We start from the raw sequence: 250,043 nt of genomic DNA, 5'->3' as shown, positions 1-250,043 counted from the left end.
GTGTTTTGAAGATATTCTGCCAGCACTGTTCCTACTCAGTTTGTCCTTATATCTAGGACTTGCGGGATCTTAAATCTCTGGATATTGCTCAACCTAAAATGTATAATGTAACGTCATTAAAAAATTTCTAACAGAAAATGTGTGTATATTATATATATACAGTATTTTTCAGACTATAAGACGCACCGGACCATAAGACGCACCTAGATTTTAGAGGAAGAAAGTAGAAAAAAAAATTTAAGCAAAAAATGTGGTCATGATGCCCTGTTAAGGGGGACGGGGTCTGCTGCTGATACTGTTATAGGGGTAATGTCCCCCAATTCTGTTAATATCCCCCATCCTGGTATATATGGCCCCCTCCTTCCTGTTATACGTGGCCCTCATCCCCATCCTGATATGCATGGCACTCCTCATCCCCATCCTGGTATGCATGGCACCCCTCATCCCCATCCTGGTATGCATGGCACCCCTCATCCCCATTCTGGTATGTATGGCACCCCTTATCCCCATCGTGGTATGAATGGTACTCTTCATCCCTCATCCTGGTATGTATGGCCCCCCTCATCCCCAACCTGGTATGTATGGCACCCTTCATCCTGGCATGTATGGCCCCCCTCATCCCCATCCTGGTATGTATGGCACCTTTCATCCCTCATCCTGGTATGTATGGCACCCCTCATCCCTCTTCCTCATATATATGGCACCTCTCATCCTTCTTCCTGGTATTTATGGCACCTTTCATCCCTCATCCTGGTATGTATGGCACCCCTCATTCCTCTTCCTGGTATGCTTGGCACCCCTCATCCTGGTATGTATGGCACCCCTCATCCATCTTCCAGGTATACTTGGCACCCCTCCATCCTGGTATGCTTGGCACCACTCTTCATGGTCACTGCTCCCCACGCCGGGAGAGTGTGCATGGGGAGCAGTGACCATTCACTCACCTTAATAGCGTGCACACTGTACCCAAAGCGCGGCTCCTGCTGCAGCTGGCGGTCACATGTGCAAACTATTAAAGACCATGAATATTACTACAAACCATGGGAGTGGATTGTAGTGAATATTCATGGTCTTTAATAGCGGGCACACAGACCGCAGAGCGGCAGCAGGAGCCGCACTGAGGCTACAGTGTGAGTGCTATTAAGGTGAGTAAATGGTCACTGCTCCCCATGCACACAGTCCCGGCGTGGGGAGCAGTGACTATTCTGGCACAGCATCTCACAGGGTGAGGGCGCATAGCAGTAACGCCATGCGTGGCTCACACAGTGAGATTCCTGTCGGCAGCAGAGCAGGACGAAGCGCTGGAGGAGAGGAGGTGAGCATAATTGTTTATTTTTAGTGTGCAGCGTGATGGGGTTCAGGGGGTGCCAAGCATACCAGAAAGAGGGATGAGAGGGAACATACATACCAGGATGAGGGATGAAGGGTGCCATACATACCAGGAAGAGGGATAAGGGGTGCCATACATACCAGGAAGAGGAATGAGGGGTGCCATACTTACCAGGAGCCGCGCTGCAGGTACAGTGTGCGCGCTATTAAGGAAAATGAATATTCACTGCAGTGAATATTAATTTTCTTTAGTAGCAGGCACAGTGTAGGCTGCAGCAGGCGGCTCCTGCCTCCTGTAGCCCCGCTCCTCCGCCGCTGCCACTGCCCCCCCCAAAAGATGGCGGCTCCTGCCTCCTGTGCCCCGCTCCTCCAGCGCTGCCCCCCCCCAAATAAACTTTTTCTCCACTCATGGTTATTGGTTGGGTGAAGCCATTTATTGTCAAACTACTGTGTTTTCTCTTTTTTTATGGAACAAAAACACAGCAAATCAGCAAATATTTTTAATACTTGCGGATTCGCTGCGGTTCAATGGACTTTGAAAAAAAAACAGAAATGTAGAAATTTTTGCAAATTTATTAAAAAAGAAAAACTGAAATATCACATGGGCTGATTCGGTCACTAAAAATACGGGTTCCGTTATTGTCAGATGCTTGGAACTTACAATATTTCATATTTCGTTTCGGAGTCGGAGCGTCTGGAAATTTCTTTTAAACTCTCTTTGAAGCTTGGGAAGCACATTTTCCCAGATACACACAAATTATTGCAATCTTGCCACTAATTGCCCCCTGCGTCTTTCAGATGCATAAATTCTAATTCAGATGCTTGCATTTTAGCGAAATTATTACACTTATCGGCTGCCAGCAGTTTGTGTAAGCTATTTTGGCAGTGGGTGATAATTTACAGGAAGACACTGAAGATTGTCATCTCTGGACTGTGTTAATTGGGACTTTGTGCTGAGATTTTTATGGAGACAGCTTGGTACTGACAAAAGGGAGGAATGGTCAATATCCATGTCAGGGAAATATGGAAGAACATTTTCCTGACATCAATATCTCCCTGACACTGATTAATGGTTTGCACCTTGTGGTGAACCTCTGCATTTGCTCTTATGAAGTCTTCTCTTTATGGTAGATTTAGATAACGAAACCGCTTCTTCCTGGAGAGTTTTCTTCACTTGGGTGGATGTTAGGAAGAGGCTTTTCTTCACCATGTAAAGGATTTTGCAATCATTTACCACCATAGTCTTCTGTAGATGGTCCAGGCCTTTTTGAGTTCCCAAGCTCTTTTTCTTGAAGAATCTACCAAGCTATTGATTTGGCCACTCCTAACATTTATGCTATCTCTCTGATGGATTTCTTTTTTTCCAGCCTGATTGTCACCACAAAGCTTCCAACTGCAAATGCCACACTTGTAATCAGCTCCAGACCTTTTACCTGCTTAATTGAGGATGAATTAACAAGGGAATAGCCCATGAAGCATATTAAAGAGCTTCTTAGATATCTGTCCAATTACTTTTGGTCGCTTTAAAAAGAGGCAGCTGCATATTAAAGAGCTATAATTCCTAAACCCTTACTCCAATTAGGATGTGAATATCCTGAAATTAAAGCTGAGAGTCTGCACTTTAAGCCCATATTGATTGTATAACTGTAGCTTGAATGTGTTTTGGTAAACAGCTAAAATGCCAAAACTTGTGTTACTCTCTAAATATTTCTGGGCCTAACTATTTAATCTAAGAAACCTTTATAATCTCCTTTTTTAAAATGTGTACAAGGAGATATTCTATTAATTTTACTAGAAATTTCAAGATCTAAACACATGACAATATTCTTATTTATAAAAGGGGAAAAGGATGCCCCATTTGCCCCATCCCTGATTAATGATGCATTCTTTTGGAGGTAAGAAGGGAGTTTTACTACAAGGTTTTGTAAAAAAAAAAAATATGCGATAGTTGTGAGATGAATGAATTTATGCCTGAAATAACAGTTCTCTACAGAGGATTTTTTGGGTCTTTATGGACCTTCAGGAGATAATAATAAATGGAAGTAGTTGAATGCTAAATTGACCGAATTTTTTTCGCTTTTTTGGTTAATATTCCCCTTTAGAATACTCTACATATAAGCATTAAATATTTGCATTGGTTTTCTTTAAGAGGATTGTGATCTAATTTAAAATAATACTCTGAGACAATGTGGAACACCTCCACTAAATAGAGCTCTCTATCTTGGATCACAATCCCTCTCCCTTTGTCCACAGACCATATAACTATAGTGGTGTTATTTTGAAGATCTTTTAAAACTATGGTTTGTTTCCTTTTTGATTAGATTTTACTCTGACTTTTTCATTTTTATTTGAAGGAATTTCATAAAAGGTATTGGAAACTAAATGATAAAATGTTTGCAAATAATTACCTTCATAGTGCTAATGCTAAAAATAAGGTTTAGTAGATATTTCTTGGTGTACAAAATAATTTTCATCTAACAACATATTTTCATTTTCTGACTGCCTTAACGTTAAATTTCTGAAAAAAATGTTTAACTCAACAAACAAATCAAATTCTTTAGCTTTTTGGTTTCGCCAAAAAGATAAACCTTTGTATAAGACAGACAATTCCTCTTTATTAGGAGAATAAAAAAAGATATTGAAAATCTCTATGTCCCTTTGGAAGTGCATTGAGGTGAAGGGTGCATTGCTGGAAAAGGGAAAAAAAAAAAAAAAAAATCTTTAAATCTCTTAGTTTGCGAGTGTGAACGAGCTGAGTGTGTCTGGAGCGAAAGTGCGAACGAAAGTAAGTGTGTGACTTGTTTTTCAGTGACTTGGATTCAGGGAGTTTGGAAGGGAGGACTTTGGACTGAATTGCTGTCTGTATTTCATTAATTCTTTACTTTTCTTTTTACTTAACATTCTGTCTATTGCAATCCCCATTAGGAAATGAGCTCCATTATTGACAATGCTATCCAGTGTACATCTTGCCACATGTATGCATTCCTTGAACAGCCAGTCGGGGTTGCTTACTGCTGCACGAGATGTGTGCACGTTGTGCGTTTGGAAGCCCAGATACTGGATCTAAATGAGCAGCTGGCAACACTGAGATCCATTGACAACATGGAAAGGAGTCTGCTGCTCACTGAGCAGCAGCTCACTGGGGTAGATGTGGGGGAGGGTGGTAGTCGGGAGCTGCAGGACAGTGAGGTCGCTAGTTGGGTGACAGTTAGAAGGGGTGGTAGAGGGAAGAGTGCCAGGGAGGCTAGTCCTGATCTGGCACACCCCAATAAGTTTGCAAAGTTGAGGGGAGTGACGGTACCGGGGTAGCACTGCTGCAGCAAGGCATGTCCCCTGAAAGCCGGAGGAGTGTCAGCTCCAGTAAAGAGGGAAATAGGAGAGTAGGGCAGGCCAGGCAGGTGCTGGTAGTGGGGGACTCAATTATTAGGGGAACAGATAGGGCAATCTGTCACAAAGACAGGGATCATCGAACAGTGTGCTGCCTACCTGGCGCTCGAGTCCGGCACATCGCTGATCGGGTTGACAGATTACTGGGAGGGGCTGGTGAGGACCCAGCGGTCATGGTGCACATTGGCACAAATGACAAAGTTAGAGGTAGGTGGAAGGTCCTTAAAGATGATTTCAGGGAATTAGGCTGCAAGCTGAAAGCAAGGACCTCCAAGGTGGTATTCTCTGAAATACTGCCTGTACCACGTGCCACGCCAGAGAGGCAACGGGAGATTAGGGAGATAAATAAGTGGCTCAAGAACTGGTGTAGGAAGGAGGGATTTGGGTTCCTGGAGAACTGGGCCGACTTCTCAGTTGGCTACAGACTCTACGCTAGGGACCGGCTCCACCTTAATGGGGAGGGTGCAGCTGTGCTGGGGGAGAAAATGGCTAGAAGGTTGGAGGAGTGTTTAAACTAGGGATTGGGGGGAGGGTATTCATTTTATAGGTGGGGAAGATAGTGCAGATAGTGACCTGGGCACAAATAAAGAAATTGGGGGTGGGGTTAGAACAGTCAATAAAGTAAGAAGGAATAGCGGTACAGAGAGATACATAAAATGCATGTACACTAATGCCAGAAGCCTCACCAACAAAATGGAGGAATTAGAATTAATTTTGTTGGAAAATAATTATGACATGGTAGGGATATCTGAGACGTGGCTGGACGAGAGCCATGACTGGGCAGTTAATTTAGAGGGCTATAGTCTGTTCAGAAATGATTGTACAAACAAGTGGGGGGGGGGTGTTTATATGTAAAGTCATCCTTAAAACCTGTCTTGCGGGAGGATATATGTGAATCTAATGAAAATGTAGAGTCCCTGTGGGTGGAGATAAGGGGAGGGGAAAAAAATAATAAATTACTGATAGGGGTTTGTTATAAGTCTCCAAAAATAATGGAAGTAGCAGAGAATATCCTCGTAAAGCAAATAGATGAAGCAGCGACTCAAGGAGAAGTCATTATTATGGGAGACTTCAACTACCCTGAAATACATTGGGGGACAGAAACATGTAGTTCAAGCAAAGGTAATAGGTTTTTGACAACTATGAGAGACAATTACCTTTCACAACTGGTTCAGGACCCAACAAGAAGGGGGGCACTGCTAGACCTAATATTAACCAATAGGCCAGACCGCATATCAAATGTACGAGTTGGGGGTCACTTGGGTAATAGTGATCACAAAATAATACGTTTTCATGTAACCTTTAATAAGATGTGTAGTAGAGGGGTTGCAAGGACACTAAACTTCAGGAAGGCAAATTTCCAATGGTTAAGAGATGATCTTAGTGCAATAAACTGGGACGATATCCTGAGACATAAAGCTACACAAAGCAAATGGGAGACATTTATTAACATCCTGAATAGGACCTGTGCACAATATAAACCCTTTGGGAATAAACATGCTAGAAATAGGAAGAAACCGCTATGGCTAAATAAAGCTGTAAGGGGCGCAATAAGTGACAAAAAGAAAGCATTTAGAGAACTAAAGCAAGTAGGTAGTGATGAGGCATTAAATAATTACAGAAAATTAAATAAATTATGTAAAAAACAAATCAAGGCAGCAAAGATTGAGGCAGAGAGAATCATTGCCAGAGAAAGTAAAAATAACCCCAAAATATTCTTTAACTACATAAATAGTAAAAAACTAAAAAATGATAGTGTTGGCCCCCTTAAAAATAGTCTGGGTGAAATGGTGGATGAGGATGAGGAAAAAGCCAATATGCTAAATGATTTTTTTTCAACCGTATTTACACAAGAAAATCGCATGACAGAAAATATGATTAGTGATAACAAAAATTGTCCATTAAATGTCACTTGCTTAACCCAGCAGGAAGTACGGCGGCGTCTAAAAATCACTAAAGTTGACAAATCCCCGGGCCCGGATGGGATACACCCGCGAGTACTGCAGGAATTAAGTAACGTCATAGATAGACCATTATTTTTAATCTTTAAAGATTCCATAATAACAGGGTCTATACCACAGGACTGGCGTATAGCAAATGTGGTGCCAATATTCAAAAAGGGGACAAAAACTGAACTTGGAAATTATAGGCCGGTAAGCTTAACCTCTACTGTGGGTAAAATCCTGGAGGGTTTCCTAAGAGAGGCTATAACAGAGTATCTGAAGAAGAATAACCTCATGACTAGTGTTGAGCGAACATGCTCGACACTGCTCGGTACTCGCCCGAGCATCACGCTACTCGGGATGTTCGGCGAGCACCGAGCATTTCCGGGTTACTCGGGCGGGAGCTCGGGTCTCCGCCCTGCATGTTTGGCGCTCTTTACAGAGCCAATGAACATGCAGGGATTGCCAGCCAGTCACTGTAATGCGGCAGCCATGTTGGTTGTGGGCATTACAGTGATTGGCTGGCCGCACAGCGTCACCTCGAGTATTTAAAACGGGGCGCCGCCATCTTGGACACAGTCGCTCCGGATTAGACAGTGTAGGGACAGCGCTGCTGATTTAGGGAGAGATATAAACTGCGAAATAGTTAGTGTAGGGTCTGTAAAGGCTGCCAGAACAAACAAACAGTCCTTTTCAGGACTAATATCCATCCCAGATACCAGGCAGGCAGGCTGTATAGGAGACACAGTGGTTATACCAGCAAACGCTGCATTACAGTCCTGTGTGCTCCTGTTGCTGAAATTGCTGGACTTAGCACCAGGTGTTGGGGGCCAGGAAAAATCCTTTTTTTTCATCTAAATCCTCCTTTTTTTTCCCTCCTTCACACTGTACAAATACCCGTCTTATTAACCTTTTGGTGTGTCCCCCCCCCCCCCAAAAAAAAAGCGTGTCTCTGATTTTTCAGACACAAATATAACTGTTGAAAATAGTCTGGTGTAGGCTAGAGAAACAGAAGTGTTGTTTTGCACTTCCACGGTTCAAACCTCTGTATTATCCACTTTGGGCCATTTGTATCTTAAAAAAAAAACAGTTTGAGTGTGTCGCTCACTGTTCAGCCGCAAATATCTCTATTTAAAAAAGTGTGGAATACCCCAGTAAACAATAACTGTGGTTTTGCCATCCCACGGTAAAAAATCTCTATTATTCAGGTTTTGGTAGTTTTTTCCGTAAAGAAAAACAGTAGTGTCTCCTGACTGTTGTGACACAAAAATATATCTGTTGAAAATAGTCTTCTGTAGGCCCGACATCCCAGTGTGGTTTCGCAGTTCCACGGGTCAAATCGCTTTACTGGGCCTTTGGTATCTAAAAAAAAGCAGTTTGAGTGTGTCGCTCACTGTTCAGCCGCAAATACAGTACAGACCAAAAGTTTGGACACACCTTCTCATTTAAAGATTTTTCTGCATTTTCATGACTATGGAAATTGTACATTCACACTGAAGGCATAAAAACTATGAATTAACACATGTGGACTTATATACTTAACAAAAAAGTGTGAAACAACTGAAAATATGTCTTATATTCCAGGTTCTTCAAAGGAGCCACCTTTTGCTTTGATGACTGCTTTGCACACTCTTGGCAGTCTCTTGATGAGCTTCAAGAGGTAGTCACCGGAAAAGGTTTTCACTTCACAGGTGTGCCCTGTTAAGTTTAATAAGTGGGATTTCTTGCCTTATAAATGGGGTTGGGACCATCAGTTGTGTTGTGCAGAAGTCTGGTGGATACACAGCTGATAGTCCTACTGAATAGACTGTTAGAATTTGTATTATGGCAAGAAAAAAGCAGCTAAGTAAAGAAAATCGAGTGGCCATCATTACTTTAAGAAATGAAGGTCAGTCAGTCCGAAAAATTGGGAAAACTTTGAAAGTGTCCCCAAGTGCAGTTGCAAAAACCATCAAGCGCTACAAAGAAACTGGCTCACATGAGGACCGCCCCAGGAAAGGAAGACCAAGAGTCACCTCTGCTTCTAAGGATAAGTTTTTCTGAGTCACCAGCCTCAGAAATAGCAGGTTAACAGCAGCTCAGATTAGAGACCAGGTCAATGCCACACAGAGTTCTAGCAGCAGACACATCTCTACAACAACTGTTAAGAGGAGACTTTGTGCAGCAGGCCTTCATGGTAAAATAGCTGCTAGGAAACCACTGCTAAGGACAGGCAACAAGCAGAAGAGACTTGTTTGGGCTAAAGAACACAAGGAATGGACATTAGACCAGTGGAAATCTGTGCTTTGGTCTGATGAGTCCAAATTTAAGATCTTTGGTTCCAACCACCGTGTCTTTGTGCGACGCAGAAAAGGTGAACGGTTGGACTCTACATGCCTGGTTCCCACCGTGAAGCATGGAGGAGGAGGTGTGATGGTGTGGGGGTGCTTTGCTGGTGACACTGTTGGGGATTTATTCAAAATTGAAGGCATACTGAACCAGCATGGCTACCACAGCAACTTGCAGCGGCATGCTATTCCATCCGGTTTGCGTTTAGTTGGACCATCATTTATTTTTCAACAGGACAATGACCCCAAACACACCTCCAGTCTGTGTAAGGGCTATTTGACCAAGAAGGAGAGTGATGGGGTGCTACGCCAGATGACCTGGCCTCCACAGTCACGAGACGTGAACCCAATCGAGATGGTTTGGGGTGAGCTGGACCGCAGAGTGAAGGCAAAAGGGCCAACAAGTGCTAAGCATCTCTGGGAACTCCTTCAAGATTGTTGGAAGATCATTTCCGGTGACTACCTCTTGAAGCTCATCAAGAGAATGCCAAGAGTGTGCAAAGCAGTCATCAAAGCAAAAGGAGGCTACTTTGAAGAACCTAAAATATAAGACATATTTTCAGTTGTTTCACACTTTTTTGTTAAGTATATAATTCCACATGAATTAATTCATAGTTTTGATGCCTTCAGTGTGAATGTACAATTTTCATAGTCATGAAAATACAGAAAAATCTTTAAATGAGAAGGTGTGTCCAAACTTTTGGTCAGTACTGTATCTCTATTTAAAAAAGTGTGCTACACCCCAGTAAACAATAACTGTGGTTTTGCCATCCCACGGTAAAAAATCTCTATTATTCAGCTTTTGGTAGTTTTTTCCATAAAGAAAAACAGTAGTGTCTCCTGACTGTTGTGACACAAAAATAGATCTATTGAAAATAGTCTTGTGTAGGCCCGACATCCCAGTGTGGTTTCGCAGTTCCACGGGTAAAATCGCTGTACTATCCAGTTTTGGGCCTTTGGTATCTAAAAAAACAGCAGTTTGAGTGTGTCGCTCACTGTTCAGCCGCAAATATCTCTATTTAAAAAAGTGTGGTATACCCCAGTAAACAATAACTGTGGTTTTGCCATCCCACGGTAAAAAATCTCTATTATTCAGCTTTTGGTAGTTTTTTCCGTAAAGAAAAACAGTAGTGTCTCCTGACTGTTGTGACACAAAAATATATCTGTTGAAAATAGTCTTGTGTAGGCCCGACATCCCAGTGTGGTTTCGCAGTTCCACGGGTCAAATCGCTGTACTATCCAGTTTTGGGCCTTTGGTATCTAAAAAAAGCAGTTTGAGTGTGTTGCTCACTGTTCAGCCGCAAATATCTCTATTTAAAAAAGTGTGGTATACCCCAGTAAACAATAACTGTGGTTTTCCTCTTCCACGGTTCTAATCTACTCTTTATTACCCTTTTTCCATTGATAGTGCAAGTGTAAGCTATTTTACTTCATTTACAATGGGCAAGGCGCGTGGCAAGGGACGTGAAAGTGGACGTTCTGGTGATGGTTCGTGCAGAGGACGGGGCCGTGGCCAAGGTGAAAATGTGCCACAACCAACAGCCACATCTTCTCGCTCCCACTTCTTGACCGAATTACTAGGGAAGCTCAGAACAACACCAGTATTGAGAACTGATCAGTGTGCACAGGTTATTAATTGGATAGCAGATAATACTTCCAGTTACCTGGGCACCACCACCTCCGGTCTGTCTTCCACACAGTCAACTCTTAGTAGCCGTGAGTCTCGACCGCATACTCCTCCTCACCCTGATGCTCCTTCCTCCCACCATGCCGAGTGTCGTCAGACAGCAAGTGATCCCACACTTGGACACTCTGAAGAGCTGTTCACTGGTCCATTTCCATATTTGGGCCCCTCGCCTGATACGCTTGAAGTGGTGGAAGAGGAGATCCCATGTTGCGATGCCCAAATATTTGAACAGCCACGGCCACAGGAAGTCGACGTTGGCAATCTGTAACAAGAGGTGGACGATGACGAGACACAATTGCCAGGAAGTGAGGAGGAGGATCGTGGTGCGCAAGTGGAAGAGGAGGAGGTGGTGGATGATCTAGTAACTGACCCAACGTGGAAGGAGGACATGCAGAGGGAGGCCAGCAGCACACAGGGGGAGGGAGGCAGAGTACCCCAACAGGCAGGAAGAAGCAATGTGGTGGCCGCAGACAGAAGGCAGGCAACCGTTCCCCGTAACATCAACACGAGGGACGTTGCCAGTACAAGCGGTAGGTCTTCCAGAGTCTGGAATTTTTTTAAAGACTCTGCTGATAACCCCAAAAAGGCCATATGTTCCACCTGCCATGCCAGCATCAGCAGGGGTGACAAAACTACCAGCCTGACCACCACCAGCATGATCAGGCACATGGCAGCAAAGCACCCGACTTTGTGGGGCGAAACCCAGGGTCCACGACCAGTGTCAGCGGGTGTCACCACTGCTTCTTCCACTGTTGTGCGTGCAATAGAACCCCCTGTTGTGTGTGCAAGGCAATCCCCTGTCCATACAGCATGTAAAGATGCCCCCTCCTCTCAGTCTTCACTTGTTATGGCAGTTTCTCAAGAAACAGCATCAACATCCACGTCCACTTCCCACCGCAGCGTTCAATTGTCCATATCCCAGACCTTTGAACGAAAGCGGAAATTCGCAGCTAACGCCCCACAGGCCACAGTCCTAAATTCGCACATTTCACGACTGCTTGCATTGGAAATGCTGCCTTTTAGGCTGGTGGAGACGGAATCCTTCCGCAATCTTATGGCGGTGGTCGTCCCTCGGTACTCGGTCCCCAGCCGACACTATTTTGCCCGGTGTGCCATCCCCGCACTACACAAGCACGTGTCCCAAAGCATCTGCCGTGCCCTCAACAACGCAGTTACTGGGAGAGTCCACCTGACAACGGACACGTGGACATGTGCCTCTGGCCAGGGACGGTACATCTCTCTGACGGCACACTGGGTAAACATAGTGGAAGCTGGGACCCAGTCGGACCTTGGGACGGAACACATCCTCCCCACACCGAGGATTGCGGGCCCTATGTCAGTCAGAGTTGCCCCCACAGTGTACAGCTCCTGCGCATCCTCCTCCTCCTCCTCCTCCTCATGTTCAGCCTCCATCTCAGATATCACCACATCAGTTACAAGCTGGAAGCATTGCAGTACTGCCTCCGCCAAGCGGCAACAGGCTGTGCTGAAACTCATAAGCTTAGGTGATAAACCTCACACTGCTTGTGAGTTGTGGACAGCTGTGAAAGAGCAGGCAGATCTGTGGCTGAGACCACTGAACCTACATCCCGGCATGGTCGTGTGTGACAATGGCCGTAACCTGGTGGCGACTCTGAGGCGAGGTGAGATCACACACGTACCATGCCTGGCTCATGTGCTTAACCTCGTGGTTCAGCGGTTTCTTAAATCGCACCCCGAGTTGCCAGATCTGCTCGTGAAAGTACGCCACCTGTCAGCTCATTTTCGCAAGTCGGCTACAGCTTCCGCCGCCCTTGCTGTGTTGCAGCAGCGTTTGCAGCTTCCGGCACACCGACTGGTGAGTGATGTCCCCACACGTTGGAACTCTACCCTCCACATGTTGCAAAGGATTTGTGAGCAGAAGAGAGCAGTTGTGGTGTACCAGCTGCAACAAGGCCGTCGATATTCAGGTCAGACTCCACACATAAGACCTCAGGAGTGGACCTGGATGTCTGACATATGTACCATCCTGACAAACTTTGAGGAGGCCACCAAGATGGTGAGTGGCGATGACGCCATCATTAGTGTCAGCATCCCACTTGTCTGTCTTTTGCAACGCTCTCTGCAGAGAATTAAAGAGGAGGCATTGCAGCCAGAGTATGATGAGATGGATCAAGAAGCCGTAGCGGGCGATTACACACAGCCCAGCCTCATCTCATCCCAACGTGCATTGGGGGACAATGAGGGAGAGGAGGAGGAGGAGGAGGAGGAGGAAGAACAGGAGCTGCTATCATGCGTTGTAGACGGTAGTACCTGTACAAGTGTCATACCGACAGTTCAGCGTGGGTGGCCTGAGGACAGGGGGGAGGAGGAAGAGGAGGAGGAGGAGGAGGAGAGCATGGTCAGTCGTCATCCTGGTGAGGACACGGAAATCTTGCCCGTTACCAGTCTGGCACGCATGGCTGACTTTATGTTACGCTGCCTTAACCGTGACCCTCGCGTTGTCAAAATGTTGGGTGACAGTCATTACTGGTTGGTGACACTTGTAGACCCCCGCTACAAGGAGAACTTTCACTCTCTTATTCCTGAGATGGAGAGGTCTACAAAAATGGGGCAATACCAGAAGGCCCTTGCTGCAGAACTCTTAAAACAATTCCCATCTGAACACGCTAGCGGCAGAGGTCACAGTTCGTTGCCCAACCAAGGCGTACAGGCGAGAGAGATGCAACTCCAATCCAGCAGAGGCAGTGGAACACTGTCAACATTCTGGGACAGTTTTCTGACACCCGCCCAGCCTACAGGCCCTGAGGCGCGGGGTACTCTCACAAGGAGTGGAAAGTTTCAAAAGATGGTGAGGGAGTACCTTGCCGATCGTACCAGCGTCCTCCGTGATTCCTCTGTGCCTTTTAATTATTGGGTATCCAAGCTGGACACTTGGAATGAACTCGCTCTGTACGCCTTGGAGGTCCTGGCCTGCCCTGCCGCTAGCGTGTTATCGGAGCGTGTTTTTAGTGCCGCTGGGGGAATTATAACTGATAAGCGCACTCGCCTGTCAACTGACAATGCTGACAAGCTGACCCTTATCAAAATGAACAAGGGCTGGATTGGGCCAGACTTCTCATCACCACCAAATGACAGCAGAGTAACATAAAGTCAAATCCACTGTGTTATTTCGGGAGGTGTATTCACATGCACCGCTTCACACCCACACATGGGTATACGCTTCCTCGTTTCGGCTGTTTAATCTTCTTCTCCTTATCCTCAGCCTCCACAACCACTATACCACCAGGGTGCCAGCATTGCAAGTTCCTCCGTCCTTATTTTTGGCAGCTTTTGCTTGCAAGGCATAAGCAAATACTATGGGACACCCACTCCCCAATAATGGGACTTATGTTTGTAATATGCTGTACTGCATGGCTCTTGTAAGGGGCATTGCAAGTTGCTCCGTCCTAATTTTTGGCAGCTTTTGCTGGGAGAGCATAAGCAAATACTATGGGACACCCACTCCCCAATAATGGGACTTATGTTTGTAATATGCTGTACTGCATGGCTCTTGTAAGGGGCATTGCAAGTTGCTCCGTCCTAATTTTTGGCAGCTTTTGCTTGGAAAGCATAAGCAAATACCATGGGACACCCACTCCCCAATAATGGGACTTATGTTTGTAATATGCTGTACTGCATGTGACGCGCCCCCTGGGCCGTGTGTACACGTGTGTGGGATACCCGGTGCCGGGTCTCTGGGGTCTGTAGTCTCCGTGGCAGTGACCCAGTCCCGTGGCTCAGGCTGGTCAAACCAGTGGCAGTCTTTCTTAGGTTTTGAGGTTAATTGTCCGACTGCGCCACCCGTGGATTGCGGTCAGGGAGTACCACAGCTGCGAGGCAGACCGCTGAGGCTGGTGTTGTGTGCGCAGCATAGAATGGGATAACTCCCCTCGGGAGGAGTATAGCCTCAGGGCAGTGAGTGTGGATGATGGGGGTGATGGTGCACGAGCGCAGCAGGAATGACTCAGAGTCTTTGCAGTGCAGTTCAGGGTCTTTACTGATGATTATAAGGTAGACCCTCCTGGGAGTACTGGCTAGCATAAGAGGCCTGGTCAGTCTGTGAGCAAGCAGGAGTTCCCCTGGCCAGGTGGAGTTGTAGGCCTCCCCGTCTGTCTGCACTCTTCCTGGCTACCTTGCTGTAAGCGGGTAGAAGTAGCCCACGTCCCTGAGTGTACCGTGTAGTGCTCACCCGTATGGCTGGTGACTTGGGGCCTTCTGTTAGCCTCCGCTCCACGACGGCGGTGCTGGTCCCTTGCTTGTGACTGAGCCTCCGGGCTTCTATGGCCAGAGGACCTGAAATCCCCTGCCGGCTGGTTTCTGCTGCTGGATATATAAGTCCACACAGCTTCGGACTCCTGTGTCCGGTTCCTATTGTCTTCTGCCAGGGCGAGCTCTGCTCAGCTTCCAGCCCCTGGTCTTTAGCTCCTAGTTCCTACAGAGCTCCTTGCTGTTACTTTCCCTTGCTCTCACTCTGACTCTGACTGTTCTCTGACTCACTCAACCCCGCCCCAGATCCAGTTTATAAGGGCAGAATTCTCCCCTCCCAGGATTGGGGCAGGAGGATGTTGCATGTTTAAGGGATCCTGACCAGGAAACCTCCCACTTGCTCTCCGACGTAATATCTCTATTACTGTGGTGACCAGACCCCTGGGGTGCCACACATGGCTCTTGTAAGGGGCATTGCAGTTCCTCATAATTTTTGGAAAGCCTTCCATTCACTGCTTAGGCCAACAGTGCACGGGAGACCCAGTTGCTATAAATGGAAAAAAAGGTTTAGTTAACGCCCTCTGACCTCCATGTCATTTCCAAGGGGCATTGGAGTGGCTCAAAATTTTTGGTAGGCATTGCACTCACTGTATGCCCTATAACTGTGTAGCCGAACCGCTCCTTTTGTTACAGAAACATATCCTACAAGACATATCTGGTTGACCTGATATTGATGTGAATGGTCCCTGTTCCTCCTGCTCTTTCTCCTTTGCCACTACCTCATCCATCATTTATCACCTGAAGCTTTGTTTTAACGGGAGTCATAGAACTTGGATTGTAGCAGGAAAACATCCAGCAATCCTCGGAGGAGGTAGGATATGCGCCAAAACGCTGACCACCTCAGGCCTAGCCGCTACTACATACATGCGCTTGCATTACAACAAAACAAAGCAGATGCCAACTTCTATCATCCTCATCATGCTCCTCACCTTGGCACTCTCAACTCCCCTGATGGAGAAGCCAGGGCCCACCGGAGGAGTCTGATAGTCCGGTGGGCTCGGCCAATGCTGCCCTAAAGCAGGCCAGGCTAAGAAAAGTGTGGGAAAGGTTGCCGGGACAAATAGGGGTGGCTGGGGACCGAGTATGGCCACCCGGCCACCCCCCTGGAGGCTGGGGAGCAAGCTGGGACACTCGGCCACCAGGCGGCTGGAGACTGAGTATGGATACCAGGCCGCCGACACAGCCATGGCGTGGTGGCCAGATTCCGCCTCCACATGCCTAAAAGGCCCAATTTAAAGTGCAAGCAAGCAAGCAGTATGGTATTGCAGCCTGGGGATGGGTGGGTGGCAGGCTGCATACTTGCGCTTGCATTGCAAGGAATGGGAGAGGTACAATTGAACACTGCCCTGGGACAAGGACTTGAATGGGGATAGTTGCAAGTCTGCAACGACAGGTGCAAGGTGGGAGGCATCTTCGCATGTACCATGAACAGGGGTTTGGCATGCACACACTACAGCGGAATAGGCTCTCCTTCCCACTAAATGCACTGGGGAGGGCACAGGTAATGTTTTGGTATACGCGCTTAATCTTATGTATAAGGCACACCAGGACAAATATGGGCGGCTGGGGACTGAGTTTGGATACCTCGCTGCCGAAGCAGCCATGAGGTAGTGGCCAGCTTCGGCCTCCTCCAAACTAAAAGGCCCCATTTCAAGTGCAAGCTAGCAGTATGGAATTGCAGTCTGGGGGTGGGTGGGTGGCAGGCTGCACACTTACACTTGCATTAAAAGAAAACATAGCAGATGCTAACTTCTGTCATCATCATCATGCTCCTCACCTTGGCACTCTCAACTCCACCGATGGAGAAGTCAGGGCCCACCGGAGGAGTCTGGTTCTCTGATGGGCTCGTCCAATGCTGTCTAAAGCAGGCCGGGCTAAGAAAAGTGTGTGGGGGGATGTTCCAAGGAGAAATAGGGGCGGCTAGGGACCGTTTATGGACACCCGGCTGCCCCCAGGCGGCTGGGGACCGTGTGTGGACACCCGGCCGCGGGGCGGCTGGGGACCGAGTATGGACACCCGGCCGCCGGGCGGCTGGGGACTGAGTATGGATTCCAGGCCGCCAACACAGCCATGACGTGGTGGCCAGATTCCGCCTCCACATGCCTAAAAGGCCCAATTTCATGTTCAAGCAAGCAAGCAGTATGGTATTGCAGCCTGGGGGTGGGTGGGTGGCAGGCTGCATACTTGAGCTTGTATTGCAAGGAATGAGGGAGGTACAATTGAACACTGCCCTGGGACTAGAACTTGCATGGGGATAGTTGCAAGTCTGCATCTTCTGATGCGGTAAGGATCACATATGATGGGCACACTTTTAGACAGTGACCTGGGAGTCAGAGATGCTTCCAGGGGTCTTCCCCATGCTGTTCCCTTGTCTTTTCAGCACTTTATGCATGTGTCACACAGCACATGGCCAGATAAGGTTGTAAAATGTTAAAATGACATTTCACGGTGAATGCATTTGTCATAGTTGAAAGCAATACAAAAGTGCAAACACGCATAAAAAATGCTACTTGTGAACATAGCCGAAGGTGTGGAGGAGTATTTTTGTTTTTGGTCATTTATTTTAACTTATACACAAGTCTTTACCCTGGAAAGGATGTTCCTTAACATATTTCACAGGAAAAAAGTTTCACTTTCGTTTTTGAACGTTTTATTGTGAGCCTGTAAAAGTGGCTTAATATCTCTGAACACGTTGTTGACAGCAGTGACCTGGGGGTCAGAAATGCTTCCTGGGGCGATCCCCATGCTGTCCCCATGTCATTTGAGCACTGTCACTATCGTTTTGGGCACTTGTTAGGCTTTTAAAAGACTGCCGGGGGTGCCACCGCAAAAATGCTCGAGTCTCCCATAGACTAACATTGGGCTCGTTGCTCGGGTCGAGCACCCGAGTATCACGGCGAGCTCGGCCCGAGCTTCGAGCACCCGAGCATTTTAGTGCTCGCTCAACACTACTCATGACTAGTGTTGAGCATTCTGATACTGAAATATCGGGTATCGGCCGATATTCGCAGTATCGGAATTCCGATACTTAATTCCGATACTTTTGCAATATCGTATACCGGAATCGGAAGTTCCCATAATGCAATGAGCCATTTTCATTTTATTCAGCCAATGAGGATCCTAAGAAGTGTGGGCACATCCTGTTAGGCATGTAGGCATCTTAACTAATGGCATGGCTGTGATTGGCTGCTGAAATGATGTCATGATGCACTATAAAAGCCGCCGCCGCCATTTTGAGCTCACTCTGCTGTGAATTCAGTTAGGGATAGGACGCTGTTGTTCTGAGGGACAGTTTTAGCTACCTATTTGGTCTATTCTGCTTTACCCAAGCTACTTTATAAATCGCTGTGCCTTGCAGTGCTAGTGCACAGTGCTCTGTGCTGTTCACCGCTTTCTGCAAGGTCTCTGTGTGTGAGTGCAGCTCACCCTGTAGTGTGTGCTTCAACCACGTCTGGTTGTAGTGTACTCAGTGTGTGTCACTGCCTCATACATTGTCCTTTTTTGGCAATTCATAATTTTTCCTGATATCTCCTATTAGTGTGGTGGTTCCATCCGTATTCAGCTAAATTGTTTCCAAACACACTATATAGGAGTAGATAGAGAATTTTTTTGGGTCTTGCAGCGCTAGTGCACAGTGCTCTGCATCTGTACTGTTCACCGCTGTCTGCAAGGTCTGGTGTGTGAGTGCAGCTCACCCTGTAGTGTGTGCTTCAACCCCGTCTGGTTGTAGTGCACTCAGTGTGTGTCACTGCCTCATACATTGTCCTTTATTGCCAATTCATAATTTTTCCTGATATCTCGTATTAGTGTGGTGGTTCCATCCGTATTCAGCTAAATTGGTTCCAAACACACTATATAGGAGTAGATAGAGAAATTTTTTTGGTCTTGCAGCGCTAGTGCACAGTGCTCTGCATCTGTACTGTTCACCGCTGTCTGCAAGGTCTGGTGTGTGAGTGCAGCTCACCCTGTAGTGTGTGCTTCAACCCCGTCTGGTTGTAGTGCACTCAGTGTGTGTCACTGCCTCATACATTGTCCTTTATTGCCAATTCATAATTTTTCCTGATATCTCGTATTAGTGTGGTGGTTCCATCCGTATTCAGCTAAATTGGTTCCAAACACACTATATAGGAGTAGATAGAGAAATTTTTTTGGTCTTGCAGCGCTAGTGCACAGTGCTCTGCATCTGTACTGTTCACCGCTGTCTGCAAGGTCTGGTGTGTGAGTGCAGCTCACCCTGTAGTGTGTGCTTCAACCCCGTCTGGTTGTAGTGCACTCAGTGTGTGTCACTGCCTCATACATTGTCCTTTATTGCCAATTCATAATTTTTCCTGATATCTCCTATTAGTGTGGTGGTTCCATCCGTATTCAGCTAAATTGGTTCCAAACACACTACATAGGAGTAGATTGAGAAATTTTTTTGGTCTTGCAGCGCTAGTGCACAGTGCTCTGCATCTGTACTGTTCACCGCTGTCTGCAAGGTATGGTGTGTGAGTGCAGCTCACCCTGTAGTGTGTGCTTCAACCCCGTCTGGTTGCAGTGCACTCAGTGTGTGTCACTGCCTCATACATTGTCCTTTATTGCCAATTCATAATTTTTCCTGATATCTCCTATTAGTGTGGTGGTTCCATCCGTATTCAGCTAAATTGGTTCCAAACACACTATATAGGAGTAGATGGAGAAATTTTTTTGGTCTTGCAGCGCTAGTGCACAGTGCTCTGCATCTGTACTGTTCACCGCTGTCTGCAAGGTCTGGTGTGTGAGTGCAGCTCACCCTGTAGTGTGTGCTTCAACCCCGTCTGGTTGTAGTGCACTCAGTGTGTGTCACTACCTCATACATTGTCCTTTATTACCAATTCATAATTTTTCCTGATATCTCCTATTAGTGTGGTGGTTCCATCCGTATTCAGCTAAATTGGTTCCAAACACACTATATAGGAGTAGTTAGAGGAGCCTTTCTGCAGCATTGGGCCCTGCAGCCCCAGCCAGATTAGTATTAGCCAGTTTTTTGTAGCCTCATCTATTGCATTGTAGGTTACCTTCCTACATTGTAATAGCTACAAAAAGTTTGTGATACTATCGTTATTACATCTTTAGGCACATCCAGTGTCTTTTTGTGACAAAAAAAACCTAAATAAAGTTCACCAAACACTCCACTTTACAGTTGTGTAGGCCACATTAGCTCATATTAAAGTCTAGTCCACACTTTATAAAATTAGTGTTTCTTATACCTGTTAGCAGCTGTTCAGGAATAAGCACACTAAGCCCTTAGTACTTTTCTGCCTATCTTTATCAGTCTACCAAGATGAAGAAGGCAGGGAGTAAGGCATGTGGTCGTGGGCGTGGGCGTGGGCGTGGAGTTTCTGCAGGGAGAGGACGTGAGGATTCTGTGCCTGCAGGGAGAGGACGTGGGGATTCTGTGCCTGCTGCGGGCACCAGTGACTCAGCATCCCCCAGTTTTACCAGGGAACAGTCCTTTATGCGCAGCTTTGTAGGAGCTAGCCGTACCCCACTGCTGCGCGAGGACCAAATTGAAGCCGTTGTCGGATGGATGGCAGCTAACGCATCGACTTCAATTAGTTCCAGATCCTCTCAGGTCCTGAGCACTGAAGAGCACCCATCTGTCTCTTCACCACCTGCCAAATTGCCCAGGCAGTCAGAGAGCCCTGGACAGGAGCCATCTCTACTTCTGTTCTCTGAATCTCTTGGCTTGGAAAGAGGGGGCCAGCCAAGCAGAATTCTAGAATTTGAAGAAGAGGTAGTATGCAGTGATGCACAACCGTTTTGTCTCTCTGAATCTGAAGAGGCGGGTGGGCCAGTGCCTATGGTCAGCAGCACACCTCAGTACGCATCTGATGATGAGACTCAGGTGCCACTTTCTGGTGCGTACTGTGCTGTCGAGACTACCCAGGAGAAGCAGTTGTTTGAAGAGGGTGGTGTAGATGATGAGGTCCTTGACCCATCATGGCGTGAGGGACAGGAAGGTGGTGGGAGCAGCTCTGAGGAAGAGATTCCCCGAACGGCCCAAAAAGGAGGGAGAGGGAGGGGGCAGACTTGGTTGCCTGTAGCCTCCACTTCGGCACCCATTAGGAGCATGGCTCTTCCAAAATCCAAAGCGGGCGCTCCCAAGACTTGCAGTGCCTGGTCTTTTTTTGACACAGTTGCAGATGACATTTGCTTTGTCAAATGCAAGCTGTGTAATCAGAAGGTGAAAAGAGGGAAAAGTGTCAGCAACCTCAATACCACAAATATGTGGAAACATGTGCGGACCAAGCACGTGGTGGAGTTACAAAAACACACTGAAGACCTAGGCCAACCTACAGCGCCACCTACCACCTCTTCAGCTCGTGTTGTAGCCTCTTCCTCCAGCTCACACACAGCTGGTTCGGCTTCCTCACAGGATCGCCATGGAAGAATCTCTGGCACTGTTGTACAGAGACACAGTGTAATTCCACCCACAGCACCACTTTCCCAGTCATCCTCACACTCCCAGGCCAGTCTACAGCCATCGTTAGCACAGGCAAACCACCCCCGAGCACAGGCTCTGAATGCTGGCATTGCTAAACTACTGGCCCTTGAAATGCTATCATTCAGGCTGGTGGAGACTGACACATTCCGTAACTTTATGGCATTGGCAGTCCCACAATACAACGTGCCCAGCCGCTTTTATTTCAGCAGGCAAGCCGTCCCTGCCCTGCAACATCATGTGGAGGGAAAAATTAAACATGCGCTACAAAACGCCGTCAGTAGCAAGGTCCACCTGACCACCGATGCGTGGACCAGTAAGCATGGACAGGGACGATACCTTTCCCTCACTGCCCATTGGGTAAATGTTGTGGAGCCGGGTACAAATCTTGAGAGTGGCGCTGTACGTGTTCTGCCAACTCCAAGGATTGCAGGAATCCAGTCTGTACACATTGACTCCTCCTCATACTCCAGTTCCTCTGAATCAGCGCTGCAGGAGCCGTCACGGTCTACCTCCACATCGACCCGTGAACGGTTACCTGTTATGATGACCGATATGAGCACAGCCGTGGCCAAACGTCAACAGGCCGTATTAAAATTAATTTCTTTGGGGAATCGAAGCCACACAGCGCAGGAGCTCTGGAATGCCATCAAGCAGCAGAGCGACGTGTGGTTTGTGCCAGCGAATCTCCAGCCAGGCATGGTAGTGTGTGACAATGGCCGAAATCTGGTGGCAGCTCTGGGCCTAGGCAACCTCACTCACATCCCATGTCTGGCACATGTGCTCAACTTGGTCGTGCAGAGTTTTTTGAGGGACTATCCGGATCTTGATGCACTGCTTCACAAGGTCCTCATAGAGTGCGCTCACTTGCGGCGTTCCAGCAATGCAAGATCACGCATTGCAGCTCTGCAGCGCCGATTACGTCTTCCGGAACATCGCATCATATGTGATCTACCCACCAGGTGGAATTCAACGTTACATATGTTGGAGAGGTTGTGTGAGCAGCAGGCAGCAGTAATGGAGTACCAGCTGCAGCAGGCGCAAACAAGTCGCAGTGCGCGCCGTTCACACTTCACCACCACTGAGTGGGCCTCTATGAAGGACATTTGCCACGTTTTGCGTGCCTTCGATTATTCCACGTGGATGGCGAGTGCAGATGATGCACTAGTCAGCATGACTAACCCTCTTATCTGCCTGCTTGAAAAAACACTGCAAGCACTAAGGGACGAGGTTTTGGAAGAGGTGGAGGATGAGGAGTCACAAATGCCATCTGCTTCTCTACAGTCTGCGCAACGTGGTTCCTCACAAAGGCCTAGGCAGGGGACACTTTGTGAGGAGGATGAGTAGGAGTCAATGGATGAGGAAGACATCTGTCCAGAGGAGGGAGGTACACAATGCTCTAGTAGTCAGTATCTAGAGCGAGGGTGGGGTGATGCAGAGCAGGCAGAGATCACGCCTCAAGCAGGGGACAGCGTTTCTTGGCCAGTTGGCAGTCTGCAGCACATGGTTGATTTCATGCTGCAGTGCCTGAGAAACGACCGCCGCATCGCCCACATTCTCAACACGGCTGATTATTGGGTGTCCACCCTCCTAGATCGTCGCTACCGGGACAACTTACAAAGCCTCATAACACCGTTGAACCGGGAGCGTAAAATGCGGGAGTACCAAGACGCACTGGTGCATTCCATCATGTTCTCCATTCCAACCGAGAGCAGTGCTGCTAGTGCTTTACAAAGCAGCTCAGTGCGTCGAGGCAGTGGAGGAAGCTCTGCACAAAGAGGGAGCAGAAGCAGCGCCTCAGCACAAGGCAAGACCAGTATGGCCGAAATGTGGCAAAGTTTTGTGTCCCCGCCGCCACAAATGTCTACACCATCACAGACGGCTCCAGTCAGCAGGAGGCAACGTTTCCGTCAGATGGTGACAGACTACATGTCTTGCCCTCTTAGTGTACTCCCAGACGGCTCTTCTCCCTTCAAGTTTTGGGTCTGTAAGCTGGATACATGGCCAGAGCTTAGTCAGTATGCATTGGAGGTGCTAGCATGCCCTGCTGCTAGTGTATTATCGGAACGCGTCTTTAGTGCCGCAGGTGGTGTACTAACAGACAGTCGCATGCGACTATCCTCCGATAACGTTGACCGGCTTACTTTTCTCAAAATGAACAAGGCCTGGATCTCTCATGAATTTGCCAGTCCTCTTCCAGAATAAATAATTGGTTGGCAACAGTATCCAGGTCTCCTGTTCTGTTCATGTTTCTACCACCTGAACTGTAATCCCTGAGCTCCAACACCGCCAGTTGGCGCTCGGAAGTGCCGTCTGCACAGTCAACACTTGCTGCCGTGTTATTGGGGTTCAGTAACGTCAGCTGTTCCCCTGCTGTGCGGACGGCAATTTCTCCTGCTCTGTCCACATTCTCACTACTACAGATTTGAAAGTTTCTCCAATTACACCTCTGGCTCCTCTGTTTTCAGTATTATCCCTGAGCTCCAACACCGCCAGTTGGCGCTCGGAAGTGCCGTCTGCACAGTCAACACTTGCTGCCGTGTTATTGGGGTTCAGTAACGTCAGCTGTTCCCCTGCTGTGCGGACGGCAATTTCTCCTGCTCTGTCCACATTCTCACTACTACAGATTTGAAAGTTTCTCCAATTACACCTCTGGCTCCTCTGTTTTCAGTATTATCCCTGAGCTCCAACACCGCCAGTTGGCGCTTGGAAGTGCCGTCTGCACAGTCAACGCTTGCTGCCGTGTTATTGGGGTTCAGTAACGTCAGCTGATCCCCAGCTGTGTGTCCGGCAAATTCTCCTGCTTTGTCCACATCCACTGTACTACAGATTTAAAACCTCCTCCAAATACACCTCTGGCTCCTCCGTTTTTAGTATTTACCCTGGGCTCCAATACCGCTAGTTGCTGCTCAGAAGTGCTGTCTGCACAGTCAACGCTTGCTCCAGTGTTATTGGGGTTCAGTAACGTCAGCTGATCCCCAGCTGTGTGTCCGGCAAATTCTCCTGCTTTGTCCACATCCACTGTACTACGGATTTAAAACCTCCTCCAAATACACCTCTGGCTCCTCCGTTTTTAGTATTTACCCTGGGCTCCAATACCGCTAGTTGCTGCTCAGAAGTGCTGTCTGCACAGTCAACGCTTGCTCCAGTGTTATTGGGGTTCAGTAACGTCAGCTGATCCCCAGCTGTGTGTCCGGCAAATTCTCCTGCTTTGTCCACATCCACTGTACTACGGATTTAAAACTTGCTCCAATTACACCTCTGGCTCCACTCTGTTTTTAGTATTTACCCTGGGTTCCAGCACCGCCAGCTGGTTCTCGGTAGTTCCATTTGCTCTTGTACCTTCTACTACCCATCCGGGTTCCAGTACCGTCAGCTGGTTCTCGGCAGTGACTTTGGCACGGGTACTCCCTCCTGCCCAGCCTGGTTCCAGCACGCCAGCTGTTTCCGGGTAGTGTCAACGTCACTTTGCCTCCAATGCGTTGTCCTGTCGTGTTGCGGTCGGGTTAGCCGACTCTATGGTGCCTGCAGTTTAGGTGACTCCTATGTGGGCTGCGGGATCTGGCAATGAAGGCTGGTTCCATAGTGCCAATAGGACAAGCACCCCCTGTAGGACTGTGGGTTTTGGTAACTGCTGCCGGCTCGCGGCCTTGAACTTTTTTTTACATGGGTACCTTCTGCTACCCATCCGGGTTCCAGTACCGTCAGCTGGTTCTCGGCAGTGCCTTTGGATTAGGTGCCTCCTTCTCGGTATCCAAGTTCCACCAACGTCTGCTGGTCCTTGGTAGTGCTTTCTGGCACAGGTACCTCCTGCTTAGTAACCGAGTTCCAGTACCGTCAGCTGGTCTTCGACAGTTCCATTGGCTCTTGTACCTTCTGCTACCCATCCGGGTTCCAGTACCGTCAGCTGGTTCTCGGCAGTGACTTTGGCACGGGTACTCCCTCCTGCCCAGCCTGGTTCCAGCACGCCAGCTGTTTCCGGGTAGTGTCAACGTCACTTTGCCTCCAATGCGTTGTCCTGTCGTGTTGCGGTCGGGTTAGCCGACTCTATGGTGCCTGCAGTTTAGGTGACTCCTATGTGGGCTGCGGGATCTGGCAATGAAGGCTGGTTCCATAGTGCCAATAGGACAAGCACCCCCTGTAGGACTGTGGGTTTTGGTAACTGCGGCCGGCTCGCGGCCTTGAACTTTTTTTTACATGGGTACCTTCTGCTACCCATCCGGGTTCCAGTACCGTCAGCTGGTTCTCGGCAGTGCCTTTGGATTAGGTGCCTCCTTCTCGGTATCCAAGTTCCACCAACGTCTGCTGGTCCTTGGTAGTGCTTTCTGGCACAGGTACCTCCTGCTTAGTAACCGAGTTCCAGTACCGTCAGCTGGTCCTCGGCAGTTCCATTGGCTCTTGTACCTTCTGCTACCCATCCGGGTTCCAGTACCGTCAGCTGGTTCTCGGCAGTGACTTTGGCACGGGTACTCCCTCCTGCCCAGCCTGGTTCCAGCACGCCAGCTGTTTCCGGGTAGTGTCAACGTCACTTTGCCTCCAATGCGTTGTCCTGTCGTGTTGCGGTCGGGTTAGCCGACTCTATGGTGCCTGCAGTTTAGGTGACTCCTATGTGGGCTGCGGGATCTGGAAATGAAGGCTGGTTCCATAGTGCCAATAGGACAAGCACCCCCTGTAGGACTGTGGGTTTTGGTAACTGCGGCCGGCTCGCGGCCTTGAACTTTTTTTTACATGGGTACCTTCTGCTACCCATCCGGGTTCCAGTACCGTCAGCTGGTTCTCGGCAGTGCCTTTGGATTAGGTGCCTCCTTCTCGGTATCCAAGTTCCACCAACGTCTGCTGGTCCTTGGTAGTGCTTTCTGGCACAGGTACCTCCTGCTTAGTAACCGAGTTCCAGTACCGTCAGCTGGTCTTCGGCAGTTCCATTGGCTCTTGTACCTTCTGCTACCAATCCGGGTTCCAGTACCGTCAGCTGGTTCTCGGTAGTTCCTCAGCTTTCTTGTACCTTCTGCTACATTTCCAAGTTCAAGCTTTTTGAAATGGTTCTTGGTAATCACTCTAGATCTCCCTGACGAGGACCCTGAAGACGAGGACCCCGAAGACCAACCCTAAGAAGACGAGGACCCCGAAGACGACGACCCTGAATACGAGGACCCTGAAGACCACCCCGAAGAAGACGAGGACCCTGAAGACCACCCCGAAGAAGACGAGGACCCTGAAGACCACCCCGAAGAAGACGAGGACCCTGAAGACCACCCCGAAGAAGACGAGGACCCCGAAGACGAGGACCCAGAAGACCAACCCGAAGAAGACGAGGACCCCGAAGACGAGGACCCCCGAAGACGACGACCCTGAAGACGAGGACCCTGAAGACCAACCCTAAGAAGACGAGGACCCCGAAGACGACGACACTGAATACGAGGACCCTGAAGACCACCCCGAAGAAGACGAGGACCCTGAAGACCACCCTGAAGAAGACGAGGACCCTGAAGACCACCCCGAAGAAGACGAGGACCCCGAAGACGAGGACCCAGAAGACCAACCCGAAGAAGACGAGGACCCCGAAGACGAGGACCCCCGAAGACGACGACCCTGAAGACCACCCAGAAGAACAACAAGAAGATGACCCTGAAGAAGTTGACCAAGAGGACAAAGAAGAGAAGACAAGCACCAAGATACAGAAGAACAAGAGACAGAAAGCCAAGAAGCAGAAATACAAGAAGCTGCAGAACAAAAAGCGGAAGAACATTAAGCATAAGACTAAAAATCAGAGCAAAAGATAATATCTAAATTATAAGCAGAAGATGACTAAGCAGTGTATGGGGGTGAGTCCGTTCCTCCTCGTGGTGCCCCTGGAAAAGACCTGCTGCTGCAGGCCAAACTGAACGCGGACAAATCCTGTTGTAAATCTTTTGTGACGGGCAGAACGAAAGGTGTAATGTCCAACCTTTTATAGATAACAACTACAGGAATGCCTGCCACAAATAAGAATATGATGAAGAAGAAGAAGATGAAGAAGTAGAATATGAAGAATGTAAAAAAAAAGAATAATACGAAGAAGGTGAAGAAGAAGAAGATGAAGAAGGTGAAGAAGAAGTGGATGAAAAAGATGCTGAAGATGATGAAAGAGAAAGTGTGGGAGAAGTAAAAAAGAAGGTGAAGAGCATGGAAGTAGTGAAACATAAATATATAAAAATACTTAACATAGTCAATATTTCCGTAACTCAGAACGTCTTAAAAAAAAATATTAATTCCTGCTATTCCATTTGATTGGGCTAAACCTCTATGCCTTTATTGTCTCCCCCACCTCCCCCAATACATTCTACATTATTCTTAGTTGTTTTCCTTCATGTAGAATTAACCTACAAGGAAAGAAAGGGTTTATTTTCATTCCGATATTTCTGTCCCATTGACTTGCATTGGTTTCCGGTATCGGAATCGGCGATATCCGATACTTTTTCGGTATCGGTCCGATCCAATCCGATCTGATATTTACCGATATCGGAAGGTATCGCTCAACACTACTCATGACCCAATATCAACATGGGTTTACGAGGGACCGTTCCTGTCAAACTAATCTGATCAGTTTTTATGAGGAGGCAAGTTCTGGACTGGACCAAGGAAATGCAGTGGATGTTGTGTATATGGACTTTTCAAAAGCTTTTGATACAGTTCCACACAAAAGGTTGATACATAAAATGAGAACAATGGGGATAGGGGAAAATATATGTATGTGGGTTAAGAATTGGCTCAGTGATAGGAAACAAAGGGTGGTTATTAATGGAAAACACTCAGACTGGGTCTCAGTTAACAGTGGGGTACCACAGGGGTCAGTATTGGGCCCCCTTCTTTTTAACATATTTATTAATGACATTGTAGGGGGCATACAGAGTATTATTTCAATATTTGCAGATGACACTAAACTCTGCAGGGTAATCAATACAGAGGAGGACAATTTTATATTACAGGAGGATCTATGTAAACTAGAAGCTTGGGCTGATAAATGGCAAATGAGCTTTAATGGGGATAAATGTAAGGTAATGCACTTGGGCAGAGGAAATAAAATGTATAATTATATGCTTAATTGTAAAACACTGGGCAAAACTGTAACTGAAAAAGACCTGGGTGTATTGGTGGATGACAAGCTCACGTTTAGTGGCCAGTGTCAGGCAGCTGCTGCAAAGGCAAATAAAATAATGGGATGCATTAAAAGAGGCATAGATGCTCATGAGCAGAACATAATTTTACCTGTATACAAGTCATTAGTGCGACCACACTTAGAATACTGTGTACAGTTCTGGTCTCCGGTGTATAAGAAAGACATAGCTGAACTAGAGCGGGTGCAGAGAAGAGCGACCAAGGTTATTAGAGGACTGGGGGGTCTGCAATACCAAGACAGGTTATTACACTTGGGGTTATTTACTGTGGAAAAAAGAAGGCTTAGGGGTGATCTTATTACTATGTACAAGTATATGAGGGGACAGTACAAAGACCTTTCTACTGATCTTTTTACTCTGAGGCCTGAGACGGGGACAAGGGGGCATCTTCTACGTCTGGAGGAAAGAAGGTTTAATCATAATCACAGATGGGGATTCTTTACTGTAAGAGCAGTGAGACTATGGAACTCTCTGCCGCATGATGTTGTAATGACTGATTCACTGTTAAAATTTAAGAAGGGCATGGATGCCTTTCTTGAAAAGTATAATATTACAGGTTATAAATACTAGATTCCTTGATAGGGCGTTGATCCAGGGAACTAGTCTGATTGTCGTATGGAGTCGGGAAGGAATTTTTTTCCCCAATGTGGAGCTTAGTGTTTGCCACATGGTTTTTTTTTGCCTTCCTCTGGATCAACATGTTAGGCTATGGGTTGAACTAGATGGATTTAGTCTTCCTTCAACCTTAAAAACTATGTTACTATGTTACTATGTTACTAATTTGGTCGATTCTTTTTCATCTGTCCCACATTGGTTACTTTTCCCTTTAAACTTTCTTTTCTTTTTGAGGACCGACACTGAATTTTTTAGCTTGACATTAGAGGAAGAAAATATTTTTTTAAGGTGTTGGTTTGATGTGTGACGGAAGGGTTGAGTCTATCTTTTTTGGGGGGGTGGGCTTACCATTAGATGGGGAGCTCTATAAATTAAATATCTGGTGAAGTACTATCTGGGGATTTTTTTTGCAAAAGTCTGGAAGATGAATTATCAGGTGTCATGTAAACGCCATACAGTGTCTTTGAAAAGTATTCATAACCCATGAACTTTTCCACATTTTTTCATGTTACACCCACAAACTGAAATGTATTTTATTGGGGTTTTATGTAAAGTAGCAAGTATTTGTGAAGTGTAAAGGAAATGATGCATGGTTTCCAAATTATTTAATACAAAAGAGAACATATAAATCTGAAAATTGTGATGTGCATTTGTATTTAGCTCCCTGTAGTCTAATACCCCTAAATAAAATCCTGAGAGACCAATTGCATCCTGAAGTCATATAATTAGTAAACTGAGTGTAATTTATTCTCAGTATAACCACAGCTGTCCTGTGAAGGCCTCACAGGTTTGTTTGAGAACATTCGGGATCAAACAACGTAATGAAAACCAAAGAACACACCAGACAGGTCAGTGATAAAGTTGTGGAGAAGAGTAAAGCAGGGTTAGGTTATAAAAAAGACAGCCCAAGTTCTGAATATCCCACGGAGCACTGTTCAATCCATCATTTCAAAATGGAAGGAGAATGGCACAACTGCAAACCTACCAAGACATGGCCGTTCACCTAAACTGACATCCCATGCAACGAGAGCACTGATTAGAGAGGCAGTCAAGAGGCCCATGGACACCCTGATGGAGCTGCAGAGATCCATAGCTCAGGTGGGAGAATCTGTCCACAGAATAACTATTAGGCCACAGCCCCACCATCAATATTTAGTCCGTATTCGTCAATATTTTTTCTCAGGAGTGGGAGCCAAAACCAATCAGAGAAAAGGTATAATAGAAACAAGTGCACCAAATTCTGCATTTATCACCCACTCCTGGGTTTGGCTCCCACTCCTGAGAAAAAATACTGACCGAAAATTGACCAAATACTGATAGTGGGGCCGAGGCCTTAGTTGTATTTACTCAGGGGGGCTGAATACAAATGCTGGTCACAATTTTCAGATTTATATTTTTAAGATATTTAGAAAAACATGTATCATTTGTCTAGGAGAAAATATTTCTTCAGACATTTTGCGTCCCCCACAGGAACTGAGGTCATCCCAGACTAAAGTACATTTCTGGCAGAAGTACATGACAGTTGTAAGATGCGCTTAACTGATACTTTCTCCAGCAGTCTCTTTAAGACTGGCGTGCAAAATGGAAGTCTTAATAAATCAGGCCCGAGTCTCTTATCATGAGCACAAATAATAATATTTGCAACCAGCCAGAGAAAACTGTTGTAAAATACTGTGAAAAATTAAAACATTTTTGTGCAGAGCTGGGGAGGAGTTGGGGTGTGGCAGGGCATCCAACAGTTTCATTGAAAGTGTTGACGATTCTTGCTCTAGAAATACTGCTCCAGTTGCAGATTGGAGTAGCATTTTCAACAAGGCCCACAGCACTGAGAATATACGCCTTTTAATGAATTTAGTGCATCACCCTTTGCTTGTTGCATGCAAGTCATAATGAATGAGCCCTTAAGTTCTTAATAATGCACAGATGTTACTTTTCTTGTTCCGATATTGAGAAGACCTATGTAACCCAACCTCCGAAAAGGACCTAGATCATTGTTTCATTATGGTTTCAATCACACTGGAATGCATTCAAGCGCCAAGTACACTGGCTACAGCTGTTGGGAAGGCAATAGGAAGTTATTATTGGCAGCAGGTGACTGCATTCCACACTATTAACCTCTTGAGAATGCCAGTTTGTGGCGAAACTCGTTGGGGTGGAGAAGAGAATATAGGTTTTAATTCAGTCCTCATCATTTAATAATTTACTGTGGTGATGAACACTACAGGCTCATCACCTAAATCCATTATACATTGCTATTTTCTTTGTAAAAACAGTGACCCAGCATATAATTAATATTTACACTTACGCTCAGGCTGAATCAATATAGATCTATGCTGTTTTGCATATATGCATTGGTTATGCATTAAACAGGAACAGTTCACATAAGTTTGGTCCATATGTGATATACTAGTACATATTCAAAATATAAATATGATATATAAGGGGGAGCTATTAGATTTACATCCAGGGCCTGCTGCAGATAAAGGCAGTAAACCAAAAAATCTGCAAGGAGGATAAAATTGACCTCTACATCCATTTGATTTTTCAACTTCCACTTTACTCAGGACCCTGTCCTATAACCTTGGTTTTATACTCTCCTTTTAAAATATTTATTAAACCAATAAAATATCTTATTTTAAACTTTACCTCTCCTTAAATACTTTTTGTCAGTACCTCAATCAAACCAGGACCAGCGCAGATACTATATACGTTTACATATTCAAAATATTTTACTACTAGTGAGGAGCATATAGCTGCAATGATAAGAGTTTACCGTATATACTTGCGATTAATATACATTATTTAAAGGGAATTTGTCAGGTGATTTTTACATGCCATACCATACTAATAGTCTCCTGAAATAGGGCTTGGCAGCCCTTTCAGGATATTTAATTTTTATTGCTGTACGTTACCTCATTCTGTTTCTGTAAGCCCCAGAAAATTTATAGTCGCACATTGGCTAGGGAAGTGTATGTATGGCAAGCCTTCCGGGACTTGTTGGACCTACTGAAAGAAAATTTGGGTGAATTGGAATAGAGGGACCCTTTCACACATAGGCTACCTTCACAGGACACCCCATCCTTCTCTTTGTTTCCAGTGATCTAAATCTTTTATGATAAAGTACAGTGCTGTGAAAATTAATTGGGACAAAGCATTTTTTAAGTAAAATCGTAAGTTGGTTACCAGTCAGTGATTCAAACCAGTTTTAACTGCTTTGAACAGGTGTGAGTGTACAACCTTGAGTAACAAAATGTGGTTTGACTGGTTTTAGTCAGAAAATAACAGCTAGCTGCCCCTCAGCTTCAGTTAAGAGCTTGTTTCTGTGAGGAGTGGTTTAGTGTACTTTTTCTCTCAGTGTGATTCGTGCCTGTAAAAATGTATATTACTCCACAGAAGAGGTCTAGAATTATTACTCTTAATGAACATACAAGTCTGACTGTAAGAGAAATCGCTTCCACCATTGGTGTTGGAAAATCTACCGTTTCAAGAATAATTCGCAGACACAATGAAACTGGATCTTTTTCTCCAAAACGAAAAGGGAAATGTGGAAGAAAAAGGAAAACGACACCAAAAACTGATAAAACACTTATCAGAAATAGTAAAATTAATGTAAGAAAAACAAGTAAAGACCTCCAAAGAGACTTATTCGCTGCAGGTATTGATATTAGCGATTCGACTGTACGGCGCAGGCTTCTGGAAGTTGGTCGGAGGGCAACAAAGCCAGTAAAAAAACAACTTCTGACATCTCCAATGAAGGCAAAATGACTCGCATGGGCAAAAAAATATAAATCTTGGACAACTAACCAGTGGAAAAAGGTAATTTTCAGTGATGAAACCCATCTTTTTGTTCAAGGGTACAGAACAAGTGTTGTTAGAAGAAGCAAAAATGAACCATTGAGAGCTGATCATATTCAACAAACTGTAAACACCCTCAAAAACAGATGTTTTGGGGCTTTTTTACAGCTGATGGTACAGGGAGCTTATTTTCTGTTGATGGTATGATGAATTCATCCAAATACATAGTCGTTTTAAAATGTTTTATTGTGCCATTCATGCGTAAACTTGAAGGGACATTCCAACAAGATTTGGCTCCATGCCACAATTCCAAGTGTGTGAAGAAATTCGTGGTAGAAAATAAAGTAAAAGTGCTGGACTGGCCTGGCAATTTACCAGACTTAAATCCTATAGAAAATTTGTGGAGCATTGTGAAGAGACGTCTTGGCTAAATGGACTGTACAACCAAAGAACGCATGATAAACAGTGCCATACAAGTGAGGTTCCAGGATGAAGAATTAAAGAATTTATGCAAAAACTTGGTAGAATCAATGCCAAAACACATTGAAAATCTCATATCTGCTAAAGGAGGACACATTTCTTACTAAAGTTAGTATGTAACAGTGCGTTATAACATTTTATTATTAAATAGTCAAAAATGTGTTTTTTTGCTTTGTCCCAATTAATTTGCACAGCACTGTATGCAGAGATATTGAAAACCTAACACTTGATCGAAACAGATAACATAATTTGAGTATTGAGGACCAAAGGGCACTTAAATTACTTAAAAAGAACAATGCCTTCCTTATCAAGGAGGCTGATAAAGGGGGGAATGTAGTACTGTGGTAGGTGGATATGTATACTAAAGAAGTGAAGAGACAACTTATGAATACAAACTGCTATTGGATTTTGCCATAAAATCCAACATCAGTATTTAAAGAAAAACTTGACAGGCTTTTTATGTCAGTCTTTGATAAGTGTATAATCATTAAAAAAGAATTTGACTTTCTTACAACCCAACATCCAGTATGTCCGACCTTTTACCTGCTCCCAATGGTGCAAAAGTCTCTTGATAACACCCCCGGGAAGACCTATAGTAGAGGGTAAAGGCGGTCTATATGAACAACCCTGTATTTATGTGGACTTCTTTTTGCAGCCTATGGTCATTTCATTGCAATCGTTCACTAGAGATTCATTACATCTAATTCAACAACTTGAAGATCTTGTCATTTCACCTCGTACCATTTTGGTTACGATGGATGTAGAATCGCTATACACATGTATTGACCATGGTCTGGGACTACATGCCGTATCATACTTCATGAACAAACATACATCTGACAGAAGGCACGATTCTTTTGTTTTGGACCTCCTTTATTTTGTTTTGGATAAGAGCAACTTTGCTTTTTACTGTACCTTTTACAGACTAATCTCCGGTACTGCAATGGGGGCACATTGTACCCCTTCCTACGTCAACCTATTTTTAGGTTTGTGGAAGGATACACACGTACGCTCCTTCTATCATTCTCAAAAAAATGTTTTACGTTGGTTTCGATTCATCGACGATGTTTCATTTTTGTTGACGGGTTCACCCCTTGAATGTGAGGAATTTTTATTGGGTCCTAACCAGAACCCATGGAACATCTCGCTGACTTATCACATCTCTTCCTCCTCAGTAAAGTTCCTGGACTTGAAGAATTTGGCTGTTGAGAATCAACTGAAAACCACATTGTTTCGGAAGGCTATTACATTATCAAAGCTTTCATCCAGCTCATCTACATGAAGTTATTCCAAAAAGGCAATTCACTCAAATTAGAAGAAATTATAGTGACACAGAGAATTTCTGTTAAGTAGCCCAGGATCTCACTAGCAAATTTAAAGGGAGGAATTTCCCACACAAAACTATTTCAAGAGCATTCCAGCACTTACTACGAAGTGATCGGAGACAACTATTGATTAGTGTTGAGCGAACATGCTCGACACTGCTCGGTACTCGCCCGAGCATCACGCTACTCGGGATGTTCGGCGAGCACCGAGCATTTCCGGGTTACTCTGGCGGGAGCTCGGGTCTCCGCCCTGCATGTTTGGCGCTCTTTACAGAGCCAATGAAGGATTGCCAGCCAGTCACTGTAATGCCGCAGCCATGTTGGTTGTGGGCATTACATTGATTGGCTGGCTGCTCAGCGTCACCTCGAGTATTTAAAACCGGGCGCCGCCATCTTGGACACAGGCGGCTGGGATCAGACAGTGTAGGGACAGCGCTGCTGATTTAGGGAGAGATATATACTGCGAAATAGTTAGTGTAGGGTCTGTAAAGGCTGCCAGATCAAACAAACAGTCCTTCTCAGGACTAATATCCATCCCAGATATCAGGCAGGCAGGCAGGCAGGCGGGGAGATGCAGTGGTTATACCAGCAAACCCTGCATTACAGTCCTGTGTGCTCCTGTTGCTGAAATTGCTGGACTTAGCTCCAGGTCTCGGGGGCCAGGAAAAATCCTTTTTTTTCGATTTCTCCTATTATCCCTTGGTTTGTAAAATTTGTTGAAAAAATGAGAAATTGCTGATAAACTTTTAAACCTAACTTCCTAACAAAAATAATTATGTTTCAGAGATGATGCTGATGTAAAGTAGACATGTGGGAAATGTTATTTTTTAATAATTTGTGTGGTATAACTCTCTGGTTTAGGGCTCTTTCACATTTCAGTATGTCCGATACATGTGGTGACACATATTGAAGACACTGACACCCGTAGACCCATTCAAATGAATGGGTCTGCGCACATGTTAGTGTGTTTCCACGGACCGTGTGTCCATGGGCAAAACACGCTGACATGTCCGTTTTTTACCCGCTGCACGGGCTGCAAAACGTCCCACACTGATGACACACGGATGACATCCATGTGTCAACCGTGTGACACGTACTGTTTTACGCTGTTCCTCATGCAGTATAAATTATTAGACGATTCTATTCTTCATGTAGGTGCGACTACAGCAATACCAGATTTCATCGCGTTTTATGTTTGGCTGCAACAATCACACACTTAAAACGCTTTTTTTTGCAAAAAAAAGTTTTTGCATCCCTATATTTTGAGATCTATAATTTTTCTATGTTTCTGCCGACAGTCATGCGAGGGTTTGTTTTTTGCGGGACGAGTTGATGTTTTTATTGGCACCAATTTTGGGCACATAACACTTTTTGATCCCTTTCTATTCCGATTTTTGTGAGGCAGAATGAACAAAAAACAGCAATTCAGATTTTTTTATGCCATTCATCGTGTGGTAAGTGATAAGGCAGCTTTATTCATCAGGACAGTACAGCGATACCACATTTATATATACATTTACATATCATTTTTATTATGTTTTGCCGCTTTTACACAATAAAAACTTTTATAGAAAAAAGAACTGTTTTTGAATTGCTATATTGTGAGAGCTATAGCTTTTTTATTTCTCTGCTGACGGAGCTGTATGATGGCTTGTTCTTTAGGGAACAAGAAGATGCTTTCAGCTTTTCGACTTTTTGATCGCGTTTCATTTCACTTTTTTTTATGGTGCGATGGCATAGTTTTTTGCCAAGTTTTTTTCTTTTTTTTAACTGTATTCACTGAAGGAGTTAACTAGTGTTTTATAGATCAGGTCCTTCCGGACACAGATATACAAAATGTTTTTTTGTTTATTGTTTTTAGATAAATATACCTATTTATTGGAATATTTTTTCAATTTTTTTTTAATTTGTGATTTTTTAAAAATATTTTTAATTTTTTTTTACTTTGTAATTACTCTGATCACTAGTATAATGCATTACAATGCACAAGCACTTCAATGCATTATACCTGTCAGTGTTATATTGACAGAACACCTGACGCGCCCCCTGGGCCAGTGCTGTAGTGCGGCGCGCTTGCGCGCGGGGAATACCCGGAGCCGGATCTGATGGGGGTAGTAGTCTTCGTGTGGCGGTGACCCGGTCCGTGCCCAGGGTGGTCAAACTAAGTGGCAGTTACTGGTATGATGGTATTAGTGTCCGACTACGCCACCCGTTGAATGCGGCTATGAAGCCGCCGCTGCAGGGCAGTCCGCTGAGGCCGGTGGTACGGATGTGCAGCGTGGATGGTATAACCCCCAACGGGAGGGGTATGGCCTCAGGGCAGAGGATGAGGTTGATGTTGGGAGTGATGGTGTGGATGTCCCAGCACTAATGGTGCGACAAGGAAGCACGGAGACGCGAGGGTACAGTTCAGGGTCTTTACTGATGGTACAAGGCAAATTCCCCCGGGAGTACTGGCTAGTAGTTGGGGCCTGGTTAGTCTGCGAGTAAGCCGGAGTTCCCCTGGCCAGGTGGAGTTGTGGGCCTTCCCGTTAGTCTGTACCCTTCCTGGCTACCCTGCTTTCGGCGGTTACAAGTAGCCCACGTCCCTGGGTATACCGTGTGGTGCTCACCCGTATGGCTGGTGACCTGGGGCCTCCTGTTAGCCTCCGCTCCGGGATGGCGGTGCTGGTCCCTTCGTTGTGACTGAGCCTACGGGCTTTTATGGCCAGAGGACCTGGAATCCCCTGCCGGATGGATTCTGCTGCTGGGTATTTCTTAGTCCCCACAGCCTCGGACTCCTGTGTCCGGTTTTAGTACCTTCTCCCAGGGCGAGCTCTGCACAGCTCCAGCCCCTGGCGCTTCTCCTTGGCTCCTACAGAGCTCCTGATGTCTATCTGTCCCTGTTTCTGCGTGTCCAGACCAGACTCCGTCTCTGTCTGGAACTCCTCTCTCCTAACCCTGCCTCAGCCCCAGTTTATGTAGGGGAAGTTCTTCCCCTCCCAGGACTGGGCAGGAGGTGTGGCATGCTTAGGATTCCTGCCCAGGAGACCTCCCACCTGCTCACAGACGTAATATTGCTATTACTGTGGAAACCAGACCCCTGGGGTGCCACATTCCCCCCTAGTGAAATTTAGTACTCCCGGACTAAACATATATATTTATTTATTTTTTTTCAAAAACATAACAGGGTATAAACAAGAACAATTAAATACATGAGATGGTCACGGCGTGTCCGTAACCGGGAAGCAATAAGGGTGTCCATTTCACCAAAGAACAGGGAGCCGTAACCAGGTAGGGGTCTGTCCTGCCCCGAGTCTTTAACAGTCTTTAGTCCATTCCTGGGTTACGCTCCAAACATATTTACAACAGAGTTCCGGTTACTCACTGTCCATAACCTGTCAGTCCATATAAAGAAATCTGTAACTGAAAAACATAATTAGCAACGGCTACAACAAAACAGGTAAACATAAAATAGTTAAAGCAATTAGCCAACTTAGATTCTCCAACGTACGGGCATCTGGCCTCTGGTAACCCTAGTGGACCTACGGAGCTCACTCACTGGTCCTGCACTACAGGGTGTAGGAGGTGTTATGGGTAAGCTGGGCAGCTTTCTGCGCACTCTTTGGCTCACTAGGGGCACGGCAGGCTCACTACTAGCAGAGGGTTGATCCTCCTGTACTGCTGGTGTGGACTCTTCTGCCTCTTGGGCCGGCTGCTCTTCCAGCTCTTCCGGTTCCTCTGTAGGCACTTGCGGGGCTGGCTGGAGAAAGGTGAGGACGGGTACCACAACAGCACCGTTTACTTGTGTCCAAGACCGGGGGAAGTCTCCGAGTACAGTCCTGATCATTTCTTCCCTTTCCTCTGCGGGTCGAGGGCTTTCTTGATCTTCTTCTTCAGGGTTTTGCAGCTGCTCGGGACACTTCTTCAGGTGGTCTCTGGAGACAACGGCTGTGGTTTCTCCTCCATCCTTACTGATCACGCAAATCTTTGGGTTCTCATGGCTTGATGGCAGTACGGTGTACGGGTCCTTCTCCCACTGGTCGTCCAACTTGTGGAGCCGTCTTTTCCTCTTCAAGACCTGCTCTCCAGGTACCAGGGGAACAGCGGGAGCATACTGATTATAAGCCCTCTCTTGCCTTTCTCTAGCTTGAGACAGACTTCGCTCGACGCTCTCCTGTACTTTCCGATACTGCTGCTGCCGTTCTGTATCCCAGTCTGCCTCTGGCGAGGTGTCCTCGGGCGTCAGGACTCCCATATCCAGGTCGATAGGCAGCTTACCAGGTCTCGCTCTCATTAGGTAAGCCGGGGTACAGTTGGTAGAACCTACAGGGATGTGGTTGTATAGGTCCACCAGATCAGGCAGCTTCTCAGGCCACATACTGCGTTCTTCCAGGGGCAATGTTTTCAGGAGGTCTATCACCACCTGGTTCATCTTCTCGCAGAGTCCATTGGTTTGAGGGTGATAGGGCGTTGTTCTTATCTTCGTGCAGCCATACAGGTTGCAGAACTCCTGGAAGACTTCCGCTTCGAAGGCTGGCCCTTGGTCTGTCAGCACTTGGTCCGGGTACCCGTGTGGACGGCAGAAGTGCTGCTGGAAGGCTCTAGCTGCTGTTTGAGCCGTTAAGTCCTTGACCGGGACCACCACCAGGAACCGGGAGTAATGATCTACGATTGTGAGGGCGTAGACATACCCAGATCTGCTTGGAGCCAGTTTCACATGGTCCAGGGCTACCAGTTCCAGTGGCTGCCGGGTGATGATGGGCTGCAAGGGAGTCTTCTGGCTGGCACGGTCCTTCCTTCTTAGGTGGCACGGTCCACAGTCTCTGCACCACCTCTCGATGGCTCCTCTCATGCCTACCCAGTAGAACCGTTCACGCAACAAGAACTCCAGCTTCTTCCACCCGAAATGTCCTGCTCCGTTGTGGTACGCCTCCAGAATCATAGCCGCGTCTCGTCTGGGGACCACTACCTGCCAGGTCAACTCATGTGTTCGAGAGTTAACCATTCTCCGGCACAACTTCTCCCTGTAGAGGAACAGCCTACTTTTCTCCTTCCACAGTTGCTTAGTCTCCTCTGGGGCGTCTGGGTCCAGACTGGCATCGGCTTGGGTCAGCATTTCCTTCACCAGACGGACTGCGGGATCACTGTCTTGCGTCTCCGCCCAGTTGTAGTGGGGCAAGGGATTGAACGTCGCGGAGCGCCTGCCCTTCACACGGTGGGAATACAGGGTAATCCCATGACGGTGGAACGCAGGGAGCTCAACTTCTTCCAGATCTTCTGGATCTTCCCCTACGCCCGGTAAGTTCGGCATTCTAGACAGGGCATCCGCGTTGGCATTGGAGCGTCCTGCCCGGTATTTGATGGTGAATTCAAAGTTGGACAGGCGAGCCATCCATCTCTGTTCCAGAGCACCGAGCCTTGCAGTGTCCAGGTGTGTCAACGGGTTGTTATCCGTGTACACGATGAATTTGGAGGAGGCAAGGTAATGCTTGAAAAGTTCGGTCACTGCCCACACTACTGCCAGGAACTCCAGCTTGAATGAGCTATAATTCTCAGGGTTCCTCTCGGTGGGTCGTAGCTTTCGGCTAGCGTAAGCGATTACCCGTTCTTTTCCTTGCTGGATCTGGGACAGCACGGCTCCTAGCCCGATGTTGTTTGCGTCCGTGTGGAGGATAAAGGGCTGGCTGTAGTCTGGGTATGCCAGGATTTCATCCCCCGTGAGGGCCATCTTCAGCTGGCAAAAGGACTCCTCTTCCAGCTTTTCCCACCTGAAGGGCGGCTTCTGGTTTTTGGCTTTTCGAGATTGACCTATCAGGAGGTCCTGCATAGGGGCTGCCATTTTGGTGAAACCGGGAATGAATCTTCGGTAGTAGCCTACCAACCCGAGGAACTGCCGCACTTCCTTTATGCTGGAGGGTCTTGGCCAGTCCTTAATCACGGTGATCTTATCAGGGTCAGGAGCCACTCCGTCAGCACTCACCACGTGTCCCAGGTATTGCACCTTTGGTTTCAGGAGGTGACACTTGGAGGGTTTCACCTTTAGGCCGTAGTTTGCCAGAGCTTCGAACACTTCTGCCAGGTGTTTCAGGTGGTCCTCGTAGGTCTTGGAATAGACGATGACATCGTCCAGGTATAACAGGACCGTCTCGAAGTTCCGGTGTCCCAGACAGCATTCCATCAACCGTTGGAAGGTTCCTGGTGCGTTGCAGAGCCCGAACGGCATACAGTTAAATTCGCTGAGACCCATCGGGGTGGTGAATGCGGTCTTCTCCCGGTCTGCCTCTGCTACAGGAACCTGCCAGTACCCGCTAGTGAGATCCAAAGTAGAGAAGAAGTTAGCAGATTTTAATGCAGCTAAGGACTCTTCTATCCTTGGTAACGGGTACGCATCTTTGTGTGTGATACGGTTGACCTTCCTGTAGTCTACACACATTCTCATAGTGTTGTCCTTCTTTTTCACTAAGACTAGTGGAGCTGCCCAGGGGCTACAGCTGTCCCTGATTACCCCAGCCTCCTTCATGTCTCTAAGCATCCCCTTGGCGTGTTGGTAGTGTGCAGGGGGTACGGGTCGGTATCTCTCCTTTATGGGAGGATGGTCTCCCGTGGGGATGTGGTGTTCTACCCCCTTTACTCGCCCGAAGTCTAACGGGTGTTTACTAAACACTCTCTCGTACTCTTGAACCACCCGATAGACTCCTTGTTTCTGGTGTGAGGGAGTGGAGTCAGTACCCAGATGTAGTTGCTGACACCAGTCCTCCATTGGTTTCTTAGAGCCGTTACCTTCCTCTGGTTGAGATGGAGGCAAGGGTTCCACGGCCTGTACAGAATTCTGGTTTATGGTGAACAATTTAGCTAGCGTGGCATACCGGGGCAGGTGTACTTCTCTCTCACCGATATTTATGATGCGAACGGGCACCTTCCCATGGCGTACATCGACCACCCCCCGTGCTGTCAAAATGGTGGGCCTACTGTCTGAGTAGACGGGTTCTACCATTGCTTGGTAGTCTCTACCTCTTAGACCAATAGCTGCCCGGCATCAAATCATCATCTCACTTTTTGGGGGCATGGCAATAGGGAACGGGTCACACATTCTCACGCTACCTATCTCACCACCAGATAGTTCCACCTGTTGCCGCTTCATCAGTGCCCGGATCTCTTTTTGGAGCACACGCTGCTGGCCGGAACTGGCGTTCTTGGCAACCTGCTGTAAAATGAGAATCACCTCTGCAAGACAATTTTCAATTACATTGGTTCCCAGGGTGATTCTAGGGTGACTCTCATGACGGTCGATGTCCACTATAATCAGTCCTTGTGCCGCTAGTTCGACTTTACCGATTTTAATGGTCACCTCCTTGAATCCCACCTGCGGCACGGGCTGACCATTGCTGGCGATGATACTCAGGTCATCGTCTGGGTAGCGGGTCATGTCCGAATCATTCCAGTACTGCTTGAAGAGCACGTACGGGATGGTGGTGACCTGTGACCCAGTGTCTAGTAGGGCACTCATAGGAATGCCATCCAGTACCACAGGCAAGATTGGACGTCCCCCTACGTATTTATCACGCCAGTTTGATGGGCCTGATGGTCTTATGCCTGGGGGTTGGCCCTCTACCCCAGGTTGTGCCCGTTTAAATGACAGTACCTTGCCACATGTCCGGGTTGATTGCAGCGACGGCAAATAGGTCGTCCGTCCTCGTTGTATCGATCGCTGGGTCTTCCTCTGGCCGGTGGGGTCCTCCTTGGTCGGCGCCACGGGATGTCCTCCGGTCCGGATGCCAGCTCGATCTTCCCTGCAGTAGAAACCTGTAAAGACTGCACAGTTCGGGTTAGCGCGGCAACGCTTTTAGTTAGCTCTTGGACCTGATGGTGCAGGTCTGTAGCTGGGTCATTGTTTAAAGCCTGCGCATCAGCTCCCATAGGCCCTGCAGACAAGGGCGCCGTCTCCTGGTGATAAGTGATAGCAGAGCGCCTGTGGGTCACAGCGCCACCTGGTGCCGGTTCTCGGAGCACCCGGATGGCTCTGTCCTTGAACTGTGCAAAGTCCAGGTCAGGGTCCTGTAAGGCCATTGCCCGCAACTGGGTTCGGTGGGCATTGCACAGTAGACCCTCAATGAATTGTTCAGTCAACAGCTTATCTTCATTTCCCACGCTGTCAGGGTCTGCCTGCTTAATGGCTCTCAGGGCCTCTTGTAGGTTTAGAGCATAGTCTCTTATACTCTCATGTGCCCGTTGTTTGCACCCATAAAATCTTAGTTTTATTTCGGCTGAGGTGCGGGTGTCATATGTGTCTTTCAGCCGGGTTAGCATGTCTCTGACAGTCCTCTTCCTCCCAGGTGGCCAGGACTTTACCTCCCTTTGGGCTGCCCCGATTAATTGGGCCACCAGGATGCTCACTTTTTGCGCCTCCGTGAGGGGATACACCTGGAAGAGGCTATCCAGCCTTTCTCTGAAGTCATTTAGGGTATGTGACTCCCCTGAGTACTGGGGTAGCCAGGCTGCCCCCGGGATATAGGGCATGGTGAAAGGCATGACCGCAGCAGCGGTGGCGCTGGCGGCGGTTGTGGCGGTGAAGCTCTCCTCCGTATCCAACATCCTCCTCCCCCCTAGTGGACCGTGGCCTACCTTGCGATGATCCTCTTCCGTAGGCCGCGGCTCCGCAGTGGATCGTCAGGGTTGAGGACCTTCCGTCGCGCTCCTGTGATGTCGGCGTCTGCTGGGCTTCTTCCAGGACCTTACGCAACGTCCGGACGTGAGGCGGGGCTTCAGTTCTCGCGGGCTTTCGGAGTCCACGCCCCTCTTCTTCCCGTGCGGCGTCCCGAAGATGGCGTCCGAAGGCGGGAAACAGCTGCGGATGGCGGGAAGAAGGCAGAAGACGGCGGGAAACGGTCCAAGATGGCGTCTGATGGCGGGAATCAGCTCCGGATGGCGGGAAACGACTCCGGACGGTGGGAAACTTCACCACAGGTAAGTATAAAAGTCTCTTTTTCAGGCACGCAGTACCCGGTGGTTGCGGGCACGTAATCCTGCCGACTACGCCAAAGTTGACGCGCCCCCTGGGCCAGTGCTGTAGTGCGGCGCGCGTGCGCGCGGGGAATACCCGGAGCCGGATCCGATGGGGGTAGTAGTCTTCGTGTGGCGGTGACCCAATCCGTGCCCAGGGTGGTCAAACTAAGTGGCAGTTACTGGTATGATGGTATTAGTGTCCAACTACGCCACCCGTTGAATGCGGCTATGAAGCCGCCGCTGCAGGGCAGTCCGCTGAGGCCGGTGGTACGGATGTGCAGCGTGGATGGTATAACCCCCAATGGGAGGGGTATGGCCTCAGGGCTGAGGATGAGGTTGATGTTGGGAGTGATGGTGTGGATGTCCCAGCACTAATGGTGCGACAAGGAAGCACGGAGACGCGAGGGTACAGTTCAGGGTCTTTACTGATGGTACAAGGCAAATTCCCCCGGGAGTACTGGCTAGTAGTTGGGGCCTGGTTAGTCTGCGAGTAAGCCGGAGTTCCCCTGGCCAGGTGGAGTTGTGGGCCTTCCCGTTAGTCTGTACCCTTCCTGGCTACCCTGCTTTCGGCGGTTACAAGTAGCCCACGTCCCTGGGTATACCGTGTGGTGCTCACCCGTATGGCTGGTGACCTGGGGCCTCCTGTTAGCCTCCGCTCCGGGATGGCGGTACTGGTCCCTTCGTTGTGACTGAGCCTCCGGGCTTTTATGGCCAGAGGACCTGGAATCCCCTGCCGGATGGATTCTGCTGCTGGGTATATCTTAGTCCCCACAGCCTCGGACTCCTGTGTCCGGTTTTAGTACCTTCTCCCAGGGCGAGCTCTGCACAGCTCCAGCCCCTGGCGCTTCTCCTTGGCTCCTACAGAGCTCCTGATGTCTATCTGTCCCTGTTTCTGCGTGTCCAGACCAGACTCCGTCTCTGTCTGGAACTCCTCTCTCCTAACCCTGCCTCAGCCCCAGTTTATGTAGGGGAAGTTCTTCCCCTCCCAGGACTGGGCAGGAGGTGTGGCATGCTTAGGATTCCTGCCCAGGAGACCTCCCACCTGCTCACAGACGTAATATTGCTATTACTGTGGAAACCAGACCCCTGGGGTGCCACACACCTATCCTTGCATGGTCTAACAGGCCACCATAGCTGGAAGACCCGGAGGCTGTCAAAACGACCTCAGGTTGCCATGACAATGATCGACAGCCCACGATGACATATTAGAGGTGCCAAACGCATGGGAGCCCACTCCCTCTCCCAATCTTCTAAATGCTGCAATCACTATTGATCGCGGCATTTAGGGAGTTAAACAGTCAGTGGCGGTGTGAGCACCGTCCCTGACTGTGACAGCTGGGGCTTGGCTATCACTTAGAGAGAACCTGTCAGGTCCCCCATGCTCTCCAGTCCAGCAGCATTTACATATGTGTGACTAAATTACCTGCCTAACCAGCCCTTTATCATGTAATTTAGTTAAATCAAAAAGCATTTATAAGGTCCGCTTTTCCTATGCTAATTAGGGCTTTGACTAGTCGATGGGGTGTTCGTTTCCCCAGACTTACTTTTAAAGTATTGTATCACCAAACATCAATTATTGATAACCTTCCTTTGGATGAAAGGCAAGCCTTCCGGGACTTGTTGGACCTACTGCAAGAAAATTTGGGTGAATTGGATAAGAGGGTCCCTTTCACACATAGGCTACCTTCACAGGACACCCCACCCTTCTCTTTGTTTCCAGTGATCTAAATCTTTTATGATAAAGTATATAGAGAGATTGAAAACCTAATACTTGATCGAAACAGAAAAAATAATTTGAGTGTTGAGGACCAAAGGGCACTTAAAATACTTAAAAAGAACAATGCCTTCCTTATCAAGGAGGCTGATAAAGGGGGGAATGTAGTACTGTGGTAGGTGGATATGTATACCAAAGACATGAAGAGACAATTTATGAATACAAACTGCTATTGGATTTTGCCATAAAATCCAACATCAGTATTTAAAGAAAAACTTGACAGGCTTCTTATGTCAGTCTTTGATAAGTGTATAATCATTAAAAAAGAATTTGACTTTCTTACAACTCAACATCCAGTATGTCCGACCTTTTACCTGCTCCCAAAGGTGCAAAAGTCTCTTGATAACCCTCCTGGGAAGACCTATAGTAGCGGGTAAAGGCGGACTATATGAACAACTGTCTCGTCCCCGGGGGCCTTACTGCTTGGGGCAGTATATCACGATGGCTGGCCCAGGGCGGACAGTGCACAAAGGGGTATCAATTATCAGTAAAAGTTCAGAGAATTTGTGACGCCATCTGTGGTGTCTGGTGAGGATCACCAGCGCTGCAACAGTCCTCTGAGGCAGATGTCAGGGCAGCTAAAGATGGTACGGCTCCCCACAGGCGGAGCGGGCCTCAGGGCAGTGTAAAATAGATGGTAGGTGAGCTGGGCGTTGTAGTGCGGTGAGGATTAATGGCGCCGGTGAAGAAACAGACAGAGACTGTTCAATGCAGTCGTCCAAGGTTTTACTTACAGTTCTTAGGCAATTCACAAGTGCACTTTACAGGTGAAGGCCTCCCTCGTCGCGCTGCGTTCACCGGGCAGGGGTTCAGTCCTTCCTCAAGCAGCCTAGGAATGCCTGGCGGAACCCCACTTTCTCGTGTTCCTACTTTGACCGTCTTCACACTTGGTCCTTCTCACCGTTGCCCTACGCTGCCCACTCTCAATCCCGCTCGGGTATGCTGAAGTCCTTCCAGTACATCGGATCCAGGACCAACCTGACCCCCTGGAGATTAGGATGAAGCAACCGATCCCTCCTGACACCTGGCAGGAGAGGGGCATACGGGTGCCGTCCTGCACGCGCCGTACCCCCTGGGATCCTCTTGTAGAACGGAGCCTACTCCCTGCTCCCCTCCGGGGCCTCTATCCTGGGCCCTAACTCTGGAGCAGAGCTCTGACTGAGACTCTGCTCCTCTCACTTTCCTCCTCAGACTCATCTGACAGAACCAAGATGGCTTCTTTTTATATCTACTGTATCAGTGCTTCCTCTGACTGTTTCCTCCACCCACACCCACTAATGGTTCCCCCTAACTTTGGGTTCCCCCCTACTCCAGCCAGTGTCAGGGCTCAGCAGCTGCGCTCTGCATGTTGCCCTTCCAGCCGGCCTGGGGCAGTGTGATGTTGGATGCAGGTGTTTTGGGGTTCCGTGCAGCACTCCCTCCTTATCTGAGTGAAGGGAGGCACCACACCTCGGGGGTGAGGTGCAGTACCTCTGTGGCGACTGAACCCTCAGGGGCGCCACATTCCTTCCTAGTAAAACACAGCACGTCCGCGGGCTGGAACAAAGCAAAACATGGTATACATGACATGCAAATTTTTAGAATGCATTATACATAAGATCATAACAAAAACTATCTTCCCTTTATAGGAGGCACATTACTTTAAACGTTGCAGGTTACATTTTTCAAAACATTATAAGTTTCTGGCTGTTCACAGTACTCAGCCACCGAGTCGTTTATATATACCCTTATGGGTAACTATGCACACAAAATGTTCAGCAGTTCAATAATGGTGCTCCCTCCGGGGAAGCACCTGTCCACAATATGCTGGCCCAGCCGGATCATCAGCTCTAGATGGCGAGGGTTTGCTCTCCTCCACCACCCGGTGGACATTCAGGGCATACCAGCCCCTTTCACCTCTATGCCTGGTGTAGGTGACGTAGTCACCAGGGTAGAGATTCCGGTAGGGAGCGTTATCCGGTGCTCCGGCGTCTTGCTGGTCGTCGGCTATGGTTGCGCCCCCTTAGAGAACCGGAGCCTACCTTCTTCAACAGGTAGGCCGCAGCTCCGCGGGCGACGGTCTCCTTCCAGGACCTTGCGTCGCTCGCGTCTGACGTCAGAGCGTCCTCTGGCTCCTTCCAGGACCTGACGCTTCCTGGTACGACGTCAGGGGCGGGGCGTGTCCTGGGCTTCGCGCGCTTCCAGCAGTTACGCCCCTCTTCTTCCCGCGCGGCAACAGGAAAAATGGCGGATATGGCGGGAAAACTTCAGGAATGGCGGGAAAACTTCACCACAGTGAGTAACACAGTCTCTTAAGGCGCACAGTACCCGGTGGCAACGGGCACAACACTCCGTCGTTGCAGCGGGCACGGAATCCTGTTCCTGACGCCAGTTGGGATGTCTCGCCCCCGGGGGCCTTACTGCTTGGGGCAGTATATCACGGTGGCTGGCCCAGGGCGGACAGTGCACAAAGGGGTATCAATTATCAGTAAAAGTTCAGAGAATTTGTGACGCCACCTGTGGTGTCTGGTGAGGATCACCAGCACTGCAACAGTTCTCTGAGGCAGATGTCAGGGCAGCTAAAGATGGTACGGCTCCCCACAGGCAGAGTGGGCCTCAGGGCAGTGTAAAATAGATGGTAGGTGCGCTGGGCGTTGTAGTGCGGTGAGGATTAATGGCGCCGGTGAAGAAACAGACAGAGGCTGTTCAATGCAGTCATCCAAGGTTTTACTTACAGTTCTTAGGCAATTCACAAGTGCACTTTACAGGTGAAGGCCTCCCTCATCGCGCTGCGTTCTCCGGGCAGGGGTTCAGTCCTTCCTCAAGCAGCCTAGGAATGCCTGGCGGAACCCCACTTTCTCGTGTTCCTACTTTGACCGTCTTCACACTTGGTCCTTCTCACCGTTGCCCTACGCTGCCCACTCTCAATCCCGCTCGGGTATGCTGAAGTCCTTCCAGTACATCGGATCCGGGACCAACCTGACCCCCTGGAGATTAGAATGAAGCAACCGATTCTTCCTCGCACCTGGCAGGAGCGGGGCGTACAGGTGCCGTCCTGCATGCGCCGTACCCCCTGGGATCTTCTTGTAGAACGGAGCCTACTCCCTGCTCCCCTCCGGGGCCTCTATCCTGGGCCCTAACTCTGGAGCAGAGCTCGGACTGGGCCTCTGCTCCTCTCACTTTCCTCCTCAGACTAATCTGACAGAACCAAGATGGCTTCTTTTTATATCTACTGTATCAGTGCTTCCTCTGACTGCTTCCTCTACCCACACCCACTATTGGTTCCCCCTAACTTTGGGTTCCCCCCTACTCCAGCCAGTGTCAGGGCTCAGCCGCTGTGCTCTGCATGTTGCCCTTCCAGCCGGCCTGGAGCAGTGTGATGTTGGATGCAGGTGTTTTTGGGTTCCGCGCAGCACTCCCTCCTTACCTGAGTGGAGGGAGGCACCACACTTCGGGGTGAGGTGCAGTACCTCTGTGGCGACTGAACCCTCAGGGGCGCCACACAACCCTCTATTTATGTGGACTTCTTTTTGCAGCCTATGGTCATTTCATTGCAATCGTTCGCTAGAGATTCATTACATCTAATTCAACAACTTGAAGATCTTGTCATTCCACCTAGTACCATTTTGGTTACGATGGATGTAGAATTGCTATACACATGTATTGACCATGGTCTGGGACATCATGCAGTATCATACTTCATGAACAAACATACATCTGACAGAAGGCACGATTCTTTTGTGTTGGACCTCCTTTATTTTGTTTTGGATAAGAGCTACTTTCATTTGACTGTACCTTTTACAGACTAATCTCCAGTACTGCAATGGGGGCACGTTGTACCCCTTCCTAAGTCAACCTATTTTTAGGTTTGTGGAAGGAGACACACGTACGCCCCCTTCTATCATTCTCAAAAAAAAGTTTTACGTTGGTTTCGATTCATCGACGATGTTTCATTTTTGTGAACGGGTTCACCCCTTGAATGTGAGGAATTTTTATTGGGTCCTAACCAGAACCCATGGAACATCTCGCTGACTTATCACATCTCTTCCTCCTCAGTAAAGTTCCTGGACTTGAAGATTTTGGCTGTTGAGAATCGACTGAAAACCACATTGTTTCGGAAGGCTACAGCTACAAATAGTCTATTACATTATCAAAGCTTTCATCCAGCTCATCTACATGATGCTATTCCAAAAAGGCAATTCCCTCAAATTAGAAGGAATTATAGTGACACAGAGGACTTCTGTTAAGAAGCCCAGGATCTCATTAGCAGATTTAAAGCAAGGAATTTCCCACAGAAAAACTATTTCAAGAGCATTCCAGCACTTACTACGAAGTGACCGGAGACAACTATTGATAGCTAATCCTCAACCAGCAAACTCCGACTTAAAGATTATAACTCCTTTTAACAATCAATGGAGTGATATTTGTAAAATTCTAAAAAATAACTGGGGCATTTTATGTAGCGAACCAAAACTGCGCCCCTTCATACATACAGGTCCTAAATTGGCAGCCAGAAGAGCTAGAAATCTTAAAGACCAACTTTCTTATAGTCATTTCAGAAGAACTACTCAAAAAACAGGAATGAGTCACAATATATTGGGATCCTATCCTAGTGGAGACTGCACAGTCTGCCCTTTCATGATAGCAGACAAATGTGTCTCTCTACTTTTTCCTTCAAGACAAATCTCGACTCAAATCTATTCAAATAGTCCTACTAGAAATGTAGTTTATATTACAATCTGTGATTGTCACAAGCTGTATATAAGACAAACTACGCAGGAGCTCAAAAAGAGGATTCAGCAGCATCTTTCAAATATCTCCAAAGATGGTAAAGACAGAAAACAAGATGAGACCATTACTTCTCTAGCAGCTAATTTTTTGGATTTTCATAACAGCTCTGTTAAAAAATTGTGTCATAGTGGTTGATCACGTATAAACAACAATTAGAAGGGGTAATGTTACTCATGAATTGTTGCGACGCGAGTCTAAGTGGATATATGATTTAAATACTCTACTTCCAAGTGGTCTTAATGAGGAATTACTATTTACAGGCTTTCATAAAAGTTGAATAAAGCAAAAAACTGACCAGCAATTCTAATGGTGTGAACACATACCTGCAGCAAAAGACTGCAAATACTATATAATGGAAAAGCAGCGGCAATATATTGTGTTAGAGGTCAAAATACATGAATACATAGGAAATATTGAATCTAGACTGATTTGTCACTTAATGAAATATACTTACAAAATGAAGGTTTTTTGCGCATAATTTGGCCAATTCATGTGTACCCATCAACCACGACAAGGTAACCTCCGTATGATGGGTTACCCATCATACGGAGGTTACCTTGTCATGTATTTTCATAAAAGTTGAACATTTTATCCGGGGGGTGGACCCCTTTTTTGGGGGGATAGAACATCATAACACGGCCAGTTCCTTACTTCTCTTTTATTTACACATTTCATATATTTATTCCCCATCCTTCATGTTGTTGCTCTGGGTCACACTATATCAGCTGCACGATGTTATGGGGTCCTCCATCACGATTGGACAATGACTCCCATAGAAATATATATATTTTTCATATCTAATTTTTCTCCTTTGTATGTTTTTTACAGGTTTTATTCACAGATCTTTTGAGGTCTCAGAATTTGAAAGGAAGATGAACACTTTGGTCTTCTTTACAATAATTTTTATATGTGGAACTTTGTCACATTATTCATAAACTTACCTTAATGGACACTTCACATCAGTTTTCCATAATACTCACTTTGTTTGGCATTCGTATGTGTTTTGATATGTATATGCACTGATAGTTGAACCTATTTAAGCTCCACTATGACAACTACTAAAATCTATAATTATCAAAAAGGATAAATCAATAGACCTGCTCAACAATCGCTTGTATCTGCTGATATACTGAATATATATATTTTTTTTTTGACAAATAGTTTAAATAACCATGTCCATAACCAGATTCTAGGTCCACTAATTTATCTTCACTATAGGATTTGTTTATGATAATGGGAGATTTTTTATCTTTGTCCACATACCTGTACGATGGAGACATTTTAGAATATTTTGTAGTATGTTCCTTGTTTATTATTAGGATATCAGGACCTTCATTCTATCTATTCTCAATTACTTATATTGACTTAAGTGAGTATAAATGTCGCAGCACGTATCTAGCAATATATGCTAGATGCATTTTTCATCTGCATCATAATATCAATCTTTTGGCTGGTGAATCTTTATATTCTCAATGTTGCAACAGTTTTTGTATGTCGGTGCCTCCCCTTTGTTTGCCAAGAGGTTTGAAAAACCCGTACAATCTTTTTCTTTTTCCCTGTTTATTCTTTGTCTATACACTGTAGACGCTGGAGACAAACCAATATATTTGCGTCAGTATCATCTCTGCATGCATTTAAATCACGCTAGTGTATATATGTCTATTCTATAATGTGTTGTAAAATATGTCCCAACCATTTGGGTATTTCTTATACCTGCATGCATATGTTAAACCTACAAAAATCTAGAAGCTGAAGCCATCATAATTATCTTAATATCAATATTTATTTAATCAATCTAAAAAGTATATATAAAAAATAACAGGGAACAACAAACAGATTAAACACAAATGGCAGGTGATACTCATACATCCCATCAAGGGAACTCCAACTCCATATATGTCAATATGAGCATAATAAATCAAATAATATGGTATATAAAGTGCATTTGTGCTAAAAAAAAACAACACATCAATATTTAGTCAGACCACATAAATCAATAGTGGGGGCCAGTGACACCATAAACAGGTCCTACCCTCCATCTCTAGCACTCTGCCTTACACTGTATATATGCTTTGTGCTATATGGTAGTAGGAATTTCTCATACTACTCTTTACTCCATGCACTTTGCCATATATTTTGCACATAGGATACCTATGTATCAGTGGATAGTAACTACCTCTGCATGTTTATAAGTTCCTGTCAATGAGGCACTTGCCCTTATTAATTTGGGTATATATGCTGCTAGTTGCATTGGGCACTTTATAAAAGTAAGATACAGCTATTCCTCACACTACTATTTTTATTGCACTTTGCCTTGTATCATATTCGAGGTATATCTATTTGTCAGTTTTAGATTGATTAAATAAAGATTGTTATTAAGATAAGTATGATGGCTTCATCTTCTAGATTTTTGTAGGTTTAATATATTAATTGAAGTGCCATAAAAATTGAGTGCCATATCCTAAGTTGAATCTTTGTGTATATGTTGAAGGGACTTCTAGAGATATATGTAGAGCGTTTGCACCTGCGCTACAGTGATCTCTCTATCGGACTCTGAAAATTAAGATGCAATATCCATGCTCTCCTCTGATTCTCGTATGCTCTTGCACAGGTTATGTAACGCATTTGCGTTTCACGCATGCGCAATCAGGGTATACTCGCGCATGTGTGGTGGAGTGGTGACAAGCTCATGTCTGTGCAGCGGCAACTTCAGCATTGCCAGGATGATGCTGTTTATTGACGCATGCACCGCAAGTACTTCTGGACGCAGTGTCTATCTGAGGCTGGTTAGTCTGCACACTGCCAAACAGCTGGTAGGATTTATCCATTTAACAAAATATAAAATGTGACTGATGGGTGTTCTACCCATGAGGAAGCCACTTGGCAGGTGGCGATACGTATGGGGCTCTCCCTCATCTTTATTTTTGCTCCATCCATTGGACTGCACTACGGGTCTTGGTCATTATACACCAAGGTATTTAACCAGAGATCAGGTTTGTGTTCGGCAGTCTTCACTTTGACATTACCATCCACATAGGACAGTTCTTCATTATTTTATGATATTGTTTTGAATGCTGAGAATACACTCACCCTGATCATCGCAAAAGTACACCTTTGAACACTGGTGGGGTTTTTTGCAGGATTTGATAGGGATTATTATTACCCTAACTCTTGGGTCCATTCAGTATTTGGCTGCTCGTAGGGGTATTAATGACGACATGCTAGATTTTTAATTAATTATTGATTAGGGCAGTATATCACTTCCATTCTTGTTGTTTACAGTCTTTAAGGTTTCAGCGTGGGGCAGACAAGGAAAGGTGATTGCTATATTTTTGCATGCCTTAACTAGAATGATAGCATTATGGCTTTTTAAAGGGAATCTGTCACCACATTTGACCTAAACTATTAATACGGGCATTCAGGTTATAGACTGCTGAGGAGAGTGATCCCTGCATGCCTCATATCAGATGAGTTGTTAAGAAATAATTTTTTATCACTTTATACAAATGACCTACTCCAGGTTCTGGGGAGGACGGTGCCTGGAAGATAACTCTACCTCCAAAGCTTGTTTTACATGAAGGGGGAAGTTACCAGTGTGATGTGTAATGGCTAGTGTTGAGCAAGCACTAAAATGCTCGGGTGCTCGAAGCTCGGGCCGAGCTCACCGTGATACTCGAGTGCTCGACCCGAGCAACGAGCCCAATGTTAGTCTATGGGAGATCCGAGCATTTTTGCGGCGGCACCCCCGGCAGTCTGTAGAAAGCCTAAAAAGTGCCCAAAACGATAGTGACAGTGCTCAAAAGACATGGGGACAGCATGGGCATCGCCCCAGGAAGCATTTCTGACCCCCAGGTCACTGCTGTCAACAATGTGGTCAGAGGTATTAAGCCACTTTTACGGGCTCACAATAAAACGTTCAAAAAAGAAACTGAAACTGCTTTCCTGTGAAATATGTTAAGGAAGCTCCTTTCCAGGGTAAAGACTTGTGTATAAGGTAAAATAAATAACCAAAAACAAAAATACTCCTCCACACCTTGGGCTATGCTCACAAGTAGCATTTTTTATGAGTTTTTGCACTTTTGTATTGCTTTCAACCGTGACAAATGCATTCACCGGGAAATGTCATTTTAACATTTTACAATCTTATCTGGCCATGTGCTTTGTGACATATGCATACAGTGCTGAAAAGACATGGGAACAGCATGGGGAAGACCCCTGGAAGCATCTCTGACGCCCAGGTCACTGCCTAAAAGTGTGCCCATCAGAAGTGATCCTTGCCACATCAGAAGATGCAGAGTTGCAACTATCCCCGTGCAAGTCCTTGTCCCAGGGCAGTGTTCAATTGTACCTCCCCCATTCCTTGCAATGCAAGCGCAAGTATGCAGCCTGCCACCCACCCACCCAAAGGCTGCAGTACCATACTGCTAGCTTGCACTTGAAATGGGGCCTTATAGTTTGGAAGAGGCCGAAGCTGGCCACTACCTCATGGCTGCTTTGGCAGCGAGGTATCCATACTCAGTCCCAAGCCACCCGGCGGCCGGGTGTCCATACTCGGTCCCCAGCTGCCCCGCGGCTGGGTGTCCACACACGGTCCCCAGCCGCCTGGGGGCGGCCGGGTGTCCATAAACGGTCCCCAGCCGCCCCTGTTTCTCCTTGGAAGTTCCCCCACACTTTTCTTAGCCTGGCCTGCTTTTGGACAGCGTTGGACGAGCCCACCAGAGAACCAGACTCCTCCGGTGGGCCCTGGCTTCTCCATCAGGGGAGTTGAGAGTGCCAAGGTGAGGAGCATGATGATGATGATAGAAGTTAGCATCTGCTTTGTTTTCTTGGAATGCAAGCGTAAGTGTGCAACCTGCCACCCACCCACCCCCAGGCTGCAATACCATACTGCTAGCTTGCACTTGAAATGGGGCCTTTTAGCTTGAAGGAGGCCGAAGCTGGCCACTGCCTCATGGCTGCTTTGGCAGCGAGGTATCCATACTCATGCCCCAGCCGCCCGGCGGCCGGGTGTCCACGCTCGGTCCCCAGCCGCCCCGCAGCCGGGTGTCCATAAACGGTCCCCAGCGGCCCTATTTCTCCTTGGAAGTTCCCCTACACTTTTCTTAGCCCGGCCTGCTTTAGGGCAGCATTGGACGAGCCCACCAGAGAACCAGACTCCTCCAGTGGGCCCTGGCTTCTCCATCAGGGGAGTTGAGAGTGCCAAGGTGAGGAGCATGATGATGATGATAGAAGTTAGCGTCTGCTTTGTTTTCTTGGAATGCAAGTGCATGTATGTAGTAGCGGCTAGGCCTGAGGTGGTCTGCGTTTTGGCGCATATCCTACCTCCTCCGAGGATAGCTGGATGTTTTCCTGCTACTATCCCAGTTCTATGACTTCCGTTAAAACAAAGCTTCAGGTGATGAATGATGGAAGAGGTGGTGGCAAAGGAGAAAGAGCAGGAGGAACAGGGACCATTCACATCAATATCAGGCCAGTCAACCACACATGTCTTGTAGGATATGTTTCTGTACCAAAAGGAGCGGTTCGGCTACACAGTTATAGGGCAATACAGTGAATGCAATGCCTGCCAAAAATTTCGAGGTACTCCAATGCCCCTTGGAAGTGACATGGAGGTCAGAGGGCCTTCACTAAACTGTTTTTTCCATTTATAGTAACTGGGTCTCCGGTGCACTGTTGGCCTAAGCAGTGAATGGAAGGCTTTCCAAAAATTATGAGGAACTGCAATGCCCCTTGACACAGACGTGGATTACAGCATACTAAAAACCTTCTACCCATTATTGGGGAGTGGGTCTCCCTTAGTGTTCGCCTATGCATTGAAAAGCAAAAGCTGACTAAAATTAGGAGGAAATGCAATGCCCGTTGGAAGAGGTCACAGTGGAATAAAAAGACAATATCAATGCCCCTTGGAAAAGAGGTGGAGGTCGCAGTAGCTAAACAAGACGGTTTTAATGCCCCTGGGAAAAGTGGTGGAGGTCGCAGTAGCTTAACAAGACGGTTTTAATGCCCCTTGGAAAAGTGGTGGAGGTCGCAGTAGCTTAACAAGACGGTTTTAATGCCCCTTGGAAGAGACGTGGAGGTCGCAGTGGAATAAAAAGACAATATCAATGCCCCTGGGAAAAGTGGTGGAGGTCGCAGTAGCTTAACAAGATGGCTTTCATGCCCCTTACAAGAGCCATGCAGTACAGCATATTAAAAACATTATTCCCATTATTGGGGAGTGGGTCTCCCATAGTGTTTGCCTATGCCCTCCAAGCAAAAGCTGCCAAAAATTAGGACGGAGGAATTTGCAATGCTGGCAACACAGACCATGGTCACCCTGGTGGTATAGTGGTGGTTGAGGCTGAGGATAAGAGCAAAATACAGCCGAAATGAGGAAGCGTATACCCATGTGTGGGTGTGAAGCGGTGCATAGGAATACTCCTCCCGAAATAACACAGTGGATTTGACTTTATGTTACTCTGCTATCATTTGGTGGTGATGAGAAGTCTGGCCCAATCCAGCCCTTGTTCATTTTGATAAGGGTCAGATTGTCAGCATTGTCAGTTGACAGGCGAGTGCGCTTATCAGTTATAATTCCCCCAGCGGCACTAAAAACACGCTCCGATAACAAGCTAGCGGCAGGGCAGGCCAGGACCTCCAAGGCGTACAGAGCGAGTTCATTCCAAGTGTCCAGCTTGGATACCCAATAATTAAAAGTCACAGAGGAATCACGGAGGACGCTGGTACGGTCGGCAAGGTACTCCCTCACCATCTTTTGAAACTTTCCATTCCTTGTAAGAGTACCCCGCGCCTCAGGGCCTGTAAGCTGGGCGGGTCTCAGAAAACTGTCCCAGAGTGTTGACAGTGTTCCCCTGCCTCTGCTGGATTGGAGTTGCATCTCTCTTGCCTGTACGCCTTGGTTGGTCAACGAACTGTGACCTCTGCCGCTAGCGTGTTCAAATGGGAATTTTTTTTAACAGTTCTGCCCCATTTTTGTAGACCTCTCCACCTCAGGAATAAGAGAGTGAAAGTTCTCCTTGTAGCGGGGGTCTAAAAGTGTCACCAACCAGTAATGACTGTCACCCAACATTTTGACAACGCGAGGGTCACGGTTAAGGCAGCGTAACATAAAGTCAGCCATGCGTGCCAGACTGGTAATGGGCAAGACTTCCGTGTACTCACCAAGATGACGACTGACCATGCTCTCCTCCTCCCCCCTGTTCTCAGGCCACCCACGCTGAACCGACGGTATGACAGTTGTACAGGTACTAGCGTCTACAGCGCATGACACCAGCTCCTGTTCTTCCTCCTCCTCCTCTCCCTCATTGTCCCCCAATGCATGCCACCAGGTTACGGCCATTGTCACACACGACCATGCCTGGCTGTAGGTTCAGCGGTCTCAGACACAGATCTGCCTGCTCTTTCACAGCTGTCCACAACTCACAAGCAGTGTGAGGTTTATCACCTAAGCTTATGAGTTTCAGCACAGCCTGTTGCCGCTTGGCTGAGGCAGTACTGCAGTGCTTCCAGCTTGTAACTGATGTGGTGATATCTGAGATGGAGGCTGAACATGAGGAGGAGGAGGAGGATGATGCGCAGGAGCTGTACACTGTGGGGGCAACTCTGACTGACATAGGGCCCGCAATCCTCGTTGTGGGGAGGATGTGTTCCGTCCCAAGGTCCGACTGGGTCCCGGCTTCCACTATGTTTTTGGACACGTGCTTGTGTAGTGCGGGGATGACACACCGGGCAAAAGTGTCGGCTGTGGACCGAGTACCGAGGGATGGCCAACACCATAAGGTTGCGGAAGGATTCCGTCTCCACCAGCCTAAAAGGCAGCATTTCCAACGCAAGCAGTCGTGAAATGTGCGAATTTAGGACTGTGGCCTGTGGGGCGTTGGCTGCGAATTTGCGCTTTCGTTCAAAGCTCTGGGATATGAACAATTGAATGTTGCGGTGGGACGTGGATGCTGTTTCTTGAGAAACTGCCATAACAAGTGAAGACTGAGAGGAGGGGGCATCTTTGCATGCAGTATGGACAGGGGATTGCCTTGCACGCACAACAGGGGGTTATATTACACGCACAACAGCGGAAGAAGCAGTGGTGACACCCGCTGACACTGGTCGTGGACCCTGGGGTTCGCCCCACAAAGTCGGGTGCTTTGCTGACATATGCCTGATCATGCTGGTGGTGGTCAGGCTGGTAGTTTTGTCACCCCTGCTGATGCTAGCATGGCAGGTGGTACAAATGGCCTTTTTGGGGTTATCAGCAGAGTCTTTAAAAAAAATTCCAGACTCTGGAAGACCTACCAGTTGTACTGGCAACGTCCCTCGTGTTGGTGTTACAGGGAACTGTTGCCCGCCTTCTGTGTGCGGCCACCACACTGCTTCTTCCTGCCTGTTGGGGTACTCTGCCTCCCTCACCCTGTGGGCTGCTGGCCTCGCTCAGCGTGTCCTCCAGCCACGTTGGGTCAGTTACTAGATCATTCACCACCTCCTCCTCTTCCACTTGCGCACCACGATCCTCCTCCTCACTTCCTGGCAATTGTGTCTCGTCATCGTCCACCTCTTGTGACAAATTGCCAGCGTCGACTTCCTCTGGCCGTGGCTGTTCAAATATTTGGGCATCGCTACATGGGATCTCCTCTTCCACCACTTCAAGCGGAGCAGGCGAGGGGCCCAAATATGGAAATGGACCAGTGAACAGATCTTCAGAGTGTCCAAGTGTGGGATCAGTTGCGGTCTGACGACACTCGGCATGGTGGGAGGAAGGAGCATCAGGGTGAGGAGGAGTATGCGGTCGAGACTCACGACTACTAAAACTTGACCGTGTGGAAGACAGACCGGAGGTGGTGATGCCCAGGTAACTTGAAGTATTATCTGCTATCCAATTAATAACCTGTTCACACTGATCAGTTCTCAATACTGGTGTTGTAGTGTGCTTCCCTAGTAATTTGGTCAAGAAGTGGGAGCGAGAAGATGTGGCTGTTGGTTGTGGCACATTTTCACCTTGGCCACGGCCCCGTCCTCTACACGCACCATCACCAGAACGTCCAGTTCCACGTACCTTGCCACGCGCCTTGCCCATTGTAAATTAAGCAAAATAGCTTACTCGCACTATTAATGGAAAAAGGGTAATAAAAAGGAGATTAGAACCGTGGAAGAGGAAAACCACAGTTCTATTTGTCTGGCCTACACCAGAATCTTTTAAACAGATATATTTGTGACTGAACAGACAAGGAGACACTATTACTGTTTTTTTTTTTTTACGTAAAACAGGCCAAAAGCAGAATAATACAGAGATTTGACCCGTGGAACTGCAAAACCGCAGCTCTATTTCTCTGGCCTACACCAGACTCTTTTAAACAGATATATTGGTGTCTGAACAGTCACAGACACACTCTATTTTTTTTTTTTTTGAAGGGGGGGGGATACCAAAAGGTTAATAAGACGCGTATTTGTACAGTCTGACTGAGGGGGAAAAAAAGGATTTAGATGAAGAAAAAAAAAAGGATTTTTCCTGGCCCCTGAGACCGGGGGATAAGTCTAGCAATTTGACCAACAGGAGCACACAGGACTGTAATGCAGCGTTTGCTGGTATAACCACTGAGTCTCCTATACAGCCTGCCTGCCTGATAACTGGGATGGATATTAGTCCTGAGAAGGACTGTTTGTTTGATTTGGCAAGCTTTAGAGACCCTACACTAACTATTTCGGAGTATAAATCTCTCCCTAGCTCAGCAGCACTGACCCTACACTGGCTGATCCGGAGCGACTGTGTCCAAGATGGCGGCGCCCGGTTTTAAATACTCGAGGTGACGCTGTGCGGCCAGCCAATCACTGTAATGCCCACAAACAACATGGCTGCGGCATTACAGTGACTGGCTGGCAATCCCTGCATGTTCATTGGCTCTGTAAAGAGCGCCAAACGTGCAGGGCGGAGACCCGAGCTCCCGCCCGAGTAACCCGGAAATGCTCGGTGCTCGCCAAACATCCCGAGTAGGTAGATGCTCGGGCGAGTAACGAGCAGTGTCGAGCATGCTCGCTCAACAATAGTAATGGCCACTCTCTGCTCTCCTGATGTCACTGCAGAGCTGTGTGTGATTATACCTGACACATCTGCAGGTTCCTCTTGGCTTCAGCTTCTAGCTCACAGGCAGACAGGGTTGCAGTATTGTTACATTACCACAGAGCTGAAAGAGAAGCAAAACATGTGTTTCCAAGAAGACATTTCATTTTTCCTGTTCTGAGTTAGTTACTTGTCTCACTGGTAACTCCCCCTTCATGTAATATAACTCTGCCTCCAGAGCTCATCTTCCAGGCAGCGTCCTCCCCCAGAGCCCGGAAGAGCTCATTTATATAAAGTAATAAAAGATGATTTATCAACAAGACATCTGATATGAGACATACAGGTAGGACTTTTTTCAGCAGTCTATAACCTGTATGCTCATACTAATAGTTTAGATAGGTCAAATGTAGTGACAGATTCCCTTTAAATGTTTTTAAACTTTGTCAGTGTTCCAGTGTCGTTTAATTAAATTTATTAGGTGATCCCAAATTGTCTATGCATACTACTTTCTTGTTTTTGTTCGTAGTTTCCTCAGACTAGACATAATTTGCAGCAGCCAGCGTCATCACCAGATCCTGCACAACTGCACGTCTCACTTCGGCAACAACACTTTATTTCTGTAGCTGGGTGTATGCTTCCCGGTATCAGAGGCGCACTACGCAGGACCGGAACTTCAGAAGGCTGTTTAGGGTCATGCGAGTACGCATCTAAAGCCGCAAAGCGTACACCTGGCTACACAGGCACAGTGTTGCTGCCGAAATGAGCCACGCACTTGTGCGAAATTGTGCAAATTATGTCATCACGCCCACAGGGGTGTGATAACATGGAAACGGCAGACTAGTCTGGGGAAACCAACGCTCCATCGACTAGTCAAAGCCCCAATTAGCATAAGAAAAGGGGACCTTAAAAGGGGTATTCCCATCTACAAGATCCTATCCCAATATGTAGCAGTTGTAATAATATTAGCAAATACCTCTAATTAGAAATGTCGTATAGTTTTTCTGATTCACTATGTCTCTTTCCTCATGGGCAGACATTGCAGGACCTTAGGTATCTATGGTTATAACAACTGATATATATCCCCGAGGAAGCCACTACATACAGCACGCGAAACAAGCATTGGGGTTCATTATTCCCTCTGTGACCTCGACTGCACACCATGGGTAAGGATGTACTGCTTCCTTAATTGTCTACTGATGTACTGATCAAATATTTGTCATTTATGTCCATTGTGGCAGCTACCATTATGTCTTCTGACACTATTTTGCTTTTCTTTCGATATATTGTTACTTGTCATTAAGGGAATTTGATTCTTTGTCATCCCTCTTTTACTATACGTATTTTTCTATGTATATTTTCTACTTCATAAAATATATGTTTTTGCCAAAAATACTCATTTTCTTATTGCATTCATGATATAGTGACAGTTAGTTAGCTAGTAAGTTAGTATGTTTCCAGTAAGTTAGTATATTAGTGAAGGGAGTACAATTGGGTGAAGAAGGTTGAACTTGATGGACCTAGGTCTTTATTCAACCTACGTTACTATGTAACCATGGATACCTAAGGTCCTGCAACGTCTGCACGAGGAGAGACATAGCGAATCAGAAAAACTACATTTGTAATTGGAGGTATTTACTAATATTATTATTATTACACCTACTATATATTGGGATATGATCTTGGAGATGGGAATACCCTTTTAATGTTTTTTTTAATCATTGATTTAACTGAATTACATTATAAAGGGCTGGTTAGGCAGGTAATTTAGTCACACATATGTGAATGCTGCTGGGCTGGAGGGCATGGGGAACCTGACAGGTTGCCTTTAAGTCAAGCTCTCGGCAGCAATTGCGGGTGGGCACAGCTCCTGTGCCACACACGATCGCCATGACGTACTATAGGTCATTGGTCAGGAACCCTTTCCCGACCATGGCTTACAGTTACGTCAAATGTCGTGAAGGGGTTAAAAACATCTCAAGAATCCAGCCTTTTCTCACCTTTGAAACTGCAGAACTCTTACGGTCACTCTTATTCATTCTGGTCTGGACTGCTGCAACTCTCTACTGATAGGTCTCCCTCTAACCAAACGTTCTCCTCTCCAATCCGTCCTGAATGCTGCATCAATGTCTTCACCTTATGCCAGTCAATACACTGGTTGCCAATTTCCTACAGAATACAATACAAACTTATCTCTCTCACCCACAAAGCTCTCCACAGTTTAGCACCACCCTGTGTCACCTCCCTAAACCCTGTATCATTCCACACCTCCTCTCCATTCTGCCACTGATCTAAAGCCCCAGTCAAACTAAGCGAGATCGCTGCTGAGTCACAAGTTTTGTGACGCAAAAGCGACCTCAGCAGCGATCTCGCTATGTTTGACACTTAGCAGCGACCAGGCCCCTGCTGTGAGATCGCTGGTCGTGTCGGAATGGTCTGGACATTTCTTTGATCTTTGAGGCCCCGCTGGGTAGCATGTATCGGTGTGTTTGACACCTTACCAACGACCTTGCTGACAACTCAGACACAGAAACACATAGGCGTGCATCGTTATACAGGTCGCTGCATCGCTGCTGCGTCGTTGGGAAGATCTGACTGTTTGACATCTCACCAGCGACCACACAGCGATGCAGCAACGATCCCTGACAGGTCGTATCGTTGTCGGGATCGCTGTAGCATCGCTTAGTGTGACGGGGCCTTAAGACTAATATCCTCCATAATAAGAACCTCGCTCCTCCGTCTCCAAGACTTCTCTTGTGCTGCATCAGTTTTCTTTAATCCACTACCCCGCACGATATGACTAATACTAAACCTCCACATTTTTAAGTTTGCTTTAAAAACATCTCTCTTTAGACAAGTATTCATCTGTCTGCACATTCTCAATGTAACCAATAGCACTTGGTAACTACTTAGATACAGGCTGAGGACCGGATCATGCAGCTTATTTAAAATGCCCTATTATAATGATGGCTGGACCGTATATAACAAGCACGTTCTACCTATTGTGCCCCCTTATTTCCTTATAGATTGTAAGCTTACGAGCAGGGCCCTCACTCCTCCTGTAACTGTTGAAATGTCTTACTTTGTATTGTTTTTATCCGTACATGTCCCAGCTTAATTGTAAAATGCTGCAGAATTTGTTGGCACTATATAAATAGCATTATTATAATTATTACTGTTTGCGTTCAGAAAAGAATATAATCATCTATTAATATAACTGTTCTCGGTTTTGAATAACTTCTATTATTGATAAATAACTTCTTACCATCTTGCAGTAAATCATCTCCTTTCGGCCACAAAATACTTTTCACGCACATATATTTCAACACGAACATTCAGACTCGATACCATACCTTCCCAGGTGTAAAATGTTAGTGTTTATTAAAGCATAAGCCATACCGTAATACAACAAGCAATGGAGATTCTCCAATAGTGTAGAAAATGGTTTCAGGTCTTGACAGAAACACAGAACAAATATATAAGCTTAACAGTCTACATTGACTATCTGACAAAGAACAATAAGCAGATTTAAAAATCTTTACCAGCCACAGATTTTAAATTGGGTGTCCAGCTACAGGCAGTTCTCACCAAGCTTTACTCAAAAAGTAACGTGAATTTTTCAGGGGACTTCAAAGGGAAGTGTGGTCTTCTGCTACCATGTCATCAGGTGGTTACGAAACATGGCCAGGTAGGCTTTTGATGAAGAGTCTTCGTAAGCCATAACTATGGATGGATCTCAAATGAAAATTATAAAGACCATATTCTTTTTTTTTCCCTACATGTGGTATTAACAGATAACCGTGAAACAAAAAAAAAACAAAACAGCTTATGAACTATTACCTTCATGGGCAACGCATACACACAAATCTGATATATATATATACACACTGTGTGCAGAATTCTTAGGCAAATGAGTATTTTGATCACATGATACTTTTTATACATGTTGTCCTACTCCAAGCAGCATAGGCTTGAGAGCCAACTACCAATTAAGTAAATCTGGTGATGTGCATCTCTGTAATGAGGAGGGGAGTTGACTAATGACATCAACACCCTATATAAAGGTGTGCTTAATTATTAGGCAACTTCCTTTCCTTTGGCAAAATGGGTCAGAAGAGAGATTTGACGGGCTCTGAAAAGTCCAATATTGTGAGATGTCTTGCAGAGGGATACAGCAGTCTTGAAATTTCCAAACTTTTGAAGCGTGATCACTGAACAATCAAACGTTTCATGGCAAATAGCCAACAGGGTCGCAAGAAGCGTGTTGGCCAAAAAAGGCGCAAAATAACTGCCCATGAATTGAGGAAAATCAAGCGTGAAGCTGCCAAGATGCCATTCGCCACCAGTTTTGCCATATTTCAGAGCTGCAACGTTACTGGAGTATCAAAAAGCACAAGATGTGCGATACTCAGGGACATGGCCATGGTAAGGAAGGCTGAAAAACGACCACCTTTGAACAAGAAACATAAGATAAAACGTCAAGAATGGGTCAAGAAATATCTTAAGACTGATTTTTCAAAGGTTTTATGGACTGATGAAATGAGAGTGACTCTTGATGGGCCAGAGGCTGGATCAGTAAAGGGCAGAGAGCTCCACTCCGACTCAGACGCCAGCAAGGTGGAGGTGGGGTACTGGTATGGGCTGGTATCATCCAAGATGAACTTGTGGGACCTTTTCGGGTTGAAGATGGAGTGAAGCTCAACTCCCAGACCTACTGCCAGTTTCTGGAAGACAACTTCTTCAAGCAGTGGTACAGGAAGAAGTCGGTATCGTTCAAGAAAAACATGATTTTCATGCAGGACAATGCTCCATCACATGCATCCAACTACTTCACAGCGGGGCTGGCCAGTAAAGGTCTAAAAGAAGAAAAAATAATGACATGGCCCCCTTGTTCACCTGATCTGAACCCCATAGAGAACCTGTGGTCCATCATAAAATGTGAGATCTACAGGGAGGGAAAACAGTACACCTCTCGGAACAGTGTCTGGGAGGCTGTGGTGGCTGCTGCACGCAATGTTGATTGAAAACAGATCAAGCAACTGACAGAATCTATGGATGGAAGGCTGTTGAGTGTCATCATAAAGAAAGGTGGCTATATTCATCACTAATTTTTTTGTTTTTGCATGTCAGAAATGTTTATTTCTAAATTTTGTGCACGGATATTGGTTTACCTGGTGAAAATAAACAAGTGAGATGGGATTATATTTGGTTTTTATTAAGTTGCCTAATAATTCGGCACAGTATTAGTTACCTGCACAAACAGATATCCTCCTAAGATAGCCAAATCTAAAAAAAAAAACACTCCAACTTCCAAAAATATTAAGCTTGGATATTTATGAGTCTTTTGGGTTGATTGAGAACATAGTTGTTGATCAATAATAAAAATAATCCTCTAAAATACAACTTGCCTAATAATTCTGCACACAGTGTATATATATTAAAAAAAAAACGAATTTCTAGAAAGTTAAACCATTTTTTACATACTATGCAACCTAAAAATAAGATGAGCAGCTGAATAGAGTATGCTTTTAAAGGCATTCTGAGTCTTGAATGATAAAATGCAACCATTTCTCAATTAGAAATGTTTCAGGTTATGTTGAAGCTTTGCTTATTTTTTTTTATGATTTTCATATTTTCTGTATGTGCTAATTTAATTGAAAAGAATATCCAGAGAAGCACAAATATATATCATTCATATAGATGGAAATAATCTGTCAGACAAAGAGGACAGGTCAGCTCTTCCGATTTGTCCGCTTTATTAAGTATTTATATTCTTTATTAAATAATTCTGGAGCATTTTACTTAGACAATGTTGTGCTGTTTCTTTGTTATTCTTCCTAGCAATCTATAATACAGATTGACAACTTGAGGTTAGCAGATGGGGGCAGTCTGACACTGTCAGACAGTATAGGAACACTATGAAAAAGTAATTAAAAAGGTAACACAGGGGGCATGTATTTAAAGGGAATCTGACAGCAGGTTTTTGCTATGTAATCTGAGAACAGCATGAGGTAGGGATTAAAATTCAACGATGTGTCAGATTTCAAGCTGTGTGCTGTTTATTTACACTGAAGGTTTTATCACCTGGTGATTATCATTGCTGTGACTAGCTGGCATGCTGGCTCTCATCCAACTCCGCCCCCTCCTGTCATAAGCAGCTTCCTGTCTATAGACAATGTACAGAGAGACCCTGGTGTGAGCAGGGGCAGCTTTCTCAGCTCTGCTGCATTGCTAAATCTAAAAACTGTGATTCCGTCAGAACAGCTGCACCCAGTAAACTAAGTGATACATCGTCAGATTCAGCTTCTCTTTGCCTACATCATGCTGCTCTCAGATGAGGTAGCAAAAACCTGCTGACATATTTCCTATAATGTATTTATACATTTCTTGGAATAGTAACATAGGAACAGCAGAATGAGAAGGGAAAAGAAATTACGCTCCAGAACTGTTAGTTTATAAGTTTATAGGGTATACAAATATATGCAAGGTCAAGAGAGCTGACAAATCTTTAACAAATCAGATGTTATTTCCAAAACTAAAAGAAAAAAAAAAAAAAAATTATAAACTATGCATCACAAATTCCAGTAATTCCAACTAAATGTAATGTCATCGTGTTACTTGTCTTACATATTTAGAGGGTAATACTGTAAGTTTAAGGCACAAAGCAGAAAGGTATAGAAACTTATTAATACTGAAGCAGAACCTTACAATATTACCAATGCATATTTATCAATTCATTCTTCATTTCCACCCATCATCCTCTTTCCGTTATTGGAGAAAGGAACATTTTAAGTATTTTCATGGTGTTTTTTTTGTGAGGTGCCTTTTGTGTTGATTTCAACTGATTTTTTGGAGGGGTGGGAGTGGTGGAGGAACCATAGGTATAGTGATATGAAAATTCACAAAAAATAGTCATTTAAGCAAAAAAAAGTATATATTGAAAGAATATTCTGATCAGTTTTGACAGTAATGTTTACACCCCCGATGCTGTCAATTTCTTGGAAGATAAACTGAAATGAGCAAAATTTTAACTGTGCTACAAACTTCACGAAATAGTGAGGCTTAAGTGTGAGAACGTGCTTACTGTAGTGGCCAGAGGAGGGAAGAAGAAAAATACAAAGCCTCAAGGTCTGGTTTGGTCCATGAGGTCAATAAGTTATAGGAAAGAAGGTAGGGGCTAATGACGCTTTTTCTGTGTAGTTGTGAGGCAGAGACCATCAAGGAATCATGCTTCCCTGCCAGACTTCCACAGGATTGCCAAGCCTCTTTAGAAGCGGTGGGTTGCCATTTTTTTTAAATTTGCATTGTTTTAAGTTCAGTGTGCAATATTTGGAGTGTGATAATTTTATGGAAAAGTGTGTCTATGTGTAGGCGGTTATTTTGAAAACTAATCACTTTCATAAACGTACTTTCTTTAAATTTGCCAGAGGTGAAATGCCCCAAATTAGATTCCTCTAAATTAGTAACAAGAAAGTCTCTCTACCACTAAGCACACATGAATATGCATGAACATAAAATACATACAAAAAAAAAACTGATAATTTTTAAAAGGATTTCCAGATTCTCAAAGGCAATCGACAGGCCAGTGTAGTCTTGTGATGACCAGTATGAAGCAAAGCTAATTCTCAGAGACAAAAATAGATATGCTTGGCTCTTTGCATAAGGATGAGAAACCCTTAAATTGTGCATAATGGATGACATCGCCTTTTAAAATCCTTACAGCGACTGAAGGAATAAACATGAAATACATATATAAAAATAAATATAAAACAAGTCGTGGAGGGACATCTCCTTGGTATAACTTTCTTTTCTTGCGGATTATGGAAACCTTAAAGGATCATTTACCTATGAAAAAAGAAAAATCGCAAATGGTGAGCAAAAAAAAAAAAAAGGGTCATAATTGTCCAGTGATCAGAATCCTGCAGACACACTGGTAGTGTAAGGATGGTCAGGGTAGTAAGAACATTGGGCATTGTAGTGTTGGGCACTTGTAAGGTCTACATTCATTATTCAGTATCAGAAAAGACATCAAGTTAGCTTCTTTGTTCTGCCTTTGCGAGATTCTGTCTCCTAACATGACATACTGAATCTGTAAATGAATAAAAGAAATTCTATTACTTCTTGTAAAGAAAATAAAGCTCTAATGCAGTAAATACAATCTCCAGTCCAAGGACCATCAGCAGGCCTACTACTAAGCATTTCAATTCTCGGGCACATGTGGAGCAATGTCCACTAGCATACTTGTGCACACGAGTGACAGCACCACCCCCCCCCCCCAAAAAAACTTTCTTTTTTTGCATTATTTTATGTATAATTGCTCCTGCCACTGCTTTATCAACCACACTATACTAGTGCGATATAATGATTCCTTTCATTATTACCTGCCACATAAAAATACAAGTGCTTTGCAGATAATACACAGTACAAAGAATATACTAATATAATGTGGCAAGATCAAGCATACACTTTTGCAGCAAACCATTTAACAGAGAATGCATTCGCATTAATAAAACCGGAGTATTAAAAATATGTACAGAAAGCAAAGACTACAAAACAAGCAATTGTGAGACTAGTACAATAAGATTCTTCGTTCAATGGCCTTCCGACAAATGGGACATTCACTCATCCGATCCCCGCAGAGCTGACAGGTTCCGTGTCCGCACATGAAGATCATATTCTTCAGCCGGTCCAGGCAAACAGGACACATGGTCTGTAGTGAAGGAAATAAATGTTGGGGTAAATTCAGGTTCAGAAATGTTCAAAGGCAATTGAATATGCTTCACATATATATTTCGTGCACAACACAAAAGAGGAGATGCACCTAAACTAGATGATAAGCGAGAAATAGAGATGTGTAAAGTAATCTTTATTTTCAAAGTCCTATTTGAGGAATTAAAGTTAATAGTCCTTTCTTGTTGTCTGTGACCGTTCAGCAAATTGTGTGTGCTTTACAGCAGATATGATGACGTGGGGCTAATAGCACAGATAGTGTGTGCTTTACAGCAGATACGATGACGTGGGGCTAATAGTACAGATAGTGTGTGCTTTACAGCAGATACGATGACGTGGGGCCAATAGTACAGATAGTGTGTGCTTTACAGCAGATACGATGACTGGGGGCTAATAGCACAGATAGTGTGTGCTTTACAGCAGATACGATGACTGGGGGCTAATAGCACAGATAGTGTGTGCTTTACAGCAGATACGATGACTGGGGGCTAATAGTACAGATAGTGTGTGCTTTACAGCAGATACGATGACTGGGGGCTAATAGTACAGATAGTGTGTGCATTACAGCAGATACGATGACTGTGGGCTAATAGTACAGATAGTGTGTGCTTTACAGCAGATACGATGACTGGGGGCTAATAGTACAGATAGTGTGTGCTTTACAGCAGATACGATGACTGGGGGCTAATAGTACAGATAGTGTGTGCTTTACAGCAGATACGATGACGTGGGGCTAATAGTACAGATAGTGTGTGCTTTACAGCAGATACGATGACTGGGGGCTAATAGTACAGATAGTGTGTGCTTTACAGCAGATACGATGACTGGGGGCTAATAGTACAGATAGTGTGTGCTTTACAGCAGATACGATGACGTGGGGCTAATAGTACAGATAGTGTGTGCTTTACAGCAGATACGATGACTGGGGGCTAATAGTACAGATAGTGTGTGCTTTACAGCAGATATGATGACGTGGGGCTAATAGTACAGATAGTGTGTGCTTTACAGCAGATATGATGACGTGGGGCTAATAGTACAGATAGTGTGTGCTTTACAGCAGATACGATGACTGGGGGCTAATAGCACAGATAGTGTGTGCTTTACAGCAGATACGATGACTGGGGGCTAATAGTACAGATAGTGTGTGCTTTACAGCAGATACGATGACTGGGGGCTAATAGTACAGATAGTGTGTGCTTTACAGCAGATACGATGACTGGGGGCTAATAGCACAGATAGTGTGTGCTTTACAGCAGATACGATGACGTGGGGCCAATAGTACAGATAGTGTGTGCTTTACAGCAGATACGATGACTGGGGGCCAATAGTACAGATAGTGTGTGCTTTACAGCAGATACGATGACTGGGGGCTAATAGTACAGATAGTGTGTGCTTTACAGCAGATACGATGACTGGGGGCTAATAGTACAGATAGTGTGTGCTTTACAGCAGATACGATGACTGGGGGCTAATAGTACAGATAGTGTGTGCTTTATAGCAGATACGATGACTGGGGGCTAATAGCACAGATAGTGTGTGCTTTACAGCAGATACGATGACGTGGGGCCAATAGTACAGATAGTGTGTGCTTTACAGCAGATACGATGACTGGGGGCCAATAGTACAGATAGTGTGTGCTTTACAGCAGATACGATGACTGGGGGCTAATAGTACAGATAGTGTGTGCTTTACAGCAGATACGATGACTGGGGGCTAATAGTACAGATAGTGTGTGCTTTACAGCAGATACGATGACTGGGGGCTAATAGTACAGATAGTGTGTGCTTTACAGCAGATACGATGACTGGGGGCTAATAGTACAGATAGTGTGTGCTTTACAGCAGATACGATGACTGGGGGCTAATAGTACAGATAGTGTGAGCTTTACAGCAGATACGATGACTGGGGGCTAATAGTACAGATAGTGTGTGCTTTACAGCAGATACGATGACTGGGGGCTAATAGTACAGATAGTGTGTGCTTTACAGCAGATACGATGACTGGGGGCTAATAGTACAGATAGTGTGTGCTTTACACCAGATACGATTACTAGGGGCTAATAGTACAGATAGTGTGTGCTTTACAGCAGATACGATGACTGGGGGCTAATAGCACAGATAGTGTGTGCTTTATAGCAGATACGATGACTGGGGGCTAATAGTACAGATAGTGTGTGCTTTACAGCAGATACGATGACGTGGGGCCAATAGTACAGATAGTGTGTGCTTTATAGCAGATACGATGACTGGGGGCTAATAGTACAGATAGTGTGTGCTTTACAGCAGATACGATGACTGGGGGCTAATAGTACAGATAGTGTGTGCTTTACAGCAGATACGATGACTGGGGGCTAATAGTACAGATAGTGTGTGCTTTACAGCAGATACGATGACTGGGGGCTAATAGTACAGATAGTGTGTGCTTTACAGCAGATACGATGACTGGGGGCTAATAGTACAGATAGTGTGTGCTTTACAGCAGATACGATGACTGGGGGCTAATAGCACAGATAGTGTGTGCTTTACAGCAGATACGATGACTGGGGGCTAATAGTACAGATAGTGTGTGCTTTACAGCAGATACGATGACTGGGGGCTAATAGCACAGATAGTGTGTGTTTTACAGCAGATACGATGACTGGGGGCTAATAGTACAGATAGTGTGTGCTTTATAGCAGATACGATGACTGGGGGCTAATAGTACAGATAGTGTGTGCTTTACAGCAGATACGATGACGTGGGGCCAATAGTACAGATAGTGTGTGCTTTACAGCAGATACGATAACTGGGGGCTAATAGTACAGATAGTGTGTGCTTTATAGCAGATACGATGACTGGGGGCTAATAGTACAGATAGTGTGTGCTTTACAGCAGATACGATGACGTGGGGCCAATAGTACAGATAGTGTGTGCTTTACAGCAGATACGATGACTGGGGGCTAATAGTACAGATAGTGTGTGCTTTACAGCAGATACGATGACTGGGGGCTAATAGCACAGATAGTGTGTGCTTTACACCAGATACGATTACTAGGGGCTAATAGTACAGATAGTGTGTGCTTTACAGCAGATACGATGACTGGGGGCTAATAGCACAGATAGTGTGTGCTTTACAGCAGATACGATGACTGGGGGCTAATAGTACAGATAGTGTGTGCTTTACAGCAGATACGATGACTGGGGGCTAATAGTACAGATAGTGTGTGCTTTACAGCAGATACGATGACTGGGGGCTAATAGTACAGATAGTGTGTGCTTTATAGCAGATACGATGACTGTGGGCTAATAGTACAGATAGTGTGTGCTTTACACCAGATACGATGACTGGGGGTTAATAGCACAGATAGTGTGTGCTTTACAGCAGATACGATGACTGGGGGCTAATAGCACAGATAGTGTGTGCTTTACAGCAGATACGATGACTGGGGACTAATAGCACAGATAGTGTGTGCTTTACAGCAGATACGATGACTGGGGGCTAATAGCACAGATAGTGTGTGCTTTACAGCAGATATGATGACGTGGGGCTAATAGTACAGATAGTGTGTGCTTTACAGCAGATACGATGACTGGGGGCTAATAGCACAGATAGTGTGTGCTTTACAGCAGATACGATGACTGGGGGCTAATAGCACAGATAGTGTGTGCTTTACACCAGATACGATTACTGGGGGCTAATAGTACAGATAGTGTGTGCTTTACAGCAGATACGATTGACTGGGGGCTAATAGCACAGATAGTGTGTGCTTTACAGCAGATACGATGACTGGGGGCTAATAGCACAGATAGTGTGTGCTTTACAGCAGATACGATTACTGGGGGCTAATAGCACAGATAGTGTGTGCTTTACAGCAGATACGATGACTGGGGGCTAATAGCACAGATAGTGTGTGCTTTACACCAGATACGATGACTGGGGGCTAATAGCACAGATAGTGTGTGCTTTACAGCAGATACGATGACTGGGGGCTAATAGTACAGATAGTGTGTGCTTTATAGCAGATACGATGACTGTGGGCTAATAGTACAGATAGTGTGTGCTTTACACCAGATACGATGACTGGGGGTTAATAGCACAGATAGTGTGTGCTTTACAGCAGATACGATGACTGGGGGCTAATAGCACAGATAGTGTGTGCTTTACAGCAGATACGATGACTGGGGACTAATAGCACAGATAGTGTGTGCTTTACAGCAGATACGATGACTGGGGGCTAATAGCACAGATAGTGTGTGCTTTACAGCAGATACGATGACTGGGGGCTAATAGCACAGATAGTGTGTGCTTTACAGCAGATATGATGACGTGGGGCTAATAGTACAGATAGTGTGTGCTTTACAGCAGATACGATGACTGGGGGCTAATAGCACAGATAGTGTGTGCTTTACAGCAGATACGATGACTGGGGGCTAATAGCACAGATAGTGTGTGCTTTACAGCAGATACGATGACTGGGGGCTAATAGCACAGATAGTGTGTGCTTTACACCAGATACGATGACTGGGGGCTAATAGCACAGATAGTGTGTGCTTTACAGCAGATACGATGACTGGGGGCTAATAGCACAGATAGTGTGTGCTTTACACCAGATACGATGACTGGGGGCTAATAGCACAGATATAGTGTGTGCTTTACAGCAGATACGATGACTGGGGGCTAATAGCACAGATAGTGTGTGCTTTACAGCAGATACGATGACTGGGGACTAATAGCACAGATAGTGTGTGCTTTACAGCAGATACGATGACTGGGGGCTAATAGCACAGATAGTGTGTGCTTTACAGCAGATACGATGACTGGGGGCTAATAGCACAGATAGTGTGTGCTTTACAGCAGATATGATGACGTGGGGCTAATAGTACAGATAGTGTGTGCTTTACAGCAGATACGATGACTGGGGGCTAATAGCACAGATAGTGTGTGCTTTACAGCAGATACGATGACTGGGGGCTAATAGCACAGATAGTGTGTGCTTTACACCAGATACGATTACTGGGGGCTAATAGTACAGATAGTGTGTGCTTTACAGCAGATACGATTGACTGGGGGCTAATAGCACAGATAGTGTGTGCTTTACAGCAGATACGATGACTGGGGGCTAATAGCACAGATAGTGTGTGCTTTACAGCAGATACGATTACTGGGGGCTAATAGCACAGATAGTGTGTGCTTTACAGCAGATACGATGACTGGGGGCTAATAGCACAGATAGTGTGTGCTTTACACCAGATACGATGACTGGGGGCTAATAGCACAGATAGTGTGTGCTTTACAGCAGATACGATGACTGGGGGCTAATAGTACAGATAGTGTGTGCTTTATAGCAGATACGATGACTGTGGGCTAATAGTACAGATAGTGTGTGCTTTACACCAGATACGATGACTGGGGGTTAATAGCACAGATAGTGTGTGCTTTACAGCAGATACGATGACTGGGGGCTAATAGCACAGATAGTGTGTGCTTTACAGCAGATACGATGACTGGGGACTAATAGCACAGATAGTGTGTGCTTTACAGCAGATACGATGACTGGGGGCTAATAGCACAGATAGTGTGTGCTTTACACCAGATACGATGACTGGGGGCTAATAGCACAGATAGTGTGTGCTTTACACCAGATACGATGACTGGGGGCTAATAGCACAGATAGTGTGTGCTTTACACCAGATACGATGACTGGGGGCTAATAGTACAGATAGTGTGTGCTTTATAGCAGATACGATGACTGGGGGCTAATAGCACAGATAGTGTGTGCTTTACAGCAGATACGATGACTGGGGGCTAATAGCACAGATAGTGTGTGCTTTACACCAGATACGATGACTGGGGACTAATAGTACAGATAGTGTGTGCTTTACAGCAGATACGATGACTGGGGGCTAATAGCACAGATAGTGTGTGCTTTACAGCAGATACGATGACTGGGGGCTAATAGCACAGATAGTGTGTGCTTTACAGCAGATACGATGACTGGGGGCTAATAGCACAGATAGTGTGTGCTTTACACCAGATACGATGACTGGGGGCTAATAGCACAGATAGTGTGTGCTTTACAGCAGATACGATGACTGGGGGCTAATAGCACAGATAGTGTGTGCTTTACACCAGATACGATGACTGGGGGCTAATAGCACAGATATAGTGTGTGCTTTACAGCAGATACGATGACTGGGGGCTAATAGTACAGATAGTGTGTGCTTTACAGCAGATACGATGACTGTGGGCTAATAGTACAGATAGTGTGTGCTTTACAGCAGATACGATGACTGGGGGCTAATAGTACAGATAGTGTGTGCTTTACAGCAGATACGATGACTGGGGGCTAATAGTACAGATAGTGTGTGCTTTACACCAGATACGATGACTGGGGGCTAATAGTACAGATAGTGTGTGCTTTACAGCAGATACGATGACTGGGGGCTAATAGTACAGATAGTGTGTGCTTTATAGCAGATACGATGACTGGGGGCTAATAGTACAGATAGTGTGTGCTTTACAGCAGATACGATGACTGGGGGCTAATAGCACAGATAGTGTGTGCTTTACAGCAGATACGATGACTGGGGGCTAATAGCACAGATAGTGTGTGCTTTACAGCAGATATGATGACTGGCTGAAAATCTGAACAAAACATTTTTATTTTCTATTTTTCATTGTCGTTGTGGAGATGTTAGCTTAGTTAACATGCCAATTACCACTATTTCCACAGAGGTGTTAACAGAGATTTTTCTCTGGGGGAATTTAGTTTTTCCACGGCATGATGGTGCCCAATCATAGGAAGGCAGCATCGTACAGGGAATAAAAAAGAAAGCTCATCCAGAGGTCAGAACTAGTGATGATGTTACTCGAGATTTACGAGCATGCTTGGGTGTTTTCTGAGTATCTTCAGCGTGCTCAGGTGTTATGTTTTCATCACTCAGTGCTCATGATTTGCGACTGTTTGACAGCTTTAATACATGTGAGGAATGCCTGCTTCTTTTACGCTTTTTTTTATCAAAAATGGTGTTTACCAAGTACCCTATGTTATTTATATGCACTATTGCTTTTACTCATTTACTTACAGCAGGGTATATGCTCATTTTGTTTCTGTCATCGGGTTTATCTGTATTTGTAACCCAAAATCAGTAGTGGGTGATAAATACAGAAGTGGTGACGTGCTTCTATTATACTTTTCCTCTGACTGTTCCTCACCTGGTTTTGGTTTACAAATACTGATGTAAAATACTGACCAAATACTGAACGTGTGACTGTGACCTATCCCAGACACACAGCTCTGCGCTCCTTGCATTTGTAATCATGGGTAATGTAGAGCGGTGTATTAATGACACAGCTGTCCTCTCCTCGCATTGAACTTTTAATCAGCGTGGGTGCCAGAAGTGATATTTGTGTAGCGAGGAGAGGAGAGCTGTGTGTCATTACATACATCACTCAGCGTGTCCGGGATAGATGCAGTGCGGTGTATGTAATGACACACAGCTCTGCTCTCCTTCCCCTGCACTTATGATCACGGTAAGTGCTGGCAGTGAGATCTATGAAACCTGGTTAGAAACATCAGTCTTATCATATTACTCAGAAAAAGCTGGTTCTGACATTCTGCAGGGGCGATATCTTTTTCTTTTTCTATAACGCATGACACGGTCTGCTTATGATTGGGCAACATCATGCAGGAAGAAAAGTACATGCCCCAAGTGAAGAATCTGTTAATGTCCCCTTGGTTATAGTAGAAATTAGTATATAAACTTTATAGGCTAACATATCTGCAACAGAGATGAGAAATTAAAAATATAAATGTTTTATTTTGATCTTCAGCTAGTTTATCATGATGTGACCAGTTGTGCATGTACAAAATGGTGAGAGGTCCTTTTTATTCTCCCCAACAAAAATAGAAGGACTGAAAATGTGAAACAAGAGCTTCTGTTGCCACACGTTAAAACACAGCCTATAAACTACCATTGTCAGCGGTGACATCCTGCCTATCTAGTTTCCAGCAGCTCAGTACATCTGTCATTTTAACACTATAACTTCACCCACTAGTGATTGATCGATAACACTTCGGATAACACTGCTTTATAAAGACTGGTACTTTCTACACCAATGTTAATTAACAGAGCTAACGGAGTAAGATGCACACACGTCTTAATGAATTTGGCGCATCTTACAACTGCGGTGCGCCTTCACGAGAAATGTTACTTTAGTCTTGGGCTGTCATACATTTCTTGTGTAACATGCCACTTTTGTGGAGTAAATTATGATGAATTTGTCATGTGGGCCTTGCCACGTCCTGTCCAATCCCAATTTTGTCCAGTTTTCAAAAAGTAGACAGAGCTCCCCAAGACAGACATAAAAACAGCAAAATGATCAAAAAAAATTATGCAATGTCAATTTACGCCAAAATTTTGCAACATCTAAAGCTTTAGGCGTAAACTGTGACATGAATCTGGTTCTAAGTCTATACAACTAAAAAAATTCATAAAACAGAAATAGTTTATATAATTTTTGTATATCTAGTCACAAAAAAAGGAGGGATCAATGATCAAAAAATGGGAGGAATCAATGTATGCTATTTTGTAGAAAAAACAGTGCATTGATTTCCCATACGGATAAAGCTAGATTCACATGACCGCTTGGCATTAATATGTAAAGGATCCAATAGGAAAAAAGCAAGACTAAAGAAAAAAAAATACAGTTCCAAACAGATACAAAATGGAACCCAAAATTATATACTAAAACAGAGGAGTGAAATGGAAACATTGGATTCTGTTTTGTATCCTTTCACATCCGCTGTTGTTCTGGTTTGAACTCTGGTTTGTCTCTGAACATCTCTAGTGTTCTGGGTAAGTGCATTGCTAAGAAACAGATCCAGTAAATGATATTAGTGGATAATATCATTGATCGTTGGCTACTGTTTGGCTGCAGCGGTCACGTGACACAACAATGTCATGTGACTGCCAGGAGGAATGGTGCCCGTTTGGAAGAATTTTTTTAATTATTATTTCGGACTGATTAGTTAAGAAGGGGTTGTCCAGTAGTGGCCAAACATGATGTTGTGCACGTGAGCGGAATTTATTTCACTTCTTTACCTGCTCTTTGATGTCCTGTAATTGTTGCTGCAGCTTCTGCACATCAGCATTGACATTGGTATTGTCCTTATCCTTCTGTAAAGCTGGAATGTTCCCCGCGGCTGCAAAACAACACAGAAAATAATGAGCTGCATTAATAACCATCAAAAACATTATTATATCATAATTAGATGCAAATCAATATTTTCATCGGAATATACAATTCATTAATTGAAATTCTAAGTTTCATAACTAATCTTCCAAATACAGCCTATAAAAGCTTGTAAAGCAATAGCATAGCATAGCATAACATTAATACTATTGGTGATTAACCTTGCTTAGATGAGGGCCAGACATAGCATATATACAACCTGTAGCAGTCCAATACTACCACAAAAATATAATTGTGGTCCCTACTGCTAGAATACATTTAAAGAGAATGCATGATACAGAATGTAGAAAATCAATATAACAAGAGCCCCCATACAGGTTAGATGGCTGTCGGCCGATCACTAAGCAGGCAGCTATCTTGCCCGTCTCTCCCATGCACAGGAGCATACCGCTGTGTTGTGCATGAGAGCTCCACTGCCAGACCTCTCTAACCGCAGCTTTTCGCAGTTGGAACAAAGATTGTCAGTCTGAAATTGGGCATGCGTGATCCTTATTTCCCCTGACAATTATCTGTTCTGGGCCCCCATACACATTAGACTGTCATCTACACCCACTGATATTGGTCGGTTCGGCTGACGTTAGTATAAAGTGTATGGGGGGACTTTACTCCCTTCTGAACTTTATACTTTCCATCATTTCACAACGTATTAGCTATCTGCAGAATTTGCGCTCTTCAATCCGCATTTGCACAACAGTGCTGTTTGGTCACCATTTAGCAAGTTTTGATGCCGCTCAGTTTTTAAGTTGTAAAAGTCATGTTATTTTTGCATTTTTCAATCCTTCTTACCAATGTCATCTGTGATATCTTCTGCACCCTTCCCACTACAACATATAACAAAAGGCACTCTTCTTTCCACCAGAGCACGGCACTGCACACATTTCTTCATAAGGCTCGCACAGTCTGGAAAGAAACACATCATGGAGCAATCTCAGACAATGCAAACAACCAAGCACCGGCACAACACCACTATGAGAGGCTGGGGTGTGACTGGACGTATCTTTACCAGAGAAACAAGAAGCAGAATGCTCATCATGACTGGACATGAGCTTCTGTGTCATTGGAAAAGGCTTGATGTTATAGTGAGGGCAGTATTTTAGTAAGACATTACCAAGGTCACAGAGAACTTGAACACATGTCAGCAACCTAAAATTGGATATGCAAGTACATCCACCGCTGGTATAAACATTAGCTTAATACATAGCCAGCTTTCAGGAAGGCTGTTATTTAATATACCATATAGCCAACTACGTAATAGGACATTTAATGACTACCAAAATGCAAAGGTGATCACATAGGAAGTGTAATGAGGACGCCATCAAGCAATCGTGTGCAAGATTACACATTACTAGGTATGCTGAAGGGTCAGAGCACTTACTTTCACAGGCACACATATGTCCGCATGGCTGAAACAGCACAGCTGCTTTCTTGTCGGAGCACACAACACATTCTTCTATCTGTACAACAGAGAAAAACCACACATTGTACATGGGCACTCAACTACAGGAGAACATTTATACCATGCTAGAAATTTCCTATAAATATTTAAAATAAATATAAAATTGTGGAATTTATAGCGCTGCTGAGTATGACAGATGGCCAGGTAGAATACTCAGAATTCAGTACAATTAAATGACTGCACGTTTCATCATCAGACAGATCTCTTCCTCAGGCCAGACGTGCATGTTAGCAGCTCAACTCACCATAGACAGACTAAAAAGGCAGGAAAAGGGTTACACAAGGACATCATAGGGTCAAGGGTCAGTGCAAAAAAACAAATGAGAAATTGGTAAAAAGTGCTTCATTCTATTCAAAACAATAGGATATAGATTTGAAATACAAGCCTTCAACTTTAAAGAGAAAAAAACTATAAGCTGGGACTTGTAGTGCTAAGATGAAATACTACATCAACAAACATGGCGAAGAGAACACCAATCATTAAAAAAATACTGTAGTGTAAATCTAATATGCCATTAGTAAAAAATAAGTTAAAGGGGCTTTACAGTACTTTTATATTGATAGCCTATCCTTAGGACAGATCATCAATATCAGTTCTGTGAAGGTGCAACACCAGGCACCCCCACCAGTCAGCTGTTCCCATAGTGGCTATGGCCAAGTACTAAACATTCGCCCCTATTCGAATGAATAAGAGTGGAACTGCAGTACCATGCTGTATGTTGCCCATGCTACTGTGAGCAGTCTGCATGCCCTAAACGTGCTACCATGGCCTGCAGCACCTCCAGACTTGACTGTCATCGAGTACATCTGGGACGTCACTAGTCGACAATTACAAAGAGAGCAGCCAGCAGCAGATCTTGATGATTGATTGATACGTGCGTGTGGCACTCGCGTATACTCAATGACGTTTGCATTTTTACATCATTTGCACATCATTAACATGTCTAATGATGTTGTGGTTTTCAGAACGCCAAGAAATTTTGTTCTTGGTGTGGCAATTTCAATGTTGAGGAGTGTAAATAGATCAGTAGGAATATAGAGAGAATACAAAGATTTTCATATCTTGTTCATGACAGAGAGGAAGCATCTGAGGTCACCAATCCAATGACACCAGACTTTATATGGGGTTATATTATATTGGGATCCTGCATTATAAAGTAAATTAAAGAGATTTATAACGGCTTTTTTTTTACCTTTGTTCTTGACTGTACTTGCTCTTTGCAAATGAGACATTTCTTTACACGTGGAGAACACAATGAACAGGTTGCTACATGGCCACATGGACCGAATAGTGTATCTCTCTTCAAATCTGAGCACACCATGCATTCTTCTAGAGTCTCCGAGTCATTATTTATCATAGATGGACTGTGAGATCCCACTTGACCACTAGACAAAAGTAAAATATAGGTGAAGAAATAAAAGTTTTCTGAGCAAAAACACTATTTCCATTCAAGTTAAATAGATATATCACAGCAAGGTGAAATAAGGCACATACTTCCAACATGGAAGTATTTATATGTTTGTTTCTACCTGACCGGACAGTAATGCCACAATGTCTCAACGGTGATGTCACTTACAAAAACACTGCAGTCTCCACAAACAGGTCATCATGACTGTATATATGGCTGAATGGTATAAATAAAATGGGTAACCATAACAAAAACTTGAGACACAACTCTTACATGGTATTAACCCTAAATCGAACAGTACAACTCCCTGCCACACACTGCAGTATGGATGTGAACCCACACGAATATGTTCAGTTTCCAGGGAAATTATAGTTTTTTTAATCCTCAATGCTATTAGTTGCATTATGAATTTACCCAAAGAATAAATTGAATTGTACCTTGTTTTCTCCTTGTGGCACTTAGCCAGGGCCTTGCACAGGCTGGGGTCAGGACACAGATCCAAAGGAGACTGGCCTTTTTTATTGCGAATGGCGAGATCGGCTCCATTAGCAGCAAGGAAGCAGGCGATGGATGCGGCACTCTTCTTCTCCCCACCTTGCGTTCCAAGTCCCATGATAAGCTGAAAGATTGTAAACATCCTTCGTATTAAGTCTTTAAAGGCCAAGAAATAATTAGTGACATGCAGCATTTTTACAACACAGTCCCTGTTGGTATTCCACAAGCGGTAACGTTCACAGATGCTTAAATAATTCCAGCAATACATTAGACAATATGCATTATTATACATCCATGATAACAAGAACATTGAATACAAATAAACATGTGTGCTACCACCAGGATCTTAGCTTTTGGGAGACACTCACCGTGTTTTTCGATGGTTCCCATGTAGTGTCCACCTTGCCAACATCCTGCATATCTTGCAGTTGGCGCAGCTGAGATAAAGTGTGATGCCGAAGGGCTTCATGTAGAGGGGTGTCACCATCTTTGTCTTGTATATCCAGCTTCGCCTCCGCACGGACTAACAACTTAAAAAAAGAAATAAAAGAAAGAACAATATGAAGAACAATTCTAGTCGAACTTTGTAACGATATTGATTTTTGACAATGAGGGAAGGTGGGTCTCAAGCTCAATACAACGCAGAAATGTTAAAATATGTAAAGTCAATTGTAACGTGGGCAGATAATCAGATAGCTGTACATATATAGCTATTTATGCAGCGTAAAGAGACATTTATATTGCAAAATAACACTGATCGGTGTTCGTATCGTGCCGCCGGTAGTACCATATAAATGGACCCTAAGGTCGCTCAGTACCAAGCAAAAATTACAGAATTTTTCTTCATTTTTGCACAGTCAGATCCAGCATCATGCTACTCTGCACACAGCGGTCGGTACTGCACCTTGTGACCTGGGCTAGTCATCTACCTTGGGCTAGTCATTTTCCCTGGGCTCCTTATTCTCAGAAAAGATGATACTATCTTACAGTTATTGTTAGGGATGCATGTTTGGACAAACTGTCCACTACTTCCAAAAAGCAATTAAGGAGTGGTAAGATCGACAGGGCTACTGTAAGGACACAAATACAATTGTTAATAAGCTCAGCAACATAAAATAGAAAGAGTTGTAGTATGGCATTGTCATTTCTCTTTGACCAAAGGTGGAGCATAATACCAAAAAGGGCAACAAGGTGTGTAACAATGCTGGGATGTACAGTTGGTTTTTTGTTTGTACAAACTATGGATGAGAATAAAAAGTTTACATCATTCACCACCTTGGAGTAGGAATACCCTATTACTATTTCACACTGCATTATTATAGTGGCTCTGTCACCAGATGTCATGATAAAACCAGCATACACCATTACAGAGATCTTAGACCTGAAGAGGCTAGTATACGCACTCTGAAAACTGTGCCAGAATGGCAAAATAACCTTGATAATTAGTCACCAGCTTTGGCTGCGCGCATATTTATTCATCTATTCCTTTGGGTAATATATTTCTTCTGTTGAGGACTGGTATGCGTATATTTGCTAACTGCTAACTATGGGGTTACTAATTTATATCCAAATCAGCAGTCAGCATTCCTTCATCTAATATAGACGCTGTTGGATATTATTTGCATTATTTATTCACCACTAACATTTCTGTCGGCCTCTAACAGAGTCTTTTATGCTTTGTATGTTATTGTTAATAGTTACCTGATGATGTTTTTTTCGCACATAATGATTGTGATAATATCTGGTGGTATATGTGGTAATACCTTGTACCTGGTGGCTATTAGCACGTTACATGTACTATCATTCGTCTCTCTTTTTTCTTGGTTACTTTTTGTTACTTTGGTGCCGCATGATACGCCAGCTTCTATGTTTTTTCCCCGACATGTACCATCTTGCCATAAAGCCAGTTTCTCCGTTTTTTTTCTCCCCATTCCTATTTTATGCACTTTATTTTTTGGTCTGAATCATCTGACGAATTGAATAAAATTATAACATTTACATTTTATACTACTAATATTGTTGGGGTTTTCCTCTCGTGAGTGGATTTTTGTTTAATATCAAGTCAGTCGGTACCAAAAGAGGTACTAGATGTGTAACAATACTGGGATGTACAGTTGGTTTCTTGAACTTTTTATGATCACACCATGGGTGAGGATAAAACATTTATGCCATTCACCTGGGAGTAGGAATCATCTATTTCTTTTCCGCCCTGAGTTATTAAAGCGGATCTGTCATTAGATTTCACAATAAAACCTGCACATTATTAAAGAGTTCTCTTAGACTTGATGAGGTTGGTGTACTTTCTTTGAAAATTCATGTCAGAATGGCTGTATTATCTAGATATTAAGGTAAGCAGCTACAAAGTGAGAGCTCATGATTCCAAGTGTACTCAGTTTCCTCTCACCCAGCCTAACTGACAGCTGCAGCTTGTACTGAGCAGTGTGAGATCTCAGCAGCAGGAGGGACACTGAGGAGCTGTGAGCATGCTATGATCAGTCATTCTGACAGGAATTTTTGCAGTAAATACACAAGCCTCATCAGGTCTAAGATAAATGTAATAATATACCGTATGCAGTGTGTTTTTTGAAATCTGGTAAAAAAAAAATTACTTAAGAGTATGGTCCCACGATCAGGAAATAGCAGCGTATATTCGTTGGGTCCAAAATGCTACGTTCTAAACACATAGTTAAATTTGCATGTGTTCAGTGAACCATGCAGATTTAACACATCCAATACATTCCAGAGTGGAAATTTCTGTTGCAGAGATGCTAAGCGGGTGAGTTTACGCAGCGTGAAATAGAAGCACCGTGGGCATGGGATTTCTATAAATTCCATCCACTGTGCTTGAATCGCAGAACGCAGCGTTTTGGACGAGTATTATAGCAAAGTATCAAGCTATACAAATGTCCACAAGGTATAAGCTCAGAAGCAAAGTCATCCTAATTTAATGCACGCTCTTGGGGTAATTACACCTAATGTTTTAAAAGGCTATTAATTTTCAGAACATTAGAACGTGGCACATATTCTAAAGCATTCTATTGAACCAGTTTAACCAATAACCTGTATTGGTATGATGGAACCAAACTACTCTACAAATAGTTTCTGCTAGAGACTCATGTTTTTGTTTTTTCTCGACTGGTTGGGTTTCCACTCAAAGTAATCAAATAATCCACAAGTTGGTTAGCTATACTTTACTATTGGACGACAAAGGATTGTGCATCAGTAAAAAAAGGGATAATCGACAATTAATAGCAGCAATATCATCTTACCCTGACAATCTGTGTATGCTGACGTTCCACAGCCAGATGCAGAGCTGTCTGCTGGTTTACATTTTGGATGTCCAAGTTTGCACTGCCCTGAAAATAAAGAACAATTTCTTGTTGGAGATCAGTAGGAACAATCTCACCAAAATTAATTTTCATACCACTGCTCACAATTTTGTTAGAGGACCCTTCCCTGGATATTTTTTGTACTTAAATGCACCTGTCAGCAGGTGATATGCATGATATCCTCGCGCTCCAGGGCAGTCGCGCACTACTAGATGCATTATGTAAAATAGGAGGCAGGTCAGTGAACGATCAGTGAGCTGTCATAAGAGCATACAGATGAATATGTAAGCAGAGCACCAGATAGAGCGCCCCCCACAGGACGCCCCAAAGAGCGAGCATATTATTATCTCCAAACTGAAAGTAAAGATTACACAAGAACTACAGCACGGATTTCATCAACCAAGGTATCATATTAATCAGTGTAATGTCGCCCACCTGACAGTGTATGTACAGTAGTCTACTGCGCACAATCCTGCTGACAAGTGCGCTTTAAACCTCCTAGAATCAGTGGAGCAGCACCAACTGGAGAACATTTTTTTTCCTGTGTCCTACATTCCAAAGTTATGCCTCCCGATAATAAAGCAAGGATCCAAGGGGTGACGTTTCAACTTGCGGAGACTGACATGTTACGCATGTCAAGATGAGGAGACTTTCAAGCCGTAATGCTCCTCTGGGAAATATCAAAATTGTCTCTTCAGAGAGGAAGAGGACTACAACACTAGCGCCACCTATAGGAAGTAGCAATCCTAAAAGTCAATATCGACTCTCTAACGAACCTTGTCACATGTCTTAGGATAAAAGACAGAACCAGAATCTCAATTCACAGACACTGTTTCGGGGTACTGTCCCTTTTCAGTGCAAAGCGTGAGATCTGGTTTGGCTGGGTGAGAGGTGTCTGACCGGGATCCACTGATGAGGGGAAGGACCCCGAAACAGTGTCTGCAAATTGAGATTCTTGCTTTTATCCTAAGTTATATGACAAGGCTCGTTTGAAAGTCGATATTTACTTTCAGGATTGCTACTTCTATAGGTGACACTAGAGTTCTAGTCCTCTTCTTCATTACTGTGGGGGGGGGGGTGGTTGTAGGTTTGTGGGGCACAACTTTGGAACAGAGGGGCACAATAAAAAAAAAATAACTGTTCTAGAATCAGTGGAGCAAAACCAACTGGAGGTGGGACTCGATTTATTAAAAAAACAAAAAAAACAACACAATTTTATATTAAAGGGGTTGTCTTCGAGGAATACAACTAGTTTACATATTTTTCAAGTAGAATATTAATAACACTAATGAAATTTATTTAAACTTATTAATTTACTTTCGTTATGTAACCTGCATAAATATTAAAATTTTAATACCGGGTCCTCACACTTATTTTGACACAGGCACACAGCTTCAACAGCTCCCTTTTTATGTAGATAACTTGCTTGAAGGGGGCTGGCCATCTAGCTCAGTTCACTAGTTAAACAAGCCCCCTTCTCCAACATAGCTGATGTGGACATAATGGGAATTGTTAACTAAAGAAGCCCATATACCTTTAGATGAATGTTGACTGAAACATCGTTCTGCCAAAGCTAGCTCTCCCAAATCTACTAAGCACCAAAGATTGACTGAGTGTACATGTGTTTTATAACAGAAAAGACAGGTGCTGCCAGACAGCTCCGACGGGGCCGCACACATCTGGTCGGTATGTGGCCGAATGTGTGCAGGTTGCATACTTGCAATCAAGCTCCTGGCGACAGGGATTCCTTGCAGCGCGCCCAATGCACTCCTTTAAGAAGCCCATGTCGAGTGGTCACCCACCTATCTATCCCAAAGATCACCAAATTTTTACAACATAGTTGACATGAGCACCTGTCCAAAAACTGTTCCTCCAAGTAGCCGTATTGCACAAGGTGCCAGCCCTTCTTTTTCCCCACTCTTAGTATAGCCCAAATATACAGTGGGGAAAAAAGTATTTAGTCAGCCACCAGTTATGCAAGTTCTCCTACTTAAAAAGATGAGGCCTGTAATTGACATCATAGGTAGAACTCAACTATGAGAGACAAAATGAGAAAACAAATCCTGAAAATCACATTGTCTGATTTGGAAAGAATTTTTTTTTCAAATTATAGTGGAAAATAAGTATTTGGTCAATTACAAAAGTTCATCTCAATACTTTGTTATATATCCTTTGTTGGCAATGACAGAGGTCAAAAGTTTTCTGTAAGTCTTCACAAGGTTGGCACACACTGTTGCTGGTATGCTGGCCCATTCCTCCATGCAGATCTCCTCTAGAGCAGTGATGTTTTGGGGCTGTCGCTGGGCAACATGGATTTTCAACTCCCCCCAAAGGTTTTCTATAGGGTTTAGTTCTGGAGACTGGCTAGGCCACTCCAGGACCTTGAAATGCTTCTTACGAAGCCACTCCTTCGTTGCCCTGACAGTGTGCTTGGGATCATTGTCTTGCTGAAAGCCCCAGCAACGTTTCATCTTCAATGCCCTTGCTGATGGAAGGAGGTTTGCGCTCAGAATCTCATGATACATGCCCCATTCATTCTTTCATGTACACGGATCAGTCGTCCTGGTCCCTTGGCAGAGAAACAGTCCCAAAGCATGATGTTGCCACCCCCATGCTTCACAGTAGGTATGGTGTTCTTTGGATGCAACTCAGCATTCTTTCTCCTCCAAACACGACGAGTTGTGTTTCTACCAAACAGTTCTACTTTGGTTTCAACGGACCGTAGGACATTCTCCCAATACTCTTCTGGATCATCCAAATGCTCTCTAACAAACTTCAGACGGGCCCGGACATGTAATGGCTTAAGCAGGGGGACTTGTCCGGCACTGCAGGATCTGAGTCCCTGGCGACGTAGTGTGTTACTGATGGTAGCCTGTGTAACGTTGGTCCCAGCTCTCTGAAGGTCATTCACTAGGTCCCCCCGTGTGATTCTCGGATTTTTGCTCACCGTTCTTAAGAGATCATTTTGACCCCACAGGGTGAGATCTTGTGTGGAGTCCCAGATTGAGGGAGATTATCAGTGGTCTTGTATGTCTTCCATTTTCTAATTATTTCTCCCACAGTTTATTTCTTCACACCAAGCTGCTTGCCTATTGCAGATTCAGTCTTCTTAGCCTGGTGCAGGGCTACAATTTTGTTTCTGGTGTCCTTTGACAGCTCTTTGGTCTTCACCATAGTGGAGTGTGAGTGTTTAAGGTTGCGGACAGGTGTCTTTTATACTGATAAGTTCAAACAGGTGCCAGTACTACAGGTTATGAGTGGAGGACAGAGGAGCCTCTTAAAGGAGAAGTTACAGGTCTGTGAGAGCCAGAAATCTTGCTTATTTGTAATTGACCAAATACTTATTTTCCACCAAAATTTGAAAAAAAATTCTTTCCAAATCAGACAATGATTTTCAGGATTTGTTTTCTCATTTTGTCTCTCATAGTTGAAGTCTACCTATGATGTCAATTACAGGCCTCTCATCTTTTTAAGTGGGAGAACTTGCACAATTGGTGGCTGACTAAATACTTTTTTCCCCACTCTATGTAACATGCTTAAGTTTACAATTAAGGATTTTTTTTTTATGTACATTAGAAACATGCAAAAGTGGCCTGGGACAATGTTATATCACCTGTCTTGGTTTTATAAACATTGCCCTCAATAAAGATTCTTGTTGCCCAGTTGACTAGATTTTTCTTTCAGTGTCAGTGATCATCTAATTTCACACTGAAAAGGATTGAGCAGTCTGCAATGCATGAAAATACCTGCAGGCTAGAGACAGTTAAAAAATGATTCATAAAAACCAATTACAAATATACCATAATGCAATTCAGTTATGTTAGAAAAGGTGCTTCCAAACTAAAGCTAATCCTAGGGGAGAACCTCTCTAGCAGCATGCTGTGAGAGTACCTTCTTCTGAAAACTCCTTTGGAGCCTCACTGGGAGAACTTGTGGATCAGACATTAAGAGTTCAAACTTCTCGATTATCAACTCCCACGCCATCATCTATCAGGAGATTTAGGAAGCCCCATACAAATTAGATTGTCGGCAGGATCGGCCATCTTTCATCTCAGGTGTACGGGGGGGGGGAACCTTATGAACTGAGCCAGAAAGCAAATTACTGACATAGCGGGAGGAGGATAACCATGCTGGTATCATGATGGATGTGAAAGTGTAGTTTCCTGGACCATAGGACATCAGTGGAGATTTCATATTTAACCACTTAAATCACCATCTAATTCTGTCTGTCTATCTGCATTTTATCAGCTATTTTTTTTAACTCATGCAGGCTTTTTTATGTGGGAGATGGCTATATGCCGTTGCGAGCGCTTTTCCAGTGATAATGGCACTGGCCCTGGTTATGTTATGCGAGCTCTGCAGTCAACCAGTGGCCGCTTCACTCTCACTTCCTTTGGACAAAACGGACATCCAAAAGAAGTCAGAGCAGCAGCAGCTCTCAGTTCTTCCAGATTCCAGTTTCATCTGAAGGTAGTGCAAATGAAGGGGCCATTGATTGACTGCAGGGCTCGTGTGACATAACCAGGGCCAGTGCCGTCATCACTGGAACGACGCCCATACCGAAGAGGAGTATAGGCTGTTTTTATTTTACATGGATGAATATAACAATTGAGAAAGGGTTGTCCGAGTAGTGGACAAACTCCCATTAAATTACTGGGTAATTTCTTGAAAAAAATACACACACATCTGTGAATATAAAGGTTTTTTTTTTTTTTTTTTTTTTTCATCAAAACAATTTTATTGAGCAAACTTTACAACTTACAAAATAGTTGATAAAGATAATCACATTATAAAATCACAAGACATTGAGTACAGTTTTGTATCATTGTTCATGACAAGTATACAATGCCCGGTCTGCCCCCTCCGCAGATCGCCTCTATGTAGTAGAAATGCTCACTTGCTATTAGCGCCGACCACTGGGTGGCATTCATAGCAATCGAGACATGACAACCACAGGGGTCTGCTGAAGACCACAGGTTGTCATGCCAACCCATCTGTGACCCGCGATCACGTGACCGGGCCACCGATGGGCGGGGCCTAGGACACGCTTCCCGGAGATTGACAGCGGCATTTAACTGGTTAACAGCCGCAGGTGGATCGTGATTCCACCTGCTGCTGTTGTGGTCACATGTCAGCTGTATAAATCAGCTGACATGTGCCCGATTCAGCGCCGGAGCCCCCACTGAACTGGCCTATCCGACGTCGGGCGTACTATTACTGATCACATCGGAAAGGGGTTAAAGACCTCAAAAATTAATCTACCCACATCCTCCCACAATGCAACCAAGTGTAAGCAGACCAGAACATATGGAATTAAGGTCAGGACTCATCCGGGCTTGAACCCAAGTATGCATGACTAGTAGTTCTACTAAATTACTTCCCACCCTCCCAAAAATTTTTAGCACTGAGGTGCCTTCCCCTTGTACACCCTCCAAAGCCCATTTTCTAAAATGTTGAAGTTGAGAAAATAGAAAAAAAAAAAAAAAAACAAGTGTGTGGTAGGGCAAAACTCCCCATATTTTTATCTGGCTTTAGCCTCTCCAACTTTATCCTAGGTATACCCATTTGTTAAACCAAGTCCCTGAAAATGTTATGCATCTTCCTAAACCAATATTTGGGAATCCAGATGGGAGAATTATGCAGTACATAAAGAATGCTAGGCATAAGGCAGATTTTGTTAAGATTTGTATTTCCCAAAGCGGAGAGTGGTTATTTTCCCCATGCTTCAACTTTATTTCTGGACCTAGTTACCAATGGACTCAAGTTTAAGGGGATATTATCTTTTGTCTCTCGTAATATATACGCATAAATATGTAAATTTTTACACTACTGGGACCATGAAAGAACTACTTAGTCCTGAGATGTCTAAGGTCCAAGGGAAGCAGCGCAGACTTTGACCAATTTATGGTCAAACCCGAGAAGGCACCAATTCCCATTGTAATTGGAAGAGAAATGTTTATATCATTAACAGATAGTTAGAGATCATCTGTATATAGAACAATCTTTTCTTATTGATTCCCAAATTTATCCCACTATGTTGTCTAATAATACAGGCTAAGGCTATGTGCACACGGTGCATTTTTGTTGCGTTTTTTTTTTTAAGCGCGGAAATAGTTCAAAAACACTAGGGAATCCTTGCGCATGCTAATGCACTGAGTAAGGTAGGACTATTCATCACGCTGGGGGGTACTCGCTTCACCAAATCAATTAAAGCACACATGCAAAATTTTCTGGTAATATGAAGACCAGCAGTTTATTACACATCATAAACCGCTCAAACATAGTCCATCTCAGTGGCTCACAGGAATGTTACACATGTATCCTAGAGCCTTTTCAGTGGCAGCTATGCCCGCTTGGCTTCAAATACAGACTTCAGCAAGGTACAGAAACAATATTCACTTAAAGCGCCGATTTTACCTTTGCCGGGTCTCAGCTGCTTCTATCAGCTCGGTTCTGCCACAGCTGTGGCTTTAAGGCTTCCCAGACGTAGTCTCCAAGCCACGTGCCTTCCAAGGCTACTGGTGTTTCAAACACAGGGATCCAGCCTCTGCCTTCCCGGCTAGTGGAGTTCCACACAGGGACCAGGCTTCTTGCCTTCCAAGGCTACTGGTATCCCAAACACAGGGATCCAGCCTCTGCCTTCCAGGCCTCACTCTTTCTGTTTCAAAACCACCAGGATTTATATATCCTTCTGTGCACACAGGGCCTGTGATGATGTCACAGTCATGTGATCAGTCACCTGAGGGGGAGGTAAATGGTCAGCCAGGACACACCCCCCCTGGACATTTTAGTAATGCAGCAAGCCGCTGCATTACAACTGACAATCCTGAAGTGCTGTGCACATGATCAGGAAGTTTCCTGCCAGGATTGTCATTACGTTTAAATCTGCAGCATGTCAATTCTTTGTGTGTTTTTCACCCATTGACTTCAATTGAGTCAGTCAAATCTGCAGCAAAAAAAGCAGGTATATAAATATTTGCCTATTTGCTGCAGATTCTTCCTGCGTATTTGACTGACTCAATTCAAGTCAATGAATCAAAAACGCACAAAGAATTGCCCGAGGGAGACTACTCTTCCCATCATCCTACGGCCGCTTCCGCTGATAATAATTTCAGCCGAGAGCTCCGGTGACCTCACTTATGGTACCGATGCTGCGTGAGGATTTTCTCATGCAACACTGATGCAGTAAGTGAGGTCATCGGAGCTTATCAGCTGATCTTCAGCTGATGAATTCAAGTGACCTCAGCCCCGGAAACTCAGCGCTATACACTGACAGGAGTGATTAAACTCCTGTCAGTGTATACAGTGCTGTCCTCTACAACAGTCACATCAGTGATTGCTGGTGTGACTGCTGTAGAAGTGACCCAGATTGTTGTGGGACACTGGATTAAGGCATTACGGCAGACAGGTGAGGGATATGGTTGTTTTCTATTTTTTGGTTTCTGACAGGGGACAATTGCTTCACCAGAATGGGCGTTAGGCGAGTATATGGTGTTTTTTTATTTATAAATAAATGATTAAAACCGCATGTAACTTTATTTAAAATAAAATACTTTATTCTGGTCGTGTCTTTATTTCAAAAACTTTACTACAGGGTTAGTAATGGGGGCGTCTTATAGACTCCTCTCCATTACTATCCTGGGCTTCATGTCAGCTGCCAATACAAGGCTGATATGAACCTCAACCCTATTAACCCACTTGCCACCGCAACTGGGCGAGTGGGAAAAGCGGAGGCTAAGTGCCAGATTTGGCGCATCTTATGGATGTGCCAGTTCTGGGGCCACTGAGAGAAGATATTAGCCTCGGAGGGGGCCAGGAACCATAGCCCCATCCCTGGCTATTAATATCAGCTCTGAGCTGTCTACCTAGCCTTTGCTGGTTGGATTATATAGGGGGACCCTACGTCAATGTTTTTCTGGGGTCCCTTGTAATCTAGCCAGTAAAGGCTAAGGCTAAGCAAACAGCTGTGGGCGGTTATTAATAGCACATTTTTGGCTAATGGCCCCTTCTCCGGCTAGTAATATCAGCCCCCAGTGGTTGGCTTTCCCCCTGCTGGTTATGAAAATGACACGGAAGCCCACACCATTTTCTACATTTTGGGCTATCTGCCCACGATCCGGACGTAGCAGCGCATATTTTTGCTGCGTTCAAAACACTGTGCTCTATTGAACGCAGGTAAATCCGCATGTGTTCACTGAACCATGCGGATTTACCGCATTCAATACACTCTAGTGGTCAAATTTCTGTTGCAGAGACTAGCAACTCCGCAAGCGGACATGCTACGGTCCTGAAAGACACGCCACATGTCAGTGTCCGCGTGTGATAAGCAGCCTCAGATGCACGTATTGAGCACATGGGTTTTCTAGAAATACCATCCACTATGCTGTAACATCTGGCCGCTGTGGGTTTGATGCTGCATTAATACGCAGCGTCAAAGCCGCAGCATTTCCTGATCATGGACACATACCCAAACTCACCCGCAAGTCAAATTCTGTAGCGGAGACGTCTCCGCTGCAGATTTTGACTGATTGAAATGTCATTACATTCAGTGGATTCGCATGTACTGACAAAACAAGTGCGACATTAGAACACAGCGTTTTGGACGCAGCAAAAATACGCTGCGTCCAAAGCGCTGCTGGTTGCTGATCGTGGGGATGTAGCAGCTAACCAAACCGCTGTGAGCTGTTATTAATAGCCGGTAAACATGGTGGCCTAATGGCCCCTTGCTAAGCTAAAAATAGCAGCTCTCAGCTGCCCCAGAAATGACATAAATGTGAATTAGGGCTAATGGAATTAGGGCTTATTGAATTAGGCTTCGCTGACACCAAGCCCTTTGTTTAGTGATGAAGAAGTGTCAACCAGACACCCTCATTACTAAACCTAAACTAAATAAACACACACAGAGAATAAAACTTTATTTGAAATACAACAGACACATTCTTTAATCATTTAAAATTAACCAATATACTCACTCCAGGTCCCACAGTAATCCAAGGGTTAAAGTGATATCTACGTTTCTTTTTTCAAATACCTTTATTTAGCTCCAAAAAAAATCATTGGTGTACAAAAACACATAAAAAAACGCATCAAAATCAAGGCAAAACGCGCGTTTTTGCCACAGCGTTTTTGCTACCAAGAGATGCAGAAACCTTGCAGTAATTTCTGCAATCAAATCCTGAACGTGCGAAAAGTAAGGGCGACAGTGGGCAGCCCTGTCTTGTTCCCCTGTGAAGCTTAAGGTTTCCAGAAACATATCCATTTGATCTTATTTTACCAGTTTGTGCTTCATACATCAGCATAACCCATATTATAAAGTTAGTACCAAACCCCAATTTCCTTAGTACAGCCCAAATAGAACCCCATTAGACACTATCAAATGCTTTAGTGGCATGTAAGGATAAGACCCTCTACCGACTAGGATCCACCTGTGCCGCTTGCAAATTCAAACAAAGAAACGTTACAAGCAGTTGACTTAGAAGGCATAAAGCCAGCCTGGTATGTATGAATTACTGATTCAATAACTGTACTCAGTCGGAACGTAAAATTTTAGCCAATATCTTAACATCTGTCATCAGCAGTGAGATTGGCCTGTAAGAGTCAGGTAGTTCTCTATCTTTTCCTTCCCTGGGCAGTACAATAATTAAAGCCTCATAAAGACTTTGGAAACGCGCCTGATAAAAAAAAAAATGCTTTATTAATCATTTCCAGGTAGTTTGGTAGCAATTCTTCCTCAAAATGTTTACAAATCTTAAACAAAAGGTCATCCGATCCAGGGGCCTTATTAGCCATTTTCCCAACAGCCTGCTGAACTTCTTCCAAGAAAATTGGCTGATCTAACAAAAAAAACCCTCTATCTTTATCCTCCAGATAAGGGAGAGTTATCACTGAGAAGTAGTCCGACAAATTGTCTTGCGAATAATTGACCATAGACGAGTATAGATTACGCAGAGAAGCTATGCAAGACTTTTAATATATCCGGGGTCCGGAAGGCCACGTTACCCTCTACATCCCTCAACTGATATATGAAAGCATTTTCTTCTTAGGCCTGGGCCATGTTTGCAAGTAACTGACCCATCTTTGTAAGTAACCGACCCGTGGTCTCTCTCTCCTCATATAATTGATGTTTTAAAAACATTTTTATTATTGGCCTGTTCTAGTTTGAATGACCGAAACTGTTTGTGCGATTCCTTACACTGTGATAGATTTTCAGGGCAATTATTTTGCATAAACAGCAATTCAGAATACCAGACTCTCCAGGTCTCCCCCATTCTTTTTTGAGCTATCCTTAACAGTCTTTATTTCTCCTATTAACACCGCCCTCAAAAAGGCCTTCATTGCATGTGTGCCGAGCCCAAATTAGTGGACAAGAATTATAATAGTTTCCCGCTGACATTGTTACGGTCAATAATTTTAAGCCAAAATGGATTAAGCCTCCACCCCTGAGAGTACCTAGACCTCATCGTATCCACGTGTAGCTGAAACAATAGGGGAAAGAGATCTGATAAAGACCTAGGAGAATATTCAATATTAACGAGCCCTGGGTTCATAAAAGGACTGCATAGTACCAAATCAATTCTTGAGAAGGACTGATAATGTTGATGAGCCACAGGAGTAGACCCTTGAGTTAGGAAACCTCTCTGTCCAAATATCAACCAGGTCCACCTCCTTAAAGAGGTTGTACACTGCTTTTACATTGATGGCCTATCCTTAGGATAGGTCATAAGTGTCTCAGTTTCCGAGGTCCGACACCCGACATCCCCGCCGATTAGCTGGTGTCAGTGGCCGGAAGTACTTACTTGCGGAGCTGGCTGTCTACTTGAAGCGGCTGCCACAGGGTACTACACATCCGCCTCCTATTGATTTGAATAGAAGGCGGATGTGTAGTACCCTGCGGGAACCACTACAAGTAGACGGCCAGCTCTGCCAGTACTTCCGGCTGGGGGCTGCTGCCGACAACACAGATAACAGCTGCTCGGCGGGAGTGCCGGGTGTCAGAACCCAGCCGATAAGACATTGATGACCTATCCTGAGAATAGGCCATCAATGTAAAAGTAGTGGACAACCTCTTTAATAAGGTGGTCAAAAGGGGGACAGAGAATTCTCTCCTGCAGGAAATTTATCTGTATAAGGATTACATATATTGATAAAGTCTCCCATAATTATTAAAAGAATATCTGGCCAGTCTGCCAGTTTCATCGGAATTATTTTAAGCGGAATGTTAGAGTAAGGAGGGGAAACATATACTACAACAATGGCACAATCAAAATGAGATATTAAGCAAAGGACACTTACAAACCTCCCTTCATCATCTTTGAGGGTGCATGTATAGGGAATACATTTATGTAGTATTAGCCTGGCTCTCCTACAGTAGTTAGAATAGAAAGAGTACAGGCCAAACTCCATCCAGGACCTGTGCATTAAATTAATAAGATCTTTTGTCACAAGCGTCTCCTGTAGTCCTATTATTGCCGGGTTGATATTTTTGACATATTCAAATATTGCGTGTCTTTTGGAATTGTCCCTCAAACCTCATATTCCAAGATATAAAATTAACTGTTACGCCCATTTACTAAAGAAGTGAATAAATTAAAATATCCTTGTCAATGCCAGATATTTTACCCAACATAAAATCTAGGTGAATATAATGTTACACTAAATGCGGTAACCTATTGAATGAATTCTTGAGGTTATTATGATCTTGTAGACACCTAATAAGTGTAGGTTTTCTGTTTGGAGTGGCTCTACTTTTTTTTTAATCTTATAACAGCCATGATGTCATAAAAGATGTTTGGAGGCCATTTTGTATTGTGCAGTGTAGCTGAGAATCAATAGATGCCTCAGTTACAGGAAAACAGTCCTCCTGCCAGTGTACAAGTCACTGATAGATTAGACCTGCCAAGAGCCAGCCACTCTATGATGTGCAAACTGCAAGTGATCAGGTTATTGTCCGGGCCCATAGTAGCCGTGGTACCGCCAACGATTGTAAGCACTACATGGCAATCATTGAGCGCTATGCAGCCATTTCTGTCTTCTTCTCAGGCTGTCTCTGACAGTCAAGGATCTGACCTGCTCCCACTTATTCCTATATTAGATTTCTGTGCAGTGCTTGCTGTAAGACTATACTTCCCAAAATGAAAATCAACAGTCCAATGTGTCTGCAGACATTTAGGCAGAAAGGTATGCACAGAGATTATAATCTGTAACTCAGTAAAAGATAAATAATGTAATTAAACAATTAAACGGTTATTGCCTGAATTTAAAGTTATCACGAATCCATGGAACCCCACCGATCCAGAGAATGAGAAATTCCCCGCCTGTATAGAGCAGTGGCCATGCATATGCACCACTGCATCACTTATTGTCTATGACTGCTGGGCAGGACTGTGGAGTCCGAGTCGTGGAGTCGGTGTCCGTATAAAATGGACGGACTCAGACTTCTACAATATATAATACATTGGGTACAGTAGTACCATGCAGGATGTGCTGTAAATGTTTTTATAAGAATTTGGGAAAGTTATGAAATATCCTATAAATGTCTGTTCTGTTCCTGATCTAAGGATTTAGGCTTTTAGTTGAGATGAATCTGTGCTGCACTTTATGTACAATAGTGAGGCAGTGAGATGAATCTGTGCTGCACTTTATGTACATGCTCAGTAGTGAGGCAGTGAGATGAATCTGTGCTGCACTTTATGTACATGCTCAGTAGTGAGACAGTGACATGAATCTGTGCTGCACTTTATGTACATGCTCAGTAGTGAGGCAGTGAGATGAATCTGTGCTGCACTTTATGTACATGCTCAGTAGTGAGATGAATCTGTGCTGCACTTTATGTACATGCTCAGTAGTGAGATGAATCTGTGCTGCACTTTATGTACATGCTCAGTAGTGAGATGAATCTGTGCTGCACTTTATGCACATGCTCAGTAGTGAGGCAGTGAGATGAATCTGTGCTGCACTTTATGTACATGCTCAGTAGTGAGGCAGTGAGATGAATCTGTGCTGCACTTTATGTATATGCTCAGTAGTGAGATGAATCTGTGCTGCACTTTATGTACATGCTCAGTAGTGAGATGAATCTGTGCTGCACTTTATGCACATGCTCAGTAGTGAGATGAATCTGTGCTGCACTTTATGTACATGCTCAGTAGTGAGGCAGTGAGATGAATCTGTGCTGCACTTTATGTACATGATCAGTAGTGAGGCAGTGACATGAATCTGTACTGCACTTTATGTACATGCTCAGTAGTGAGGCAGTGAGATGAATCTGTGCTGCACTTTATGTACATGCTCAGTAGTGAGGCAGTGAGATGAATCTGTGCTGCACTTTATGTACATGCTCAGTAGTGAGGCAGTGAGATGAATCTGTGCTGCACTTTTTGTACATGCTCAGTAGTGAGGCAGTGAGATGAATCTGTGCTGCACTTTATGTACATGATCAGTAGTAAGGCAGTGAGATGAATCTGCGCTGCACTTTATGTACATGCTCAGTAGTGAGGCAGTGAGATGAATCTGTGGTGTACTTTATGTACACGCTCAGTAGTGAGATGAATCTGTGCTGCACTTTATGTACATGCTCAGTAGTGATATGAATCTGTGCTGCACTTTATGTACATGCTCAGTAGTGAGATGAATCTGTGCTGCACTTTATGTACATGCTCAGTAGTGAGGCAGTGAGATGAATCTGTGCTGCACTTTATGTACACGCTCAGTAGTGAGGCAGTGACATGAATCTGTGCTGCACTTTATGTACATGATCAGTTGTAAGGCAGTGAGATGAATCTGTGCTGCACTTTATGTACACGCTCAGTAGTGAGATGAATCTGTGCTGCACTTTATGTACACGCTCAGTAGTGAGATGAATCTGTGCTGCACTTTATGTACATGCTCAGTAGTGAGGCAGTGAGATGAATCTGCGCTGCACTTTATGTACATGCTCAGTAGTGAGGCAGTGAGATGAATCTGTGCTGCACTTTATGTACATGATCAGTTGTAAGGCAGTGAGATGAATCTGTGCTGTACTTTATGTACATGCTCAGTAGTGAGGCAATGAGATGAATCTGTGCTGCACTTTATGTACATGCTCAGTAGTGAGATGAATCTGTGCTGCACTTTATGTACATGCTCAGTAGTGAGGCAGTGAGATGAATCTGTGCTGCATTTTATGTACATGATCAGTAGTAAGGCAGTGAGATGAATCTGCGCTGCACTTTATGTACACGCTCAGTAGTGAGGCAGTGAGATGAATCTGTGCTGCACTTTATGTACATGCTCAGTAGTGAGGCAGTGAGATGAATCTGTGCTGCACTTTATGTACATGCTCAGTAGTGAGGCAGTGAGATGAATCTGTGCTGCACTTTATGTACATGCTCAGTAGTGAGGCAGTGAGATGAATCTGCGCTGCACTTTATGTACATGCTCAGTAGTGAGGCAGTGAGATGAATCTGTGCTGCACTTTATGTACATGCTCAGTAGTGAGGCAGTGAGATGAATCTGTGCTGCACTTTATGTACATGCTCAGTAGTGAGGCAGTGAGATGAATCTGTGCTGCACTTTATGTACATGCTCAGTAGTGAGGCAGTGAGATGAATCTGCGCTGCACTTTATGTACATGCTCAGTAGTGAGGCAGTGAGATGAATCTGCGCTGCACTTTATGTACATGCTCAGTAGTGAGGCAGTGAGATGAATCTGCGCTGCACTTTATGTACATGCTCAGTAGTGAGGCAGTGAGATGAATCTGTGCTGCACTTTTTGTACATGCTCAGTAGTGAGGTAGTGAGATGAATCTGTGCTGCACTTTATGTACATGCTCAGTAGTGAGGCAGTGAGATGAATCTGTGCTGCACTTTATGTACATGCTCAGTAGTGAGATGAATCTGTGCTGCACTTTATGTACATGCTCAGTAGTGAGGCAGTGAGATGAATCTGTGCTGCACTTTATGTACATGCTCAGTAGTGAGGCAGTGAGATGAATCTGTGCTGCACTTTATGTATATGCTCAGTAGTGAGATGAATCTGTGCTGCACTTTATGTACATGCTCAGTAGCGAGATGAATCTGTGCTGCACTTTATGTACATGCTCAGTAGTGAGGCAGTGAGATGAATCTGTGCTGCACTTTATGTACATGCTCAGTAGTGAGGCAGTGAGATGAATCTGTGCTGCACTTTATGTACATGCTCAGTAGTGAGGCAGTGAGATGAATCTGCGCTGCACTTTATGTACATGCTCAGTAGTGAGGCAGTGAGATGAATCTGTGCTGCACTTTATGTACATGCTCAGTAGTGAGGCAGTGAGATGAATCTGTGCTGCACTTTTTGTACATGCTCAGTAGTGAGGCAGTGAGATGAATCTGTGCTGCACTTTATGTACATGATCAGTAGTAAGGCAGTGAGATGAATCTGCGCTGCACTTTATGTACATGCTCAGTAGTGAGGCAGTGAGATGAATCTGTGGTGTACTTTATGTACACGCTCAGTAGTGAGATGAATCTGTGCTGCACTTTATGTACATGCTCAGTAGTGATATGAATCTGTGCTGCACTTTATGTACATGCTCAGTAGTGAGGCAGTGAGATGAATCTGTGCTGCACTTTATGTACATGCTCAGTAGTGAGGCAGTGAGATGAATCTGTGCTGCACTTTATGTACACGCTCAGTAGTGAGGCAGTGACATGAATCTGTGCTGCACTTTATGTACATGATCAGTTGTAAGGCAGTGAGATGAATCTGTGCTGCACTTTATGTACACGCTCAGTAGTGAGATGAATCTGTGCTGCACTTTATGTACACGCTCAGTAGTGAGATGAATCTGTGCTGCACTTTATGTACATGCTCAGTAGTGAGGCAGTGAGATGAATCTGTGCTGCACTTTATGTACATGATCAGTTGTAAGGCAGTGAGATGAATCTGTGCTGTACTTTATGTACATGCTCAGTAGTGAGGCAATGAGATGAATCTGTGCTGCACTTTATGTACATGCTCAGTAGTGAGATGAATCTGTGCTGCACTTTATGTACATGCTCAGTAGTGAGGCAGTGAGATGAATCTGTGCTGCACTTTATGTACATGATCAGTAGTAAGGCAGTGAGATGAATCTGCACTGCACTTTATGTACATGCTCAGTAGTGAGGCAGTGAGATGAATCTGTGCTGCACTTTATGTACATGCTCAGTAGTGAGGCAGTGAGATGAATCTGTGCTGCACTTTATGTACATGCTCAGTAGTGAGGCAGTGAGATGAATCTGTGCTGCACTTTATGTACATGCTCAGTAGTGAGGCAGTGAGATGAATCTGTGCTGCACTTTATGTACATGCTCAGTAGTGAGGCAGTGAGATGAATCTGTGCTGCACTTTATGTACATGCTCAGTAGTGAGATGAATCTGTGGTGTACTTTATGTACATGCTCAGTAGTGAGATGAATCTGTGCTGCACTTTATGTACATGCTCAGTAGTGAGGCAGTGAGATGAATCTGTGCTGCACTTTATGTACATGCTCAGTAGTGAGGCAGTGAGATGAATCTGTGCTGCACTTTATGTACATGCTCAGTAGTGAGGCAGTGAGATGAATCTGTGGTGTACTTTATGTACACGCTCAGTAGTGAGATGAATCTGTGCTGCACTTTATGTACATGCTCAGTAGTGATATGAATCTGTGCTGCACTTTATGTACACGCTCAGTAGTGAGATGAATCTGTGCTGCACTTTATGTACATGCTCAGTGGTGAGGCAGTGAGATGAATCTGTGCTGCACTTTATGTACATGCTCAGTAGTGAGGCAGTGAGATGAATCTGTGCTGCACTTTATGTACATGCTCAGTAGTGAGGCAGAGACATGAATCTGTGGTGCACTTTATGTACATGATCAGTTGTAAGGCAGTGAGATGAATCTGTGCTGCACTTTATGTACATGCTCAGTAGTGAGGCAGAGACATGAATCTGTGCTGCACTTTATGTACACGCTCAGTAGTGAGGCAGTGAGATGAATCTGTGCTGCACTTTATGTACATGATCAGTAGTGAGGCAGTGAGATGAATCTGTGCTGTACTTTATGTACATGATCAGTTGTAAGGCAGTGAGATGAATCTGTGCTGCACTTTATGTACATGCTCAGTAGTGAGGCAGAGACATGAATCTGTGCTGCACTTTATGTACACGCTCAGTAGTGAGGCAGTGAGATGAATCTGTGCTGCACTTTATGTACATGCTCAGTAGTGAGGCAGTGAGATGAATCTGTGCTGTACTTTATGTACATGATCAGTTGTAAGGCAGTGAGATGCATCTGTGCTGTACTTTATTTACACGCTCAGTAGTGAGATGAATCTGTGCTGCACTTTATGTACATGCTCAGTAGTGAGATGAATCTGTGCTGCACTTTATGTACATGCTCAGTAGTGAGATGAATCTGTGCTGCACTTTAAGTACATGCTCAGTAGTGAGGCAGTGAGATGAATCTGTGCTGCACTTTATGTACATGCTCAGTAGTGAGGCAGTGAGATGAATCTGTGCTGCACTTTATGTACATGCTCAGTAGTGAGGCAGTGAGATGAATCTGTGCTGCACTTTATGTACACGCTCAGTAGTGAGGCAGTGAGATGAATCTGTGCTGCACTTTATGTACATGCTCAGTAGTGAGGCAGTGAGATGAATCTGTGCTGCACTTTATGTACATGCTCAGTAGTGAGGCAGTGAGATGAATCTGTGCTGCACTTTATGTACATGCTCAGTAGTGAGGCAGTGAGATGAATCTGCGCTGCACTTTATGTACATGCTCAGTAGTGAGGCAGTGACATTAATCTGTGCTGCACTTTATGTACATGCTCAGTAGTGAGGCAGTGAGATGAATCTGTGCTGCACTTTATGTACATGCTCAGTAGTGAGGCAGTGAGATGAATCTGTGCTGCACTTTATGTACATGCTCAGTAGTGAGGCAGTGAGATGAATCTGCGCTGCACTTTATGTACATGCTCAGTAGTGAGGCAGTGAGATGAATCTGCGCTGCACTTTATGTACATGCTCAGTAGTGAGGCAGTGAGATGAATCTGCGCTGCACTTTATGTACATGCTCAGTAGTGAGGCAGTGAGATGAATCTGTGCTGCACTTTTTGTACATGCTCAGTAGTGAGGTAGTGAGATGAATCTGTGCTGCACTTTATGTACATGCTCAGTAGTGAGGCAGTGAGATGAATCTGTGCTGCACTTTATGTACATGCTCAGTAGTGAGATGAATCTGTGCTGCACTTTATGTACATGCTCAGTAGTGAGGCAGTGAGATGAATCTGTGCTGCACTTTATGTACATGCTCAGTAGTGAGGCAGTGAGATGAATCTGTGCTGCACTTTATGTATATGCTCAGTAGTGAGATGAATCTGTGCTGCACTTTATGTACATGCTCAGTAGTGAGATGAATCTGTGCTGCACTTTATGTACATGCTCAGTAGTGAGGCAGTGAGATGAATCTGTGCTGCACTTTATGTACATGCTCAGTAGTGAGGCAGTGAGATGAATCTGTGCTGCACTTTATGTACATGCTCAGTAGTGAGGCAGTGAGATGAATCTGCGCTGCACTTTATGTACATGCTCAGTAGTGAGGCAGTGAGATGAATCTGTGCTGCACTTTATGTACATGCTCAGTAGTGAGGCAGTGAGATGAATCTGTGCTGCACTTTTTGTACATGCTCAGTAGTGAGGCAGTGAGATGAATCTGTGCTGCACTTTATGTACATGATCAGTAGTAAGGCAGTGAGATGAATCTGCGCTGCACTTTATGTACATGCTCAGTAGTGAGGCAGTGAGATGAATCTGTGGTGTACTTTATGTACACGCTCAGTAGTGAGATGAATCTGTGCTGCACTTTATGTACATGCTCAGTAGTGATATGAATCTGTGCTGCACTTTATGTACATGCTCAGTAGTGAGGCAGTGAGATGAATCTGTGCTGCACTTTATGTACATGCTCAGTAGTGAGGCAGTGAGATGAATCTGTGCTGCACTTTATGTACACGCTCAGTAGTGAGGCAGTGACATGAATCTGTGCTGCACTTTATGTACATGATCAGTTGTAAGGCAGTGAGATGAATCTGTGCTGCACTTTATGTACACGCTCAGTAGTGAGATGAATCTGTGCTGCACTTTATGTACACGCTCAGTAGTGAGATGAATCTGTGCTGCACTTTATGTACATGCTCAGTAGTGAGGCAGTGAGATGAATCTGTGCTGCACTTTATGTACATGATCAGTTGTAAGGCAGTGAGATGAATCTGTGCTGTACTTTATGTACATGCTCAGTAGTGAGGCAATGAGATGAATCTGTGCTGCACTTTATGTACATGCTCAGTAGTGAGATGAATCTGTGCTGCACTTTATGTACATGCTCAGTAGTGAGGCAGTGAGATGAATCTGTGCTGCACTTTATGTACATGATCAGTAGTAAGGCAGTGAGATGAATCTGCGCTGCACTTTATGTACATGCTCAGTAGTGAGGCAGTGAGATGAATCTGCGCTGCACTTTATGTACATGCTCAGTAGTGAGGCAGTGAGATGAATCTGTGCTGCACTTTATGTACATGCTCAGTAGTGAGGCAGTGAGATGAATCTGTGCTGCACTTTATGTACATGCTCAGTAGTGAGGCAGTGAGATGAATCTGTGCTGCACTTTATGTACATGCTCAGTAGTGAGGCAGTGAGATGAATCTGTGCTGCACTTTATGTACATGCTCAGTAGTGAGATGAATCTGTGGTGTACTTTATGTACATGCTCAGTAGTGAGATGAATCTGTGCTGCACTTTATGTACATGCTCAGTAGTGAGGCAGTGAGATGAATCTGTGCTGCACTTTATGTACATGCTCAGTAGTGAGGCAGTGAGATGAATCTGTGCTGCACTTTATGTACATGCTCAGTAGTGAGGCAGTGAGATGAATCTGTGGTGTACTTTATGTACACGCTCAGTAGTGAGATGAATCTGTGCTGCACTTTATGTACATGCTCAGTAGTGATATGAATCTGTGCTGCACTTTATGTACACGCTCAGTAGTGAGATGAATCTGTGCTGCACTTTATGTACATGCTCAGTGGTGAGGCAGTGAGATGAATCTGTGCTGCACTTTATGTACATGCTCAGTAGTGAGGCAGTGAGATGAATCTGTGCTGCACTTTATGTACATGCTCAGTAGTGAGGCAGAGACATGAATCTGTGCTGCACTTTATGTACATGATCAGTTGTAAGGCAGTGAGATGAATCTGTGCTGCACTTTATGTACATGCTCAGTAGTGAGGCAGAGACATGAATCTGTGCTGCACTTTATGTACACGCTCAGTAGTGAGGCAGTGAGATGAATCTGTGCTGCACTTTATGTACATGATCAGTAGTGAGGCAGTGAGATGAATCTGTGCTGTACTTTATGTACATGATCAGTTGTAAGGCAGTGAGATGAATCTGTGCTGCACTTTATGTACATGCTCAGTAGTGAGGCAGAGACATGAATCTGTGCTGCACTTTATGTACATGATCAGTTGTAAGGCAGTGAGATGCATCTGTGCTGTACTTTATTTACACGCTCAGTAGTGAGATGAATCTGTGCTGCACTTTATGTACATGCTCAGTAGTGAGATGAATCTGTGCTGCACTTTATGTACATGCTCAGTAGTGAGATGAATCTGTGCTGCACTTTAAGTACATGCTCAGTAGTGAGGCAGTGAGATGAATCTGTGCTGCACTTTATGTACATGCTCAGTAGTGAGGCAGTGAGATGAATCTGTGCTGCACTTTATGTACACGCTCAGTAGTGAGGCAGTGAGATGAATCTGTGCTGCACTTTATGTACATGCTCAGTAGTGAGGCAGTGAGATGAATCTGTGCTGCACTTTATGTACATGCTCAGTAGTGAGATGAATCTGTGCTGCACTTTATGTACATGCTCAGTAGTGAGGCAGTGAGATGAATCTGTGCTGCACTTTATGTACATGCTCAGTAGTGAGATGAATCTGTGCTGCACTTTATGTACACGCTCAGTAGTGAGGCAGTGAGATGAATCTGTGCTGCACTTTATGTACACGCTCAGTAGTGAGGCAGTGAGATGAATCTGTGCTGCACTTTATGTACATGCTCAGTAGTGAGATGAATCTCTGCTGCACTTTATGTACATGCTCAGTAGTGAGGCCGTGCTGTGGAGTCGGAAGTCAGGGAAATTGAGGAGTTGGAGTCGGTTGTATGGCTTACCGGCTACACAGCCCTGCTGCAGGATCTAGGCAATTACAGCTCCTGGCTTTTTCTAGTATCCCCATAGACAATAATTGGAGATGTGCGGCCACTGATACATTCTGACGGATAAATTCAAAGCCCCGATCTGAAGATCGGTCGGACCACTACAAATTGGCAAGTTATCTCCTATCCTGTTGTAAATTCTGGCTATATTTACATTATACTTTGTGACTTTTCTTGCCGGCATTCTCTCTTTAGGACAGCCCAAAATGCAGATCACTACTGTTTCGCATTCAGCAATAAACTATGGTGGTAGTCATGTGATTAAAATTTGATGTGCAGTCCTAGCTAAAGATAAAAAATAGGAACTGAACATACTACCTGTGGCGATACTGGGAGAGCCTATAGTACAGGCAAACGGTTCCCATCCAGGTTTTCTTTTATGTGGGCAAGGTTCATTTAAGGGTCAATATTAACTTTTAAGATTGCTACTTTCAAAAGGTGGCATTAAAGTTCAAGTCCTCTTTCTCTCTGAAGAGGCAATTTGCATATTTAATTTCCCAGAGGAGCATGCATGGCCTATAAGTCTCCTTACACTGACATGTCAGGTATGTCACTGCAAGAGAGCGACATTACCCCTTAGACCCCAGTCAGAGGTCTTTCATACAGCCAAATCAGATCTCATGCTTTGCACTGAGGAGGGACAACACACTGAAACACGTGTCTGCATATTGAGATTCTAGTTTGGCTTTTCTCCCAAGTCATATGACAATGCTCGTTAAAGGGACCAAATTGACTTTTAGCACTGCTACGCATGGCTGTTTTTGTAGTTGTGCATTTGGGTGGCCTCCACCTAAACATAGTTATTCCAGTTCCAGGCATGAAAGGCAGAAATGGAAATAAACTTATACTGTAAAAGTTCAAGACCGTGTTTGTTCACCTATTTTACCTTTATCAATGCTCAAGATCAAAAGAACTTGAGTAAAATACATCCTACCCCCAAAAATAAGAGAGGTTAACAATAGAATTGATGCTGTAATTTTGAGGCCATACCTGATGAACCAGAAGTTCGGCCACTTCAACATGATTATTTAATGCTGCCAGGTGCAATGCAGTGTAGCCATCATCCTTCTTCTCATCAACTATCCATGGTCGAGGCAATTTTGAAAGCAACACACGCATAGCACTAGAGAGAAAACATATGTGTAAGCTTAAAATACATAACAATACTGTCATCCTCTACTTCCAAAAATCTTTTATTATAAAAAAAATTCTAATAATTAGAGCCAGGTTACAGATATAACACTGAGTGCTGGGGCACCAAGGCCAGTACTATCTGCCATCCCAATCCAGATGTGTAATTTGGTTGTTAAAATCAGAGTCAGATCATGAGAAGCAGGGCCGCCATCAGGGCATTACTGTCCTTACTGCTGTATGGGGCCCAGTGAGCAGCAGAACAGAGAGGGGGCCCGGGTCGCCCATCTCGTGCTTCTGCTCACTGGGCCCCAGGGTGTAACAAAGTGCTGTGCGCCGGGGTGCCGCCTTCGGCGGCGTACACCTCGGCGTTAGGAGCTTTTCCTTGAGCTCCACGACTGTCAAACCTTGACGGCTACGCAGCCCCCGCTACCTCTGCATTTTCTAGACTTCCGGTCAGGTGATGGCACATTGATGTCATTGCGCATGCGTCGCCATGTACGCGCGCCACTGGCCATTACCAGGTCACCAGAAGCGGAGCTGTGCCTGCAGGGGATCATTAGTGAGGCAAGTATGAAAAATTCATTTTTTTCTTTATAAAATTAATTAAATGGGTGAGGGAGGTGGGGGACTGTAAATGATGAAGTGAGAGGGGGAGGGGGCAGCAAATGATGAAGTGAGCAGGGAGGGGGGACTGCAAATTATGATGTGAGGGGGGACTGCAAATGATGAAGGGAGGGGGGGGCGAGGGACCGCAAATTATGAAGTGAGAGGAGGAGGGGGACTGCAAATGATGAACTGAGCGGGGAGTGGGACTGCAAATTATTAAGTGAGAGGGGGACTGCAAATGTAGTGAGGGAGGATGAGGGAATGCATATGATGAAGTGAAAGGGGGAAGGGGACGGCAAATGAAGTGAGAGGGGACTGCAAATGATGAAGTGAGGGGGGACAAGAGACTGCATATGATGAAGTGAGAGGGGGAGGGGGACTGCAAATGATGAAGTGAGAGGGGGACTGCAAATGATGAAGTGAGAGGGGACTGCAAATGATGAAGTGAGAGGGGACAAGATACTGCATATGATGAAGTGAGAGGGGGAGGGGAACTGCAAATGATGAAGTGAGAGGGGAAAGGGGACTGCAAATGATGAAGTGAGAGGGGGACGGGGACTGCAAATGATGGAGTGAGGGGGGGCGAGGGACTGCATATGATGAAGTGAGAGGGGGACTGCAAATGATGAAGTGAGGGGGGGTAGGGGACTGCATATGATGAAGTGAGAGGGGGACTGCAAATTATGAAGTGAGGGGGGGTCGAGGGACTGCATATGATGAAGTGAGAGGCGGACTGCAAATGATGAATGTATGTGATATAGAGTTCAATGGGAACTGTGTGTGATTGGTGGGGACGTGGTGCAGAAGTGGAGGAGTTTTTCCAAGAGTGGGCAGTGGGACTGTGGAAGGTTCAAGGGGTGGAGGCGGAGCTGGAGTGCCTGGGCGGAGTCTCAAGGGAGCGCGAACATTTTGCTAGTAAATTCAGCTTGTATGTCACAGGATGATTTTCAAGTTTGCTATAGGGGCCACTATTTTCAAGGTACACCCACAGCAGTACCGATTTGTACGGTAGTGTGTACGCTGCTTAGTTCTAGAATTATAACCATTCATGAAAACAGGAGTCGCCTAATGGTCATCCACCAACCGGAATCCAGCCCTGATAATACATTTTTTGTGTATAGCGATTTCCTATATTCCTGCAACTACAAACACAACTATTTCCTTGGGACAGGACTTGCTGCCTATTTCCTAAAGCAATTACCGTATATTCCGGCGTATAAGACGACTTTTGAAGACTGAAAAATCTTCTGTCTAGTCTGGGGTCGTCTTATACGCCGGTAATGCTTTTGAACTTTCAGAAATTGACATGCGGGGATACTCTGGGGGTGTTAATAAGCTGCCGTGGCCGTATCCCTGCCATGTGGGAGTTAATATAAGGTGGAGGGAGTTAAAATACGGCGGCGGTAGGTCCAGACAGTCAGCGCTTCTGTGCTGAAACTGACACATCGCTGCGCTGTGTCTTCTCAGGCCTGGGACACAGCGCAGCGTATTCCCAGCAGCGGAGACAGACAGAACCTAGCGAACTTTTCTGACACATCGCAGTGTCTTCCCAGCTCCGGACACAGCGCAGGGCTTCTGTGCCGACAGCTTTCACTTGTCACAGAAGCGCTGCGCTGTGTCCGGAGCTGGGAAGTTCGCATCACTTCTGTGACAAGTAGTGTTGAGCATTCCGATACTGTAATATCGGGTATCGGCCGATATTCGCAGTATCGGAATTCCGATACTTAATTCCGATACTTTTACAATATCGAATACCGGAATCGGAAGTTCCCATAATGCCTGCGCTCTGCAGTGTCTCTGAAGGATGACAAGCTGGATGGCAGAGCTCAGCTGAGATCCAGCCTGACATCAGAATGCCATCCCAGCGTGGGAGAATTCTCCTGATTGTTTAAAAGCCGGCGGGCGGTAAAAAGCCGCCGGCTTTTAAACAATCACACAGCCCCATACTGTTTCCCCGCAGCCTCCCACCCCGATCCTCCGCTCCCCTCGCCACCTCCCATCCTGATCGTAAGTTAGGACCGGGCGGGGAGCGCAGCACCAAGGAGCGGGGAGCGAAGGACCCGGGCGGGGAAGCCGGCAGTGAAAAGACTTCACCACCGGCTTTCCCGTTCTGTGCTGCGCTTTCCCGCCGGTTATTTCAAATGAACAGCTGAGGTATCAGGTGATGCCGATCAGCTGTTCATTTGAAGTCGCCGCGGTGCCCTCAGAGGGTTCATGTGAGTTCATGCTTGACTGCATTGCATGAACTCACATGAACTTTCCCACGGTCTCACAGGTCAGCCTCACCTCCCAGACCCGTCATGATTGGTGTGTGTGGGGTGTCTGTGCGATGTCTGCAAGTGTGTGTGGGGTGTCTGTGCGATGTCTGCAAGTGTGTGTGGGGTGTCTGTGCGATGTCTGCAAGTGTGTGTGGGGTGTCTGTGCGATGTCTGCAAGTGTGTGTGGGGTGTCTGTGCGATGTCTGCAAGTGTGTGTGGGGTGTCTGTGCGATGTCTGCGGGTGTGTGCGGTGTCTGCGAGATGTCTGCGAGTGTGTGCGGTGTCTGCGAGATGTCTGCGAGTGTGTGCGGTGTCTGCGAGATGTCTGCGAGTGTGTGCGGTGTCTGCGAGATGTCTGCGAGTGTGTGCGGTGTCTGCGAGATGTCTGCGAGTGTGTGCGGTGTCTGCGAGATGTCTGCGAGTGTGTGCGGTGTCTGCGAGATGTCTGCGAGTGTGTGCGGTGTCTGCGAGATGTCTGCGAGTGTGTGCGGTGTCTGCGAGATGTCTGCGAGTGTGTGCGGTGTCTGCGAGATGTCTGCGAGTGTGTGCGGTGTCTGCGAGATGTCTGCGAGTGTGTGCGGTGTCTGCGAGATGTCTGCGAGTGTGTGCGGTGTCTGCGAGATGTCTGCGAGTGTGTGCGGTGTCTGCGAGATGTCTGCGAGTGTGTGCGGTGTCTGCGAGATGTGTCTGCGAGTGTGTGCGGTGTCTGCGAGATGTGTCTGCGAGTGTGTGCGGTGTCTGCGAGATGTGTCTGCGAGTGTGTGCGGTGTCTGCGAGATGTGTCTGCGAGTGTGTGCGGTGTCTGCGAGTGTGTGCGGTGTCTGCGAGATGTGTCTGCGAGTGTGTGCGGTGTCTGCGCGATGTGTCTGCGCGATGTGTCTGCGCGATGTGTCTGCGCGATGTGTCTGCGCGATGTGTCTGCGCGGTGTGTCTGCGCGGTGTGTCTGCGCGGTGTGTCTGCGCGGTGTGTCTGCGCGGTGTGTCTGCGCGGTGTGTCTGCGCGGTGTGTCTGCGCGGTGTGTCTGCGCGGTGTGTCTGCGCGGTGTGTCTGCGCGGTGTGTCTGCGCGGTGTCTGCGCGGTGTCTGCGCGGTGTCTGCGCGGTGTCTGTGCGTGCAGGCAGACATAGGCCGATGTGACACTACTACTCCCATCGGCCTATGTCTGTCCCCCGTCCACTCGTGCCAGCAGGATCAGCTCGATGGGAGCAGTAGTTCCCATCAGCCTGATCCTGCTATATAAATTGCCCTACTGTGTCCCCAATAAATGTTAAATACATGTCATTGGTGGCCAGTGGTTACCTACAATAAATTAGTTCATACATTACCTGTCCCCGCCGATTGCCACCTAAAATAAAGTAAAAAATAAAAAAAACTACACCTATACTCACCTAGACACCTAATTCCCCGAAGCCATCGATCTCCTGTAATAAAATATAAAATAATAAACCACAACTTTATCCTTACCCCTCCGTAGTAGTCCACGAGTGTCCCACGAAGATCTCCAGTTCAGAGCAGCCACATAGAATGTGACCGCTCTGAACCGCTGCCGCCGCTAGAATGACGGGGCCGTAAAGCAGCCCCGTCATTGCATAAGCGGGTTCGCCGGAGTTCAGGCAGCGCTGCTCCGGTTAGCTGCTTTACGGCCCTGCTGTATCGTGAGAAATTCCCACGGTACAGCTGTGCCGTAAAGGAGGTCTCCGGAGCTGCGCTGCCTGAATGCACTCCGGTGACCTCAGTCAGTGGCTCCCGCTGCCGGGAGCGGACGTGTTCCCGGCAATGTGAGCTTACAGCAGCCATGCACAGCTGTCACCATCTCCAGATGTGACAGCTGTGCATGGGAGATCAGCGCAGGAACGTGGACAGGTAACTATTTTTTTTTTAGTAAACTAAGAATTAAATAAAATGGTGTGGTTTATTTCAAATAAATTATTTTTTTCTTGGTGTAGTGTGTGTTTTTTCTTTTTAACACTTTGTAGGTTAGTAATGGGGGTGTCTTATAGACGCCCATCATTACTAACCTGGGCTTCATGGCAGCTGGCGCTGACATGAACCCCAACCCTATTACCCCACTGCCACCGCACCAGGGCAGCGTGGAAGAGCGAGGCTAAGTGCCAGAATTGGCGCATCCTATGGATGCGCCATTTCTGGGGCGGCTGACGGCTGGTGTTTCTAGCCTGGGAGGGGGCCAATATTCATGGCACCCTTCCTGGGCTATTAATATCAGCCCCCAGCTGTCTGCCTAGCCTTTGCTAGCTATTAAAATAGGGGGGACCCCACGTTATTTTTTTTTTGGGGTCCCCCATTTTAATAGCTAGTAAAGGCTAGGTATTCAGCTGGGGGCTGATATTAGTAGTCTGGGAAGCTCCGTGGGTATTACCCCCTTCCCAGGCTTCAAACATCTGCCCCAGCTGTCTGCTTAACCTCCGCTAGAGACTAAAATTAAGGGGAACCCCACGCCAATTTTTTTTAAAATAAATCCTTTATTTTAACACTAAATGACAAGTACAGTAATCAACACTATCACTGTACTTCATATATATGTGACTGACATGTTTCTATCTATCTAATCTATGTATGATTCTCTATTCCTTCTATTGGAAATTGTCGGGTACAGATGCTGAATTGCCGGCCGGCTTTCTTAAAGAGACAGTGCATGAAAACACTATTATTTTTTTAAATAAATCCTTTACACTAAATGACAAGTACAGTAATCAACAATGTCACTGTACTTCATATATATGTGACTGACATATTTCTATCTATCTAATCTATGTGTAAAGCTCTATTCTTTCTGTTGTAAATTGTCGGGTACCGGTGTATGCCGCTGATGAAAATGGATGATAGTAATGTTGTTGTTGTATGCCTTATGTTTATGAGTGACAGTTTTCCTGCTATATACCTGCATGTCATAAGAATTTAAATTAAAAAAGGACCATGTTAAATTCAAATCTGTTTTTTTTTTTATTTTTACCGGTGTTTGGTATGCATTGGAAAAGGGGTAGTCTTATACGGTGAATATATCCTAAACTCTATATTTTAGCAGGAAAGTAGGGGGGTCGTCTTATACACCAGGTCGTCTTATACGCCGGAATATACGGTAGTTTTGATACATTTACTCCCCAGAAGGACTATTTTATTTTTTTATCGATTTTTATAAAATAAGATGAAACAGTATATATTTGCCCATCTAGTGTGGGTGACCTATATTTTACATGACTGGACATTAACCCACAAATACAATATATTCACATACATCTCTGTATGTAGACAAACTAAACGTACACTTATAGAACATGACAGATGTTCAGAGTGACACAGGGACCTTGCTAACTAAAGCGTTGACATTACGTGTAGTGAAAAGAGGTGTTCCCTAAAACTTCTATTTATATTCCCTGGTCAGCTCCACCATGGCGGACACTAATGAGACAGGGACAAATATACACTAGTTATCTCACCCGGGTGCACATTAACCCCCTACTTACCAGCGTGCAGAACAACAAGTTCAGGCAAAGTTTGTAGTAAAGCATTATTTAGTGAGAGGTTGTGAGTACAAAAAATGAGCTGGAGTATTTGGAAACGCAGCGTGTCAGACTTCATTCATAATATACCAGCCAAACCACATCAGTGAGCAGAAACAGCCACAAAATCTTTATAAACAGATCCCAAAGAATCCTGGTAGTTTTTTATGGCAAGAAAAGCAGCACAGGCTGCACTATTCATATTGTCAAAACCAACAGAAGTTCAGGCGGACCAGCAAAAAAAACTGCTACAGTGAAATAACAGTAGATTTTAAGCAGAGGCCTCTGGCATTTCCTTTTATTGGAGGTTTACAAGAATTATATATTTATTACATTTTTCTAACTTATAAAGCACCACTAATTCCTAAACACTTTACAGACATTATCGTCACTGTCCCCATTGGAGCTCACAATCTAGATTCCCTATCAGTATGTCTTTGGAGAGTGGGAGGAAACCGGAGAACCCGGGGAGAAAATACAAACGCCTTGCAGATGTTGTCCTCGGTGGGATCTGAACCCAGGACCCCAGAGCTGCAAGGCCGCAAGTGCTGCTTATATAATTTTTGGTTATCTTGTGTACATTTCTTCCACCCAATACAGGCAGCAAGCAATACAAAAAAGGTTTGTCACTTGAGCAATAAGAAAAGCTTTATATCATAAAAAAAAAATATTAAAACCCTCCACACTGTCAATGCACAATGGTCATTTGGGTATCATTTATCTAATATAACGGACCTCATATTTTGATTGTCAAATTTGGTTATTTTCGGTCCTATTTATATATCCTGCCATTAACGTCCATTAATAGCTATTATGTCCACAATAATAAGATATATTTTCTCCCACATAAAATTGAAACTGCCCCAAAACTAGAGAAAATAAATCAGTCACAATATTACTGCGTCTAACTTCTTTAATTGTCAGGTTCAGGCAATGCTGGTTAAATTGCAACTAAAATAGTTAAACATTGTATAGGAAGCCATATAGAGCAGAGATTTTGAGGACTGTGCCTGTACCTGCATGTACCATGGTCATAGGAACATGATTCATAGCAGCCTTGCAGCGCTGGGGTCCTGGGTTCAAATCCCATCAAGGACATCTGCAAGGAGTTTATATGTTCTCCCCGTGTTGGCGTGGGTTTCCTCCGGTTTCCATCACATTCCAAACACATACTGATAGGGAATTTACATTGTGAGCCTCAATGGGGACAGTGGTGATGATGCTATGAAGCACTGTGGAATTAATGGCGCTATATAAGTGAGGAAAATAAATAATACTTTGATTCTTTGATCATAAAAAAATATCTAAATCCTGTCCAGAGGAGGGGTCTTAAAAAATGATGATGTGTATCCTGTGCCCCTGCTTAGTACCAGCTGCCCTCACCTCCCTGCAGGCCTATGAGGGACACATCTACCTTTTTAGTGCTGTCTGTGCACCATAAATAACTGAACCCCGGCAGGAGATTCGGAAGCCTGGATCTGGTCTCGGCAGGACATACTAGGGCTTCCTTCTTATCTCAAGCTAATTACATAACACATTCGGCATACATCCAGGCAGGATACGAATATAGTTAGGTTTTCGAAACGTCGGAGGATGCAGAATCAGATACTGAAACATGTTCAAACATTTTCTTATTTTTCACTAATGGGAATAATTACAATAAGTGAAAAACTATACTGAATATGCTGGCAGAGTAAAAAAAAGAAATGACATGGAAACATGAGGGACACGAAACAATTTTGGAGCTAAGATAACAAAAATGTGATTAAAGTCACTGTCAGCAGAAATACATTTTCTTTGGTGCTGCGGTCCCTTTAAGTGGTCTGTCCTCTGAAGTATGCAGGGGACAGAGGAAAACTATAGGAATACAAGTTTGCCACCTGCCCTGGGCAGCACACACAGTATCAGTCAATGATTAACTGTACGTTGTAGAGTGGGGGTGTACAGACAGAGAAGGCAAGGGTTTTTAATACAATAAATACAAAAAGAAAGCTGAATAATATAGCAAAAAATACAAATGGCAAGGCATCTTTATGTGATCGAACATTACTGTAATAATAAAGTAATAACATTCAGCAGATGTCCCCCATACACCTGGTTACACAGAGTGCCATTGGTGACATATCAGAGCAGACCTGGACTTTTCCCCACATCACAGCCACAGAGGGTCCAGGAGCAGGAGCGCTCCTTCTCTGAAAATACGGGTAATATAAGTGGAAACATGAGAGACCGCTTTATTAGGCATTGCTAAAAATAGCTGAACAAATGGCAAAGCAGTGTTGGGGCTCGCAGGATGAACAATCAATGAGCAGAAAGCATGATAGGAGCTCCCAGAGCTCTTGGATCGACAATCGACAGCTGAGAGACTATTTTTTGCTATGGTTGACTAAATATGGTCAGGGAAGAGAGAGGCACTAGAGGGAACGTTTGCCTGGGACTGCATGTTTCACATGCTTAGCTGCCTATAAAGCTCAAACACTGTAGCGTGTGCCCTTTGAGTGGGGAATATGGCTTGTCTCTATAATTGCCAGGGGGAGTCCTGACCTCGTATGGGGCTTTATTGACCCCAAGGAAGGAGAAGTAGCTTGCCACAGATGTCTTTGCAGTCCAATCTGGGAACTTCAACAAAGGAAAATCCTCAAGGACAGACGCATTGTTACATAAGGAAAGATAGAACAGATTTTTTTTTTTCCTTTCTACCTTCCAGGTATTTTATGTATTTTTTTTTTCCACATGGGAAAAGTTGGTTTTAAAGCACAAGCAGCTTACAGATTAATGTAGTGGTGCACCTGCTATCATGTCTAATCTATATGTGTGTAAATGCACAGGTGAGTCATTGTGTGATTTCTCAATTAACATGCTACTAAACAAGTGCCTTACATATAAAGCTCCTGCTCACCGTGTTATAATATATACAACCCTATGGATAGAATCAGGCAATCACATATATATATAAGGCTATACTGACATAGAAGGCAATAATAACCATACTAACACCATAATGCATGCTTGAATATTAACATTAGATACTTTTATATTGCGATACAATTCTGGAAGTTTTACATGTAATTTATAAGCCTCACCATCTAGCGCAGGGTTCTGTAGAAAGCTTTTCTGCCATTATGGGCAATTATTTTTTACTAAAAAATTCCCTTTTAAACAACGTTAAGCCATGAGCTAAGTAATGGCAGCGAAACGTGAGTGGTGTGGTGTCCGCAGAGCGTGCAGCCTGTGTAGTTTGCTAACTATTTAAATCCTGACTGTGTGTTGTAATAGTAATGCTGCAATGCTGTTTTTCCTTGTATTACTGTGCTATATCACCAGCTACTCTCTGATTTGCTCTCTATCAGCTGCATGCACTAGCTTTGTCAGGCTCTGCAGGAATTTTACTTTGGCTCATCTTTCCTTTTCTCGGGACACCTAACCAATAGTGCTGCTAATTGCAAGAGTCTTCTGGAAATAGGAGCCAGTTCTCTGCATTGAAAATACACTAATTCTACCAAACCCAGATGAAAGGAGAGCTCACCAGCAGTGTGACATCATTCCGGTCATTTCATTGCCTCGGAGATTACTGACTGCAAGTCGGGGTCTAGGTGGACGTGGCAACATAAGACAATTGCAGTCATCAATAAAGATGGCAAGGACTGCTGACTGCAAGAAGGAGGCAGGTGCAGGTAAGTCACACGGCTAATGAATAATCCAGGCTGGATCAGCATGTGTGGAGCGGACCCGTGCAGCCAGTGTACCGTGTGTGGTCACTAATACATACAACTTCAGCAGCAGTGTCCTTGTGCTGTGGAACACTATAGCTTGTAACAATTTTACTTGAATGCTTAATTATCTCATTTTACGTTTTTATGCAATAGATTTTTATCATCTTAATCATCTAAAAAGACTGTTTTAACTAATTAATACTTTGCATTGTGTGCAGGCCTTTTTGTTCTTACACCGGATATTAAATAGCAATGCAGTTGTTCTATTAGTCCACATGTAACACTATGTGCTCTGAATTTATAGTTGTGCAAAGTTTTTTTTTTCCTTTCAGCTTCTTCTGGTGACAGGCCTGTGCAGAGTACATACTTCTTTATGTGCCCATATGGACATACAATGCTATGGAATGTAAAGAAGTATGTATTTTCACCAGGTGCAAACGCCTCCTGCAGGAAAGCGACCTCCGAACGCTGCAATATTTACTGCAATTACACCATTGCAGCCAGGTAACACAGGGCAAGGGGGCTGGCAATGGCCCCACAGCTCAGCCTCCAGCTGGATTTACACCATGGATTATTAAGTAAAAAGTTTGTTATATTTAATCTGCAACAGCCTATCTTACTACTCTGCTATACATCTTATTGTTCTGTGTTATAATTACCAACTGCATACTATATAATAATGCAAAGGTGTGAGTAAAATATACGTGTAGTTAAGGACACAAACTGACACCTATAAGCTAGTCCTACTACACAGATAGGTGTGTGTGATAGATAGATATATATATATACACATACATACACGCACACACATATACTATATATACACACACATGAAATATATACATATAAACACATTAAATAGACACACACTATATACATACACACAAATCTACATACATATATAAACACGCATTAAATATACACACACTATATACATACACACAAATCTACATACATATATAAACACACATTAAATATACACACACACAAATCTACATACACACCACACACATTATATATATTTATAGTCACCAACACACACACACATACCACACACTACTCTATATATGATTAGGCCTGCGTTACACAATGTAGCAGTCTGAGCTTTCTGCTCCAGAGTGCACAATGAAGCTGCACATTATGGTCCTCATGCAGACACCACGGCACTGCTGCAGGCCTACACCAGCAGCCAAAGAGTTAAACAGACCAAAACAATAGCATTCAGACAAGCAAAACTATAAATGGACATTATGTACCTTTGATGAGACGCAGATGGGCACATCTGACAAAGAATTATTTTGTTAAGCTTAGCGTAAAACAAATTAAACTCAAGTTTCCCTTAAAAGGGGCATAAAGCGTCTCAAAATTCCTTGCCGAGGTTTTTAAAGGAACATGCTCTAAAGTGTAATGAATGGGGTTTCACCGGTGTCTGAGGTTCCTGGAAGCTGCTCTCTACAGTCTTTACATAAACTAGTGCAGACATTTACATCAGCGAGCTTCAGAGAGTGACACACACACCTACAGGACAAACAGACAAGGAGACTCATTCAGGTAATGAAGTGCCGCAACCCACTAACACGTTGGTGTACTGGGCAGTGAACTGATGAACCCTCCGGCTGGAGGAGCAAAGTCACTCCAGAATGTCAAATCCATCACTTAGATCAGCTGTTCCCCTAAGCCCGGTACAGTATGCACTGTGAGCATGTGCTGACATGGTCGTAACTCAAACATTTCCAACGCCTGACTGACACGGGGAACAGATGCTGACATTATCAAATGCTGCAGTGCTTTTTTTCCATGGCCTTTTCTTGCCCTGATATGGCAAATGGATGAACGGGAATTGCCATCCAAGAGCACACTTGAGCAGCTGGATCTGCAGACGAGTTCACATATAACTGGTATAAATAGCCACCAGTTTTAGTGGCGACTTTATTGCTCCGTTCAGGGAGAGGCAGCACCTGCTACGTTCCTATTAGGACTGTGTAAGGAATATATTTACATTATCACAGTCACCGCCTGGTAGGAAAGCACCATATGCTGCAGTGTGCAAGTATATTTAGCCCAGCAATTACTACAGTTCTCGTCAATGTAATGTACTGCATGGAAATTAAAGTGAGGGGCAGGTCAATGAGAATAATCTCTTCTACTTCACAGGATGATCACTATATTCCTTTAGCTGCTGCAGGGGACTCTCCATGTGCTGCATTCATGCTGAAGTTATTACTCACTATATACTGCACCTAAAGGAAGCAGAGAACATCCATTTCTGCCAGCATGCTGTTACACTGAACATATATAACATATCTTCAGTCATTGCTCCTCTATAATTACTACTCTGCATTACTATAGTGGGAGGGGGCTGTATTACAGAGCCGGGCTGGATGCAGCACATATATTTCATGTCTGGATACTGCAGTCTCCATATATACAAGCTGTTTCTTCTTCTGCTGAGACCATCAAAGACTACATGTGTCTGCACGTACGGTACATCTGCCTTCCTGCGGGGGTCTCTCCCACTGCAATGCTTTGCTAAAGCTGGTAAAATGGAACCAAATCACCTCTTCAATGGATTTGGTCCCCTTCAACCAGCTGTAGGATTGCATTGAGGACTACAACCACCAAGATACGCTGGCAGCCAGGAAAATTTTGCAGTTCAACGATTACTTCTTTTTTTTCTTACTAGCTAAAATGATGTGTGAATTATGAATTGTGTGTGAATTATGCAATAAAGTCTTGCAATAAATCAATGTTATGCAGCAGCCATATTTCTAACCATTTATTAATAAATGCATGATACACACACACACATGAAATGTTCTCATACGAGCAGTATCTGATCTATTCCTGCTCCAAAACAAAATATTAAATGTTCAGAGTGTGAAATAGGTCAGAATCCAATGTAGAGTGGACTCGCTTGGGGATATGTAACATTAACATTTGGCTATTCTACCTATTTCTATGGACATTAGAAAACATTTGTTTTAACCCTTTATGATTCTGGCACTCCATGCACTTTAGGGTGCCATGTGTATTCCTTTAAGACTGGGTTGACACATTGCATTATTATTATTATTTTTTTGGGGGTTGATCATGGCAAAAATGCACCATTTTGCTGCAATTTTCAAAAAGATGTTGCAAAAACACTGCAGTTTTACCACGATGTGCCAGCAACATGTGAACACTGCCCACATATATAATGGTCATCATCAATCATATAGCCATTAATAATCGCGGGGGTTCTGGACACTAATGGCAATGGGCCTTTTCTAGCTATAAAATGATACTGCTCATACTCTATAAAACACGGCAGCATCTATAAAGCAGTCACCTGGGAGTTTACCCAAGAACCTGTATAAATGAATGCTCCAGGTTAAGTCAATGTAGAAAAAAAAGACAGAAGAAATAATCCAAGGTCACACAAAGCCACCTAACAAGGGTCCAATATTATTACACATACTGGTCCTCTGCCCCAATTACAACACAATCAGAAGAAGAAAAAAACACATTGGTGGCGCCCCAACAACACAGGAAAATATAAAACATAATGCAAAAAAACAAAATAACTGCACACAATACAAGAGCAATGAGTCATGATACATGAGGATCAATGAGGCCTTAATTACCTCTGAAGCACCTCGGTTTACCTCCCCAATTACTGGTGTGCGGGACTAAATCCTCAAAGTGAAAGCAGGCAAATAAAGACATCCAGAAAGCAGTAACCAAACTAATTACTGACATCCGTTATTAGTCGCTTACTTAAAGACAGCAAGAAAAGAAAGTGGCTCCTTACAGCAGGAAGGAGATGTGCTGAGAGTGGCACTACAGAAATCATTCATAACATTACAATTGTGTGATTTTCCACAAATTTCATTAAAAACTTACAGAAATATATATTTCTAGGTTTTTTTTTTGCTTTCCATATCCTTCAAAGTTAACAAAGGGCTTTCCCCAAGAATAAGATGCTTCACTGCATTCAAGACAAGACCTACATCCTGCACAGTGCTCGGCTCGAAGACCCCAAGCCTCCACTAACACGTAGGCTATGATCACACATAGCTTAAATATTGGGCTTTTTCTGCTGCATTAAAAATCGGCAGCATGTACAGTTCACAGAAAGCTGATGTGATTTTAAGAAAACTCCGGCCCACTGTGCATTTAATGACTTCAACATTTTTTCTTTATAGGCTTTTGTTTGAGGCCTGAAAATTGCATATAAAAAACAACTGTGTTTAACTGCAGAACCACAACTTTTCTACACTAAAAAACACACAGATTTGTTTGAAATCTGCACCAAAAACGCATCAAAGAGGAAAAATGCAGCAAAAAGTACATAAAATCACAAAAGATTGTTGTTGTGGATTTTGGTGCAGACACCTGCAGAAAACAGGAGTATAAAAAGCAGCAGGAAAAAAATGCAGCTTTTACGCTACCGTGTGAACACAGCGCAATTGCTTTTTTCTAAAAGGTACCTTGTAGAGGTCCATTCACATATCTTGTATCTGACACAAATTTAGCAGGGGATTTAGAACAAACATCTACATCAAATCAGGTGACAACATATGTACGCTGCATGTAATTGAGATTTCCACAACCCTGTTCGCATGGTGTGGGAAATTATAGCACAGATTCTTGGCATGCAGCTAAGAAAATTAAGTCATGTAACACACTTCGCATTTCCACACATAAAAGTAGAGAATTAGCCCCAGATTGGATAACGGGGATCGGCCAAACAATTATATAATGTATATGGCCACTTCAAATATACTGACTTCCTATTTTTTCAAGGGAGTATCATCCGAAAATAAACTGTTATGGAGATTGTTTTCTAATTTTCTATGTTACCATTGATATCTTACAATAATCCTAAAATCTTGCAGTTTTCACTGCAGTCACTAAGCCGGATACTAAGCTTCTGCTCTGAAGAAATCCCTTTTCAGTAATTGTCTCATCATACGCCGAAGTCCCCATAAATACAGGAGCCCCCGCTGACATTAGGGGATGGTCGCAGCTTCCCCCCACTCTGTACAGTGACCTCTGCACAGGTCAGAGGAATCTAAGGGCTGAAATTCCCTGTGACGTATACGTCTGCTGTGAAGCAGAAGTGTCAACTACCAGGCAGAAAACCGAAAGAAAAAAAAAATCAGAAAAAACCCTATAGATCAGAAAAAAAAGTTTCAGTTTTTGACTAACTAGTGATCAGGAAAATAAAAATCAAGGTGACATAATGCCTAAAACAACAGGACCCCGGAAAATTGCTGTGGCCTATTCAGCCTCCTTTCCCTAAGGTGCTTTCATCATTTTCAGGCGTATACGCCTACTGGAGGCGAACACTCAGACGTAGTCTACCACAGACCTGTTACCTGATCAGTTCCGGGGCTTTATATGAAAGCGAAAGCCCCTTCATTTAAGGCATTGGTGACAGTCACACAGGTTGGATGTCTTCCATCAGACATAGCTGGAATACCTGATCTATATTTATTCAATGCACATTTAGGTTAAGTTCCCACAAAGTGTGTTTGGAGTATTTTCACTGTGCAAAAAACGCAGTGTCTTACAATCCCAGCAAAGTGGGAGAGATATATAGAAATTTCATGCCCACTGTGCTTATTTTTCACTTGTACACTGACCTGCGGGGCGTGCTTCAAAACTACCGTATATTCCGGCGTATAAGACGACCTGGTGTATAAGACGACCCCCCTACTTTCCTGTTAAAATATCGAGTTTAGGATATATTCACCGTATAAGACTACCCCTTTTCCAACGCATACCAAACACCGGTAAAAATTAAAAAAAAACAGATTTGAATTTAACATTGTCCTTTTTTTAATTTAAATTCTTATGACATGCAGGTATATAGCAGGAAAACTGTCACTCATAAACATATTAAAATAGGGGGGACCCCACGTCATTTTTTGGGGGGGTCCCCCATTCTAATAGCTAGTAAAGGCTAGGTATTCAGCTGGGGGCTGATATTAGTAGCCTGGGAAGCTCCGTGGGTATTACCCCCTTCCCAGACTTCAAACATCTGCCCCAGCCGTCTGCTTAACCTCCGCTAGAGACTATAATGATGGTGGATCCCACGCCAATTTTCTTTTTAAAAAATCCTTTATTTTAACACTAAATGACAATTGAGGGGTTAATTAAGATGCAGTCCCTAAATTATTAATTTTGTAATTAATTTTTCCCAAAAATGTTGACGTGGGGCTTCGCCATATTTTTGTGTCCAGCCAGGTACAGCAGGCAGGAACGGGCTGCCCCCAACCACCAGCTGCCTATTTGTACCTGGCCGGACACAACAATATAGGGAAGCCCTTTTTTTTTAAATTATTTCATGAAATAATTAAAAAAAAAAATACGTGGGGCTTCGCCCTATTTTTGTGTCCAGCCAGGTACAACTAGGCAGCTGGGGGCTGGAATCTGCAGCGCAGGGAGACCCAAGCTTTCTGGCCCCCCCCGCTGCAAATTGCAGTCCGCAGCCACCCCGGAAAATGGCGCGTTCATAGAAGCGCCATCTTCTGGCGCTGTACCCAACTCATCCAGGGCCCTGGTGCGGTGGCTCACTGGGTAATAAAGGGGTTAGGGCCAGCTTGGCATTATCAGCTGGCCCTAAGCCCGAAATTCATGGGGTCACGCCAATATTAGACATGACCACCATGAATTTCTAGTAAAGTAATTAAAAAAAACACAACACCCAGAATAAAGTCCTTTAATTGAAATAAAGACACAATTTTTTAATGTTCTAAATTAAACCATACTTACCATCACGCCCATTCCAGCTGAAGCCAACGATCTCCTGCAATAAAAGAAAAATAATAAAGCAACCTCATCCTTACCTCTCCATGGTTCCCAGGACCGGTCCAACTCTGCTACATTCACATGACAGGCTGCACCGCAGCAGAACGCTGCCGTTCAGCTTGCCATGCGGCAGACACTGAGAAGCGCAGGCATGCTTGTGCTCCTCAGTGTCTGACTGTGACGGCATCCAGATGAGCCGAGATCATGTCCAATGAACTCGGCTCACCTCATGCACGTCACTGACAGCGTGGGAAAATTCTCCTGCTCCCCGCATGCGCAGTAGAAGTTTCCCACGCTGTCAGTGACGGACGTCCAGGAGGTGAGCTGAGTTCATTGTCGGCTCATCTGGATGCCGTCACAGTCAGACACTGAGGAGCGCAAGCATGCCTGCGCTTCTCAGTGTCTGCGGGATGACAGGCTGGATGGCGGCGTTCTGCTGCGGTCCAGCCTGTCATCTCGATGTAGCAGAGCTGGACCCGTCCTGGGAACCATGGAAAGGTAAGGATGAGGTTGCTTTATTATTTTATTTTTATTACAGGAGATCGTTGGCTTCAGCTGGAATGGGCGTGATGGTAAGTATGGTTTAATTTAGAACAATAAAGATTTGTGTCTTTATTTCAATTAAAGGACTTTATTCTGGGTGTTTGTGTTTTTTTGTAACTTTGACTATGGGGTTAGTAATGGGGGTGTCTTATAGACGCCTCTCCATTACTAACCTGGGCTTGATGTCAGCTGGCATTATAAGCTGACATCAACCCCAGCCCTATTACCCCACTGCCACCGCTACAGGGCAGTGGGAAGAGCGAGGCTAAGTGCCAGAATTGGCGCATCCTATGAATGCGCCATTTCTGGGGCGGCTGACGGCTGGTGTTTCTAGCCTGGGAGGGGGCCAATATTCATGGCACCCTTCCTGGGCTATTAATATCAGCCCCCAGCTGTCTGCCTAGCCTTTGCTAGCTATTAAAATAGGGGGGACCCCACGTCATTTTTTTGGGATCCCCCATTTTAATAGCTAGTAAAGGCTAGGTATTCAGCTGGGGGCTGATATTAGTAGCCTGGGAAGCTCCGTGGGTATTACCCCCTTCCCAGGCTTCAAACATCTGCCCCAGCCGTCTGCTTAACCTCCGCTAGAGACTAAAATTAAGGGGAACCCCACGCCAATTTTTTTTTTAATAAATCCGTTATTTTAACAATAGATGACAAGTACAGTAACCAGCACTGTCCCTGTACTTCATATATATGTGACTGACATGTTTCTATCTATCTAATCTATGTGTGAAGCTCTATTCTGTCTGTTATAAATTGTCGGGTACCGCTGCTGAATTGCCGGCCGGCTTTTTTAAAGAGACGGTGCATGAAAACACTATTATTTGTTTTAATAAATCCTTTACACTAAATGACAAGTACAGTAAGCAATACTGTCACTGTACTTCATATATATGTGACTGACATGTTTCTATCTATCTAATCTATGTGTGAAGCTCTATTCTTTCTATTCTAAATTGTCGGGTGCCGGCTTATGCCGCTGCTGAATTGCCGGCTTTTTATATATTGTCACAGAAGCGATGCGAACTTCCCTGCTCCGGACACAGCGCAGCGCTTCTGTGACAAGTGAAAGCTGTCGGCACAGAAGCCCTGCGCTGTGTCCGGAGCTGGGAATACGCAGCGATGTGTCCGTTTCAGCAAAGAAGCGCTGACTGTCTGGACCTACCGCCGCCGTATTTTAACTCCCTCCACCTTATATTAACTCCGACATGGCAGGGATACGGCCACGGCAGCTTATTAACACCCCCAGAGTATCCCCGCATGTCAATTTCTGAAAGTTCAAAAGCATTACCGGCGTATAAGACGACCCCAGACTAGACAGAAGATTTTTCAGTCTTCAAAAGTCGTCTTATACGCCGGAATATACGGTATGTCCATTTTCTTACAGATACGCTGAGTTTTATGTGCAGATTTTCCCCATAGAATTGCATAAGATGCAAAAAATCCACAGATTAAAAACAAGTGTAATTTGCACATGACTTTCACTAAAGTTTTGGCAAAGACAAATACCAGGAAGTATCAAAAACAAGGCAGTTATATGTAACCCCTTCACGCTGCGGCCTTTTTCCGTTTTTGCGCTTTCGTTTTTTGCTCCCCTTGTTCCCAGAGCCATAACTTTTTTATTTTTTGTTCAATATGTCTTGGGCTAGTTTCTTGTGGGACGAGTTGTACTTTTGAACGACACCATTAGTTCTACCATACCATGTACTGAAATATGGGGAAAAAATTTTAAGTGCGGAGAAATCCAAAGTTTGTTTTAAAAAAAAAAAAAAAAAAAGTCACCATTTTCTGATACCCGTAGCGTCTCCATTTGGGGCCGGGTGAGGGCTAATTTTTTGCGCGCTGAGCTGACTTTTTTATTGATATCATTTTGGACTAGATACGATATTTTGATCACCCGTTATTGCAATTGCTGCAAGGTTGCGGCGACTAAAAATCCGTAAATCTAGAGTTTTGATTCTTTTCTCTCATTACACTATTTATCGATCGGATTAATTCTTTTCATATTTTGATAGATCGGGTGATTCTGAAAGCTGTGATACCAAATATGTGTATATTTGATTTTTTTTTATTGTTTTATTTTGAATGGGACAAAAGGGGGGTGATTTAAACTTTTATATATTTTTTTTATTATTTTAATATTTTTAAAAACTATTTTTTTTTACTTTTTCTATGCTTCAATAGTCTCCATGGGAAACTAGAAGCTGCGATCATTAGATCGCCTGTGTGTAGCAGAAGTGTTCACTTGCTATGAGCGCCAACCGCTGGGCGGTGCTCATAGTCTCCCAGCAAAGACAACCGCAGGGGTCTCCTGCAGACCACGGGTTGCATGCCAACGCATTGGCGACCCACAGTAATGAGACACGGGAGCCGATGGGCGGGACTAGTGACGCCCTTCTGCCGCAGCCATGTTAAATGCCGCTGTCAGAGACTGACAGATTCATTTAACATGTTAACAGCTGTGGGTGGATCGCGATTCCACCAGCAAGTGTTAGGGGCACAAGACAGGTGAGCTGATCAGATCAGCTGTCATGCCCCCAGAAAGGCGGGGGCTCATCGCCGGAGCCCACACCAAAGCGGGAGACAAGCCATGCACTGTACACGTACGGCGAATGTCGTGGAAGGGTTAAAGCATGACACACTAACAAGAGACAAAGACGCAGCATCAAAACCCAATAAAAATGCACATAAGAACGCAATCAAAAGCACAATGAAAAAACACAAGTAACCTGATTTATATAATAGGTGCAGAAATGCTAAAGAAAATCTGCAACATCACAAACTCACCAAAAGCTCATAGTGGGGATTTTAGCCTAAGTTTACAGACTACCATGTAGATCCAATGTATCCAATATGAGGGAACATAACCATACATAACATTAAAAAAAAAAAAACATTTTTGCAAAGGCCAAAGTAAATAAAACACATGAACCTCGTGTTGCCAATCTAGATGCCCCTGTTGGTGCAGATATACCTCACGTTGCAGCAATGTAAATATACATATCTGTAATAGTAGATAATAGGAGCAGCGTGGTACCCTGCACCAATATCGGGCTCACATCCTCCTAGAATGATCAGCGACCTGTGATAAAATACACTAAACACTGTATATCCTGCCACCATTTTATCCTGCAGGTGATTCACAATGGGACCAAAAACTTCCCGCATTTTATGCCATAGAAATCAGTGACTGCATTTATAATAGCAGGCTATACATGACATCTCTGGGACGAGCCATTTAAATTTGTTTGTGGCATTTTTTTCTCTCAATTTTAAATTGGACTGAAAGTAATTCACACTCCTATTAAGTCTCCTCCATTGCATTTTACACTATGTTACAACACAAAAAGAACAAGTAAATGACAATAGTTCAAGTTAATTTTGCAATCAAAAACGATTTATCCCACCAAGGACAACATCTGCAAGGAGTTTGTATGTTCTCCCCGTGTTTGTGTGGGTTTCCTCCGGGTTCTCCGGTTTCCTCCCACACTCCAAAGACATACTGATAGGAAATGTAGATTGTGAGCCCCAATGGGGACAGGGCCGAAAATGTCTGTAAATTGTCTGAATTGTAAAGCGCTGCGGAATATGTTGGCGCTATATAAATAAAAAGATGATTATTATTTATAAATCTATCCCTGCTCTTCTCAGCCCCTGAAACCACAGCCAGTGATATCAGCACTACAGACATTACAATGCATTAGATGCATCAAATTCTATGAAAAGAATATTGTCTGGACGTTACCTGGGATTTCCTCTCAGCGCGGCGTGATGAAGGGCATTAAATCCATTGTTATTTGTAATGGTGACATCGGCTGCGGCTTCTAACAACACAGCCAAAATATCATCCCGCTTTTTGCTGATGGCGTCATGCAGGGGAGTATCACCTTCTGAGTCCTATAAACCAAATAACACAATTTTATGAGCTGGACTACTACTTCAACTATTCATACAAATGTCTGGTATCTGAAGTGTCTATTTGTGACATTGAAAAGAAATATAAAACTGTCCAGTGATCAATGCAAAACGGATCGGAAAAAATAAATACTATAACACTGGCACCTCTCTGTTCTGTACATGTCAGAATACATGATAGCCATATTGTGAATATTGAGACTTTTCAGTGTGTATGCAGGCGATACAAACCAAGAGTTCATGACTATTGAGGTACACGGGATCTATCCTAAGGTTGTGCTGTCTATAAGTCAGAACGCAACTGGAAAATCTGCACTTCTAATCCCGAGGGGATCCGTCCACGGGGAAAAAACAGCAGATTCAACAGATGAAAAATCCTCTGCATTTTACAGTCACCGCGCCACGTATGAGTTTTAGGAAATCTCATGGAAACCGAAAAAATCTGCAGCCTAAATTGACAAGTGCCGCAAATTTGAGATCCACAACATGACAATTTATGTTGCAGTTGCTAGTGCAGCGCGATGCCAAGTTTATCCACAGCATTTTAATTCTGAAGATTTCACTGCTGCATTTCTGCCGCAGAAATGCCATTGTGAACGCACCCTTACCCCATCCCCCCTCCCCATACACAGACTAATGTCGGTGGACGATGGCGACATCAACGGGTTTGTCAGACAGTGTAACGTGTACGGTGGCCCCAACAACGGATCACTGAGAAGATGTCGACCACGCATATCCGAATCGCTTTGTTTTCCCAGAGATAAACACAGGTAAAACAAGCGCTCCTGTTTATTCTGATAGCCGACCATGATGGATGCCGGCCAAATGATCAGCCAACAGCCAGCTAATGTGTATGGCCGGCTTTAGACCAGACATCATAATGATGTATCTATAGACAATAAAACACAGACAAGTAAAAAACAAAAACTTACGCTGCATTCACACATCTGTTGTACTCTTGTGTGTGCTGTGGTTTTTTCTTGGATAGTCCACTGACCCATTGAGTTTCATTGATCCAAACACACATCAGCTTTAAAAACAGATCAGTGAGACACGGAGCATGTCCTATTCTCATCTAGAACACGTCTCCCCAAAAAATTTTTTTCAGGTGCCAAGGTTTTTTTTTTTAAGGGATTTAGGGTATTTTGAGGGTCTTGAATTCAAAATCCCATTACTTTTGCTGAATTGGTTCTAGTTTTTGAGATAATTCATACATGAAAATAATATATTCTCCCAATGCGACTTGTGTGTGATAATAAATGCAATAGCTTTTGGTCTTTTGACTCTTTAACAGTGTCTTAAGTAATGAAATATCTCATATAACTAATTTTTATTTCAATTTGTAGGCTTACAATGCTATAAAAGCCACTTTCTGAAGCCAGAATTCTACTGTAATAATTAACTATTAAATATCTCAGAAACTAGAGCCAATCTGGCAAAACCGAAGTCATATTCTTAATCAGCACCATAAACTTAATGTAAAACAGTTCAGACATCGTTGGAATCAAAAGCACTGTATACCAGTGTAATCTATTCTGCGGATCAGACTCAGCCATTAAAGTCTTTGTGGACCCATATAAAATGTACGTTGTACTTCAGTGTTCAATCTGTGTTTTGTCTGATTTTCACTGATCCATTGTTAAAGGGAACCTGACAGCTGATACAGGGTGCCCACACCGTGTGCAGCAAGTATCAGCACTGGCAGTAGTATCCCAGCCAGGTATGTCTGTCTTTAAAAAGTTGCAGCGTTTAAGAGAAAAACATAATTTTAATAGCTGCGGTTTGGGCAGCATGTATCAGCTGACAGGTTCACTTCAAGAATCAATGGATAAAAAAAAGTTCTGTCGTTTTTTCAAGACAGATGAGGAAAAACTGATGAAACACAGATAGAAAATGGATGACATAGAAGAAAACAGTCTGTTTTCCATGAATGTAAATCTAGACATGAATGTGTAAGTGCAGCTTTAGTATAACTGAAGGCGTATATCTGCTCCCCTGTTAGATGAAAATCTCGGCACCTTTCTAATGTATGTAAAGCAATGCTCCAGCTATCTCATTATAGATATAATAGTGACACCAGCAATATTCTAGCTGTGCCACTTGTTTCATCCTTTCTACCTTACTCCACCCTCCTTGTCCCTCTGAACATCCCCCTCCACAGGCCTTTTAAAGAAGTTGTCTGCTTTTAGGAAAGTGAGCCCCAAACTCTGTAAAGTACCTAAAATAAACTCTACAGGAGCTCTCCCTCTGTGGGTCCAGCCCACGTTCCCCTACACTGCTCCAGTCCCGGTGTTTTGGCTGCAGCGGTGACATGTCAACAGCTCGTGTCTAGCCAGTCACTGAGCTCAGTGGCATGTGCAAACAACCTTTCCTGAAGTGGACAACCCCTTTAGGGTATTAATTTTGCCTTAGTACTGTGACAAGAAGGCGAGTTCAAACAATGATTAGTATAATCATCAGGACTGACAGGAATAAACCTATCACAAGCAGGAGACAGGCTGAAGCTGCATCATATAGCATACACAGAATGTGTGAAGGGACAGAAGTTCTATATAACTTATCTATCACTTGCTGATAAGACTCAGAGCAGAGTAAGTGCAGTATGATGTCCCCCCTGCAAAGCCGAAGAGATAATGGGAAATGTAGACTGCATTAGAGATACCATATTATAGGGGGAAAAGAATGGCATATGACCCAGAAATGTCACATCAAGTAAAACTCTATGCAGTCTTAAAATATTGCTGGTGTGCCGTTTTATTTCCCCTGTATTTTCAAGCTTTCTAAGCTTTTATAAGCATAAAGATTGCATAGACCTTTTCATAGTGATTTTACAAGGGTATTTAGTTACCATATTGTCAAAACAGCTTTTGTCTGTAGTTAGTTTTATTTTTTTTTTTTTTTTAAGGTGAAACATGCTGAGCTGAACAGTTAAAGAGGTCATCTACTATCTTATTTTTTAAACAGCCCAGCATAGTAAAACCGTAATATTAAAATAAGTATTCCCTACAGATGAGAAAAAGGATTTGAACTACCCTAGTCCATCATCCAAGTTGATCATCTGTGGCAGCAATCCTCTGCCCTGCATCCTGGGCTTCATGTCACGTCATAAAGGCCTAGTAAACGACAGAGGCGCTCCGCTTACATATTCATCTGTATGCTCTTATGTCACCTCACTCATCTTTCACTGACCTGCCTCCTATTTTACATAATGCATCTAGTAGTGCGGGGCTAGGTAAAATAGGAGGCAGGTCAGTGAACGATCAGTGAGCAAACAGATGAATATGTATGCAGAGCACAAGATAGAGCGCCCCCAACAGGCCACCCCAGAGAAGGCGCATATCATTATCTCCAAACTGAAATTAAAGTTTACACAAGAACCACAGGACGGTTTTCATCAACTAAGGTATCATATTAATCAGTGTAATGTTGCCTACCTGACAGTGTATGTAGTTTACTGAGCACAATCCTGCTGACAGGTGCGCTTTAAAAGTGGAAAATATCAAAACCTAAAAATTAAAATTGGCATTATGAATGGCACATGGCAGATGTTGTTGGTTCAGATGTTGCTGATATACCTATGGTTGGCTCCGTATTTTCATCACACAAATTAAATTATTGAAGTAACAAAATCCATAAATTCTGCAAATGTCAAATATTTGTATAATTATCTGGCCAACAACTACTTGGCATAATGTGCCAAGAAATAATTTACCTGGAGGCTTGGATGGCAACCAAAATCCAAAAGTGTTTTTACGACCTGTAAGTGGCCTTTGTTCACAGCAATATGCAGTGGTGTCTGTCTGCGTTTATTCCGAGCATTTAAATCTGCACCTCCTCTATGTAACACCTCGATCACAGCACCTTCATCACCAAAGGCCGCATGATGGACTGCCCGATCTCCATCTTTATCCTACAAAATCAATATCATATCAGTTCACAGGGTCACGTCCAGTATACAATTATATGAAAGAAGCTTCTCTGTGTTGGCTGCACACTTTTTATCAATTACATCTATGGCTTTGTAAGGGGAAAATTATATTATCTTGGCCAAAAAATTACTCGCCACCACTCATCGCTTAGTGCTACAACTAATCTGATGTCACTAGTGACATACCCGTTGCTTTTTTTTTTTTTTGTATGTTTTTTATTTTTTTACAGCATGCCTTTCCTCCATACAAGTGTCCTCTTGCCATAACACAGGGCTTCATAACACATTGAGAATGCCAAGATACACTGCTCAGCTGTCTTTTGTTCACGTCATATACAGTACAGACCAAAAGTTTGGACACACCTTCTCATTTAAAGATGACCATGAAAATTGTACTTCACACTGAAGGCATCAAAACTATGAAATAACGCATGTGGAATTATAAACGTAACAAAAAAGTGTGAAACAACTGAAAATATGTCTTATATTCTAGGTTCTTCAAAGTAGCCCCCTTTTGCTTTGATGACTGCTTTGCACAATATTTGCATTCTCTTGATGAGCTTCAAGAGGTAGTCACCGGAAATGGTTTTCCAACAATCTTGAAGGAGTTCCCAGAGATGCTTAGCACTTGTTGGCCCTTTTGCCTTCACTCTGCGGTCCAGCTCACCCCAAACCATCTCGATTGGGTTCAGGTCTGGTGACTGTGGAGGCCAGGTCATCTGGCGTAGCACCCCATTACTCTCCTTCTTTGTCAAATAGCCCTTACACAGCCTGGAGGTGTGTTTGGGGTCATTGTCCTGTTGAAAAATAAATGATGGTCCAACTAAACGCAAACCGGATGGAATAGCATGCCGCTGCAAGATGCTGTGGTAGCCATGCTGGTTCAGTATGCCTTCAATTTTGAATAAATCCCCAACAGTGTCACCAGCAAAGCACCCCCACACCATCACACCTCCTCCTCCATGCTTCACGGTGGCAACCAGGCATGTAGAGTCCATCCGTTCACCTTTTCTGTGTCGCACAAAGACACGGTGGTTGGAACCAAAGATCTGAAATTTGGACTCATCAGACCAAAGCACAGATTTCCACTGGTCTAATGTCCATTCCTTGTGTTCTTTAGCCCAAACAAGTCTCTTCTGCTTGTTGCCTGTCCTTAGCAGTGGTTTCCTAGCAGCTATTTTACCATGAAGGCCTGCTGCACAAAGTCTCCTCTTAACAGTTGTTGAAGAGATGTGTCTGCTGCTAGAACTCGGTGTGGCATTGACCTGGTCTCTAATCTGAGCTGCTGTTAACCTGCGATTTCTGAGGCTGGTGACTCGGATAAACTTATCCTCAGAAGCAGAGGTGACTCTTGGTCTTCCTTTCCTGGGGCGGTCCTCATGTGAGCCAGTTTCTTTGTAGCGCTTGATGGTTTTTGCAACTGCACTTGGGGACACTTTCAAAGTTTGCCCAATTTTTCAGACTGACTGACCTTCATTTCTTAAAGTAATGATGGCCGCTCGTTTTTCTTTACTTAGCTGCTTTTTTCTTGCCATAATACAAATTCTAACAGTCTATTCAGTAGGACTATCAGCTGTGTATCCACCTGACTTCTGCACAATACAACTGATGGTCCCAACCCCATTTATAAGGCAAGAAATCCCACTTATTAAACCTGACAGGGCACACCTGTGAAGTGAAAACCATTTCCGGTGACTACCTCTTGAAGCTCATCAAGAGAATGCCAAGAGTGTACAAAGCAGTCATCAAAGCAAAAGGTGGCTACTTTGAAGAACCTAGAATATAAGACATATTTTCAGTTGTTTTACACTTTTTTGTTTAGTATATAATTCCACATGTGTTAATTCATAGTTTTGATGCCTTCAGTGTGAATGTACAATTTTCAAAGTCATGAAAATACAGAAAAATCTTTAAATGAGGTGTCCAAACTTTTGGTCTGTACTGTACAAGCTTAAAGGGTTATTTCCATTTTAAGTTATCACCTTTCAATACAATAGGTGATAACTTGCCAATCAGTGGAGGTTTGACCGCTGGGATCTTCACCAATCCCAAGAACAAGACTCTGCAGAGCCCAGTCTGAATGAAGTGGTAGTGGGACATGAGCAGCACACCACCATTCATTCTCTTTGTGACTGTGAAGATAGCAGAGTACAGCACCCAGCATTTTACAGCAGTCCCATAGAGAATGAATGGGTTGATTCATTCTAAGGATCGATAGGAGTTACTGCATCAGTAGGACCCCCGACCAATCAGCAAGCTACCATCTAACTTATAAATGGATGATAACTTTTAAAGATGGTAATAATGCTTTAAAGGGGTGGTCCCACCTCCATAAAAAGGTATCACCTACCAACAGGATAGGTAATAGGCTGCAAATCGCTATGGGTCCCTCTGCAGGGACCGCATGATCCAGAGAACAGGGCTATGGAAAATGGAGTTATGTTCCCAAAGGAGAAACTGCTGCATCCATGATCTAAAGGACTGACGGAAGCAGTCAAGTACCGAAAACACAGTGGATTCTGCAGGCAGCATGTTAAAGAACAGGTGGCAGGGGGGGGTGATCAAATTGTCACAATATAGCTTTAAAAAGAAAAATTAACCCTTTAAATGATGCAGCCAATTGTCATTTTTGCTTTTTCTTTCCCTTCTTCCAAGTGTTTTAACATTTATTTTTCTGTCGAAATAGCTGCATGAGGGCTTTTTTGAGGGACAAGTTTTAGTTTTGAATGATGTCACTCATTTTACCATATAATGTACTGAAAACTAGGAAAGAATGAGTGTTCAGGTTAGCACAATTACAGCGATACTAAACGTACATAGTTTATTATTATTACATTACTGGCTTAAAACAATTCTGAGCTTGCAAAAAAATAAATAAAAATCGTCTTATGTCGCCATTTTCCGAGATCCACAATTTTTATGTTTTTGTTTTGGTGGAGATGTACGAGGGTTTGTTTTTTGCGTGCCAAACTGTAGTTTTCATTGGTACCACTTTGGGGTACATACTTTGTATTGCATGTTTGGGAAAGTGATGGCAATCAAAACATGATTTTTTTTTTTTTTATGACATTTATGGGTTAAAACGTTTTAGATTTTATTAAACCAGACTTTTACAGATGTAGAGCTAGCGAATATGCTTTATTTCTGGATTGGTAAAAGGAAGGTGATCCAAACTTATGTTTATTTATTTTTTAACTATTTCTTTTTAAAAAAAAATTTTAAATCAGCATTCACTTAATTTTTTGTTCTCAGATGAGAGAAAATACTGTTTTGTGACCCTAGCCTAAAATTTGCCTTCAGAGACTGACAGCATAATTTCAGTGGTTAAACAGTGGTGATCAGAGCTACCTTTAATTGCTGCTGATAAAGGCAGGTGTCAGCTGTATAACACAGTCAGCACCTGACCTGTATGAAACTGTCTCCACTCCATACACACACCTCCTCCCTATTACATCCTGAGGAGGGAAGGTGGTATGCATAACTTGTCATTTATAACCATTGTATCACCAACCATCAGACTAAATAAATCTGATTTTTACTTTTAGAAATTGTATTTCAAGATCAGATTAATAATAATAATGTTCTAATGCCTTACCTCAGCTTCCACATCTACACTGTGCTTCAGAAGTAGCTTCAAAATGTCCACATGTCCATTCTGACTGGCGGCTTGCATAGCTGTGTGTCCAGCACACTGTCCATTCACCTAAAAATAAGAATAATACTAAATAAATAGTTACATACTCATCACCGACAGAAATATCTAACCAAGAGGTTGGGTACGCCTATGTACTAAAATGTTAACGTGAAGTATTTAATACTATGTCAAAGTTATAAAAAAAAGTTAAAAAAAAAACCTTGTTTTAAACATTTGCAGAAAACTATGTATTGTATTTACAACAGATAAGATCACGATAATTCTTTTACCAGGGGCAACTAAACTTCTATGATACAAATCAGATCTATTAACGTAATGAGAGTCCTTACATCAACATCTGGCCTCTTCAGCAAGTCTTCTACTTTAGCAACATCACCATTTGCAGCCGCCTTCACTAGCTCCTCATTAAGATCTCCAGATTCTTGGGTTTCAAACAGTTTCTTTAAAAGTTGTGACAGTCTCTCTATGGATACAAAAGATTGCCAAAAGTCATAGGTCATCACTTTTAGGGAACCAGTCACCAACGATATGCTGCTTCTGCTGAAGACAGCATGAAGTAATGGCAGACACACTGATTTCAGTGGTTTACAACTAATGGACTAAAGATAAATAGTTTCAGCAAAGTTACTCTTTAATCCTTAAGTCTTAAGAACACAGACAGTTCATGCTGCAGCTTTCTAGTAGGGGTTTACCTCTCCCAAAGTGCTGGGTGCAAGGCTACACTGCACAGTATGGCTATATGATGTCCTTCATGCTGCCGCTTATTAACATGCGATACTTATAGACAGGAGAGCAGAAATATCACACGGCTGTGTGATGTGTATGGGACACATTACAGAAGCTAATCTGTACTCAATAGTTTACATATAACTGACAAAGTTACAGCCTAAAAAAATTTCACCTGGCAATATGATTCTACAGGTCAAAACGATTACATTGATAACACACTAGTAAAGTTTTTTTTGTTTTTTTCTTAAATGGTAAAAAGAAAAATAAATTGCTTTGTGTTTGCAATTTTCTGAGACCTGTAACATTTTCATTCTTCTGTTGCTAAAGTGGTGAGATTATATTTTCATTCATACCATTTTGGGGTACATATGATGCTTAAAACTGCTTCTTAAAGAGGTTGTCCACTACTTTATCATTGATGACAACCCTGCCGATCAGCTGGTGTCGGCGGTGATGGGCAGAAATGCTCAATTGCACAGCTGCTCCGTCTCCTGATAGTGGCCACAGACATGTACTACACTCCCGCCACGGCAGAACACCTGTGAGGGCCCCCCCCTCCCTGTGTCTGCCACGACGGAACACCTGTGAGGCCCCCTCGTGTCTGCCACGGCGGAACACCTGTGAGGCCCCCCCGTGTCTGCTGTGGCGGAACACCTGTGAGCCCCCCCCCCCCCCCCGTGTCTGCCACGGCGGAACACCTGAGCCCCCGCCCCCGTGTCTGCCACGGTGGAACACCTGTGAGCCCCCCCGTGTCTGCCACGGCGGAACACCTGTGAGGCCCCCCCCCCCGTGTCTGCCACGGTGGAACACCTGTGAGCCCCCCCGTGTCTGCCACGGCAGAACACCTGTGAAGCCCACCTCGTGTCTGCCACGGCGGAACACCTGTGAGGCCCACCTCGTGTCTGCCACGGCGGAACACCTGTGAGGTCCCCCCGTGTCTGCCAGTGACTGAGCTTCATAGAAGACCGTGATTTTTCTCTATATACTGCAATGCTGTTAAATTGCAGTATACAGAACAAGTAATCAGATAATCGCAGGTTCAAATCCTTCAAGGAGACTAAAAAATAAAAACAAGGTTTTGAAAAACATAGTATAGCAACATATTGGCAGAATGCAATCAAGAATGAATGGGAGGTCTGGATCAGCACGCTCCTCTCCCCACACCCCAGGACATTTAATGCACCAAAACATCCAATGTCAGAAAGGCGATAAAAATGAGTAAAAAAAAATAACAATCTGTGATTATTAGACACAATAAATGAGAAAATAGTGGACAAATCTCACAAATTAGGGCTAGCTGTGTATGCGAGCAGCCTCAGGGTCTCTTGTAGTCTTCCACTGGCAGACACAAATCAGGGAGTTTAGATTTTAAAAAGTCCAGTCCTTAGTTCCAGAACTGGATAAGAAGGTATCCGAAGACAGTTAACTCCGTAAATCAGAGCTGCATATATATGGGAAAGTCAGCAGCCAGACAAATAAGCATTCAGCAGCTTTAGCCACCTAAAGTAAATGGCTATTCACCACAGTCATCTGACTTTGAAGAACTGGGGCACAGTAACAACCAGTAGAAAAAGAAAAAAGGAGTGAAATGCTGGGACTACCTCCAGTTGCACTGCTTATTGCTGATCCTACAGATGCCACCTTGGACACAGCAGTTGGGTTGTATGTCCACGACGTTCCACAAACTTCCACTTTCAAGTCACTGTCTGAATAAATCTGCTGAACTCTTCCAACTTTACCCAAAGTCTTGAAAATGCAAAAGCATAAAATGGAATTAAATATCAAGTAAGGAGGAAAAGTAACAATCATTCACACTGATTAAAACATTTATTTCACATAAAATGTAACTATCCTATCAGTTGAAGAGACTAACTCCAATTTCTCATTATATCACCTGTTTTGTCACCTTTTTTTTTATTTTTGAAGTACAGGAGCACATAATAATGATATTTCAGCGTACACACGAAAAACAAGCAAACTTCACATTGCTATTTCTATAAGCAAAGCTCAGTGTGCCATTATTTACATTAAATACATTTATACATCCTTCATGTATGAAAAGAATACATGAACTATATTAAAATAATATAATATTTGGTTTGGTATGGCTTGTCAAAATTTGAAATAGCAACCACTTAAAGGTGAGCGGTCGACCTTACACCACAACATCTTTAGCGATGTCAGGAAGACCAGATATTTGAAAAATGAGAATATTGGGTTGTTTTTTTTTGTTTGTTTTTTTTTTAAGAGTAGAGACACCCTTTAAAATGCAGGCTTAGATATCACTGACTTGTTTTGGTAACACTCTAAGAGATTATATACATTGCTTTGGCCAAATTCTAATACTTTTCATAATCCAACTCAATTCAACTTTATTAAAACAAAAATGTACAAATATACTATATTTTTCAGACTATTAGACGCATTTTTAACATGAAAAACTCTTGTTAAAGTGTGTGTGTCCGGAGGCAGCTTCCTGTGATGGAGGAGAGCACGGACACAACGTCCTTGCTGATTGCAGAGAGAACTGCTCGCTCTCCTCCTGCTCTGCACTAATCTATGTGATCGGTGCAGAGGAAGAGGAGGGAGGAAGGAGGAGGAAGAAATGTAGTACAGCTTTTCTGCCGGCCTTGCAGGACCTTAGGTATCCATGGTTAGAACCACTGATATAGTGACAGTGAGCTAGTTGATAGTTTTCATAACCATGGATACCCAAGATCCTGCAATGCCTGAACATGAGGAAAGAAAACATAGCAAATCCCAAAGCTATACTACATTTCTAATTGGAGGTATTTGCTAATATCATTACACCTACTACATATTGGGATAGGGTCTTGGAGATGGGAATACCCCTTTAACCAAGTGCAAGGTCCTGCAAATGCTCTTCTGCTTGCAGCCTCTGTACAGGTACCGATCAGGAACTGCAGGATGTGGTAATGTATAGTGCACGCGTGCGTCTGTGTGAATATGTACATATGTGCATGTAGAAGAGCTGTGTGTGTATATAACACTGCAGAGAGACACAATAGATTTATTACCTCCCTTTTCTACCCTAGTAAAACATTATTGATAAAAATGCAATAAAAACAGGCAAACAAGACTACTTACTGGAAGCATGGCCTCTGCCCATTCTCCATGCCCTCTTTGTAGTAGTTTTATTCTCTCTAGATCATAACATATCTGTACAAGATCGCCAACTTGAAACTGTGAGGCTCCTCCTTCAGCCCCTTGTGCAGCATCTCCACTTCGGACGACATTGGCTTTGGTCAGAACAGCGGGATTAAAGGTCCATCTAGGTATGAATTAGAAATCGTAGATTAGAATTTACCAGCACTCTGCTCTCCATTACATCAGGAACCATAAAAATACAACACATACAAGCATATTATATATCAGAAGAGCATTTTTGCAGACAATATATTGGCTTGTCTTGCATTTATAAACATCTACAGTGGGTGAAATAAGTAATAAGTAATGAACATGTCACCAATTTTCTAATTAAATATATTTTAATAGCTGCTATTGACATGAAATTCTCAATAGATGTCGGTAACAACCCATCCAATCCAAACAGGCAAAGAAATCACACCATAGATGTCCATAAATTAAGTTATGTGCAATAATGAGAAATGACAGTGAAAATCTATTGAACACATGAAGAAAGAGGTGCAAAAAGCAATGAAAAGTCATGACACCAGCTGAATCTATCAGTAATTAGAAAGCAATCCTGCCACTTAGTGAAAAATAATATCAGCTGGTCCAACTGATGGCCTAGAAAAAGATGTCTCATTACCAAGGTGTCGCACAAGAAACATCTCATGATGGGTTAAACCAGTAAGCTGTCTAAAGACCTTCGCAACCTTATTGTTGCAAAACACACTTATGGTATTGTTTACAGAACAATTTCTAAATTTCCAAAGGTTACAGTGAGCACTGTTGGGGTCATAATCCGGAAGTGGAAAGAACATCATTTCACTATAAACCAGCCACCAGGTGTTCCCCGCAAGATTTCAGACAAAGGAGTAAAAAGAATTATTAGGATGATGAAGATGAAATGAGGGTGAACATTTCAGCAAGACAATGATCCAAAACACAAAGCCAAGAAAATTCTCAACTGGTTTCTGAGAAAGAAAATAAAGCTGCTAGAATGGCCCAGCCAATCACCTGACCTGAATTTAATAGAAAATTTATAGAAGGAAATAAAGCTCAGCGTTCAGAGAAGGAGCCCACGGAACCTCCAGGATTTGAAGTGTTTGTGTGGAAGAATAGGCCAAAATCACACCTGAGCAATGCATGAGACTAGTTTCTCCATACAGGAGGCGTCTTGAAGCTGTCATCACCACAAAGGCTTTAGTACAAAGTATTACCGTATTTTTCGGACTATAAGACACACTGGACTATAAAGACGCACCTAGGTTTTAGAGGAGAAAAAAAAAATGTAAACAAAAAATGTGGTCATGATGCCCTGTTAAGGGAGAGGGGGTCTGCTGCTGACACTGTTATAGGGGTAATGTCCCTCAATGCTGTTAATATCCCCAATCCTGGTATGCATGGTATCCCAATTCCCCACCCTGGTATGCATGGCACCCCAATCCCCCATCCTGGTATGCAAGGCACCCCTCATCCTAGTATGCATGGCACCCTTCATCCCTCATCCTGGTATATATGGTCCCACTCATCCCTCTTCCTGGTATGTATGGCACCCCTCATCCCTCTTCCTGATATGCTTGACACCCCCTGATCCCCATCACACTGCACACAAAAAAACAATTATACTCACCTCCTCTCTGCTCCAGCGCTGTGTCCTGCTCTGCTGCCGACACTGATCTTGCTGTAAGCTGCGCATGGCGTCACTGTCATGCTCCCTCACACTGTGAGATGCTGTGTCGGAATAGTCACAGCTCCCCACGCCGGGTCTATGGACGTGGGGAGCAGTGACCATTCACTCACCTTAATAGCACGCACACTGTACCCGCAGCGGCTGGCGGTCTCATGTGCCCGAAAATTAAAGAGAATGAATATTCACTACTCCCCAAGCCCATGGGAGTGGGTTGTAGTGAATATTCATGGTCTTTGTTGGCGGGCATACATGACAGCTGAGCCGCTGCAGGAGCCACGCTGCGTGTACTGTGTGCGCTCTATTAAGGTAAATGAATATTCACTGCTCTACATGCCCCCTACCACTCACAGCACATAACAGCCGCCACCTTTTTTCTGAAATCCCGCGTCGCTGATTGGCCGCGGCCGGACCAATCAGCGACGCGGGATTTCCTGGACAGAAGGAGAGCCAGACGGGATAAGACAATTCTATATATTAGATATATACAGTACAGACCAAAAGTTTGGACACATTCTCATTTAAAGATTTTTCTGTATTTTCATTACTATGAAAATTGTACATTCACACTGGATGCATCAAAACTATGAATTAACACATGTGGAATTATATATCTTAACAAAAAAGTGTGAAACAACTGAAAATATGTCTTATATTCTAGATTCTTCAAAGTAACACCTTTTGCTTTGATGACTGCTTTGCACACTCTTGGCATTCTCTTGATGAGCTTCAAGAGGTAGTCACCGGAAATGGTTTTCACTTCACAGGTGTGCCCTGTCAGGTTTAATAAGTGGGATTTCTTGCCTTATAAATGGGGTTGGGACCACCACTTGTGTTGTGCAGAAGTCTAGTGGATACACAGCTGATAATACAAATTCTAACAGTCTATTCAGTAGGACTATGGCAAGAAAAAAGCAGCTAAGTAAAGAAAAACGAGTGGCCATCATTACTTTAACCCTGCTATTCTCCTTGTTACCACTATACACTTGTTATCTTCCGGTCATTTTTGACCGGACCTAATAAAGTCTTGATTTTTAGATAATTTAAGTGTTTTAATTGAATAATTTTTGCAGTATTATATTGTATGTGAACCTGGTTGTTTATAAACAAATAAAAAATGGAAAGAAAAACTTACTTTTTATTTTTTTTTGTGTCAAAACAATTAACATGGCTTTATTGGAATATTTATGCATATTGCATATTTGCACATACAAAAATAATTATTCATCCAACTGTAAACTATAACTAATAACAATAAACTAAATGTAATTATATTATTTTCCAACAAAAATAAATAAATAAAAAAATTAACTGTTCAGTTTTTTTTTTTGTAAAATGATAAATAAGTCACACGGTGCAAAATTTACTGTTTGCAATTGTCACAGGTATAATTGACATGTCTTTTGCATAAATTGTTTCCACATCGGTAACATATCACATTTGATTTGTGATTGCTTGATGTTGGACAGAAGTAGTGTTGAGCCACCCCCATAGTGTTCGTGTCTGGTTCGGTTCGTCGAACACCGGGATGTTCGAGGAACTGTTCGTCGAACACCTTAGAACACCTTCGAACACCGTTAAAACCAATGGCAGGCAAACAAAAACACATAGAAAACACCTTCAAAGGTGTCCAAAAGCTGACAAACTGCTCAGAAGACACTCTCTTTAAAAAAAGTCGGCCGGCAATTCAGCATCGGTACCCGACAATTTATAACAGAATAGAGCATCACACATAGATTAGATAGATAGAAATATGTCAGTCACATTTATAAGAAGTACAGTGATATTGTTGATTACTGTACTTCTCATTTAGTGTTAAAATAAAGGATTTATTAAAAAAAAAAATTGACGTGGGGTTCCCCGTAATTTTAGTCTCTAGCAGTGGTTAAGCAGACGGCTGGGGCAGATGTTTGAAGCCTGGGAAGGGGGTAATACCCACGGAGCTTCCCAGGCTACTAATATCAGCCCCCAGCTGAATACCTAGCCTTTACTAGTTATTAAAATGGGGGACCCCAAAAAAATGACGTGGGGTCCCCCCTATTTTAATAGTTAGCAAAGGCTAGGCAGACAGCTGGGGGATGATATTAATAGCCCAGGAAGGGTGCCATGAATATTGGCCCCCTCCCAGGCTAGAAACACCAGCCGTCAGCCGCCCCAGAAATGGCGCATCCATAGGATGTGCCAATTCTGGCACTTAGCCTCGCTCTTCCCACTGCCCTGTAGCGGTGGCAGTGGGGTAATAGGGTTGGGGTTGATGTCAGCTTATAATGCCAGCTGACATCAAGCCCAGGTTAGTAATGGAGAGGCGTCTATAAGACACCCCCATTACTAACCCCATAGTCAAAGTTACAAAAAAAACACAAACACCCAGAATAAAGTCCTTTAATTGAAATAAAGACACAATTCTTTATTGTTCTAAATTAAACCATACTTACCATCACGCCCATTCCAGCTGAAGCCAACGATCTCCTGCAATAAAAGTAAAATAATAAAGCAACATCATCCTTACCTTTCCATGGTTCCCATGACAGCCTGGACCGCAGCAGAACGCTGCCATCCAGCTTGTCATGAGGCAGACACTGAGAAGCGCAGGCATGCTTGCGCTCCTCAGTGTCTGGCTGTGACGGCATCCAGATGAGCCGAGTTCATGTTCAATGAACTCAGCTCACCTCATGCACGCCACTGACAGCATTGGAAAATTCTCCTGCGCATGCGGTGAGTGCAGGAGAATTTTCCCACGCTGTCAGTGACGTGCATGAGGTGAGCTCATGTCCAATGAACTCGGCTCACCTCATGCACGTCACTGACAGCGTGGGAAAATTCTCAGCGCTTCAGAAGGATAATTCTCCCACGCTGGGATGGCATTGAGATGACAGGCTGGATCACAGCTGAGCGCTCCCATCCAGCTTGTCATCCTTCAGAGACACTGCAGAGCGCAAGCATGCCTGCGCTCTGCAGTGTCTCTGAAGGATGACAAGCTGGATGGCAGCGCTCAGCTGCGATCCAGCCTGTCATCTCAATGCCATCCCAGCGTGGGAGAATTCTCCTGCTCAAGCGCTGAGCGCTGGGAATTTTCCCACGCTGTCAGTGACGTGCATGAGGTGAGCAGAGTTCATAGGAAATAAATTGATAAATTGTAGTAGATGTAATATATAGTCCAAAATGAGATTATAGCTCCTTTATTTTACTCATAAAATGTCTGGAGATCACTATAAAAGGCTATCGGTCATTTTTGACCGAAGAGTACAAGTGTATAAAAAATTGTGGAGCAAAATGTAAACATAAAAAAATATACATAACAATACGCATAGTAAGAACCCCTCAAATGAGGAATAGTCAATCAACCGCAAGTTTCAGAATCGCATCTAGCATATTTTAAAAAAATATTAAAGTTCAAAATCGGTCGTTTTTGACCGAAGACAACAGCAGGGTTAAGAAATGAAGGTCAGTCAGTGCGAAAACTTTCAAAGTGTCCCCAAGTGCAGTTGCAAAAACCATCAAGCTCTACAAAGAAACTGGCTCACATGAGGACCGCCCCAGGAAAGGAAGACCAAGAGTCACCTCTGCTTCTAAGGATAAGTTTATCCGAGTGACCAGCCTCAGAAATCGCAGGTTAACAGCAGCTCAGATTAGAGACCAGGTCAATGCCACACAGAGTTCTAGCAGCAGACACATCTCTACAACAACTGTTAAGAGGAGACTTTGTGCAGCAGGCCTTCATGGTAAAATAGCTGCTAGGAAACCACTGCTAAGGACAGGCAACAAGCAAAAGAGACTTGTTTGGGCTAAAGAACACAAGTAATGGACATTAGACCAGTGGAAATCTGTGCTTTGGTCTGATGAGTCCAAATTTGAGATCTTTGGTTCCAACCACCGTGTCTTTGTACGACGCAGAAAAGGTGAACAGATGGACTCTACATGCCTGGTTCCCACCGTGAAGCATGGAGGAGGAGGTGTGATGGTGTGAGGGTGCTTTGCTGGTGACACTGTTGGGGATTTATTCAAAACTGAAGGCATACTGAACCAGCATGGCTACCACAGCATCTTGCAGCGGCATGCTATTCCATCCTGTTTGCGTTTAGTTGGACCATCATTTATTTTTCAACAGGACAATGACCCCAAACACACCTCCAGGCTGTGTAAGGGCTATTTGACCAAGGAGAGTGATGGGGTGCTACGCCAGATGACCTGGCCTCCACAGTTATGAGACCTGAACCCAATCGAGATGGTTTGGGGTGAGCTGGACCGCAGCGTGAAGGCAAAAGGGCCAACAAGAGCTAAGCATCTCTGGGAACTCCTTCAAGATTGTTGGAAGACCATTTCCGGTGACTACCTCTTGAAGCTCATCAAGAGAATGCCAAGAGTGTGCAAAGCAGTCATCAAAGGAAAAAGATGGCTACTATGAAGAACCTAGAATATAAGACATATTTTCAGTTGTTTCACACTTTTTTGTTAAATATATAATTCCACATGTGTTAATTCAGAGTTTTGATGCCTTCAGTGTGAATGTACAATTTTCATAGTCATGAAAATACAGAAAAATCTTTAAATGAGAAGGTGTGTCCAAACTTTTGGTCTGTACTGTGGCTTTACTGATCCATTAGCAGCAACATTTCGGCAGATTTCTCTGCCTTTCTCAAGCAGTGGACAAACATCAAGTGAACATTTAAATAGTGTTTCCACAGTATACCATCCATTAATTATGTAAAACAGTGTTAATTGATACATCAGGTGCTCATACCAGCACATTCAGTGAGGTGTCTATCATAGATGTATAGTAAGATTTTTTTCTGTAATGTGACTGTTTTTAGTACCCCCATATGAATATGGTATCCTTCTTTATATGAGCTCATTGGCACTTTATTACACTGTTGCACTTTAGAAACAGATGTATATCCACTGGGTGACTTGCTCACATGTATCACTGAATGTGCTGGTATGAGCACCTGATGTATTAATTAACACTGTTTTACATAATTAATGGATGGTATACTGTGGAAACACTATTTAAATGTTCACCAGATGTTTGTCCACTGCTTGAGAAAGGCAGAGAAATCTGCCGAAACGTTGCTGCTAATGGATCAGTAAAGCCACGTTTTTTTTTCCACTTTAATTTTTGGAGTGCTGCCTGTTTTTTCTAATTATATATATATATATATATATTAGTACAGACCAAACGTTTGGACACACCTTCTCATTTAACGATTTTTCTGTATTTTCATGACTTTGAAAATTGTACATTCACACTGAAGGCATCAAAACTATGAATTAACATATGTGGAATTATATACTTAACAAAAAAGTGTGAAACAACTGAAAATATGTCTTATATTCTAGGTTCTTCAAAGTAGCCACCTTTTACTTTGATGACTGCTTTGCACTCTCTTGGCATTCTCTTGATGAGCTTCAAGAGGTAGTCACCGGAAATGGTTTTCACTTCACACGTGTGCTCTGTCAGGTTTAATAAGTGGGATTTCTTGCCTTATAAATGGGGTTGGGACCATCAGTTGCGTTGTGCAGAAGTCAGGTGGATACACAGCTGATAGTCCTACTGAATAGACTGTTAGAATTTGTATTATGGCAAGAAAAATGCAGCTAAGTAAAGAAAAATGAGTGGCCATCATTACTTTAAGAAATTAAGGTCAGTCAGTCCGAAAAACTGGGCAAACTTTGAAAGTGTCCCCAAGTGCAGTTGCAAAAACCATCAAGCGCTACAAAGAAATTGGCTCACATGAGGACCGCCCCAGGAAAGGAAGACCAAGAGTCACCTCTGCTTCTAAGGATAAGTTTATCCGAGTCACCAGCCTCAGAAATCGCAGGTTAACAGCAGCTCAGATTAGAGACCAGGTCAATGCCACACAGAGTTCTAGCAGCAGACATCTCTACAACAACTGTTAAGAGGAGACTTTGTGCAGCAGGCCTTAATGGTAAAATAGCTGCTAGGAAACCACTGCTAAGGACAGGCAACAAGCAAAAGAGACTTGTTTGGGCTAAAGAACACAAGTAATGGACATTAGACCAGTGGAAATCTGTGCTTTGGTCTGATGAGTCCAAATTTGAGATCTTTGGTTCCAACCACCGTGTCTTTGTGCGGCGCAGAAAAGGTGAACGGATGGACTCTACATGCCTGGTTCCCAACGTGAAGCATGGAGGAGGAGGTGTGATGGTGTGGGGGTGCTTTGCTGGTGACACTGTTGGGGATTTATTCAAAATTGAAGGCATACTGAAACCAGCATGGCTACCACAGCATCTTGCAGCGGCATGCTATTCCATCCTGTTTGCGTTCAGTTGGACCATCATTTATTTTTCAACAGGACAATGACCCCAAACACACCTCCAGGCTGTGTAAGGGCTATTTGACCAAGAAGGAGAGTGATGGGGTGCTACGCCAGATGACCTGGCCTCCACATTTACCAGACCTGAACCCAATCAAGATGGTTTGGGGTGAGCTGGACCGCAGAGTGAAGGCAAAAGGGCCAACAAGTGCTAAGCATCTCTGGGAACTCCTTCAAGATTGTTGGAAGACCATTTCCGGTGACTACCTCTTGAAGCTCATCAAGAGAATGCCAAGAGTGTGCAAAGCAGTCATCAAAGCAAAAGGTGGCTACTTTGAAGAACCTAGAATATAAGACATATTTTCAGTTGTTTCACACTTTTTTGTTACGTATATAATTCCACATGTGTTAATTCATAGTTTTGATGCCTTCAGTGTGAATGTACAATTTTCATAGTCATGAAAATACAGAAAAATCTTTAAATGAGAAGGTGTGTCCAAACTTTTGATCTGTACTGTATATATATATATATATACACATATATATATATATATATAGATAGATAGATAGATAGATAGATAGATATATTTGTCCAAAAGTAGGTGGACAGAAAGTGTAATAAGGTTATGAAGGAGGAGATTTATCAAACATGGTGTAAAGTGAAACTGGCTCAGTTGCCTTTAGCACCCAGATTCCACTTTTCATTCCTCACAGATTCTTTGGAAAATGAAAGGTGGAATCTGATTGGTTGCTAAGGGCAACAAAGCCAGTTTCACAGATCTAGTTTTCACAGATAGATCTCCCCTGAATCTGTTTTCTTTTCAGATAACACATAACGGCAAATAGTTGAAATCCATTTTCTTTGATCTGTATTTAAATTGAGTATTGGAAATCTCAAAATGCTGAAACTGTTAGAGCAAATTGGGTTGAAACATTTGGTACTCAAGCCCCAAAGAGACAAACCATTTACCGCATTCGTGACAAATTCAATGCCACTGGCTCAATCCTTAATGCTCCAAAAACTGGTCGACCCAAAACAGTCTGTACAGAAGATAATAAACAATTTGGTGCTGAAATATTTGTTCAGAGTCCAAAAAAGTCCATCGGAAGAGCCTCTTTGGAATTGGGAATTTCACGAGCTTCTATCATGCGAATCCTGAAATCTATTGGGTGGAAAGCTTATCGTCCACGTCTAATTCATGGTTTATTGGAGGATGATCCAGACAGGCGGCTGCAATTTAGTGAGATTATGCTTAACGAAATTGAAGAGAATCCAGTAATTTTAGATAACATTATGTGGAGTGATGAAGCTTCTTTCACATTATCCGGCCATATTAACAGACATAATTGTATTTACTGGTATAATGAGAACATGCATTTAACATTAGAGCAACAACTAAATGAGCCTGGTGTCAATGTTTGGGGTGGTATTTCAAGTTTTGGTGTTTTAGGACCAATATTTTTTGATGGAACAGTCACAGGAGATAAGTATCTCGAAATTCTAATGAATCAAGTTGTTCCCCAGTTACAGCAACAGCCTAATTCAAATGACTTTATTTCCAACAAGATGGGGCTCCTCCACATTATTCAAGAGTAGTCCGCGAGTATCTTGATGAAACATTTCCTAATAAATGGATTGGCCGGCACGTTCACCAGACTTGACCGCAATGGATTTTTTCTTTTGGGGAGTACTCAAGGACAAAGTTTATAGTCGAAAACCAAAAAGTGTCAGTGATTTGAAAAATTACATAAGAGATGCATTTCAAGAAAGAAATTTTCCCCTGTGTCATTTCTCATTATTACATATAACTTAATTTATCGACATCTATGGTTTGATTTCTTTGCCCGTGTGGATTGGATGGGTTGTTACCGAGGTCTGGTTAGATTTTCATTTCAATAGCACCTTTAGAAACATATTTACTTAGAAAATTGGTGACGGGTTCAATACTTATTTCATCTGCCGTATGAATCCTATAGACGGCGGTCAGCACTGACTTCATCCCTACTGCAATTAGATCAACCAAACAATGATGCAGTTTGTGTTGGAGAATAAAATAGCATAGAATGGGCTGAAATCCCACCTAGCTGAGCATGGTTTCACTTAAGAAGATATTGCGAAAGCCCCCAAACATATTAGACTAAAGTCACATAAACCTGCCAATACTGACTGACAGGTGTATGGGGGGCCCTAATAGATGATGTTGGAGGAAAGATAGATCCGGCAGGTCAGATTTCCAATGATCGATCTTTTAGGTCTCTGAGAGATGACCACTTCTGTGGCTCTCCAAAGTTTATGGGGTAGTCAGGTGAGAGAGCTGTCAGCTGGCATCTATGTAATGTGAAAGAAGGGCTTATAGAGTAGGTCTTACACTTGGCACGCCCAACCGATCAGCTGTGGTGAGTGCCAGCCAGATGTTAGCATTAGCAGAGCTGAAAAGCATAGTTCTGTCAACTGTGTAGCAATCGCTGCCAGGCACAGCAGATTCACTGCTATTCATTAGAATAGGGGAGGACCTGCAGTACCCGGCAGAGGCCACTACACAGTTGATAGAGAAGTGATGTTTATTTAGCTCTGCAACTGCTAACATTAGGCCAGCACCAAGAACAGTTAACCAGTGAGGGTGCGAGGTGCCGGATCCTCATCTGTCTGATATTGGTGACCCATCTATAAGATAGTTTACCAATATAAACGTAGTGGAGCTACCCTTTAGGTCTGTCTGCTGCTCCTGATGAAAACTTATTAATGTCTATGGGTGTTTTTTACCAACCGTCCAACTTATACGTAGAATGAAGAGTAAAAGAAGGATAATAATAAAGAACATTTTTCTTTAAATCAGCAGTAAATGAATATACTGTATACACTACTGTTCAAAAGTTTGGGGTCATTAAAAAATTTCATTATTTTTGAAAGAAAAGTAAATTTTTTTTCAATGAAGCTAACATTAAATGAATCAGAAATACACTCTATACATTGTTAATGTGGTAAATGACTATTCTAGCTGCAAACGTCTTGTTTTTATTGCAATATCTACATAGATGTATAGAAGCCCATTTGCAACAACCACCACTCCAGTGTTTTAATGGTACATTGTGTTTGCTAACTGTGTAAGAAGGCTAATGGATGTTTAGAAAACCCTTGCACAAGTATGTTAGCCCAGCTGAAAAAGGTTTGGCTGATTTGAGAAAGCTATAAAATTGACCTTCCTTTGAGCTAGTTGAGAATCGGGAGCATTACATTTGTTTGTTCTATGAAACTCTCAAAATGGCCAGAAAAAGAGAACTTTCATGTGAAACTCGACATTCTATACTTGTTCTTAGTAATGAAGGCTATTTCATGCGAGAAGTTGCCAAGAAACTGAAGATTTCCTACAACGGTGTGTACTACTCCCTTCAGGGGAGAGCACAAACAGGCTCTAACCAGAGTAGAAAGAGAAGTGGGAGGCCCCGCTGCACAACTGAGCAACAAGACAAGGACATTAGAGTCTCTAGTTTGAGAAATCAACACCTCACAGCTCCATTAAATAGTACACGCAAAAAGCCAGTAACAACGTCTACAGTGAAGAGGCGACTCCGGGATGCTGGCCTTCAGGGAAAAGTGGCAAAGAAAAAGCCATATCTGAGACTGGCTAATAAAAGGAAAATTATGCATTAACTATTTAGGGAAGAAGCAGGCAGCTGGTATTCTATCTGTAATGGAGTGGCCAGCGCAGTCACCAAATCTCAACCCCATTGAGCTATTGTGGGAGCAGCTTGACCATATGGTAAGCAAAAAGTGCCCATCAAGCCAATCCAACTTGTGGGAGGGGCTTCAGGAAGCATGGGGGGAAATCTCTCAAAATTATCTCAGCAAATTAACAGCTAGAATGCCAAAGGTCTGCAATGCTGTAATTGCTGCAAAGGGAGCATTCTTTGACGAAAGCAAAGTTTGAAGGAGAAAATTATTCTTTCAACTAAAACTCATTATTTCTAACTTTGTCAATGTCTGGACTATATTCTCTATTAATTTTGCAACTCATTTGATAAATAAAAGTACGAGTTTTCATGGAAAACATAAAATTGTCTGGGTGACCCCAAACTTTTGAACGGCAGTGTATACTCGAGTATAAGCCGACCCGAATATAAGCTGAGGCACCTAGTTTTACCACAAAAAATTGAGAAAACTTATTGACTTGAGCATAAGCCTAGGGTGGGAAATGCAGCAGATACTGGTAAATTTCCCTGTCCTGGTATGCATGGCCCCCTCATCGCCAATCCTGGTATGCATGGTCCCCTCATCACTGCACACATGAAAAACACCAAGGTTACTTACCGGTAGCCGGTTTTTCCTGAGCCCATGACAGCACACCTTGAGAGAGGATCCGCCCCACCAAGGACAGGAAACCGTCTGAAATAAAAGGGCGGTACCTCTCCCTCGCTTCAGTTGTTTACAGAGCATTGAGAGGACCTCCCTAAACAGGTTAGGCACATAACCAACACCACAATATACATATACACACCACCCCAAACAGTGCACACCAGGGTGTGAGAAACATAGAAAAAATAAGGGGGGGAAACTACGGGTGCTGTCATGGGCTTAGGAAAAACCGGCTACCGGTAAGTAACCTTGGTGTTTTCCCCTCCCCCATGACAGCACACCTTGAGAGAATTTTGGAGAATTTATGAGCACCCTAGGGAGGGACCACCGCCTGAAGTACCCTTCTCCCAAAGGTGAGATCAGAAGAGGATAGATCCAACCGATAGTGCTTAAAGAAGGTGGATGGTGTAGACCAAGTAGCAGCCCTACATATCTGCTCGATCGAGACGTCTGCTCTCTCTGCCCAGGAGGTTGCAACGGCTCTGGTGGAATGAGCCCTCACATTGTCCGGGGCTGGAACCCCTGTGGACGTATAGGCTAAGCAAATGGCCTCCCTGAGCCACCTAGAGATGGTACCCTTGGACACCCCGTGACCTTTCCTACACCCTTGCAAGGCCAGGAACAGAGAACCGTCTTTCCTCCACAGACTAGTCATGTGAATGTACTGTAGCAGGGACCTCCTAACATCTAGGCTATGGAACCTGACTTCCCCTGGGTTCTTGGGATTGCTGCAGAACGAGGGTAGCACAATCTCCTGACTACGGTGAAATCTAGATACCACCTTGGGAAGGTATGCTGGATCTGGCCGCAAGGTGACCCTATCCTCAAAGATTTGTGTGTAAGGAGGATTAACCGAAAGGGCCTGCAGATCACCCACCCTACGGGCTGACGTTAAGGCCACTAGGAGGATGGTCTTAAGGGTGAGAATTTTTGGAGAAACCTTGTGTAGAGGTTCAAATGGTTCACTAGTAAGAGCGTTCAAGACTAAGTTCAGGTCCCAAGGAGGAACACCCAAGGATCTAACCGGTCCTGCTCTGGCACAGGACTTGATAAACCTCGAGATCCACCTATTCCCAGCCAGATTACAATTGTAGAGTGCTCCCAAAGCTGAAACTTGAACCTTAAGGGTCCCTGTAGCTAGACCCAGGTCCCGCCCCTTTTGCAGAAATTCCAGGATCCCTCTGATCGGAGGTTTGCTCGATAGCGGGATATCTATAAACTCTAGGAATTTACCCCAAACCCTGCTATAAATCTTAGTTGTAATTGGTTTTCTGCTCCCCAATAAAGTAGAAACTAAGTCTGGTGAAAACCCCTTGCTACTCAATAGCGACCTCTCAAATTCCACGCCGAAAGATGGAACCCCCTGGCCTGGGCATGGAATACTGGTCCCTGCATGAGAAGGTCCGGCCTCTCTGGTAGAATCCAGGGATCTGACACCGACATTAGCCGAAGCAGAGAGAACCAAGGCCTCTTGGGCCAAAAAGGGGCTATCAAAATCACCCTGGCGCCTTCCTCCCGGATCTTCCTCACCACTACTGGAATCATCACTAATGGCGGAAAAGCATAGGCCTTCCTGAACCCCCAAGGAATCTGGAGGGCATCTACGGCATGGGGATTTTCTGCCGGATTTAGGGAGCAAAATCTCTGCACCTTTCTGTTTGCCCTTGTGGCGAACAGGTCTATGTCTGGCTGCCCCCATAACTGGACAATCTGATGGAAGACCTCCGGGTTCAACCCCCACTCCCCCTGTCTTAGGGTATGGCGGCTTAGAAAATCTGCTTTCACGTTTTCTATCCCCTTTATGTGAAGGGCGCTGAGGGATAGGAGGTTTCGCTCTGCTAGACCAAGGATCCTGTCTGCCACCACCATCAGAGGGCGTGACCTTGTCCCTCCTTGGTGATTCACATAGGCTACTGCTGTCCGGTTGTCGGACCTGACCTGGACATGGTGATTTTGGATGTGAGGGAGGAAGGCCCTGAGGGATCTTTCTACGGCCCAAAGCTCCTTTAAGTTTGAGGATGCTCCCCCCTCGTGGTAAGCCCAGTGACCCTGTATTGCGAGTTCTGCCAGATGACCCCCCCCCATCCGGAACTGCTTGCGTCGGTCGTAATTACCCGATCTACTGGTCTGGACCATTGAACGCCTGCGGTTAGATTTCCCCTGACTGTCCACCACAAAAGGGAATCTACTACTTGTGGGGAGAGAGAGAGCCTGCCTTCTAAATGCCCGTTGCAAGACCTCTGTGCTGACAGGACCTCCCACTGAAGCCGCCTCATATGCCCCTGGGCCCACATTACTGCTGGGAGACAGGCCGTCATAGAACCCAGGAGGGACATTGCCTCTCTCAGACATCTCTGGAGCTTGAATGGCCTTCGAGACTAATGCAATCAACCTGCAGATTTTGTCCTCTGGGAGGAAGCAGGTTTGGCGACGAGAGTCTAGGATTAGACCCAGGAAGGTCTGAGTCCTGGAGGGGGTTAGTCTTGATTTTTGGAAATTTACTAACCACCCCAGCTGATGCAACACTTCCGTGACCACTACGAGCTGACTGGAGCAGTGGGCTTCTGTTTTCCCTATTATCAAGAAGTCGTCTAAATATGGCACGATCACTACATTCTTGATCCGTAGGAAGGCTGTCACTTCTGCTATTAGTTTCGTAAATATTCTCGGGGCAATGGAGAGGCCAAAGGGTAGGGCAGCAAACTGAAAATGCCTCAGCTTCCCCTGAATAAACAGGGCTACTCTCAGATACTTCTAATACTCCGGATGGATTGGGACGTGATAATATGCGTCCTTCAAGTCTATTACAGCCATAAAGCAGTTGCGATGTAAGAGCTTCACTGCCGAGCTTACTGACTCCATCTTGAAAGTCTGGTTTTCTACTACTTGGTTCAGACTCCTGAGGTTGATGATGGTCCTTAAGGACCCGTTTGTTTTTTTTATCATGAATAGTGGGGAATAGAACCCCCTCCCCCTCTGTGTTGCTGGTACTTCGAGAAGGACCTGCTTTCCTACTAACTCTGTTTTCAGGGCTAATTGTTCTTCCTGGACCTTTCGTAGGGGGGTAACCACAAAGGTCCGCCAGGGGGTCTGGCTGAACCGGATCTTCAGGCCCCCACTGATAATTTTCAGAATCCAGGGGTTTGCTGTTATCGCATCCCAAGCTGGAAGAAAGTGGGAAAGCCTTCCACCCACTTCCAGCCTGGCGTCATTAGGAGGATCTCTTCGAACTCGAGGAACCCCCTCCAAACATGTAGCCCGATTCTTTTTTGGACTTGGCTTCCCATTTCTTTTTGTCTCCCGGAGGACGACCCCGGTTAAATTTTCTCCTCCGAAAACTAAATCTTCTTGGTTCCCCCGAAAATTCCGGGAACCCTTTGGTTTTATCGCCTGCTTTTTCCAACAGGTCTTCTAACTTTTGGCCAAACAGGAGTCTACCATCACATGGGAGGGAGCACAGTTTCTGTTTCGAAGGTAGGTCGCCTGGGCAACCTTTGAGCCACAAGGCCCGCCTGGCTGCGTTGGATAGTCCCGCTGCCCTAGCTGACAGTCTGACCGAGTCAGCTGAAGAGTCGGCCAGGAAGGCCGATGCTGTTTGTATTAGAGGTAGCTCTGCAAGTATTGCCTGTCTGGAGACCTTTTTATCTTTAAGCTGGTCTTCCAGCTGTTGGAGCCACACCATCAAGGACCTCGCCACACAGGTGCTAGCCACCGCTGGTTTTAGGCCACCTGCCGCCGCCTCCCACGTGTGGCGCAGGAAGGAGTCAGCTATTTTATCCAGGGCATCTTTTAGGACGCCAGAGTCCTCCAAGGGCAGGGAAGATCTTTTCGATGACCTTGCCACAGTCCCGTCCACCTTGGGGATCTTATCCCAAGGTTCCGCATCCTTCTCTTCGAAGGGGTACCTTCTTTTGGAGAAGGAGGGTAAAGCCCCTGATCTCTCAGGTCTCCTCCACTCCCGGTCAATGAGGCCCTGAATCTTACTGTTAACCGGAAATGAGCGTCTCTTCTTCTCTCCCAAGCCCGCAAACATGATGTCCTCCCGGGATTTAGATGCTCTCTCTTCCTCCAGACCCATGGTTGATCTTACTGCCCTAACCAGTCTGTCTGTATTCTCAATGGGGAAGCAGGGTCTACCGCCCCCCGATGAGGAAGAGGACGATGAATCCCACTGCTCCTCGGACTGGGAGGAATCAGAGACGGGGGAAACCTCTCTACGGGGCCTTTTCTTCCCTCTAAGGAACCCTTTCAGGGACCCCTGAACTTCTGCATGTACTATGGACTTAAAATCTGCAGCAAAATCCCGGGAATTCTCAGCTATGGTTTTGGTCACACAGCCCTGGCAAAGTGGTTTCTGCCACTCTACTGAGAGAGAAGCTTGGCAAAGGGCACACATTCTATGCTTTTGCTTGGCACTACTCTTCTTAGGCTCCTAAAAAAAGGAAGCACATAAGAGACTTCCCGTTATTAACCAGTGACATTCACGAAGCTCACTCACCCTCGGAGGTCACAAACGGGTACCGGATTCGGAGGCTGTCGCGGAACCGATGATTCCATTCTGGATGGTCCCGAGGCACTCGAAGCCTTACTCCTGCGGCTGCCACTACGATTACTCGAGCGGCTGTCTGTATACGATGCATCCCTCTGCTTTTTCTGTTGCTGAGGTGGGGGGGTAAGCTGCTGCTGCTCCTGGCTATCTGGATCAGCCATGTCTCAGAAGCGCACCACGCTTCCAGGATAGCTCCCCCCCCTTAAATATAGGGCCATCCAGCCTCCTCCGGTCTGTGGGCCCTCCCCCTTCCTCAGGCCGGAGCTCCGTTGAAAAAAAAAAAAAAAAAAAAACCGGCCTGGGACGCTCCGATGGGCGCCGCCATCTTGGATCGGCGCCGCCTCCTGACGTCACCCAGCGCGCCGCTCCCAGCATGCCCTGCGCCGTGACGTCAGGCTCGTCACACCCGGAAGCGTTCCACACTGCAGGGGGAGGACGGCGCCGCGGTCTCCGGGAGGACAGAGCCTGCCTCACCGCGTGCGCCCCGCTCGGCGCAGAGACCCCAGGGGAAGCTGCGGACGGCGCTTCTGGGATACTGAACCCGGTGCACAGGCCAGTGCCCGCTCTTCCACACCGGGACAGCCCCAGGTAAGTCTTCTTTCTTCCAGACAGGTTCCCCATCAAGGACAGGAAACCAACTGAAGCGAGGGAGAGGTACCGCCCTTTTATTTCAGACGGTTTCCTGTCCTTGGTGGGGCGGATCCTCTCTCAAGGTGTGCTGTCATGGGGGAGGGGAAAAAATAAACACTTCTACTCACCTTCCTTCCCTCTGCTGCAGCGCTGCGTCCTGTTCTGCCAGCAGCTCACTTCCGCATCTGAGCAGCACATGACGTCACTGTCATGCGCCTTCAGACGCTGAGGTGAGCTGCCGGGGATATTCACTCCTCTCCACGCCGGAACTATGGGAGTCGAGAGGAGTTAATATTCATTTTAATTAATAGCGTACTGTGTCAGCAGGAGCTGCGGCTTAGCGATCCTGTGTGCCCGCTACTAAAGAGAATGACTATTTAATCTTCTCCACGCCCATGGGAGTGGAGAAGAGTGAATATTCATACTCTCTAATAGCAAGCAGAGAGGATTGCTGAGCCACAGCAGAAGCTGCGGCCACTGCTGACGCTGCTCGCTATTAAAGAAAATTAATATTCACTCCTCTCCATTCCCATGGGCGTGAAGAAGAGTGAATATTCATGGTCTTTAGCAGCGGGAACACGTGGTAGCTACAGCAGCTGGCTACTACCTGTGCACCGCTCCTCCACAACCTCCCCTCACCATCTTCCACAGCCGGAATGTAAATATATACTTAAGTATAAGCCGAGGGAGACATTTTCAGCATAAAAAATGTGCTGAAAAAGTCGGCTTATACACGAGTATATATGGTAATTTACAGTTCTCTGATATCAGCTCCTATAGCTGCAAAAAAGTGGATTGTTTTATTTCTCAATGGACACATTTCTTCACCTCATAAGCCTGATGAAGGGTTGCATCAAAGCTGAAATGTTTCTGTATTTTCACCACTGTATCTATAACTGAAATCAGAAACGGTTTTCTGATACAGAATATGAAGTGCTCAATTCAACTCCCAGTGAAGGCCGACCCTACACCCAAGTGTTGTGCCATTACTTTCTTCACTGGTTAGTAACCAGAGACTATGAAGAATGCCTGCTGTCACAATGTCCCGTATCTCCAGTCCTCAGAATATCAGAGTACCATTATACATCGGCCATAACAGTAAAACGACTGACAGTGACTAAATATTCATTTTTTGGTTACAATGGCCCCTAAAAAAGGGATGGGAGATATTAAGCAGCGAGTGAACATTCGAGTTCTTAAAGCACCACTCCAGTGTTTTTTTTATTTCACTGCTGGAGTGGTGCTTAAAATCCAAGTCTCCTGCCCCCTATCGGATACTCACCTTCCGGCGTTTTCATCTGTTTTCCCTGCTGCTTCGCTCCGTCTCCTGCAGGTTGTGACCTGTCGGCTGCTCCAGTGCTTCATGGAGCGATCCCGATGTCACTAATCAATGTAAGTCTAGGAGAACCTCGTTCTGGCCTTGTTCTGGGTCTTATAGACTTACATTGAGAGCTTGTGACATAGCTTCTGACTTCCGGACAATCAGAAGCTGCGCTCACAAGATGATGCCGCAAGACCAATGCAGCGCCGCCAAAAAATGGCGGAGGCACCATAGGGTGAGTATATGAACAGGGGCAGGGGACTTAAGTTTAAAGCACCACTCTAGCAGTGAAAAAAAAAAACGCTGGAGTGGTTCTTTAAAGAGGATGTGCTCACAGCAAGAAGATGTTCCGTCAGAAGTTATCTGCCAAAATGTGTTCGTGATTGGCAGGTATCGTGCACCTGTCCTATTCATTAGGGCCAGTGTGTCCTGGCATTGGACATTCCTTTTAATACTCGCTGTGATAGTGCATTGCAACTTACTGAAACCTTTCTGTGCTCTGAGAATGGGGCTGCAAAGCCGCAGATGGGTCAGAGTGCCTTACTGACCCTTTGTATCACAGAAAGGACTTAGGGGCCTTGTGAGCATCAGAACTAGACCAAAGGGCAGAGGAGCATTGTGGCTTGGTCTTATTCATATTGTGCTTTACCCCATGAGCGCCACTTACCTGGGAAAGAGATAGCACCAGGATGCACTACAAGAAGATGGCAAGCTGGCATAGGCAGTGTAATACTGTGGGCAATGTTCTGCAAGGAAACCTTGTGTCCTTTTATCTTCATATGGATGAGAATCTATAACCAATCTGGGGCTGCCTTTTTCATTTGAGTGGGCAGTCCCAGACTGGTGATTTTTCTAAATATCATGTAATACTCAATATGTGTACATAGCCTTAAAGCAGCTTTGCATTACAATCTAAAATAGCTATTAACATTAAAGTAAGGAAGCTTATGTATTTACTGACCTGTTTCCACTCGGATACTGCACCACAATATCATGATCTTCATCAATGCCGCAGACCGTGCCCGTGGTAGTTAATGTTTCAAACATGCCATCAGTCCATCCACCGTGGCCATGCTGCAACGACTGGACGATTTCCAACTCCAAATCAATATTTACAAGATCTCCAATAAGGAGGCCTCCAGGGTTACGATTACCGTTTTGCTCACCTAAACAACACAAAAAATAATTACACAATCCTTAGAAGGACAGGCTTTATTTCCTCAAGGGCAATACTTATTAATAATTCAGTGATGAACGCTGAAATTAAAGCTGTTGATACAAGTGCTGCTATTGCATGTAAATGAAGTGTTATCTGGCCAAGGGTAACATGAAAACCCGCGGTGTTTGCTGATAATCCTTTTAAAACTGCAAAGATTATTATATCAGATTGAAATCTAAGGTCAGAAGTAAATCACTGGCGATCCTTATTGGGCTGTGCCTGTGAACAGCTTCTAACTATAGCAACAGCTTGTAATGGAGCCTGCACTCACATCTAGTAGCCTACAGACCCGGGAGGTAGGTGGTGGGGACAGCCGGCTCTGCAGGTTAGCACATAACGGTTAGGGAGGACAGCAAGCTTATTAATATTTCCCCAACAGTAATATATCAGCAGAACGGACATGACAGTAAATGACCACAACACTTACCCAGGACAGGACAATGGTCTCTGTAAAATGAACCTCCTTTGGCATCTTGCACACATTTCAGGTCAGACTGTAATAAACATTTCATCCAGTAAGTAAATGCATAAAAATAACAAAAACACTGAAATATATAATAGAAAACAAATACTCATCTGGATACTTCTATAATGCAATTCATACAAACAATGTTCAATATATACACACAATACACAAAAATAATAGAGCCCATACAGACTGACAACTAATTCACACAGCAGTATTCTAGCCAGTATTTTGTACTTTGTCAGTTTCACTCCTGGTTTTGGCTTACAAATACTGATGCAAAATACTAACCAGAATACTGCTGTGTGAATGAAGCCTTAAATCAGGGGTCCCCAACCTGTGGCTCAGGAGCCACGTGTCTCGCAGGCCTTTGATGTGTGGCTCTAGGCTATCTGCCAGCTTGGTGTACTAGCACCAGGCCTAGCAGACAGTTCTGAAAAGCAGGTCTCCATATGGGGACTTGTGAGTGGCCCTGCACAGAAGAACAAAATCTGGATGAGCATATATATAGTGGCCTTGGAGGTGCCGAAATAAAGTATGGTACGCTGGAGATAGGATGATACAGTAAGTCAGACAAGGTGCCTGAGGCTTGGTGCAATAGTGTTGTGGGAGTGTGTTTGATACAAGAATACCAAATGGGAGTAAGGTAGGGACCCTGGATGTAAGCATACGGCCTCCGTGTGATTTCTGTGGGGGAAACTTTGGCTATCATTATACTGGTAATGGGGGTTCTGGGTGTCACGACTGTGAAGGACGAGGAGAAGCAAGAGTTGGATGTCAATACTCAGGGGACTCGGGAAGTGGCTAGCGACCCTCTATCAGAGCTGAATGTGGCACTCAGGCTGCGTGCCCACTATGCATTTTTCAAGCGTTTTTGCCGCAGAATTTCCTTGCGAAAATGCTTAAAAAAAGCTTGGTAATACGTGCTCCATGGTCCCCAATGATAATCCGCATGTGCTGTGCACATGATGCGGAAATTTATGCTGCGGATTATCATTGCAGAAAAATACGCAGCATGTCCATTAATTTTGCAGACACACAGCCTCTCCTCCAGACCCGGGTACCATGGTACCTGTTAAAAAAAGAATTTAAAATAAAAAATAAACATATACTCACCTTCCGATGTCCTCCGGTCTTTTCTCCGCTGCGTCCGGTCTCTTGTACGGCTCGCGATGGTGTGAAAGGACCTTCCATGACGTCATTAAGTTATGGGACAGGTCACGCAACCACTGACCGGGGGCAATCAGAAGGGGAGTATAATGTTTTGGTTTTTTTTACCATTTTTATTCTTTTTTTTAACTATTACTTGGTCACACTATATAAATCCATGCCGGTTGCATGGATTTATATAGTGTGACCAAGTTGTCAAGCACTTTCCAAGTGATGCTAAAATTGCTTGGAAAAGAGCTTGATAACCTGCATGCAAAACAGCTTGACAAACGCTTCTACTTGGCAGGAAAAACGCATGTAAAATCCGCATGCGTTTTTCCTGCCAGGGAGATACAGAAAAAATATGCAGCATTTCTGCATAGTGGGCACTTAGCCTTAAGGTTCCCAAAGTGCAAAAATATGTCAAGAGAGTCCTGCATTAAATGGGTTGTCCATATAACAGAGGCGGTTGATCCAGCACTTTCAATAAAAACATGTATTTTTATTCAGAAAATATCCATAAAAATATATAATTCCGTAAGAAATCCACAAAGACACATGGACAAGTGTGTCATCTGAGGAAATAGTCCCAAGGAAGATACATTCAAGGTGTTGGTTGACGCGCTTCGAAGTGATACTTCTTATTCATAACCTAGGTTGGATTTCTTATGGAATTATATATTTTTTATGGATGAAATTTTCTAAGTAAAAATACACGTTTTTATTGGAAGTGCTGGATCAACCGCCTCTGTTATATAGACCCGTGCACACCTGCATTTGTAAATAGGTGAGCTGATTACTATTTTTCTTTATTAAATGGGTTGTCCATTACTTGGACAAGACTCTCAAATGCTGCATTCCACCGATAAAAACTCACCTCTGCCGTTCTAGCAATGTCGGCACTTGGTTTATCAATGTTCGCTTGACATAACGATGTTATGTGAATGCCGGAAAAACTAGCACTAACATAGCGGTTTTGTTTTTCGCTTTTTTCATTTTAAAAACAAAGAGACAAAGAATTTAAAGAGATTGTCCACTTCCCTGACTCAGTTACTGTTTTTGCCATAAATGCTTAAAGGGGTTGTCCACTACTAGGGCAACATCTTCTTGAACTAAATGTTTGGCCCCAATAAAATAAAAAAAACCTATACTCACCTGCCGTGCTGGCTCTGTTTCAACAGTGTCAGCACTAGCGGTCCCAAAGCTGTGATGTGGTGGAATGACACGTGAGCCCGGTGCCCAATCAGAACTGGCCTCACTGTCCCTGCCTCCTGTCGAATTGAACATGAAGAGGAAGTCCGGAATCAGCTGATCTGACTTCCTCTTCATGTTCTATTTCGTCTGAAGGCGGGGACGATGACGCCAGCGCTGACCGGGCACCACGTGTCATTCCCCCACATCACAGCCCCGAGACTGCGAGTGCTGACACCACTGGAATGGAGCCAGCACGGGAGGTGAGAATAGGCTTTTTTATTTTACAGGGGCCAAACATTTAGTTCAATAAGTTGACAACCCCTTTAAGGATAATGCCCCCAAATGTCCCCATATACCGTTTCTGCCAGTGTCATGTTGCTTTACACCTTTTTGCTTCACTTCCTGTCAGCTGGTATCAGTTCTGCTGTGACAGGGATCACTTCCTTCTCAGAATCCTCTGCTCATTCTTACTACATTTCCCATCATTCTTTGTGCTGATACAAGGCAGAGCAGTGTCTGCAGCAGAATGCACAGGAGCAGTGAGAGCTCTGCTGAATGGAGACCGCACACACACCCACACATACACCAACCCAGCAGTTTCCAGAGCCAGGATCTCAAGGTGAGAAGACTGCGACATCACAGGAAGGCAAAGGATTCTCTTCCAGAGATCATGCCGACCAGGGGAGCAGCTCAGGTTACAGACGGATTTGGAAAAGAAAAGTATTTAGTGAAGTGCTTATCTATGGCAGTTACGATAATTCACGTGAAAGGGACTTGTAAAGTAGTGGCCAACCCCTTTAAAGTAGTGGCTGTTTAAGTAAAAGATCACCCCTTTAATTTCACAGATGCTTTTTCTTCTTTCTTGCTGTACTAAAACATTTAAGCCTCTATGTTATTTAGTACAAAAGCTGTATACACTGACTTTAGTGTGCATTTATTTACAATGAAAGTCAGACCGAAGATATGTTAACACTGCAGTGTGGCTTCTGATGACCATTTGTTAGTATCACAGCTGCCTATATGCCTGGCAGGAAGAAGGGAGACAAATCAACTGTATTAAAAAAAGTGATGTGAACACAGCCTTATCTGCAACTGACCTCAATAACTCAACTAGAGCAATCTTCAGCTCCTCTAACAAAAGATTGATCCAGTCTTCTGCAGAGAACAAGGCTGTATTGTGGCAGAACAGTAACCACAGTAAGACAATCCAGACAGCATGTGGAGGACGGCAGAGTCCTGTCTGAAGAGTCCTGTGTGGAGGTGCTGGTGGTAATCTGAATGTGAAATCTAACAGAACAGGACACTAGTCTGTGGTGCCATCATTTACAACACATGACCACACATCGTCCTGTTACTGGATATACCACACTTTTCGATTAAGCCAAAGATAATATGAGGAATATGAAGAGGAAGCACGCCATATTTATATAAAAGAAAATCAGACAACACCAATGTGCCCTCTTTGAAGTAGTAACTTCCACCTTTGAAGGGATTCTGTCAGGTCCCCAATGCTGCCCGGAGGCAAAACATCGAGAAGAATTTGAATGTATAATTTTTCCAGCCAGCGTATTATTCACAGAAATCATAGAGTGAGGCTAGATGGATTAACATGTAACCTTTTACTCAGTTTTTTGAAAACCACCCAATGCCACAAAAGAAAATACATCTTCATTGTCTCAATGCAAACCAAGGAGTAGCAAAATCAGAGCCAAGATTATAGAGTAACACTGCTGACCGCTCACTACAGGAATCAATCAGCAATAATCACAAATACCGTCAATCAAAAAACCGTTCACATGAATGATCCGCAATAAACCTGATCCGTCACTCCCGGAATAGAAAAGAGGTCACAATTCATGTCTATTATTATCCCAGTTTTTGGGTGGGTCACCATAGAGAGAAGTACACATTCGTGCAATCCAAAGAACGAATAGCGATATCCAGCAACACACCAAAAAAGGAAACTGATTAGAAAATATGTATTTATTTATTTTACTCACTTATATAGCGCCATTAATTCCACAGCACTTTACAGACGTCATCACAGTCTCCATTGGGGCTCACGATCTAGATTCCCTATCAGTAAGTCTTTGGAGTTTTTCTTCTTTATTTCACATGGCTAAAAGCAACATTAAAAAGCAGACATTGTTCGAAACGCATTGGTGAAATTTATGAAAGTTTTTACTCATAGGAAGAAATACTTTTTAATTGTTTTCCTTTTTGACATGTTGCTTGATATCACCATTTGTATTTTAGAGTTTTCTGCTTTTTCCCCACAAAAAGAGATTGCTTAATTTTGTACCGTCCTGAGATGTAAGGTCGACTGCTACTCTCCATTACGGCAGCTGGGATTATCTTAATTTTTTTTTACTTCTCCAGTTAATGGTTCCTCTGCTCTGTTATGCCCTGGTGTGGGGCTAGTAATCACCGGACAGCTCGACCTCTGTTATACCTTCCTTGTGAAAGCAGTCACAACTGGAACCTTCCCAATACCGTAACACACCACACCATGGTGCACTGCACTAAAAGCGATCAGAAGAAGACACTGTAGTATTTCATATGTGCCCTTATAGAGGTGGATTTTCCATCCTAGGGATCTCTGGTCTAACATTTATCTCCTATACAGCAAATACGTGCTAGGTGTTAAAAGTGAGGAAATCTCTCCTTGCAAATTTGCCCATTGCCTAGCACAGCACCGACACTGCCTTGTAGAAAAAAAAATTATCTGACTCTGCAAAACATTGAAAGAAGATTTTTTTTAAATATACAAACTAGGGCAAATATATTGAAATTATTATATTTTTAAACAGTATAAACTCTACATCAGCGTTGCATGCCGGTGTCACCATGCACAAAGAGTATCTAAAAGACATAACTTAAAGAGAAACTGTCACTAGGCTCAACCCTCCTAAGCTGTCTATATAGTCATAGGAAGCTGAATAAAATTATACCTTGATATCTGTGATCTGGTGTCTTATTCCAAAGAAATCCACGTTTTTCTTATATGTAAATACCTTTACCAGGCTATGGGGAGGACACGGCCTGGAAGATAACCCAACCTCCAGAGATTATTATAAATAGAAGGGGAGTTACCAGTCCACCGCACCTCTCCCCGCACTCCCTCCCTAATGCTTCTGCTGCATGCATTGATGTCCCACATTGAGAAATAAAGGACGTTGTTTTATTTAAGATTCGATGAGTGCTGCCTTTCACTTTCCTTTGAATGGAGTTATCAGTGTGAGATAATTAATTCTGTGTAATTAATTTTGTGTAATTAACACAGAGCAGTGGAACTGAACTTTTTCTATTTACAAACACATTTTTTGCAGCTCTTTGACAACAATATTACAACCCTGTCTGCCTGTGAGATGGAAGCGGAGAGGAGCCTGCAGATGTGTTAGGTATAATCACACACAGCTCTGCAGTGAGATCAGGAGAGCAGAGAGCGGCCATTACACTGGTAACCATTATATATCACACTGGTAATGCCTTCATGTAAAATAAGCTTTGGAGGCAGAGTTATCTTGCAGGCAGCGTCCTCCCCAGAGCCTGGAAGACATCATTTACATAAAGTGATAAAAAAAAATTTCAAAACAACACGTGTGTCAAACTCTGGCCCATGGGCCAAATTTGGCCCTCAGTGTGATTATATTTGGCCTGCGACGTCATACGGAAGACTATGAGTGGCCATTATTCTGAATGGAGGACTATGTGTGGCCCATTATACTGTGAAGAGGGCTGTATGGGGATCACAGTGGGGTAACATACTGTGTTGGGGTAACCATAGTTTGCCAGGGGTGTTGAGAGGGTAGGGGGGGACATAGGGTCATGATACCATACGGGTGGAGGAGTTCCCTGTGGGGTGTATACTGTGTTTGGGGGGCACTTTTGTTGGCATCATACTTTATGGGGACAATGAAAGGGCAATTAAGTGCTTCACTAGGAGGAAAATTACTCTCTAAGGGCTGCAAAGTTGTGAGATATGCTCCTGTGTGACCCCACCGAATATTAAGGTCTTTGTTTTTTTTTTTAATAAATATCAAGATTGGCCCGCGACTTTGTCCAAGTTTTTAATTTTGGCCCTTTGTGTACGAGTTTGATATCCTGCTCAACACCAAGACATCTGATATGAGGCATACAGGTATCACTCTCCTCAGCAGTCTATAACCTGTATACCCATGTTAATAGTTTAGCTAGGTCCAATGTGGTGACAGATTCCCTTTTGGGAATAAATTAGCTTAGTAACTCTCTCTCTCTCTACAAGTTTGCACTTTTTACTGCTGTCAATGTTTCGTCTGAATTCCCCAAAAACGTAATCGAGACAGAATCTCAGACAGAGTCAGAGTACGATAGGACAAATCTAGTTCAAATGGACTCTGCACTTTTTTTTTCCTAGCACTATTCATCTTTTCAAAACACAAGAACGTTGTCTACTACATTCACTTCTGGAAAAAAAAGCCTTTTTGAATTGTTTGTCTGATTGTGCTCTATACTTTCATCCGAGGAGCAACATGACCCCATTTTTCGCGAATTCAGACAGAACACTTAAAGGGGTTGCACAATACCTATAATGCCCTTTATAAATAGCCATTTTTAAGCCCTAACCACATCTGTAATTTGTTTGATTTTAAAATTCCCAACAGGTCTCAGTAAACAGCTAATCCCTATATCTGTTGGGTTCTTTTTTCACTTTGCTTCCTGTGACTTCGAGGCTAGTCTCAAACTGGATGTCACAAGAGAGTGGCCCTGTGGTCTATTCTCAGTAGCTTCTATAACCCCCATCACCCAGAAACAGCACATCATTCAGGGACTTACCCCAGCTTCTGCTACCACCAGCCCCTGATGACATCTCGAATCAACTGTCGTGATGATGGCAGGGAGAAGTGACCACAGCTTCTTTCACTGCTGCCACACTTCGGTCCCTGCTGCTCCGCATCTCCAGTCCCCACTGCTACACTTCTTCTGTAACTTCTGCCCCGCAGCTTCTGTGCCTGCCATATCTTTCACTGAAATGAACCATGAAAAGGTGATAATAAAAACAGAGTGAGTGACAGCAGCGCCACTCCCTGATGACGATTCATTTCAGGATAAAAGCTGTGGGTCGGTACTTCTAATCACTCATCCTGCTTCTATTACCACCAGTTATAACGATCCGTTTCAGGATGATGATAAAAGCTGTGGGGTGGCGCTACAGTCACCCTACTTCTATTACCACCTGTTGATCTGTTTCAGTGACCGAGATGGCGGGAGCAGAATAAGTGAGGCAGTGGGGACTGAAGAAGCAGGGCGGTGAGAATAGAAGCCATGTTGCCGCAGGGAATGAAAATGCAGTGTGGCGGGGACAGTGGTGTGGTGGCAGGGTAAAAAGCTGTAGTCACTTCTCCCATCACCACGATTGATTAGGGAAGTCTTCAAGGCCGGTAGTGAAAGAAGCTGTGGTAAGTGACCGCAGCGCTCCACATCCCCTAATGATGTCCTGTTTCATGGGGTTAATAGAAGCTGTCAGGTAAGGACTGCAGGGCCTTACTCCTGTGAGTCCAGTTTCAGAGGCCCATTGTACAGAAAGTCACAGCATGTGATAAATCCGATACATCTTGGTTAGGCAGGATTATTCTTTTTAAGATGATGATCCTTCCTAAACTTCAATATATATTTCGTACTATCCCCATCCAAATCCCTGACCATTGGATTAATAAACTGCATAAACAATTATCCAATTTTATATGGCAATCTAAACTTGCTAGGATCTCAAAGCTTTCACTGTTTAAACATAAGAAAAATGGTGGAATCGGCCTACCCAATATCTATGCCTACCATGCTTCTAATATTCTTCAAAGAAGATACTGGTTCCTTGAGTCCGGCAAGCCTGCCTGGACAGACCTTGAAATAGCTTTTAATAATAATTCCTTTTTATCACCATTGATAATATCCCATTTATTGGATCCATCGCTTCCTTTACCTAATCACTCTTTGATTAAATCTACTATCTCACTTTGGAAAAAGCTATATATTATCTCAAAAAATAATAAATGTAACATTAATCCCAACAAACTTCCTATTTCAATTTTTCATAGAGCTCTACCAAATTTTCCATGTAAAAAATGGGAAAAATGTGGAATTCTAGACTGTTCTTCACTTATAACGGGGCTTAAATTAGACCCAATTCAGCTTTTACAAACCTCAGTAGAACCACCTGTACTAGATATAGATTTTAAGCATTCAGCTAAAAGTATTGCTATCATTAATGACACGTTATAACATTTTTTGAATGTTCAATGCTCCATTGCTGACTATCTTTATGAACATGAATACAGCATGGAGATGGGTGAGGCTATAGCCATGGACTGTTCCTAATTCTAGTTCTTTTCCTTCTTTTTAACCATTTTGCGCACTTAATTTGATTTTCATTTTGATGAAATAGGTAAACAGATATTTTGATTACCGATTTTTGGATACAGACTTGCAGCCTAATATTAACTTGTTGCATTTATGACCTTATTGTGAAGTCCACCAGACATAATAGGGTCCTTGACATTGACTAATCTGTCCACAGATGACAGACAAGAAGCTTGCTGATGTCTACAAATACTGGCAGCCCCTGTGCTTGCCAATCATTCACCCCCTCAGCTCAGCAATAATGCCTGCTTGAAAGTTGGTCACACAATATAAATCCATGCAATCGGCAGGGATTTATATTGTGTGACCAACATAATGTTTAAAAAAAAAAAAAAAGAATTAGAACGTAAAAAATAAAAAATAACCTTATACCTTCTGATGGCCCCCGCTCTGCTCCCGGCGTCGCTGCTGGCTCCGTGGCGGGTACCGGTAATGTAAAAGGACCTTCCATGAAATCAGTGGTCATGTGACCATGGCCGCCGACATCATGGAAGGTCCTTTTACATTACCGGTACCCGCCACGGAGCCATCAGAAGGGGAGTATAAGGTTATTTTTTATTTTAATTCTTTTTTTTTTACTTACAGGTACTATGGTACCCGGGTCTGGAGGAGAGTCTCCTCTTCTCCAGACCCGGGTACCATTCGCGCATTAATCACATAAGATACGCATGACTACATGTAGTTATGCGGATCTTATGTGATCCAATGCAAGTCTATGGTGGCGATTTCGCAACGAAATCGCACTAGAATTGGTCTCGCTGCGGGTATTACTGCAATGCGAATTCGCAGCGGAAATTTCCGCATGATGTGCACAGCACATGCAGATTTGCATTGCAGTAAATAGCAGACCTACCACAAGCGATTTTAATGCGTTTTCACAGCTAAAATACACCGCAAAAACGCATTAAAATCGCTTTGTGTGCACATAGGGTTATTATCACTTTTCTACCACGTTTTTGTAGCGAGTAGCTCGGCCCTTGGTGTCCACTGAAACAGCTTAGGGGAGTTTGCAGTAATGTATGACTGACCTTGTAGTGCAGTGATGTTTCTTTGATTGTTTATGGTTATCCATTCATTAACCCCTTCACAACATATCACGCATACACAGCATATGTCATGTCCCTGATTTTGATACGGGCTCCGAAGCTGAGCCCGCATCTTTCCCCTCACATGACAGCTGATTTAATCAGCTATGTGCCTTTAACAGCCGGGGGAAGCGTGTCACAAACCCCGCCCATAGGCACCCCATTTCACAAGATCGTGGGGAACCTATGGGTTGTCATGACAGTCGGGGGTCTGCAGAAGATCCCAGTGCCCATCATTATGATACTCCTATAAACGCCGGTTCGGGTCGGCATTCATAGGAGATTGTGATTTCTGCTATACATAGCACTGCTGGAGCCTTGTTATGAAAAGCACAGGCAATCGGACAATCACAGCTTCAAGTCTCCCAAGGGGACTATTAAATAAAGTAAAAAAAAAAAAAAAGATGTAAAAAAAATATGAAAAAAAATAAAAAGGTTAAATCACCCCCCCTTTGTCCCATTAAAAATAAAATATAAAATATATAAAACACATATTTGGAATCGCTGCATTCAGAAATGTCCAATCAATCAAAATATAAAATAAAATTCAATTAATTAGATCGGTAAACAGCGCAACTAGAAAAAAAAATCAAAATCACCAAAATTACGGGGTTTTGCCTGCTGCAACACTGCAATAAAATGCACTAAGAGGCAATCCAAATATTGAATCTGCCCCAAAATGGTATCAAAAACATCAGCTCAGGGCGCAAAAATTAAGCCATCACCCAGCCCCAGATCCTGAAAAATGGAAACGCTACAGGTCTTGGAAAATGGCGACAGACGCAAAAACTTTTTTTCACACAAATTTCGGAATTTTGTTTTCACCACTTAAGTAAAAAATAAACTATACATGAAATCCTATCAACAGACCAAATAATATATGGTCTGTAACCCCTACAATACTAACAACACCAACAAAAGAGTTCAGCTAGGGAAAAAAGGAAATAAATAAAGCAAAACAGACAGGGAAAAACCCCTGTACTATAAATGATTACTAATATTATTCAATAAGTAATCCCAGGCTGACACAAAAGGGGTTTGAATCAAAAAGTATATAAATTTTTATTGCACAATATTACATTTAATTACACAATAGTAATAAAAAGATGTAAAAAGTGGATGGGGAGGAGAGAGGACAGCTAAAGGAAACAGGGTAAAGCAGAAATACCCCGTTCAGAGACTAACATCCCCAAAGAGAAAGCAGCTTACAATGTATACCTAATTTAGAGTATAAGTTGTTTAAGCTGTCAAATAAATAGTGTGATTGTATAAGTTCCTGACACAGGATCATGCCAGGTGATATCAAGTCTACCAATAGAGATACAACATAGAACATATATATATAACTATGATGGATTATAAGTTAAGAATTTTAATAAAATCCATGTTGTCAAATCAGTAAAGTTATATGGTCTCCGTTACCTTGAGTCATTGTTGGTAGATCTTAGGACAGCATAAAGTAAGGTGCTGGGGATGCCTGGCAGCCTCGACGCGCGTTTCGCCCGGAAATGGCTTCTTTTATTAAGCCATTTCCGGGCGAAACGCGCGTCGAGGCTGCCAGGCATCCCCAGCACCTTACTTTATGCTGTCCTAAGATCTACCAACAATGACTCAAGGTAACGGAGACCATATAACTTTACTGATTTGACAACATGGATTTTATTAAAATTCTTAACTTATAATCCATCATAGTTATATATATATGTTCTATGTTGTATCTCTATTGGTAGACTTGATATCACCTGGCATGATCCTGTGTCAGGAACTTATACAATCACACTATTTATTTGACAGCTTAAACAACTTATACTCTAAATTAGGTATACATTGTAAGCTGCTTTCTCTTTGGGGATGTTAGTCTCTGAACGGGGTATTTCTGCTTTACCCTGTTTCCTTTAGCTGTCCTCTCTCCTCCCCATCCACTGAATAAACTATACATGTTTGCTATCTGTGTACTTGGACTGACCTGGGAAATCTTATTGCCAGGTCAGTTTTACCATATAACACTAAATAAAAAAACCTAAAAAAAATCATTATGGAATTGCACTTTTTTTCTTTTTGCAATTTCCCCGCACTTGGAATTTTTCCCCAATTTCCAGTATGTTGTAATATCAATGGTGTCATTCAAAAGTACAACTCGACCCACAAAAAACAAGCCCCCATACTGCTATATTGAGAGAAAAGTAAAAAAGTAATGTCTCTTGGAAGAAGGGGAGGAACAAAGCGAAAATAAAAAAAAGGAAAATGGATCAGCGGTGAAGAGGTTAAACCTTGACATATTTCACCAATAATTGGGGGTTGGGGAGGTGGGAAACACTTGTCATGATGCAATTTTGCAACAATATAAAAAAAATTGAAGGAAGCAAAGGCACCATAGAGTCACAGACAGGCGACAAACTCAGGAAAAAAAAAAACATAAAACAATGACAGAACGGATGGTCAAAGAGTCTAATGTCTGAATGCATTAAAGGGAAGCGTGGTTTTTCTCCAAGTAGAATATGTAGCCGTAACAATAGAGGGCTGTAATTAGATCAAAAGTAACACTGGAACAGCTGGAAGGGTCAAAACACAACAATGGGAAGCAATGCCACCCTACTGCTAATTCATCACCGCCTGAGATGTATCACAAAAGAGATTCACTACATCACCAGGGCAAGGATGTGCATGCAACAAAAGAGTTAAAAGAAGGCACTCTCTGCCCCTGCTGAATTCTTGCAGGAATTGTCCTTTCTTAATTACTTACCATGCCTTCAAATCCAACTCTGTAAAGGTTTTTAGCTCCATTGTCCCAAAGGACATAAGCAGCACTGTGTGGGCTTGATGCACTCCAGTCCTGGATCTCAGTTACCTAAAATGAGATTAAAAAACAAGATGATGTAAATTAATCAGATGAAATAGTGACAGAAAAACAGCCGAGAAGCTAGATTACGTACATATGGAGAGTAATATTCTCAAGTATTTTCCCGATTTTAAAAGCTTCACAACCAGAGTGGTGGTCCCATGCTCTGACCTCATCTGTGTGACCAGCAGCCTACACACGGCAGGCTGGAGTGCGAGGTGGGCGCATCTCACACAATATATAAGAACACCATCTATTATTATGCAAAAGTAGAATCTATCCAGATGGCCACTTTGCATGGATTTTTAGACTAGGTTGCCAGATCAGGAGGACAATCTACCACCTTCTCATGTAGTTCCGAGATCCTACTAGCACTGGTCAGGGATAAAGGAGAAGAAGCAATAAACAGGTCCATGTTGTCCTTCACCCCTTATAAAAGTACCTATCACCAATCTGGGGCACCTCATTTTATTTAATAACAGAGTGGGCAGCCCCAGATTGGAGATATTTCTAAAACTGCTCTAGTGACAAAACTTTTTGGAAGTAGCCCTAATGTTCCCTTAAAAAGTCCCACTTTCTGGCAAAGTTGGGCCCAAATTTCTTATGGGATCCAATCATGCAAAGTGGGATCCCGCAACCCATCACACCTGCTCACGCTGTGAAAGCAAGATCTCGCTTTTTCCAATAGCCAAGCACTGAAGTGTACTTTCTTAAAGGGAGCCAGGTCATGTTGAAAATGGTATATTATCTGCAGGCAGAATGTTATAGAGCAGGAGGAGCAGATTGATGTACATTTTTGTGGGAAAAGTTTCAGTATAAATCACAGCAAGACTAAATATTTAGTACCAATAGTAATACAAAAAGCTCACAGAATCAGTACTTCTTAATATAATTAAAAATTAACTTTTAATCAATACTTTAAAATTAGCCAATTTTAAAACAACAAACACATTTATCAGTGCAAAAAAGAAGGAAAGGGAGTGCCTCTCTTTGTTATGGCATTGCCTGACCCTACCTGACTGCGGAGGTGGGCACCCTATATCCTGCGTAAGGGAAATTAAGGAGTCGGAGTCGCAGGTTTGGCTTACCGACTCCACAGCCCTGGTAGAGACATTAACAATTAGCGGCATACAGTAGAAAAAATGTCAGCTGCTCTGATCAGTGCAATTTAGCAGTAGACAAAAAATAAGAGAGACAGCTCTATTCCAGGGATCAGATTCTCCACTTGATTAGCCAATAATAAGCTTATTACAAGAAAGTCCATAGACCTTAAATTGATATTTCATCTTATAATCGATGTATTCAGATAAATCTACAATTTCTTGCCTCCTGATTCTCAGTCAAAGATTTCATTTTCAAATTAAGATCAGGGGTTCGATTCCACACAGGAATCCAATTTTCCCAAATATAACCAAATACAGTTCAAACAAATCTGATAAAGAACTTCATATCAGAAAATCTTTGTCTAATACCCCCAATCAGGGGTTTAGGAACACAAAGTGCAATCTTAATATACCCCAGTAGACCTCATATCTTTGCACTTTTGTGTCACTATAGGGCGATATAGGGAAAGTAGGGCTAGTCGTCGGTGAGTGGGGCCGCCATTGTGCAGGATATAGGGTGCCAACGTCCGCAGTCAGGTAGGGTCAGGCAGTGCCATAACTAGGAGAGGCACTCCCCTTCCTTCTTTTTTGCACTGATAAATGTGTTTGTTGTTTTAAAATTGGCTAATTTTAAAATACTGATTAAAAGTTAATTTTTAATTATATTGAAAAGTTTCAGTAAAACTTTAACTTCTTTTAAAATCCCTGGTGTTTGTATGCATACGAGTCCAGTGGGCGGTCCTTGTAAGACTATGCTTCCAGAGATAACTGTCAATAACTAGTGGGACCGACCCCTGGACTCCATATCCATACAAAGACCAGGGATTTCAATGAATAAAACATAAGTTATAGTGAATCTTTTCCCACAAACCGATATACTGGACTGCATGTACAGCGTGACAGCTTCCCTTTAAGCGGTTACCAAACAGTAAATGCTGTAATGATGTTACCATTCCATAACAGCCATAAGGGAAGCCATAATCAGAAAATTACCTACTCTTTAAATCAGGTTTTTGTGTTACTGGGACTTTTTTCTTTTAGACTTGTACTCCCTGTTCTTTCAAGAAGAGTTTACAGCAAGTCTCCTTATCAGTAGAGGCAGTATTACAAATATAAACAGCTGATAATACAGAATCCACCAATCACAATAGGTGATGTTATAGCTCACCTGCTCCCCCTCCCTTCACAATGACCTTTGCACACGCTCATTTGACACTTCTACAATGTGAAAGATATGGCAGACATCTGACCACTGAGGCTATGTACATATGTTATTTCCTGAAAGAGGAAGTGATAAAACAGCCCCAAATTGCCAGTGTGAAAATTGCAAGATTTATTTTTTTAGTTTTAAGGCTGTGTGCCCACTCTGCATTTTTTAAGCGTTAAAAAACGCTTGGTAGAAGGTCTGCAATGTTCCCCAATGATAATCCGCATGTGCTATGCACATGAAGCGGAAATTTCCGCTGCGGATTATCATTGCGGAAAAACACGCAGCATGTCCATTTATCTTGCAGAATCGTGGCGTTTTAGCCGCCATTGGACTGCATGACTACACGTGCACATGCGGTTCAATGCGCGGAGACTCTCCTCCAGACTCGGGCACCATAGTACCTGTAGCTAAAAAAGAATTAAAATGAAAAAAAAAAAAAACTTATACTCACCTTTCCGGCACCCCCCGGTCTCTTCTGAGCGGCGCTGCTGTCTCCTTGGCTTCCGGCTGTGGTCTGCAAGGACCTTCCGTGACGTCATTTAGTCATGTGACGGTCACGCGACCGCTAACGGCAGCAGTCAGGTGATGGTCGCGTGACCATCACATGACTAAATGACGTAATGGAAGGTCCTTTTTAGAGCACCGGGAGCCGCCGAAGATACCGAACGCATCGCTGAGGAAACCGGGGGCCATCTGAAGGTGAGTATAATGTGTTTTTTTGTGGTTTTTTTTCTACTATTGATGCTGCATTTGCAGCATCGTAACTTGGTCACACTATGTAAATCCATGCCAGTTGCATGGATTTATATAGTGTGACCAAGTTGTCAAGCACTTTTCCAAGTGATGCTAAAATCGCTTGGAAAAGCGCTTGACAACCCGCATGTTAAAAAAACTTCACTTACACTTCTACCTGGCAGAAAAAAACGCATGTAAAATCCGCATGCATTTTTTCTGCCAAGGAGATGCAGAAACGCTCAGGAAAAATTCGGAGAATTTCTGCATCGTGGGCACATAGCCTTATACAGATTGTGATAAGTAAAAAAAAAAAAAAATTGACCCAAAATTTTAAGAAATGCATTTAACACGAAAACCTTATTTATACAATAAGTAATTTTCTGATGACACATTCCTTTTAAGAAATTACACGTTAGCGCTGGATTAGTGGAAAGTGCCAAATCTCGCTCTTTCTCTGCAAATGCAGCTGTGGCACTTCGGGCCTGACTTTACTAAAATTTTGGGCCTTTTTGGGGGACATTAGGGCCATTTCTGAAGGGTTTTGCCACTGGAGTATATTTAAAAAAATAAAAATCTGTAATCTAGGGCTCCCCATTGTTATTAAATACAAAGGGCAGCCCTGAATTGGTGATAGGTATTCTTTAAGGATGCAGACAGCTTTAGGCCATGTGCCCACGTAGCGTTTTTGTAGCATTTTTACGGCTGTGAAACCGCTTGTAAAACAGTCTGCCATGCAAAGCAATGTGAATTCGGATGTGCTGTGCACATGATAAATTAGCGCGCCGAATTCGCATTGCGTTGCAAAACGGAGCATGACCATTTCTACCGCGATTACGCGACTGAAACGCAGCAGATCCGCAGGTATATGTGGATTTGCTGCGTTTCAACTAAATTCAATGGCTGCGAATTTGCAGCGTAATCGCGGTGTGTGTTGTGCCAGGATGAAGAGGAGACTACAATTCCTCCTCATCCCGGCTACCACGCGGTGAAAAAAAACAAATAAAAAAAAGTTAAAAATAAAAAAAAACTGTATACTCACCTCTCCGGTCGGCTCCCGGCGGCGACCTCTCGTACACCGCGGGACGCGGAGGCTTGTAGGACCTGCGGTCACGTAATTTAGTCAGCTGATGGTGACGCGACGGCTGACATCAGCGGTCAGGTGATGGTCGCATGACCATCAGCTGACTAAATGACGTCACAGCAGGTCCTGCAAGTACACCGCGGGACGCGGAGGAGAGAGGATCGCCACCAGTAGCAGACCGGAGAGGTGAGTATACAGGTTTTTTTTAACTTTTTAATTCTTTTGTTTTTTTGTTTGTTTTTTTACTATAGATGCAGCATTTAAAGCATCTAAGTTGGTCACACAATATAAATCCTTGCCGGTTGCATGGATTTGTATTGTGTGACCAACTTGTCAAGCACTTTTCCAAGTGATGCTCAAAATCAATTGGAAAAGTGCTTGAAAAAACTCATGCAAAAACGCTTCTCTCGGTCAGAAAAAAAAGCATGTAAATATGCAAGCGTTTTTTCTGCCAGAGAGAGGCAAAAACGCTCTGCATCAAATCTGCTACGTGGGCACATAGCCTTAGTCATCAAAATGCAGGGATTGTATTAGCTTTTCATTGGTGTCATTTTTTCTTTTCTTATGTGCACTGTTGACAGGTATGTATTTTAAGTATTGCTACTTTTGCACAGTAAAAACACTTACCTGAAGCCTACAGCAATTTCAATTTTATGCCACGAATTAAGTGATGGCTTCTGTTTTTGCAGTAAGAGCTGTAGTTTCTGTTGATATCATTTGATCACTTACATTGCTTTTTAGCGGGCAGAGTAAACAAAAAACAGCAATTCTTCCATTGTTTTTCATTTTTTTTAGGATGTTCAGTGTATACGTTAAATGACTTGATAATTTCACAGTTTAGGACGTTACTGTTGAATAGCTATTTAATTTTTAGCTATAAAAGATTATTACCTTTAACTTTTTTTGTCTCACTTTTGGACTTTACCATGGGATTGTTTGATCACTTGCATAAGACACTTTAATACTTCTTTCTTGTAACATATTACTACTGTCGGTTACATGGCATAGCAAAAACATGTTATTGGTGAAAATAAACAGCTAAATATGGTAAATAAGAAATCATTACATTATCTGTCAAGGCCCATGAATCTGATTAGGTGGTATTTGCTTCCTGTACTTAAATGTGTAGAACAATGAAAAGACCTTTATTTTTGGTTCAGACTCGACACCCCTATTTCAATAATGTGGGTACAAAGCAACAATTGAGATGGTTTCTCCAAGAGCTATTTTGGGTGATATAATCTTTAGCTGCTTAACGGAAACATAACATGCCATAGACAGAAAATGTATACAAGAAAGTATAACCCTCTGGTTGTCAAAAGTGTTAAAGCCAAAAGAGGTAAATGGTCCTATAATAAGTACAATATGTTTAGACAATCAGCCACAGATTTATGTCTATTACGATGAAGTCAAAACAGCAAGGCTCATATGCTGGTTTATCTCAGGGGCAGAAATACCAATCTCTTAGGCTGATTATTTCTAAAGCTGGCCATACAAATTAGATAGCTGGTTCGGCTGACAGCCAACACTCCCGACTCTTAAAGGGGCTAACCACTATTAGATAAAAAAGTGATTTAATCCCCAGAAAAGGTTTAAACAGTCCACAAACAAATAAGATAGTTGACAGTCAATAGCCAAATGCCTCACGTATGCAGGAATGCTTGGCTGAGCTCCTGTGAAGTTTATGAAAGCGCTGCTACCAGTATTATCTGGCAATGTCATGTCTCCCTGCAGGACAAAAGGACCATGGGACGACACGTCAGCCGCCCGATCCTTAAGTCCTCGGACATATTCTATTGGGGGTCAGCTGAGAGGACCTGGACATTAGATAATTGGACAGTCCAAGATGGGCAGGTTCAGCTGACTTATCTAATGTTTATGGGACCAGAGTACAGGCAGGTGTCGGCTACATGTAGGCAATACCCATCACGATCATATCCCACCATATATTAGCACAAATTATCAGACAGATAATCAGCTAAAGTCTATCATTAGCTTGGATAAAAAAAGCTCACCATGGATTATATCCAATCTGATGAATGTTGCATCTTCTAATTTAAAATAATATTTAATCAAGTCTATATAGTCTACATGTCCTATTAATAAGACTACCAACTAGTAACAGCACAACAAGGAAAATACCTGCTGAATTATAGGAAATTAATACCAAAAAATTAATAAGAGGCCTCACCTGTCACCATGCAAATGCCATGCAAAGCAAAGCGCAGTCTACACTGTGTGCAGAATTCTTAGGCAAATGAGTATTTTGATCACATGATACTTTTTATACATGTTGTCCTACTCCAAGCAGCATAGGCTTGAGAGCCAACTACCAATTAAGTAAATCTGGTGATGTGCATCTCTGTAATGAGGAGGGGTGTTGACTAATGACAGCAACACCCTATATAAGGTGTGCTTAATTATTAGGCAACTTCCTTTCCTTTGGCAAAATGGGTCAAAAGAGAGATTTGTCGGGCTCTGAAAAGTCCAAAATTGTGAGATGTCTTGCAGAGGGATGCAGCAGTCTTTAAATTTCCAAACTTTTGAAGCGTGATCACCGAACAATCAAGCGTTTCATGGCAAATAGCCAACAGGGTCGCAAGAAGCGTGTTGGCCAAAAAAGGCGCAAAATAACTGCCCATGAATTGAGGAAAATCAAGCGTGAAGCTGCCAAGATGCCATTCGCCACCAGTTTTGCCATATTTCAGAGCTGCAACGTTACTGGAGTATCAAAAAGCACAATGTGTGCGATACTCAGGGACATGGCCAAGGTAAGGAAGGCTGAAAAACGACCACCTTTGAACAAGAAACATATGATAAAATGTCAAGAATGGGTCAAGAAATATCTTAAGACTGATTTTTCAAAGGTTTTATGGACTGATGAAATGAGAGTGACTCTTGATGGGCCAGATGGATGGGCCAGAGGCTGGATCAGTAAAGGGCAGAGAGCTCCACTCCGACTCAGACGCCAGCAAGGTGGAGGTGGGGTACTGGTATGGGCTGGTATCATCCAAGATGAACTTGTGGGACCTTTTCGGGTTGAAGATGGAGTGAAGCTCAACTCCCAGACCTACTGCCAGTTTCTGGAAGACAACTTCTTCAAGCAGTGGTACAGGAAGAAGTCGGTATCGTTCAAGAAAAACATGATTTTCATGCAGGACAATGCTCCATCACATGCATCCAACTACTCCACAGCGTGGCAGGCCAGTAAAGGTCTAAAAGAAGAAAAAATAATGACAAGGCCCCCTTGTTCACCAGATCTGAACCCCATAGAGAACCTGTTGTCCATCATAAAATGTGAGATCTACAGGGAGGGAAAACAGTACACCTCTTGGAACAGTGTCTGGGAGGCTGTGGTGGCTGCTGCACGCAATGTTGATCGAAAACAGATCAAGCAACTGACAGAATCTATGGATGGAAGGCTGTTGAGTGTCATCATAAAGAAAGGTGGCTATATTCATCACTAATTTTTTTGTTTTTGCATGTCAGAAATGTTTATTTCTAAATTTTGTGCACGGATATTGGTTTACCTGGTGAAAATAAACAAGTGAGATGGGATATTATTTGGTTTTTATTAAGTTGCCTAATAATTCGGCACAGTAATAGTTACCTGCACAAACAGATATCCTCCTAAGATAGCCAAATCTAAAAATAAGCCCACTCCAACTTCCAAAAATATTAAGCTTGGATATTTATGAGTCTTTTCGGTTGATTGAGAACATAGTTGTTGATCAATAATAAAAACAATCCTCTAAAATACAACTTGCCTAATAATTCTGCACACAGTGTATGTGAGCGGCGCTCTGTGCATGCCTGGAAGTCAGGCACATCACAGGGCCCTGTAACGTGCAGGGGAGGGGGATATGCTAATTAAGCAGAGAGGCAGGGATTTAGGGGAATAATAAGCACATAGGCGGGGACTGTGGAAAAAATAATTGATTAAAGTGATTTTCTCTGCAATCAAACCTCTGCTATGGGCCATACAGGTATGTATAGATTAACTTTTCTATACCCTGTATGCCCATAGTAGAGGTCTGATATCGCCCAGAGGGTGACAAGATTCCCTTTAATAGATAGGTAGTTTTGTCAGAAAAGATTAAATGACTTTTGTTTTAATTTATGTAATTTGTGTATTTGACTTTTTTATTCTAAATTATTGTGTATGAATTGATACAGTTGCCCTGACCTATACTTGTTACTTTCTACAATCTATTACTTTGCATTGATTCATTACTAGTGTTGAGCTAACGTCCTTGGAAAGTGTGTTATCTGAGCATGCTGTCTTATCCGAGTATCTTTGGCGTGCTCGTCTAATATGTTTGCCTCCCTGTGGCTGCATGTTATCCGGCGGTGGACAGATGCAACACATGCGGGGATTGCCTGTTTGTTAGAGTTTTAAAGCGGTGTTCGGAGATTGCTTACCTTGCCCCTCCTGCCATTGCCACCATCTTGGTCCTCCCACTGCCAATCAACTCCTCGCACTACCCGGGCACCAGCAAATATTCCTCTTGCCGTTATTTTCTTTGACTTACGTCGTGATTCCAAAAGGACACTAGGATTTAAAAAACAAGGTGTACTGAAAACAATACGTTGTAGATCGCTTACTATCCCATAGATCTCAATCAAAAGAACGAACACTAATGATACCCACTTTGTAGGAGTCCCCAATCTTCCCTGAGTGATCATAGCAATACTTCAGTCACATTTTCAACTTATAAGACTATAATTAAACCTGAGCTTGAAGACAGGACCCATAACAGATCCTTTTATAATTTGATAGGATCCATTGTGTAGTTTGACCCGTGGTATAACAAACTAGGACTTTTGTTACAGACTATTTTACGGCAACAAGTATACTTTATGAATATCGCAGTAATATACTTAGGATGGCAAATATGGCTCAACTGAACCAAAAATATAAAATATGGCATGTCACATGAGAAATTTGGCACAACTCTAGGCATATTTGACACTTCTCGCTACATATGTACATTAGAGATTATTGTCAAAACGTAAAAAAAAAAAAAAACACTTTCTCTGATCTAAGCCCTTTTTTCTGGACAGTTTAGACAAGGACAGCCAGAGCTGTATAGTCGTAGCTGAGCATGCTTGCTTCAATCTTATATAATTCTATAGGAAATGGCCAAGTGAGAGTGATTGCTGTAAGTATCTCACACAGAGGCGTTACAAGCGGCAGTAATTATTGTCAGGCATGGCTCGATTCCTGTAGATAGGTGAAATATTGTGCCATTTCTCACCTCTTCTCTAGACTGGGCACCTTAACCTCCATTCACACACAGGGTAAGTCTCATTCACATGTCTGTATTCAAACACGTACATGAAAAAATGGTACCGCTGATGCCATAGTTGTGCAGAATGTGTTTTTGCACGGACACATGGTTCATGTAAAAACACGAACATGTAAATAGCACTATAGACCATAATGGATACATGTTATACCCGTGGGAAAAAAACGGATACAACATATACGTGCAACATGGATGTGTGAATGAGACCTAAGATGGTGACATGTAAAGGGGGGTGGCTTTGTAGCTTGGTTCAATAGCTAAGTCAGCCCCCTTCTCTGTCTTTGCATCAGCTACAACAGTGAAAAAGGACTGCCTTAACAATTCATGTGAGCCACAGAAACAGGTGCATTCAACACAATTTTATTTCATTTATTTATTTTTTTACAATTCATAGATATTTTTTCTATTGAACAGCTCACTTTATAGGTGACATTTCTATAAGGCTTTATCAGTTGATACATTAGTACTGGTGTATTTTACATGATTTGTACACAGAATTTCTCAATAAATCTGATCTTCACTAGGATGGAAAACATACAGGGCCAATACATGAAGACCGGCGTTGTTCATGATGGTCGTGATGAAATGGGCTGCAGTCAGACAAACCTGATTTATGAAGAAGCATACGCCTCTTCATGAGTGTGGACAAGTGGCATGTACCTCACCACAAATCCTTCTCCAGTCCCTTCTGAAGTAAGATTTATGGTGCAGCGAACACCGTCGCTTCTCATGCCCGCCCGCCCCAGCTTCATCAGAACAGGGCGAAAATGGAGCGACAACACCAAGTCACATAAAATTATGCGACTTTTCAAAGCTTTATACACGGAAAGGGTTTGCTGAAAAAGCCATCAGTGTAATAACAATACACATTTACTTAAGAGGGATTTCATTAACCTAAATATTGATGGCCCATCCTTAGCATAAGAAATCAAAGATTAAATTGGAGGCATCCGACCACCAGCACAATGCAGGAGCAGAATGTTGGAACTGGCCAATTATTAAGATATTAAGCTACAGGAAGATTGCAAGAACCCTCGAAAGGTAAGTGCACACAGCGTCTTAAGGACACCAGCGTACCTATAGTTTTTGAATCAGAAGACGCTTCAGGAAAATGCAGGCAGTGTTTTTCCTAAAGCATCTTCTGCGCTGTTTTTTTTGCCACCGGCGTCTTTGACTTCCACTTTATGATATGTAAAAGAAAAAGTGGGAGAATTGTCAAGTCGCTTCACAGATTTCAAAGCCTGAAACAGTTTAAAGACTGAACATATGCACAGCAAATTGTTTTAACGTTACAGTGCCCATGTTAATTCTTTTTTAAGTTATCACTTTTTCAGGCAGGTTCCAAGAGGAATCTGAAAAAGACGCAGTGTGCACATACCTCGTGTCTGTAAGCTATCCTGAGGACAGCAATGACCCTATAAAACACCTGCAATGTTTTTTTCTCTCCAAGTTTCAATAACAATTACCAAAGACATCTTACCGCTCGCTTCCTGGAGTTGTAATTCTGTAAAAGCGGTGCCTTAAGTGATGTTTGTCACCGTGATAGCAAACCGTGCACAGGTCGTAGTTTGTGCACTCGGCACACTTCCACCGGATTCCAATAATAGGCTGTTGTCGGCAGGTGTCACACATCGTCCCATCATGTTTGACACCTTGAAAAAAAAAGGCTCCTGTCAATTACACTAATGAATGGTAGCATATGTCAAGACATTTTTCATATTAGGGATTTCAGATCACGCTTTCTGATCATCGTACAGGGTTAGGATGTAAACATTGTTATTTTCTATGACAATACAAAAAGTGAAAACCACCAATCACTGAATAATCCCTGCTGCAATCTGTGGTCTGGGCTTCTTTTTATGGGATGCTAATCTGCCATACAGGATTACGGTATGGCTCCATTTAGGTGGCAGAACATAAACTTCTAGAAATCCCATCCACTATGCTGTAACATCTGGATGTTGTGGGTTTGATGCTGCATAGACACGTAGCATTTCCTGATCGTGGGCACATACCCTTACTCATTGCTTTCTATGGGTGAAAAATGCTGCAAAAACGTTGAAAGAAGTGACATGCTGCATTTTGCAAAAACGCAGCAGTTTGATAAAACTGTTAGGAAAAAAAAAACTGAGCGCACGAGATTTCTGAAATCTCAGACTTTGCTGGTACTGTAAAAAGCAGCTTAAAATTTGCATACGAAAATGCAGCAAAAACGCAACGTGTGAACATAACTTAAAGCTATCACAAAAATGACATCTATGATATCAGACAATATTTCCCACCCAGCAAAAACCATCTGCAGAAGAATGGACCTGCAAATAAGCCACATCTGTAAGTGGACTGCTGCAGGGGCCATACATAGATGCTAATAATCACTGCCACAGCCTCTCAGGCAGAACTGGGGGTCTAAGATCAGACCTCAAATTGGGAAATGTTATGTAATATTTGAGATTGCAGTTACCTAATATCATAATATGTTAATGAGTACATTTTTTATTGATATGCAAATAATTTTTCCTCTCTATAATAAGCAAGGGTCTTAACTCTACATTTTTTTTTATTGTTTTTCTATATTGTCAATTATATAAATCCGCACCCCTTACCCCCCCCCCCCCTTTAGGAGCCACCATTCCCAAACCGTGCCATAAGCAGGACAATAGCCCACACATTCGCTGGCGTCTCTGGCTGCTCACAGTTGATTGGTCATTACAATTCAAATTACAGCCATTGTTAGCTATAAGGCAGAGGACAGCTGCCAATATCCACAGCACGGGGAGGGGAGGATAAAGCCACCAGACTGCAACCCTAAGCAGAGCACATCCATCCTGTAATGCCAAGGATCTATGCAGGGAATAAGAACTATTGGCCTGCACCTACAATAACCCGATCATCAATGGTTTCTATTACTAACAGTTCTACATTATAACAAGTCAACGCTAAACAATGCAAATGGCCATAAGGCCACATTCACACATACGGTAATTCTGATTGTTACACATTTAGGAACACACCGATATATACCATGTGAGATACACACACCGATATATACCACATATGACCCCTGTATATAACACACACTGATATATACCACACACTGATATATACCACATATGACCTCGGTATATAACACACATTGACTTATACCACATATGATCACGATGTACAGTGGATATAAAAAAGTTTACATAACCCTTAAAATGCCAGGTTGTCACAAAAAAATCATACCAAGAAAAATAATTACAGAACCAGAACTTTTTACCCCTTTAAAGGGGCATTAAAGGGAAACCGTCACCAGAAAAAAACACTTTTAATCTGCAGGTTAATAGCATTATTAACCTGCCCGGCGCCTGCACCTAGCCAAACGCTGCAGGGGAAAATTAATTTTATTCCTCCTGGCATCGCTCTGGTTTCAGTAACGGGGGAGGTGGAGGCGCGGGTTCACTGTTCTGAATATAGAGAGCGCCGGCTGTAACTGCGCCCCCGTCACTGACTGACACTCGCTCTGCATTGGCATGGCTACAGCCGTTGCTCTGTATACTAAGAACGGTAACAGGAAGATGAACATTACCAGGGGGAGTAAAGTTCATTTTCTCCCTGCAGCGTTCAGCTCAGTGCAGGCGCCTAACGTTATTGACTTGCAGATTAACCCCATAGCTGCAGGATAATAGAATATTTTCTGGTGACAGTTTCCCTTTTAAAGGTGGAAAAAGTTCTGAAATGATTCTTCATGGAGAGATGTTTTTGCATAACAAAAACAAACCAGGTATTGTAATAAGGATGTGTAAAGTTTTTATATCCATTGTGGAGAACACACACTGATATATATACCACATATGATTGTATATATACAAACACATAATGACCACACATGATACACTATTTGCAAGACGGCACACTTTCCTGCAGTTACGCTACAAGGAACAGTGTATGATCACACAGCCGGGCACAGTCTCGGGCAGACTAACGGCACAGACCCGGGCACAGTCTCGGGCAGACTAACGGCACAGACCCGGGCACAGTCTCGGGCAGACTAACGGCACAGACCCGGGCAGACTAACGGCACAGACCCGGGCAGACTAACGGCACAGACCCGGGCACAGTCTCGGGCAGACTAACGGCACAGACCCGGGCACAGTCTCGGGCAGACTAACGGCACAGACCCGGGCACAGTCCCGGGCACACTAACCGCACAGACCCGGGCACAGTCTCGGGCAGACTAACCGCACAGACCCGGGCACAGTCTCGGGCAGACTAACCGCACAGACCCGGGCACAGTCTCGGGCAGACTAACCGCACAGACCCGGGCACAGTCTCGGGCAGACTAACCGCACAGACCCGGGCACAGTCTCGGGCAGACTAACCGCACAGACCCGGGCACAGTCTCGGGCAGACTAACCGCACAGACCCGGGCACAGTCTCGGGCAGACTAACCGCACAGACCCGGGCAGACTGACCGCACAGTCTCGGGCACACTGACCGCACAGTCTCGGGCACACTGACCGCACAGTCTCGGGCACACTGACCGCACAGTCTCGGGCACACTGACCGCACAGTCTCGGGCACACTGACCGCACAGTCTCGGGCACACTGACCGCACAGTCTCGGGCACACTGACCGCACAGTCTCGGGCACACTGACCGCACAGTCTCGGGCACACTGACCGCACAGTCTCGGGCACACTGACCGCACAGTCTCGGGCACACTGACCGCACAGTCTCGGGCACACTGACCGCACAGTCTCGGGCACACTGACCGCACAGTCTTGGGCACACTGACCGCACAGTCTCGGGCACACTGACCGCACAGTCTCGGGCACAGTCCCGGGCACACTGACCGCACAGCAGGGCACAGTCCCGGGCACACTGACCGCACAGCAGGGCACAGTCCCGGGCACACTGACCGCACAGCAGGGCACAGTCCCGGGCACACTGACCGCACAGCAGGGCACAGTCCCGGGCACACTGACCGCACAGCAGGGCACAGTCCCGGGCACACTGACCGCACAGCAGGGCACAGTCCCGGGCACACTGACCGCACAGCAGGGCACAGTCCCGGGCACACTGACCGCACAGCAGGGCACAGTCCCGGGCACACTGACCGCACAGCAGGGCACAGTCCCGGGCACACTGACCGCACAGCAGGGCACAGTCCCGGGCACACTGACCGCACAGCAGGGCACAGTCCCGGGCACACTGACCGCACAGCAGGGCACAGTCCCGGGCACACTGACCGCACAGCAGGGCACAGTCCCGGGCACACTGACCGCACAGCAGGGCACAGTCCCGGGCACACTGACCGCACAGCAGGGCACAGTCCCGGGCACACTGACCGCACAGCAGGGCACAGTCCCGGGCACACTGACCGCACAGCCGGGCACAGTCCCGGGCACACTGACCGCACAGCCGGGCACAGTCCCGGGCACACTGACCGCACAGCCGGGCACAGTCCCGGGCACACTGACCGCACAGCCGGGCACAGTCCCGGGCACACTGACCGCACAGCCGGGCACAGTCCCGGGCACACTGACCGCACAGCCGGGCACAGTCCCGGGCACACTGACCGCACAGCAGGGCACAGTCCCGGGCACACTGACCGCACAGCAGGGCACAGTCCCGGGCACACTGACCGCACAGCAGGGCACAGTCCCGGGCACACTGACCGCACAGCCGGGCACAGTCCCGGGCACACTGACCGCACAGCCGGGCACAGTCCCGGGCACACTGACCGCACAGCCGGGCACAGTCCCGGGCACACTGACCGCACAGCCGGGCACAGTCCCGGGCACACTGACCGCACAGCCGGGCACAGTCCCGGGCACACTGACCGCACAGCCGGGCACAGTCCCGGGCACACTGACCGCACAGCAGGGCACAGTCCCGGGCACACTGACCGCACAGCAGGGCACAGTCCCGGGCACACTGACCGCACAGCAGGGCACAGTCCCGGGCACACTGACCGCACAGCAGGGCTCAGTCCCGGGCACACTGACCGCACAGCAGGGCACAGTCCCGGGCACACTGACCGCACAGACGGGCACACGACCCCCCAGTCTCACCGGTGGGTGCACTGTCCAGGATCCTCAGGTCGTAGGCCCCGGAGCAGCGGTAGTTGGCCGCCGTCCCGTTGTCCCACACCACCACCACCTCTTCGGGGCTCTCGAAGCTGCGCACGGTGCCCACATGCCCCTCTCCGCCGTCCTGCTTCCCCCATTTCCAGTCCGGGCCTCTGGACACACGGGCCCCGACCCCCTCCACCATAACCCGGTTATTGCGAGAGCCGCTCATCCCCCAGGAGGGATTAAGACACTCCGGACCCGGCTGCCTCACTTTCCCTCCGGTCTCTGGCCGACCCGGCACCTAAGCAGCGAGAAAACAGCGCGTAGTCCCGGCAGCGGTGAGCGGGGTGTGGAGGAAAGTTTCCCTCAGACACAGAATTAGGATAAGGCCACAGCTCCGGCCGCCGCTACACCGACACTACTGCGCCTGCGCGGAGAGGGGAGAGGCGAGCAGCGGGGGCGTGGAGAGGGACCGGGGGCGAGCAGCGGGGAGGAACTGGGGACGAGCAGCGTGGGCGCGGAGAGGGACCGGGGACGAGCAGCGTGGGCGCGGAGAGGGACCGGGGACGAGCAGCGTGGGCGCGGAGAGGGACCGGGGACGAGCAGCGTGGGCGCGGAGAGGGACCGGGGACGAGCAGCGTGGGCGCGGAGAGGGACCGGGGACGAGCGGCGTGGGCGCGGAGAGGGACCGGGGGCGAGCAGCGGGGACGTGGAGAGGAGCTGGAGGCGAGGACCGGATGCCTCACTGCCGCCTTCCCACTTTTACCTTTTTTCCATAGGGGCGCTATCATGTGGCTCAGTGCATTAAAATCGTCTGTCCGTGAAAACAAATTGTCGAGGCTGATGCTGGTCATTGTGCCGCTGACTGTGAGTGCCGGTGCTGGCGGTACAGAGGTGCAGTCCCCAGTGTGCTCTGTGTAATGTCCCTGATTAGCGGATGAGTTATCAGAAGGAATGACCCTTCAGGCTGGTGGTGAGGGCAGCGGTGCCGGGTCACTGTCCTACAGGTTGGGGCTTCCGTCTCCTTTTCCGGTGTTCGGATTTCTCTAAATCAGAAATAAGAAATGTATATATCAGGAAATGTTCACTAGAACAAGATGGCTGACGTGTATGGGACATCCCAGAAAGAAGGAAGAAAAGGAAGAAATAAAAATAATCAACAGATTAACTTATTGGTCCAAAATGTGCTGAGGTAGAATAGGTTTCCAGGACACATTATATATGGAATATACAGCACAGACCAAAAGTTTGGACACACCTTCTCATTTAAAGATTTTTCTGTATTTTCATGACTATGAAAATTGTACATTCACACTGAAGGCATCAAGACTATGAATTAACACATGTGGAATTATATACTTAACAAAAAAGTGTGAAACAACTGAAAATATGTCTTATATTCTAGCTTCTTCAAAGTAGCCACCTTTTGCTTTGATGACTGCTTTGCACACTCTTGGCATTCTCTTGATGAGCTTCAAGAGGTAGTCACCGGAAATGGTCTTACAACAATCTTGAAGGAGTTCCCAGAGATACTTAGCACTTGTTGGCCCTTTTGCCTTCACTCTGCGGTACAGCTCACCCCAAACCATCTCGATTGGGTTCAGGTCTGGTGACTGTGGAGGCCAGGTCATCTGGCGTAGCACCCCATCACTCTCCTTCTTGGTCAAATAGCCCTTACACAGCCTGGAGGTGTGTTTGGGGTCATTGTCCTGGTGAAAAATAAATGATGGTCCAACTGAACGCAAACCGGATGGAATAGCATGCCGCTGCAAGATGCTGTGGTAGCCATGCTGGTTCAGTAGGCCTTCAATTTTGAATAAATCCCCAACAGTGTTGACTCGCCCAGGGGGATGGGGACGACTCGGTACCCGGGCCTTTGCCTCGCCTTGAGGATGTCGCGGTGGTCGGCTCCCGGGCCCGTACCCTGGGGTCAGCTTTTAAAAGGGGATTGTTTGTTAATTTTATGGAAGTTTGTGACGCCATCTGTGGTTTCTGGTGAGAATCACCAGCGCTGCGGCAGTCCACTGAGGCCGGTGGTAAGGCAGCTCGATGGTATAGCTCCCCACAGGTGGAGCTAGGCCTCAGGGCAGCGTACGGAGAGGGGGATGCAGGACAGACGAGACCCAGCCGGGTCAGAGCAAGAACGGGGACGGACACGGTAGTCACTTCAGTACCTTTTACTGGTGGTAGTTCAGGCACATCCCGGAGCACTGTAGGGTGAAGGGTGCATATCAGGATCCTCCCCAATGAGCGGGTGTAGGGCCTCCTGTTTCTTGCCTCTGCGTAGTAAGTTTCTGACCTGCCTGAAGCTAGACCTAACTTTATCTCTGTCCTGCATCGGCTGACGTTGTGGTAGGGCCTTCTCTTGGAGTGCACACTCCCAGTTTACGGGGCCTATGTGTCTCCTGGCTCTGTTACGTATCAGCTCTCTGGTGAACCTGAGACCTGTAGTTCTCCAGGGATTCCGGTTATGCCTTACTGGGTCGTAGAGATCCCGGTAAGCTCGGACCCGCTGTCCGGTATATGTTTCGGGGTGAGCTGGGTAAGCTCCTCTGCCCCCACTGCTACTCACTTTCCAATCGCCTTCGGCCACGCTCGAGCCCTCACTAGGCTACTCACACTAACGGCAGCTTGCCGCTCTTCGCCGCTCTTACAGGCGTCGGCACACCTTGGGCTCACTTACTTGAGCTCCTGAGTCTAGACTGGGCTTCAGGACCGCTGGAGGCCTAGCTTGCCTACACAGCAACCCACGTGCTTCTCCGCACACACAGCTTTTCACTCTGTGTGCACTCCAGACTAACTGAGCTCGACTCTGTATTCAGGTCTGTACTTGCTGAACTCTCCAGAGAAACTGACTGCCTAGCTCCACCTTCCCTATTTATATCACTAACGGGCTCCCTCTGCTGGTCTGAGGTGGAAGGTGGAGATGTGTGAATGTTTATGGGGGCCTCTTGTGGAGGATTCCATCAATGCACCCTTCTAGGATCTGTGGTACCAAGCGCAGCTGGGCGCCACATTCCCCCCTAGCAAAGCTCAGTACTCCCGGGCTGAAGTACATTTTAAAACAACAATAGTAAACATTAACAATGCAATAACTCTTCCCTTTATGGGAGGCACATTTCTTAAACGTTGAATAATAACATAAACAGGTACAAAGCGTCCTCAGAATTCAAGTCTCTTATGGTGAGGTTCCCAGACAGGATGTCCATCTCACAAGGCAGAGTACTTGGTAGCTTGAGGGACCTGTCCCAAACCCTCAATGTAGGCCCTGGGGTGGCTGCAGGGCATGAAGATCCCGAGTTGGACCTCCAGTAGAGCCACTCCAAACAGGTTTTACTTCTGAGGTCACCTAAAGGGGCACTCCAGGGAGCGCAATTATATACAATAAATAGTTTTTGGGCTGCACACAGTCCTCAGCCACAAAGTTCTGTATGTCACAAGGGAAGTGTCCGTATCACTTGAACTGTTCAGTAATAAAGCAAAGCACAAAATAATATACATATGCATGAAAACACACAGAAATACAGTTCCAATACCCCAGGGGTAACTATCTACATTTGTCAGAGTTTAGCTATCTTACACAGTATATCTGACAGGGGGTTGACCTTGCGTGGTACGTGTTGATCTGTGCAAAACTGGGATGCATGAAGCACTAGTAGGTGCACTACCTACCCTTCTGTCAGTACTAGGTGTGGAGGGGCTACAAGGCTGCATTGACCTCTCTACAGGACTGACAAGTTCACCATTGGCTGGGCCTTCTTGCTCTTCTCCTACCGGGGATCCTTCGTCCGGGGATTCTTCTTGAGCTGGCTCCTCTTCAGCACCTACAGGCTCTTCTTGCTGTGGGTAGAAGGTGATTACAGGGATGATTACTGCTCCTCCTAGTTGGGGCCAATCTGCCGGGAAATCTCCTAAGTCAGTGTGTATTACTGCTTCTTTAGGCTCCTCCGGGATAACGAGAGGCACTTCCTCTTGGAGTTTTAGCAGATCTGGACACAACTTTAGGTGATACCTGGATACTGTTGCAGTCGTCCTTCCTCCGTCTCTACTAATTATGCAGGTCTTCTTATTATCAAATCTTGAATTCAACACAGTGTAGGGTTCCCTCTCCCACTCGTCATTAAGTTTGTGGTTCCTTCTTTTCCTTTTTAGTACTTCTTCACCAGGTGTGAAGGGTTCTGCTTGGGAACCTCTGTTGTATTGAGCTTCCAGCTTGTCCCTCACCCGAGTGAGACTATCTTCAACACAGGCTTGTACTCTTCTGTACTGCTCCTGTCTGGCCGTGTCCCAGTCCTCAGTGGTCACATCCGCTTCTGGTTCTACAACACCAAGCTCCAGGTCCATGGGCAGCTTTCCTGGCCTTGCTCGCATGAGATATGCCGGAGTACAGTTGGTGGAACTTACGGGTATGTGATTGTACAAGATCTACTAGGTCCGGTAGTAGGTCTGGCCACTGATTTCTCTCCTCAAGTGGTATGGTCTTTAGCCGGTCGATGATGATGTTATTCATCTTCTCACAGAGACCATTGGTTTGTGGGTGGTACGGTGTAGTTCTTATCTTCTTACACCCGTATAGATGGCAGAACTCCTTGAACAACTCAGCCTCAAAGGCCGGGCCTTGGTCCATCAGCACCTGCTCAGGATAACCATGGGGTCTACAGAAATACGCTTGGAGCGTCTTTGCTGCTGTCTCTGCCGTCAGGTCTTTGACGGGGGCGACCACCAGGAAACGTGAGTAGTGATCCACCATGGTCAGAGCATAAGAGTACCGTGACCTGCTGGGGGACAGCTTGACATGGTCCAGGGCCACGATCTTCAGGGGTCGGGTCATCTTGATGGGTTGCAGGGGTGCCTTCTGGCTGCTGTAGTCTTTTCTTCTGAGGCCACAGGGTCCACAGTCCCGGCACCACCGCTCAATGGAGCTGCGCATTCCTACCCAGTAGAATCGACACTTCAGCAGGGTCTCTAGCTTTTTCCAGCCAAAGTGCCCTGCCTGATCGTGGTAGGCCTCCAACACCATTTGAATGTCTGTCTTGGGGACCACTATCTGCCATACCATCTCATGGGTTTCTGGATTGACGTACCTCCGGCACACCTTCTCACGGTAGATAAACAGCCGGCTTCTCTCGTTCCACAGCTGCTTTGCTTGCGGAGACGCTTCTTTTTCCGGGGAGGAACCTTCTTGGGTTATCAGCTCCTTGATGCGGCTGACAACCGGGTCACTGTCCTGGGTCTCTTTCCAGCTGTGGTGAGGCAGGGGGTTTAACGTCTTCCCACGTTGCCTCCTGGAGGCCCATTGCTCGTGGATCATCCCATTCCGGTGAAAGGCTGGTAGCTCAATCTCTTCCAGGTCATCCACTTCTTCTTCTGTGTCTGACTGGTGAGGCATCCTGGACAGGGCATCGGCGTTGGCGTTCTTGCGGCCCGCCCGGTATTTAATTGTGAATTGATAATTTGACAGCCGAGCCATCCATCGTTGTTCCAGTACCCCTAGCTTAGCTGTTTCAAGATGGGTCAAGGGGTTGTTATCAGTGAAGGCAGTGAACTTACTGGAGGCTAGGTAGTGCTTGAACCTTTCAGTGATGGCCCAGACCAAGGCCAGGAACTCCAACTTAAAGCTGCTATAGTTCTCTGGGTTCCTCTCAGTCGGGCAGAGCTTCCTGCTTGCGTATGCGATCACTTTCTCATGGTCATTCTGCTTCTGACTTAAGACAGCTCCCAGTCCTTCGTTGCTGGCATCAGTATACAGCAGGAACGGTTGGCTGTAGTCAGGATAGGCTAGGATCTCATCGCCCGTCAGGATCTCCTTCATCTCCTGAAACGACTCGGCATGCTCCTTACCCCAGTGGAATAGGGGATTTCTGCCTTTGGGGGACTGCCCTACCTGGAGGTCTTGCAGAGGAGCTGCTTTCTTGGTGTAGTCTTTTACAAACGTCCGGTAGTATCCTACTAGTCCCAAGAACTGACGCACCTCTTTGAGGTTCTTCGGCTCCGGCCACTTCTGGATGGCAGTGACCTTCTCCGGGTCTGGTGCTACCCCGTCTGGACTGACAATGTGCCCCAGGTACTGTACCTTTCTCTTGAGCAGGTGGCACTTTGAGGGCTTCAGCTTCATCCCGTATCGGGACAGTGACTCAAATACCTCTGCCAGGTGCTTCAAGTGGTCCTCATATGTTTTGGAGTACACTATCACGTCATCCAGGTATAGTAACACAGTCTCGAAGTTGCGGTGTCCCAGGCAGCACTCCCATCAATCTCTGGAACGTTCCAGGGACATTGCAGAGTCCAAACGGCATACTGTTGAACTCGCAGAGTCCTATCGGGGTAGTGAAGGCCGTCTTCTCCCGATCCTCCTCAGTCACAGCTACCTGCCAGTATCCACTAGTGAGGTCAAGGGTGGAAAAGTAATTTGCAGACTTTAAGGCAGCTAGGGACTCCTCTATGCGTGGTAAAGGGTATGCATCTTTATGTGTAATGCGATTTACTTGTCGGTAATCTACACACATTCTCATGCTCCCGTCCTTTTTCCTAACTAGCACTAGGGGAGCTGCCCAGGGACTACAACTATCCCTTACCACCCCCGCCTTTCTCATGTCGTGCAGCATCTCCTTTGCCTTCTGGTAGTGTGCTGGTGGTATAGGCCTGTAACGTTCTTTGATGGGTGGATGGTCACCTGTGGGGATATGATGTTGAACCCCCTTAATCCTCCCGAAGTGAAGTGGATGTTTACTAAACACCTGCACATATTCTTGAACCACCCGGTGTACACCCTGTTTCTGATGGGCAGGAGTGGTGTCTGTCCCAACATGGAGCTGTTGACACCAATCCTCCACCTGGGTTGCAGGGTCATCATCCTCCACTTTGTCTGGTGAGTAGTGTTGAGCATTCCGATACTGAAATATCGGGTATCGACCGATATTCGCGGTATCGGAGTTCCGATACTGAGTTCCGATACTTTTAGAATATTGAATACCGGAATCTGAAGTTCCCATAATGCCTGCTCTCTGCAGTGTCTCTGAAGGATGACAAGCTGGATGGCAGCGCTCAGCTTACTGTACTTGTCATTTAGTGTTAAAGGATTTATTTAAAAAAATAATAGTGTTTTCATGCACCGTCTCTTTAAAAAAGCCGGCCGGCAATTCAGCAGCGGCATACACCGGTACCCGACAATTTACAACAGAAAGAATAGAACATCACACATAGATTAGATAGATAGAAACATGTCAGTCACATATATAAGAAGTACAGTGACAGTGTTGCTTATGTGGCACCCCGAGGGCTTGGTTGCTACAGAGGTATTGCCTCTCATCCAGATGTGCGATATCTTACTTCCAGGTAAGGATGGGGTGTGGATCAGGACCCCGACACCTGCATGCATTACAGCACATTTCCGGGGGGGCAGGGCAACCGATATGCTCCAAGCAGAGCACGACAGTCCCTGTCCCTGGCTGGAGTGGGGGGAGGGAACACCGAGGAAGGGGGGACCCTGTAGTGCAGGAGCAGGGAGGAAGCAGTTCCTGGGTGCACCTAGAGGGAGGTATAAAAGGTGGGCACCATTTTAGATCAGGGTTCAGTCCAGCTCAGTCTGAGGAGAAGTGACAGGGAGCAGAGGCTCTGCATGAGCTCTGCTCCAGAGGCGGGCCTAGCAACTGAGGCCCAAGCCTGGAAAGGAAGAGAAAGGAAGAGGAGCGGAGAAGGCTCCAGGAACAAAGAACGAAGGGACCCCAGGGGTGTGGACCGGCGAGTCGCCACCACACGCCGGAATCTACCTGCGTAGAATGGTTAGGCCAAAGGGGGAGACCGGTCTCCAAAACTAGTGGAGGCGGGGAACTACCCTCAGCTAGAAACCGGAGGCTGTGACATTTTATGTGGCGCTGCCCCTTGCCATACCCATTAGGAAGGCACCATATAGGGTCAGGGAAGCGGAGGCCAACGTTTACCCGCCAAGGCCCGAGGCAGCCGGACAGAAGCGTGGTCACTGGTGGGGTATGACAGGCCAGAGAAAGGACACACAAAGGGGGTCCTGTGAAGCACTCCAAAGTTATCTGGGAGTTGGCCGAGCCCCTCACCTGGTGAGCACAGTGCGACGCGGGACATTATGACCAGCTGAAGTAACTTGGATAAAGAACTGTGAGTAAAGATCCTGAACTGCATTACAGAGACTCTGAGTCATTACTCCCACGCACCATCACCCCCAACATCCCCACTTGCTGCCCTGAGGCTATACTCCTCCCGTGGGGAGTTATGCTACACTCTGCTGCACCCACAACACCAGCCTCAAATGTCTGCCCTGCAGCGGCGGTTCACTCTGACCGCAAACCACGGGTGGCGTAGTCGGACATTAGTATATAGACTGCCATTTAGTTTGACCACCCTGAGCCACGGGACCGGGTCACCGCCACGGTGACTACAACCCCCAGCATCTACAAAAAGGTCCGGTTCCCCACGCGGCCCAGGGGGCGCGTCACTTACTGTACTTGTCATTTAGTGTAAAGGATTTATTTAAAAAAATAATAATGTTTTCATGCACCGTCTCATTAAAAAAGCCGGCCGGCAATTCAGCATCTGTAGCCGACAATTTAGAATAGAAAGAATAGAGCATCACACATAGATAAGATACATAGAAACATGTCAGTCACATATATAAGAAGTACAGTGATCGTGTTGATTACTGTACTTGTAATTTAGTGTTAAAATAAAGGATTTATTAAAAAAAAAATTGGTGTGGGGTTCCCCTTAATTTTAGGCTCTACCGGAGGTTAAGCAGACGGCTGGGGCAGATGTTTGAAGCCTGGGAAGGGGGTAATACCCACGGAGCTTCCCAGGCTACTAATATCAGCCCCCAGCTGAATACCTAGCCTTTACTAGCTATTAAAATGGGGGACCCCCCCCAAAAAATGACATGGGGTCCCCCCTATTTTAATAGCTAGCAAAGGCTAGGCAGACAGCTGGGGGCTGATATTAATAGCCCAGGAAGGGTGCCATGAATATTGGCCCCCTCCCAGGCTAGAAACACCAGCCGTCAGCCGCCCCAGAAATGGCGCATCCATAGGATGCGCCAATTCTGGCACTTAGCCTCGCTCTTCCCACTGCCCTGTAGCGGTGGCAGTGGGGTAATAGGGCTGGGGTTGATGTCAGCTTATAATGCCAGCTGACATCAAGCCCAGGTTAGTAATGGAGAGGCGTCTATAAGACACCCCCATTACTAACCCCATAGTCAAAGTTAAAAAAAAAAACACCCAGAATAAAGTCCTTTAATTGAAATAAACACACAATTTTTTAATGTTCTAAATTAAACCATACTTACCATCACGCCCATTCCAGCTGAAGCCAATGTCTTCTGCAATAAAAGTAAAATAATAAAGCAACATCATCCTTACCTTTCCATGGTTCCCATGACAGCTTCAGCTCTGCTACATTGACATGACAGGCTGGATCGCAACAGAACGCTGCCATCCAGCTTGCCATGCTGCAGAGACTGAGAAGCGCAGGCATGCTTGCGCTCCTCAGTGTCTCGCTGTGACGGCATCCAGATGAGCCGAGGTCATGTCCAATGAACTCAGCTCACCTCATGCACGTCACTGACAGCGTGGGAAAATTCTCCTGCTCAAGCGCTGAGCACAGGAGAATTTTCCCACGCTGTCAGTGACGTGCATGAGGTGAGCTGAGTTCATTGGACATGAACTCGGCTCATCTGGATGCCGTCACAGCCAGACACTGAGGAGCGCAAGCATGCCTGCGCTTCTCAGTCTCTGCGGCATGGCAAGCTGGATGGCAGCTTTCTGCTGCGATCCAGCCTGTCATGTGAATGTAGCAGAGCTGGAGCCGTCGTGGGAACAATGGAAAGGTAAGGATGAGGTTGGTTTATTATTTTACTTTTATTGCAGGAGATCGTTGGCTTCAGCTGGAATGGGCGTGATGGTAAGTATGGTTTAATTTAGAACAATAAAGAATTGTGTCTTTATTTCAATTAAAGGACTTTATTCTGGGTGTTTGTGGGGGTTTTTTAACTTTGACTATGGGGTTAGTAATGGGGGTGTCTTAAAAACGCCTCTCCATTACTAACCTGGGCTTGATGTCAGCTGGCATTATAAGCTGACATCAACCCCAGCCCTATTACCCCACTGCCACCGCTACAGGGCAGTGGGAAGAGCGAGGCTAAGTGCCAGAATTGGCGCATCCTATGGATGCGCCATTTCTGGGGCGGCTGACGGCTGGTGTTTCTAGCCTGGGAGGGGGCCAATATTCATGGCACCCTTCCTGGGCTATTAATATCAGCCCCCAGCTGTCTGCCTAGCCTTTGCTAGCTATTAAAATAGGGGGGACCCCACGTTATTTTTTTTGGGGTCCCCTTTTTTAATAGCTACCTGGGGGCTGATATTAGTAGCCTGGGAAGCTCCGTGGGTATTACCCCCTTCCCAGGCTTCAAACATCTGCCCCAGCTGTCTGCTTAACCTCCGCTAGAGCCTAAAATTACGGGGAACCCCACGCCAATTTTTTTTTTAATAAATCCTTTATTTTAACACTAAATGACAAGTACAGTAATCAACACTGTCATTGTACTTATTATATATGTGACTGACATGTTTCTATCTATCTAATCTATGTGTGATTCTCTATTCTTTCTATTCTAAATTGTCGGGTACAGATGCTGAATTGCCGGCCGGCTTTTTTAAAGAGACGGTGCATGAAAACACTGTCATTTTTTTAATAAATCCTTTACACTAAATGACAAGTACAGTAAGCAACACTGTCACTGTACTTCATATATATGTGACTGACATGTTTCTATCTATCTAATCTATGTGTGATGTTCTATTCTTTCTGTTCTAAATTGTCGGGTACCGGTGCATGCCGCTGCTGAATTGCCCGCTTTTCATGTCATTCTACATTTTTCTTAGTTGTTTTCCTTCATGTAGAATTAACCTACAAGGAAAGAAAGAGTTTATTTTTATTTCGATATTTGTGTCCCATTGACTTGCATTGGTTTCCGGTATCGAAATCGGCGATATCCGATACTTTTTGGGTATCGGTCCGATCCAATCCGATCCGATATTTCCCGATATCGGAAGGTATCGCTCAACACTACTGGTGAGGTTAAGGACTCCGCCTTGTGAATGCAGTTGTTATTTACAGCATGTAATTTGGCAACAGTGGCATAACGTGGCAATCTGACCTCATCTTCACCACAGTTGAGAAGACGGACGGGCACCCTTCCATTGCGTACATCTACCACTCCTCTAGCGGTTAAGAGCGTGGGTCTGTGCTCGGAGCAAAGGGGTTCTACTACCGCCTGGTAGCTCTGTCCTCTAAGACCTATAGCAGCTCTACACCAGATAAGCATTTCACTCATTGGGGGGATCACAATGGGTATGGGGTCCGTCACCCGCACATTACCGATTTCACCATCTGTTAACCTTACTTGCTGTTGGTACATCAGGACTCGGATCTCCTTCTGCAGCGCCCTCCTCTGTCCTGGTCTGGCCGTGTCAGCTATCTGTTGGAGCAAGAACACAACTTCTCCCAAACAGTTACCAACAATGTTAGTGCCTAGTACCATATACGGATTGGTATCATTAGGATTAGTCTCTACTACAATTAGTCCCTGGTCCTTCAGCTCCACTCTCCCCACCTTTACTGTCACATTCTTAACCCCGATTAGGTTAAGGGGGAGTCCATTTGAGGCATAAACAGAAAGATTTGGAGCTGGCGGACTTAGGTCGTCCATGGACCAGAACCTCTTGTAGAGGACGTCAGGCATTATGGTTACCTGAGATCCTGTGTCCAGCAGAGCGTGCGTCGGGATGCCATCCAGCACAATGGACAGGAAAGGTCTTCCTCCAACAAACATGTTGTACCAGTTTGAGGGGCCTGGCTGAGTTGCTCCTGGGTGTCGGCCCTTGGCCCCAGGGTTTTCTCGTTTAAAGGACAATTCTGGGCAGTGTGTCCGGTCTTGCGGTAGCAGGTAGGGTCCTTCTGTGGACGGCGCTGGTCACTGATCCTCGTAGAGGGTGGTGTTGTCCTCCTTCGCATCCAGGGGACATCCTCAGGGCTATCGGCTAACAGGATTTTCCCTCCTTCCTCGGGCTCCGTCCGCAGCTGCAAAGCACTCAGCACAGTGGTCAGGGTTTTGCTCAACTGGCGCACTTCAGAGCGCAGATTGTCCAGCTCTCTAGGGAACGTTGCTGGAACCTTGGCTTCAGCCGCCACTGGAGAAAAGGTGGGTGTAGCAGGCACTGGGGTAGCCCCACCCTGGTAACATTGGATGGCATTTGTTTCCAGGGGCTGCAGTCCTTTTATAGCCATGTCCTTAAGATTGTCAAAGGTGGCATCTGGATAATCTAAGGACCACCAACGCACAGTCCTGCTCTCCTCTGGAGACCTCAGTCCCCGGACAAACTGTTCCTTCAGCATTTTGTTTTCATTTTCGATGCTGATTGGACTAACCTGTTTCAGAGCCCACAGGGCCCCTTGTAGACGCCAGGCATAGTCCCGAACATTGTCCTCCGGCTGTTGGGAACAGTTGTAGAACCTCATCCGGAGGTCCGCCTCAGTATGATCCTCAAAAACAGTCTGTAGCTTTTTAAAGATTGCGGACACTGACTCCTGGTCTGCGGCTGACCATGTTTCCACTTCCTGTTCCGCAGCACCAGTCAGTTGTCCTAATACTACAGCAGCCCTCTGCTTGCCTGTCATAGAGTACATGTCCAAGATACCGCATATCTTCCGTTTGAATCCAGACTGGGTATCTGGTTTGCCGTTGTACAGGGTGAGCCACTTTGCTCCAGGAATGTACGGTAGAGTCATTGGGATGACAGGGATTACAGGTGCTGCTGGTGGAGCAGCCGCCTCGGCCTGCCCGGCGTCGGGCGCGAGTTGAACATCAGGGCCGCTAACCGGTATTCCGGCATCGTGCTGTTCCTCGGACATCCTGGCGCCCCCCTAGCGAACCGTGGCCTACCTTCTTTTTCTTTTCTTCCGGTAGGCCGCAGCTCCGCAGGTGACGGTCGTCTTCAGGACCTTGCGTCGCTTGCGTCCTACGTCAGAGCGTTCAGCGACGCTCCTTCCAGGACCTGGCGCTTCCTGGTTTGACGTCGAGGCGTGGGGCTTGTCCGGGGCTTTGCGCGCTTTTGCAGGTACGCCCCTCAGTTTCCCGCGGTTACGCCCTTCTTCTCGCTCGGCGGCCCAACAATGGCGGCAATCTTCACCACTGTTTAACGTACACAGTTTTTAATTAAAGGCTCACAGTACCCGGTGGCAACGGGCATAACACTCCGTCATTGCAGCGGGCATGCGATCCTGTTTGTGACGCCAGGAAAGATGACTCGCCCAGGGGGATGGGGACGACTCGGTACCCGGGCCTTTGCCTGGACTTGACGATGTCGCGGTGGTCGGCTCCCGGGCCCGTACCCTGGGGTCAGCTTTTAAAAGGGGATTGTTTGTTAATTTTATGGAAGTTCGTGACGCCACCTGTGGTTTCTGGTCAGAATCACCAGCGCTGTGGCAGTCCACTGAGGCCGGTGATAAGGCAGCTCGATGGTATAGCTCCCCACAGGTGGAGCTAGGCCTCAGGGCAGCGTATGGAGAGGGGGATGCAGGACAGGCGAGACCCAGCCGGGTCAGAGCAAGAACGGGGATGGACACGGTAGTCACTTCAGTACCTTTTACTGGTGGTAGTTCAGGCACATCCTGGAGCACTGTAGGGTGAAGGGTGCATATCAGGATCCTCCCCAATGAGCGGGTGTAGGGCCTCCTGTTTCTTGCCTCAGCGTAGTAAGTTTCTGACCTGCCTGAAGCTAGGCCTAACTTTATCTCTGTCCTGCACCGGCTGACGTTGTGGTAGGGCCTTCTCTTGGAGTGCACCCTCCCAGTTTACGGGGCCTATGTGTCTCCTGGCTCTGTTACGTATCAGCTCTCTGGTGAACCTGGGACCTGTAGTTCTCCAGGGATTCCGGTTATGCCTTACTGGGTCGTAGAGATCCCGGTAAGCTCGGACCCGGTGTCCGGTATAAGTTTCGGGGTGAGCTGGGTAAGCTCCTCTGCCCCCACTGCTACTCACTTTCCTCTCGCCTTCGGCCACGCTCGGGCCCTCACTAGGCTACTCACACTAACGGCAGCTTCACAGCTCTTACAGACGTCGGCACACCTTGGGCTCACTTACTTGAGCTCCTGACTGGGCTTCAGGACCTCTGGAGGCCTAGCTTGCCTACACAGCAACCCACGTGCTTCTCCGCACACACAGCTTTTCACTCTCTGTGCACTCCAGACTAACTGAGCTCGACTCTGTATTCAGGTCTGTACTTGCTGAACTCTCCAGAGGAACTGACTGCCTAGCTCCACCTTCCCTATTTACATCCCTAACGGGCTCCCTCTGCTGGTCTGAGGTGGAAGGTGGAGATGTGTGAATGTTTATGGGGGCCTCTTGTGGAGGATTCCATTAATGCACCCTTCTAGGATCTGTGGTACCAAGCGCAGCTGGGCGCCACAGTGTCACCAGCAAAGCACCCCCGTACCATCACACCTCCTCCATGCTTCACGGTGGGAACCAGGCATGTAGACTCCATCCGTTCACCTTTTCTGCGTCGCACAAAGACACAGTGGTTGGAACCAAAGATCTCAAATTTGGACTCATCAGACCAAAGCACAGATTTCCACTGGTCTAATGTCCATTCCTTGTGTTCTTTAGCCCAAACAAGTCTCTTCTGCTTGTTGCCTGTCCTTAGCAGTGGTTCCCTAGCAGCTATTTTACCATGAAGGCCTGCTGCACAAAGTCTCCTCTTAACAGTTGTTGAAGAGATGTGTCTGCTGCTAGAACTCTGTGTGGCATTGACCTGGTCTCTAATCTGAGATGCTGTTAACCTGCGATTTCTGAGGCTGGTGACTCGGATAAACTTATCCTCAGAAGCAAAAGAGACTCTTGGTCTTCCTTTCCTGGGGCGGTCCTCATGTGAGCCAGTTTCTTTGTAGCGCTTGATGGTTTTTGCAACTGCACTTGGGGACACTTTCGAAGTTTTCCCAATTTTTTGCACTGACTGACCTTCAGTTCTTAAAGTAATGATGGCCACTCGTTTTTCTTCACTTAGCTGCTTTTTTCTTGCCATAATACAAATTCTAACAGTCTATTCAGTAGGACTATCAGCTGTGTATCCACCAGACTTCTGCACAACACAACTGATGGTCCGAACCCCATTTATAAGGCAAGAAATCCCACTTATTAAACCTGACAGGGCACACCTGTGAAGTGAAAACCATTTCCGGTGACTACCTCTTGAAGCTCATCAAGAGAATGCCAAGAGTGTGCAAAGCAGTTATCAAAGCAAAAGGTGGCTACTTTGAAGAACCTAGTGTTAGAACCTTGCTGTTAGGTTTTTTTTCCTTTGCTGGTCACATGACCTTGTTGGCCTATTTAATCCTGCTCCGCCCTTCTGGCTTTGCTGGACTTCATTGTATATCTACTTTCTAGCTAGCCTGTGCTCTGTATCTAACTCTGTTAGTTTGCTTGGTCTACGGACCTCTAGGTTCTATCTATTTTGTTTGTTCGTCTGTCTGCTACTATTTCTGTTAGGAGGTGTCCCATATTCCTCCCAGTCCTTAGTACTTCTAGGGATTCCCTCCCCAAATCTATAGGTCTCCGTACAGACTAGATTAGGACTTTAGCAGGTCTGATCGCAGGATCAGGTTCCCTGTTACATCGTAGGGATTCAGCTGAGTCTTATAGTAGGGACAGATCTCCTCTCTTTCCTTAGCTTTGGTAGCAGAACATAACAGTAAGTCCAGCCTGTAAATTCTCTAAGGAAAGATTTTTTTTTTTGTTCCATCATGGTGTCGGTTCAGGATTTGGCTAAACACCTGCAGGGACTCTCTCTGGAAGTGGCCGAGCTCCGTCAGCACGTGAGTAACTGTCCTGGAGCATATTTCTTGGAGCCTAAGGTATGTTTGCCGGATTTATTTTTTGGTGAACATCGAGAATTTTTTTCATTTAAAAATGCTTGCTTATTGTATTTTCGTTTGAGACCCAAGTCCTCTGGGGATGAATCCCAGCGCGTAGGGTTCATAATGTCACTTTTGCGCAAAGAGCCTCAGGAGTGGGCCTTTTCTTTGCAACCTAGTGATACATGCTTCAGATCAGTGGATAGTTTTTTTTCTGCTTTGGGACTATTATATGATGATCCTGACCGTGTGGCATCAGCTGAGACTGAGTTGAGACGTTTAAAACAAGGATCAGGTAATATGGAAAAATATTGTACACATTTTCGTCGTTGGTCCACTCAAACAGGGTGGAACGATTCTGCTCTGAAAAGTCTATTTCTTGCTGGGCTCAGTGAAAAGGTTAAAGACCTGCTAATTGCTTATCCTACACCTGAGGATTTGCAACAGGCTATGCAATTAGCTATACGGGTGGACAGAAGACTGCGTGCTAGGGTTAATGAGAGCAAATCCTCTGCTATGTCAGTTTCTGGTTATGATAATGTGTGTACTAACAGTGGTGAACCGATGGAGATTGGATCGGTGGCACCTCGCTCTCAAGAAAAACACCGTCGTTTTTCAGAAGGCTTGTGTTTCTATTGCGGGAAATCTGGTCATTTGATTAAAGGCTGTGAGCTTCGTATGAAGAAAGAAAAAAAAATGGTCAGTCACGCCCGTATTGCCTGTTTAAATTCCAAGGGTATATTTTTAGCTGCTTCCACGATTGCTCAGGAAAAATTAATGGAATTTCGGGTGTTTGTTGATTGCGGGTCTACACTGAATGTTATTGATGGGGGATTCGTGGAAAAACTCAATTTAAAACCTGAACCTTTATCATCCCCCATTGCTGTGGTTTCTGTGGATGGCTCCCCTTTGAAGAATATTACTCTCAAGGTCAGTGAATTTCCTCTCACTATTAATGGTGTTCACCATGAGAAATTGGATTTGGTAGTGTTGAATAACTTGCCTTCTCCAGTAATATTGGGTTTGCCCTGGTTAAAATTTCACAATCCTGTACTGGATTGGTCTACCAGTGAAATTAAATCCTGGAGCCATAAATGTTATGACAAGTGTTGTAACGGGCGTATTGCAGCTTTGGATAGGGGAGAATTGCCTGTTCCTATTCAGGATTTTTGGAGAGTTTTTTCTGAGAAAGAATCGCAGGTTTTGCCTCCCCATAGAGACTATGATTGTTCTATTGAATTTGTCCCTGGAGCGACTCTTCCTAAAAGTCGTTTATTTAACCTTACTATTCCTGAGAGGAAGGCTTTGGAGGAATACATACAGACAAGTTTGGCCGCCGGTCACATTAGGCCCTCTAAGTCTCCTGTGGCGGTTGGATTTTTTTTTGTAAAAAAAAAGGACGGCGGTTTACGTCCTTGTCTGGATTTTCGTGAGATTAACAAAATTACGGTACGCAATCCTTACCCACTGCCATTGATTCCTGATCTGTTTAACCAGTTATTGGGGGCCAAGTGGTTCTCTAAAATTGACCTTAAGGGGGCATACAATCTGTTGCGCATGAAGGAGGGTGATGAATGGAAGACTGCTTTTAACACTCCTGTGGGTCATTTTGAGAATCTGGTTATGCCTTTTGGTCTTACTAATGCTCCTGCATTTTTTCAGAATCTGATTAATGACATCCTTAGACCTTTGATCGGTAAAAATGTGGTTGTGTATTTGGATGACATTTTGATTTATTCGCCAGATCTGGAGTCTCATTGGCGGAGCGTGCGTGAGGTATTACAGTTATTAATGGACAATTCGCTTTTTGCTAAGCTGGAGAAATGTGAGTTCGCTGTACAGAGAATTAGTTTTTTGGGCTACATTATCTCCAGCAAAGGTTTTGAGATGGATCCGGTTAAGGTTCAGGCTGTGCAGGAATGGCCTAGGCCTATTGGTTTGAAATCAATACAGAGGTTTTTGGGTTTCGCCAATTACTATAGAAAATTCATAAAAAAATTTTCTAGTATTGTCAAACCTCTGACTGATCTCACCAGGAAAGGTGCTGATGCGGTTCAGTGGTCTTCTGAGGCCATTGAAGCTTTTGTGTATCTCAAGGAGAGGTTCACCTCTGCTCCCATCCTTATGCAGCCTGATGTTACTAGGCCGTTTTTGGTTGAGGTTGATGCTTCCTCTGTGGGGGTTGGCGCAGTATTGTCTCAGGATAACGGGGATGGATTACATCCCTGTGCATTTTTTTCAAAAAAATTTTCGGAGACTGAATTGAATTACGATATTGGTAATCGGGAATTATTGGCTATTAAACTCGCATTTGAACACTGGCGCCACTTCTTGGAAGGTGCGGAATTTCCCGTTCAGGTTCTTACGGATCATAAAAATCTGATATATCTTGACGCTGCCAAGCGCCTGAATGCCCGTCAGGCTAGGTGGGCACTGTTTTTCTCGCGGTTTAATTTCTCCGTTACTTACATCCCTGGTACTAAGAATGTTAAGGCGGATGCCTTGTCTCGCAGTTTTTCTCCCATAGTCGGTGCTGAGAAAGAGGAAAACATTTTACAAGAAGGTGTTGTGATAGCTGCTTTAGACTCCGTTTTGGAAGATGAGATTCTTAAAGCTCAGGAGAATGCCCCATCTAACACTCCTCATGGGAGGTTGTTTGTGCCTGGGACCTTTAGGAGAGATTTGTTTGTTGAGTGTCACGAATCTCGGTTGGCAGGTCATCCCGGAATCTCTGAGACCAAGAGACTGGTGGGTCGCAGTTTTTGGTGGCCTGGATGGCAGAAGGAAGTCATTAAGTGGGTGCGCCAATGTACTATATGTGCTAGATCTAAGTCCTCACATACTCCTGCTGCGGGGTTGCTTTGTCCTTTGGAGGTCCCCAGTGCTCCTTGGACACATTTGGCTATGGACTTTATAACTGACCTTCCCCCCTCTGAGGGTTTTACTGTCATCTGGGTGGTCGTGGACCGTTTTAGCAAGATGTGTCACTTGGTTCCCTTCGTCAAACTGCCCTGCGCTAAAACTCTCGCTAAGGCCTTTGTCAAGGAAATTGTCAGACTTCATGGCGTTCCTACTGACATTGTTTCTGATAGGGGTCCTCAGTTCGTGGCTCGTTTTTGGCGTGCCTTTTGTGACAGGTTGGGAATTCATTTGTCGTTTTCGTCCGGATATCATCCTGAATCTAATGGCCAGACAGAAAGGAAAAACCAGGATGTTGAGCAGTTCTTGCGTTGTTTTGTGGCAGACAATCAAGAGGGGTGGTCTGAGTTTCTGCCACTTGCCGAATTTGCTCTGAACAATCATACATCTTCTTCTGCTGGTTGTTCGCCTTTTTTTTTGTTGTTCTGGGAGACATCCGTCGTTTGGGTCGTTCTCCAAGTTGGGATCTGCCGTGCCTGAGGAGGAGAATTTTTCCGGTGATTTGGAAAGAGTTTGGACGGATGTGCGTGGTAATCTTCAGGAGGCCAACAGAAAATCTAAAGACTACTTTGATAGGAAACGACAGGAGGTTTTGTTCGCTGTTGGTGACATGGTTTGGTTGTCCTCTAGGAATCTGCGGTTGAGGATTCCTTCTAAGAAATTGGGTCCCAAGTTTGTAGGGCCCTTTAAGGTGCTTCAGGTTGTCAACCAATCTGCTGTTAGGTTGGAGGTTCCTACCTCCTGGAGAATTAATCCGGTCTTTCATGTCTCTCTGTTAAAAAAAGCTGTTGTGTCGGATGGTGACGCCTCTGCCTCTGTTCCTCCGGTGGTGGAGGACGGGGAATATGAAATTTCTCGCATCCTTGACTCTAGACGGTATAGAGGTAGTTTGCAGTATCTTGTGGCCTGGAAAGGTTTCGGACCCGAGGATAACTCTTGGGTGAGGTCAGATGATGTTTCCGCGTCCAGACTTATCAGAGCGTTTCACAGGAGATTTCCTGATAAGCCTGGTCCTAGGGGATCCGGAGGATCCTCTTAGAAGGGGGGGTACTGTTAGAACCTTGCTGTTAGGTTTTTTTTCCTTTGCTGGTCACATGACCTTGTTGGCCTATTTAATCCTGCTCCGCCCTTCTGGCTTTGCTGGACTTCATTGTATATCTACTTTCTAGCTAGCCTGTGCTCTGTATCTAACTCTGTTAGTTTGCTTGGTCTACGGACCTCTAGGTTCTATCTATTTTGTTTGTTCGTCTGTCTGCTACTATTTCTGTTAGGAGGTGTCCCATATTCCTCCCAGTCCTTAGTACTTCTAGGGATTCCCTCCCCAAATCTATAGGTCTCCGTACAGACTAGATTAGGACTTTAGCAGGTCTGATCGCAGGATCAGGTTCCCTGTTACATCGTAGGGATTCAGCTGAGTCTTATAGTAGGGACAGATCTCCTCTCTTTCCTTAGCTTTGGTAGCAGAACATAACACCTAGAATATAAGACATATTTTCAGTTGTTTCACACTTTTTTGTTAAGTATATAATTCCACATGTGTTAATTTATAGTTTTGATGCCTTCAGTGTGAATGTACAATTTTCATAATCATGAAAATACAGAAAAATCTTTAAATGAGAAGGTGTGTCCAAACTTTTGGTCTATACTGTATATAGATAATAGAGAATGAACACATAGCCCATATAAACCAGTGTATATTATATTTCCTGTGGTTTAGACCTCTTTCCTATGTCAGTGTCTCCAGTATGTGTGGTGACAGTTTTCACACATACTGGACACACTTACACACATAGACCCATTAAAATCAATGGGTCTGTGCACATGTCAGGGCATTCACACAGACTGTATGAAAAACAAATTGACATGTCCATTTTTTTCTGGCAATACGTCCCGCACATGTGCACACTGATGACACAACGATGACATCCGTATGTCATCAGTGTGATTCATACCGGCACCTGGGAAAACCCATAAATTTAGTGGTGTTCCCAGGCGCCGGGTGCTGATTCCTACTCTCATTATCGTCGCTTGGTTTCCCTGTGATCAGCGAGATCAGGCGATGCAGATGACAATTGTAGTCAGCGGCCACCGCCTCGGAACAGCACTAACTACAACTGTGATAATCCTTGCCTGGTCTCCCTGCGATCAGCGTGACCAGGCGACACTGATGAGAGTTGGAGTCAGCATATTAAATAAATACATTTAAAAAAAAATCCCATTAAATTTTCTAACCAGCTGAGGGAAAGCCGACAGATGGGGGCTGGTGTTATTATTCTGGGAAAAAGCCAATAGCAATAAAGGTTCCAAGACTATTAATAACAGCTCACAGCTGTCTGTTTAGCCTTTACTGGTTATTAAAAAGGGAGTACCACCCAAAAAATGACGTGGGGTCCCCCTAATTTTAATAACCAGCAAAGGCTAAACGGACAGCTTTTTGAAGATGAAAAAAAATGACGTGTGAATACGGCCTAAAAATAAGACTTTTATTAAATTTTTCAGTAAATCTAATTCTAAACTGTTTTTTGTTTTTTTCAGCTGCAAGTATAAATCACAGGTAAAAGTCTTTCTTCTCATTGTATAATGGTGTGCTGCGCACAGGGCCAGTTTTAGAAAAAGTGGGGCCCTGTCAAAAGTTTAAAGTGGGGCCCCAAATGCTCACATAGTGCACCATCACACAGAAACATTTTGGTTGTATTTACATGTGCTGACTTCAGGCCGTTAAACGAGCGTAATCGACAATATTGAAGTTGTTCGGTTGTTTCCCGGCCTCTTTACACCGGCTGAGGAAGAATGATGGGGTCAGAACGATCACTAATAGATCAATCTGTCCCCATACAGTAACATGTTATCAGCAACATATCTGCAGTTTTCTCCAGGCGCGGTGCTGCTGAGAACAATGATTTTTGTAACGGCCTAAACAATCCAATCACTCATTGAATAGGCTGCATTTTGATTGTTTAGTATAATACACCCCAGAGTCGTCCAAATAGTATAATGCACCCCATAGCCCTCCATATTGTATAATGCACACCAAATAGTCCTCCATATAGTATAATGTGCCCCATAGTCCTCCATATAGTATAATGCATCCCATAGTTCTCCATATAGTGTAATGCACACCCCATATTCCTCCATACAGTATCATGCACTCCCCATAGTCCTTCATATAGTATAATACAGTAGCCATAGTCCTCCATACAGTATAATGCAAACCCCATAGTCCTTCATATAGTATAATACAGTAGCCATAGTCCTCCATATACTGTAGTATAATGCACTACCCATAGTCCTCATTATAGTATAATGCATCCCATAGTCCTTCATATAGTATAATGCACTCCCCATAGTCCTCCATACAGTATAATGCACCCCTATAGTCCTCCATGCAGTATAATACAGCCCCCATATAGTACATACAGTATAATACATAGCCTATAGTCCTTGATAGAGTATAGTGCAGCCCCATATAGTACATAGAGTATAATGCACTCCCCATAGTCCTTGATGGAGAACACTTCAGCCCCCATAGAGTACACTGCGGCTCCATAGAGTACAATGTGGCTCCATAGAGTACAATGCGGCCCCATAGAGTACAATGCCGCCCCATAGAGTATAATCTCACCCCATAGAGTATAATGCCGCCGCATAGCGTACAATGCCAACCCATAGAGTACAATGCCAACCCATAGAGTACAATGCAGCCCCATAGAGTATAATGCCGCCCCATAGAGTATAATGCCGCCCCATAGCATACTGTAGCATCGGCGTCTCTGCATCCTGCCGGGCAGATATGAAGATAACCTCAGCACACTAAACGGTAAAATTTTTTTGATATTTTATTGGCAGTCCACAGTAATAAACATTTCGGTCGGCAAGACCTTCGTCAGTGTACTGCATATGAAAAGAATGAACAAAACAGCACATTTTAAACAAAATTTGTACAGAAATTACAAAAATCAAATTACATAATATTTCAAGTAAGTCACAGTGTCATCTGATAATGCATCCTATAATAAAGTATGGTCAAATGACAGATTAAGACAACCTACCCAATTACTGGGAAGTAGGGCAAGGATTTGCGGGCAAAGTGTCCCAGTGCTGGGATTCCTATGAGAAGAGCGCAGAGAGTGAACGAGTGGAATAAAGTACTGGGCTGTTTTTTAAAAGCTGATTGAGGCTGGGCTGTCAACATACCTTAAGTGCTGGTGATTGGAGCAAATGCTGGCGTGACCGCGGTGTCCACCGCTGGTAAAGGCATGGTGAAGGCTGTCAGGCCCTAATCATATATCGCGGGGGGGCCGGGCTTAGATGGGCTCATGGCCAGTGTGAGTGGCTGTAAGCGCTATGCTGTGCGCTAACTTCCGGTGACGTCACCGGAAATGACGTGGAGCTAAGAGTGTTCGCGTCTGATTGGTTGAGAGTCGCGCATGCGCGCGTGCGTGTCACCCGGCGTGATGCGTTCCAAGAACCCGGAAGTAGCATCATAAGATGATCAAGTGCGTTCCACATAGGAAAAAAACTGCCCAGGGTGCGTTCCACTGAAGAGGAGAGTTACTCAGTGCAGAGGAGATGTGAGGAGGATGGGGATGGGAATGGTCTTTTGCAACAAATCTGGAATATGAAAGAAATCACAATTAGAGTACAGTACATGATTCAGTTTACAATATATTTTGCTGTGCCAGTATATTTTAGAGCTGATCATCAAGGTGACTCCTATTCCATGGATAATGGATTATGAGAGCAAGAGTTACTATATGAATGAATGTAAATCATAGTCCCTGTTCAGTCCTCTTGGGGACAGGGATTGCAACTCATGAATCCAGTATGCCTCCCTCTTTTTGAGCATCTGGATACGATTGCCACCGCGACGGGGTGGTTGAATTTGCTCAATCACTTGAAAACGTAGCTGTGAGATGTTGTGTCCTGCTGCAATGAAGTGCTGAGGAATGGGTAAGAGAAGATTTTTGCACCTGATAGTGGACTCATGCTTGGAGATCCTATCCTTAACAGGCTGTGTTGTTTCCCCTATGTAGATGAGGCCACAGGGGCACTTAATCAGGTACACCACGTAATTGTCACAGGTGTAAAATTCTTTGATGGCATATTTTTTGCCTGTTTGAGGGTGGTGAATGATGTCTCCTTTGAGAATATTGTGACACTGGTGGCACTGAAGACATGGGAAGGTCCCTTTCTTAGGGGTTTGCAAGAATCTCTGACGGGGTCCAGGATTGATTGTCTGCGCGGACCAATGAGTCCTTAAGGTTTGGGGCTCTTTTGAAGCATGGTAGGAAAGGTTGGCGGAAAGAAGTTATGGTTGGATACCCTGTTTGTAGGATGTTCCAGTGTTTGCGCGCGCGTTCCCTCCCTCTTAAAGGGGCCGCACGCGCCGTCCTATAGAGTAGTTCCCCTATATAAGGCACCTCATCCAAAGTGGAGGTGCCTGTGCAAGGTTGTTGTTCCATGTGCTTAACACTTGCTCCTGCCCTCAGGTCCCGCTGCCTGTCAGTCCTGCCTGCCAGCCTGTCTAACAGTTCTGTCCTCCAGTCTGTCTACAGTTGTGCCCGCCAGCCTGCTTACCTGGAGCACCTGTCTGTAACCTGCCATGCCCGCCAGTCTGCCTACCCGGAGCACCCGTCTGGCTATCTGCCAAACCAGCCTGCTTATCTTCGCGGTCCACCCGTCAGCCTTCCTGCCATGCTCATCCGCTCTACCGGTCAGTTCCTGCTATCTGACCCGTGGGAGTCACCTGCTCTCACACAAGGTCGGTCCCAGAGTGGCACCTGGTCCACCTGCCCAGTTCCTCCCTGATTCACGGAGTCGACTAAGCCGCCATGTGACCTTGGTCGGGCCGAGTAGGCACTTAGTCACACCACTCTGGTCCCTCTTTGCACCCGCATTCATAACAGTTTGCACAGGCCATGGAACCCGGTGGCCCCCAGGCTCCTTCGCTCTCTGATCTGTATTAGGAGGTCTCACGTCAGAGATCTCAACAGAAAACTATCCTGTCCTATCTGCGGACTGTCAACTCCCGCCTGGACACGCTGTCCACCCCGTCTGTGTCCTTCTTTAGCCGAGCGGCACCCGGCACCTCATGCCACTGGCGCTATGGCACCTGGCTCTGGACCCCGGCTCTCTGCGCCTCCACGTTTTGGTGGTGACCCCGTCTTATGTCAGGGCTTCTTGAATCAGTGCACGCTGCACTTTGAACTCCTGGCACATCAACTCCCCTCCGACCGGGCCAAGGTGGCGTTCATCATGTCTCAGCTCACCGGGGAGGCATTGGCATGGCTAAACCCTCTGTGGGAAAGAGGGGATCCCCTGGTGTCCGATCTTCTGGCTTCCCTCACTGCCTTCCGGAAGGTCTTCGATGAGCCCGGACGAAAATCTTCCACTGCCTCCTCACTTCTCCGTCTCCGCTAAGGGAGTCTCTCCGTGGGCCAGTATGCCATACGTTTCCGAACCCTCGCATCTGAGCTTGCCTGGTGTCCACCTTCTGGGAGGGTCTTTCCGGACGGATCAAGGATGAGCTAGCCTTTCGTGACATCCCTTCCACCCTGGACGACCTGGTGTCATTAGCTACCCGGATTGACATCCGTTTTCTGGAACGTGCTAAGGAGACTACGCGGAAGAGAAGATTTCCGCGTCTCGCTCCTGTATTCCAAAAGCCAGCCTCGCAACCAGCAATTCCCCAGGCATGTTCGCCTGAGCCCATGCAAATTGACCAAACCAAGATGGTCAAGTCTCAGCAGGAGACGCGCCGAGCCAAGGGGAGTTGCTTCTACTGTGGCAGTAAAGAGCATCTGATCTGTTCCTGCCCGGTGAGGCTGGGAAACTCCAGTGTCTAGGACCGCTCGGAGAGGTCGTCCTAGGCAAGAGTAAATTGTTACGGATCCGGGTGGTGGAACCTCTGTGCTGCGGTGCAAGGAGGGACCCAGAGGGGCGTAACTAGGTATCAACTCGGAGCGGCCTAGGTCGTGCAGTGGCTCAATCGACTCCGTGACCAGGGTGGGTCCGAGCAGAGGGACCAGGTGCTACTCTGGGGACGACCTTGTAAGGGAGCAGGTGACTCCCACGGTACAGATGGCAGGGACTGACCGGTATTGCAGATGGGCACAGCAGGCAGGCTGACGAGTGATCTGGGTGGATGGACTGGCAGACACAGCAGGCGACAGGCGGGAGCCTCTAGGTAGGCTGTCAGGTGGTCACGGCAGGTGACAGGCAGGAGCCTCTAGGTAGGCTGTCAGGTGGTCACGGCAAGTGACGGTCAGGAGCTTCCAGGTAGGCTGACAGGTGGTCACGGCAAGTGACAGGCAGGAGCCTCTAGGTAGGCTGTCAGGTGGTCACGGCAAGTGACGGGCAGGAGCCTCCAGGTAGGCTGACAGGTGATCACAGCAAGTGACAGCAGGAGCCTCCAGGTAGGCACGGCAGGTAGCAAGCAGAAGCCTCCAGGTAGGCTCGGCAGGTAACAAGCAGGAGCCTCCAGGTAGGCACGGTAGGTAGCGGGCAGGTGCTTCCAGGTAAGCAGGCGGGCAAAGCCCATAGACAGACTGGCGGACTGGACTGGTAGTCAGGCTGGTGGGCAGGACTAGTATTCAGGCTAGCAGCGGGACCTGAGGGCTGAAGCAGAAGTAAGTACACTGTGCAACAACTATTGCTCGGGCACCTCCATTTTGGAAGAGGTGCCTTATATATGGGAGGACCTCCGGCAATTGGCCGGGAACTCCTTAGGGCGGCAGCAGCAGGAAGAGGAGCGCTGGAGAACGCCGGGCGGGGAGCGCGGCGGTGAGAGGGACGGCGTCTCTGCCTGGCAGGGGGCAGAGACCCCAATGCTACATAAATCCTCTCCATCCTTGACTCTGTCTGTTTCTATTTCCAGTGGTGAGACCCGCTTCTTCAAAATGGCCCATCTGGATTCTGGAGCCGCTGGGAATCTCATTCAACATGCAACAGATTCCTACTGTACGTCTGGCTGAACCGTTGGCGGTTGCCTCCGTGGATGGGAGGCTGCTTCCGGAGACCATCTTGCTCGTCACAGAGCCTGTAACCCTTCAGGTGGGAATGCTGCACTCGGAGAAGACCTCCTTTCATGTGCTGTCCGGTCTCTCTCACCCCCTCTTGCTTGGTCTACCCTGGTTATAAAGACATGAGACCATCGTGAATTGGAGATCTGGTGAAGTGCTCCATGGGGTCAGGAATGCCATGAGTCCTAACTGGTTCCGGTTCGCCCTGCTCGACCCCCGTTTACTTCGGCTAATCTACCTGGTCTGCCGGCACCCAACTTGTCCTATGCGGACGTCTTCGACAAAAAGGAAGCAGAGACACTACCACCTCATAGGCCGTATGATTGCCCCATCGATCTGGTACCTGGTGCTTCTCCTCCCCGCGGGCGTATCTACCCCTTGTCGCTGGCTGAGACCCGGGCCATATCTGAGTACAAAGAGGAGAATCTTGCTAGGGGATTTATCCAGAAATCCACCTCTCCGGCTGGAGCAGGATTCTTCTTCGTCAAGAAGAAAGACGGCTCTCTACGTCCCTGTATCGATTACAGGGGTCTTAACCAGATTACCATCAAAAATAAGTACCCCCTGCTTCTCTGTTTTTCGACCGCCTTAAAGGCGCGAAGATCTTCACCAAGCTCAATCTTCGGGGGGGCATACAATTTGGTCCGGATCCGCCAGGGAGACGAGTGGAAGACGGCATTCAACACCTGGGACGGTCACTATGAAAACTGCGTAATGCCCTTTGGTCTCTGTAATGCTCCAGCCGTCTTCCAGGAGCTGGTTAACGACATCTTCCGTGATCTCCTGTATTCCTGCGTGGTGGTGTAACTGGACGATATCTTGATCTTCTCTCCGGATCTGCCCTCTCACCGGAGGGATGTTCGTCCGGTTTTGCTAAGGCTCCAGCAGAATCGCCTATACGCTAAATTCGAGAAATGCCTCTTTGAGCAGACCTCTCTACCGTTCCTGGGCTATATTATCTCTGAGACTGGTCTGCGAATGGATCCCAAGAAGGTCTCTGCCGTCTTAAAGTGGCCCCGACCGGAGGGGTTGAAGGCGATTCAGCGATTCCTGGGCTTCGCAAATTATTACCGCCTCTTCATTCCTCATTTATCCTCCCAGACTGCTCCCATCTCCGCGCTCACCCGTAAAGGAGCAAATCCCAGGGAATGGACTTCCGAAGCGGAAGAGGCCTTGGTCTCCCTAAAACAAGCCTTCTCCTCCGCACCTGTGTTACACTGTTCGGATTGCAACAAACAGTTCTTCCTGGAGGTTAATGCATCCTCCTCCGGAGCGGTGCTCACCCAGAAATCCTCGTCCGGGAGAATGGTAACCTGCGGCTTCTTCTCCAAGCTCTTCTCCTCGCCCGAGCACAACTACTCCATAGGACATTGTGAGCTGCTTGCCATCAAATTAGCACTGGAGGAGTGGCATTACTTGCTGGAGGGGGCTCTGCACCCGGTGGTCATCTACACTGACCACAAAAACCTTGCTTATTTGCAGAACGCCCAAAGATTAAATCCGCGACAGGCCAGGTGGTCTCTATTTTTTGCTCGATTCTGCTTCACTCTGCATTACCGCCCAGCGGAAAAGAACATTAAAGCTTATGCTCTATCCCGCTCATTCCTGTCTTCCGACCAAGAGGAGGAGCCTCTACATATCATTGACCTCTCCAAAGTAATGACTGTGGCTCCGTTTGACCTGTCTCATGGTCCACCCGGTAAGACCTTTGTAGCGGTTCCAGATCGTAAGGAGGTTCTACTCTGGGGCCATTCATCCAAACTAGTCGGTCATGCTGGCCAGAGAAAGACCTTTCTGCTCATCGCCCGACATTACTGGTGGCCTTCCCTGCGCAAGGATGTTGCGGACTTCGTCGCGGCTTGTTCCTCCTGTGCCCGTAACAAGGTTCCCATGCACCTTCCAGCCGGCCGTCTTCTTCCTCTCCCCGTGCATTCCGCTCCGTGGCAACACATTGCAATGGACTTCATTACTGATCTCCCTGTTTCTGCCGGTTGTACTGTCATTTGGGTGGTCGCTGACCGCTTTTCTAAAATGGCCCACTTCATCCCTCTGCCTGGTCTTCCTTATGCATCTGTGCTGGCTAAGGACTTCATCCATCACATCTTTCGTCTTCACGGCCTACCCCTCCACATTGTGTCTGATCACGGGGTTCAGTTCACTTTGCGCTTCTGGAGAGCTATGTGTAAGCTGCTGGATGTCTCCTTGGATTTCTCCTATGCTTATCATCCTCAATCCAATGATCAAGTGGAACTTATCAACCTGGTCCTTACCAGCTTTCTTCGGCACTTTGTCAACGCTCACCATAACGATTGGGTTGAGCTCCTGCCCTGGGCCGAGTTCTCCTATAACAACCATGAGAGCGAGTCGTCTTCTAAATCCCCGTTCTTTGTGGTCTACGGTCAACACTAGTGTTGAGCGAGCACTAAAATGCTCGGGTGCTCGAAGCTCAAGCCGAGCTCACCGTGATACTCGGGTGCTCGACCCGAGCAACGAGTCCAATGTTAGTCTATGGGAGACGCGAGCATTTTTGCGGTGGCACCCCTGGCAGTCTGTAGAAAGCCTAAAAAGAGCCCAAAACGAAAATGACAGTGCTCAAATGACATGGGTACAGCATGAGGATCGCCCCAGGAAGCATTTCTGACCCCCAGGTCACTGCTGTCAACAACGTGGTCAGAGATATTAAGCCACTTTACGGGCTCACAATAAAACGTTCAAAAACGAAACTGAAACTGTTTTCCTGTGAAATATGTTAAGGAACATCCTTTCCAGGGTAAAGACTTGTGTATAAGGTAAAATAAATAACCAAAAACAAAAATACTCCTCCACCCTTTGGGCTATGTTCACAAGTAGCATTTTTATGCGTTTTTGCACTTTTGTATTGCTTTCAACCGTGACAAATGCATTCACCGGGAAATGTCATTTTAACATTTTACAACCTTATCTGGCCATGTGCTGTGTGACACATGCATACAGTGCTGAAAAGACATGGGAACAGCATGGGGAAGACCCCTGGAAGCATCTCTGACACCCAGGTCACTGCCTAAAAGTATGCCCATCAGAAGTAATCCTTGCCGCATCAGAAGATGCAGACTTGCAACTATCCCCGTGCAAGTCCTTGTCCCAGGGCAATGTTCAATTGTACCTCCCCCATTCCTTGCAATGCAAGCGCAAATATGCAGCCAACCACCCACCCGCAGGCTGCAATGCCATACTGCTAGCTGGCCTGCTTTAGGGCAGCATTGGACGAGCCCACCAGACAACCAGACTGCTCCGGTGGGCCCTGGCTTCTCCATCAGGGGAGTTGAGAGTGCCAAGGTGAGGAGCATGATGATGATGATAGAAGTTAGCATCGGCTTTGTTTTCTTGGAATGCAAGCGTAAGTGTGCAGCCTGCCACCCACCCACCCCCAGGCTGCAATACCATACTGCTAGCTTGCACTTGAAATGGGGCCTTTTAGTTTGGAGGAAACCGAAGCTGGTCACTACCTCATGGCTGCTTCGGCAGCGAGGTCTCCATACTCACTCCCCAGCCGCCACTTTTTGTCCCGGAAACCTTCCCCACACTTTTCTTAGCCTGACCTGCTTTAGGGCAGCATTGGACGAGCCCACCAGACAACCAGACTGCTCCAGTGGGCCCTGGCTTCTCCATCAGGGGAGTTGAGAGTGCCAAGGTGAGGAGCATGATGATGAAGATAGAAGTTAGCATCTGCTTTGTTTTCTTGGAATGCAGGCGTAAGTGTGCAGCCTGCCACCCACCCACCCCCAGGCTGCAATGCCATACTGCTAGCTTGCACTTGAAATGGGGCCTTTTAGTTTGGAGGAGGCCAAAGCTGGCCACTACATTATGGCTGCATCGGCAGCGAGGTCTCCATACTCAGTCCCCAGCCGCCACTATTTGTCCCGGTAACCTTCCCCACTCTTTTCTTAGCCTGGCCTGCTTTAGGGCAGCATTGGACGAGCCCACCAGACAACCAGACTCCTCCAGTGGGCCCTGGTTTCTCCATCAGGGGAGTTGAGAGTGCCAAGGTGAGGAGCATGATGATGATGATGATAGAAGTTAGCATCTGCTTTGTTTTCTTGGAATGCAAGCGTAAGTGTGCAGCCTGCCACCCACCCACCCCCAGGCTGCAATACCATACTGCTAGCTTGCTTGCACTTGAAATGAGGCCTTTTAGGCTTGTGGAGGCAGACGCCGGCCACCATGTCATGGCTGCGTCGGCGGCCTGGTATCCATACTCAGTCCCCAGCCGCCCGGCGGTCGGGTGTCCACACTCGGTCCCCAGCCACCAGGGGGCGGCCGGGTGTCCCTACTCGGTCCCCAGCCGCCCATATGTGTCCCGATGCGCCTTATACACAAGCGCGCATACCAAAACATTACCTGTGCCCTCCCCAGTGCATTTAGTGGGAAGGACAGCCTATTCCACTGTAGTGTGTGCACGCCACCCCCCTGTTCATGGCACATGCGAAGATGCCTCCCGCCCTGCACCTGTCGTTGCAGACTTGCAACTATCCCCGTTCAAGTCCTTGTCCCAGGGCAGTGTTCTATTGTACCTCCCCCATTCATTGCAATGCAAGCGCAAGTATGCAGCCTGCCACCCACCCCCAGGCTGCAATACCATACTGCTTGCTTGCACTTGAAATTGGGCCTTTTAGGCATGTGGAGGCGAAATCTGGCCACCACGTCATGGCTGCGTTGGCGGCCTGGTATCCATACTCAGTCCCCAGCCGCCCGGCGGCCGGGTGTCCACGCTGGGTCCCCAGCCGCCAGGGGGCGGCCGGGTGTCCATAAACGGTCCCCAGCCGCCCCTATTTGTCCCGGTGCGCCTTATACACAAGCGCGCATACCAAAACATTACCTGTGCCCTCCCCAGTGCATTTAGTGGGAAGGACAGCCTAACCACAAACACGTGGACAAGTGAATGTGGCCAGGGATGGTCCATCTCACTGACGCATTCACACTGGGTTAATATTGTGGAAGCCGGGACACAGTTGGACACTGGGATGCAACACGTCCTCCAGACATAGAGGATTGCGGGTCCTGGGTCAATCAGGCTTCAACACAAAGTTCAGAAGGTAGACAGCAGCAGTGGTTGGCCTCCTACACAACGAGTAAATTATTCATGATCATGAGGCCATCCATCTCCTTAGCTTTCTGTTCCTTGGAATTCAAGCGCATGTATGTAGTAGCAGCTAGGCATGAGGTGGTCAGGGTTTTGGCGCATATCCTACCTCCTCCGAGGATTGCTGGATGTTTTCCTGCTACTATTCCTGTTCTATGACTCCCGTTAAAACAAAGCTTCAGGTGATGAATGATGGATGAGGTGGTGGCGAAGGAGAAAGAGCAGGAGGAACAGGGACCATTCACATCAATATCAGGCCAGTCAACCACACATGTCTTGTACGATATGTTTCTGTACCAAAAGGAGCAGTTCGGCTACACAGTTATAGGGCATACAGTGAGTGCAATACCTACCAAAAAATTTCGAGGCACTCCAATGCCCCTTGGAAGTGACATGGAGGTCAGAGGGCCTTAACTAAACCGTTTTTTCCATTTATAGCAACTGGGTCTCCTGTACACTGTTGGCCTAAGCAGTGAATGGAAGGCTTTCCAAAAAATTATGAGGAACTGCAATGCCCCTTGAAACAGACGTGGATTACAGCGTACTAAAAACCTTCTACCCATTATTGGGGAGTGGGTCTCCCTTAGTGTTCGCCTATGCATTGAAAAGCAAACGCTGACTAAAATTAGAAGGAAATGCAATGCCCGTTGGAAGAGTCGTGGAGGTTAGAGGTAATTAAAAACAACATTTCAATGCCCCTTGGAAGAGCTGTGGAGTTCAGAGTATTTTAACAAGACAGTTTTAATGCCCCTTGGAAGAGACGTGGAGGTCACAGTAGCTTAACAAGATGGTTTTAATGCCCCTTGGAAGAGACGTGGAGGTCACAGTGGAATAAAAAGACAATATAAATGTCCCTTGGAAGAGACGTGGAGGTCCCAGTGGAATAAAAAGACAATATCAATGACCCTTGGAAGAGACGTGGAGGTCATAGTAGCTTAACAAGACGATTTTAATGCCCCTTACAAGAGCCATGCAGTACAGCATATTAAAAACATTATTCCCATTATTGGGGAGTGGGTCTCCCATAGTCTTTGTCTATGCCATCCAAGCAAAAGCTGCCAAAAATTAGGACGGAGGAACTTGCAATGCCCCTTACAAGAGCCATGCAGTACAGCATATTAAAAACATTATTCCCATTATTGGGGAGTGGGTCTCCCATAGTCTTTGCCTATGCCTTCCAAGCAAAAGCTGCCAAAAATTAGGACAGGGGAACTTGCAATGCCCCTTACAAGAGCCATGCAGTACAGCATATTAAAAACATTATTCCCATTATTGGGGAGTGGGTCTCCCATAGTCTCTGCCTATGCCTTCCAAGCAAAAGCTGCCAAAAATTAGGACGGAGGAACTTGCAATGCCCCTTACAAGAGCCATGCAGTACAGCATATTGAAAACATTATTGCCATTATTGGGGAGTGGGTCTCCCATAGTCTTTGCCTATGCCTTCCAAGCAAAAGCTGACAAAAATTAGGACGGAGGAACTTGCAATGCTGGCAACACGGACCACGGTCACCCTGGTGGTATAGTGGTGCTAGAGGCTGAGGATAAGGAGAAGAGCAAAAAACAGCCGAAATGAGGAAGCGTATACCCATGTGTGGGTGTGAAGCGGTGCATGGGAATACACCTCCCGAAATAAGACTGTGGATTTGACTTTATGTTACTCTCCTGTCATTTGGTGGTGATGAGAAGTCTGGCCCAATCCAGCCCTTGTTCATTTTGATAAGGGTCAGCTTGTCAGCATTGTCAGTTGACAGGCGAGTGCGCTTATCAGTTATAATTCCCCCAGCGGCACTAAAAACACGCTCCGATAACACGCTAGCTTCAGGGCACGCCAGGACCTCCAAGGCATACAGAGCGAGTTCATTCCAAGTGTCCAGCTAGGATACCCAATAATTAAAAAGCACAGAGGAATCACGGAGGATGCTGGTACGGTCGGCAAGGTACTCCCTCACCATCCTTTGAAACTTTCCACTCCTTGTGAGAGTACCCCGCGCCTCAGGGCCTGTAAGCTGGGCGGCTCTGAGAAAACTGTCCCAGAACATTGACAGTGATCCCCTGCCTCTGCTGGATTGGAGTTGCGTCTCTCTCGCCTGTACGCCTTGGTTGGGCAACGAACTGTGACCTCTGCCGCTAGCGTCTTCAGATGGAAATTTTTTTAACAGTTCTGCAGCAAGAGCCTTCTGGTACTGCCCAATTTTTGTAGACCTCTCCATCTCAGGAATAAGAGAATGAAAGTTCTCCTTGTAGCGGGGGTCTAAATGTGTCACCAACCAGTAATGAATGTCACCCAACATTTTGACAACGCGAGGGTCACAGTTAAGGCAGCGTAACATAAAGTCAGCCATGCGTGCTAGACTGGTAACGGGCAAGACTTCCGTGTCCTCACCAAGATGACGACTGATCATGCTCTCCTCCTCCTCCCCCCTGTCCTCAGGCCTCCCACACTGAACCAACAGTATGACAGTTGAACAGGTACTACCGTCTACAGCGCATGATACCAGCTCCTGTTCTTCCTCCTCCTCCTCCTCCTCTCCCTCATGGCCCCCAATGCACGTTGGGATGAGATGAGGCTGGGCTGTGTGTAATCGCCCGCTACGGCTTCTTGATCCATCTCATCATACTCTGGCTGCAATGCCTCCTCTTTAATTCTCTGCAGAGAGCGTTGCAAAAAACAGACAAGTGGGATGCTGACGTTAATGATGGCGTCATCGCCACTCACCATCTTGGTGGACTCCTCAAAGTTTGTCAGGATGGTACATATGTCAGACATCCAGGTCCACTCCTGAGGTCTTATGTGTGGAGTCTGACCTGAATATCGACGGCCTTGTTGCAGCTGATACTCCACAACTTCTCTCGTCTGCTCACAAATCCTTTGCAACATGTGGAGGGTAGAGTTCCAACGTGTGGGGACATCACACACCAGTCGGTGTGCCGGAAGCTGCAAACGCTGCTGCAACACAGCAATGGCGGCGGAAGCTGTAGCCGACTTCCGAAAATGAGCTGACAGGCAGCGTACTTTGACGAGCAGATCTGGCAACTCGGGGTACGATTTAAGAAACTGCTGAACCATGAGATTAAGCACATGAGCCAGGTATGGTACGTGTGTGATCTCGCCTCACCTCAGAGCCGCCACCAGGTTACGGCCATTGTCACACACGACCATGCCTGGATGTAGGTTCAGCTTTCTCAGCCACAGATCTGCCTGCTCTTTCACAGCTGTCCACAGCTCACAAGCAGTGTGAGGTTTATCACCTAAGCTTATGAGTTTCAGCACAGCCTGTTGCCACTTGGCTGAGGCAGTACTGCAGTGCTTCCAGCTTGTAACTGATGTGGTGATATCTGAGATGGAGGCTGAACATGAGGAGGAGGATGATGCGCAGGAGCTGTACACTGTGGGGGCAACTCTGACTGACATAGGGCCCGCAATCCTCGGTGTGGGGAGGATGTGTTCCGTCCCAAAGTCCGACTGGGTCCCGGCTTCCACTATGTTTACCCAGTGTGCCGTCAGGGAGATGTACCGTCCCTGGCCACAAGCACATGTCTACGTGTCCGTTGTCAGGTGGACTCTCCCTGTAACTGCGTTGTTGAGAGCACGGCAGATGTTTTGGGACACGTGCTTGTGTAGTGCGGGGATGGCACACCGGGCATAATAGTGTCGGCTGGGGACCGAGTACCGAGGGACGACCACCGCCATAAGGTTGCGGAAGGATTCCATCTCCACCAGCCTAAAAGGCAGCATTTCCAACGCAAGCAGTCGTGAAATGTGCGAATTTAGGACTGTGGCCGGTGGGGCATTGGCTGCGAATTTGCGCTTTCGTTCAAAGGTCTGGGATATGGACAATTGAACATTGCGGTGGGACGTGGACGTTGATGCTGTTTCTTGAGAAACTGCCATAACAAGTGAAGACTGAGATGAGGGGGCATCTTTGCATGCAGTATGGACAGGGGATTGCCTTTCATGCACAACAGGGGGATCTCTTACAAGCACAACAGCGGAAAAAGCAGTGGTGACACCCGCTGACACTGGTCGTGGACCCTGGGGTTCGCCCCACAAGGTCGGGTGTTTTGCTGACATGTGCCTGATCATACTGGTGGTGGTCAGGCTGGTAGTTTTGTCACCCCTGCTGATGCTGGCCTGGCAGGTGGTACAAATGGCCTTTTTGGGGTTATCAGCAGAGTCTTTAAAAAAATTCCAGACTCTGGAAGACCTACCAGTTGTACTGGCAACGTCCCTCGTGTTGGTGTTACGGGGAACAGTTGCCCGCCTTCTGTCTGCGGCCACCACACTGCTTCTTCCTGCCTGTTGGGGTACTCTGCCTCCCTCCCCCTGTGTGTTGCTGGCCTTGGGTCAGTTACTAGATCATCCAGCACTTCCTCCTCTTCCACTTCCGCACCACGGTCCTCCTCCTCACTTCGTGGCAATTGTGTCTCGTCATCATCCACCTCTTGTGACAAATTGCCAGCGTCGCCTTCCTGTGGCCGTGGCTGTTGAAATATTTGGCCATCGCTACATGGGATCTCCTCTTCCACCACTTCAAGCGGAGCAGGCGAGGGGCCCAAATATGGAAATGGACCAGTGAACAGCTCTTCAGAGTGTCCGACTGTGGGATCAGTTGCTGTCTGACGACACTCGGCATGGTGGGAGGAAGAGCATCAGGGTGAGGAGGAGTATGCGGTCTAGACTCACGGCTACTAAGACTTGTCCGTGTGGAAGACAGACCGGAGGTGGTGGTGCCCAGGTGACTAGAAGTATTATCTGCTATCCAATTAATAACCTGTTCACACTGATCAGTTCGCAATAGTGGTGTTGTTGTGTGCTTCCATAGTAATTCGGTCAAGAACTGGGAGCGAAAAGATGTGGCTGTTGGTTGTGGCACATTTTCACCTTGGCCACGGCCCCATCCTCTGCACGCACCATCACCAGAACGTCCAGTTCCACGTCCCTTGCCACGCGCCTTGCCCATTGTAAATGAAGTAAAATAGCTTACACTCGCACTATCAATGGCAAAAGGGTAATAAAAAGGAGATTTGAACCGTGGAAGAGGAAAACCACAGTTCTAGTTCTCTGGCCTACACCAGAATCTTTTAAACAGATATATTTGTGTCTGAACAGTCAGCGAGACACTCAAACAGTTTTTTTTCATGGAAAAAAGGTGGATAACACCCAGATTTGAACCGTGGAAGAGGAAAACCACAGTTCTAATTTCCTGGCGTATATCAGACTTTTTTAAATAGATATATTTGTGTCTGAACAGTCAGTGAGACACTCAAACTGTTTTTTTATGGAAAGAAGGCAAAAAAGTGGATAATGCAGAGATTTGAACTGTGGAACTGCAAAACCACAGTTCTAGTTATCTGGCCGAAACCAGACTCTTTTAAACAGATATATTTGTGTCTGAAGACTCACAGACACACTCTTTTTTTTTTTTTTGGGGGGGGGCGGGGGGGATACCAAAATGTTAATAAGATGGGTATTTGTATAGTCTGACTAAGGAAAAAAACAAAAATAGAGGATTTAGATGAAAAAAAAGGATTTTTCCTGGCCCCTGAGACCTGGGGCTAAGTCTAGCTTATTTGAGCAGCAGCAGCACACAGGACTGTAATGCAGTGTTTGTTGGTATAACCACTGCGTCTCCTATACAGCCTGCCTGATATCTGGGATGGATATTAGTCCTCAGAAGGACTGTTTGTTTGATTTTGCAGGCTTTACACTACCTATTTTGCAGTATAAATCTCTCCCTAGCTCAGCTGCACTCTCCCTACACTTTCTGATCCGGAGCGACTGTGTCCAAGATGGCGGCGCCCGGTTTTAAATACTCGAGGTGACGCTGTGCGGCCAGCTAACCACTGTAATGCCGACAACCAACATGGCTGCGGCATTACAGTAACTTGCTGGCAATCCCTGCATGTTCATTGGCTCTGTAAAGAGCGCCAAACATGCAGGGCGGAGACCCGAGCTCCCGCCCAAGTAACCCGAAAATACTCGGTGCTCGCCGAACATCCCGAGTAGTAAGATGCTCGGGCGAGTACCGAGCAGTGTCGAGCATGCACTAGTCAACACCCCCGGATTCCGTTTCCCGTCTCCTCTTCAGTGGACAATCCTGCCGCGGAGTCGTTGGTCAGCGAATTTTAGGCTATTTGGGAAGACACTAGATCACTAGATCTGCACTATTTGGGAAGACACTAGATCTGCACTTCTTCAGTCCTCCGAGCGGATGAAGAAGCATGCTGATAAGAGACGTCTGAATCCACCTCAATTCCGTCCGGGAGACAAGGTCTGACTTTCCTCCAAATATGTTCGTCTCAAGATACCTTCCTATAGGTTGGGTCCGTGGTTCATCGGTCTGTTCGAGGTTCTGAACCAAATCAATCACGTGGCTTGCAAGCTGAAACTCCCGGTCACCTTACGGATTCCCAACTCCTTTCATGTATCCCTCCTCAAACCTGTTGTCCTTAATTCTTTCTCTGACCATCCAGGTACCTCTCCAGCTGCAGTCTCTGCTGAGGACGTCTTTGAGGTAGAAAACATTTTGCCCGCCAAGAGGGTAAGAGGAAAGACTTTCTTTCTTGTGGATTGGAAGGGGTTTCGCCCTGAGGAGAGGTGTTGGGAACCCAGGGAGAACATTCATGCCCCTCATCTTCTTAAAAAATTTCTTGCGGGCTTAAAGAAAAGGGGGCGTAAAGGGGGGGTACTGTAGCATCAGGGTCTCTGCCTCCTGCCGGGCAGAGACGCCATTCCCCTCACCACCGCGGTCCAGATCCGGCGTCTTCCCACTCCCCTGCTGCTGTGGCGTGCACCGCACGCAGCTTCCCAGGCACTGTGCTTAGGGCGCGCGCGCGCTCCCTCCCTCTTAAAGGGGCCGCGCACGCCATCCTATAGAGTCCCCGGCCAATGGCCGGAGGACTTCTACTATATAAGGCACCTCCCCCAAAATGGAGGTGCCTGTGCAAGGTTGTTTCTCCGTGTGCTTGCTCCAGCCCTCAGGTCCCGCTGCCTGTCAGTCCTGCCTGCCAGTCTGTCAGTCAGTCTAGCCCGCCAGCCTGTCTAACAGTTCTGTACTCCAGTCTGTCTACAGTTGTGCCCGCCAGCCTGCTTACCTGGAGCACCTGTCTGTAACCTGCCGTGCCCGCCAGTCTGCCTACCCGGAGCACCTGCCTGTTACCTGTCGTGCCCGCCAGCCAGTCTACCCGGAGCACCTGCCAGTTACCTGCCATGCCCGCCTGCTCGCCTACCCGGAGCACCCGTCTGGCTATCTGCCGAACCAGCCTGCTTATCTACACGGTCCACCCGCCAGCCTTCCTGCCGTGCTCATCCGCTGTACCGGTCAGTTCCTGCCATCTGACCCATGGGAGTCACATGTTCTCACAGAAGGTCGGTCCCAGAGTGGCACCTGGTCCACCTGTCCGGTTCCTCCCTGGTTCACGGAGTCGACTAAGCCACCATGTGACCTTGGTCGGGCCGAAGCACAGAGGTTCCACCACCCGGACTCGTAACACGTAGAATGCCAACCCATAGAGTACAATGCAGCCCCATAGAGTATAATGCAGTCCCATAGAGTATAATGCAGTCCCATAGAGTATAATGCCGCCCCATAGAGTATAATGCAGCCCCATAGAGTATAATGCAGCCCCATAGAGTATAATACAGCCCCATAGAGTATAATACCGGCCCATAGAGTATAATACCGCCCCATAGAGTATAATGCAGCCCTATAGAGTATAATGCCGCCCCATAGAGTATATCGCCGCTCCAGGGAGGATAATGCCGCCGTATAGCGTACAATGCCGCCCCATAGAGTACAATGCTGCCCCATAGAGTACAATGCCACCCCATAGAGTATAATGCTACGCCACAGAGTACAATGCAGCCCCATAGAGTACAATGCTGCCCCATAGAGTACAATACCGCCCCATAGAGTACAATGCCGCCACATAGAGTACAATACCGCCCCATAGAATATAGTGCCGCCCCATAGAGTACAATGCAGCCCCATAAAGTACAATGCCGCCCCATAGAGTATAAAGCCACCCAAATAGTATAAAGCCGCCCCATAGAGTACAATGCCACCCCATAAAGTACAATGCCGCCCCATAGAGTACAATGCCGCCCCATAGAATATAATGCCGCCCAAAGAGTATAATGCCGCCCCATAGAGTACAATGCCGCCCCATAGAGTACAATGCTGCCCCATGGAATATAGTGCCGCCCCATAGAGTACAATGCAGCCCCATAAAGTACAATGCCGCCCCATAGAGTATAAAGCCACCCAAAGAGTATAAAGCCGCCCCATAGAGTACAATGCCACCCCATAAAGTACAATGCCGCCCCATAGAGTACAATGCCGCCCCATAGAATATAATGCCGACCAAAGAGTATAATGCCGCTCCATAGAGTACAATGCAGCCCCATAGAGTATAATACCAGCCCATAGAGTATAAAGCCACCCAAAGAGTATAATACCGCCCCACAGAGTACAATGCAGCCCCATAAAGTACAATGCCGCCCCACAGAGTATAAAGCCACGCAAAGAATACAATGCCGCCCCAAAGAGTACAATGCCGCCCCATTGAGTAAAATGCCGCCCCATAGAGTACAAGGCCGCCCCATAGAGTACAATGCCGCCCCATAGAGTATAATGCAGCACCCAATAGAGTATAATGCAGCCCCCCTCATAGAGTATAATGCAGCCCCCCTCATAGAGTATAATGCAGCCATCCCATAGAGTATAATGCAGCCACCCCATAAAGTATAATGCAGCCATCCCATTGAGTATAATGCCACCTCAAAGAGTATAATGTCGCCTCGTAGAATATAATGCTGCCCCATAGAGTATAATGCAGCCCCATACAGTATAATGCAGCCCCATACAGAACAATGCAGCCCCATACAGTACAATGCAGCTGTTAGAACTCTCCTGTTAGGTTTTTTTTAGTTTGCTGGTCACATGACCGTTTTTGCCTATTTAATCCGGCTCCGCCCTCCTGGTCTTGCTGGACTTCATTGTATTTACTACTCTTGAGCTAGCTTGGTGCTCTGTTGCCGTTCTCTGTTAGTTTTGCTAGGTCTTCTGACCTCTATGCTTTTTGTTGTGTGTTTGTCTTTGACTGCTACTATTTCTGCTAGGAGGTGTCCAACTTATCCCAGTCCCTAGTTCTTGTAGGGATCCCTCCCTCACATCTATAGGTCTTCGTTCAGACTAGCCGAGGACTTTAGCGGGTCTGATCGCAGGATCAGGTTCCCCGTTACATCGTAGGGATCTAGTTTAGTTCTATTGTAGGGACAGTTCTCCTGTCTTTCCTTAGTCCCTGTAGCAGATCATAACAGCAGCCTTAATAAAGATATTAAATAACAATGGGCCTAGTACAGATCCCTGTGGTACCCCACTAGTGACGCTTACCCAATCTGAATATATTCCATTTATAACCACCCTCTGCCTCCTATCCTTTAGCCAGTTAGCTACCCACTTGCAAACATTTCCCCCCAGCCCCATCATTCTCATTTTGTACACCAACCTATTATGTGGCACGCTATCGAACGCTTTTGAGGAGTCGAGATAAACGACATCCACTGGTTCCCCCTGATCTAATCGAGAGCTAACCTCCTCGTAGAAGTCAATCAGGTTTGTTTGGCAGGAGCGATTCCTCATGAATCCATGTTGGTTCGGGGTTAATAGATTATTAGCATCAAGATGCTCCGTAATTGCCTCTTTGATGAAGCTTTCAAAAATTTTGCCCACAATGGATGTCAGACTCACCGGCCGATAGTTTCCGGCGTCACTTTTTGCTCCCTTTTTGAATATTGGCACTACATTCGCCTGTCGCCAATCAAGTGGTACAGACCTAGTCTCAACAGAGTCCTTAAATATAAGATATAACGGTCTGTCTAGCACATTACTTAGTTCCCTTAGTACCCGTGGGTGAATGCCATCAGGTCCTGGTGATTTGTTAATTTTAATGTTACTGAGGCGTTTCTGTACCCCAGCTTGGGTTAGATTTGTCATACTTAGTGGAGGATTAAGCTTGTCACTTCTCATTTCGCCTGTTAGTTCTATTTCCTTTGTGAAAGTTGTCGAAAAAAAATTATTTAATAGATTAGCTTTATCCTCATCTTTCTCTATGATTTTGCCTTCATCACTTTTTATCGGTCCAATATTATCCAATTTAATCCTTTTACTATTTATATACGTAAAGAATAGTTTGGGATTTGATCTACTTTCCCTAGCAATACGTCTCTCTGTTTCCTCCTTCGCTATTTTTATTTGTTTTTTGCAGGTTCTCGTTTTTTCCTTGTAACACATTAGTGCCTCCTTACTGTTTTCCTGTTTTAATCACTTGAATGCCTCTTTTTTGCTATTTAACGCCCCTTTTACGTTCTTGTTCAACCATATTGGTTTCCTCTTATTTCTGGCCCTTTTATTCCCATACGGTATATACCTCTCGCACTGAGTATTCAGAATTCTTTTGAAGGTTTCCCATTTACTATTCGTATTCCTTTGATTAAAAACTTTGTCCCAGTCTATAAGTTGAAGGCTTTCTTTCAGCTGATCAAACTTCGCCCTCCTAAAGTTTAATGTTTTTGTTGTTCCCTTATTGATAACCCTACTGAAGGGCATTTTGAAATCGATAATATTATGATCGCTATTACCTAGGTGCCCCCCTATCTGTACCTCAATGTACTCACTGATTTAAAAAAAATCTGGTCTCTGCAGCGATCCTCCTCAGCAGAGTGGAATGCAATGAAGTGACGTCATTGCGCCCAGTGCGTCAGACGCAGAGGGGGAATGATGGGAGAGGGAGTGTCACCTGACACTCTCTCCTCCATCATTGCATTCAACTGTATCGGCATCAGTGATGCTGATACAGTTGCATGCGCGATGCAGGGGGAAAGGCGGCCCCATAGCGGACGCGTGGTGTGTCTGGAGGAGTGGGGGTCCTACTCAAATGTCTACTTTGCCTGACCCTAACACTGGCTTTGGGTGTGCATGCACCACCTCGACTCCATCCTACAGGGGCATTTCTGAGCTGGAGGGTCCGGTGGACGGATCCCTAGTAATCAGTACCTTATTTTCTACACTGTGCACAGCAGACGGATCCCCAGAATCAGTAACTTATTCCCTACACTGTGGATAGCAGATGGATCCCCAGAATCAGTACCTTATTCCCTACACTTTGGATAGCAGATGGATTCCCAGAATCAGTACCTTATTCCCTATACTGTGGATAGGGCACGGATCCCCAGAATCAGTAGCTCATTCCCTATACTGTGGATAGGGGACGGATCCCCGGAATCAGTAGCTTATTACCTATACTGTGGATAGGGGAGAACTAAGTTGGGACATCTATTTTAATAGTTCAAATCAATTACTAGTAATAGTTCCAAACAATTACTAATGTTACCAAAAGTTCTAGTTTAACCCATAACTAATATATACATTGATATGTTTTCCTGTAGTATTGGGCAGACACTGGATTTCTAATTCAGAAACATAAAATTAGTGAAGAGATCACAACTATGTAAGTGAAATAATGTAATGAAGTAATAAAGGCAAACCTTCCAGATGACATAATGATATAGATGTTTCCTTATCTCTGATGACTGATTCATTTTCTTCAGGTAGAGATGATACACTGTAAATCTGTCTGCACACACAAATATCTGTCTACACACATAGCTGCCATTTATTGGATACCAGTCACGTATCATATTTTACAGTACTAAGATGCCATAGTAGATTTTATGGGATACCAGCAGTACAGGAATTATTATTTAACTTGCTAAATGGGTACCAGGAGAAAACACATGAGCCACTATTGTAGTATGGCTTTTTAGAAAGAAATGACGTGTGCTTTCTGTAGGGATATGTATACAGAGCTCATCTGACAGTTTTCCCAGTGAACAGGACTGAGCAGCCTGCAGTGTATTAGAATGTATGGAGGCTGCAGAAGACAAAATCCCAAATAACTGCAATATTGCTATTTTTTGCTATCAATGTTTACAATATTCACTTTCTGGTACATAGTTAGAAAATCACCACTAAATTAAATGAATTATTTCGGAAATAAACAATCTATTGTAAATTTAGAAACGGGAATTAATATAGACAAGATGGGCCACGTGGTCTTTTTCTGTTAATAATCTTCTAGATCTCTAGGTATTCCCATACAGAAGTGCTTTCTATTGGCAGCTGCTGAGAGACAGAGCTTTAGCATTTAGAGCTTGCTCACACCACCGTATACATCGGACGAGTGCTATCTGATTTTTATTGGATAGCACTCTGACCAATGTTATTCAAATGGGCAGTGCTGATGACTGATTTTTTTTCACTGGCAGAAACTGTAAGTGAAAAAAATCACAGCATGCTGCTATTTCACGCTGAAATCAGATGCCACTCACCCATTCAAGTTTATGGGTGTGTGGAAAACACCGGACTGCACTTCGATGACAGCTGAGTGCAGACCGATTTCACACAATAGAAAAGATGTAGAAATTGTGCTCTCCATGTTCTGCTCACAGTGATGTCCTATTCTCTCATCCGAGAGCGTCGGATTCCACTATGCTGACATTCAGATCAGAGTTTAATCAGAGTCATTAGCATAATCAGCCCGATTCTCTTGGATGAGAGAATCTACAGTCATGAGACCCTGACATTAAAGAAAATCTATCACCAGGTTTTTGCTACCCCATCTAAAAGCAACGATTCCAGCAGTGTGTCACCTATTGGGCTGCTTGCTGCAGTTTTAATGCTGTAGATCTAGTAAACATGTATTCCCTTAAAACTATATCGTTTATTAGATATGATTAAAATTCCACCAACGAAAAAAATCCATATGTGCAAAATGAATTAAAATAGATCTCCTGTTTCTGTTGCTTAATGAACAAAAGAAACCAATACGGACCTCAATGTGTCCCTAGTCTGTACCTATTGCTGCTCCTGCCTGTCAGCGGAAGTTGGCACCCTTAGTTACGAGAATGGCTCCCCCACTCCTCGGCGACTGTCCCTTTTGTCCCTATTACAACTCTACTTCTGATATACGAGATAGAGATTAAGTAAACAGATATACCTATTCTAGCTCAGGTCTAGATATATTTTGTAGACCACTTTTTTGATCTTTTTGATAACCGCTTAATGCCATCCACTACGGTTGTGGCATTATATTTGGCAAAGTCAACTTTATATCATTCCTATTACCACTTCCTCCTCCATTTCTTGATAGTAAGGAAACAACAGGATGGAAAGGTATGTACAGTGGGTACGGAAAGTATTCGGACCCCTTTAATTTTTTCACTCTTTGTTTCATTGCAGCCATTTGGTAAATTCTAAAAAGTTCCTTCATTGGAGTCCAGCTGTGTTTAATTAAACTGATAGGACTTGATTTGGAAAGGCACACACCTGTCTATATAAGACCTCACAGCTCACAGTGCATATCAGAAAAAATGCGAATCATGAGCTCAAAGGAACTTCCCAAGGAGCTCAGAGACAGAATTGTGGCAAGGCACAGATCTGGTCATGGTTATAAAAGAATTTCTGCATTACTCAAGGTTCCTAAGAGCACAGTGGCATCCATAATCCTTAAATGGAAGAAGTTTGGGACCACGAGAAGTCTTCCTAGACCTGGCCATCCAGCCAAACTGAGCAATCGTGGGAGAAGAACCTTGGTGAAAGAGAGGTAAAGAAGAACCCCAAGATCACTGTGGCTGAGCTCCAGAGATGCAGTAGTGAGGTGGGAGAAAGTTCCACAAAGTCAACTATCACTGCAGCCCTCCACCAGTCGGGCCTTTATAGCAGAGTGGCCCGACGGAAGCCTTTCCTCAGTGCAAGACATATGAAAGCCCGCATAGAGTTTGCTCAAAAACACATGAAGGACTCCCAGACTATGAGAAATAATATTCTCTGGTCTGATGAGATGAAGATAGAACTTTTTGGTGATAATTCTAAGAGGTATGTGTGGAGAAAACCAGGCACTGCTCATCACCTGCCCAATACAATTCCAACAGTGAAACATGGTGGTGGCAGCATCATGCTATGGGGCTGCAAGGATAGGACGACTGGTTACAATTGAAGGAAACATTAATGCCGCCAAGTACAGAGATATCCTGGATGAAAACCTCTTCCAGAGTGCTCTGGACCTTAAACTTGGCCGAAGGTTCACCTTCCAACAAGACAATGACCCTAAGCACACAGCTGAAATAGCAAAGGAGTGGCTTCAGAACAACTCTGTGACCATTCTTGACTGGCCTAGCCGGAGCCCTCACCTAAACCCAATTGAGCATCTCTGGAGAGACCTGAAAATGGCTGTACCCGAATCTTTCCAGTCAGGGCCAATACCCTTAGGCTAGAATCAAGTAAAATCCAAATCTGTATCTCTTTGGATGCAATGCTATCCATCTACTTTCCTGAAGGATGTATCTCATCCTCCTTGTAAAGATTTTCTCATGCTCCTTGATTCCGCTTGCAGTACTACAGACATCCCTGTTTATATTTACATGTGTGTAAGGTCATCAGTCACAGGTTGGGGTTAGGGAGGGCATTTCTCACATAGCTCAGCTCTCATTGTTTGAGCTAATACACAAACATATACAGGTCAATTTAAACACAATAGTGTATTTCTGTAACATCCCTGGCGGCGTGCTGGCATGGCTTACCATCTCCCACCATGCAAGACCGCCAACTTACCTGTCAGTCCTGACTGCACATTTTGCTCCATTACTTGCTGTTTTCATGTCTCTTATCTGATTGCTTAGGGCGGCGGCGCTGTTACTTCCTGATTCTTAAAGTTACAGTGTGCGCAGTCTTAATGCGTCCCCAGCCTATTGCTGTGAGTGACTGGATACTTAAACCCCCTCCACCCCGTAGGAGGGGCCTGAGCAACGCTTTCTTTCAGTGTGTTCTGTGCAACTGAGTTGCCAGGCCCTGTTATATATCTTGCCTGTTTCCGCCACCGTGGGGGCTGAGTACCCAGGCCCGTTACCTGTATCTGTGAATTCTAGTCTGTTCCCGCCACCCTGGGGGCTGAGTACCCAGGCCTGTTACCTGTATATGTGACTTCTAGTCTGTTTCCGCCACCCTGGGGGCTGAGTACCCAGGCTCGTTCCTGTATCTTGGTCCAGGTTCAGTTCCTGTGTGAACTGTGTCCTTGCCCGTTACCTGCTTGTCTCTATGTCCGATTCTTCCCTTTTCCTGCATTGTTTGAACCTGCACCTAACTCCAACTCGTTGTCTCTGTACTTCTTCTGCTTGTGAGTTTTGTGTCCACTCGCTACTTCATTGCAAGTACCTTGTGTGTATCTGGTTCTGCTTGTCCCATTTCCCTGCCTCCGTATCTACCTCCTGTGTTCTAGCTATCTTCCTGTGTTTCCCAGTCTGTTCCATGTGAACAGAGCCCTGTCCTGTCTGCCTGCACCTGCGGTTCCGCTCTGCTCCTCTTGTTCTCCGCACCTGCGGTTCCGCTCTACTCTGCTCCGCTCGTCCTCCGCACCTGCAGTTCCGCTCTGCTATGCTCCGCTTGTCCTCCGCGCCTTCGGTTCCGCTCTGCTCTGCTCCGCTTGTCCTCTGCGCCTGCGGTTCCACTCTGCTCCGCTCGTCCTCCGCGCCTGCAGGTCTGCTCTGCTCCGCTTGTCCTCCACGCCTGCAGTTCCGCTCTGCTCTGCTCCTCTTGTCCTCCGCACCTGCGGTTCCGCTCTGCTCCACTTGTCCTCCGCGCCTGCGGTTCCGCTCTGCTATGCTCCGCTTGTCCTCCGCGCCTGCGGTTCTGCTCTGCTCTGCTCCGCTTGTCCTCCACGCCTGCGGTTCCGCTCTGCTATGCTCCGCTTGTCCTCCGCGCCTGCGGTTTCGCTCTGCTCTGCTCCGCTTGTCCTCCGCACCTGCGGTTCCGCTCTGCTCTGCTCCACTCGTCCTCCGCACCTGCGGTTCCGCTCTGCTATGCTCCGCTTCTCCGCCCCTGCGGTTCTGCTCTGCTCTGCTTGTCCTCTGCGCCTGCGGTTCCGCTCTGCTCTGCTCCGCTTGTCCTCCGCGCCTGTGGTTCTGCTCTGCTCTGCTCCGCTTGTCCTCCGCGCCTGCGGTTCCGCTCTGCTCCTCTTGTCCTCTGCACCTGCGGTTCCGCTCTGCTCTGCTCCACTCGTCCTCCGCACCTGCAGTTCCGCTCTGCTATGCTCCGCTTGTCCTCCGCGCCTGCGGTTCCGCTCTGCTCCACTTGTCCTCCGCGCCTGCGGTTCCGCTCTACTCGGCTCCTCTTGTCCTCCACGCCTGCGGTTCCGCTCTGCTCCCCTCTGCTTGTCCTCCATGCCTGCGGTTCCGCTCTGCTCTCCTCCGCTTCTCCTCCGCGCTTGCGGTTCCGCTCTGCTCTCCTCCACTTGTCCTCCACGCCTATGGTTCTGCTCTGCTCCGCTTGTCCTCCGCGCCTGCGGTTCTGTTCTGCTCTGCTCCGCTTGTCCTCCGCGCCTGCGGTTCTGCTCTACTCCGCTTGTCCTCCGCTCCTGTGGTTTTGCTCTGCTCTGCTTGTCCTCCGAACCTGCGGTTCTGCTCTGCTTGTCCTCCGCTCCTGCGGCTCTGCTCTGCTCTGCTTGTCCACCGCACCTGCGGCTCTGTTCCTGTATCCCAGTCTGTACTGGTCCCTATCCAGCCTGCTTTCCTACCTGCCAGTATCGGCCTGTCTGCATACCTGCCATTCCTTCCAGTACCCACCTGTCTGCATACCAGCCTAACCTGCCTGTTCCTGCATTCCCCGGTGTGGGTCAACAGCTGTGACCGGGGTCTGACCTGGAGTAGGACCTGGCCACCTCCCACGTCCCTCCTCGGACTACGGAGTCGATTAAGCCACCATGTGTTCGTGGTCGGATCTGGCGAGGCCCCTAGTCATGCCACTCTAGGCACTCCTCAGTTCGTGGCCCAGTGGGACCACTAACCACGTTCACGCCAGTCAGTCCGGGTGTGAGCGTAACAGTTTGCTCAGGCCATGGTCCCCGTTGAGCCCCACGGCCCTTCGCTCTCGGAGACATTTGAATCCTTGTCTAGCAAATACGCACACCAAGGAAAAAAAAATTCTCAAGCTGTGGCCCAGGCGATTTACGCACCAGCCCAAATGGAGCTATCAGCACTCGTTCCTGCGGATCCACCACGGTACTATGGGGATCCAAAACAAAGCCATGTGTTTGTGGAGCAATGCATGCTGCATTTCAAATTCTATGCTCACGATCGGATTAAAGTAGGATTTCTGATGTCCTACCTAGCGGGTGATGCCTTGAATTGGATCACTCCCCTATGGGAAGCATGGGATCCTATCGTCTCTGACCTGCAGGCCTTCCTGGTGGCCTTTCTAATGGTCTTCAATGACCTTAACCATGAAGCTTCTGCTAATGCTTCCCTTCCCAACATCCTGGAGCAGTCCCGATGGGTGATGCGTGTAGGTAGCCCACCAGTTCCCCAGCCTGAAGAGGCTGCTGCCCACGCAGAATCCACATAGGATGACAATGCTCCACAGAATACTTCTCTTCCCAACCTCAAGAGGCAGTCCAGACGTGCAAGGCGTAGAGGTAAACCGTCACGTCAGGTTCTGTCCTCCCAAAGACCTCCTGTTCCCCAGCCTGTAGAGGCAGCTATTAGCACAGAATCCATGAAGGTTGACCATGTTCGTCAGGCAAAGCAGAGGCCGGAACTCAGTCATAAAATCGGATTGCGGACCCACTGCGGTTGTTTGGGACATCCTGACGGTCTTTGTCCAGCGAAGGTTGGAGAGTCCCAAAACATTAGGCCTGTAGGAGAGGCTGCCCTTGGCATTAGTGTTTCCTCTCCACAGATGTACAAACTAAAGAGACGAATGCACATCCCCAATCAGAAAATTAGGGTGCGTTATATGTACCCAACCAATTTGTCAAAAAAAGAGAACAAGAAGGTACATATATAGAAATGCGCACACCTCAATGCACTAATAAATAAAAAAATACAAGCTTTATTATACGCATTAAAAACACTAAAAAACAACACACATGACCATCAACACCCAAAATCCACAATACATGATTGGTCGTATACAGAATATAAATATAATGAATAATTTAAGTTCATATAATAATCATATACAATTGATTGCAAGGAAAATGTATGAGTGATCACAATAATGATAAATATCCTCTCTGGCATGCCATAGGGCAATATCCTCAATGACAATATTCTATTCAAAGAATCACATTTCATATCATAGTACTCAAATGATTCCTAATAAAGACTATGTCATCACAATCGCAAGCCCTCATTATATATCAACCCATACCATGGACCAACCTTGCATATAACAATTTGTATAAATCTGTATCTCTATTACATAGTCCAAATAAACCCAAACCACTACCAAATCAATACATATAAATAATTACATCACTACCCAATAACCAGATGCGGGTCAGATGGTAAAACCAATCATTACATCTACATAGCCATATCACCATCTATGGGTCATGTGTGGATCAAATGATAAGCCCCACGCGTATCGCTGTAAAACACAGCTTCATCAGGGAGATTATGTGTGAAACACAAGACATACCAGTGTAAATAAGCCCATATGATTGAAACAATTAGTTACCGGTGGTTGCGCGGACATGTCATGTGCACAGGAGAGTCTTTGCAGTCAGCGCCATTGCAGAAGCCCGGGCATGCGCACTTCGTACAGGAAGTGACGTCACAGCAACTCTGATCGTAACCAGGGAAACTAATTCCCCAGCCCCGTATCTCAAACAGTGAGGCACCTCTGCATACCTCTGCTCCATACCATCATAGCACAATATTTCCATTTATGTAAAACCCCATATCCAAGAGACTTATATATAAATCTCCAGGTATGAGATCCACGTACCAATCCATTTATTATTTATGCTGCAACATAAATCCAAACGCATGCGCTTATGTGATATATAGCCAAATCTCCCACATACCCCACACACTAATCGTCGGCTTATCATTTCCCTTAGAATATCGATAATAACAATTAATACATCTAGTGCCGTGATACACAAAAACTCTAACTTCCCAAAAGGCAGATGAAGTCCATATATCCGGATCCAAAACGTCTATTGAGATCCATTTCACATGATTGTCCATATCTCTTCTAAATTTTTAATAAACTCAGATTGATCCTCCAGTCTCCCAATCCATATTCGTGAATTCTCACTCCCAAAGAACTCTCCAAGGAACAGTCCCTTTATCTGGATTTGTGATAGATGATGAGCCTTGATGACAGCATGCCCTCTCACAAGTATCAAAGGTTCCTAAGTATGAAAGAAACAGACATAATAATCCAATTTTTCAATTAACATAAAGAATGACCACGGACTGTATTTTTAGTTCAACCTAGAAAGCCCGTGTATAATAATTCTTCATTCAATCCTTCTGGTGACATTGACTTCAAAGTAAAAATCCATCTTGACTCTGTCTGTAATAAACGCCTCCGAAGGTCACCCCCCTTATATTGGTACTCAAAGCTTGTAAACCTATAACTCTCATACCTTCAGGCTTGCCTCAATGGTGAGCTAGAAAGTGCGATGCTACTGATGTTAGGGTTTTCCCCTTTTCCTGGTCTGTCTGTGCCAATTGAATCGTAGAGGTATGTTTTTGCACTCGTTTCCTGAGCTCCTGTGACGTTTGACCAATATAGATCTTATTGCATCTGCAAATGATAGCATATATCACATTCTTAGATCTGCAGTTGATAATACCACGTAAGGCATGATACTGGTTATCTGATGGATTAATAAAACCGCCTCTCACAGGTAACATGTATTGGCAAACATTACAATTACCACAAGGGAGTGAGCCCCTTAATCTTATTCCTCGTTGTAACCTATGGGTGGGCCTCATGAAATGGCTTCTAGTCAATCGATCTCCAAGATTGGGGGCCCTTTTGGCAGTCATGAGCGGGCGATCTCCAATAAGTGTTTTCGTGTAGGGATCAATCCTGAGGATGTCCCAATGCCTACCAAGGATCTTCCTTACCTCGTCCCATTGATTATTGTAGTCCGTGATAAATCGCATGGAACCCTCTTGGATCCGTTCCCTTGAAGTCAAAAGTGAGCTCTGTGTACTATTTTTAGCTCTCTGAAAGGCAGCAGATAAAATTTTCCTTGGATAACCACGTTGCTTCAACCGATCCGTCAGTCCCCTCGCCTGCTCATAGAAATCCTCATCTTTTGTACAATTCCGTTTCGTCTGTAAGTACTGGCCAATGGAGACCCCCTTTCGGGCATGGAGAGGGTGGAAACTGGAAAATTGCAATAATCCATTAGTTGCTGTAGGTTTACGATATACTTTAGTACAAATTGTTCCATCCTCTGAAAACTCTTCCAAATCCAAAAAATGAAGAGAGGTCGCCGAAAAGGTATGTGTCAAAAAAATATGAAGATTGTTTTGATTTATTGACGAAATAAAGTCCATGCAGTCCCCCTCCGCGCCTGTCCAGATGAAAAAAATGTCATCAATATAGCGATACCAATGTGTAACACTTTCCTGGAAGGCTCAGAGGGGGTAGACCTTAGTTGCTTCCCACCAACCTAAAAATAGGTTGGCAAGGGCCAGCGCACATCGCGCCTTCTAGTTCTAGTGATTTTTTATCATCAGGCAGCAGTGATGGAGACGGAGGAGGACCCGGAGAGGCAATATAAGAGCAAAGAAGAAAGGGTTTGAGACACAGAGGCCCGCCAGTCAGATACCCGTCCAACAGATGGATGAGATATTAGTTAACCAAGGGACATTGATTCCATCGGATTGTTCTCCGGTGTCTCATCCGATGGATTTGCAAGTGATCAACTTGTCGGACTATGTATTGCAATCTACAGAAATTTTGGTACTACAGTGAGGCCTCACTTTCTCTCCAACACAGGGGCTCGATAAATTTATCTTGATAAAAGACATTTCTTTTTTGCAGAAAAATGGTGCTTCAGGTGATCCACAAGCGTCCGGAGTTGGTTGAAGATCTGGAAGCAAATGATCGTCAGGTGTTTCATGATTTATTGGATCTGTTGAATGAGAACTGTAACATACCTGGCGGCGTCCTTGCATGGTGGTCCATCTCCCACTGTGCAAGAGGGCGCACTTGATCTCCTGTCCAGAATGTCTCTCTGGCTTCCCTCCATGCTGTCTGTTTCTGCTGCTTAAGGGCGGCGCCCGATCACTTCCTGCCTTTTGTACCTGCTGTGGGTCACACCCCTTGTGCGTCCTCAGCCTATTGCTGTCTGTCACTTGGTATATAGCTCAGCAGCTCCCTTCTATCCCTGCCTGAGCATAGTGTTTCCTTCAGTGTGTGCTTGCACTCTGAAGGTGCCAGGTCCCGTCTCTTGTCTCCTGCTTTTTGTATCAGTTCCTGTGTCTGAACTGAGTCCTGTATGTCTCCTGCTTTGCGGTATCAGCTCCCGTGTCTGAACTGTGTCCTGTATGTCTCCTGCTTTGCGGTATCAGCTCCCGTGTCTGAACTGAGTCCTGTATGTCTCCTGCTTTGCGGTATCAGCTCCCGTGTCTGAACTGAGTCCTGTATGTCTCCTGCTTTGCGGTATCAGCTCCCGTGTCTGAACTGACTCCTTTCTGTGTTCTCTTGTCTGTCCTGTCTGAACTCGCTCCTAGCCTGTTCCTCTCGCCTTCTAGTGGCCGATTTCCTAGACCCGCTCCTGTGTCTGGTCTGTCCTGTCTGAACACGCTCCTTGCCTGTTCGTTCCGCCTTCTAGTGGCCGATTTCTTAGACCCGCTCCTGCGTCTGGTCTGTCCTGTCTGAACACGCTCCTTGCCTGTTCGTTCCGCCTCTCTGGGGGCCGTATTCCCAGACCCGCTCCTGTATCCCTCTGCAGTGTCGGTCTCCTCCGTACACTCAGTTCCAGTCTGAACTCTCTCCTGTCCTTTACCTGTTTTGCCTCTATGTCCGTTCCCTTCCTTTTTCTGCAGAGTCTGTACTCGTACCTAACTCCTGCTTGTTGTCTCTGCAAGTACTGTGTGAGTATCTGGCTCTGTCTTTCCCTTCCTGTCTGTTCCGTGTGAACAGAGCCCTGTCCTCCCTGCTCAGCCTTGTCTGCACTCTAGCTGTGCTTGCCTGTAACCCTCTGCCTGTATTGTTCCTTAGTCCCGGTGTGTACTGGGTCCTATCCCGCCTGTGTTCCTACCTGCTAGTGCCTCCCTGTCTGCACTCTAGCTGTGCTTGTCTTTACCCCCCTGCCTGCATACCCGCCTGCCTGCATACCAGTCGTGCCTGCCTTTACCCACCAGTCTGTGTGCCAGCCTACCAGCCTGTTCCTGTATTCCCCTGTGTGGGTCAACAGCCGTGTCCGGGGTCTGTCCTGGAGTAGCACCTGGTCCCTCTGCTCGGTTCCTCCTTGGTGCACTGGCGTCGTATGCCGTCGTGCGACCCTGGTCGGATCGGGTGAATACCTAGTCACGCCCCTCCAGGCATTCACTCTCCGGCACGGTCCAGTGGAATCACTACCAATCACACGCACACGCCGCTTAGCCCGGGCGTGTGCATAACAAGAACGAATCTACTCCAGTTAGGAATACATTTCCTATTAGAAACAAATCGACAACATCACCACCGTTATCATTTGTTCCGTCTGTTAATATGTTCTTCGAATTGGTGAAGTCAGATATTTTGAAACTGCCTATGAGAAGGAAACAGGGGCAAAATCTTAATCGGCAAGAAATACAAGCTTTACACTGACTCTCAGAGAATAACTCTTTTCTGATTAAGCAATCAGATAAAGGTAATAATGTGGTGTTGTGGCCCATAGCTATGTATTTGGAGGAAGCCCACAGGCAACTAAATAACACGTGTTTTTATCAAAGATTACCATCGGATCCGACGGATGTATTTTCAGCTAAGCTGTTCAAACTTCTGGATAGAGCCTGTGAATATGGGATTATTACAGCCAAAGAAAAGGGTTTTCTCTGGGTAGAACATTCGATTGTATCCACCTTCTATATGTTACCGAAGGTGCATAAAGCTCTAAATAAGCCACCAGGACGCCCAATAGTTTCAAGTAGGGGCAGTTTGTGTGAAAAATCTAGTGCATACATTGATTTCCTTTTGCAACCGATGGTCAAAAGTCTCCCTTCTTATGTGAAAGACACTACTCACTTTATCCAACTTTTACAGAACATGACGCTTCCATCGATCTCTTTTTTGGTCACCTGTGATGTAGAGTCATTGTACTCGAATATAGCCCATGAGGATGGAATGCAAGCGGTTACCTTCTGGCTAGATCAACAGGTACAATCAGATAGAATGCATGATTCCTTTTTACTGGATCTTTTGGATTTTGTGTTAAAACACAATTATTTTGTTTTTGATAGGACTTTTTTTCGACAGACATCAGGAGTGGCCATGGGGGCGCGATGTGCGCCGGCCCTTGCCAACGTGTTTTTAGGTTGGTGGAAACAACTAAGGTCTACCCCCTCCGTGCCTTCGAGGAAAGTGTTACACATTGGTATCACTATATTGATGACATTTTTTTCATCTGGACAGGCACGGAGGGGGACTGCATGGACTTTATTTCGTCAATAAATCAAAACAATCTTCATATTTTTTTGACACATACCTTTTCGGCGACCTCTCTTCCTTTTTTGGATTTGGAAGTGTTTGTAGAGGATGGAACAATTTGTACTAAAGTATATCATATACCTACAGCAACTAAAGGATTATTGCAATTTTCCAGTTTCCACCCTCTCCATACCCGAAAGGGGGTCTCCATTGGCCAGTACTTACAGACGAGACGGAATTGTACAAAAGATGAGGATTTCCATGAGCAGGCGAGGGGACTGACGGATTGGTTGAAGCAACGTGGTTATCCAAGGAAAATTTTATCTGCTGCCTTTCAGAGAGCTAAAAATAGTACACAGAGCTCACTTTTGACTTCAAGGGAACGGATCCAAGAGGGTTCCATGCGATTTATCACGGACTACAATAATCAATGGGACGAGGTAAGGAAGATCCTTGGTAGGCATTGGGACATCCTCAGGATTGATCCCTACACGAAAACACTTATTGGAGATCGTCCGCTCATGACTGCTGAAAGGGCCCCCAATCTTGGAGATCGATTGACTAGAAGCCATTTCATGAGGCCCACCCATAGGTTACAACGAGGAATAAGGTTAAGGGGTTTATTCCCTTATGGCAATTGTAATGTTTGCCAATACATGTTACCTGTGACAGATGGTTTTATTAATCCATCAGGTAACCAGTATCATGCCTTACGTGGTATTATCAACTGCAGATCTAAGAATGTGATATATGCTATCATTTGCAGATGCAATAAGATCTATATTGGTCAAAAGTCACAGGAGCTCAGGAAACGAGTGCAAAAACATACCTCTGCGATTCAATTGGCACAGACAGACCAGGTAAAGGGGAAAAACCTAACTTTAGTAGCATCGCACTTTCTAGCTCACCATTGAGGCAAGCCTGAAGGTATGAGAGTTATAGGTTTGCAAGCTTTGAGTACCAATATAAGGGGGGTGACCTTCGGAGGCGTTTATTACAGACAGAGTCAAGATGGATTTTTACTTTGAAGTCAATGTCACCAGAAGGATTGAATGAAGAATTATTATACACGGGCTTTCTAGGTTGAACTAAAAATACAGTCCGTGGTCATTCTTTATGTTAATTGAGAAATTGGATTATTATGTCTGTTTCTTTCATACTTAGGAACCTTTGATACTTGTGAGAGGGCATGCTGTCATCAAGGCTCATCATCTATCACAAATCCAGATAAAGGGACTGTTCCTTGGAGAGTTCTTTGGGAGTGAGAATTCACGAATATGGATTGGGAGACTGGTGGATCAATCTGAGTTTATTAAAAATTTAGAAGAGATATGGACAATCATGTGAAATGGATCTCAATAGACGTTTTGGATCCGGATATATGGACTTCATCTGCCTTTTGGGAAGTTAGAGTTTTTGTGTATCACGGCACTAGATGTATTAATTGTTATTATCGATATTCTAAGGGAAATGATAAGCCGACGATTAGTGTGTGGGGTATGTGGGAGATTTGGCTATATATCACATAAGCGCATGCGTTTAGATTTATGTTGCAACATAAATAATAAATGGATTGGTACGTGGATCTCATACCCGGAGATTTATATACACTGTGTTCCAAATTATTATGCAAATAATAGTTTCTCAGATTTTCCCAAATTACCTATATGAATTGCAGTCATTGTAATTTTTCAGTCAAATAACTATTAGAGTACAATTGAAAGGTTTTTGTACAAACTGCCTATGATAACAGTATATTTTTAAAAAAATAAAAAACTCAAACTGCACTCAAAATGCATGTTCCAAATTATTATGCACAGCAGAGTTTTCATTTTAATAAAGAACAAAAAATGGTCATTTTTGAAATTATAAGCATTAGCAGGTTATTACAAACTGAAATCAAACAGTTTTCAACTCAAAACTTTATTCTAGGTGATGTTATATTTGCACATAGGACCCCTTGTTCAAAAGGAGCTTCTGAACTCTCTCGTCCATTGAATTTGTCAGGTTTTGGATGGTTTCTGCTTCAATTGTTTTGCATGAGGACAGAATACCCTCCCAGAGTTGTTGCTTAGATGCGAACTGCCTCCCGCCATCATAGACACTCCTTTTGATGATGCTCCAGAGGTTCTCAATGGGGTTGAGGTCAGGGGAGCATGGGTACCACACCATAAGTTTGTCCCCTTTTATGCCCATAGCAGCCAGAGATTATGTGCAGTATGAGATGGGGCATTATCATGCATGATATGATCTCGGTGGTCCAGATGGATGGAGTGGAGGATTGCTGGTTGATGGACACCCCATGCAAACACGGCTACGGCGCTAACAAGGAGGAGGTGGAGTAATGTTTTGGGATGGAATCATGGTGAGAGAGATTGTCGGCCCTTTTAGGATCCCTGAAGGGGTAAAGATGAACTCCATAATGTATGTTGAGTTTCTCAAACAACACTTCCTTCCATGGTTCAAGAAGAAGAACCGTGTATTCCGCAGCAAGATCATTTTCATGCATGATAATGCCCCGTCTCATGCTGCACATAACACATCTGCATCTCTGGCTGCTATGGGCATAAAAGGGGACAAACTTATGGTGTGGCACCCATGCTCCCCTGACCCCAACCCCATTGAGAACCTCTGGAGCATCATCAAAAGGAGTGTCTATGATGGCGGGAGGCAGTTCACATCTAAGCAACAGCTCTGGGAGGGTATTCTGTCCTCATGCAAAACAATTGAAGCAGAAACCATCCAAAACCTGACAAATTCAATGGACGAGAGAGTTCAGAAGCTCCTTTCGAACAAGGGGTCCTATGTGCAAATGTAACATCACCTAGAATAAAGTTTTGAGTTGAAAACTGTTTGATTTCAGTTTGTAATAACCTGCTAATGCTTATAATTTCAAAAATGACCATTTTTTTGTTATTTAATAAAATTAAAAGGTTGAAAACTCTGCTGTGCATAATAATTTGGAACATGCATTTTGAGTGCAGTTTAAGTTTTTTATTTTTTTTAAAATATACTGTTATCATAGGCAGTTTGTACAAAAACCTTTCAATTGTACTCTAATAGTTATTTGACTGCAAAATTACAATAACTGCAATTCATATAGGTAATTTGGGAAAATCTGAGAAAATATTATTTGCATAATAATTTGGAACACAGTGTATAAGTCTCTTGGATATGGGGTTTTACATAAATGGAAATATTGTGCTATGATGGTATGGAGCAGAGGTATGCAGAGGTGCCTCACTGTTTGAGATACGGGGCTGGGGAATTAGTTTCCCTGGTTACGATCAGAGTTGCTGTGACGTCACTTCCTGTACGAAGTGCTCATGCCCGGGCTTCTGCAATGGCGCTGACTGCAAAGACTCTCCTGTGCACATGACAAGTCCGCGCAACCACTGGTAACTAATATTTTCAATCATATGGGCTTATATACACTGGTATGTCTTGTGTTTCACACATAATCTCCCTGATGAAGCTGTCTTTTACAGTGATACGCGTGGGGCTTATCATTTGATCCACACATGACCCATAGATGGTGATATGGCTATGTAGATGTAATGATTGGTTTTACCATCTGACCCACATCTGGTTATTGGGTAGTGATGTAATTATTTATATGTATTGATTTGGTAGTGGTTTGGGTTTATTTGGACTATGTAATAGAGATACAGATTTATACAAATTGTTATATGCAAGGTTGGTCCATGGTATGGGTTGATATATAATGAAGGCTTGCGATTGTGATGACATAGTCTTTATTAGGAATCATTTGAGTACTATGATATGAAATGTGATTCTTTGAATAGAATATTGTCATTGAGGATATTGCCCTATGGCTTGCCAGAGAGGATATTTATCATTATTGCGATCTCTCATACATTTTCCTTGCAATCAATTGTATATGATTATTATATGAACTTAAATTATTCATTATATTTATATTCTGTATACGGCCAATCATGTATTGTGGATTTTGGGTGTTGATGATCATGTGTGTTGTTTTTTAGTGTTTTTAATGTGTATAATAAAGCTTGTATATTTTTATATATTAGTGCATTGAGGTGTGCGCATTTCCTCTCCACAGATGACAATGACTGTCTCCGTGGCAAGTGAAGGCCTCAGATTAACCGGAAGTTTCAGGCTTAAAGCCTTGAAGAGTCGGTGTCTGATTCCCGTCCGACAACTCCAGAAGCCGGTTTAGGCATTGTCAGCGGAAGGACGAGTCCTACTCAGAAACAGTCAAAATATGTCTGTACAAATTAAGCTCCAGATTGGAGCATTACACATGAAGAAGTTCACATTCCAGGTGCTGTCTGGTTTACCCACAGGTCGTCCAGAGCCGAGAGATCTAGTGCCCGCTCAGGTCTGGAGATCCTGCATGGTGTTTCCTGGGAGACTGCTGAGGTACAAGGGGTGTCCAGTTCCCATACCTTCAGGACAGTCAGCAATGTCTTCTTCTTCTTCACCAGATCTGCTAGTCGCTGACTCGCTGTGCGCTGAAGTCTCCAAAGGAAGGGAAGCGGAGGCAATGTCCCCACACAGTCTCGACGACTGTACCAATGATCTGGCTTCAGGTACCGCCCCGCCTCGCAGACGTGTCATCTCAGAAACCAGCCTGAAGATGGTCCCAAAGCAAGGATCCTCCATCTCTAATAAATCTGGCAATAAGTCCATCAAGGCGGTGGCTACCTCCAAGTCTCTGCACCCCTCCAATCAGGCGGAGGACCTCCAGTTGTCTCTTGAATCCTCCGGGGTGCTACCTGATAACATATGGAGAGAGACTTTCCTACACCCTGTACCTGGTACTTCGCCCACTTCATCCAGTAAGCTTGGCAAAGTGTATGTCAAGGCGGTGGTTACCCACGAGTCTCTGCACCCCTCCAACCCGGTGGAGGATCTCCAGTTGTCCCGTGAATCCTTTGGGGTGCTACCCGATATTAACAAATGGAGAGAGACTTTCCTGTATCCTGTTCCTGGTTCTTTGCCCACTTCATCTGATGCTGAGGATGGCTCGATGGGAGGAAGCATCTTAGTCACCAAGATGGTGAGACCAGTCTCGTTCCCTCTAGTGGACAGAAGAGGTAATCTTCTTGAAGAGAAGGATCGGCCTACAAATTCTCTGCAGAAAATCCTTGCAGGCTTGAAGAAGAGGGGGCGTAAAGGGTGGGGTACTGTAACATCCCTGGCGGCGTGCTGGCATGGCTTACCATCTCCCACCATGCAAGACCGGCAACTTACCTATCAGTCCTGGCTGCACATTTTGCTCCATTACTTGCTGTGTGCATGTCTCTTGTCTGATTGCTTAGGACGGCGGCGCTGTTACTTCCTGATTCTTAAAGTTACAGTGTGCGCAGTCGTAATGCGTCCCCAGCCTATTGCTGTGAGTCACTGGATACTTAAACCCCCTCCACCCAGTAGGAGGGGCCTGAGCTATGCTTTATTTCAGTGTGTTCTGTGCAACTGAGTTGCCAGGTCCTGTCCTGTATCTTGTCTGTTTCTGCCACCCTGGGGGCTGAGTACCCAGGCCCATTACCTGTATCTGTGACTTCTAGTCTGTTTCCGCCACCCTGGGGGCTGAGTACCCAGGCCCGTTACCTGTATCTGTGACTTCTAGTCTGTTTCTGCCACCCTGGGGGCTGAGTACCCAGGCTCGTTCCTGTATCTTGTTCCAGGT

At 45.2% G+C, this 250,043-nt stretch overlaps 1 protein-coding gene and 1 long non-coding RNA gene across 3 annotated transcripts; one reads left to right on the top strand and one right to left on the bottom strand.

Annotated features, from left to right (window-relative positions):
• Positions 1 to 63,720: 63,720 nt before the first annotated feature.
• Positions 63,721 to 189,335, bottom strand: MIB1 (MIB E3 ubiquitin protein ligase 1). Of its 2 annotated transcripts, XM_073679146.1 has the most exons (22): positions 188,883 to 189,335; positions 184,308 to 184,479; positions 181,941 to 182,070; positions 173,294 to 173,398; positions 160,688 to 160,754; positions 160,003 to 160,207; positions 140,184 to 140,367; positions 138,677 to 138,821; positions 136,676 to 136,809; positions 136,287 to 136,394; positions 132,476 to 132,673; positions 128,594 to 128,745; positions 107,269 to 107,401; positions 84,959 to 85,045; positions 82,058 to 82,219; positions 81,632 to 81,813; positions 80,979 to 81,171; positions 79,706 to 79,784; positions 79,117 to 79,230; positions 78,180 to 78,280; positions 68,943 to 69,076; positions 63,721 to 68,455 (listed from the first exon to the last, which is right to left on the bottom strand). In XM_073679146.1, exons 1-22 carry the CDS (start codon positions 189,109 to 189,111, stop codon positions 68,437 to 68,439), a joined length of 3,033 nt encoding a protein of 1,010 aa, XP_073535247.1. In that variant the 5' UTR covers positions 189,112 to 189,335; the 3' UTR covers positions 63,721 to 68,436. The 2 variants fall into 2 exon arrangements, with proteins under 2 accessions (XP_073535247.1, XP_073535248.1); XM_073679147.1 differs by lacking the exon at positions 63,721 to 68,455 and having other exon boundaries at positions 68,936 to 69,076.
• On the top strand, positions 116,487 to 120,254 carry LOC141265717 (uncharacterized). Its single transcript, XR_012320150.1, has 3 exons — positions 116,487 to 116,622; positions 117,226 to 117,468; positions 119,662 to 120,254. It is a non-coding gene; the product is annotated as an uncharacterized lncRNA (long non-coding RNA).
• Positions 189,336 to 250,043: the final 60,708 nt, after the last annotated feature.

This window comes from Phyllobates terribilis, unplaced genomic scaffold, assembly GCF_046119375.1.
Source record: "Phyllobates terribilis strain yellow unplaced genomic scaffold, ASM4611937v1 Scaffold_4__5_contigs__length_816908805, whole genome shotgun sequence".
NCBI lineage: Eukaryota > Metazoa > Chordata > Amphibia > Anura > Dendrobatidae > Phyllobates > Phyllobates terribilis.
This window is presented reverse-complemented; position numbering and strand designations above follow the sequence as displayed.

What these genes read in the sequence shown, in the direction of transcription:
- MIB1 (XM_073679146.1), bottom strand. Translation starts at nt 189,111, where the DNA reads ATGAGCGGCTCTCGCAATAACCGGGTTATGGTGGAGGGGGTCGGGGCC. An exon ending in GTGTAGATGTGGAAGCTGAG is followed by an intron (nt 132,674 to 136,286) that starts GTAAGGCATTAG and finishes TTGATTTTGTAG; the next exon opens with GATAAAGATGGAGATCGGGC. An exon ending in AGCATACACAGATTGTCAGG is followed by an intron (nt 82,220 to 84,958) that starts GTAAGATGATAT and finishes TCTTTTTTTAAG; the next exon opens with TTGTTAGTCCGTGCGGAGGC.